Below are 287,530 nucleotides of genomic sequence, written 5' to 3'. Positions count from 1 at the left end.
TTGTTTGTTTGTTTAAGTTTTATTTATTTTAAGAAATCTCTACACCCAACATGGGGCTCGAACTCACCATCCCGAGATCAAGAGCTGCACACCCTTCCGACGGAGCCAGCCAGGTGCCCCAGAAATGTTCCTGTTTTTAAAAAGTCCAAATGCTGGGGTGCCTGGGTGGTTCAGTCGGTTAGGCATCTGACTTTGGATTTTGGCTCAGGCCATGATCTCATGGTTCTTGAGTTCAAGCCCTAGGAGGGCTCTGTGCGGACAGTACAGAGCCTGTTTGGGATTCTCTCTCCCTCTCTCTCTGGCCCTCCCCTGCTCGTGCTCTCTCTCTCTCTCTCTTTCAAAACAAACAAACATTAAAAAAAAAAAAAAAAACACCTCCAAATGCTGGCATTGTCTGGAAAATTTTAACAGGCTGATTTGTAATTGTTATAAAAGTTGAACTGCTGAAACACGTTCACTGAAGCATTTTGACTTGCATTAGGGCTTTAGGTCCCTGCATTTGTATTAAAAATTCACATGCACGGAACAAAACTTAAAATACACAAATAAATAAAGGGAAACATTCACACACAAATGAAAATGGAAACACTGCCGATACCTGATTTCCATCCCCTGTTTTTCCACTTGGCAATCATAAACGTAGGTCCCTTTAGACCCTGTTGGGGGTGGGGTGGGGGGGGTGATCTAAAGTACAGAACTACCAATAACAAAAAGAAGGGAATTTTTGAAGCGTGAAATGTTTCCCATCAGAGTGGATCCTTAGGCACGTTCTCCACGCATGCGGCGTGCTAGCTGGATGGCCTTTGGCACAATTGTTACACGTTAGGTGTGGACAGCACACAGGCTGGTGTCTTCGAAGAGGCCCCCCCAGGGGCCCCCCAGATAGTCCTCCCTTTCCTTCTGTGCAGCACCGATGGCAATGTTTCCCACCAAACGCTGGAAAGGAAGTTTGTGAACCAGAAGTTCAGTGCGTTTCCGATGATGGCGTCTAACCTCGAGGCGCGCACAGTGCCAGGCCTGTCACGGTGAGCTTTCTTTGCCCCTCCAGGAGAGGGCGCGCTCTTGCGAGCGGCTTTTGTAGCTGGTGGCTTGCCGGGGGTGGGGGGGGGTGGAATTTACCCCCGGTCGGTTTGCGGGCTGTCGGCTTAGTAGGAGCCGCAGTACAGACACCTCCTTACCCCCCTTCTCCTTCAGCTGGAGCTCGGCGAGGTAGAGGCAGTGTAGCAGTGCGTGCTCACACAGTTCGAGACTTTTAAACTTTTTTAAAAAATGTTTATTTTTGAGAGAGAGAGCGCAGCAGAGGAGGCACTGAGACACACACACACACACACACACACACACACACACACAGAATCCGAAGCAGGCTCCAGCAGGCTCCAGGCTCTGAGCCATCAGCACAGAGCCCGACGCAGGGCTCGAACCCACGAACCGTGAGATCGTGACCTGAGCCGAAGTCGGACGCTCAACCGACTGAGCCCCCGGGCGCCCCAAGACTTTTAAACTTTTCAAAGCAGTTTTAGGTGCATATGATAACAAAAGCGAGAGGAAGGCACAGAGATTTCCCATTTGCCCCCAACGCCCCCCCGCCCCAAGCACAGCCTCCCGTGGTGTCAACAGCTCCTCAGAGCGGCGCTTTTGCTGCTGCGTGAACATCGCTTAGCGTCGTGTTCCTCTGCGAGTAGTGGAAAACCAGACTTGAGCGGCTCGAGGCTGGAGGCACGAATTTTTCACATCACAGGAAGTGTGGAGACGGACAGCGGCGCGCTCCGATGAAAGGGCTCCACCCTGTCGCAGCGGGACCCACATGCCTCCAGCAGTCTGGGCCTCTCCCTCGTTTTCCAGGTTCCAAGCGTCACTTCTGTGTCCAAGGCGGAAGGCAAATGGGAAGAGAAGAGAGAAAGGCCACACCAGCCGGCCCCGTCTCCTTTGGTCATGGAATCAGAGGTTGTCCAGCGTTCGCCCCTGTCCCGAGAAGACTTCTGCTCAGGGCTCCCTGCCCGGAATCAGGTCACATGGCTCCCAGCTACAAGATGGCCCGTGGCACAGGGCTGGGCAATGTCAGTGCCGCAGACAAATTGCGATTGTGTTAGCACAGAAGAAGGGGGTGAACGGGTACTGGCGTGCAACTAACAGGATTCGTCATACACGCCGCAGTGACCAACAGCTGTGTGGCTTGCTGCAGGATTTGAGTTAGGGGAGACAAAGCACCCATTTCAGTGGGCGTCCAGTGTAGGGTAGATTTTTGTTTTCAAGGAGTTTTATGCATTTGTCTATTTGAGAGAGAGAGAGAGAATGCAAGTGGGGGAGAGGGGCAGAGGGAGAGAGGGGATCTTAAGCAGGCTCCAAATGCTGAGCGTGAAGCCCGACACGGGGCTCGATCCCACGACCCCGGGGTCGTGACCTGAGCCAAAACCAAGAGTCGGATGCTCGCTCAACCGACGGAGCCACCCGGGCCGCCCCGGGGTGGCTTTTAATAAGAGTGACAACTCCGTTCATTATCACAAACACTTCCTTGGAGTAGGCAGGTGAGGTGTCCCCAGCCCCGCCGTACAGACGAGAAAACGGAGACTCAGGCGGGCGCAGCTCCGGGAACACGGTCAACCCGGAATTCGCATCTGACCGTTGGCACCTCCCAGCCTGTGTCAAGAGCTGTGATTCTGTCCCTGTCCTGCTCAGTCAGCACTGCATGTTGAACCTCCGGCTAAGGTCAGAGGACTTAAAATAGTGAGAAACGAACAGGGTCGACCCGAGTTGGGGGCCAGTGGAGGATGGCGAGTCTGTCTGCGGTTTCCTCTGCCCCAGATGGCCTGTGGGCTTCTGGTTTTGTTCATTGCAACATTCGGAAGGACTTTCTGACTGCAAGTGAGGGCTGGCAAAGTGTAGACTGAGCAGCTGTGGCCGGCGGTGGGCAGTCACGCCCGCACCCCCCCTCCCCCCGCCCCCAACCTCAGATTACAGAAGGATATTGACAAACAGTTCACGGCCTCCGGTTCTTGGCAAAAGCTTGCTTTTCGAAAGACAAGTCCTTCAAGATCTCTTTTTTGAAATATCAGGGTTTTCCTTCGGTTGCCGAAGCTTCTCACGCCACAGAGAAGCTATGGGGGGGACTAGGAGGGAATTCCAGAGACCGAGACCCATAAAAGCCCCTCCTCTGAAATGCAGACAGGGTACCGTATGTGTGGCCCCTGGGAGGAAAAGTCCTCCAGCGCTTGGAAATAAGCAAAAGAATGACTGCGTGCCCTTTCAAGGTCACACCGAAGCACTGTGTACCAGGCCAAGGGACTTGAACTCTCTACAGAAATGCATCTTTGCTTGAGGTACCTTTTATCATTGGTTAGGACCGGGACCCTATGAAGTTAGATGTGAACCCACAGACTGATGACTTAGAAACGATTTTTTTGGTAAAAGGGATCATCTGTAAGGCTACAGTTTTATTGCCTCGTAGGACATTAAACAGTTTTGTATCGATCGTCACAATCATATCGTGACATTCCTTTTTCCGCTATTTACACAGCGGTGTCTCTTATATGCTGGTTTCCTCGTGAATGAATTCAATATGTCTTTGATACAGGCTCACCATATATTTGCATGAAGGTCACATCTCGAGCTCTTTGAAGTTTGCCTTGGCAATTCTGATAGGGAAGACAGAGTGTAGTTTAAGGCATTCGGCAACGTGAAGATTATGAAATGCAAAGAGGAAAGTCCCACTGGGAGTATATGTGCTATTTAACTTGATCCTTGCCTCTGGCTGTTCATAAACACCGTCTAGAAGCTATTCCTCACAGCGTGTTGGCGTCGGACTCCAGAACGGAAACAAAATAAAACAATGCAAAATGAGAAAGCCCTATGCAAACTAATGGATGAACATAGAAATTACAATTTTAGAAATGAAATGGAATCTGGTGGCGGTGGGCCACCCAGAGAGCATCCTTCTAGCTTCTAAATCCTGTCTCTCTACAGGTACTTACGTTCTTTCCAACCCAGAGTCTATTTTCAAGGCCACGAGCATTGGATAGAATTTCAAGTACAGAGGAAAACAAGCTGCATCAAGCAGATTTCACCCTAATCTCCCCAGCAATCCTTTCGTCCTCCAGGGAGGAGGACACACATTGTAAAGATGCAGAAACCAGTGCCTTCTCGAATGGATACCGGTCTCAAACGACTTTTGCTGAGTTCCAGCTTCTAGAAATAATCGTTTGGGCTCTAGTGATAAAGGTTACTATTGTACTTGTTTGTTTGTTTGTTTGATTGATTTAAACCTTCTTGGTGGTAGAGCCGACAGAGTCTGGGGAAAGAGAAGAGTATTTGAGAAACAAACAAATTATGTCCTGTATTTATCGTGTGTGTGTGTGTGTGTGTGTGTGTGTGTGTGTGTAAAAGGGCTCTTGTTTGAGGCTACCCTTCAGTTTTGGCACTTCTGAGACTTAAGCAGAGGTCACTGATGATCCCATGGGCTTTGTTGGTGAATTTGTTATAAATATACTAGACACCTAGCCAAGCCCACATCATCACATGAGTTCCTGCAGTCCCTGACCACACGTTTCCACCGCTAAGGCAGTTGCATGTGGGGAGGTTGGGAGTGTCAGAACAATTGGTTTAACTACATGGTGATACTCCTCCCAGAAAAAAAAAAAAAAAAACTAACCACCGGGATTTCCAGGATGATTTCCACCCAGTGGGTCACAGGAAAGAGCTCTGGGATAATCCATGTCAGAGTTCTGGTATGTATACCGTGTGCAACTGACAAATGCCCATAAATAGAAAGTCCCCGTGATGATATTGTCATCTACATCTGCAATCCATTTACTGTCTCTGTCACAGTCTAGATCCTCAAACACCTCGCCTCTCAAAGAAAAACAGGGTGAACTATATACAGAATCACAGGACATATTTTTTTTTGTTGTTGGTGTTGCTTAATATAAAATAATATTTTATGTATTGCTTAATATAAAATAATATTTTATGTATTACGTTATATTCCTAGATGCGAACTGGTAGGAAGCCACATGTGGGTCAAAGAATCTTTGAATTGTGTTGGTTGTGAGGCAATGGGCTTAGTTGTCCTTTCCCTAATGTTCTCATACCACAAACTATCCTCATTTCATAAAACAGTAATTTTATTTTAAAATGATTTGAGATTGATCAGGCACTACTCTTTCCAGAGAGCTGTCACTCAATGCTGGTGATGACTGGTTTTCTATTAGGAGCTCGGCAATCAAACCTTTGATAATTATGTTAGACTCCTATCCATTGGCCAATGGTATTCAGAATCTAAATTCTGATCTTTAGTCTTTTGGTGCTCATTCCATTCTCTGAGTCCTCAGTGGAGGGTTAGAGGACTCAGGTTAAGTCTTCTCAGCTCCTTAAGATTGTCTTATGCCAATAAGGAGACTCGAAAATATTTACAAACACTATTATTCATACGTTTCGGAAATATTTGAAAAAGCAAACCACTTTCAAATATGACAAATGATTCTTTCCCAAACTTAAATTCTCTCATCTGCCTTTTAAGGTAATATTCTCATATGCCTCTATTAAACCCGTCCTCCTCTTGTATGGCGACACGAGACTTTCCTTGTTTCTTAAGGTTTTCAACTGAAATAACCATGTTAATTCTTTTGTTTGCCTTCCTGAGCCAGAACGTAATCATTGTGCATCCAATTTCCTTTTCTTTCTTTCGCCAGTTTTTTTTTTTTTTGAACAATACTCTCATCAACAAGTAATGGGTGGGATAAGACAGTATTGTCACTTGTTACGAATCGCCCTAGGCTTAGTATACTGGAAAACAAAAATCTAGTTTTGAAAATGGCTTTTGACCATATTTTTTTAAATGGGAGAATCAATTATATAATTAGCTCTGGCACAACCTCAGACTCCTTTTGCAATATCACTCTTCATATGACTCTATCAAGAAAAATAATGGACTGTGTCTTTTTTCCACAGCCACCTCCCATGCAGAAGAAAATCACCAAGGGCTTTTGGACCAAAATGACCCAGCAACCAGCTTGTCTGGAGAACTCCCTACTGCCCCAAATCTCCTAGTGGCTTGTCTTTCCCTTTCCAGCACTGTGAGGTGAAAGGGTCAAAACAAAACCCTTCATGTTACTTTGTTTTTTTAACCTTTCTTTTTTTTAAAGTTTATTTGTTTATTTTGAGAGAGAGAGAAAGAGAGCTCAAGCTTGGGAGGGGCAGAGAGAGAGAGAGAGAGAGAGAGAGGGAGAGAGGAATCCCAAGCAGGCTCTGTGCCATCAGCGCGGAGCCCGACGCGGGGCTCGAACTCATGAACTGTGAGATTCTGACCTGAGCCAAGATCAAGAGTCAGACGCTTAACTGACTGAGCCAGCCCGGTGCCCCAAAACACTTCACGTTGTTATTGAAGGCTTCTATACTCTAATTGCATTTGTAATTCCATGAATTCTTCAAGTTTTCTTTGAATTTTCGAAAGGAGCCTTAGTTAGAACTTAACTCTTCTTTCAGAAATACGGAGCAAAAGTCTCTTGTAAGTTTTCTTCCATACAAAAGGCTTCCGTGTCTTCCCGTCCACTTGGTTTCCTAGACTCCGTGACTCTTGTGATACTCGCTTTTCCCTAGCGATGCTACGGATCTATAGAGGTCCATGGAAGGGTTCTTTCACTGTGCACCTTTCACACAGCACAGGTTTTGATTTTTCACTTTCTAAAATGATCAAAGACACTGGCTGCGTTCGGGATTGCGTGCCGACCCCTGTTCCCTTCTTGAGCTAGCCAGTCCTGCTATCGTAACCTTCGTGAAGGCAGGGGGATCTGGCTACTGCCATACCCCTAATACCTAGTGCAGGACCTAGTGTATCATTTCATTATCTCAACAAATGCATAGGGAGCCCTATTGTATACTAGGGCTATACTGCATAGGGCTCCCTATGCATTTGTTGAGATAATGAAATGAATCCCTTCCCCTAAAGATGATGTATAGAGTATGAGGCACTCACCTGTTTAACGGATCTCAAAATGCAGTTACACTTTGCTGGGCCAGGATCTAGAGACATGGTTCTGGAATTGTGTGTGTACCCTAAATCCTTCTGGATATGTGCTGAAGGCCGTGGACATTCTGCTCAGGGAGAGTTTGACAGCTCCAACGAAAAGGGTCGTTGGGCAACTTAGATGCCGACCGTTTCCCAAACTCCCATCTGTGGGCCTCTACCTAAGGGCGTCCTCTCTCAGCTGTCCGTGAATGTTCATTTGTGAAGAGACATGCCCGGGACTGAGGGTCCCAAAAGGGGGTGCTTCCTGAGTGGTGGGAATGTGGGGGCCTGAAACAGAGACGTGGAGGTCACTGATGGCCAACCAGGGCCACAAGTGGACCGTGAAGGGCTCGGGTCAGGGAGAAGAAAGATAAAGAAGCAGTGGTGAGGAAGAACAAGTGGAGAGATGAGGGTTACCTGGCACAGGGACATTCCTTCAGCCTTCCAGGGTACACTGGAAGATTCTTGGGGGTGCCCTCGGGTTGAGATCTGGGGGGGTGAGGAAAAGGAGGTGGAGGTCCGACACTGAGCCAGGACCGGAGGCCCAAAGCCAAAGTGTCCTTTTCTTCCCCTTGCCAAGAAGAGTGAGCCAACAGTCCCGGACTTTAAGCGCAGAGTGGAAGGGGCAGACGGTTAGCAGGAGAAAAGAAAATAGAATCTAACTTGTCACACGTTGATTGAGCACCTGCTTTGCTTTGACGGGCCCAGGAACTAGGCAGACAGCGGGCACCCTTTCGTCACGGAGCTTGAGCGACTGTCTGACCGGAAAATCTGGAAAAGGATGAACCCGGCCAAAAGGAATGATCTTAGCCCAGCCGTTGCGAATCTGCCCACAGCTCCCTCACGCAACAGCGGTGGTGCTCAACGGGGAGCGATTTTGCACCCCCACCCCCCACCCTGGCCCCAGGGGACATTGGGCAACATCTGAAGACAATCGAGGCTGTCGCATCTAAGGGGGAGGAGGTCCTGGCATCCAGCGGGCAGAGCCCGGGGGTTCCCGCTCATCCTCCGGGGCACAGGACAGCGCCTGTGAGCCTTGGCCTTGATCCAGCCAAGACAGCAGTAGTGCTGAGGGACGCGGCCGCACACGACCGGGTTCCGTGCCCTTTCATCAGCCGACCGGACCGGCCCACCGCTCCCTGTCTGGCTCGACACATTCTGGAAATGAGGGGCGCTAGCAGGAGAAAAGCGAGCAGGGAAAATGCGTGATGCCCTGGGCCTGGTCTCTAGACGCGAACCCCGTCCGGCTCCCCCGTGTCGTGGCTGCGCAAAGTTACCCGGGCTGCCGCGCGACGGCCCTGGGAGCGTGGCGTTTGGGGTAAGTTTCATCAGAAGGTGTGCTCAAGGGCATCCGGATGCGCTTGCCATTAGTCCAAGGCAGACACCCTCGGGAGGTCGCAAGGGCAAAGCCGGTGCAGCCGACGGCGCACGTGCAACTCAGCCTGACTTCACAGAAACGGGTGTCGCGTCGTGCTTGTCCCTGCCTCCCCCGCGGCCGGGCGGCCCAGGGGGAAATAATGGGGTTCCCCTCCGTGTTACGTCCAGTGGGGGCGGGAGCGTGAAGGGCAAGGCCGAAGCACCTCAGGTTGTGAAGGGCGGTGGCCCGGGAGCCAGGCTGGCTTGTCTGTTTTGAGCAGGACTCTGCTTCTCCTTCCGGCGGCTTCCTGCGAAGCCTTAAGTCACCGGAAACAAGTGCACGTGTGCCAGCGGCCTGCCTCCTTTCTGTTCCCTCCGATTTTACGAACTGGCAGTTAAGCACACGTGGAATAGCCAGGTCCTGATAACACTGCAGATTGGCTCACTTAGAGTTCTTCTTGTCCTTCTCCTTCTGTCCTCCCGGACACCGTGCTTTCCTCGCGAGGCCACCCAGGGATCCGCAGGGCGGGGAGTGCGTGGGAGCACTACCCCCCTAGCCGGGGACTAGACGATAGATACAGGGCAGGGCCTCGGAAGCGCAGATGGCCGAGATCCGTGGCCCCATGTCCCACCAGAGGCGCCACAGAAGGCCAGCAGATCACCCGTGGATGGAGCTAAACTGTGCCCCTTCCGGCCACCGGGCGTACTGGCGGGCCTGGCGGGCCTCGTCCAGGCCTGTGAGCGCTCTTGGTGGGCATTGGGCAGCCAGCGTCACTCCATTCCATCATCCCACATCTGAAGGAGCACAGAGCACTCACTGGGGGTGGTCCCGAGCCCATGCTAGTTTTACGGAGTACAAGGGCTATTCCAAAAGTGATGATGATTCAGATGTTCCCCACTGACCCGTTCCCCCGGCACTCCTTTAGTAGAAACATATTCATTGTACGGGTCACCAAGAGCTATTCTGGTTAATAAGCTTACTCCGTATGTACGATCGGTCCGCTGAACAAGCCGGTGATGGTTTATAGAAGCCATAAAAGAAGAACGCCGAACCAAAAGGCCCGTGTAGCTTGTTTTGAGGTAGCGCTACCAAGGGGAGGAACAACCGAATGGGGTGTTTGGAGAAAATTCATTTCCAGACTTCCAAGGAATTCCTGCGGCGGAGGCTGTTGAGATTAATGGCCACGCGTGTGGTGATGGCGCAAGGGCGTCTGAGAGGTGATGGGGCCTGATGCAAAATGAAATACGCAAAAGAAAAGTAGGTTTAGAATATCTAACAAAAGGGGGCGCCTGGGTGGCTCGGTGGGTTGAGCGTAGCCTTCGGCTCAGGTCACCATCTCACGGTTCGTGAATGCGAGCCCTGCGTCTGGCTCTGTGCCGACAGCTCGGAGCCTGGAGCCTGCTTTGGATTCTGTCTCTCTCTCTCTCTGCCCCTCCCCAGCTGTGCTCGGTATCTCTCTGTGTCTCCGTGTTAAAAAAAAAACAAAAAAAAAAAAACAAAAAAAACAAGTTTAAAGAATATCTAACAAAAAAAGTAGATTTTTGGGTATGTACGCAAAAAGCACTCTCCCACTGCTGAAGACGCGTATCACAGAGATCAACTTGACACTGAAACAGCTTCACAGAATTCCTCCATGAAAAAAATTCAGCCACATGGTTGTAGTTATAATATATGCAAGCCACAGGCCTAAAGAACCTGGCTACAAGCCTGTATCACTATCATTACTGCTTGAATAAAAGTACATAGTTTAGGAAGTTTCAGTAAAATGAATCGGTTAGAATATAGTCCTTTGCAGAAAATTACTACTTAACGTTTCCCAAGTCTTGCTAGGAGTATGGTCAGCCTGTGGAACTCAAATAAATAAATACAAGGTGAGGGTCCCCTAAAGGAATTTAAACAAATAGGAAAACTTAGCTACTTGAAGTTGACACAGGAAGTTGATGGTTTCACATTCGCAAACTAAACAGCCCTAGGAAATGAGAATGTATTAATTATATACCAAAAGCTAACATGAAAAAAACATTTGCAGAACACTTAGAACACTTCCCAGCACACAGCTTTGGTTTCCTTCAAAACTGCCATCAGAAACGCAGGAAGTCTTGAAGCATATTCCTCATCTAATTTTTAACATCACAATATACGAGAATGTTGCCTTTGGCTGCGTTCAAATGCCCAGCAAATTGCGATCCATGAGCCAAATCCTGCCTGCCGCCTGTTTTTGTACAGCCTGAGACCTGAGAATGGTTTTTACATTCTTAAATGGTAAAAAGAAACATCAAGAGGAAATTAATACTTCGTCGTACAGGAAAATTAATTGAAATTCTAGTTACGGTGTCCATGAACACAGTCCGATGGAACGCAGCCCCGCTCAATCGTTTACGTATCGTCTGTGGTTGCTTTTGAGCTATAGGGCAAAGGTGAGTCCTTTCAAAAGAGATCCGATGGCCTGTAAAGCCCAAAGTATTTACTATCTGGCCCTATATAGAAAAAGTCTGCCGATCTCCCCTCAAATATGCAAAGACCAGTGTAATCTGAGAGTAAAATTACACACACACACACACACACACACACACACAGAGAAATAACTTGATTTTCATAAGCTGCACTTGACCCTCTTCTGTGCCTCTGTACCCACTCTTTATGGCAGTCCGGCCATCTTAAAGAGGCCACCCTCCCTGCAAAACCTTGCCATTCTTTCAGCTGTGTGATCTGTGCAGAGCTCAGGTATGGTTTGAAACTGGATTCACGAGTTGGAATTAGTTCTTCTCTTAGCTGGTTTAGGCTACTTAGGTTAACAACAAAGCAAAAATAAGCTGAAATATGTATGTAAATGAAAAACATATGCATACGGAGAGGGAGCAATCAGTTTTCAGGAGAAAGAAATGGTTTTTTTTAATGTTTATTTATTTTGAGAGAGAGAGAGAGAGAGCGCGCGAGCGTGCACGCGCATAAGCATGAGTTGAGTTGGGGAGGGGTAAAGAGATTTGGAGAGAGAGAAATCCCAAGCAGGTTCCACACTGTCAGCGCAGAGCCTGATGTGGGGCTCGATCTTCTCAACCGTGAGATCACGACCTGAGCTGAAATCAAGAGTCAGATGCTAAATTGACTGAGCCACCCAGGCGCCCCAAGAGATGTTCTTTTCCCTGGAGCCCTTTGTGAGTACGCTCCCTGGCTCCAAGGGAAATGGCAGGAGAGGAGGGACTGTCGTGGGTCCCAGGAGGACTACCAATCAGCCAACAGCATAGAAACCTTGGTTGATTGTGGGCCGTGGCAGAATTCAGTTTGTACCGATGCTGTGAAGGTCAACGAGTATGTTGGTAATAAACTCCCACGTAACTTCACGGTGGCGAGAAAATGATCACTCGGGAGGTTATCCCATGATATGTTGTGTGAAACTTTTGCACACTTCTTTTTCCTTGACTTCTACTGAAAATACCCTCCAGACATCCGAAATGCCAGCGGTCGAAGCCATCAGTTATAGACCTTCCCTAGCCCAACTGCGGTCAGCAGGCCAGCAGCATCACGATCTTCCGGAAGTCTTCTGAAAGTGCAAATCACAGCCTTCCCACTGCCAGATCTGCTGAATCAGAATCTGCATTTTCATGGAATTTTCAGGTCATCTGAATGCACATTAGTTTTCGAGAGGCACTAATCAAAAAAAAAAAAAATGCACAAGAGTCAGGGTGTTGGAGATCCGGTTCCAGATCCAACTGGTACTAATTCACTGGCGACCTTGGGCAAATTCCTCACCGTGTTTTTGCCTCGGTCATCTTCTCTCCAAAGCGGGGCGAAGATCACCTTCCCCCACTTTTTGAGCAATGCTCTTACTGTCATGTGACCTCGTGAACGCGAACTTGAAAGAGGATCGACTCCTCGGTGGTTATGAAACATTAAGAACGCTAACGGCTCGCATCTACAGAACCTTATCCGTGCGTGCTGCTCTAGACTGACGTGTGAATGTGGAACTTTCATTTCAGTCTCCCCAAACCTGCCTGATGAGAGCAGTCATGTCGCCGTTACCTTATGCGGACAGAAACTGAGCCATAGAGAAATTATGTGCCTCACCCAAGGTCACCCACTTTTTTAGTCACAGAGGTGGAATTTGAGCCCCGAGGCTATGTTCTTACCCCTGAACTCTGCTGAGTCTGGAATACAATGTGGAATAGTGGAAACGGACGAAATTATTATCACGGTTGACTGTCTAAAAACCACATGTTTTTAACTTTTGGGGCTTAATTTTAGAAAAAAGGGAAGAAAATTTTAAAAGGACAAGTTCCCTGGAGATTAACGGCTCCGTGTCCCAGGGCACATGAAGCAACATGAATGTGTTAATCGAAAATGGTGGCCTACTGGTTTCCTCTATGATTGTGCTTCTAGCAGGTGTGAACCCAGTGACCACTACGCCTAAGACACAGTGAGACGTCCAGGTTCTTATCTATTAAGATTCACTGTGTCTCTTACTTTCCAAAAGAAGTACTTGGAATCACAGTGGAAGCAAGGTCAAGTCTTTTACTTTATACACATATATATGTGTGTATATATATATATATACTTTATATATATATAATTTTTTTAATGTTTATTTATTTTTGAGACAGAGACAGAGCACGAGTGGGGAGGGGCAGAGAGAGCAGGAGACACAGAATGTGAGGCAGGCTCCAGGCTCTGAGCTGTCAGCACAGATCCTGACGCGGGGCTCGAACCCACGAGCCGTGAGATCATGACCCGAACCCAAGTCGGACACTTAACCGACTGAGCCACCCAGGTGCCCCACAAGGTCAAAGTCTTAAGGGTAGAAACCTAGAGGGCCGACTCGGTGGCTCAGTTGGTTAAGCGTCTGACTTCAGCTCAGGCGGTGATCTCGCCGTTCACGAGCTCGAGCCCCGCGTGAAACTCTGAGCCTGGAGCCTGCTTCGGATTCTGTGTCTCCCTCTCTCTCCTCCTCTCCCCTGCTCATGCTCTGTCTCTCTCTCAAAAATAAATGAACATTAAAAAAAAAAAAATTAAAGGGTAGAAACTTAGAGAGCTGACCCTAATTTCGTAATTCAGTTCCAAAATTTTGGATGTATCAAGATGTTTGGTACATTTTGCATCATCTAGTCTGCCGATCCCTCAGGTAGCAGAAACTTCGTTCCAAAGAAAGGTGCTGTACTTTGGAGGCCTCTTGAAACTCCTGCTACATCTTGGCTTTGAGCTAATGTTTCTGTCTTGTTTACTTGGTGCAGGGTACTCCTCTAAGAGCTTTTCAAACCTTAAATATTAACCCTCTCCACACCCCTTTTTGGCAGGTGGTATGATTATTCTAGATTATGACTTAGATTGGTTGGATTATTATTCAGCTGAGGAAGCACAGTTAGGCTAAGGCACTCTCCTAAGATCACCCAGAGAGGTTCTGGTAGAACTGTATTTCAGAGTGAAGGGGTGGGTTCAACACTCTTCTCTTAACTGCTACTCTAGAAAGCCTGCAGCTAAACCTACCTCTCAGGAATTTTTTTTCTTTTTTTTTAGTTTATTTATTTATTTTGAGAGAGAGTGTGTGTATGCACAAGCGAGCATGAGCAGGGGAGGGGCGGAGAGGGAGGGAGGGAGAGAATCCCAAGCAGGCTCCATGCTGTCGGCACACGGAGCCTGACGTAAATCTCGATCTCTCGAACCACGGATCACGACCTGAGCCGAAATCAAGAGTCGGACGCTTAACCGACGAGCCACTCAGGTGCCCCCTGAGGGATCTTTTTTTCTAAATCGGGTTTTAATATGATTTGAAAATATGTTATTAAAATAGAATCTGAAGTCTGCATTGGTAAAATATTGATGCGTTCTTCTCGAAAAAGAGGGGGGAGTGCTGTTTTCACAGCTTTGGCGGGGGGGGGGTCTGATCACTGCACTGGTATCTGTAGTCTCATTCTCTAGCAGAAGGATGATTTTGCCCCACAGGGGATGCTTGGCAGACAAAATCTCTGGAGGCATTTTTTTAATGTTTATTTATTTTTGAGAGAAAGAGCACGAGCAGGGGAGGGGCAGAGAGAGAGGGGGACAGAGGGTCCAAAGCGGGCTCTGCTCTGACAGCACAGAGCCCGATACAGGGCTGGAACTCACGATCCGTGAGATCGTGACCTGGGCCAAAGTCGGACCCTCAAGCGACTGAGCCACCCAGGCATCCCTGGAGGCATTTTCGACCGCCACAACTTGGGGGGAGGTTGAGATTAGGGAGGTGCATCTGGTGGGCAGAGGCCAGGGCTGGATGGAGAGAAGGATCTGGCCCCAGATGTCAACAGGGCTGAAGTTGAGAAACCTCATCGTGCAGGAATTAAGAGTAGATAGCATTTATTGGGCACGAGTTAAGAATACACACTGGGTGTTCGATGTGACAGACAAGCGGACAAGTAGTTACAAAACCATGAGGACCATGCCTCACCCTTAAGGAGACCAATGGAAACTTCAGGAACAGCCAATGGCAAGCTGAAGCGGAATCATGACCTTGTCTGTGCAGAAAAGCCCAGTGGAGGGTGGAGAGACTCAACAGAATGCGATCAAAAGTAAACGCACTATTAGGGGCTCCTGAGGGGCTCAGTCAGTTAAGGGTCCAACTCTTGGTTTTGGCTCAGGCTATGATCTTGCGGTTTGTGAGTTTGAGCCCCGCGTCGGGCTCTGCACTGAGAACACAGAGCCCGCTTGGGATTCTCTCTCCTTCTCTCTCTTTCCCTCCCCCATTCATGCGGAACTCTCTGTCTCAAAAATAAATTTAAAACACTTAAAGTAAACGCGCTATTAGACATGATCAATCCTAGATTAGGGCACGGGGTGTTCTGATTGCAGAAAGCGATGGGTAATGTAAAAGCTCGGATTTATCCGGGACCTGTTTTGGTCATTGCTCTAAATACTGTGTCCCCTTCAGCAGAAATTTACATTTGGAGGTGGATTTTAGTCCTGGAACCCCAGGACGTTTTGTCTGAATCCTCACTTTTTGCAGGAGAGGGGAGGCAATTTGCCACGTGGGTCTTTCTCAAACCGGGGCGGTCTTTGGAAACTTTCTTCCCCAAGTTTATATTCAAAGCTAGGACAGTGAAGAGGTGTTGATCTGTGGGGAAAGTGGGAGTTTGTTCTGAGCAAAGTGAATTTGTCATTTTAGTGAAACCATGGCTTCCCTGGGGTTAGTGGCTCTTTTGAGGGTTGGGTGAGGAGGCTGGGAGAGACAAAGCATCAGCACCCATTCTCACACTGCCCCACAGCTGGGAGTTTTGGTCAATGTGGTTTGTTTTCAGTGTGCAAAGACCAAGTGGCTCATGCAAATACATGGCTGATGTATCAGCTCATGCTTAAGCAGCATTTCCGCGTGGAAAACAGCCACTCTGTGGGTAAGGAACGCGTCAGAACCGTGTGCTTGAAAACCTTCCTGCTTTTTCCTGGGATTCCTTCTGGATCTCTCAGAGAAATCTGGTGGGCCACTAGGACCCGTGGGGCCACTGCAAACAATGTGTCCTGTAAAAGGCTTCGTCAAACAACGGGGATTTGGTTCAGAACCTTACAGGGAGCCTCAGGTATATATCCTGTCTACTTTTAATTTGGGGAAAGCTTGTTTCCCAGTATGAGTGGAAGGCTTTTACATGAGATCTTTTCACTCTCAGAGATCTGTGAACGTTCCGGGGGTTTGCTGGAACTGAGGCAGGATGAAGACCAGCCAAATAAACACGTCCAGGATCCTACAAAGAGCTGTCAGCAAAGTGCTCTCGCAGGCTTGGAACGAAGGTCATGACTACAGAAGGGTCTGAAATCCGCGTGCACCCGAACCTTCAGGCCCAGGCCGTCCTTGAACATCTCAGTGAAACAGCCCAGGGCCCACTCACACGTCCTGTAGAAATCTTGCACCCACGCTAATGTTCCTGAACATTCCCAATGGTTGGCTCCTTCCTCCTGGCGGTTGCCTCCTCTTTTTCCTCTCAACTCCAGCCCTAGGGGCTTCCTCATCGTAGGTCACTTTGAGACTTCTTGCCTCCTTGGACGTGGCCTGCCGCCATTCCCTTCACACAAGAGACCTTCGTCCTAGCTTGTCTTCTCAGAGTCACAGAGTTCCTGAATTCTTGACTTTGAAAGTGTGCGGGAAAGGAGGGGGCGATTTAAAGTTGTTCCTGTGCAGGTGGCCCTCTGCCTCAGTTTCCTCCTTCCCATGTCCTGCCCTTCCCCAACTGGAGGCAGGGCCATTGGACCACACCTTCAGCCACACAAAGTTCTGGGCCCAAATTTTGAAATCACGTTCTTTAGGGGTTTTATTTGCGTCCTGATCCCGTCACATCCCTTTTTTTTTTTTTAAGGTTTATTTTTGAGAGAGACAGAGACAGAGACAGAATGTGAGTGGGTTAGGGGCAGAGAGAGAGGGAGGCACAGAATCTGAAGCAGGCTCCAGGCTCCCAGCTGTCAGCGCAGAGCCTGACGCGGGGCTCGAACCCACAAACTGTGAGATCATGACCTGAGCTGAAGTCCGACGCTCAACCGACTGAGCCGCCCAGGCGCCCCTATCCCATCACATCCTTAGAGAATGGAAAGGCTACACACACAAAAAATCCCCCCACCTTTCAGATGCACCCCCAGGGATCAGACACTTAAGGAAATTAAGAGTTTTTGCAGTAGGCGATCAAACCCAATAGAACGTAAATTTCCATAGGAGGGCGATTTCAGCCTGATCGGGTTAAATTGTGTCCCCAGCACGTCGAACGTGACTGGCATACAGTGATGCCCCCAAAATATGTTGAGTGACTGGCCGACTGAAGGAATAGATGGCCCATGAATAGATTTAAACATCGTTTGTCTGGTGACAATTAAGTGGCAGCAACTGAGATAGGCAATGAGGACTTTACCAGAATGAAATCAGCCCAACACTTGCCCCGGATGAGCTCTAGTTGAATAGGGAAGACAAGACACACACACACACACACACACACACACACACACACACACACAGACCTTGGAGGTTGCACAGTAGAAGACTAGCCGAGAAAAGAAAAGAAATTGTTCTGATTCACCAGGTGAGGCAATGAGGCAATAGACCCCAGTATTGAGTTACTGAGGTCGCACGAACCAGCAAAACACCGTAATTCCCAACAGGGCGGTGCGGCCCTGCTTCTACCAGACAGCGCGGGTCAGCGTAACCGTCTGTGGCCGGTGGGCCTCTGGGAATAACTAGTCAGACGGTGGGCTTGAGGTACATACAGCTTCCTTCATGCTGCGGATGTGGCCGAGCTGTAGTTGTGACCCAGTCTGTATCCCTTGAAGCAGCGGACAGGAGAGGCTGGCGACACATTCGCAGGAAACTCCCAGCGAGCCAAGGGGCAGAGCCTTTAAGGGTGGAATTTGCTGGAAGGATTTCCGGCAAGTCCTTGTTGGTCGGTTTAAAAGATATTTTTTTTTAATGTTTATTTTTTTTTAATTTTTAAACGTTATTTTTGAGACAGAGAGAGACAGAGCATGAACGGGGGAGGGGCAGAGAGAGAGAGAGGGAGACACAGAATCGGAAACAGGCTCCGGGTTCTGAGCTGTCAGCACAGAGCCCGACGCGGGGCTCGAACCCACGGACAGTGAGATCGTGACCTGAGCTGAAGTCGACGCTTGACCAACTGAGCCACCCAGGCGCCCCTTTAATGTTGATTTTTGAGAGAGAGAAACAGAGCATAAGCGGGGGAGGGCAGAGGGCGAGGGAGACGCAGAATCCAAAGCAGGTTCTAGGGTCTGAGCTGTCAGCACAGAGCCGATGTGGGGCTCAAACTCAAGAACCACAAGATCGTGACCTGAGCCAAAGTCAGATGCCCAACTGACTGAGCCACCCAGACCCCCATTCCAGCAAGTTCTTGTGAGCGGGCCTGGCCAAAAGGATGCCTGGCTGGTTTTCTCCCCATCAGATGTCTCCCCATACATGTGGCTGCAAACTGGGTCTCCCCACATCATATGGAGAATCTTCTAAATATAACTTAATCGCTTTTTATATGATTATAGCTGGATACGTTTTTATAGGCGCTTTAAGAAAAGACGGACACGAGTAAAGGAGAAAATAAAAATCAGCTACAAATTAAAACCTCCGCGTAACCTCTGCTGACTTGCAGTGTCTTTACCTCCGATCTTATTCCTGAGTGTCATTTTTTGTTTGTTTGTTTTTACACAATCGGGCCATTTTGTATGTACTGCCTCTTAGCCTTTTCTTTCCTCATTTAGTAATGCTATACCGCCGTTTGAAGCCTGTTCCAGGAATCCGAGGACTCTGAAGAAAGGGAGCAGGTGATGGCCCCGGGAGACAAGCTGGTGTGGGTGGATGGACTTCAGGGGTGACCAGCGCCTGGCATCTCGGAGCCCCTCAAGAGCACACGCATTCAGGGCACACAAACGAATGGGTTCGCATCCGAGAAGTTTTAGCTGCAAACACTCACCAGCCAGGCCTGAGACTCTCCTCCACAGGCCTCCTGATCCGGACTGCTTCTGTGGTAGAGGTCAACCCCCCGCCAGGTCCTTTCTCCCCTGAAGGTCAAGTATAATTCACAGTCAGACCTTCCCAGCAGCGTAAGAGGCGTGTGCAGAACACTCATCTTCTAGTTTAGAATCAATGGAGAATGTGGGGCATCACCCAAATCTAGTCAAATACCACCAGGCGTAAGCAAATCCTTTTTATGTTAAGTAACTGAAATCGACTCATCAGAATTTATTAAATGTTATAAACGCTGGGTCATGAAGAGCTTCAAGTGGCTCCAAAATTCCATCCCCCGCTGGGCTGGAAAAGATCTGGAAACGAGCCCTGCTTCATTCATCTAGCAAAAACTCAGGAAACATTTACCAACATTTACCCTTACTGTGTGCCAAGCTTGTCCCCGGACCCTGGGAAAACATTGGTCAATATACTGAGGTACCTGTTCTCAAGGAGTGCTTTCCAGTGGGGGAGACATTTAAGTCAAAAAAAGCAACTATAATCTCATTTTGCCTTCCAACAGAATCAAGGTGAAGCGATGCCAGACAGATCAGAATCGCTAGGAGTTTTAAAACTTGAGGAGTCGGGGCCCCTGTGTGGCTCAGTCGGTTGAGCGGCCGACTTCGGCTCAGGTCATGATCTCGCGGTCCGTGAGTTCGAGCCCCGCGTCGGGCTCTGTGCTGACGGCTCAGAGCCTGGAGCCTGTTTCAGATTCTGTGTCTCCCTCTCTCTGACCCTCCCCCATTCATGCTCTGTCTCTCTCTGTCTCAAAAATAAATAAATGAAAACGTTAAAAAAAAACAAAACAAAACTTGAGGAGTAAATTACACATGCAAAGGTATAGGTGTCCGGTCCTCCGCAGGGTGCACCTGACTACCAGCCCAGGACGAATTAATGTGCCCAGAAGGCGAGCAGGTCAGTGGTCTGGAGGCCTGTCCCGCTGCCGGAGGAAGCGTGTGAGAGCAGCCCAGGCTTTGCACATGGAGGGAAGACAGTCGAAGGCAAACGTACGACAGAATGTCTCTCCCACAAAACTCTACAAAATCAGGGTCCATGGGTGAGCCTGCCCATATTATCTCTACCTTAAGCCCTTTTGTTTGTTTTTAACTCAGACTGCGAACTGTTAAAGGGAATCAGGGTTGTGGACGGATGTTCTCAGAAACACATAAAAAATGGGGTGCTCGGGTGGCTCAGTCGGTTAAGTGGCCATCTTCGGCTTAGGTCACCATCTCGCGGTTCGTGAGTTCGAGCCCAGCATTGGGCCTAGAGCCTGCTTCGGATTCGGTGTTTCCCTCTCTCTCTGCCTCTCCCTTACTCCCGCCCTGTCCCTCTTTCTCTCAAAAATAAATAAACATGGAAAAAAATTAAAAAACAGAAACGTATTAAAAAAAACTCCTTATAAGAAGCCACAAATACGTCGTATTCCTCGCCGCTGCCAAACACCTCTCTCTCTTCTTTCCCTACAAAAGTGAGTCCTTCTGCTCTTGGCATCCAACGTGGCTCCTCCAGACAGAGGTTACACCCCAAATTACTGCCTGATGCCAGCTTGTCAATTGCCTTTTACGATGCCCCCTTGACATGCCGTATTAATTACGTGATCGCGTCATTGCTAACGTGCTTTACTGGAAGCCTCTGCACAGGACCGGTATACTGATCATTCTCCTGGAGGATCGGTCTCCGAGGATACTTCTCGTATTCACTTGTAATAAAGACCGAAGCGGCCCCCCCCCTCCCCCCATCAGTTTTTGGTAGACTGTTTTAACTCAAGAAAGTTTGGGGAGCAAGGGTGTGGTTGGCCAGATTTCTTTAACGTCATCACAACTGAGCAATTGCTAAAGTTTGCTGAGAGCCAGCAGATAGAGCAGGTGACAAGTCCCCGTCAGCTTTTTGGCCACTTGTGTTTCTACCCTGAACTGAAAACCTGTTTACTCTTATGTTAGGAAAAATCTGGGCCCTCCGCTCCTTGCTTCCACTGGAAAGGGCAGGGCAGGGTTTAGGCTTATCAGTAACACATTTATTTTTCCTCGAGTCCACGAACCTGGATTTCTCCTGCAACCGAAAGATGACAGAAACGCTTAGCAGCCTAAGCAAAAGTGTCCTGTTTTCTCTAACATTCATCTCTTGAAACTGCATTCTGCTTCGGATTGACTGAAACGTCTCCACTTTTCCTTGGAGGCCAGAAGGAATGTGTTTACTCTTTGTCCTTATTTGGGTTCAGTTTCCTCCGCTGGCTTTTTTGTGTTTGTTTCTCAGGCCAACCATAGTAGACACAGCACAACAGACCAAAGCCAGACAGTTTCCACAAATGAATTTGCTGTGTCTACTATGTGATGTCGTTAAAGAAATCTGGCCAACCACACCCTTGCTCCCCAAACTTTCTTGAGTTAAAACAGTAACCCACCTTGAGTGACAGACGTATCTTTTTTTATTTCCGTTTTAGAGTTTATTTTAAAATTTAGAATTTGTCGTTCAGGCTACCGGATGGGTATAAGAGAGAAACTCTCACTTCTTGGTAGGGCCGTCTACGAAATTTATGCAGCCCAGTGCAAGATGAACATGTGAGGCCATGTTCCAAATGATTAAGATTTTCAAGGCAGAGGCAGCAGAACATTAACTCAAGCATGGGGTCCTTCTAAGTGAGGGGCTCTGTGTGACCAAACAGGTCACACGCCCGTGAAGCCAGCCCCAATCCTGGATTATTTATAGGCAGCCTGAAGGTTATCGGGGCTCTGTGTTTTCTCTCATTCACTTTCCTGCTTGCTGCCTTGAGACAAATCTCTGGCCCTTCAGAAACTGCTATGTTAAGTTGTGGGCTGGAAAAATAAACAATATAAAATGAAATTTAGTGATTTGGCTAAAGGCAGTTGGTGGAGGGGAGGTAAAGATACTAACTAGTGAGTGGGGCGCCTGGGTGGCGCAGTCGGTTAAGCGGCCGACTTCAGCCAGGTCACGATCTCGCGGTCCGTGAGTTCGAGCCCCGCGTCGGGCTCTGGGCTGACGGCTCAGAGCCTGGAGCCTGTTTCCGATTCTGTGTCTCCCTCTCTCTCTGCCCCTCCCCCGTTCATGCTCTGTCTCTCTCTGTCCCAAAAATAAATAAACGTTGAAAAAAAAATTAAAAAAAAAAAAAAAGATACTAACTAGTGAGATATTTTCCCGTTGCCTGATTATTTCACTTGTCCTTATCGTGAAATAGTGTGATAGCATGGGAGAGTAGCAGAACACTCAAATGAAACTCAGACCTTCCAGAAGTTAAGCATAGAATCGCCAGACGACCCAGCAATTCCACACCTAGGTATCTATCCAGAAGAGTTGAAAACAGGGGCTCAAGCAGGAACTTGTCCAGCAATCTTCATAGCAGCATTGTTCACAATAGCCAAGAGGTCAAAACAACTCCAATATCCATCAGTGGTTGGAGAAATGGCGGTATATGCAGACAACGGAAGATTATTCAGCCATACCCAGGAAAGCAGCACTGATACGCGCTACAGCATGGATGGACCTCAAAACCATTACGCCAAGTGAAAGAAGGCAGTCATAAAAGGTCGCGTATTGCATGATTGATTTATATGAAATTTCTAGCATAGGCCAATCCATAGAGGCAGAAAGCAGACCGGTGGTTGCCAGGGGCTGGGTGAGGGGGAATGAGGAGTAACACCCGTGTGTTTCCCTTTGGGTCGGTGAAATGTTTTGGAACTAGCTAGAGGTGATGGTTGCACAACCTTGTGAATGTACTAAATGCTTCTTAATTGCTCACTTTTTAATTTTATGTTATGTGAATTTTACCCCCATTTCTCTAACACAGGAAGCCAAGAGAAGAATCCCCTTTCAGGGGAAAGGCCCAGAGCTTTAGAGCTATTGTCCCCAGCTACCCCATCGTGGTATCTGGAACCACGGCCATTAGAGTCACTCCAGACAGATCCTGCTTCACTGCAGATACGTTACCAGAGACGTGTGACGCAGATGTACTCGGATGCCAACCCAACAATTTATTGTTGATGACATTTGAGGCCATCTAGGCTTGAGAGAGCAAAGTTCAAGGGCTGAAAGCTGGGGACCTTGGCTTTTTGGTCTCTGCTTGGTTACCATGGGAGTGTCACCTCAATTCTCTAGGTCCCTGGGTGCTGGAGCAGATGTTCCCTAAGGTTAAGACTCCTGTGTTCGTCAGGTTGGTGTGCAGGGGGACTTCTGGAGGTCCAAGGGTGAGGAGAGGAATGAGGATGGGGATTGATCCCAAGAGTAAGACAAGAGTGGGAAGGCTTAGGAGGTTTACACCTCGGGCCCATAAGAAAAGAGGAGATGAGAAAAGACAAGAGAACCAGGGTCCTGAAGGCAAACTGAGCCCAGTGCATGATTTGGGCAATATAGGAGAGACTTCCCATCCAAGTTCTAGAAAACACAATCTACTTATAATAAGAGGTGTAAGTCATGAGGTAAGGAAATGGCTAATAAGATAGAATACATAGGGGCACCTAGGCAGCTCAGTTGGTTAAGCGTCTGACTTTGGCTCACGGTTCGTGAGTTCGAGCCCCGCATCGGGCTCTGTGCCGACAGCTCAGAGCCTGGAGCCTGCTTCAGATTCTGCGTCTCCCTCTCTCTGTCCCTCCCCCACTTGTGCGCGCTCTCTCTCTCTCTCTCTCTCTCAAAATAAACATTAAAAAATTAAAAAAAAGAATACATAAGCCACCTATCACAATTTGGGAATCTTTTTTATTGGTATTACAGAAATTCAAAGATGAAAAGGCAACCAGCTCGGTTGAAGAAACAGACATCGGTCGCCTAGACCCTTGCCCCTCCCAGTGTGGTCTGTGGACCAAGAGCAGCAGCACCACCTGGGAGCTTGTGAGAAATGCAGAATCCCAGACCCACCTCAGACCTGACGAATCAGATTCTGCATTTTCACAAGAGCCCCAGGTGAGAGAAAGGCACGTTAAAGTTTGAGAAGCACTGTCTGGACCGTATTTCCGGAGACATAACCTCCCTGCCCCCTTATTTACTCTCGCCTGCTTAGCCCACCGCACACCCTACTACAGAATTTTTAGCAGTTGGAAAGGACCTGATCCCCCAGTGGGCAGAGAGGAAGGAAAGGAAACACTCGCGTTGGAGGAGTCTATGAAGCGTGGAGCACCAGAGTGGATCATTGTAAATGGGGATCAGTTGCTCCAGTTTTGAGCAAATGGGACCTCCTGGGCCATGTTAGCTGCTCTCGGCAAGCCTTCAGAATCTGATGAATCTTCTGGAACATAAGTCAGCCGACTTTTTCTGTAAAGGTCCAACGAGTAAATATTTTTGGCTTTGTGGGCACAGAATTTCTGTCTTTGTCACGACTGTACAACTCTGCTAGCGTAGCTCGAAAGCAGCCATGGAGAATATGTAAATGATTGCGCCTGGCTGCGTTCCAATACAACTTTATTTGGGGACACCGAATTTTGAATTTCATAGAAGTTTCATGTCATGAAATGTTCATCTCCTCCTGATTTTTTTTTTTTTTTCCAGCCGTTTGCAAGTGTAAGCACCATTCTCAGCTCCCAGGCTATAAAAACACAGACAGTGGGCTGGATTTGGGCCACGGGCCGGAGTTTGCTGACCCTGTCCTACATAGAATGTAGTCAGCCTGGGGAGAAATTATAGGCTGAAGATGTATAGCATGTTTCCTACTCAAAATTTGGAGCAGAAGATCAGGGACGAGAAGCACAGACATGTAGTATTTAACTCCTCTTTTGGGCTTTAGATCATGACGGGGGGGGGGGAGGGGGCTTGCAAATTCCCCTCTTGCACGGGCTATGATTAGAGAGGCAGCAAAGGGAACTTATCACCCGACATCACCCGCCATGGAATGCTTTGGAAAGTCCACCCAGAGAATCTAAAGAGTTTATGTCAACAAGCAAGAAGATTATAGAAGTGAGCAACCACATAAATACCCTGAATTCTTTTTCCTTTGAAGATGCCACATAACTTGAACTAATCTAAAGGAGACTTTCTTCCTTTTCCACGATCTATTTAAATTATGTGCCTAAGGAGCTCAGCCACCAGTCACTCAATGATACTCTAGGGATCAAGCCACTTGCTGCAATGACTTCTAAGCCCTGCTGATGTGAAATTGAAGCCAGGACTGCTGTGATGTGATTTTTTCCCTCAATTAATTTCTTGGTTTGCATCTCATCACAAAACCTGGCGATAACATCACGAGCTTATACATGAGCTTCCATAAACTCTTTGTGTTTGCCGAAAAGATCTTTAGAACGCTCTTCTTTTTCCACTGCGATGAAAAAAAAGGGTAACGTAGCTTGTTATTAGGGCTATTGGTGGTATAAAAAACCCACAGAAATATGGCAGATATCATCTCTGAAATCCTTCATCAAGAAAAGGAGTCCAAACATTTGACGGAAGTGAAGTTAATTGGCTATAGAACTCCCTCCCTTAATTGTTTCAGAATGCAAATCAGAGGGGATGCTTTTATCCCAAGGTGATATCGACCTTCAGGCTAAGATTTGGGCACATTTCTTTTTTTAAAAAATTTTTTTTTTCTTCAATGTTTTTATTTATTTTTGGGACAGAGAGAGACAGAGCATGAACGGGGGAGGGGCAGAGAGAGAGGGAGACACAGAATCGGAAACAGGCTCCAGGCTCTGAGCCATCAGCCCAGAGCCTGATGCGGGGCTCGAACTCACGGACCGCGAGATCGTGACCTGGCTGAAGTCGGACGCTTAACCGACTGCGCCACCCAGGCGCCCCCACATTTCTTATATTAAGTAAGACTTTTTTTCTTCCCAATTATGTGAATGTTTGGAGTATAAATTGTCACAGAATGTACGGAAAATAATCTTACAATAGAGACCAGATTTTGCAACATTAAAATTCTTTGATAACATTATTCTATCCTTTGAATTTATTCTCTGGAGAGAATCTGAAATATAGGAAGAGAAAAATGTAAGCCCAAGGATGTGTGTATAACATTACCCCATATTAGCAAAACACTGGAGGCAATCGAAATTTATAAAAAAAGGAAATGATAAGAGTAAATTAGAATTTTATCATATGATGGATTATTATACAGTCATTGAAGAGTTTCGGATTTCAATTTGTGAGGTGACCCCTCTGTGTCCCCAGATATGAATATAAATCTTCTAAATTATCAGATGAAAAACTCACATGTTTATATATTTTAAAAATCAGGAAAGAAAAAATAAGATTACAGAATTAAACCCAAACATATGTGTAAATGTATAACAATAGAAGTGAATGAAATAAACGTAATTTTATTTTTAAAAAAAACTCTCAGATTGAATTAGAAAAAACCTTCCTGGAGTGCCTGGGTGGTTCAGTCAGTTAAACGTCCGACTTCAGCTCAGGTCATGATCTCATGGTTCATGGGTTCGAGCCCCCCCCTCCCCCCCATTGGGCTCTGTGCTGACAGCTCGGAGCTTGGAGCCTTCTTTGGATTCTGTGTCTCCCTCTCTCTCTGCCCCTTCCCTGCTCTCTCTTTCAAAAATAAATAAACGTTAAAAAAAAATCTTCCAACTCTCAGTGATACGTGGGAGAAGCGTTTAAACCACGGTGACTCAAAGCAGAAGACAAGCGAATAAATTGAACAAAGACAGAAAGAAGGAAAGAAAGTACAGACTCATGTTCACAATGTTCCACAACCATCACCACTATCCATTTCCAGAACTTTCTCGTCATCCCAAATAGAAACTCTGTCTGCATTGGATAATAATTTCCCATTCCTCTCTTTCCTTAGCCCCCGGTAATCACGATTCTACTTTTATCTCGACGAATTTGCCTATTCCAGGTACCTTGTATGAGTGGAATCAGAGAATATTTGTCTTTTGCGACTGGCTTATTTCACTTGGCATAGTGTCATCAAGGTTCATCCATGTCGTAGCATGTATTAGAATGCCATCCATTTTTACGGTGGAATACTATTCCATCGGATGGATAGACCACACTGTGTTCCTCTATTCATCTATCGATAGACCCTTGACTTGTCTCTAGTTTGGACGATGGTGACTAATACCACTGTGAACACTGCCATAGGAGTATCTGACTCCTCACTGTCTGTCCTCTGGGGTATATACCTAGGAGCGAAATTACTAGATCATACGATAATTCTATAAAGTGAATGTTTTTTTTAATCGTGGCGGCAAATAGCGCCTTCTAGGCAAGATGTCCAATTCAGAAGCCATAAAGGAGATTATTTATACCGTTTAACTACATAAAAAGTATAAACTTCTTTATTTCAGAAATTGTTATTGCTAAAGCGAAAGACTGAGAAAAATACTGCAGCGTGAATGAAAGTGAGCTCATACAGATCAGCAAGAACAAGATGGATAAACCGGTAGAAATCAGGCAAGCAGGAAGTTTCTGGAAGGGAGCGGGAGGGGGAACAAAATAAATAGCCGGTGGACTTTTGAAAAGATACTCTCACTTAGGGGCGCCTGGGTGGCTCAGGCGGTTAAGCGTCTGACTCTTGATTTCAGCTCAGGTCATGATCTCACAGTTCGTGTGGTCGGGCCCTGCGTCAGGCTCTGCGCTGACACCGCGGAGCCTGCTTGGGATTCGCTCTCTCTGCCCCTCCCCCACTTGCATGCATGCGCGCTCTCCCTCAAAATAAATCAACATTTAAAAGAAGATACCCCCACTTCTAATCGGAGAATCGCAAATCAAAACAACAGCGAGGTACTGTTTTTAGACTAGGAGTGGTCCCAAAAGTTAGAATCCGTCAACGCCCAGTAGGGGCAAGAATGTCGGTACACGTTCGCGTACGCGTTTCGGCGGACATGTACATTTTCTCCGCATTTTGGGGGAACAATTCGGTGACAGCTGTTGCAGTGTACGTGGCATGTAATTTTTGTCCCAGCAGAGATGCAGGAATGTAGACACAGAAAATTTGTTGCAGCACCGTTCGTAATGCTAAAAGGGTGAAACAACCCCCAAAGTTGACCACTACAAGACTAAATGAATAATGATACATCCACACAATGGAACGTACCCGGAGATAATGGTAATTAAGTTATGAAGAATCCATGCTTTCTGACCTTCTCTCTTCCCCCATGGATTCTCTTCACCAGGTTTCAACGTATTTGAAATTCCCTAGAATGGTGCTTGGGGTGTGTGTGCGCGCGCGCGTGTGTGTGTGTGTGTGTGTGTGTGTGTGTGTGTACCTGAACCTTCTATTACAAATTGTTTTCTAACTGTCTCTCCTCATTACTTTGTTTCTTGTCTTGCTAATGTCACTGCCAGGAGCTGTCAAAGGAAGCTTCATCCCAACCACGCTGCCATCTCCGGAAAAGAATCTGGCTCTTCCAGAAGATTTACGGGCCTTCCACTGTCGAGGAACTCAGAACAGGTGCACCCAAATCTGGGCTCCCCTGGCACCCCGGCAGGTGCCACACCGAAACTTGTCCTTTTGCCACCGCCTAGACCTGGGGTCCCAGGATGTGCACACATCCTTCGGCTGTCTCCCCACACAGCTGTGTTCTCCATTTGCCGGAGACGTTCTCTTGCCCACCCCGAGGCTGGGAAAGCCCGTCTCTCCTCATCTGGGAGTGTTAGTCTCAGAATCTCTGAACTGCGATTATTAGCCCCAATAACTCCTTCAGTTTCAACCAAGAGGCCAAAAGGATTCAGAGTAAACTGTACGATCTGCCGATGACCCCACGCTTGACGTGGGCTTTGGTCCACCCCATCGTCACCTTTGTTGAATATATTTCCACCCGCTCCTGAGATTACACTCAAGTCTGTGTGTGATACAAACATGCTATTGAACATTAAGAGTTTAAATTCTCCACTTGTGTCCTACAGTTGTTGATTCCTAGAAGCAAGAGCATATAATTGGCTAAAAAGCCAGAAGCTCACATTATTACCTCCGTGATGATGCGCTCCTTTTATTGGGGAGGTATTTTGAAGTCCTCATTTCCCTAGCATGCATAATAAATAAAAAAGAAATAACTGCGTGCTAATTTTCACTCCGAGTTTGTAAGTTCATGATTTCTCTCGGGCTTTATTAGCTCTGACAGCAACCTATTTCTGCCGGAACAATCCAAGAATTGGAATTGTATTTAAAATTCAAATTGAATTTAAAATTCAAAATTTAAAAAGAACTTGTATTTAAAAGACAAGCTGGGTTCTGTAACTGCTGAGTTTTGTAGCCACCGGGGATTTCCCATTGGCCTTTGAAAAGAATCCCAAAGCGCCTCTGATTACTGATTTTATCTGCTGGACCTCTCGCCTAAACTCTTGGAGATTCCCTCAGCCTCTGTAGCACGCTCAGTCACGTAGTCTTTTCTTTCTTGGGGCATCGGTGCCTTTCCATGCCTCAGGCTCTCATTCCTACTCTCTCAACTCTCTCCATCACTTTGTCTTCCCCCAGCTTTATGGAGCTATCGTTTACATATAACACTGTGTCCCTTTAAGGTATACGGCGGTCCCGGTATTTGAAAACGCGTGTATATTGCAAAAGGATTACAACACGGTGAGCTAACCCTTCCTTCGGCTCACGTAATTTTTTGCCTTGGTTCTTTTTGGTGATGAGAGCACGGCAGTCCTACTCTGTTAGCAACTTTGAAGTATATAATATAGTGTGATTAACTACAGCCACCATGCTGTATGTTGGCCACAGGACGTCATGTAACTGGAAGCTTGTACCCTCTGACCCACATCTCCCCGTTTCTCCCAGGCCCGGGCCCTGGCAACCAGAACTCTACTCTCTGCGTCCAGGAGTTCAGCTGTTTTGCATTTCACGTATAAGTGAGATCATACAGTATTTCTGTTTCTCTGTCCGGCTCATTTCACTTAGCATAATGCCCTCAGTGAAGATGTAGTTCACAAACCATACAATTCCTCTTTTTAAACTATACAATTCAGGGGGCCACCTGGGTCACTCGGTGGGTTAAGCGTCCGACTCTTGATTTCAGTTCAGGTCACGATCTCACGGTTCGTGGGATCCAGCCCCACCTGGGGCCTCTGTACCGACAGAGCGGAGCCCGCTTGGGATTCTGTCTCTCCCCGTCTCTGCCCCTCCCCCGCTTGCGCGCTCGCTCGCTCTCTCAAAAGACATAAACTTCGACAAAGTCATAAAGGGTGCAATTCAGCGGTTGTTGGATTCACAGAAACTCCGCGCCAACTAGTAGCCCATCCGCCTTCTTCCCAGCCCCCAGCCCCTGGCAACCACCCATCTCCTCTCTGTCTCTGTGGCTTTGCCTCTGCTGGCAAATTCACATCAACGGAATCAAACAACGCATGGCCTTTTGCGGCTGGCTTCTTCCTTTCCGCGCCATGGTTTCAAGGTTCCTCCGTGCATCGATTCCTCACGCCCCTTTGTGGCTGAATAGTCTTCCACTGTGTGGATGGGCTCCATTTTGCCTACCTACCTGTGGACGGACATCCGGGCTATTACCAAGACTGCCTGTATTGACGTGTGTTTCTGTTTTTGCGTACACATATATTTTCATTTCTCGTGGGCGTATACTAGAGGAGTTGTTGCTGGTCGTGTGTTGACTCTATGTTAACCCTTTGAGGAACGGTCAAGCCACCTTCCACCGTGGTGGCTTCCACCATTTTCCATTCCTGCCAGCAGTGCCCGAAGGGTCCGTTTCTCCAATTCCTCCCAACGTCTGTTACGGTCTTTTTGATCCCAGCCACCCTCCTGGGTATGAAGTGGTATCTTGGTGTGGTTTCCATTTGCATTTCCCTAATGCCTCATTAGGCTGGCCATCTTTTCAGATGGCTGTGAGCCATGGGGACAGCTTCCTTGAGGAAAGGTTTATCCAGATTCTCGTCACTCTTGATGATGCATTTACCTACCTGCCCACCTGTTGACTAGCAACCACCCACCCCCACCTTCACCCCGCACGTCAGTTGTGCAAGTCAGCAAGAAGGAAACCCTGTGTCTGGGCTGAGCCGGCAGAGCCTCCAGCCCCCGCAGAGAAGAGCTGCCTCGCTCTCAGGACTCTGGTCTCCTCCCTCCTCCCCGCCCCTCTCCGCTGTGAGTAATTCTCTGCTCAGTTTCCCACCACACCCGGCCCCAGATGAATACTCACTTCCTGGTCTTAAAGCTGACACTCCAATTGCTAAGGACTTCTCTTTCTCTTTGCAGTGGGCCAGAGTTCAGCCTGCAGCATATCCCTTCGGCCCTTCTCTACTGCGGACTCGCCCTTATTCTGCAGCCCGGACCCAGGGGATTGCTGGGGCCACCTCTCCTGCACCATGGCAAATCTGGCCTGGGCGCAGGCCCCCGAGCCACCCTCCACTGGGGAACTGCGCCGATTCGATGGACTTGTCTGGTTGTTACCGTGAGAGCGAACGTGGTCTAATCTGAGCTCCCCCCAAAGCATGCCCCCCTTGTACTGTCTTGTTTCTGCCACCACGTTTCACCTCTAGTCTTGTGAGGCAGCTTACCTCTAAATTGCACTGCTTAAAAGGATAAAATATAGGGGCCCCTGGGTGGCTCGGTCCATTGAGCATCCGACTCTTGATTTCGGCTCAGGTCATGATCTCACGGTCGTGGGATTGAGCCCCGCGTCGGGCTCTGTGCTGAGCGTGGAGCCTGCTTGGGATCCTCTCTCTCCCCCCTTCTCTCTCTGCCCCTCCCCAGCTCATGTGTGCGCACTCACTCTCTGTCTCAGAATAAATGAATAAACCGGGGCGCCGGGGTGGCTCAGCTGGTTAAACGTCCGACTTTGGCTCAGGTCACGATCTCACGGCTTGTGGGTTCGAGCCCCGCGTCACGCTCTGTGCTAACAGCTCAGAGCCTGGAGCCTGCTTCCAGTACTATGTCTCCCTCTCTCTCTCTCTCTCTCTCTCAAAAATAAAAACAAGTATTTAAAAAACCTTAAAAAATAAAAACAAATAAATAAGCGTTAGAAAAAAAGGGCAAGATATAAATAACTTACATAACCAAGGGGATGCAGTTAGAAGCGATATGGCCAGGTGTTAAGAACTTGGACCCTGGAACCAGAACATCTGTGTTGAATCTCAGGTAGCAAGTTAGTCAGTCTTTCCTTAACTCCGTTTCCCTACCCGTAAAACAGGAGTCGGCACGCTACCTACATCACAGCGATGGCATCAGAGGGCCTGGAACAGCACCAAGCACATAGGAGGCACTGTGTATGTTCATCGCGGGCATTTACGAGCCTACCGTGGCGTACAATAAGGCCGTTTAAATGGATGATAAAGGCGCATATTTGTCGGCACGGAAGGAGCTTCACAATATCGAAATACGTCACGGAAGCAGACGTCAGAATAGTAGCCATTTGACGTCTACGTATGGATCCACGGAAGCGTAAACGCTGATAGGCTGACAGCTGCAGAATTTTAATAGGTTTTCTCGATGGATTGGTCTTTTCCTTGTTTTCTAAGTTCTCGGTATTAATTATACATAACTCGAATCACGTTCGAGAATAAAGAAAATAATTCTCTGCTTCCCTCGCCGAACCCTGTGACTTCCTGGTTTTGGGGTCCCCTTTGTATGGGAGGTACGTGAACGCTCATATTGTTGGGATTGTTTTGTTTGCTTGCTTGCTTTGGGGGCACGGATTATATTTAGAGAGAGTGGTTAACCGCCTTGGTTTTAGTCTTCCTACAAATTTACGATTCCTTAAGTATCTACTCTCAGGAAAGCGTAAGGGGGCATAGTTTGGCTCAAGCAAGCAATGGAACCCATGTTCCTTGCCTCCTTTTCCAGGTTTTGTCCTACCGCACCCCCTTTGAGTGACAATCACCAGTCACTCATGTTGGTTAGAGGCTGAGGCGCCCTAGTTACCCTAGAAGATCTGTGAACTCGTTGTGACTTATATCTCTTTATTGTTTATTTACTTTGAGCGGGGGAGAGAGACAGAGAGTAGGGAAAGGGCAGACAGAGGGAGAGAGAGAAGCCCAAGCAGGCTCCACGCTGCCAGCGTGGAGCCCAACACGGGGCTCCATCCCACCAACCGTGAGATCATCACCTGAGCCAAAATCAAGAGTCGAACGCTTAACCGGCTGAGCCACCCAGGCGCCCGTAACTAAGCTGTAATTTAAAGAGACATTCCGGGGCGCCCGGGTGGCTCAGTCGGTTAAGCATCCAACTTCGGCTCAGGCCATGATCTCGCAGCTTGTGAGTTCATACGCCGCGTTGGGATCTGTGCTCACAGCTGGGAACCCGCAGCCTGCTTCGGATCCTGTGTCTCCCTCTCTCTGCCCCTTCTCCGCGTGCGCTCTGCCTCTGTCTCTCAAAAAGAAATACATAAACATTAAAAATTTTTTTTTAAAAAAAATAAAGAAACATTCCACCACAGGATTAGAACAACAGGCCTTTTCAATTGTTTTAACTGAGAGGTACCAACAAGTTTGAACAATAACATGTGATTAATTAACACAGAAAATCAGGTCGGTCCCAACTGGCTTCTGTCTGTAGAGAAAACTTAAATCATGCCGGTCATAATTATGCCACGTCAGAATAGTTTGTCCAATTCAGGACAAACCTCAGGCCTACCGATTGTTTGGTGTTCTACAGTCCAAACATCTGGATGCCTGGATTTTACGGAGTTGGGTGTTTTGTTGCTACTGTCCGTGTTTTCTTTTCTGTACAACATGGTAATGACTCAAACTCCAAACTCCTTCATGGATTTGTTTGGAGAGCTGCAGAATAAGTTGTCCCTTTGCCCCCAGATTTTTGTTGTAAGACAAAAGACGGGTGAGAAGTTCAGGATGACCTATTGTGGCACTGCACCCGGCAGTCTCGTACTTGACATCAGGAGAAAATGTTATTATTCACGATCAGGGGTAAGAATTTATTGACCTGTATCAACGTGCCACAATTTACTTATTAACCACCTTTCCCCTCCAGTACCTATCCAAATAAAGGATCACATGTGAAAGGCACTTTTAAAAGAGATGGGCCCAAGGGCACCTGGGTGGCTCAGTTGCTAAGCGTCCAGCTTCGGCTCAGGTCATGATGTTGCGATTCGTGAGTTCGAGCCCCACATCGGTCTGTTGGCGCGGAGCCTGCTTTGGATCCTCGGCCTTCCTCTCTCTCTGCCCCGCCCCCGCTCATGTATGCTTGTGTGCTCTCTGTCTCTCTCTCTCTCTCTCTCTCTCTCTCTCTCAAAAATAAACATTTTTAAAAAATTAAAAAAAATAAAAGGTATGTGCCCAGATTAAGACATGCCTATAATAGCAGAGACAGACAGAAGAAGGGATGAGCAAATGTTTGGTAAAAATGTGCTCAAGTTTCCGCAGCCTCGGCATGTCTTCTTTTCGGTGACCTCTCCCTCCTCTGACTTATGCCACACCATTTTGTCTAGGCCTGGACATAGACTTTGCATCCTGACTGTAGTGGACGTGACACATTGCCAGCGGCATTGGAGTTTCAGGGTTTCTCAAAGTATCATCCCCAAAACCACCTATGTCTAGATAATCTGGGCGATTGCTGAGTATCGCGACAACCTGTACCTCACCACAGACCTACGGAAGAAACATATCAAGGAGTGGAACTTGGAAATCTAGACGCTAATCAAACTTCCCAAATTATTCTATGCACACACTACAGCTAGAGAGTGAAGTATCCGTTGTTCAGGTTAACGTTCTTTTTTCAGGAGACTGACCTTAACCCACAGACAGAGTATTATGGATTGGGTCAAAGCCAACGGCACCTCGTAGCTCCTTACCCTGCTGTCCAAGATAGTGGAGGGGTCAGGAGTGGGGCTAGGGACAATCCCAACACCGTGATGATGAGAGTGTATGACAAGACACCGATAAGAAAACGAAAAGGCGAGATGAGACAAGGAGAAAATATTTACCAATCACATATCTGATTAAGGACTCGTATCCAGAAACATCTAAAGAACTCTCGCACTGCAATCAGAAAAACGAAACAAACAGCTCCATTGAAAAATGGCCTAAAGATTAGGTCAAACTCTTCGCTGAAGAGCCAGAGTACGAGCAGGGAAGGGGCAGAGAGGGAGAGGGAGACCCAGGATCCGAAGCAGGCTCCAGGCTCCAAGCCGGCGGCACAGAGCCTGACACGGGGCTGGAACTCACGGACCGCGCGATCGTGACCTGAGCCGAAGTCGGACGCTCGACCAACAGACTGAGCCCCCCCAGGAGCCCCAGCTTTTGGTTTTTTTAAACTGCTGCTGCTGCTCTCTCTCTCTCAAAATGAAAACTGAATAAGAGCTTTAAGAAAAACGTCAGGCGAGTTCCCACTGCATTGTTTACCAACCCCCCCTGAGAGAGCTGTGCTCTCTTCCGAAAACAGTTCCAGGACGAGGTCAATCAGCACTCTCTCTCAAAAATGGCAAAGAAGATCAAATAACAGGTGATTTGTTTTTTTGTCCAGAAAACAACTATCTACACAGCGGGAGAGCAGTGGAAAGATAAGCGTTTAATAACAATAACAACAAAGAAAAATAAGGACAAAAAAAAAAAAGATATTGAATCACGCCTTTGTTTTAATTCCCTGGTGCCAGATAGCCGAGCTGGGTGACCGACGTTTCTTATTTGCTGACTCAATCTGTTTTGATGCCGCTCAGACACGGCTATTTTTTTTTCCCATGGAGGGGAAGAAAGGGACAAAGAACAGTATGAGGATTTTAGGGAGACCGAGTTTTAAATAGCAAAAAGGGTGGGATGGGGGTGCCTGGGTGGCTCAGTCAGTCATGATCTCACGGTTCGTGAGTTCGGGCCCCGCATCCTTTGGGCTCTGTACTGACAGCGTGGAACTTGCTTGAGATTCTCTCTGTCCCTCTCTCTGCTCCTCCCCTGCTGGCCGGAGCTCTCTCTCTCGCTCGCTCTCTTTCTAAATAAATTAATAAACATTTTTAAAAAAGGGTGGGATGTTTGTTAATCTGAAAACAAGCAGACACCGTGCACCATTAGAAAAATGCTATGAAACACCCATTTCAGTGAAAGAAGTCTGCCTTGTAATGAGTAATGGCTGCTGGAAAACGCACCTTGTAGAAAGACAAGCTACAGTCTCATGGCAACACTACAGGGTCTGAAAACAGCTTCCCCTCCTCCAGTCCACCCAGTCACGTTTGCAAAGCCCTTCAGGATCTGTAGGATTCAGGGGCACTCAAGTGGGGAGCAGCTGGCACTCAGGAGTTCCCTTCTGAAGGGAGCTGGCAGCCGGAAGCAGGACAGGTGTCCGTGCCCAGGCCCCAGGAGAGCTGCGGGTTCGGCGGGGGAAGACTCAGACACTCAGAACGGACACCACAGAAGGATCCGATCGCCCTTGTCCTGCTCATTCCGCATTCTTCTCGCTGCCTGCAGTGGGCATTTCCATCAGGGCTTCACGACACAGCAAACCGTCCTTTTAAAATAGTTTCTTTCTTAGGGAACCTGTCTGCGCGGGCACCACGTTCAATGCCAACGCCAGGCAAGAGCAGCTTTGAAGATTCGGGCTGGTGCGAATAGAAAACGATAGGAGAATGTGTTTATGTGCGTGTGTTCGTTCAATTCTCCATGCTTCATGACCCACCAGCTCTCTCCACGGCTGATTCAATTAGGCATGCATACGGCACTCTGTTTCTTTAAGAAATTTACTTTAACGGACAGAATCGGGAAAATGAGCGCAGAAAGACTGTCGCTGCTTCATTTTTGTCCAAAAATCTGTTTCCTTGTATCCAAACCATGAATAGTGACAGTAGTTTTGATAAAGTTAAGCAGATACCTTCCCTACGGCCTGGCCATTTTATTCCTGGATATATAACCAAGGAAAATGAAAGCTCAGGGCCGTAAAATACAACAATGCTCATAGCAGCTTTATTCACGAGAGCTCCAGCCTGGAAATGATCCAAACTCTCATCAACGGAAGGATGGAGAAACACATTGTGGCATATCCTTACAATGGAATAACACGCAACGATTTTTCTAAAAGAAGAAAAAGCTACCGATATACACAACCACGTGGATAAATCTTAAAAACGTCACGTGGAGAGAAAGAAGCCAGATGATTCTCGTTACATGAAATTTGCAAACAGGCAAACCTAGTTTATGGGGCAGAAGACAGAACAGTGGTTCACCGAGGTGTGACGAGCAAGGGGGTTAGTTAACCGGGAAAGGGAACAGGGGAATGTTCTGGGGTAATTGGACAGATTCTGTACCTTGATCCGGGCAGTCGTTACAAGGAAGCACAGAGAGGTAAAAAGTCATCAAGCTGTACTGGTAAGATATGTGCTTTTTACCGCATGTAAATCGCATGCCAATTTAAAAACAAAGAATACTAACGATGTCTGTTGCTGCAGATCTGACCGAATGGGTGAGGATGCCGGTTTATGAGCATCTCACTTGTCTTTGAGCTTCTTGACTGCCAGGGAATGAAGAGAGCAAAGCAACCTCTCTCATCGTAAGGACACGGGAAGCACACATTAATCACGGATTGAGCACCTACTGTGTGCTTGCTGAGGCGCTGGGGCCCTTGGGAGACGTAACGATAGATCGAACAGGGTTCCTGCTTCCCAGGAGCTCACGATCTAGTATAGGACACGCCACGCGTATGCAGACAAGAAACTGAGGGAGAAAGTGAGAGGCAACCCCAGGCAGGTTGGAAACCGGCACCGGGATTGTCCGATCACTTGCCCGGCATTCACTGGAAACTGTTGGCTGAGAGAAGCAGAGGGATGGTAGGTGCCATATTTTCACAGGGGAGGGTGCTTCACAGGGAAGGTGCAACAGGTGAGCGTATAGAGGAAGGTGCAAAGGAAATTTCCATTTTCCCCTCAAACCCTGCCCCAGAAGGGCTTTGGCCTCGTCTGTACTGGAAGGACCTGCCCTTCAGCTTCAACTGATCGATTTGGGGGCTCAAGGAGTGTCGGGGGGGTTTTAGTTTTCTAGGGCTGCTGTGACAAACTGCCGCAAACTCAGTGACTTAAAACAGGGAAGGCTTATTCTCATGGTTCTGGAGGCCAGAAGTTTGAAACCAGTATCACCGGGCCAAAAGCAAGGTGTTGGTGGGGCCACGCTCCCTTCGGAAACTCTAGGGAAGCATCTGTGCCTTGCTTCACCCCGCTCCTGGTGACTGCCCACATTCCTTGGCTTCTGGTCCCGTTGCTCCCACTTCTGCCTCTCTTCTCACCTCGCCCACTCCACTGCGCATGGGTCACACCTCCCTCCGCCTCCTGCTCAGAGGGGTATTTGCCATTGCAATCAGGGCCCACCCAGAAAATGCAGGATAACCTCCCCATCTCACGAAGCTTAACTTAATCATGCCTGCAAAGACCATTCTCTTTTCCAGAGAAAGTAACATTCACCGGCTCTAGGGTTTAAGACTTGACATCTTTGGGGGCCGTCATTCCGCCTACTGCCCGGGGCCAGTCCCTACCTTGGCCCCGATGCCTGTAAACGGAGGCAGACACTGACCTCTCTCTGTCGGGAAGGAAGATGCAGTCAATTTGAACCTGTACACACGGTCCCGCCCTCTCTCTGCCCGCCCTCGGCCTAGTGGTGCAGGCTGCCGGCTTCCTGGTTGCAGAATGACTCCTTGAAGGAGCCCCAGACAGAGCTTCCTCTGAGCTGTGGGTAGAATGCACTGAACCACGACTCTCAGGCAGGGCTGCTCACCACAGCCCTAGTGGTATTTGGGGCCACGTGGTTCTTTGTTAAGGGGAGTGGGGGTGCGTCCTGTGCACCGGAGGATGTTTAACCACATCCCCGACCTCTACCCACTGGATGTCAGTAGCACCCTCTCCCCCCGGCTGTGGCAGCCCAAAATGACTCTAAACATTGCCAAATCGCCCCCGGCCCCGTGAGCACCACTGTTCTGCAGGGAGGAGGTGGGGCCTCTCTGTAGTCCCAGAGGGAGGCTGGGCCGCCTTGCCCCCTCCTTCCCCTTTCTCTAGGTCTCCCCAGTTTTGAGAACACAGAGGACCATGTTGCTGGCTCTCTGCTCCAGCCCATGTGTCTTCGGCCCCACGGAGGAGGGCTTTCTACAGCTGGGGCTCCTGAGACTAAGAATAACGAGGCCCCGAGTGAGGGGCTCAGCTGGTGGACCGTGGGCTCCTCTCTGACCAGACAGTCCCAGACGTGATCTCTAGGGGATCACTGGGAACTTTCCCAACCTCAGGCCTCACACAAGCTGAGAAACCTCTCAACTGTCTCTAGGATCCTGAGAGCTGGAGGAGGTTGAGGTCTTAGAGACTGGGGGGTCCCCAGGGCCATTCCGTATGACTCAAGGCCTCTGTTCTTTCCCATAAACCGTGGGGCCGTGGTGAGAACGAAATGGACGGTGCATAAAAGTGGTCACTAAATAGTCACTTAGAAAAGGTAGGGTGAGGTTTGTCGTATGTGTGTTGGATCTTTCCACAAGGCTTGCTCGTCCTTCACAAAGAAGCCTTAAGAAGGTACTTTGAAGGGTGCATTTATCTCCTGGAATCCCTGGGAAACGGGCCTCCTACACCTCAATAATGCACACAGCATTCCTTCTGCAATCTCCCATAATCTCATAAGCCACTTCTGGGTATTTGCGCACAAGACAGAACTAGTTTCTGTTTTCTAATGTATTTTCGTGTAAAGGTTATAAAGCCAGAGGCTGCACTTGAAGTTTCTGTGTTTGCCTTTTTTTTTTTTTTTTTGGTTTTCATAAGAGTAAAAAATATGTTTCCTCCACCAGCTCCTTTCTTTAGCCTTGAAGCTATACCTGGGAAGTCCACGGGCAGGCCCAAGTGTGGGGAGATAAGACTTGTTTTATAGCAGGGAGAGAGACACCCACTTCTCAAAGCCTTGCTTTTCAAGCGCGTGTATTATAAGTTTTAGGTGAATGAAGAAAGAGCACAGCCAAATATGGGCAGAACACTCAGAGAAGCCTCAGCTGTGATTGGCTCTGGCCTCTGCCCCTAAAAGAGAACATTGCGGTTTCAACGTCGTGCCCCGGAAGTGTCGAAATCAACTGAATGGCTCTTCAACCTCCTTCTTCATCATTTAAACCAGGGCCCGGGCCCAGGCAATTGGCTGCTGGAGGAGCCCTTGTTTGACAGAACGCAATTAGCTGAGGGGCCGCACCCCGGTGTCGTTGACATTTGAGTCTCAGGAGCTTTCAGGCCCGACGTTGGGTCGAATTTCAGTTGGGTCTCTGGCCACGCTGCCGATGTGTGCTGCTATCAACCCAGCAGCTTACGAACACTCTGAAAGGCAAGCCGAAGTTCAGCCGGTTGAAAAAGCCCCATTGAAAGTCCGGACACAGGTGGGGTGGCTTCAGCTGGTCCCTCTCCTTGATGGCCCGAGATGATAGACGTTTTAAAGCACGAGCGTCCGCGCCAGCCCAGGGTAATTCTTTGTTACCACCACACAGGCGTTCGTTTTGCTCTTGTGACCGGATCACGAGTCTCTTGCTCAATCACCCCAGAAACTGTGAGGATGGAGACTAGTGAGGCCAGCCTCGTTTTGGGAGCAACCCAAGGAGTCTCTGGAGAGCCATTCGGGAGCCCAGGCCAGGGCCGGCCTTCCCCGCCAATCTGCAAATGGCCGTCAGATCCTCTCCTCCAAAGCCTGATAACCAGCGAGTCAACCCCCCACACCCCTTGGGAAGCCCGTGGGGAGTATTATCCCCAGTAGAAAAACAATGACGCCGTCGGTTCTGGCCAGAAGCTGAAGCGGACGAGCCCTGGGTCACCTGGAGGTGCCCAGTGCACGGGGTGGGCGTGCACTGAATGACCTCAAAGGTCAGCTTATGCATTCACTTTCCTCTTCCTCAAGAGCTAATCACAGGCGCATTCACCCTCCCCTTGCTGAAGCCTCAAACCCTAGTTGGCCACCCTGTCACGAACCCTGACTTGAACAGAGAAGTGTGGGTGTGAGGGACATAAGGGACATTTTGGATGAAGTAGACGTCTTTCTCGCGTTCAGTTTTCTTCTTGGATCTTTAAATCCCAGATACGGGGCTGCGCTGGGCTTCTCGCTCTCCCTTAAGCCACTGCACGATCACTATCAGTCCTCAGCACCACGGATCCTTTGATAACAGAGCAAAGCTACTGTGACTGTAAACCAGTAGAGACATTTGGAGGACAGGCTGATAGCGTCTACCAACACCTTCTGATGACCGTTAATAACCACGTTGTAGGAAAATGGGGGTGATGTGGCTAAAATACCACAAAGATACAAATAAAGAAGAGAGGGAAGCAAACTGAAGACCCAGAATAACTGGGGTCTGTAAGAAAAGAGACGTGTTCAGGCAAGTATGTAGAGGTGGGGAAAAAATTGCCGGAAGGAAATACATCTAAATGTTAACAGCGACCTTGGCGCGTGGAGGGTGAAGTTCATAAGGGCTTCCCCGCCCCCCCTTCTTTGTGCTTTTCTGTATTGTTGACATTCTGTACGGTGATTAAGTATTGTTTCTTGTAATTAAAAACTCGTTTGGGAACTGAGTCAATTAACAACACGAAGTTGGGGGAAAGGCAACGTGCAAATAGTCCAGTCGACTCGACAGAGGTAGGATGTCGGCTACGAGGACATCCTGTGTTCTCTCTACTTGCTGCTTATAGAAGGGCCGTTGTGATAACGTATAACACGTGCCATGTCAACAGCCCCTGCGTTCATGCTCAGAAATGGTGACTAAAAGCTCGCCCAGTCGTGGGTGATGGTGCAGGGAACAGAAAGCCTTCGTCGACCATAGCCTTCAGAGCACAGTGAAGCAATCCCTGGGCAGAGTTTGAGGACAGGCCTGGAGGCCCGAGGAGCCCCTATTTGGGGACCTGTGGCCATGGTCACAGTGTTCTCTTATCTTCAGGAAACTGCCCACCTTGCAGTCAGAACTGACCAGATGCTTGTCCTTAACGGCACTGAATGACGTGTCCATGGTTGCTTATAAGGAGAGAGGACTCGGCCATTCCTTGGGGGAACATGTGGTATGAGCTCGGATGTGAACCTTACATGAGACCACACTCCCCTCCACCGTCTCTCATTGGTCTTCGCTGGGCACTGGACTCTGCGGGCGAGGCTGCAAGCCTTCTGGCCTCACACACCAACCTGCCCACGCCCATCCCATCTGTCGAACCTTCAAGAACCAGCTTACCATCTGTCAATCGTGTTTCCCTATCTCAGCCCGATGCTTGCTTGGAAGTCCCTCTGCCAACCTACCCTGCTTTTAGCTCTGGAGACGTCCCAACTCCTCCCCAAGGCTAAAGTGGCTCCTCTGTCTCCTCTCTATTGCCTCCTAGTATCTGTATACTAATGGAGAGATTTCTAGATGTAAAGTATTCAGGAATAGCTTAAAATACAAAGTATACATCCTTCTTTCTCCCATCTTGGAAATAGCACAAAGCTGATGAAACCCGTACTGCACTGTGCAATCTTTCTCACGAGCCACATGAAACATGAAGCTTCTGGGGGGGTGGCGGGGCGGGGGGGGGGGGTGGTTCATGCAAGCGTGTGTTAGATAGAAGCGGTTTCGGCACAACAGGTAGATTTTGCAGCTGGAAACATTCACACAAGACACCCTTTATGGCTTCTGGCCAAGTCAGGCGTTGGTTAGACGCGGTCCCGTTCACACTTGGCAAAAGCCATTTGATTTCTCGTGCTGTATTTATTTTTACTTATTGCAACATCTGAAGGCACGACGCACGGGACCACAGGCTGGATCCAGTTGAGGAGAGGCCTGGGTTCAGGGCCTTTGCCCACCTGCCCTTAGAGAATCCCTCAGATTGAGCCATTTTCCCTTGCGCAACAATCCCTCCACCTTCTAGAGAGACCACTCGCAGGAGGAAGAGCCCGCTCTACGAACGCAGCTGAGTGAGCCCTTTTGGGAAACGAGGCTAGAAGAGAACACTTGGAGCTGCCTTGTTAGGAATTTGGTCTCAGGGCCATTCGATGTCGTTTGTCACAAGCGAACAAGCATTCGTGGAGAGTCTGAGAGGGCCCTAAAACCACCTCTAAGATGCTCAGACGGTTAGGACCACCCTTTCCGATCCCAGTAGCACCGGGCCGGGCATTTCCCTTCCAAGGGAGAGGAAGAAAGTCCACAAATTAGGATGCACGCTCGCGAGCTCTACAAGCAGGTTATGCTTCATTACGAAGAAATAAAAAAAATAATAAAATAAACAAAAACACCTCTTGTACCGTTTATTACAAATGCAACCTGACTGCAAGACTGCAACATTAGATACGTCTTGCACAAGGGAGCTGCGCGTAGAAGGGAAGCCTTTGTAAACATTTAGATTTCCTCATGGAGGTTTTGTGTGTGTGTGTGTGTGTGTGTGTGTGTGTGTGTGTGTGTGTGTGTGTTTCTTTTTAACGTTACACGGCATTAGCAGAGGAACACAGCTGGTTCACAAGATCTCAAACGGAGGGTGGCTTCCCTAAAGAGTTTGCAAACCCGCATGGCTGTCACCTTCTTCCCTGCCCAGCTGTGCTGAGAGGGAGGTAAACAAACAAAAGAATGAGTAAATAAAACGGGTTTGGGATTCACTGCCCTTTGCTCTTCTGTCCCATCTCAATCCAAGCCCACGAAGGGAGGACGAGGGGGGACAAAAATCAGGATAAAGCAAAGACTGTAAAACCATTCCTGAAACCCTTGAAAGCGGCTGCAGACGGAAGGACCTAGTAGCTAAGCGAATGCTCTGGGTAGGAGGGTGTGGGCAAGGGAATAAAACTAGCTGAGAAGCGAGCAAAGCCTGCCTTCCCTAGGGTTTGCTCGGGCTCAGTGTGGGTCACCTCCTTGTCTGCAAGCTGCCTGTGTGCTCTGCCCCATGGCTTCCGGAGAGAGGCTTCCTGTAGAGGAAAAAACACTGATTCTGCTCTCCTGTTTTCAGCTTTCGAGAGCCTGTCTTGGAGAAGACAATAGACGCTGAAGCACCACGCTGCCCGGTCATCTATTGGGCATACAGATTTGCTCGGAAAATTCTAAATTAATTAGCATTAACATTCCGGCTAATGTGGAGATACAGGTACCGTTATGTGAAGGGGCTTGCGAGGCCAGATTGGACAGAGAAATAGCCTGCAATTATACAAATGCCCGACCCTGACCACTTCAGAATAACAAACAGATTTGAGTGCGGGAGAAGAATCAATTCTCCGTCAGAGATTTCCTGATTTCATTTCTCTGATGAAGGAAAGGGGGTCTTAATCACTTAAAATCCTTCTGTCGCAGATACTAAGTCTTTCCTCTACTGAATGAAGCAGCAAATCCACGGGCTTAGGAGCTATCGGTTACTTCTAAATTGGTAAAAAGGACCAGAGACATTTGGCGGGGTGGTGAAACTCTCCAGGTCGGCCTGTACTTAGCTATATTTGTGCAGTTGTTTTTTAGTTTAAAATGACCTTGCGGGTCCTAACTCAGAGCCTTTGTTTTACAGATGAGAAAACCGAAGACCAAGGTCATTCAGTTAAGTGGTGGGACCAAGGGTCTTAAAAGCTGAGATCCCCCAAGTTGACGCCCAGTTGGCACTCTTTGCACAAACCTCTCAAAGCCAAGGTCCGGACTTTCTGTGTTAGCATTTTCAACGTATCTTGGGCTTCATATCTCAATAATGATCATCAACGTTCCTAACTAGGAAGAACAACGGAAGATCGGGTTCCTCTTCTGTCCAATAGATGAGAACGACAGGCTGAGGCCAACCAAAACAGGCCTTGCTTTATTGGGCTTGAATTTTGATATATGTCAAAATATATGACATTAAAAAATTTTTTTAATGTTTATTTTTGAGAGAGAGAGAGAGAGAGAGAGAGAGAGAGACAGAGTGTGAGCAGGGGAGGGGCAGAGAGAGAGGGAGACACAGAATCTGAAACAGGCTCCGGGCTCTGAGCGGTCAGCACAGAGCCCGACGCGGGGCTCGAACTCACACACTGTGAGATCATGACCTGAGCCGAAGTCGGACGCTCAACCGACTGAGACACACAGGTGCCCAAACAAGCTTAGCCAAGACGATGCTAATGCAGTTATAAATTGTTATTACTATGTGGTTTCAATAATTTTATTGGGAACGTAAGAGTCTCCAGAGAACGGCAGATATTGTGGGGAAACGTTTCAGGAGACTGCTTACCGAGTCTTTTTTTTTTTTTTTTTTTAAGGTCATTCTTAACATTTATTTAATGTTTTTTTGTTTTGTTTTGTTTTGTTTTTTCTGTAGGAAAGAGGAAGGAGGAAATGTTGCTAAGTTGCTTGGTTTATGTTTTATCAGACTGTTGTTCTGGTGAATTCCACCAATCGGGGGATGTTTCTAGCGGGTTCACGCGTAGAACGTGTGTTAAGACGAGGGTTTCTCAGTCTCAGCCTCAGTGACATTTTGGAACCTTCTTTGTTGTGAGGGGCCGTCCTGTGCATGGTGGGATGTTTAGCAGTATCTCTGCCCTCTACCCACTCGATGACAGTAGCAATGCCTACCCCGCTGAATCATGACAATGAAATATATTTCCGGATGCTGCTACGTGCGCCCCTGCCAATTTGCCCCTGGTTGACATCCCCTGGGTTGGGCAGTCTCTGGAGTCTTCCAGACAGCTTTCATTGCACATCCAACGACATACGAAAAACCCTAAATGATGACTCCTGCCTCACACCAGGACCGATCCGTCATCCGACTTCCCCCGTGAAAAACACAAATGCCTGCTATCGTTTGAGGAGGCTTAGGTCAACCAAGGGAAGCATTCGTATCCGCTTGCCTTACAGCACGGGAAGAAAACTCCTTGTTCTTTGGCCATCAGGCAAAACTCTGCCCCGTCCTCTGCGGCCAGGAACGGAGCAGCTCAGCAGTGTGAGGGTCGCCAATGTCGGGTCATGTCACTGGCAGATTCCCTAAGATGACAGCATTCACACAAAAAAAATCCCACCTGCCCTCTGCTTCTTGGGCTTTTCTTTCCTCCAATGGAATCCATATGCCTGGTGTGTCCAAGTCAGTGCCTGGACAATGGAATGCCGATCCATGAAGCGCGTCTTTAAGCCAAGTGGGAGAATGGTAACTGATATAGAGAAACCCTTCCTGTCCAAGGCTGCAACTTGGCGCCCAAGAGCTCTCCTATTAGAATTCCGCGCTAAGGGGCGCCTGGGTGGCTCAGTCGGTTAAGCGTCCGACTTCCGCTCAGGTCACGATCTCGCGGTCCGCGAGTTCGAGCCCCGCGTCCGGCTCTGGGCTGATGGCTCGGAGCCTGGAGCCTGCTTCCGATTCTGTGTCTCCCTCTCTCTCTGCCCCTCCCCCTGCTCATGCTGTGTCTCTCTCTGTCTCAAAAATAAATAAACGTTAAAAACAAAATTTTTTTTAAAAAAAGAATTCCGCGCTAAATCTTAGATGCCTGGTAAATTCGGATGCCATGATACTCCGCTTCCTTACGCTTGAGATAGACAGACACACATAAGTTTCAGCTCGAAGGCCAACACTGAGGAAGGGACGTAGCATTTCTTGTTTGCTTTTGTATCAGATTAGCGGGATCTCCAGCCACAGTAAAGATCCGATTAATAGAGATGCCCCGTCTGCAAAATGTAAGAGCGTGAAGCACATGATATGAGTTTCTAATCATAGATTCCCTTTCGCAAGGTCTGTGTGCAAGAGTCTGCGGCCTGGCTTCCAGAGAGCAACTTCCTGCTCGTGTACGAAAATATTTCAGGCAGAGACCTATTTCTGAATCCTTGTCCCTTTTTTTTTTCTCTCTGTTCCTTTTTCTTTCCTTCTCAGACTTTCACCCCCCTTGTGGTAAATCCAGTTGTCTTACTTTGAATACTAATATAGATGTCCTTTGGACCTCCCACAATGACCATCGAGGCCCTGCACAAATTTAGTAAACAAATGCAACCTGCAGAAAGGGGCTTTTATATTCTGGCCTCCCTCCACCCCCGATCAAAGCTATCACAGCCCACATAGGCCTGGATGAAAGGAGATGGCGTTATTTGTTAAAAAAAAAATAATAATAAGTCATTGTCTCCCAATAGGAAATGTCTTCCAGCTCCACCAGCTTCTCTAATAACTTTCAACCCAAAGGAACTCTTTCGGGTTCAAAACTCAAATGACTTGTAAGCAAGTTTTAACGTCAGCCCAAATGCTATTTTGTTTTTTTGAGAGAGAGAAAGAGAGCACGTGCACACATGCGCATGGGGGAGAGGGTCAGAGGGAGAGAGAGAGAGAATCCCAAGCAGGCCCCACGCTCAGCGCGGAGCCTGACATGGGGCTCGATCCCACAACCCTGGGATTATGATCTGAGCCGAAATCAAGAGTTGGACGCTCAACCAACGGAGCCACCCAGTCGCCCCCAACCCACATGCTTATATACCTCCGTGAAGTATACAGACTGGCAGAGAATAAAAAGCCATAATAGCACTTTACTATTAGATTTGATACTTCGTTTTCTACGGATATTTCCTCCAGAACCCACTTAATTGAATCTGCTTGAATTTGTGATTCCTTGTTATTTGATTCTGTGGACATTTTAAAAAACTCGACCCAAACTGAGCTCAGAACGTGGAAACATGCTAAAATCCTTTTCTTAATGGAGCTACATTCTAAGGACAGAGGAGGAAAGGGGGGGGGGAGGAGAGAACAAGCAACAAACAGAATAAATCAGTAAAAGTACAATGTTTGCGTGGAGGTAATAAATAAAGTAGAGCGGAATAAAGGGAATGATGCTTGAGGCTGGTGTCATTGGAGATGGAGGGGGTGAGGACAGGCCTCCTTGAGAGGTGACATCACCGCAAAGACATAAAGGAGGTGAGGATTGCCAGAAGGGTAAGGGCAGGGGGAGGATCGGTCTTCCAGGCAGAGGGAACAGCCTGGGCAAAGGGGAGTGAAGGGCGGGAACACATCTGGTGCAGAGGAGAAGCCACACGGGTGGAGGCCGGTGTGCCCAGGAAGGGGGGGAGGGGGCTGGGAGGGACAGGAGGTAAGAGGGCCAGATCCCACAGGACTCGGCAAGCCACGGTAAGGATTCGGCTTCTACTCTCAAAGAAATGAGCCATTGCAGGTTTTAATTAAGTAATGAACATTTTTTTTTTTTACCGAGGTAAAATGCACATCATATAGAATTAACCATCTGAAAGTGACCAATTCATAATGCTGTGCAACCCCACCACTGTTGTGTTTTTTTTTAAGTTTATTTATTTATTTTGAGAGAGAGAAAGAGAGTGAGCCTGTGTGCGGGAAAGGGGCAGGAGAGAGAGAGAGAGAGAGAGAGAGAGAGAGAGAGAGATTCTCAAGCAGCCTCCGTGCTGACAGCACGTGGGGCTCGAACTCCTGAACCGTGAGATCATGACCTAAGCCGAAACCAGGAGTCAGCTACTTAACCGACTGAGCCCCCCAGGCCCCCCAATCCCACCTCTTTTTGGTTCCAAAACGTTTTCATCACCTCAAAGAGAAACCCCCAAACCCATAGAGCAGTCACCCCCATTCCACCCTCCCCTTCAGCCTCCGGCAAATTCCGGTCTGCATTATGTGTCTATGGATCTGCCCATTCTGGATGTTTCGCGTAAAAGGAAATCAGACAGTACGTGGCCTTCTGTGACTGGCTTCTTTGACTTGGCACAATGTTTTGGAGGTTTATCCGTATCGTAGTATATATCAGCAGTTCATTTCTTTTTACGGCTGAGTAATATTCCATCGCACGGAGAGACAATTGGTTTACACACTCATCAGTCCACAGACAGTCGGGCCATTTCCACATTTTAGCTACTGGGAATAGTGCTGCTAAACATTGCAGGTCTTTAAGTACCAAAGAGACATGATCTCCCTTCCACTGATACAATACCTACGACACCACTGTAGGAGTCATTTAGAGCCCAACTTAGTAAATCCATTTTGTTTTAAATGACGAAAGTTAAGAGGTGAGGGTTTCTCCCGCTGCATTCACTGGACCCCTCCTTCTGCCCCGTGTTACCACCTGCTTGGCTAATTAAAATAGCGACTTGCGCCAGAACGATTATTTAAACTGTTATAAATTTCCTCTACCATTGGCCATGAAAGGCCAATCAGCTACTGAATATAAGAATGTCCTCATTATCTAAAAAATAAATGTTTCCAAAATTGACATTGGGATTTTAAGAAAGATGGGCAATAATGATTAAGAATGAAAATTCTCCAGGTGCCTGGGTGGCTCAGGTGGTTAAGCATCCGACTTCGGTTCAGGTCACCATCTCGCGGTTCGTGAGTTTGAGCCCCGCTTTGGGTTCTGTGCTGACAGCTCAGAGCCTGGAGCCTGCTTTGGATGCTGTGTCTCCCTCTCTCTCTGCCCTTCCTCGGCTCGTGTTCTCTCTTTCTGTCTCTGTCTCTCAAAAATAAAAATAAACATCAAAAAATACAAAAATAAATGCGATTCTCCAGGGCACCTGGGTGGCTCAGTTGGTTAAGCGTCCGACTTTGGTTCAGGTGACGATCTCGTGGCTCGTGAGTTCGGGCCCCGCGTCGGGCTCTGTGCTGACGGCTCGGGGCCTGGAGCCTGTTTTGGACCCTGTGTCTCCCTCTCTCTCTCTCTGCCCCTCCCCTGCTCACGCTCTGTGTCTCTCTTAAAAATAAATACATATTAAAAAGAAATAAAACTTAAAAAGAAATTTAAGAAAGAAATGAAAATTCTCCGGCCGAAAGGGGAAATGATCTTGCTTGAGAAAACAGATGACTTCACGTAGCGTGCTGTCCGGGGCTGGATCCTGAAACAGGAAAAGGCCGGCATCTGTGTCCCTGCGCTGACACTGCCTGGCGCAGAGAAAGTTTTCAGCACTCGGGCTCGTTTTTCCCTCCTCCACCAAATAATTCAAGTGCCTGTGACCCGCCAGACCTTGCTGGGTGTAAGAGAACAAATAGCCCTGACACGTTTTCCCTGCGTCACAAAAGCAGCGATGAAAACCAAATGGGGCCGAGAGGCATGCCCTCGGGGCTCAGGGAAGCCAATTCCCCCCGCCCCCACGCACCAGAAATCGAACTTGGGTTTGAAGTTGCTTCTGGCTCCTTGGCTCTCCGTCCGCCAAACTGTCACAGGAGTCCTTCTGATAAGGGAAATGAGGAGTGTTCCCGGGACACCATCTCCCCCCAGCCCAGCCCATCCCCCCGCCCCAGGTTACCCACGGACTGGTCTGGCTGGAAAGGCTGCAAGACGGGAACCCTCCCCCACCCCCCATCTCCCAAGCAAAAGCTAAAACCGGAAGCACTTCCCTTTCCCAGCAGAGAGCCTCCCTCAGATTTCCTCCCCAGGGAGTGCGGTCGAGAGGCCGAGGCTGGAAGGCTAGTGAGGGGCAGAGAGGGCCCCTCTGACATCTTTACCAGGCAGAGCCAGGGTAAAGGGGCAAAATCAGCCAGGCTTGAAGACCAAAGTGCATCCCTAAACTCAGTTTCAGCCTCTGCGGCCTTCTTGGCAGGGTGGAGGAAGGAGGGGAGGAGGCGAGGGATGAGACCACAGGCTGATGTGGGATTTAGCGCACCCCCGGGCTTGCCATTCTGTCCATACAACCTCCGAAGAGACAGCGGTTCTCAGAGGAACCCGAAATAAGCCATCGCTCCCTCCAGGAGTCCCCTCCCTAATGTCCCCAATTTGGAGGGGGAAGGGCTGGCTGCTCAAGAAAGTATTCTTTCCAAAGGACGGATTGAAAGTTTGCAAACTACAGCTGTCCGCGCCAGGCCATAATCGTAGCCCCTCCCCTTCCTACCCCCCCAGGCCACTTGCTGGAATTGTGGTTCCGAAAAGTCCAAGTGCATTGACCCCGCTGGCGAAACCAGGTTTCGGCTTTCTCATGCCCCCAGCCTTGGCCCACTCGGCGTCCAGGCCTGGACCAGCTCCAGTCGGGCTTCAGGCAAGTCTCAACTTTTACATCAACTCCTCGGGGGAGTCACCCCTGCTTCATCCCCCGCCCACCCCCAAATCCCAGCCAGTTAGATTCGGCGCCATTCTTTATCACTCTGTATTCTGATGTTACACCTCCACCGGCAAGGAGTGGGCAGGTATTCAAGAAATGTTTTTGGAACGGATGGATGGATGGACGGACAGATGGATGGATGGATGGCTGAAGTTATAAACAACAAATAACTCAGTGTGCCCAGTACATACCTCCTTACAAAACATGTTGATAGATAGAGGATAGGTAGGTAGATAGATAGATAGATAATCTGGTTGGAATTCATGAATCCCCGAAGAACAAATATTTTTTATTTTCATTACATCAGAGTAAAGAGAGCCTCACACCTATAAATGACTTGACCAAGTCACGAGTGATGTAGTCAAGTTCTAGTTCATGGAGATACTATTGCCTATAGTATGATGTGTTTATTTATAATTTTGAGGTTCATTTTGCTTGAAAAAAAATATTATGGGAGCTCTTGGGTGGCTCAGTGGGTAGAGCACGTGGCTCTTAATCTCAGTGTTATAAGTTGAGCCCCTATTAGGTGGAGAGATTACTTAGAAAAAAAAAATCTTTAAAAAAAATATGGTGCAGGGCGCCTGGGTGGCTCAGTCAGTTGAGCACCTGACTTCGGCTCAGGTCATGATCTCGCGGTTCATGGGTTCGAGCCCCGCATCGGGCTCTGTGCTGACAGCTCAGAGCCTGGAGCCTGCTTCGGATTCTGTGTCTCCCTCTCTCTCTGCCCCTCCCCCGTCTCAAACCCAAACAAACATTTAAAAAAATATGGTGCTAGCCTTGGAATTAATGACATTGATTCTATGGAGAATATATATTGAATATAAAAATACAGGATATTAAAGTTCAAAGAAACTTGCAGCCTCATCTGGGCCAAGTCCGTTATTTCGCTGATGAAGAAACTGAAGCCCAAAGAGGTTAAGTGACTTGTCCAAGGTCACACAGCTGCTAGGTAAGAGTCAGGAGTGGAATCTAGATTTTGTTTCTCAGATACTAAATTCAGTACCTTTTGTACCATACAACAAAGATAATTGGCTTCTAAACAAACTCTTGGAACACAGCGTATTTATATCTTGGGCCTGCTTGTGTTTATAAACTACACATGCCCAGAGTTCCCAGGATGCTTCCCGTTGCAGACATCCTATGCCAGGTTCAGAACACAGGGTCCCATGGGGTGACAGAGTTCAGAGTTAGCTTTGATGTCAACTTACCTACGTTCAAATTCTAGCTGTGTGACCTTTGGTAAATCACTTAGCTTCTCTGTGCTTATTTACCGCCTGTAAAATGAGGACAAGAGTCCCTACCTCAGAGGGGTGCGCTGAAGATTAAATTATTTACTAAATGTAGTGACTCATACTAAGTGCTAGCAAATGTCAGCTTAACTGATCTTGGTTCAGAAAACAGCTCCTGACCTCCCATATGAGGGTCACTGGTAGTCTACCTGAGTTGAGGAGAGTAGTGACCAGAAAGGGTCATGAGGAGGCCTTCTGGGTGCTGAGAATGTTATCTTTCCTGCTCTGGTAACTGGCTTCGTGGTCATGTGCGGCTTACAAAATCTATCAAGTTGATCCATATAATTACCAAGAACTGTGAAGGGTCTCAGATTTGACCCTCCTTGCAAGCTGACCAGTTAGCCGGCCACAGTTCTGTGGATGCCACCAGAAGACATGCGACTCCTGGGTCAGAAACAAAGGATCTCATTGCTCATAGCACAGCACGCAGCATGAGTCTCTTGTTTGCATCAGTCACCCTGGGCCCCCTAGTCCCTGGGGACCCCTGGGCAACACGGAGGGGCCCATGGGATGCCGAGCACGAGGTGGGTTTGTGTCCTGATTGAAGAACCCAGACTTTAGGGAAACCCGAAGCTTCTAAAATAGTAAGTCTGCCTGACCTTTGCCCTGGAGAGAAACACTGTCTTTATTACATTGGACTGGCTTTATTATGCTGGACCTTTGCTCGGGAGGGAGACCCTAGCTTTGTCTTCCAAGGCTGTTTGCTCTATAAACATCCTGGAGAAGAGAATTCAGAAAGAGGGAAGTCAGTGCTGCCAGCTAGACTTGCAGAAAGGCGAGGGACCTATGAAGAATGGTCATCCGACAACATTACGTACACTATTCTGATGTATGTCCTCCTTCAACAAAAAGTTTCCAGAAAGTGCTACCTGAGGGGCGCCTGGGTAGCTCAGCCGGTTAAGCGTCCGACTCTTGATTGCGGCTCAGGTTGTGATCTCATGGTTCCTGGGATCGAGCCCTGCAATGAGCTCTGTGCTGTCCTGCTTGGGATTCTCTCTCTCCCACTCTCTCTCTGCACCGCCACCCGCACCCCCCGCCTGCCCTGTGCGTGTGCTCTCTCTAAAAAATAAGTAAATAAACATTTACCCCAAAAGGACTAGCAGCGCTATCAACAATAGCCAAATCGTGGAAAGAGCCCAAATGTCCATCAACTGACAAATGGAGGAAAAAGATGTGGTGTATGTATGTGTGTGTGTGTGTGTGTGTGTGTGTGTGTGTATATATAGGAATATTACTCAGCGACCAAAAAGAATAAAATCTTGCCACTTGCAAAAACGTGGATGGAACTAGAAAGCATTATGCCAAGTGAAATAAGTCAGTCAGGGAAAGGTAAATATCCTATGATTTCACTCATATGTGGAATTTAGGAAACGCAACAGATGAACATAGGGGAAGGCAAGGAAAAATAAGATAAAAACAGAGAGGGAGGCAAACCATCAGAGACTCTTAAATACAGAGAACCGACTGGGGGTTGCTGGAGGGGAGGGGGGGGAGGGGGAGGGGCTAACTGGGTGACGGGCATTAAGGAGGGAGCTTAGTGGGATGAGCGCTGGGTGTTGTATGTAAGTGATGAATCACCAAATTCTAGTCCTGAAGCCATTATTACACTCTATGTTAACTAACTTGGGTTTAAATTCGAATAAATAAAGTAAAATAAAAAATAAAAGGCCACCTAAAAATGATGTTGTTCTATGGTCAAATACATTTGGGAAAATCTGGAGTAGGTGTTTCTTTGTCAACAGTGGACTTAGCAGAATTCTTCCTGTGCTAATGTGTGTCGTTCATCTTCAAACAGGAGGCCCGAATTATACTTGTGTCTCAACGTTCGGTGCTTCTCAAACTCTTCCTACACGTTCATACAAAGCATTTGGGGATCCAGTTAAACGCGGACTTTGATTCTGCATTTAGATCTGGGGCTCCCAGGAGGTGTGGGTACTGCAGCTGGTGAACAGCACACTTTGAGTAGCAGGGGGCTGGGAACCTCTCCTTTCAAGGAACTTCTCACAAGACTGGATTCCGGCAAACGTGCTGGGAGAATACGGTCTCGGGTCTAGCCCCACCATTGCGTCCAATCTAATATGGGGGGCGGGGAACCAACACAAAATTCTCCAAAGCAAGACCTCAGTGATTTGTAATTTTGGTCACTCAAGGCTGGGTGGATGTAAAATGCAGAAATACTAAAATGCTGAGGAAAGTTCGAAGAGGACAGAAGGACAGTAAACCCTTGGGTTGCGAGGAACTTGTTCCGCGAGTGTTCCGCAGGACGAGCAAACATTTCCAATACATTTTAATTTGGTAAACGAGCGATGTCTTGCGATACGAGTGGTACGTGATGTCCTGAATGTCACATGATCACAGCTGAACCGATGGTTCTTGAGATTCGCTCTGATGTGCAAGTGCTTTAGACTACAAGCATGGTTCCGGAAGGAATTATGCTCGCAAACCATGAGGGCTGAATAGCAATGAAATTCTAATTTTGCCATAAATGACAACCTCAAACACTAAAATCAAATGAATGTACTTGTGCAAAAACACCTAAGCTGTTGAAGGCCTGGAGTGACAGGGGCTGGAGACGGTTAACGTTGTCGGCGCAAGTCCTCCAGTAACATGTGGCCCTTGAGCCACCGTAACCCTCCTCGGGTGTCCCCGTAGATGAGTGCTGGGGACGGAAGGCTGTTCCCGTGTCCCTTCCACACAGCCCTGGGCAACAGGGCATCAAGCCTGGAGCAGAATTGGCTCTGTTGCTCCTCGTCCCACGCTGATCTTCTTTATAAATCTGGTCCTCAACCCTGGCTGCACATTAGAGTCCTCAGAGAAGCTTTGGAAATCCTCCCGATTCCCTGGCTCTTCCAGACCGGTAAACTAAGAATCCCTTGGGACAGGGCCCACGCATCAGTAGTTGTAAAAATCCCCCCGGCCTTTCTGATGGGAACTGTTACCCTTAAGCCCCTGACAGACTTCAGTGAAGGAAGTGAAAGCCCGGTAAACTCCCTCTGTAGGACTTTGCAGGATATTTGACCGGGATGAAATTAACTATAGCTCTTATTTCTGATAACTGGAGTATCATACTCTCTCGCCTATTAGGAATGATAAAGCCGTTCTGCAGTATCATTCTGTGAAGGTTTCTGGGTTGGGGCAGAGCTTTCTACACTTCCTAGCCGCGTGACCCGGTTGGGCAAGTGACTTCACCCCACCCCACGCTTGTTCATGCGTAAAATGGGGGAATTTGTAAAGTTCACGGAGTCGTGAGAGGCATGGATAGAAGGTAATTCATGAAAAGGACTATACACACTGTCCAGGGCATAGGATGCCCTCCATAAGTACCAGCTGTTTTTATAAGTTGGGTTGGTTTCATTCAAATGCATGATTGCATAGACTGGTGCTGGCTATAGACTATTTATTGCCCCTCCTCAACGAGTATGTAAATTGAGAGTAAATGTTGGGAAACTTGTAGACTAATTTGACAGAGAAATTATCTTCATTGAATCTAATAATAAAACACTTAGGCTTGCATCTTGTATGCCTTTTTATGTAATTTTTCTAACTCATTTTGATTTCACTTTGTGAAGGTTTTTTTCCATAGATGGATTGGAGCTGAAAACACTGGGCTTTTTTTCACAGACGGGGTTTGAAAATAACCAGTTCGAAGATAAATTTGTGAATACCGGGTTGTAGATACTAGTGGAAAACCCACTGTATTTGTTTCCTACGCTGTATGACAAACCACTCCGAATTTAGCGGCTCAAAATAACACCCATTCGCTGGATCAGAAGGCCAGGCCCAGCATGACCGGCCCCTCCACTCAGGGTCTCGCTAGGGCCACAGTCAAGATGACGATGGGACTGCAGTCCCCTCTGGAGCTCAGGGACGTCTTCCAAGCTTCCATGGTTGTTGGCAGAGTTCAGGTCCTCAAAGCAATAGGACTGGGGTCCCTGTTTTCTTACTAGCTATCTGCCAGGGGCTGTCCTCAGCCTCCTAGAAGCCCCCCGAAGTTCCCTGCCGTGTGGCCTTCTCACAGACGTAACGTAATCAGGGGTGCGACATCCCATCACCTGTACCATATTCCGTTGGCTGGCACTCAAGGGGAAAAGGTTATATAAGAATGTGACTCCCTGGGGGTCACCTTACAATGTATTCACCACACCCATGTACAGATAATCTTGTTTTAATGGGCTGAGTCTTTGAATAGTAAGCCATCAGTCACCATATAAACCCAACTTGGCAGGAAGAAGCATGTGTACATTTAGGAGGAACAGATTAAAAGAATCATAGAGAATCTGGATAATTTGATGCTCATTTAACATCGGACGTGAATAAGCCAACCTATCAGTTAGTCCTGCAAAACTGCCAGGCCACAGTTTTCAAATAGTAGCACTTCGTTGCTACTTTTGATTTCCACCTGTTGTATCACTGGTGCTTCTGAAAAGCTGGGGTGTACGGCACATTTTTTCTGCAATTATTTTCCGATGAATATAGAGTCCAACATAATTGCCCTTGAAATGAGATATTTAATGATGTGAAAGCTAATGACCAGGTTCATGGTGATTCCCAATAAAGACCTACTTATCCCCATAAACTCCCTGAAACATAATGCTGTAGCTGGGGAAAGTGTTTAATAAACCTCTTTAAATCTTGGCTAATTTTTATAGACCATGGGTTAATTTAGGGGGGACTTTAAAAAAAAAAAAGCCCTGCTCTCAAAATAAAACAAAACAAAAAAAAAAACCCGACTACTTGAAAAATTCCCCAAAGGCCTGGCCTAATGTCACTTGCCACAGTATCGGTGTTCACGTGGAACTGTTTTCCTTCCGTAGAGGCCTCAGTTTGACAGAACAGCAATGGAAGAGTTTGTATGCCTAGGAAAGGTGTCTGTGTACTTCAAGAACTTTCGGAGTATGCATGGTACATAAATATCACGAGTCAATGAGAAAAACGTCACTCCGAAGAACAGAAAGCTATCGGTAACGGAGCACAGTTAAAAAACATCGGACAGACAGCTTTGCCACAGAAGTGATTTGGTCATTAATGGCACCTTTAGAATTTTAAAGACTTTTAATGGGGAAGTAGATACGGGAATGGGGCAGAGGGGCTTATACAGAAACATGTAGAGATTATCTAAAGGGAAATCAGTTTGAGACCACATAATATTGATTGTAATACCGATTGCAATAGACTGCATTTACGATGCTTGGTTTAAATACATTACCCCAAAATACAGCCTCCTGGATGTTGGAAATGCATCTTTTTACTGGGACACATGGCCAGAAGTTACTGGACTGAGAGCCTTGTGATCTCACTTCTAAGAGGGTAATAGAGAATCTGTCTTCTACATTCTTTGGGCAAAATTAAAAAAAAAAAAACAAACTATGCTTATTTTATTTTTGAGAGAGAGAGAGCATGAGGAGAGGAGGGGCAGAGAAAGACAGAGACCCAGAATCCGAAGCAGGCTCCAGGCTCTGAGCTGTGAGCACAGAGCCTAATGCGGGGCTTGAACTCATGAGCCGTGATCACGACCCGAGCCAAAGCTGGACACTCAACCGACTGAGTCACCCAGGTGCCCCTGAGGGAAAGGTGTTAAAGCCCACACGCCATGTACCAACTGTGGGGGATTTTCTAGGCTCAGGGGCTGTTAGCTTTTGGGAGATGAAACAGAAAAAGAATAATGAGCAACCACAAAGCTCAGGGAGACGTCTTGGGAAGGGCGTGCTGGGGAGGTTCTCTTGTTGCGAGTCGCGACAAGCAGTTGAGGAGGGTACAAAGAAGGGAGGCATCGAAGGCGAATGCACCCCCATTCTTCCATGCTTGTGCTGGTTCTTGTGGCCCCTGAGAAGAAATACGCTGGGGCTTTAAGGTTACCAGTCTTTATTGGGTGAACTCATAAAAGGATGAGTTGGACCCTATAGGCTAGTGCTCTCCATCGGAAATACAACGTGAGCCACAAAAATGAACCACATCCGTAACTGAAAGGTCTCCAGTCACATTTCAAAGAGTGTAAAGAAACAAGCGAAATCAATATAATACATTGTGTTTCACTCAATATATCGAAACGATTACCATTTCAGTATGTAACGGGCAGAGAAATTACTAGATATTGTGTATTTTCTATCCATACTGAGTCGTCGAAGTTCGGTGTGTACATTATCCTTCCAGGACTTCTGAGTTTGGATCTGACACATTTTGGTAGCCACATGTGTATACTGCACAGAAGAGGTTAGATACAGAGCATTCAAGACCACATGGTGGCAAGGACGCTGGACGTCTAAAACACTGGAGACTAAATCTGGAAAACTCCTCAGGATCTTTCAGGGATAAACACCATCATAAGTAATGGATTAAGGAAGAAAACTGCCTATGAAGAAGTCAAATATCATCCAAACATAAAAGGTGCATTTGTACATGCTTATATAAAAGAGTTTCTGGGCTCTTAGCCTAGAAATACCATATTAATTATGCATAAATATGTGCACACACACACAATATTCAGATGTCCTTAATTTCTCAAGCCATGATTGATTTGGTGAAACTGAGGTGATAATCTGTCATAGCCTCAGTGTGGTAAGGTGACGATTATTAATGTCCCCATTTTACAAGGGCAAAATTTGGCAGTCTTCTCAGGGACACATATGGGTTTTGGCCTCTGCTGTGGATTAAAGTGTATCCCTCCAAAATTCACATATGGAAGCTTTAAGCGTGCATGCGTGCTCTCTTTCTCTCCCTCTCTCTCTCTCTCTCTCTCTCTCTCTCTCTCTCTCACACACACACACACACACACACACACACACACACACACAGAGCAAGAAGGTGGCCTTCTGCAAGGCAGGAAGAGAGTTCTCACCAAGAACCTAACCTACTGGCACCTTGATCTTGGACTTCCCAGCCTTCGAAACTGTGAGAAATCCTTGTGTGTTAAGCCCCCCAGTCTGCGGGATGTGTTATGGCAGCCCGGGCAGACTAATACAGCCTCTCTTCCTTCCTGAATCAGAATTCAGCGTCCCAAGTGCATCTTACTGGCGGGCATCTATAGATACACTGTCCATCTATCACTGGAATGACTTGGCACGAGTCGCCTGTTAATTGCTCGCTTCCAACTTGTAGAGATGATGAATCACCCGGAAATTGAAGTCTGTAAACGTAACTTTATTCTTTAGAACAGAAAGTCTCTGTGCCTCTCCAAGTTGAGGTTCCTTCTTGCTCTTCTTCTGAAGCCATTCGCCTTATTCAAGAGTCATTCCGTTACGGAGAACCAAAGTCCATCAAAGTGGTTTAAGAGTAAACGAAGAATTACTGGAAACAGATACAGAAGGATTTCACGGAACACGGTGGGCTGTATACGAAGGCCAGAATGAGAATACCAGCATGTTCCAGGGAGACTGCCTATGGGCTGCCTCGTCTCCATTTCCTCTCGTCTCTTGGCGTCTGCTTCTTTCTTTTTTCTCTCTGTAACTGATTTTCTCTTTCCGTTTGCACAGTGTCCAAATGTGGCCATCCGACTTGTAAACATTGACCAGAATCACTTTGTCTCAATTTTATCTTCCTGGGAGCCGGTGGGGGGCGGGGGGGGGGGAACCTAATTGGCCTAGGTGAGGGGCACCTGGGTGGCTCAGTCAGTTAAGCGTCTGACTTCGGCTCAGGTCATGATCTCACAGTTCGTGGGTTCGAGCCCCACATTGGGCTCTGTGCCGACAGCTCAAAGCCTGGAGCCTGCTTGGGATTCTGTCTCCCCCCTCTCTTCCCCTCCCTTGCTCGCGCTCTGTCTCTCTCTTTCTCAAAAATAAACAAACATTAAAAAAAATTTTTTTTAATAATTGGCCCAGATGATAACACCTCCCTACAATTGAATAGTGTGTATTCATTAAACATAGTCCTTGCACTTCTGGTAACGTGAGAAAAGGCGTGTGCTACCATGTAAAACGAAAGCACTAAAAACCAACTGTTGTTATTATAGGAGTCTGACTCTGCTGAAAATGCTTTGAAAATAGATACTGAGAGAAGATTCTAAAACACCATGGGGTGTTTCTGTTACTGCTGGCTGCCCAACAACAAACCAAAACATTTAGCGTCATAAATCAATAATTGTTTCTGATTGGTCATGATTCGATGAGTAACTGTTCTTATCTGGGTGGCTTTCTGTTCCGTGTGATGTCAGCTGAGGTCACTCGTTGCACCGCACTGCCCTGGTGGCCAGGGTAGGCTGGAATGTCCTAGAAGGCTTTTCTCACGTGCCAGCTGTCTTGGTTCTTCCTCTACGTGGGCCTCTACTCACCATTAGCTTGGGGTTCCTCACAGCACGGAGGCTCTACGTAGTCAGACTTTTGACATGGTAGCTGGTGTCCCGAGGGAAAGTGAAAGCTGCCAGGCCTCTTAAAGTCCAGGCGTAGACCTGGCTCGGCATCACTTCTACAGACTTCTAATGGCCAAAGGAATTCGGGACACCAGCCCAGATTCAAGGGGAGGGACCCCGCCTCTTGATAGGTGGGAGAGCACGTGCGTGCAGGCGCAGAAGGAATTGACAACAGACTTCGTGGGGACCACCATGCGGGGACAAGAGTCTGGGTGTTTGGAATTATAAGAGAGGGGATATGTTGCCTGCTTCTTTCTTTGTCTCTGTGCCTTCAAACTCTCCCAACGAGCACCACCGTAATCCTAGTAATGATTTTGCAACGGTGCTAAGTTTGAATGAAAGAATTTATTCAGCGGCGTGAACTGGAATGCCTAGAATAAACAGATCAAGGAGAAGATGTTTCTAGGCTTTTTGAAACGTGATACCTGTTGGGAAAGAATGTCCGCAAGCCGTTCTCCCTCGGATTTGCCTCTCTGCAGAGCAACAAAAACCAGCCACGGGGCCAGCTGAGGCACAAGAAGGAAAAGAGATTTCTTGCCGTGGTCTAAACCTAAAGCCTTGCCCCCTTAAGCACTCCGCTCCTTAGTCGTGCAGCCTCTTGTATTTTTTTTTTTAATTTTTTTTTTAACTTTTTAATTCAGTTTTGAGAGACAGAGAGACAAAACACTAGTGGGGGAGGGGCAGAGAGCGGGGGAGACACAGAATTGGAAGCAGGCTCCAGGCTGAGCTGTCAGCACAGAGGCCGACGCGGGGCTCGAACCCACGAGCTGTGAGATCATGACCTGAGCCGAAGTCGGATGCTCAACTGGCTGAGCCCCCCAGGCGCCCCAACCTCGCTTGTATCTGTATCACGGCTATGGCCTGCGTCCTCGCCAACAGATTCACTGACCCTGCCGGTGGCCGTGAGCTTTCTTCTGCAGGAGACCTTGCTCCTCCGGGACCAGCCTCCTGGCTCCTGGGGGATCAGGAGGCTCCGGAACGTGACCTCTGTTGGCCGCTGCTCAAGAGAAGCATTTTGGTCTCGTCCGAAAGGCCTGAGTGACGCCAAGCCCGGAATCAGTGTTCCCAGTGGTTCCGCAACTCGCACCGGGTGAGACCCGATGGGCTCCCCCCATCCAAGCGCCTGCTGTGTGCAGCGGACATCGGGCCTCTCTAGTCTTCCCCACTCCCAGCAGCCTTCTGCCAACGACCCTCCCGCATCTGTGCCCTCTTCCTCCTTCCTCCAGGCCATGTCCCTGCCCGGGTTCCAACTGTTCTCCTCGGCCTTCAGATCAGGTCCAACCCCTCTCCTCCAGGGGGCCTCCCTGCATCCTCAGGCCCAGTTTTTCCTGCTCCGTGCCCCCCCCGGGGTCCCCGGAACGTTGCCACGGTTCTGCCCTCAACGCTGCAGGTGGGAAGGGGGCAACACTTCAAATGCCTGCCCCGGGCGAGGCCCACGGGGGTAGAGAGGAGCGAGGAGGGTGGCGAGGGCCGCAGCGGGGCCCTCCCGGGGGGACTCCGAGGGCCCGGACGAGGTGGCCGCGCCGTCCAGTCCGACCGGCCGGAAGTCTCCCGCAGGTGGACGACGGGCCAGGGAGCGGGCACAGCAGGAGCACAGGGGACAAAGGCAGGAAGGCACAGGGGGAGTGAAGGGGCTTTATGAGACCCCAGAACCTGGGGAGGCCACACCCCGGTGGAGTGGGCCGTGACAGTCACCTCTGCGCCATTCAGGTCTCCTGGAAGGCAGACCTTCATCTCTGTGACCCTCCCCCCCCAACCCATACTTGTTCTCGCTCATTCTCTTGTGGATGTGTTTAAGAAAGTATAGGGTTTTTTTTTTTTTAATAAAAAATATATCGTGTTTAACACATGATGGCTACACTTAGAGTCATGATTAAGTATTTTTAAGTTTCTCCGGTTGAATTGCTACAAGAGTAAACTTTGAGAGATTTGGCCCCCACAAAGGAAGGCTCTTTGAGGTCCTCGATAAATTAGGAGACGCAGGCGGGTCCTGAGACCGGAGCTTTGGAAATTGCTGGTATGGTCAGCCCTGGAGTCAGGTTCCCTGGGTTCCGATCTCGGCTTCTCTTAATTCCCATCATTACTACCTGTGTGACCTTGGTTGGATGAGGTTGCACATTTCTCTGTCCTGTTTCTGCATTGGTAAAACTGGAAACACAGTAAGAGTGCAACGTGCAGACTGAAGGAGGTCATCAGTCGTAGCCCTTTGGGAAGGTGCCTAGTGCATGGTTCGTGGTTGACATGTGTTAACGCTAACATACGCTCGCCCCAGCGCTAGTAGGCACCGGGCATCGTGCTGGCTTCCAGTGACACAGGCGCAGTCCTCAGGGGACCCACGGCTGGGGGAAGGAGCCCCAAGGAAACGGATCATGTGTGCACGGAGTTGGCCAAGGCATATGGGACGATGCAGCCAGGACCTTCAGTGAAGGAATTTAAACATCTCGCTCCAGGGAGATGCTGCTGGGACAAATCCCTCAGCGAGTCCAGAATGTTCTGAACTGACATATTCGTCAAGAACGTTTACTGAGCTGAGGCTTAATGAAAGGAGGGCTGGCTGGGAGTCCCATTACCGGGACACTCCTTTTCTGACTTGCTTTAGCAACTTATTTAACAAACAGCAAACATCTGCTGTGCTCCCGGCACTCTGCTAGGGTAGAGGGACATCAAGATGATTAAGATACACCTCCTGCCTCGAAGGAACTCCCAGAACCGAGAGGAACATGGCCCGACTGTCATTACGCACCAGAGACAATACACGACAAGAGGTGGGGAAGCCACCTAGCCGCTCTGACCCGTTTCTCTATCAAATGAGCACAGACAGCCCTGCCTAATCAACATTTCTTCCTGACCCAAGACCCCGGTCCTCCATTCGAATGTGATCGGTCCTTCCAGAAACCACGTTTGGAGTTTGAGGGTCATTTGTCAGTATCATGAACCTTGGCAGGGCGGGGGGGGGGGGGGGTGCTGTGCTGTGGTGAACAGTATAGTCACACTGTATCAATGGAGAGAGACTGGGACCCGGGGCAGCTTCGAATCTTGCCCATGGTGAGAGGACAAGATGCCTCAGGACACAGAGGAACCCAAAAGCAGAGACGTTTCCACGCCTCTTCGGAGTTCGGGGAAAAGATGTTTCTCAACACGAGATCAATTTTTCCAATTCCTATTTGAGATTTAAAATAGAAGCCCAGCTGGCTGGTGATGGCTAACAATCTCCCCGACCCTCATCACCACGCGTTCTTCTTTGCGTATCTCCCCCCTCGAGACGACAATCACATAGATGCCCTACACCATCTAACACAACGGCATCGCCTGAATTATTTAGCTGATTTCCGTGGCTAACTACAAACACTAAGTTTATTCTCTTAACATAGCCTCAAATACAAGGGTTACCCAAGTAGACATAAGAGTATTCCATTGTCGTTTAGAATTTGCACATTTACATCGTGGATCTTGTGACGGCATTGCTGGAATTGCCTGACATCAGCGAATACTTACAGAGCTATGCCAGAACTTGATTTATTTCTTCCCTGTATGCAGAGAAATTTCTGAGCTATCACTTATATTTGTGTAGGGAACATTGATTCTAATTACTTGAGTATTGCATTTCTAGCTTCAACGTCCATACGCTAGCGGGAAGCGTTTGGCTAATGTAATGCTCTGGTAATCAGCCAAAGCTAAAAGAAATGTAGGTCAATCAAATGGAAGAGAGAAGCTCAGTGTAGGGTTTTCGACTGTCCTTTTCCTTTTATAAAACACAATCTATGAATTCAAGGAGACCTGTTTAAGATCTAGTCCCAGACCCTGGATCGCTCCTTGACCTGTGTACGGCCTTTCTACCTTTCATTATCCCTACCCCTCCCCTAAGTAGTTAACATTATACTTCATCAGCAATGGCCTACTTTTTTTTTTTTTTTTTTAAGGATTAGGTTCTTACGGTAGTCTTTAAGTTGGGAGTACTCAACTTAAAAAAAATTTTTTTTAATGTTTATTTATTTTTGAGAGAGAGAGAGAGAGAGAGAGAGAGAGAGAGAGAGAGAGACAGAGTGCGGGCGAGGGAGGGGCAAGGAGAGAGGGAGACACAGAATCAGAATCAGGCGCCAGGCTCCCAGCTGTCAGCACAGAGCCCGACGTGGGGCTCGAACTCACGAACCACGAGATCATGACCTGAGCCGAAGTCAGACGCCTAACCACTGAGCGACCCAGACACCCCGGGGAATACTCCACTTTTAAAGATATCATTACATTCCCACCTAACCTGTATGTCATAATCATGGAACGATGAGTTCTATCTGGCCAAATTTTCCAGAATTCTAAGTTCTGTCCATTTTGGCGGCTGTCACGGAGCCCGTGTCCACACGTTCCCTTTCTTCCTGCAAATTGCTTCTAATCAGCTCCTTCCCATTTTCAGTGGAGTGAGCAATCCAATGACCAACCTTCTTGGAATCATGGATAAAGCAAGCACAATCAGATCTGAGTAAGGAATGCAGCCCAGTCACCCTGGAGGAGACACAAGCCATTCTGCTCTAATGGGCGGACTCTTGGAGTTAGACACTGTGCACAGAGAGATAATCCAAGTGGCCAGTCTCTCTGGGTCCATATCAGTAAATCAATGCTTTCGTGCTGCAACTATTTATTGAACCAAGAGCATGGTTTCACGTTGTCAGACTCAAGGTTGTCTCTAGCTGCTCAGGCTGGACCTTTTCATCTTTTCCTTGGCTGACTCATCCTGTCTGTTTTCTGTCTAAGGCTCAAGATACAACCTCTCAACTTCAGATAAAAACAGCTTTATCCTCCCCTCACCAGGAAGCTCACATCAAGAGTTTATCTTCCTTGGAAAACAACTTGCTGACACAATGCACGATGCATATCTGGGAAGGGAGCCTCCTGGGTAGCTAAGACAGAAAGTGAGGGTGCTGACAAACTCGCTCTGGGGGCGGCAGGCAGGCCCTGGGTTTAAGGTAGCAGGGCCACAGGTCCCCAACTTCAGGAGCATCAGAACCCCTTGGGATGCTTGGTAAGAATCCACTTTCCTGGGCCCCACTGTCAGAAATTCAGATTCAGAAGATCTGGGGTTCAGCCAGGAAACTGCAGTTTGGTTTTTTAAAAAATGTTTTTCACGTTTATTTTTGAGAGAGAGAGACAGACAGAGACAGAGAGACAGAGCACGAGTGGGGGAGGGGCAGAGAGGGCAACACAGAATCCGAAGCAGGCTCCGGGCTCCGAGCTGTCAGCACAGAGCCCGACGCGGGGCTCAAAGTCACGAACCGGGACATCATGACCTGAGCCGAAGTCGGATGCTTAACCAACTGAGCCACCCAGCGCCCAAGAAACTACAGTTTTAATTCGTACGGTCGGGGACTATGATCCGAGACATAATGCCATTTACAGAGGGCACAGCGCGGGCAAACCAAAGCATATGCTGGTTGGGCCACCCTTGGAAGAGAGTGAGAAGCCTTTGTCTGGATTGGGAGCAGTGTTTGTACAGAAGGCAGAATAATTTGGTTGCTGAAAAGCAAAACATCAAAGAATAAAGAACACAGAAATGTGACGTATTTGAGGGGCACCTGGGTAGCTTAGTCAGTTAAGCGACCATCTCTTGATTTCGGCTCAGATCATGATCTCACGTGGTTCGTGAGTTCAAGTCCCACATTGGGCTCTGTGCTGACAGCGTGGAGCCTGCATGGGATTCTCTCTCCTTCTCCCTCTGACCCTCCCCTGCTCTCTCTTTCTTTCAATAAATAAATAAACATAAAAAAAAAAAACATGGAGTATTTGAATTTCTTATAACATCATCTGACAAGAAAACCTGGCAGCAAAGATAGTTACCAGATTCACTTCCCGATTTGAAATGACACCAGAAAAGATCTGCGGGCCATCTGGGAGACGGGGTTAAAAACACAAATAACAAGTATCTCAAAAGGGACAGAGTTTTTGCTAGTCTTTCATACATTAATAGCACAAAAGATGAACCTGAAAGGATGATTCGATCCCTTTGATAGAGTACGGTCAATTGAACACCGTGCTTTAAGTCAGGAGGTTCTTAGCTCAGGAATAAACATCCTATGATGGACAGGATAGCATCCCCCACCCTAACAAAGAACGATCCCCAAATGTCAATAGGGTTGATGGGAGAAACCTGCTCTAAAAGATAAAGACTTTATAAAAACATAACCAACGACACTGTTATCACACCTGAAAATCCTAATTGCTTTTATATTTTAATAAGGCAGGAGCTCCCCAAAACAAGAATGGTGTGTTAAGGTCTTAAAGTAGCAGACAGTATTGAACTTAATGCGCATCAGTGAACTTATCTATCTTCAAGCTACTCCAAGATGCTCAATTAGGATTCTCACTTTTGGATAAAGCCAGTGATTGATATATATATATATATATATATATATATATATATATATATATATAATATATAAATATACTTATTTGTATATATAAATATATAAATATATAATATATATTTATAACATATATAATTATAGAAAATATATAATATACAGTATAATGTATATAAATATATAAATATATAAATATATAATATATTTTATAAAACATATAATTTATATAATTTATAAAATAATTTATATAAAAATTTATAAAATAATATATAATATATAAATATATAAATATATAATATATATTCATAATATATATAATTATATAAAATATATAAGTATATAAAATATATATTGTATAATATATATTGTATAATATATAATATATACAATATATAATATGATTATATAAAATATGTATTATAATATATTATATATAATATATGTTATAGTTAAATATATATATTTATATATTATATGTTATAATATAAATATGCATATATATAAATATATACATATTTATATATGTAAATAAAATGTTGCCTTAAGCCCCCTTCTCTGTCAGCCCCTACTTTCAGCCACGGAATAGACGATTACAGTTGAAGAAGAGATCAGAAATCGTCCAGCCCAACGTTTAGCATGTCAGACGAGGCCCAGAGAGCTCCTCTGTTTTTCCAATAAAACACACGGCTGAATTAGTGCAAGTTTTCATAGAATTCCCTGAAGTAGTTTTAATCCCACTTTGGCATTTGGTCACAAAGGAACAAATCCACAGAAGAGATGTGCAAAATAGCAAACACCAGAAAGTAATGTGCTATTTGCACATTTCTGGAATACTGAGTAATACAAATCATGCCAATATGGGCGGGGCGTGGCCGTCGCCGTCGCCGTCTCACTCAAAGCCTGGGACCTCGTTTCCACTGAGGGCAATGGGTAATGTATGCATAAACACTTGGGATTGAGCAGGGGGGGTTGCCGCCGGCTGGCTGGGTGATGTGTGGTGGCAAGCAGCAAAGGGACAGGCAGGGGACAAAAGCAAAGTCTTCAGTCCAGTGACTGATGCGGAGCTTTGAACGTTGCCGAGAAAGCAAGCAGGAACGGCGCGCTCGGTGTTTGGGTAGGGAGAAGGTTTGAAAAACAAGGTATGTCAAAAGAAGTAAACATGACGGGGCTGGGGGGTGGGGGGAGTTATCCCTACCACATGAAGGTAATTAATTAAATGCCATCCTACACGGAAAAGCATTCAGAAAACCACAAGCGCTAGGTTGACTGTGAAGGGTTATTATTGTTGTTACTGCTGAGAATCATTCAAAACCAATTACAACACATACCAAGGGATGGAGGTGAGATGAGGTGACGAGGGGCCGATAGAGAATCATGAACAAATTCTGTCATTCCTCGAGTCAAGACCTCACGGCGGCGATCAGTTCTCATTTCTCGGGCTATGGAGCATTGGGCTTCTTAGTTAGGACCAGTTGCCCAGTGTGTGGCTCTCGGTGGGAGATCTCCCAAGGGGAAAGCCTAAGACTGTCACACCGAGACCGGGACTTGAACGCATGACCTACACTCAGCCAATCAGAAAGCCCCAGTAATGACTGGGCATCATGACGGAGGCTGGCATGAGATTATTCTCGGTGGTGGAGTTGGGCCCTTAAAGGTTGGAGGGAGGGGGGGAGGCCAGGAGTAGCGGTGCTGGAGGTGAGGCCCTGACCAAAGCAGAGTGTGATTTTGGCCTTGTGCTTGGTTATGAGGCCCACTGTCAGTTCTTCCTTTTTCTCTGAGTCCGATCTCTCCTTTTTCTGGTGATTATGTGAAGCAGCCAGGTCCTCCTCAATTCCTTTTGGCTTGCGTTATGCAGAGCTGGATTCTATATTTTATTTTATTTTTATTTTATTTTTTTAAATGTTTCTTTCCAAAGGAGAGAGAGACGGAGCGTGAGTGGAGGAGGGGCAGAGAGAGAGAGAGAGAGAGAGAGAGACAGAATCCGAAGCAGGCTCCAGGCTCTGAGCTGTCAGCACAGAGCCCGACGCAGGGCTTGAACCCACGAACCGCGAGATCAGGACCTGAGCCAAAGTCGGACGCTCAACCGACTGAGCCACCTGGGCGCCCCTGGATTCTATATTTTATAAACAACAATCTTGACGGCCTGTGTCATTGTAGAGCGACCATCCGAGGGATACTTAGAATAGCCTGAGTTCTAAGGAATAATAAATAATTTAGGGCAAAGACTTGCATGAGTATTTGTAGTACTAGTAACAAGGCTTATGAGTCCCCAGGCAAATTCACAGTTTTCTAAATCGCAATCTTAAGCATTTATCTTGTCTTCTCCGCGTTCCATCCTCACCCTCGAAGTTCAGTGTGTATGTGAAGAGCCCCCCCCATGATCAAGGCTGGGCATAACACGCGGTGTAACCAGCATGCAGTTTGCACGGAGGGCTAGAAATACAAAATGTCTACTAGTCAGCTCACGGCCTGTCGCAGAGGGAGTGAGCGAAGGCTCTGTTCTAAACCATCCCCGTGATGCCTCTGCTAACACACGTGCCTTACCTTCCTAAACACCAGCACGGGCTTTTATGCCAGCGACGAAACGTGCAAACAGACCACAGGGTTTTAAGGTACACTCTAGTTGATCCAGGCGTTTATTGTTGGCTACGAATTTGCACAGCCGAACGATGACATAAAAATCCCACGTTTATACCAGCCAAGGAAAAAAAGCCAGAATCAACATAAACAGCCACCAGAAGGGAACTGGTTAAAGTAGGCTATCGCCATATGACGGGCTACCGCGCAACCATGGAATAAGGCAAATGTACACGTAATAATACACAAGGATGCCCGAGGTATCCGGGGTTGTCCGGGGCAGATGTGCAGCGCCAGCCTATTTTATCGGTGGGTATGTTTCCGCTCACAAGGTTGCTGAGGAGTTAATGGGCCTATTTATAAGTGGCGTAAAAACTCTTCTGGAAGCTCATATAAGGTAGCGTTATCCCTGCGAGGAATAGCGACTGAGAAAAGGTAAACTGTGGCTGGCTTACCCATCCCGAGTCCATGTTATTTTTAGAATTGTTTTTCAAAAGGTCAAAAATGCTCGGATTGTACTAGAAAGAAAACACCGATTTAAATCTGTGGACTATTCAGGAAACTCGTCCAAATTAGTGTTACTTGTAACTAGCGTGATGAACGGACTGCGCTGATTTAGAGCAACACTGATTTGAAGTGCTTCGTAATTCTGATGTTATGGGACTAAGCTATCACCTCTGGGTTTTTATGGTGTTTGAAGATCATCTCAGTAGTTGACATGGTGAACGCTAACGGCCAAAGATGACCTCTGTGTCTCTGTTCCTTCTGTGTTGATTGACTCGTCCGGGTTCGTGAATCCTGACCCACCTGAAATCTGAACAGAATAAACTGGTGATTCAGAGGCGGCTCGATACTAAACACTGATGATGTCTGAATGACTGGTCCTCAATCATTTTACGTCAAAAAGAAGACGGCAAAGCTCTCCAAACAAGGTACCTTTTGAAAAACCATCTTGGGGACGGCCATAGGTAAATGCAGAAAAGTCTTCTTAGCCAAAATGTCATCAGGGGCCCATATCTGATTATCCATATTCTGGCTGGTGGACATTTAGCAAGGTACGAGGGGCGTGGTCGCCAGAACTATGGCAGCCAGGCCATTTCGATTCAAGGACTTTCCGACATGTCACCAGGCTGCAGAGTAAGTTAGGCCCCAGCGTCTCATTCCTGAGGTGGACAGACCTTGATAGTCAGCTGAGACAGGGATGACCAGGCCCGAGAAAACGCTTCTCGCGTAGGAGACTCGACAGTGACAAATTACAGAAACGCCGCGTAGCCTAAAAAGCCAACTAGGCTCAGAGACAGTAGCACTTTACTCTACGGATGTTCGTCCGTGTCTATGGATACGTGTTCGTGCCTTTCAAATTTAAATTCAGACCCCATGGTTGTCATATCCAAAATGGCTCCTATGGGAAACTTTTAAGGCACTCCAGGCCTACAGTCCCCACATCCTGAGAAGACCCCAGAAACTCTTAATTTCTCCAGGAGTCTATTCTTGAACTGTGGTGGCCAGAGGTCAAACCATTCGAGTCTATGGTAGCCACGAGAATCTGGACCCGAAGCTCAGGACAGTCGGTCAATGTAGTAGCTGCTTTAGCAGTTTGAATTCACATCAAGGACAGGACTCTCTGGAGCCCTTGAGTCAGCAGATCTTCTGATTCTTCCATGGCTGCCCTGTGTATAATTCTATACTAGAAGATACGATCAAAGTCAACTTTCCTCGGCAGACTTTTCAGCCAGTCCAGAGCTGAAGCTGTATGACAACAACATGCTAGGTAGTCTGGGAGTGTAGCTTTCGCCTTGGAGCTGGATGACAGAGGCTATGCGGGCCCAGGGCCATAATTTAAAACTGGTGTGGGGGAGGGGCGCCTAGGTGGCTCAGTCGACTAAGCCTCCAACTCTTGATTTCGGTTCAGGTCATGATCTCACGGTTCGTGAGTTCCAGTCCCGCATCCGGCTCCACACTGACGGTGCAGAGCCTGCTTGGGATTCTCTCTCTCTCTCTCTCTCTCTCTCTCTCTCTCTCTCTTTCTCCCTCTCTCCCTCTACTTCTCCTCTTTCTCTCTCAAAAATGAATAAACAAACTTAAAAAGAAAATTGGTGTGGGGGACATGTGAGAATGAGCAGGGAGGAAGAGGGTGCAGGGAGCAGATTATCGTGCTGCTAAGAGGCACGTTTCCAGATTCAAATGGAGGGAATACGAGGAATTTTGATGCCAAGATATATAAAGATTAATGGCAAAAATCAGTACTCTTTTCATTTTCCAAACTATCGTTCCACCGTCTTTGTGGGCAACTGCAACCTCAAAACCTACCCTAGTGTTGCGCGTCATTTCGAATTTATCTGTCATGAGTTGCTCGGATCAACAAAGGGGGATCAGGGAAGTTTCATTTAAGTTTCGGCAAGAACCTTAATGGCATAACAAAAACCTCGCAGGGGTGGGAAGCAGAGAGACCACAATGGGGGCGGTGCTCTGACCCCAGAGCATAAACAGTAAGGCACACGAAGACACTTGGAGCTCGTCCGGCTCTGGCAAACAGCCCTTTTTGTCTTTGAAGCCCTCAGTGACATTGTTGAAATACATCTTCAAAAACAGGAAGCTGTGTGATTTTTGATTTTCTGGCGACCTCGCCCTTTCTTGTGAACTGCGAACCGGACCATGAGCTTTGATTCACAGTAGAGGCTGGAGGTAGAAACAAAAGTATTTCCTTTTCACCTAAATGTCCATGTTTTCAGAAGCAGCGATGAGGCTAAGCCGTAAGGTGCCCAACAGGCATTCCTGAAACGAGATGGAGGTGCGTCTAGCTTTAGTTTGGGTTTGTAGCTAGAACGGGGAGGAGAATCCGCCTTGATGAGAGGAGAAATTCGGTCCGTGAGCAGGGATGTACTAGATAATTAGCCATCCCAGGAGGCGATGACTGATTTGTCAGAACACGACAGCAAATGCTTATAGAAATATAACGGAGTATCTGTTTCTTCATCTTTACATCGAGGAAGTTGACCTAGAACAGGGGTCGAACAACTTTCTGTAAAGGGCCTGATAGTAAATAAAAGGGTCCTTTTTTTCTGGCCAGTCTCTGTCGCAACGACTCCAGTCTAGACGATACGAAAATGAACGGGCATAGCTGGGTGCCAATAAAACTTTATTTACAAACAGGTGGCAGCGGGCTGCATTTAGCCTGTGAGCCACAGTTTGGTGACCCCTGATCTAGATGATTATCCTTCATTCTCCCTGACCAGTGAGGCATCTTTCTGAGCGACACAAGAGCAGCGAAAATACCAGCATGCTGTGTTCCTCCCTTGCACTGACTTCTTCACGTCAACTCGCATTCTAAAACATGGCGGCCCTCAAGGGAGGAGCTCTCCGTTTCCCTCTCTGCCTCTCGATCTTTATCCACTGCATTCTGACTTCCCCAGACAGGGCTTCACAAACTACCAAGGTGCCCTTCACGTGGTCAAGGCTGGGCGTGGCCATCCAAGCCTCAACATTCTGGACTCCCATGAGGTCTTTGAATTTACTGACCTCTCCATAACTCTTAAAATCCTGGACCCAGTCCTCCAGCCTATCCTTTTGCCTCTGCCTGCCGCATCAAGGTCTGTACCACTGCCAAGGTCAGCCCGAGCCCCCGCCAGTGTCGTTCTCCACGAGACCTGTCAGGCGTCCCCTCTCTCCTGATTATTTCCCTGAGATAACTTGGATGACTGTACCTTCATCTGCCCCAATCCCAAAGCTGGCAATCTTGGAGTCATCTATGACCCCTCACCTTTGACCTGCAAGCCGGTCGCTTCACACAGGACCTGCCCCTTCCCCGGCTCCCTGAATCGGTCCCTTGTCATCCCCTGGATGTAAAAAGTGTCTTTCCGTTGAAGGACCCAGAAAGGCATTTAGATGACTGAATGAAGCTCTCTGAAAAATGGAAATCAGAAGCTAAGGAGAAAAACCACTTCTTTGAGAAGAGCCGAGTAGTGGCATGGAGACAGGTGACAGGACCACCAGACAGAAGTTTCATGGGCTGTAGGTGCTTCTCCCTTCAAAGAGCCCTTCCTCTACCAAAATATATATGTATATATTCAAAGTTAGGTTTTAGGACTATGTTGCTTTGATGGGGAGTACAGTCCGGGCTGGATCATATTAGTTTTCTCCCTTCCGATTTTTCGAAGAAATCGGAATCATTTCATGGGTCCTTAGTTCGGTACCTAATGGAGAAGTCACTGCTGGGCATATTTGTTATCAGATGTTACTAAAAGCACAAGAAGTTCTTTTAAAAAAAAACCTCATCGTGGAAAACATTTCCTGTCTTAAACTGTTTATCCCTCTTTTTAAAGAAAGACGTAACTAATGTCTGCCAACAAGAAATGCGGATGTATTGGAATTATGTTTATCCATAAAATATAATATTTGGTGGCGTTCCTAGATTCCGATATAAGGGTGAAAAACAACCTTGTAATATTTCAAGATGCGTGATTAATCTTAGGGGGAAATCAGCCTTCTGATTTCGCTGTTCTTTTTGTTTTTCTCGCTTTACAATTGACAAAAATTACATATGTTTAAGGTACGCCACATCTTGTTTTTGGGGTCTATTGACATTGGTAAATGATTGCTACGGTCAAGCTAATTAACACGTCCATCACCTCGCCTAATGACCATTGTTCTTGTTCTGTTTCCTACTGAGGACACTTAGGATCCACACGGCAAATTATAAGTATACAATACAGTATTTTTTTTTTATTTTTTTTTTATTTTTGTGACAGAGAGAGACAGAGCATGAACGGGGGAGGGGCAGAGAGAGAGGGAGACACAGAATCGGAAGCAGGCTCCAGGCTCTGAGCCATCAGCCCAGAGCCCGACGCGGGGCTCGAACTCACGGACCGCGAGATCGTGACCTGGCTGAAGTCGGACGCTTAACCGACTGCGCCACCCAGGCGCCCCACAATACAGTATTTTTGACTCCAGTCCCCATGCCATACGTTACATCCCCAGAACGTACTCATCCTACAGACCTGAAACCTTGTACGTGTTGCTCAACATCTCCCCATTTCCCCCCACAGCCCCAGGCAGCCACTCTGTTTTCTGCTTCAATGAGTGCCACTCCTGCAGATTCCGCACAGAAGTGATTTCATGTAGCATTTGTCTGTGTCTGGTTTATCTCATGTAGCATAATGTCTTCCAGGTTCATCCATGTTGTCCCAAATGGAGCAGGGTTTGCTCTTTTTTTTTTTTAAGACTGAATCATATTCCTGTGTGTGTGTGTGTGTGTGTGTTAGTGGTACAACGAATGTGGGGGTACACATAAGTCTTTGAGATCCTGATTTCATTTCCTTTGGACACAGATCCCCCCAAGTGGGATCACTGGATCATACGGTAGCTCTATTTTTTAATTTTTTGAGCAATCCCCATAGAGTCATCCATGATGGCTGTACCAATCTACATTCCCACCAATAGTGCACAAGGGTCCCTGAGAAAATAAACGGGGGGGGGGGGGGGAGGGCGCCTGGGTGGCTCAGTTAAACATCCGACTTTGGCTCAGGTCGTGATCTCAACGGTTCCTGAGTTGGAGCCCAGTATCCGGCTCTGTGCTGACAGCTCAGGGCCTGGAGCCTGCTTCGGATTCTGTGTCTCCCTCTCTCTCTGCCCCTCTCCTGCTCATGCTCTCGCACGCTCGCTCTCTCTCTCTCTCTCTCAAAAATAACTAAACACTAAAAAAAAAAAAAAAAAATTAAAAAGGAAAAGAAAAGAAATAGTGAAATGTCTATTTGTGCCCTGACAATGAAACGAAAGCCAGCTATCGCCTCTTTGGCTACTACTAGAGAAGGCATCGATCTCAAGCAAAATCTCTCTAGATTTTCCGTTCTGCAAATCAATTGAACGTGTTGCTTCGTATCCCGATTTATTTGGACGAGCCTTGTGGTTCGCCCAGCCGGCATGTGTGGGCATAAACCTTAGGCCAGGAACTGTGCTAGGTCTGGCTGTACCACGGTAAGTACGTAGCTTCTATTTTAATGGTGACATTCGACACTGTGGAAATTGACCTATCATAGATTATTCAGGAGCTGCTGTCCGCACAGTCACTGCAATTGTGCGGGACAACACGGTTAAACCGTGGCTCTGACAAGGCAAAAGTGATTGCTACTTTGCCTTACAAGGCATTTTACGCTTCCTGGTGGGGTGGAGGAGGGTGGGATTCCGAGGCAAGTTCATCCGTGTGCCTTGCTAAGTAATGATTACGTTTGGATGACACCTCAGCTTCTCTCAAGAGCGAGGAAGGTAACGCATGTTTTAGGCCCAAGTGTCTCCAAGGGGTTTTGCGAAACACGGGAGACTATTCAGTTTCTATAAAAACAACACGGGTCCATTCAGGATCTGAGGCAGCCTGCTGTCTTTAACATGAGACTAGGAGCTCGAGCCCTTTATTGGATGCATGACCTTCTGTGAGGAGCTTAGTTTCTGATTTAGAATCTCTCTCAGGATTGTCCCCGGAAGCAGACGGCCCGCGTGTCAACGGCCCCGGGCCAGAGGGGACACTCATCAGACGTCCGCCTCCTCACTCATTGCAGACAACCCCACCCGCATCATCAACAGTTGTCTCTGATGCACTTTGGAATCAACTGCCATGCAGGTGTCTGATTCACCGGGAGGGCGGGGGCACAGCCTGTGGTGGGGGCGGGGGGGGGGGAGGTGGCTACAAAGAAATTACTTTGACTAAGAAGCCCGAGCTAAGCTGACGGTTGCCACAGACGGTGGGGAGGGGGAGGGGGCCTCAGTCTCAGCCCTGTTGACATTTAGGGACAGATAATTCTGGGGGGGGGGGGCTGACCTGTGCACTGTGGCGTGTTTAGCGGTCTCCCTGACCGCTACCCACTGGAGGCCCCCACCCCCAAGTGTGACAACTGAAGCAGCCTCCAGACCCTGCCAGATGTCCCCTGGAGGCCGAGACGGGCCCCAGTCGAGAACCGGTGACTTAGATGATCGGCGTCTGCCCCCGAGACCTGCCAGATGGTCCTGAGAACCAAATGAGAGTACGGGAAAGTGAAACCACCCGGTAGAGCCTGCAGCCCCAGGGGCTCCGGGTGCCGCCTGCACGGGCCCATCCCTGGGGAGAGGCCCACATCCTGAGGCCCAGGCCGCCTCCCGCTGCAGCCCCCCCAGGAACCCGGCGGGTGAGGACGCAGGCAGCCGTGTGCTGTGGGGCTCCCCGAGGGGTTCTGGGCCACAGCAGCGTGGGGAACTCTGCTCTGAGCAGATGTGGCGTTGACTCACGTGCGGACAAAGGCAGCATTTGCACACGGCCACCGAGGGCCGGCTATGCTGGTCCGTGCTGGGGGGGGGGGGAAGGGAGACCCGCCAAGATCCTGTTCTTGCCCTCCAGGGACTTCCGATCTAGTTGGAAAGACTCCAGGACAGGCCACTGAGAAGAGCCCTCCTCGAGTTTGCACAGAGGAGAGGAAGGGGGGACACTTTCGAAGCAGATAAACGCTTTCGTGGAGCCTGATGATGCCAGAGCCCGAGTTCGGGCAAAAAAGGTGGCCAAGAGTCTAAACATTGGAGAAAAGGCTGACACGTAAGGCAACACAAAACAGTGAAACAGCTAGAGGATATTGGGTAGCGGAAACCCCCATCCCTGCACCACCAGCCCGGTCAGCTCAGTCGGCAACGTCCGCTGGGCCGGCAGAGCCGAAATGGCTCCTTCAGGCTACAGGGTGGGGATGCTCCCAAGTCTTTAGACCAAAAGCGACGTCTTAGACTTCTAGACGCTTTCACACTGAGTGCTAGGTTTGTTTTTCTGACATTTTATGAAAAATTGCAAATATAGGGGCAAATATAGGGGTGGCTCAGTCGGTTAAGCGTCCGACTTGGGCTCAGGTGGAGATCTCACGGTTGTGGGTTCGGGCCCTTCATCGGGCTCTGTGCTGACAGATTGGAGCCTGCTTCAGATTCTGTCTCCCCCTCTCTCTCTCTCTCTCTCTCTCTGCCCCTCCCCTGCTCGTGCTCTGTCTCTGTCTCTCAAAAAATAAAATAAAAGACGTTAAAAAAATAAATCAGTCCGACATCTGTTGACAAGCATTTTGGTTATTTGTTAGTCAGGTCACATAACTGAGTGGAGCGCGGGTTGGGGGTGGGAGGAGTCAGGCCTCCAGTTGTTAGAAACCGAGTCTCCAAATTACTATACTTATCCTAATAACTCTTGAGAAATAGCCTTTGAATTTGCTTAAACATTTCCTGTGGTCTTCGCAGATAACCTCTAGTGGGGGAAAAAAAAAAAATTGAAGTGTCCATATTGGCCCTCAACGCTTTGGTTAGTTAACAAAACCCATGTGAAAAATGTCTTGGGGCTTCCTCAGCCCAGAGGCGCCTCAAATAGACTTCCTCACTTCACCGAGGCCCAGAGATTTGCATACTGAGTTGTTTCTTTTTGAGAGACATCTCACAAACACCGCAGCTGGGAAAAGGGGCAAACCGCCCCGTCTGAGAGCGTACAAGAATTTCTTCAGGGTTTTGTGACTTGAACGCTCGGTGTTCTTAAAAGAACGCTTGGAGCCCGTGGAACACCGTAGAATCCTCTTTGGTTCATTTCCAGATGGTCGTGCCTGACAAGGAGCAGTTCTGGGACCCTCATTTGTGCACACCTGCCATCTCATCCTGCTTTGTGAGGGAGAACGTGTCCTTGGTTTGGCATTCTTTTAAAGAAAATCGAGATAGCATTGAATTCTTAGCCGAAGATCACTAGCTGGTGTGTGTGTGTGTGTGTGTGTGCGCGCGCGCGTGTCTGATTACGGGGTTTGCAAGTTGTATGGGTCCAGAGTTTGAAACAGAGGGAACCCTGAGGCAATTCTGGTTCAAAGTTACCCAAGATGTCTCATTGGCTAATTAGGGTGCCCAGTGGGCGGTGGGGAAATGAGGAGAGCTGGTGGTGTTTAGTGTCAGGACTCGGGGATTCCCCGCGGGCTACTGAGGCCTCTTGGGTAAGAAGGCGAGCTGACTTCAAGGGCAAAGATGGCTGCCAAGCCAGCCGTGCCCTGTGGGTGGAGCCGCCGCTGTGCCTAAGGCAGGAGCCCATGTTGGGGCGGAGAGAGTTGTCTGGGACGAGCCAGTAGGGCGGTCAGAGGGGTAGGGACCCGGAGGGGACGATGAGGAAGCAGGCCCAGGCGCACCACACAGAGGTGGAGAAAGAGCTAGAGACACCATCGTCCCTGCTCTCTGAGGCCGGGGACCCTCACATCTCCCAGCCCACCATTTTAGGCAGACACTGGGCCCAGTGGAGTAGGAAAGTCCCGGATAGAGTCAAATCCATCGTCAGCATTTCTAGTCTAAAGAGGGGAAAAGGCTTTGCAGGAATTTTCCAGCAGAGGAGACAGGCCTAAGTCTGTAGCTAAGGGGCCGCGTGTGGGTTGTTCCTTTCTGCCCGACTGAAGACACAGGGTACCACTGGCGGTCAGAGGCTCGTGGCCCTGGGGTCCATCTGGAAAGCAGGAGAGGAAAGGCATGGGCGACGGGTCAGCACCGGGGGGGGGCTCCTGCAGTGAAAGAGCGGGTGACGACCAGGTATGAAGGAGACCGGTAATAACAGAGTGCGCTCTGGATGGCCTTGATTGCGGCTGCCTGATTTTTGTTCCTTCCTGACGTCATGCAGGTCACACGAGGGTGAACTCAGTGTCAGGGGGAAGCAAGCCTGAGTCGCCGAACGACACAGAGCACGTCTCCCAGAACATTCGGCCCTGCTCCAGTCCCCTGCGAGCCATTTGCCGAGCAAGCCTTCAACTTGGTAGGTCCACTAGAGCATCGTGTAACGCTCTGTGGGAGTGAATGAAGCAGGACAGGACCCAATTAAATGCCCCGAGCCTGTGGCAGGCCCTCCTCCCTGGTCCTCAAGCCCCACGAAGGCTTGTGAACCATTTCTTTTTTTTTTTTTTTATGTTTATTTATTTTGAGAGAGAGAGTGCACACATGCCCCCACAAGTGGGGGAGGGGCAGAGAGAGAGGGCGAGAGAGGGAGAGAGAGGGAATCCCAAGCAGGAGCCACAGCACAGAGCCTGAGGCAGGGCTCGAACCCATGAACTGCGAGATCAGGCCCTGAGCCGAGATTATGACCTGAGCTGAAATCAAGGGCCAGATGCTTAACCACCTGAGCCATCCAGGTGAATCATTTCTAAAAGGAAAGAATTTCTAAAAGAGAAATTAAGATATCTTTAAAGACATCTGAAAGCAACCGGTCCCCAAACCGGGTGTTCTTTTCACTCAACCTATCGTCATGGTGAACCTTCTTTGCCTTCATAACACCTTGACCCCTATTTTAATGGACTTGAACATCCAGAAATTGTTGCCTAGGACATTCCTGGAACCCATCTTAATCCTGTGTAAAGAAAGCCATCTAGCGTGCCAAAGCACCCTACAGAGAAAACTGGAGGTGAGAAAGGGGGAAGAGGCAGAAATGGGAGGAATCTAATGAACAGCGCTCGGAAGGGACTGGATAGCTATTGAATGGCCATAATGAAACACTCGGGAAATTTCAAGAAGAGAAGATCGGAAGCTGCCGAAGTCATTCATTCAGCAATGTCAGGGCAGGCTGAGAGTGGAACACAGTTCAAAGCACTGGGGAGTAAAAAGATTCAGCCCGTGGAATGCCAAGACTGATATTTGATATAGACCAAACTGTAGAAAGGATCAAGCCTAATTGGTCCTGACCAGCAACCCGATGCTCTCCTAGGAGACGTCGGAAATCTTGAATTAATATCATTTTAACCACAGGAGCAAAATTCATCAAGCATAGTCCTAATGGGCAAAACAAAATATCATGTTGACCTTTTTCTTAAGGAATATTATCAGAGAACATTTTCAGTTGCCGTTCAGTGTTAAAAAGCTTTATCGTCTCTATCTGTTCTTGTCTTGTTTCCTAATTCCTCGCACACGCATGGTTTGTATGTCCTGTGTATGTGTTTGCTACGGACCTTAAGGAAGAGACCACGATTCCTTCTATTGGCCTCTTGTTTGCGAAATGGTTTGCAGTAACACGTCCTTCAGGTGAGAAAACCAGCTATGATTGGTTTCAGACCTCTTGGTCCCACCTGATTTCCGCCTGTGCCGGTTTTCCAAATTACTGGGGTTATCTATTGCCTTTATAAATTAAGATGCTTCCCCCGCCACCCCGCTGCAGGTTCAATTGATTGGGCCCGATTGGTCTTGCTCTGCATTTCACTGGAGGGCCCTGTCTTTTCTTTGGCTCACCTACGGCCGCCCTTCCTTCTCTGCAGATCACCGAGGGAGCCAAGTTTCCTTTGAATGTCATGAAGGCCTCGTAATTAGCCAGGAAGCCGAAGAGCATACCAACAGTCCCTTTCCCATCACCGCGCGGCCCTGTTTTGTTTTTCCGTCCCGAACCTCAAGCAGGAACTGGCGCAGTTCTAAAGGCCCCTCTACACCAAGAGTGATTAATTTCACCGGGAAGTGAAATTTGCACGGCCCTATTAGAAGCTCTGGACGGGTCGGCGCACCTTTTTTTTTTTTTTTTAAGTCGGCTTGTGAGATACAACTTAACGTCCCGCAAAACTCGCCAAGGCCTGGTATCTGGAATTGCGCTTTCCTACCATCCGTGGGGGAAACCGCACCCTGTTCGGGGTCAGGAGACGTGCGTGGATCCTGTTCGCATCCCCCCGGCGCCCCCAACCACCACTGTCACCCAGTGGCTCTGAACGCAAGGCTCGAACTAGGTTGGCGGTAAGGCCCGCGCTGAGCTTTGAGTCAGTAGTTTTGTTCTCAGTGGCTCTAAAGCAAAACAAAACCCGAAACTTCGTCTTCCCCAAAGCCTCTTAAGACCCTGACGAGTGAAGTTCGCCGCCGAAAGGACCAAGTTTCTGCAGCACAAAGTTTTATTTTTACAGTTGCCCCGGCGAGAATTGCCAAGCCATGTCAGAGCAGACAGGTCCCACCCCCCGCCCCTGCTTTTCATCTAACCCGCAGCCCACTCCCCTGCCTCGGTCACCCCAACCCTCCAGGCAGCACAGGCAGTGGGAACAGGAAATGAAGTTTCTCAGAAAGTTCAGGCTGCCTTGGCCGGGCGCCAGGTGTCACCGGTGTGAAAGCGCCGAAGTCAGGCCCAGAGGGTTCTCTTCCTCCGGCTACACAGAAACCCTCTCACGCTCCTCCCTCAAACCTACCTAAGCTTAAATGCAAAACCACTTGTGCGACTGGGGAAGCGTCCGACATTCTTCGGTTACGGACTTGGGGGCCCTGCTTCCTCAGCGTTTGAGCAAGACATCTCGGCTGGGCTCAACTGGCAGTCGGCTCTGCCTCGTTCCCTCCCCGCCCCACGCCAAACAGCTGAGGGCTTGGAATCGGCCACGCACACACGTTCCTGGGGCCAGGTTTCTCTCTGGACCCGAAAGGAGACACGGGCCACCATCACGGGACAAGCTTGGACTTTCTGGAGGATGTTCTCCCCCCCACCCCCTCCTCATTTCCCACTCCCCGGCTTTTCTCCTCCAGGGGGGTCCCAGAAGCCCCGCACGGGACGATCGCCTCGCTGACTCCTGCCATCATCGCGGCAGCCTGGCTTGCAGTCCCCCCCGGGGGCTGATTTCCGTGCAGTCTCGTGGCGCGGACACCGTGAAAAAGCACACCAGAGACCACGTCCGGTTGGATCCGTGGGAGGTGGTCCGAGTCGAGCCGCATCCTCAGCGTGGCATCCGATGGCCCTTTACCCTGCTCCCTTCTTTCTAAATGGCACGTCTTAGCTTCTAACGTACTACAAACTCTTTGCTCGCATCTCCTCTCCGCATCTCAACTCTTTGGCTATCTCCTCTCATTGGATTGTGAGGGATTCACGTCTGTCTTCTTTAGTACCGAATAAAGAGGTCGGCAGGCCCAGGAGGCTCTAATACTGTGGAGGCCTAGGTAAGCGAACCCAAATGCAAGCCTGCAAACGCCTCAAGGTTCGCGAGCTGAAACCCCAAAACAACCAGTCCCCGACAGCCAACTAGGCTTGAAGCGATAGCCAATCAATCATTTCCTTCCTTCGCTTCTGCCTTTTCTCTATATAATCTCTCCCTGAGCAGCACCCCCGTCCGCGACGCGCCCCGCACCACAGCCGGCCCGGCGCTGCCCCCCGCCACATCGATGTTTGCTCAAATCAACTTGCGTTTTTCATGTGCCTCAGTTTCTCTTTTAACACCAGCAAAGGCTCAATCTTGGCTGCATAGTTAAATAAGTGAATGAATAAGCTCGCACGGAATCCTCCCGAGACCTTTAAAAGCAAATCTTGAAGTAAATCGATGTGGGTATTTATGGTGAGTCAAGCAACAAAAACGTAGAATAAAGGCGGTAAGAATGTGTCAGCTGAATAATCTATCCAGGGAAGTAATCACTAAGCCTCGAAAGATAAACCATAGGGAATAGGGTCCTACCGGGGAATACAGAGAAAGGAAATATTGACAGGTGAAACACGATGGCTGTGGAGATACTTACGCTGAGTGAAAGAGGCCAGACTCAAAAGGGGATCTATTGTATGATTTCCTTTTTATAAAAGAAGTCTATAAAATACAATCAGTAGGACCAAAGCGGGTCAGTGGTTGCCTGGCAATGAGGGTAGAGGGTGAGGGATTACAGTCGGGCGCGAGGAGACTTTTAGGGATGATGGATACGTTCATTATCTTACCAGGTGTGCATGTAAGTCAACACTCACCATATCGCACATTTTTAATACATGCAGTTCACTCTATGTCAGTTACTCCTCAATAAAGCCGAAACACGCGAAAGGAGTACATTTTCACGCGCCAGTCAAGAGCTAGCCTCTGAGTGCCCAACAGGCAGGTGACCATCCTGATTCTCATTTTCCTGGTCTCCACCTCATCGGAATTTCAGCATTAACCAGATAGCCACTCGATGAGCTGGTGTTACCGAGGACATCTCTGCTTGTTATGATATAGTTTGGTTTCTGTTTCAGAAGCAAAGGAACCGTAACTATGATGCAGGGACCGTTTGCTTTATGACCTACTTCTCTACCTCCATTTTGCCAGAAGAACTGCCTCGCATTTTGGTTGCTCACTCAACAAGTATCTGTTGCATGCTTTTTTTGAATCCTTTTTTTTTTAAAGTTTATTTTTATTTATTTTGAGAGAGAGCGTGCGAGTGGAGGGGCAGAGAGAGAATCCCAAGCAGGCTCCGCGCTGCCAGGGCAGAACCTGATGTGAGGATCCCATGAACCACGAGATCGTGACCTGAGCCGAGATCAAGAGTCGGACACTTCACCCACTGAGCCACCCAAGTGCCCCGTCTATGAATCCTTTTTCAATTTCCTCTGATCTCTTTCCAACCCTGATCCTGTCTTCCAAGCTACTAGGCATCCACCTTCCAACTCCCGTTCTCCTCTCCATAAGCTTATCTTAAAATCTATGGAGTAGGGTTTTTCTCTTCCAACCTACAAATCGTTGCTAAAACAAAGGAATATGTCGTACGTAGGAATCACTACTTCAAGTGAGAAGGAACACAAGATATTGATCGCTGTGTGACATACCACTTTTCTGCTTGGCATCGTTTCTTGATAGGCTTCAACGTTTCTCCAGATGATGCCATCAATGGTGTCTGGGCCAGTCCCATGTGCATTTTAGTTGACCAGTTCACGTCTATGCCCTAGTCATTTCATGACCTGCTATGCCAATGAGCTGTCTTAGATACGCTTGGGTCACAGTTTCATCGCCCGCCCCCAACTCCACTTTTTAAAAACTATATGTGAGGGGCGCCTGGCGGGGCTCACTCGGTTAGGCGTCCCGACTTCGGCTCAGGTCATGATCTCACGGTTCGTGGGTTCGAGTCCCGCGTCGGGCTCTGTGCTGACAGCTCGGAGCCCCCTTCAGATTCTGTGTCTCCCTCTCTCTCTGCCCCTCCCCTGTTCACGTTCTCTGTCTCAAAAATAAATAAACATTAAAAAAAATTATAAAAATTCTATGTGAAATGATAATGTGAAATCTTTCCCCGGTGAGGCCCGTTAAGGTGTAACAGTTAAGGAGAGAACACAGAGTTTCAGGTCCTAGGTTTGGGTCCTGGCCTTACAATCTTCTCAACTTCAAGAGTGCCGTTGACTCTCAGAACCTCAGTTTCTTTATCTGTAAAATGAGGCCGATGATACTGACCTGCGTTTTATTAAAACACAAGGACTTTACTGCTACCCACCCATGTTTATTCAAACAGCAAGAATGAATCGTGCCCACGCAGAGTAAAGGCAGGTCGCCGACAGTCTCCCTGGTGGTGCGAATTCCCTGTTTGCCTTCGGGAAAAATCCTGGGCTCTTAATTGCATCAGTAGTTTGGTTTGTTTTTGTTTGTTTTCTGGGTTTTGATTTCCTCTTCTTTCCACTTGGATGTGTTACTAAGCCTAAGGGGTCTTGGCTGGAAAAAGATATAAATCTCAGAGGCTGATGACTTTTACTGGTACCGATCTAATTACACAAAGAACTGCGGGGCCTGTCAGGCATTTCGTTAAGTGTGTTAAACCTAAGACAGTTGGGAAGTTGGGTAGTTTCCTTGGAAATACCCGGCTTCAGAGATTTAGGTCATGGATTTTCTGCAGCTTTCTTCCAGAGGATCAAACATGCATCCAAGTGATTGAAGTTCTTGCGTTCGAGTCTGCTTGTGCCACTAACCACTTACTAGGGCCTGACTAGTCCTTGCTGGCTGCAGTCCAGATGGAATTGCTTTGTAGATAAAATGGTTTTCTGTATTTATTCTTAAAATAAATCGCTGTTTCTCTTTTATGAAACGGCCTACAGAACGTGGCAAGGGTGACTCCTGTGACCTGCTGTGCTATGTGATCTGCGCACTCTTTCGTTGTTAAAAAAGAACATTCTCGAAGAGGCCGAAGTGAGGGGTGAAGCTAACCATCTCTCCTGCCAACCCAGGCTTTTCTCAATGTGACACTTAAGGGACAGAAGAGATTACCCTTTTTCCTGGTGAGCAGACCCACTCCCAGCGTCCATGGCTTCATGTCAATAAAGTTCCCTTGGGACGCCCAGGGGGGCTCAGTCCGAGAAACGTCAGACTTCGGCTCAGGTCATGATCTCAACGGTCCGTGAGTTCCAGGCCCGCGTCGGGTTCTGTGCTGACAGCTCGGAGCCTGGAGCCTGCTTCGGATTCTTTGTGTCCCTCTCTCTGTCTCTGCCCCTTCCCTGCTCACACCCTGTCTCTATCTCTATCTCTCAAAAGTAAACATTTTTAAAAAATTAAAAATAAAATAAAGTTTTCTTTACATACACACACACACATCTCTAAATTATTTTTAACATTCAACCAAATCTTCATACAAGACCACCCATCTGCGACGGGTTCTGAAAGTCTCCTTTTGCAATGGAAGGAAGTGTACCCGACTGCTTTATATCTGCACAAGCCACCAGTGGCCGTGCCATCAGAGCTCGGAGAGGCCCAGAGGAATGGGAAAGTCATTAGCTGCCTATTGAATTCAAAGGAAAACAGGCATTTCCCCCAGATGTGCAGGCCCAGGCGACAAAACAGTCATGCCCATTGTGAGACCGGAAATAGTCACAGGGTATCCTCCTGTTCGCCCCTGGGCGGGGAGAGAATGATCAGGAAGGAACGGGGAAGGACCCTCCCGGGCGCACTGAGGGGACCCGGTGCACCCCTTGAAGGCCATGCCCCCCGTTGAGAAAGGCAAAGGCCAAACAGGGAAACAGCGGGCTGATCCCCACCCCCAGTTGGGCAGATTTGATATTTGCGTCCGTCCCGTCGCCCGCCACCGTTCGGGGAGCCCTAGGGACCCCCGGGGCCTTGCGCATCCCTCCCCGTCCTGGTGCCGTGTGCGCACCCTCTCTTCGCGCGGGGCCCACGGGCCCATTCTTTCCCGGGGGTGCGGGCGAGGAGCTTGTTTGACACGCGTACTCCGGACTCCCCTTTCCTCTGATTTTCCGCAACTCTGACCTGTCAGGTTGTGGCGCGTCGCCAGAGAAAACAGCGCGAACGAGCCCGGGCCCACGGAGGCCCGGGAAGGACGGGGCCGCGGAATGGTGTCCCCTGGACGGCTCGGGGCTCCCTGCACACAAGAAAACAACTGGCTAAAGAGGAAAGACGTGTTCCTCCGTTAAGAGCCTATTGCTGTGTTTACTTGACACAAAGTCTCTGCTGTCACTGGCTTCCCTTCCCAGTGACCGAATGGGTCCACCATGACTTCGTCGGAGAACCGGCTTCAGAGCAGGATTCGGGTCGGGGGTCTGGAGTCGGGGCGCCGAACGTGGTGCCCAAGCTCCGTGCGATCCGGGCCGAGAAGAGCGGACGCTGCCCGGCCTTACAGAAGGGCTAACGCAGAAGGGGATGGTAGGGGACAGAAGGGACACCGCGGGGGCCAGTGCCCACGAGAGCCTGGTGAATCCTGGTCTGACCCGGAGACTGACCTCGCAGGTGGCGGGCAAGCCCCATTCCAAGGAACTTCCCATTTCAAATAAACAAGCTGCTGGGGACTGGGAGGCTTCTTTTCAAGCCACTCATCTCTTATCTTGGCCAAAGGGCGGGCCGTGGTGGCCCCAGAGCAAAGCAAACACAGAGGGTGGACTCAGACTTTGCCCCCCCCCCCACAGCCCAGCCCCCCCCCCCCCCCGCACAGGCACACAGTACCCAGGGCTCCTCATTCCTCCCTTGCTACACGGTCCTCTCTGTCCAGTGGAGGCTCCCATCTGCCTCCAGCCCAAGACCTCTTTCCCAAACTCATTAGAAGGAGGACATCTCCAAAAGGATCACGCTAGACGTACTATTATATTTTCATTACGAATCCTCAGATCGCTTCACTTCCCTGCTTCGATCCTTCCATTGGCTGTCCACGCTGTGAAAGTCAGATGGCAACAGTATGAGGCCCGTGGGCTGCTTTCTCGCACCCTGTGACACCCCAGCAGACAGCATAGATCTCCTCTCTCCCCCTGCAACACAGAGGGCGGCCTCCCGCCCTCCTCCTGCCCCACCCCCTCTGCCCACCCAGGGCCTTTGCCCTTGCTGCCTCCCAGCCTAGGACGTCTTGTCTTTCTGATTCTCTCATGGCTGGCTCAACCCCAGCCCCCTCTATCTAGGAGTCCTGGATACACGCAGATACACGCTCAACACAGAATTGCAGGGTCTCTCCCAAATTCCTCGAGCATCCTTGAAGCGTCTTAATTCATACGTGAGTCCCTAACGGATGCTTGACCCACATGCTCAGTAAATACTTGTTGGAGGTCTATAAATCAACTAATGGATGCAAGGGGCTTATTAGCACAGCAGATGGCCTATTTTTATAGAGGGTTTTGCTAGGAGTCGGCGAACATTTTCTGTGAAGGACTAGACAGTGAATATTTAAAGGTTTGCGGGAGGTAAGGTCTCTGTTGCAACCACTCAACTCGGCTGCTGTCGCAGGAAAGCAGCCACAGGCAGTGTGTAAATGAACGAGCAGGCTGCGTGCCAAGAAAATTTCATCTACAAAAATAGGTGGTGGGTTGGATTGGGCACGTACCTAAGCTCTTTACATATATTGCTTTGTTTGACCCTAAAATGCCTTAAAGTAGATATAATCATTTCCTTCTTGCAGAGGAAAACATGGAGACTCAGAGGGGTTGAGTAACTTGCTTCAAGTGGTAAAGCTGACCATTCCGCGCTACAGCCTATATGAAAAGACCCAAGGAATCATCTAGAAGGAGGTGCTCGTCAACTGGAGAAAGTTGAGGCATCAGAGGTGATCAGCCAAGTGCTTTCTGAAGAACACTCAGGATCAGCAAGAAAGAAAGCTTAAAATGAAAGGTGAAGTGGTTTGTCTCTTTGTTCTTTGGAGATGTGGAACATTCGAGTGATATGAAAGAAAGAAAAAAAATATGTCCGCCAAGATGGAGATTTGGAGAAAATCCCTGGGCTCTTGCCTGGCACAAAATGCTAAAATGTCCTGAGCTGTCTCTGCCTGGAAGTCTGGAAGGGGGGCTGGGTGTTCGGGGAAAGGTGGTGGCCTTCGCATCTCCTCAGTGATGACCCTTCATTAACAAGAAAAGGGACCCGTTCAGGTCCCTGCTTGGGCCCCAAGAAAGTGACTTAATTTGACCTTGAAGAGATTTCCTGCCTCCCAACTCTTTTCTGCCTTTGTTTTAGTATCCTGTAAAAAGGATAAAACATAAAAATAAAAAACATTGGGGCGCCTGGGGGGCTCAGTGGGTTAAGTGTCTGACTTCGGCTCAGCTCATGATTTCGCGGTTCGTGAGTTCGAGCTCGCGTCTGGCTCTGTGCTGACAGCTTGGAGGCTTGAGCCTGCTTCAGATTCTCTGTCTCCCTCTCTCTCTCTCTCTCTCTCTCTCTCTCTCTCTCTCTGCCCCTCCCCCTCTCGCACTCTGTGTCTCTCTCTCTCTCTCAAAAATAAACATTTTAAAAAATTAAAGGATTAAAAAAATAAAAATAAACAAAAACCATAAAAAGGCTCTTAATCTTAAAGCATGAGGCATCAAGAAGCTAAGCCAAATTTAGATACGTATATTCAATCGGGTAGAACTTGAGACTTGTCTCCTCCGGAACACAGAAATAAACAAGCTACTTGACCTTTCTGTGCTTCAGTTTCCTCTCTGTGAAACGGACACGGTGCTATTTAAACCTCACAGGGCATTTACGAGGCCTAAACACAGTCTATAATACTAGATGTCATTCTTACGAGAGACAAAGTGCCACTCATTAGGATCAGCTGGAAAGAGGAACTGCAAACATGGTCAGAGCTTCAGTGGACCTTTGATCCCAACCCCTCACCTTAAAAATAAGGAAACTGGGGCCAGAACGTGTTGGTGACACACAGAGTTTAGATGCGAAACTGGACTGTCTTTACAGACCGAAGCTTTGGGGATGTTTATTTTTTTTTAATTTTTTTAATGTTTATTTGAGAGAGACACAGAGAGACAGAGAGTGAATGGGGGAGGGGCAGAGAGAGAGAGACACACACACAGAATCCGAAGCGGGCTCCAGGTTCTAAGCTGTCAGCACAGAGCCCAACGCAGGGCTCGAACTCACGAGCCGTGAGATCATGACCTCAGCCGAAGTCGGACACTTAACCAACTGAGCCACCCAGGCGCCCCTTGATTTAGTAACATAAAAGGTATGCTTTATATAGATACATAACTTTTTTTTTTTTAAGTCTACTTATTTGAGAGACAGAGAGAGAGAATTTGGAATATGAGCAGGGGAGAGGCAGAAAGAGAGAATCCCAAGAAGGCCCCACACCATCAGTACAAAGCCCTACATGAGGCTTGAACTCATAAACCATGAGACCATGACCTGAGCCGAAACCATGAGTCAGATGCCACCCAGGCGCCCCTATATAACTTTTTACGAACACTTTCTCTGCACATCTTTTCAGTAAAATGACACATACTTTTGCATGAAAAGGTGTTTGTGTTTCAGGGTTTGGGAGTTTCTAGCACAGCATTCCAGCATGTCCCTAGACCCAGATGGATGGATTAAAAATGGTCCCTTGGAAACCGATTATTGTCTTGTCCCATCCAACTGATGACCACTGTGTGATCAGAAGTGTGTACGGGTTTTTTTTCTGAAGATCCGCGCCCTCCCCCCCCGCCCCACCATATTAAATGAAGACCGATCAAACTTTGGAAATGAGCAATTCTACTCCTGGAAATGTGTCTTAAAGAATTTCTTGTGTAAGTGTGCGTGATCCCACACGAGGACGCTCACTGTCGCATTGGACACTTTCCATAATATTCGGATACTTTTAGACACCTCGTGTTAAACAGATGCTTAATATCCCAGTTTGTTCCACCACAATTCATCTGGCTAATGTCCTTTACTTGGGCTTTCAGGTTATTTCAAACTTTCTCCTACTACACTCAGAGACCGTACAAATGCTTGTGGGGAATCTTTGCGCAGAATCGCCTCTCTGAAGAGAGAAACGTGGGGAGGAGTTGTGTGTCTTATGCTAGAACACACACAACATCATGCAGAGAATTAAAGGGCCAGCACATTTAGGGAGTTAATTAAAACCCACTGCACACTGCATGGTGTCTTCTGATAAGAGGGAGGGGAGCCCCGGGGCATTGAAAGCCTCTGCTCAAGAAGAAAGGAATTATCCCAGGATTGGCTGGGAGTCATTCTAGCTACTGATCTGTCACGGGCTCATTCGGTGGTGATTTATGGAGAGAAAAATGCGCCCCAGCTCTGATTTTTAAAGTACCCGGGGATAAGCATATCTGGAGAGTTTACTGCACAGGAAAACCTTATCTCCTCTTACAGAGAAAGGAACCATCACGGGGGCGGGGGCGATCAGCTTGCCGAGTTCGTCACCCAGCCTCCCAGCTTAGAGGCTCTAATGAGACAAATGAAAGTGACGATGACACATAAAATCGAACCTTTCTTGGCCGCAGAGTTGTGAACGTGAATTACATCCGTACATAGACCTGGCTAATGGCGTGGCTGGGAAGTAAACCTCATAGAGCTAAATACGTGTACAATTCCTTTTAGAACAGAAGGTTCAGCTGTCATCAGTGATGTTCAAGCGCGAGTTACTTTTAGGGGAAAGCCAGAAACAGGTGGATTATTTTGGCCTACACCATATCAAGTGCTTCCTCGCTGAGCCACAGAGAGGTACGCCAGTCCAGACAGTCTGGGGGAGAGGGGGAGAGAGTGGAAATTGTCAAAATGATTCTTGGCCAGGTGGGCTAGGTGGATGGGTCAGATTTATCAAACCGATGCATCAATTCACTCATTGGGGAGCGATTTCTCCGCACCAGTTCAGAGGCAAAACAGAATAACAGAAAGGACTTGTAAGCTCAGTGTCTATTCCGTCAGCCGTAAAAATAACAAACATTTAAATAGAATCTATGTTGTACCACAGTTTTTAGCAGAAAGGAATTACAGCTGGCGGCTTTAAGATAGTGAGTTTCTCCTTCCTTTTCGCTTTTTGTTTGGTTGTCATGGGAGTGTGTGTTTGTGGGGAAATTCCAAGTGTACTCACTACAAGGAGCGGTCTCTGATTTCGTACACCAATTTTCTTCCAAGTAGCAGTAGCAGGACAGGGGGATGGGGGTGGGGGGGGGGCTACTGAAGGCGAGTTAAGCGAAAGTACATTTCTTAAAACCAGATTCAATCAGAAAGAACCTTGTTGGAGATGGGTTCAAGGCCCCGTGGAAGACATCAGGCGGAACATTTAATTTCGTTCAAACGAGCCTCATAATTTGAAAGTCCGCCTCAAGCCTATCATTCTGGAAAGCGTGCAGAGAATGACTTCCTGACACGCCCAGGGAGGCAGGAGAGAGATGAAAACATGTGTGAAAGCTGTCATCCAGTTGTCCAAGATGCCTCAGAGAGCAGTGAGTAATTCAGAAAACGAAGCGTGCTTCCCGGGCATGGGCCAGGGAGGCCCGCCCATACCGCTGGGGAGTCCGGGCAGCATGGTGGGGAAGCACATGGCCGTCGAGTCAGAGAGCCTGGCTCGATTCCGACAAGGTTACTCAATCTTTCTGGGTCCCCATTTCTTCATGAAAATGGACGCCACAGCTTCTGGCCTTGACAATGGCTGGGAGGATTGTGGGAAATGGCGGGCGTCAGTCAGCTGCTCAGCAAGAGGGACCTAGTTTGTTCTGCTCAACCTCTGTGTCCCTTCCAGGTCCGGTTCCCAGCAGCCCCTGAACGGCTTGGGTCCTGCGCGCGTAGAACCGAAAGCTCTCCCCAGTGTTGACAACGCAGAATTGGGGGCGGGGGGCAGGTTGCTGCTCAGAACGTGACCGTGAGCCATCCCCGTCCACCGTCCCCAGACCAGAGCACTGGTCGGCATGGTGGACGTTGTCATCGTGATTACGTGGCGTAGTAGACTGGTTGGTGAAATAAAAAATAATCAGTTCTCTCTGTTATATGTTTTATAATGCACTACCATACATATGGCTTCGTGTCAGGTTCTGTGGAATACAGAACAACGTGGAATACAGCGGAAGGTGGACCAAAGCCAAATTACACAATAAAAATGCGGATGACTTGGGCCCCGAAGCGGAACAGGAAGGACTAGCAGACTGATGGCAAGGAACGGCCCTTACTATCTGCTAGGGTTTTAACATGGCATTGTAAGGATTCACCTGACCGGTTCTGTTTATTTTCTATTATTATTTTTAAGTGTTCCTTTATTTATTTTGAGGGGGAGCGAGAGATGGCGTGAGGCGCGGGAGGCACAAAGAGAGGGAGCGAGAATCCCGGGCCGGCCCCGCGCTATAGGCACGGAGCCCCGCGAGGGGCTCGAGCTCAGGAACCAAACCGTGAGATCACGACCTGAGTCGGAATCAAGAGTCGGACGCTTAACTGACTGAGCCACCCGGGCACCCCCTTTTTATTTGTTAACCTCGCGAAAGATACTGTTATTACCACAGTCATAATGGCCAGAACAACACCTGAAGGCATTCGGTGCCCCCGTGTGCCAGGCACTGTACAGGGTACGTCTCACCCATGACCTCATTAACGCTCTCAACAACCCCTTGAGACTGGCCTTATCGTGTCCATTTTAGAGATGAGGAAACTGAGGCTTGGAGACGTGCACTCACTTAACTCCACACGGCCAGGAAGCAGGATCCCTGCTGTTGGAACTCAAATCTGACACCAAGTCGGACTCCCCCTCCCTCCCCCACCTACCACACGGCACCAAGAAAAAAGGAGCTGCTTAGGAGGTGGGAACTGATAGGTGTTTGCCATGTAATCCGACCTTCTCTAAGGTTACGGGAGGAAATATTTGTGCGCAGAGGTGGGAAGCGGGGCTTGACTTAGGCAGCGGGAGGGAGGCATCCCCAAGAGGCTTGACCATGGTTTTCCGCCTGGCAATGCTGAAAACCGTAGATCAGTATTTCCATAGTGCCTAGAATACGCGAATGACCCGGGCAAGAGTGATATTTCATTTTACCATAAGCTTGCGTCGAAAGACCCAAAAGTTTAAATCCGGGCTGTGAAAGGCCATGATACTATGCAATTAGCTGAAGCGCTAAGCTGAAACTGTCCCACATTCCTTTGCAAAAGGAATTCAGCAGCCACGTTCCCTGGAGAATACGGAAGAGGCAGTATGGTGTCATTTGTTGGCCTCCAAAGCCTGCCCCAAACTCTGCAACCCACCAAACCTGACATTAAAGGGAACAAAGCAGCCCTGTTTTGCCCTTGCCTTTTTTTTTTTTTTTTTTTTTTTTTTTTACTTCCTCATATACTGCGTCTCTGCATGAAAACTGAGCCTATGGTATCACTTCCAGTGTGGTCAGTGTGGGGAATGCTAAGGACAGGGCTTTGAGATGGAACCAGAGTCTTGGGGGGGGAAGTCCAGAATGTCATGTACTGCGATGAAAACAGCCAGAGTTCACAATGGGGGGGGGCACGCTTGAGATCTGTACCCCAACCCCAGACCCTGCAGTGGAGGGAAACAGCCCGCCTTTCACAGACGTTTGCGCTGGAAGGGGAAAAGCCACCTGATCGCTGAATCGATACGAATGTCAATACACATTTATGCCAGAGATTCTCGACAGCATCAGGGATCTGAGATTTGGACTGAGAGATCTCTTTGGGAATACAGAGCTTACCTCAGATCCCTGCCTTGGAGCCCGTAGAATCAAATGGAGGGATCAGAAACCAAACCCCAAAGGTTAAGCGACAACAGAGGAAAGAATACAGTCACACAAACTTTCATTTGCTAGAAGAGTGGTGTCCCCAGTATTTAGTAGGGCTCAGTGGTAAGTGAGTCGAAAACCTGGACTTCAGTCCATGTTTTCCAAGCGCAGAGTTGAATAAGATTGTCAAACCGTGCAACTTTTCTGGTCCAGATTTTTCAATTTGTAACATAGGCAAGGTATCTAAAGTCCCTTCAAATAATTAAAAAAAAAAAAAAAAACCCAAAACCCCAAAAAACAAAAAACCTGTGACTTTTAGTTGTGTGAGCTCACAGGAAGAAGGAAGGTTTCGCAGAGAAACAGAAGAACTCTCAGTAGAATGGATGGGCAGAAGGGCAGATATGAGCTGGGGAAATGTAGGAGTCCAGGGAAAGAGACGGGCAAGTTCTCGGGGCCAGTGGGGCCGATGCAGAAGCTTCCGGAAGGCTTGTCATGGGGAAGCAGGCTGGAAAAGCAGCTGGCCGGACGAGATGGAAAGCCCTGAATGCTGGGTACAAATGACACCACGTGTTGGTGGGGGCCGGTTCCCGGGCCTGTGGGCCTTCCTCCCCTGGAGTGACTCTCCCGGTTCTGCACCTCTGTTGCCAACAGATGTGAAAAATCTAGATTTTTGAGCATTCAGCCAAAAAGCTATGGGGGGGGGGGGGTGGTCTCTGCAGTGTCTCACTGTGTTTTCCCCGTGTGACAGCAGCCCGCTGGGGGTGGGGCACTCATACAGGACACATCCTATCACCCTTCAGATGTCGTTTCCCAATCCCTTGGCTGAAACCTGCTGCAAAAGCAGCCTTCGTGGCACGTATGGCAAAGTTGTAGAAGAGAGACGTGACCCTGATTCCTTCTTTCACAGGCCGTGCTGGCTTTTGGAGCTCCTGGCGGTGCAGCGACAGCTGATGCCTGCGTGCTGCGGGCCCCCTACCCCCACCCCCACCTTATCCCTCTCGGCTCTTTTCATCTCCAGGCGAGCAAAGAGCCGGCACAAGAAGAAAAGGATCCACTGGGCGTTCCGTAGGGTTGCATATGAGACGGTGCTTCTGCAACTGAAAAAAACCAGCTCTGTCGTGTCTGCGAAAGCAAGTGCAAGTGCAAGTGCTCCGTTCTTCCGCCTGCGTCCATTTCACCGCGCGGCCGAGGCCTCGCGCTTGTGTAACATGGAGGAACCAAGGCTGCCGCTTCCTCATTGTAGCACAGGGCCCCGCAGCCCCCCGGCCGTTATGAAACAGCGCTCGCTCGGCTGCACAACAGGAAGTACAATCCGCGGCTAGTACATAGAGCCCTTCCTTCCCTTTTAGAGGGGCCTCAGAACTTCCCTCTCCGTCCTTCCAGATCCTTTTACAGATGATCGCTTGGGAATGCGGGTTCGCCTCACCCCCTCTGCCCTCCTCCGGGGAGGGGGGGAGGGTCAGGCGGCGTGAACCGGCTATCGTCTACCCCTCCCGCGTTTTAGGTTCAGAGCCCAGCAAAGCATGCCCTCCCCGTCGTTCCCAGAGAAAACCTGACTTCACAGGGGAAAGGCGCCCCCCCCCCACCACTCCACGGCCCCGGGCTTGCTTCTGTAAATATTTTGTGTTGGACTTTATCAACATCACTTTGTCCCCGAGTCCGGAATTTCCCTTGTAATTGACCCTGGGCGCGCCCGGTCCAAAACCAAGCCGGGGAGCCTGAACCAGGCAAGAGTATTTTGTGTATAAATCTTTGCCAACGTAATAGAAAGTGTCAAAGGAGTTCTGCAAGTAGCTGTTCTGGCTGAGCAACCAGGGCTCATGCCAGGCAAGTGGGGAAAAATACCAATTCGTCTGTTACCCTGGCGTGCCTAATGACAGGTGTGTCAGTTTCCTATGTGCCACAAACGCCTTGGCTTAAAGCAATGTAAATCTGTTCTCTTACAGATCTGTGTGTCAGAAGTCTAACGTGGATCTCACCGGGCTAAGATCGCGGGATCAGCGAGCCGACATTGCTTTCTGGAGGGTGAGAGTCCGGGTTAGGGTTAGAGGGTTAGGGTTCTGTCTTCCACAGTCACTCCTTCGGCTTCCACGTTTAAAGCCCCCCCCCCCCCCCCGGGATGACATCGGGCGTGTCCCAATCCTCCGTGACAGTCGCTCTATTTCAAGTTCTTCCGATTAGCAGCCTTAATTCCATCGGCAACCTAAAGTCGCCTTAGGGGAGCCACGCTGGCCCAGCAGAGCGTGAGTTCGAGCCCCGCGTTGGGTGTGGAGATTACTTAAAAATAAAATCTTAAAAAAAAAGAAATAAATAAAGTCCCCTTTGTTCCGGGGCTTAGGACACGGGCATCTTTGCACAGCCCTTATCCTCTCTGCCACGAGAGGTGTGCTATTTATCTTTCTTTGTAGCGTAAGGGTCGCTCTCTTTTTACTGTAGTAAGACCCTCATGGTTGCTAGGAATTCAAAGGCAGGAAAGTGCTCGTTTAGGATACATGAAGTCATATGAAGGATGGCCACCCATTGTTGAGTGCTGTTATAGCAGGCGATGTACCCTACGTTCGTTTGTTTTCAGGATCTTACTAGAGCCCTGCAAGATAGACAACGCAGGTGGCACTGTTCTCGTTTACAGAGCCTGCCTTTTCAACCCCCCCGGGGGGTCTGGGGGCGGCCCTCCATGGACGGAGTCTGGCCCGCTTTTCTCGCCTTTAACTTAAGCTGGCCAGCAGGCCTCACGACAGCCCTCCGGGTCCCAGTTTGGGCTGCTCTGAGGCAGCAGCCCCGCCCCCACCCTGCATCCCCTCCCGGCCGGGCTGGCAGTGTTGGGGCAGACAGGCCGGAAGAGCACGGATGCTACGGTGTGGCCTTCTTTGCCTCAAGAGAGCAAATTCTCACGGGAGAACAGAAGTTAAGCTTTGATTACGGAAGGCGGAACTTGGGAACACTCTGACCTCTACCTGACATCCTACGGGCCGACATTGCAATTTCTCCTGACAGCGGTGGGTGCCCTGCTTTTGGAGAGCACAGCTCTCAACCCAGTGTTCGGTCCCTCCCCGGGACACCCCATGATCTCTGGGGACGGAGCGGAGGCTGTGTGGCGTCAGTCCGACAGCCCCATTTACCTGCCGCCATCTGGCTGGTGGGGGAAGTGGACTCTCGCTCCACTAGTCAAAGCTCTGCTGTGTGGACAGCGAGCACCAGGAGGGTGAGGAAAGAGCTGAGGCGATGGCCACCGACAAAGTGAACAACCGGCAAAATTTAGCGGGCGATTTTCTATCCCGGGGCTGGAATGGTACGGGACTGCTGGCGTTCTCGGGAGCTTTCGGCCTGGGGCACATAGGCACTTCTTCGGGTGCGGGTTCTTTGCTCGAGCAGCCACCACATTGCAAAAGAAAAGAGAGATCGGTGGGGTTTCTTCCTAACAAGCCCCGATTAAAAATCTCACCAGCACACACACAAACCCGGGCACACACGCGCACAAACACGACCGGGCCAGTGTCAGGGCGCCTCCTTTCATCGTTTTCGGAGACCAGGACATTTCTCAGTTCCAAGCACCTACCTCTTGAATGGCTAGCTTGGTGCCACCCGGTATTTTCCCTTTCCTACTGAAGTCAGATCGGGCAGGGGCCTGCTCAACCTTCCCAGGCTTCCTTCCCCGGCCGACTTGTCTACCTAGGAACGACTTCTGATTCTCCCAGGCGCATCGCACATGTGTCCCCAGTGAGGCCCAGGCCACAGCTACGCCCATGTTCCACAGTCCCGAGGGGCTGTTGGCAAAGCACCCTGTGCGCCCCCCGTGGTGGTGTCTACGTACCGCCTTTCCAAACAGGCAGCAAACTGCTGAGAACTTACTCATCCTGGTCTCCTAGGGCTGGCCCGGCCAAGGTCCTGCTCAGTTAAGGCAGGTGAGAAACTCTGCTGGGTTAGCTCAAGTAGAGTTTGCTAGAAAAGAGCATGCTACTACACGCGACATGGTACCCTCGATTGGCTCCTGGACTAGAAAAGGCACATCCATGGGGAAAAAACTGACCAAATCAAGTCCAAAGTTCGACTGACACGAGACGGCACTCAGGTCGGGTTCTTAGCTTTGACGAATGCGCGCTGGAACGGGAAGATGTTAACATTCGGGGAAGCTGGATGAGGAGTATAGGGGAGCCCTGTACTGTCTTTGCCACTTTTTTTAAGAATTTAAAACTATTCCAGGGGCGCCTGGGTGGCTCGGTCGGCTGAGCGTCCCACTTCGGCTCAGGTCACGATCTCACGGTTCAGGAGTTCGAGCCCCTCATCGGGCTCTCTGCTCTCAGTGTGGAGCCTGCTTCGGATCCTCTGTCCCCCTCTGTCTGCCCCTCCCCGACTCACACACATGTGCTCTCTCTCTCTCTCTCAAAAGTAAAAAAAAAAAAAAAAAAAAACCATTAAAAAAAACTATTCCAACGTAACAAGTTGAGTCAAGCAAAAACAAGCCTGTCATTTTGCCTTAAAGACATTGCAATGTTTTATTTGTTTTTGTATTTATTTGTTTTGACATTGCAATGTTTTAAAGTTAGTCACCTAATAAGGAAAAAAGGATCGAATCTCTCTCCATCCATCCCCCTCTGCCCGGGGCCTGGCTTACTCCACAGAGCTCTAGAAGGACCCTGTGGGTGGGTGTCCACTCACATCCACTGTGCCTGGAAGTGCGGGCACTTAAAAGTACAAATGATGTAGCCATTCAAAGTGAAAGTGAGGGGCGCCTGGGTGGCGCAGTCAGTTAAGCGTCCGACTTCGGCTCAGGTCACGATCTCGAGGTCCGTGAGTTCGAGCCCCGCGTCAGGCTCTGGGCTGATGGCTCAGAGCCTGGAGCCTGTTTCCGATTCTGTGTCTCCCTCTCTCTCTGCCCCTCCCCCATTCATGCTCTGTCTCTCTCTGTCCCAAAAATAAATAAACGTTGAAAAAAAAAATTTTTTTTTTTTTAAAATAAATAAAAAAAAAAAACAAAGTGAAAGTGAGAAGGACCACTTGAATTAAGAGGGGTGTTTTTTGGTTTTTTCCCCCCTTTGTTTTCCCAGAATCTCCTGCTGGAAGCATAGTGTTTGCCAGGCCGGGACCAGTCTCAGCAGAAACCTCAGGCCCGTGATAGGTGAACTGTTCCCAAGCCTCATCCCCGAGACGCTGGAAGGGACTAAAATTTGGTGAAGAAGAGGGTGTTTTGCCTTCACTGTTCCCTTCCCCCAGGGGTGGGGGCCTGTTAGGATGCGAGCTGATATGGGTCAAGGAAGCAGTCTTTGTTTTCCTTGAATGGCTGATCTGGGTCCTGAAAAGCGTTCTAGTAACTGATAAGAGAGATCAGCTGTATTTACCACCTCTCCGGGTTCAACTTTGAACAAGAGAGACCAACAAAATTCCCAGGGTGAAGTCCAACCTCTGGGCCATGATGGGTTGGTGGTCCAGAGTGTTCCATTTGTCCTGGGAGCATTAGAAAGATCCCAACAATTCCAAGGTAGATAACCATCCCCCGTGCCGGGGCGGGGGGGTAACAAGTCTGGACCCCGGGAGGAGTAGGGCAACCGAAAAGATTTTGGCACATGCCTTGAAATCCAAAATCAGATATCCACCACCCACTCACCAGCCCATCCTCACATAGCCCCGCTGGGCCTCACGGAATACAGACCAAATGTTCTAGAGTTTCGGATTGAAACAAAGCCCCAGGTAGCTGTCTCCATGTCTCTGTGAAAATGATGAGAATTGCTCAGCTTTTGCCCGCTTAGAGGTATCACTTTAATTGTTTCTTATTATCAGTGTTACCATTTTCCTCCTGCAGAAGCCTGAGCTGGCAAACAGACTTGGGGAGCCGGGTTCTCCCAGGCTCAGCCAAATCACAGTGGGGGGGGGGGGCTGCCTTTTCCCTCCTGAGCTGCCTTTTGAAGCCCCAGGATGTGACTTCACTTGGACGGGGTCAGTCAAGGCTGGTGGCGGCCAGACGCTTGCAGCAAGTGAGCAAAAGGGCTCAAACGTCAAGAGCGACGAAGGCAGGGTTTGCGTGCCGCCCGAGTCCCGCAGACTGGTTCTACAATCTGCCCCAAACGAGGTCCTCGCTCGCGCTCACTGCCGCCTTCGGGCTGGCTCTAGCAGAGGAAAAGCCCCACCATGGCACGCACTCTGCTATTTTTATTTCACAGCCAAGGACGAAATCTTTCATTTGCAGACACAGACTGAGTCACCCCTGCAGCCCGGATTAGCACGCAGGAGTCTAAGCTTGCAATCTGGAGGGGAAGGAGCTCTCAACACGATTTAGGCCACCACCACCCTTGGTTACTCCCAACTCCCCAGGTTTCAGGCGCACGTTGTCTTTCAGCGAGCTGGGCTATCAGTTAGAAATCACTCTTTCCCATGTCTAATATTCCATGAGAGAACTTTGGAGGGTTTGTTTCTAACCCGTTCCCCCAACTTTCTAAGCCCAGGAGAAAAATCAACGTTACTTTCCATTCTTGTTCATCTTCTGATTCTCTAGCTAGATCCCTTCATTCACCGCTGTATGTTATCACGTTATGTTTCTTTCTCCCAGGGTCTGACTTCCCTTGAACCCTTCCCCCCAAATCCGTACATCGTGTTTTCTTTAGGTACCTGTGTGCAACTGATGATGGTTTGGGTTTTTTTGTTTTGCTTTTTGAGAGAGAGAGAGAGAGAAAGAGAATGCAAGTGAGGGAAGTGCAAAGAGAGGGGGAAACAGAATCCCAGCAGAGGCTGACGCGGGGCTCGATCCCACGAACCGCGAGATCACGACCTGAGCCGAAATCAAGAGTCGACACTTAACTGACTGAGCTTCCCAGATGCCCCTGATGATGTTTTTTCAAAAATGTGTTGTATGCATCATATCCCCTATCCTTATTTATCATTCTCTGAGAAACAGATGTCCTCCAGGAGGTCCAGCATTTAAACAGGAAAACTAACTCCCCTCCCCCTTAAAAAAAAATTCCAAAGAAAGCTTGGAAAGACACAGGCAGATAAGTAACAAGTTCTTTCAAAACTCCAGTTACAAATACTCTAAGCCTACAAGATGTTGTCCTTGATAAACTCTCCCTTTTTATAAAATGTTAAAAAACATTAAAAGTCAGAAGAATAGCTTGAGTAGACTGGTGACAATGATGGAACTTCAGGAATGGCCAAAAAAGGAAAAATTCCAGTGTAATGGTGTCATATGTTTTTCCTCATTAGTCCTTTCCTATTTAAATGCGTAACATATTCTATCTTTTTTTTTCACACTCCCGAGCAACATTTCAGACCTCTCTCACTCCCTGATTCATTTTCATATTTTATCTAAGAGCTGGTTCCACAAAATCCTATGAGAAATCGTGTAGATAATCATTTGCCCGGAGCACGTTTGTCGGTCAGGCCCGCCGCGTGAGTTTAAAAGTTGCAAACATGTTATTTGCAGGCAGTGTGCTCAGAACCCTCAGTAACAGGGATCTCTGCTCGGTAGGAGGCTGTGGAAAGCCGTGGTGATGCCCCATTGTCCATTCTTGTCACACGGCCCAACTCGAGTGTTACCCCGCCCACGGAGGGAGCCGTTTGCGAGATGCTATTGTGTGTGGCCTTAAGTCCCAACAGTTGTCTGTCTTAGCACTGTTTTTGTTTTCCAAGCCTCGAGACCCAGAGCGAACTGCTCTGCCTTCAAAGGCTCCGTGAAAACGTCCGTCCCAGAAATCACCCCGATACACGCAGGTGCGGCAGCATTAGAAGTAGGTGGGTTGGCCAAGGGCCTCTGAGGCCATACGTGCCGCCATGTTCTATTTCTCTTTGCTCAACGGTGCCTCTCACATAGTGTGATGGGTTCTCTTTCTTCTGCTGCTTGTTCTTTTTTTTTCTTCTCCTTCTCCTTCTCCTTGTTTGGCTTTGAGTAGGGCTGCGTTTTTGTTCCAGAAGAGAATCACCAGTAGAAAGAGGTTGTGCGTTGCTCAGCCGATCTCAGGCCTCTCATTGTAGGATTCTTCTGCCCACGCACTGTTTCATACGCGAAAGCGTTGAAATTCAAAACTCCCTAAGTCAGAAGTGAAACCGGGTGGGTTTCAGGTCTCCTTTGCCACTTGCCTTTCTTTAAAAACCGGGGAGCCCCGTATGGAGATGTGCGTGCGTGCCAGGGACGGGGAGTGAGGACCCGTGATGACACAGCTCACCTATCCCTCGCGGACCTTTAGAGATGGAAAGGACCAGAAAGAGGCCTGGAAAGAACCGGATCTGTTTGGCCTGCTACTCCCCACCAACACCAGAGTGCCACTCGGGTTAAAAAACCAAAACCAAAACCAAAAACAACCTGGAGGTAATGGCAGGTCCCCGCACATTATTTAACGTGAAAAAGTATCTCCACTTGTGTCTTGGAGAAGGCCACATGCCAGGATCTAGGCCCACAAAGAATTCTTATTATGTGGAGAGACACATGTGATTCCCGGCCAATGCTAGACAACCACAGTTAAGGGGAGTTACATCCAACGTCCGTCCAGCAGCTCGGAGAGGTGAAGCAGCGGTGAGGTTTGGCAGGCGAGTTAGCTGGGAGACCCTTGCGGTAGGGGGTAAGGTTCCGGGGTCATTGCCGATTAGCTGAAGAAGCCCCTTACAACCGGCCCCTGAGGAAGGTGGCAGTGACTCTACCGGGTGGACGTTTGTTCGATGCCAAGATTTTCAAAACTAGTTAATACCAGCCACGTGTTAAGAGCAAAGCGATAATCAGAAAAGAATCCAAAGGGTGGCTTCTGAGGGCCGCCCGGGGGGGCGGAGTCGGTTAAGCGTCCGACTCTTGATTTGGGCTCGGGTCATGATCTCACGGTTCGTGGGTTCGAGCCCCGCGTCGGGCTCCGTGCTGACAGCGCAAAGCCTGCTTGGGATTTTCTCTCTCTCTCTGCCCCTCCCCCACTCGTTCGTGTTTTTTCCTCTCTCTCTCTCTCTCTCTCAAAATAATTAAAGAAACATTTAAAAAAAAACAAAAAGATCACTTCCGTGCTAAGAATTCATGGAGTCCTTTTGACCATTTTTAGAATAGCTTGTTGACAAGCTGATCGTCAGGGCTGATGAAAAGACAGCAGAAAACCAACAATCTGCAAGCAACATGAAAGTATGCGTAGAAAAGGTGGTTAACGGGGCCGCTTTTTCTTCACTCGACTATTGCAGCAGCCAGTGGGGCGGGCCCAGACCCTTGATCCCGTCCAGTCAAGCGGCCCTGATGTCCCTTTCTGGAGGGAATGGGTCTTCGGAAACTTTACGCTCATCAGGAAACGGAAAGACCCTGCAGTGGTGAGAAAAGAAAGCAAAATGGGCCTCAAAGGACCAAGCCTGCAAAGACGGGAAGCTGTGGCCTTACGCATACTTGGTCAGATCCTTTCCAGGTGGAGGTCAGAGGCCCTGCTTTTTATACTGAAACGCGAAACGAGGTGCGGAGCCCAAGATCTGTTGGAAAGGTCGGCGCAGTGTCTCTCCCTAAGGCAAAAGAGGCTCCGGAGAATGAACCGAGCAGCGTGCACACACCGAGTTTCTGAAGCCGCGCGAGGCGGCTGGCGCCGAGACAGAGAAGAAGGTGGCCTAGTCCCCATCCTCCAACACTGGACGCTGAGGAGTGGTTAGGAAACGAGGCAAAGGAGCAGGCGGATGGCTCTGCTGACTTGATGAACGGGGGTTAGTTAGCAGGACGTGGGAATAAAGCGAGGGTCGCAGGAAGAATCATCAGAACCTCTGAAAAGAGCGGTTTCCCATCCAAAAGAAAGAAAATCTGATTTTTTTTTTTTTTTTTTTTTACTGTACTAAATAATTTTTTCATATACTGCATACATACGCAGCGTTTCCCAGTTCTGGGATGAGCAAAACATCATCACATTCATCCCAGAGACCAGGGAGAAGTCCAGTTTGATTAAATGAACCCTCACATTTTAGGAGGTTCTTGGAAATGTGTAGCTATAACGGGCCCTAGAAATGCAAATAGCTGGCAGGAAGTAAGGGAGGACCCGGCTGCCAGGCCGCGAAGGTAGCCGAAGACAGATTTTCTCAATAAATCCCCCGACACAGGGGAAAACCCTGAAGACTTCAGAGATGTCCAACCGACACTTCTCCTGAATGTAATCCCAGACGTCAGGCAGCGCTACTGACCCAGTAAGTCTGACATGATCCTGCCCAGAAGAAGAAGAAGAAGAAGCCGGGAGGGTCAGATGGAGTAGAAGAACACAGAGAGGTGGGCCGAGGCTTCTGGTGGTCAACAAACCCTAACGCTAACCATTTCCGGTTGCCTGGGACACAGGGGTAAATAAAATGCAGCCTCCATCACCCTCAGCGCTCACATGTGGCTGAAATGTTTAAAATCTCTGAGGTCGTGTCATTAGGAAAAAAAAAAAAAAAAAAAAAAGGAAAACACAACATTCACAATCAGGGAAAGTTAATCCCCAAGCCCCCAGCTTGATGAAGATTTAAGCGCTAGGTATTTAAAAATCACTCCACTGTAGGGGGTCTTAAAAAAAAAAAATCGCACGACGGTACTAGTACAGAGAGAAGTTGAACATAAATTTGTGTATCTAACCTCCTAGTCTACGAAAGAGCTAGAACACATGGATGAAATCGCTGATCGCTGGAGGCTTGAAGTTCATGAGCAGTCTGTCTGGGAATGATTGGGTTACCCTCCGGGGTTCTTGATTTCTCTTTCTGTGGTGTTTCTGCCCGGCTCGCTGCTATAAAGGTCAGGAGGAGGAAACACTACCGCATGGCCCCAACCCTTTGTCGTTCTCGAGAAATGGCTGCGCCGGGCTCCTGGGCTGAGCTCATGCTTCTAGAATGTCGTGGGCTTGTCTCGCCAGTCGTGGCGGCAGCAACCGCGCTGCAGTTCAGAGGGCACGTTCAGTGTCATTTTTTGCGATGCGTTTTCATGTCGTAGCCAAAGGACCGGCCGCCAAACCCTGCTTGCCCTTTCTTAGCAAGTCCTTAGAAGAACGTACAGGCGCACGTTGCTGCTCTGCCTGGAAAAACAGCAGCCCAGAAGGGCACAACAGCTTTCACTTCCTGTTGACCTCTGTCGAGCAGAACAGAGCAATTGGAAAGTGCTGTCACTGCGGAGCAGAGGGTGACTTGCTGGCCGCCTTTGTCAAGAGAGACCCTACCGCGTGACACATCTTCAAACGGTAGAGAGGGCCACCGTTGACTACGCCGCTCGCGGGAACAAACACTTAAGTAACGGTGGGGCTCTGATGTTGCATCCTTTCCCGAAAACTCCAGGGACTATCATAGCCATAGAGAAGGCGCGGCGTTGGTTAAAACATACCCCTCTCTGGAAGGTATCCAAAGGTGCTCTAAGGAGTCCCCCCTACTCCACCCCCACCCCATAGACCAGCTGTTTAAGTGACTTCCAACAGCTCAGAAATAGAAGGCTAAAACTGTGCCAGCACCCACGTGGATTCTTCTCGGCAACAACGCTGTAGGTGGGGCAAATAATACATGTATTAGGTCGGTTGTTCCTTTAAGGAGAATGCCACGGATGTTTAGAAGGAAAAAGAGGCCCTCAGAAAATAGTAGTCTGTCCAGTTTTGCCACTGAGGACTACAAAGAAAACGAGAGGCGTTGAGCGGGGAGAAACGGAAGAGCGGGCACTGAGAGAGCACACGCAAGAATCGTGCAGGTGAAACCCAACACAGTTCAGACGCGAAAACAGCCTGTGACCGGTTGCCCACAATGATGCCTTCCTGAGAGCAGTTGGACTGCTTGTTTTTCCTCCAGTCGACGCGAACAGATCGATAGGTCACAGAGCTGCTTCGGATCCTCGGTCTGCCTCCCTCCCTGCCTCTCTCTCTCTCTCTCTCTCTCTCTCTCTCAAATAAATATTAAAAAAAAAAAAAAGATAATGAGCCCATGGAAAGCCCAGTTTGTGTCTATATATAATTCCGCAGTGTCAAACACCTGGAGGTTTGGAAACTTCCGGATGGTTGTCTCTATTATTCAATTTGCCTCCAGTTAGTTAAAGATAAAAATGGAAAGGTTATATACTGAGGTGCTGAAGTAAGGCCAAAAGTGATCTGCCGACCCTGTGGTTCCCTCGTTCCTACTGCCCTCTAACAAAATTCCTTTTTTGTGGGAAATTTAGCAAGATCTGGCTCGGCCGCTAAGCATGGTTTGCCAGGACTTGACAATGTCTTGACTCAGCATGTTGCTCCGTGTTGAGGTCATTCTGTCCCCCTCTCCCTCTCCTCTTCTTCCATAAAATTTGAGAATACTGAGCTGCCTGATTCACTCTGATAGGAACTCTGGGAGCCCAGGGCACTGGCCTTGTCAGGAATTCCGGGGGGACTGAGTTACTGGAGCTATGGCACAGCCCCTCTCCCTGGAACGTTCCTCTCCCAGGCTTCCCATCGCCACCCACGGCCAGGCCACAGCCATCCCGCTGAGGAGGGCTCCTCAGCCAGCAGGCCTCCCCGCGTCACCGGGCCAGAAGGCATTCTGGGGGAATAAGAGGATAATGGGGACAAGCCTGCCCTGTGCGCATTTCTGTGCGCCCATTGTTGTGAGACGCGCTGGGGAGCTTGGGGGTGCGCACTGCTTTCCCTGCATGTCAGGAAGTCTGTAATCACGGGAAACTGGGGGTTTTTGTTTCCAAGGACGTGAGCCATCGAGAGCGGTGTTTTGGGGAGGGTTTTCTTGGTTTTTGGTTTTGGTGTGTGTGTGTGTGTGTGTGTGTGTGTGTGTGTGTGTGTGTGTGTTTCTTCCCTACCCCGTTCACAGAGTAAGAGCAAAGTGCAGGCTTCTTAACTTGAAACCAGGAGGTAGCTGGGAACTGTTTTTCAGTACTGAAACTACAGGTCCTGAGTGTGAGATGTGTGTTTCTCCATTGGCCACGCACCATGCTTCATCAAGGTCTCTGGCGAACGTCCTTCCACGTGGACTCTATTGGTTTCATATTAACAGAGCTTACCTTAGGTCAGGAAAGAAGGGAGGAGCCATGTGACAAATTAAACGTTTGTCACGTTCCCGTAGCTCTGTGGGCAGCGGTAAAGGGAAAGAAGCCATTTGGTGAAGCAAAGGATTTGATTTTACAACCAAAATAATCACGTCAATTAATCCATGGACAACTCTTAAACATTTACTTCTGTCCAGGTTCAAATTCCATTACTGTTTGTTGGGAGCGAGTACTTTCACATACAGTACGTTACGGGGCATTACAGCACCGTTTTCTGAACTACTCTGTCCTTCATCATCCCCAGAGTAAGCCCTTTGTGCTCATAAAGCCAAGATTCACTGGGGTGCCTGGGTGGCTCAGTTGGTTGAGCGTCTGACTTCGGCTCAGGTCGTGATCTAACAGTTCGTGCGTTCGAGCCCCGCGTCGGGCTCTGTGCTGACAGCTCGCAGCCTGGAGCCTGTTTCAGATTCTGTGTCTCCCTCTCTCTCTGCCCCTCCCCCACTCACTCACACGCACTCTCTCTCTCTCCCTCCCTCAAAAATAAACAGGCATTAAAAAAATAATAATTTTGGCATCAGCCCAAAGTGGTAGGTGCTAGGATGCTAAAATGTTGCTAGAATGATCTGCAGTGTACTGGTAAAAGCACTGAGACACAGAGAGTCAAGTTACTTGTACAGCGAGTAAGCGAGAGCCAGGATTCCAAGATGGCCCCCTGTGGCTCCCGGAGCCATGCTTTTCCTGCCCACAGTGGGGCGGCCAAAGTCCCAAGATGGCACCTGTGATCTCAGCCCCGTGGTGTCGTACCATGATGAGGTCATGTTATGTGAAAGGGTGATGGAGGTCACTCTCTTGATGACGTTACGTCCTATGGCAAGGCGAAAGGGATTTTGCGTGTGTAATTCATGTCCCAAATCAGTTGGCTTTAAGTAATCAAAAGGGAAATTATCCTAGGGGGCGGCCTGACTTCATCAGGCATCCTTCAAAAGAGGTGCTAGGCCTTCTCTGAATCCTGGAGACTGGATCCTGATAACCTCGCAGAAGCAGGCGGCCACGGGTTCTCCAGCTTGCAGACAAAGAATTCTGTCAACAACTACTTGAGTTTGGAAGGGGTCCAAGCTTCCAGGTGAGGACACGGCCCCGGTCAACACCCTGATCGCAGCCTTGTGAGACCCTGACCCCGGGATCTGGCTAAGCCGTTCCCAGAGTCCTGAGGGAAGAAATCTGTGAGCTAAAAGACGTGCTGCTTTAAGTCACTAAATTTGTGGTGATTTGTTACGCGACAATAGAAAATTAGGCCGAGTGTACAAACGCCTCGATAACACAAAAAAGCCTCTCAATAAAACGTTCAAGCGCACAAATATATAAAAATAACACGTATTTATAAATGACATTTGAGAACTACTACGCCAAGAGATGACCCCCGAGTAAAACACTCTAGACACACATACACACCCCAGCTGGAAAAAATAATGGATAGCTATTGTTTTCTTTTGAGGTTTATTTATCTTGAGGGAGAGAAAGAGAGAAGACGAGCGGGAGAGGGGCAGAGAGAGAGAATCCCAAGCAGGCTCCGCACCGTCAGTGCAAAGCCCGACGTGGGGCTCGAACTCTTGAGCCGTGAGATCATGACCTGAGCTGAAATCAAGAGTCGGATGGCTGCTCCGCCCACTGAGCCCCCCCAGGCGCCCCAGGATAGCCACTGTTCTTAGTCATGCCCCTCCTCCACCACTGCTGTAGAGGTTCTAACAAGTATTGAAACTCTGAGCATAGCTATCCCCTTTCAAATGGACTAAAATATGTCCAAAATAAAAGGAATACACAAGCTTTTTAAGAACCTGACTGTAGCACTTCTAGGGGGGGCCATGTATGAAAGGACACATACTCAGCCTTTTCATGGGACCCCCCACCCCGCACCGCCCCCACCAAAGTAGGTCTGCTTTGAGACCCTAGACATCCGAAGGTCGCCCTCATCACTGCCTACTCCGACCAGACTCAAAACTGGGTGTTTCTCACCCAACAGCCAGTCAGCAAGGGTTAGAGATCGCCGAGGGCTGTATGGCTCGGCTTTTAGGAAGGGAAGCACGCGGTCCAGAATGGGCACACGTTGGCCATATTATTTTCTCAAATGCCTTCGATCTTTGGGCTTTGTTCTTCAAACTTGCCCATCACGCAAAGTTCCGGTCTTTAAGTTTTGTTTTTTAATCACCAGGTTTTTATCTTCCCGGCCTATACGAGATGCCTCATCAGAAATTAACTCACACGAGACATTTCACTTACACCCCGAGCCGGTTCGTTCATTGTGGCGAATTTTCTGTGCCTACACATTTTATGCTATGCCTCAGTTCTCCTTCTGAAGAGAGCCTTGCCTTTACCAGCGAGCAGCACACTTTTTCTGAAATGGGCCACCCAGTAAATATTTTTCTGTCTTGCGGCCAGATAGTCTCGGTCACAGCTACCCAGGCTGCCACTGAACATGGAAGCAGCCACGGACAAGCCACGGATGAATGAGTGTGGCCATGAAACCTTATTTACAGACACCGAAATTTGGGTTTTCTATAATTTGTGCATGCCGAGACATAGTATTTCTTCTTTTGACCTACTTTCCAGCCATTTACAAATGGAAATAGCATCCTAGCTCTCGGACTGTAGAAACACAGGCAGCTGGCCATACGTGGCCCTCGGGCCAGAGTTTGCGGGCTCCCCGTTTGTAGAGAGATATTATCAGGGTTAGTGTATTAATCATTATAAAGATTTTTTCTCTTTTTGGAATGAAAATATGGATGAAAAATAGCAATATATAAATAAATATATATATATATACACATGTATATATATACATGTATATGTGTATACACACACACACATATATATATATATATATATATATATATATATATATATAGACATATATTAAATTGGGACACATGTCCTTACAGGGGTCAGGTTCACAAATCATGCCAGATCGTCACAGAGGACACCGATTTTACTTCTGCTAACAGAACCGGTCCTGGGGGTGCCTGGGTGGCCTTAGTTGGTCGGGCATCTGACTCTCTGTTTCGGCTCAGGTCATGGTCTCGCGGTTCATAGGTTTGAGCCCTGCATCGGGCTCCGTGCTGACAGCGCAGGGCCTGCTTGGGATTCTCTCTCTCTGTCTCTCTGCCCCTCCCACGCTCTCTCTCAAAAATGAATAAACTTAAAAAAATTTTAAAACTTTTTAAAAAGATTTTAAAAAAAGAGAGGGGGGTGGGGGGAACTGGTCCTGTACATGCATTTCACTCTACACAATAAACTCACAAACCTGGGATGGACCGTGTGGTTCCTACGAATGAAGGCCCAAACACTAGGTTAATATTACCAGAGTCCTTTACACTATTTAACATACACATATCAGTATTATGAAAAAAACACCCTGTGATGGCAGAATCCTTAGATATGATTGGTGGCCGTCAGCCAAGATAATCAAACCAGAAGGGACTCAGCCATATCCAGGTTCTGGGGAATTAAGATAATCACGGGCAAACTCAAATGTCCATTTCGTCGTTCGTCACTCTGAACACAAAATACACAGTTTTAGTCTCAGACACATCATGCTGGGCATTATGTTATACAATAAACAAGTATAGGGGGTACCTGGGTGGCTCAGTCAGTTGAGCCACTGACTTTAGCTCAGGTCACGATCTCACAGTTGGTGGGTTCGAGTCCCATGTCAGGCTTTGCATTGACATTACAGAGCCCACTTCAGATTCTCCGTCTCCCTCTCTCTCTCTGCCCCTCCCCAGCTCATGTGCACACACTCACTCTCTCTCTCTCTAAAATAAACACTAAAAAAAATTTAAAAAGAAAAGTAAAAAAAAAAAAAATAACACCCAAGTATAACTATAAAATACAAAAGACTGGATTACAGTGTTTGCATATCCTTAGGAAAGGAATCTCATGAACTAAGCAGAAACACGGCAAATGGCAGTGCCTTACTCAGAGTCCCCATTCATAGGACCCCCGAATGACCATATCCATAATTTTGCCTTTTACAAGCCTCAAAAGGGGAAGGAAAGGAAGGCAGGAAGGAGGGAAGGAGGGAGGAAGAAAAAGTAGGAATTATTTTTCTAGAACCAGATAGAAAAATGGTTTTTCATGGTTTTGTGCTGTCCTGTCGGGCTATTCAGGGTTTTGCCTGACCGCACCATTTTTATGCGATTGTGTCCGCTAAAGCGAAATGTGTTGATGGATAATGAAAAATCAGGGGTATCCACTTGGGTGGTCTGGCGAGACTTCGGTTTGAAGTAAATTTAAACTCTCTGGAGATATCTACCATGAGGAATGTGCTTTTTAAAGCTCATTGTTTGTTTTAATCCCATGGAAAAAAAAAAAAGAGAGAGATAAAAAAGGAGGAGTAAGATCTATAAAGACAGAGTGCAAATATTAAGACTGGCAAATGGAAAAAAATAGTCAGGGAATGGCCTGAAGGCCAAGTTCAACTTTCAGACTGTCCTGGCAAAATTTTCACTGACGTGAAAGATTAAGGTCCACCTGAGCATAGCACCTTTGTTTAGCTCGGTAAGTCTTCATGAAAAATCTGTTAGTATTTGTCCTTGTTACGTTTTCAGCTATTTAATTTTCCATGATCTTAAAGTGATACATCGCTATACACACACATACACACATTTGGAAAATATCGACAAGTAGGCAGGAGAATATATACACCACGAATGACCAAACCTACCACTCAAAGATAACTCATACCTTCTCTTCTTAAGGAGAGGTTGCGGTAGGAGGTATTATTTTCATTATTACAATAAAAACCCCAACCTTTTTGAACCGAACCAGTCAAATAATGTTGATAACCCAACATCTAACTGTAGGGCGATGGAAACTCTCATCTAGAAAGGCCGTGACATGACAGAGACCACCCAGACTCTCACATATCCAATCAGGCTAAGAGATCAGACTAACTCGGTAGGCTGGCCCAGAAAGGGCAAAGTATTTCAGGCAATAACGCTTGGTAAGAACCAAAATCTGGCCTCAGCCCTGGAAGAGCTGTGATTTACAAAATACCAGCTTCCTTACAAAATGAGACCTTGATGCTGAAAAGAATTAGTGTTCCTTAAGTTTCGTAGCTCTCTAATTACAGAGAGGATTTTTAGACTCACCCCCCAGAGGTTTTAATATTGTTACCTTAATTTATAGCTGTTCTTTAATTTTAATAGTCAAATGAAAGTTTTAATTATAATCAAGCAGGTCTTCCTATGGAAAGACAGCACCGTTGGCTCGCCTTCTAGAGAACATGTGTGTTTCGTTATTTTCTGGGGCCCAGGGGAACCACAGCATTTACCCACCCTGATTGAGTGTACATTTGCACAAGACCTCGCTAGACAGAACTGGAAGAGGGATGATGGCTGTGGCATTAAACAGAATCAACGAGCCCACGGGAAACCTCACAGTCTTGATTTTAGCTGCTTTATTCACTAAACGGCCTGCCGTGAACTATTACAAATGGAAGGGAGGTCTTTACTATGTTAACGGTGGAGGGGCACGTGGCTGGCTTAGCCGGAAGGGCATGACTTGATCTCGGGGTGGTGGGTTCGAGCCCCTCATTGGGTGTAGAGATTACTTAAATAAATAAACTCAAAAAGAGAAGAGATACACCCTGGGCATCTCGGTATAGAAGGAAAAAAACAAACAAAAAAGCCCACTTGGTCTGTAAAAGAATAAGGTATGAGAAATATTGAATTATGAAAATAAATCTATGTTGAATACTCAGTACCCAACTAGAAGATGCTCTTTTGGGGTTTTGTCTCCTCTCTTTAAAGAGACGTTACGTTGGAATAATTTTCCATTTACGGAAAAGTTGCAAAAAAGAGGGCAAAGTTCCCGTTGATCCCGCACCCGACTTTTCCCATTGTTAACCTCTTACAACAGCACGGTACACTCATCACAACTGAGCAACCAACAACGGTACGTTGCTGTGAACTGAATGCAAGGCTTCATTCACACTTCACGTGTTTTTCTATTAAACCTCCTCTTTCGGTCCTAGGGGCGGTTGTCACCCAGGACACCACCCTGCATTTAATCGCCACGTCTCCTTAGTCTCCTCTGGGCTGTGATGGTTTCCGTACCTTTCCCTGTTTTGCATGACCTTGACCATTTTCAATAGTGCCGGTCCTGAATTTTGTACAGTGGCCCTCAACGTGGATTGGCCTGATGCTTTTCTCATCAGACTGGGGCCATGCGTTTTGGGGAAGACGCCAAGCTCCCCTCCTATGGGGACAACCTAAGGGAAGGTACCCGAAATCCACTGGACATCGCAGGTGGTGTTACCCTTCATCGCTTACTGAAGGTGCTGTCTGCCAAGTTTCTTCGCTACAGAGTCACCGATTCCCCCTTTCCTTGTTCATACACTGGTCTTTGCGAGTGAGTCACAAACTCTTACCCGGTGGGGCGGGGGGGGGAAATAGCCTCTTCCGGGAGGGTGGGAGGGGAGGATCTATACACGGAATTTGGAATTATTCTGTAAGGAAGAACCATATTTCTGCCTTTGCCCCCACGATGTGATCTTTTAATGCCCAAAGCATGATGACCAGGCAAATTTTCATTCAGAGAACGCTTCTCTTGAAGGTCAGTAGTTCATTAGAGAGCCATGCTCATGAAAGTCATTTCTTGCCAGATACTGAACTCTATGTTCTTTTAGGAAAATCTCGCCTAGCCACCTACGTGCAATCAGACACTTCACTGTCCAATCACCGGCGGACCTGAGGTAGGCTAAGCAATGAAAGAGTCTCTCACAAAGAAGTAAAGAGGCTGGAAAGGAGAAGAGAGGGGTGAGGCCAGATGAGGCGTCTACCTGGTGTTATAATCGGTAATTACCTGCCAAGAGACATTATGTGCACTCAACAGGAGAGGCGGCGCCCCCAGGGCAGAGGCTGTACAGGTCAACTCACCTAGAGGCAGGTTTTTCCCTGGTTGTTAGTCCGCTAATCAAGGGTCATTATGCTTTATGTGTTTGAGTTCTTAGTTTTGGACTTGTAACAAAAAGTTTTATTTGGGCAGCAATCTACCACGAGGGACAAACTTTTACCTGAAACGATCAGGTGGCTTAAATGGTAATGATTAAGTACATACATCCACAAATGCACAACTTCAGCTTCGTTCACTGGGCCCTTTCATTGACGGGGACAACATTTTCCCATCTAGGACATTTAGGTCAATGTCATCGTTCTGTTGTCTAGATCCTTCTCCCCCTCGTTGTGTTGTGGGGTGTGTGTGTGTGTGTGTGTGTGTGTGTGTGTGTGTGTTCTTTCTGGGGATTTTACAGATGCCTGGTCAGATTTTTCAGCAAGCCTTTGCTACCCTGAGGGTCTCTCTGCAAACACGGGTTCATTTTACCCCTTTTACCCTGTGGAAGACATAGGTCCTGTGTATGATTGTGTCTGTCGGACGGACTCCCTTTCCCTGCGGCTGTATTCACATCATACCTCGAACCCTCCCGCCCCTTGCCTTTGAACTTCCTGACTTTGGGGCACCGGGAGTAAGAGTCATCCCATGTGTGGGAAGTGGTTCTAGAGTTCTCTTTTAACCCAGTATGTGCCAGGGTTGGAGGAAACCCTGTCACCTGGTGAGGGAAAGTCTGGTGTCTTGGCCGAATCCTACCCAGAGAACCATCTGGCTAAAAACAAATCAGTCTCTGGCAGGATGCCTGGTTGTTTCCCTTTAAAGCATCCCTATGTGGCCCATGTTACGGGATCAAAGGAGTCACTACACTTAATGCGTATGGTCAGCAACGTGATGACTGTGCACAGTACGTTTTGGATCCAGTTGCCAAGAGGCAGGTAATACAGGCCACGTGTTGAGCCACACCGTTCAGTAAACATCAGCAAAATCCAGACTGTGGGAAAGTTTACAGGTCAAATACCCCAAGTACGTCAACAGAAAAACCTTAAGGAAGGGCGAGAGGGGCGAGCCGTAGATGAGAAGACAAAAGTTTCAAAGAATGAGTAAGACTCAACTTGTTTTTAGTAAGAATATAGCACCTAGGGATGCACACCTAGATGAGAAAACCATAAGGAAGCAAAAGGAAATTATCAGTATAAAAGTAGGGAAGTGATTAATGCGGGGGCGTCGAGACTAGAATGGGGCCCACGTGGGGCTCCTGGGGCAGGTGGCAAAGTTCTATTACTTGCCCTGGGTGATGGTTACGAGAATTGGATGCTTGCCTTACGATAACGCATTAAGCGACGCGTTATTTTTGGCAGTTTACTTTTTTGTTTTACAGTGAAAAGGTTACCATGTTTTTAATGAGTTAGCCAATAATTAAAACCTTTAAGACTGCATATTTAAATCTCTCTATTTCTGCCTCCTCTCAGGAAATCAGATTTGGCAACTCTGGGTCCATGTTTCCTTATGGTAAACGGCTGGAGGCAAGAAAGGGCTGCCTCCCCTCTTGAGAGAGCTTGGCCTCTCCGGTCGTTTACATGACCTGCCGGGCACCTGTAGACACATGAGCTTGTGACCCCAGAGGTGGAGAACACTTGCTCTCCCCTCCACCTTTCATTGGCGGTGTTCCTAGATGTAGTACGTAAACTCTACAGAAAACAACTCAACTTACGTTTCTCGAGCACATACTCCACAGAGCTCCATGCTAGGATCTGTTCTGTTCTTCCCAGTCCAGATAAGGGCCTCCAATCTGGTGAGGAAAACAGAGGTTTAGTTAATTCGGCACGGGCTCTAGGCCTTCACAGAAAGTACCAGCAGAATGTCGTAGTTGGGGGGGGTGGGCGCGGGGAAGGGGGCAGAATTCATCTGCACGAGGATCTAGGGAGGCCTCTCGGAGACTGTGAAATGACTTGGGCCTTGGAAGATGACTGGGATGAAGAGAGAGCTTGACAGAAAGAAGCAAAATCCTGAACCTAGGGACAGAGCCCGAGGTTCGTAGAGGAGGACATTCGGATTAGAACCCCTGCGCTGGTAAGCAATGGATGGGAGCTCGGAGGAACAAGGTGCGATTGACTTGTCCTGTGACTTGAACCACAATAATGCCGTTGACCAACTTAGGAGGACAAGTTTCACAGACAGGATGACTTTAAACAATGGTCATGTAGAGATGTCTAGCCAGATGGAGTCCAAGGGAGACACAGAGTCACTGGGTTAGAGAAAATAACTAGAGTCTTGGGGAAATTAACAGTATAAGTTTATTTATTTATTTATTTATTTATTTTGATGGGGGGGAAGAGAGAGAGAGAGAGAGAGAAAGAATCCGAAGCAGACTCTGTGCCATCAGCACAGAGCCGGGCACGGGGCTCGAACTCACAAAACCGTGAAATCATGACCTGAGCCAAAAATCAAGAGTCAGGCACTTAACTAAGTCACCCAGGTGTCCCAGAAACACTTTTAAAAGGTCAACAGCTACCTTCTTACTTCCCCCAAAACACAGAAGAAAATGTTTATTATTTCTGATTACATATTGGAGCCTCTGACTCTTTTGAGGATATGCCCCTACTGAAACCACAGACTTTTCCCTGGTTTTCATAACAAATACGTGGTCCGGGTGTCCTTAAAATGACTTCGGGGGTGAGTCACTGTTCAGGGACACAGCTGCTTCAGCACTGACCTCAAGACGCAAGATAGGAGAGGGCACAAGTCATAAGCAAACAGCAGCATTGGGGCGAAGACATTCTTTCCAGGTAGACAATGGAGGCAGGCCAGACATTCTTGAAGCTCTCCTGCCTTTTGTTCCTGCCCCCACCCCCACCGGTATTGGGAAGGTGTTTGACCAGTAGAACAGGTGATGTTTGTTTAAGGTTTGTTGAAACAGGGGCACCTGACCGAAGTCAAACGTGCAACTCTGAAGTTCTTCGAGAAAGAGCAGAAGCTCTCTTCCGTGGAGGCCCTACTCTTCCAGCTGTGTTTGCTGTTCCTCTATAACGCAAACATCCCTTGTCCGTCGGGAACCTGCAAAGGATCCGCCCCTACCGGCCCTCAAGCCTTTGCTGTCCGCGCAGAACTAATAACGAGCACCTTCTCTGCCAGATCGTGAATAATATGTTTAGTAGATCAAGTGAACATTAAAGATCTGATTGGAACGGAAGGTAAAGGACTTATCCATACGGGTCTGTACCCCTCTTTAAGATCACAGCCACACCAGGTGAGAAGGTTGGTGGCAGACAGGCCCTAAGCTGACTCTTAAAGACGAAATGACACCACAGGCCTGCCTGCATGAGCCATACCTTGAAAGGGCATGTGGACATACTCCTCAGAACACGGCACCTCTGTAATGTTGAGTCTAGTCGAGCAGAACAAGCCCGCAGGCCCACGTGTAGAAGCTGCTTTTATTTTCAACGTTGTTAGCATGGAAATTTTGAAACTGCCTTCATTGGTTTATTCTAGAAGGTGGAACCCAAACATGAGAAGTCACATTAGAAGGAAAGATAGAGTTGGGAATTCACCTCCTTTGCTGACATCAGAGAAATCATCGATACAGGCAAGAATCATCAATAAATGCCAAAGCTATTTGGTGACAGCTTGATGAGCAGAAGACTTGAGACTTTTTTTAAGGAATTTTTTTTTTACGTTTATTATTGAGAGACAAAGCGTGAGCAGGGGAGGGGCAGAGAGAGAGGGGAGACACAGAACCTGAGGCAGGTTCCAGGCTCTGAGCTGTCAGCACAGAGCTTGACGCGGAGCTCGAACTCACAAGCTGTGAGATCATGACCCGAGCCGAAGTCAGAGGCTTAACCGACTGAGCCACCCAGGCGCCCCTTGAGTCTTAAAGTGTGTCCCCGTAGGGGCACCCGGGTGACTCAATCCATTAAGCGTCCGACTTCTGCTTGGGTCACGATCTGTCGGTTCGTGAGTTCGAGCCCCACGTCAGACTCTGTGCTGACAGCTCAGAGCCTGGAGCCTGCTTCGGATCCTGTGTTTCCTCTCTCTCTCTCTCTCTCTCTCTGCCCCTCCCCTGCTCATGCTGTCTCTCTCTCTCTCAAAAACAAATAAATATTTTTTAAAAACCCAAAACAAACAGGGTCTCCCCACAGGTTATTGATTAGTAACAAAGGGAAAAGGAAAAAGGTCGGTTTTACAGACCAGAAACCTGGTGCCAGCCATGTCGACGAGCAATCACAGTTACTGTCATTAAGTGGGACAAGTTGACATCATGTGCCTCCTATGAGGGGCATCGAGAAGGACACGACATCCTTCGAAGACATTCCTACCCAAAAGTATCTGATTCTAACCATGAGAAGACTTCAGGCAAACCCTAAGTGAGAGAAATTCTACAAACCAGCTGGTCTGTATCCTTCGGAAATGTGAATGCCTCGAAAGACAAAGAACAGAAGGGTGGTTTCAGATTAAAGAGACAGGACAGCTAAACGCTGTGTGTGAGCCCGGACCGGATCCCCAGTGAGGAGGGAAAAAGCTGCCATTAAAGACATTCATGTTCTATTTCACTGATGTGAAATTTCCTGACTTTGATCACCGTCCTACGGTTATGTAAGAGAACGTCCTGATTAGAAAAGCGACCACCTACTGAGCACCTAGAATGTTCCAGGAGCACAGACTTCTCTCAACCCTCGCCGCGAGCCCGTGTGTGGGGACCATCCCCTCCCCTACTTTGCGGAGGAGAAAAGCACAGCTCAGAGAAGTAGTGAGGCGTCGGCAAGGTTGCACAGCTAACAGGGAGCCGGCCAGGGACAAGTGCCAAGTTCAGCGGCAACCGCATGGCATAGCGTGTCGTTGTGTTAGCCCGTGGGAGCCTGGATGGACGAATGGGAAACAGGCTCCCCGAGTGGATTCAGGATTCCCGACCGGGGTATGCAGCAAGGCACGGGGCGGAGAAGGTTTCGAACCAATGTGAAGGGACTGATTAGGAGGGGAAGCCGGCCTGAGAAAAGAAACCAAGCTGAGGGGAGGCGGGAGGTTGGGGAATGGGTGTCTTGATAAGCGTGACTCTGACTCACGCTCAAAAAGAAAACATTTGACATCACAGGCCGGTAAACACACACTGTCTCCGACACAAGGAACTGACACAGAAGTTTGATTAAACAACACCGACCCTTACCACGCAGGAGAGTCTGGTCGTTCCTGTTCTGTTTCTCGTTAGTCATTGGTGTTAGCTTGTTCGATGTTTTTGCATTTTTGTTTTGAATGCTGGCGAGCATCAGCTACGTTGACTTCCTGGGACCGCAAGGGGACGCGGCCTGTGGTTTGAAAGCCTCGCTCTGAGGTGTGGCCCAAGGGTGGCAGTGCCCGGCCGGGGGGCAGTCGGCTGTCCTGTGTGGCGCCACCCCCTCCAGCCTGCCTTGCTCAGCTCAGCCTCGGCCCCCTGCGCGGGGTTCGTTCACCTGGTCCCGAGACCTCACGCCCTCACTGCCCTCGAAGCTTAATGAGGCCCTGATTGGAAACCCCTGCGGCAGGGGGCTAAGTCACACCCGGTGTCGGTCAAGCCCAGGGTCTAAGAAATTCTGGATGTACGTAGCCGCAGCCGTCAGTATGCATAGGCGTCAGCTCGCAGGGCTGAGGGAGGAGGGAGAAAATAAAAACTACCTGTTTCAAAGGAATACGGCCAAGAGGGTGGCGTAGCCCAGAAGGCAGGTAGATGGGTCTTAATGTCTGAGTTAGAGTTGATTGGCCTCACCTCTTTTTAATCTGAAGAACGCATTCCTTGAAACTTGGGCTAAGGACCTAAATAAATTTGCTTCGGGGTACCCGTCTCTCCTGTTCGGAAACTTCATGACCTATTTCAGGAAAGCAGCCCTGATTGGACGAAGGTTCCCAGCATTTAGTTGCGAGTGTGTCTGTTCTCGGTGCGTGTGTGCAGTCGTGCCTCTCTGTTACAATACAGAGCTTTTAAAGCAAAAGTCAGTGGGATCTTGGAGGAATACCTTAGGCATCTATGAATGGCTTCGAGAATTTCTGTTTGCATTTATGAATTCACAGGGCTGTCATCATCTCAGCTCAACGTTGGCAACTGTCTTACTTATTTTTATTTTTTGTGTATTTGTGTTTTCAACGTTTATTTGTGTGAAAGGGAGAGCATGAGCAGGGGAGGGGCAGAGAGAGAGGGAGACGCAGGATCCGAAGCAGGCTCCAGGCTCCGAGCTGTCAGCACAGAGCCCCTTCCATGGCCCGAACTCACGAACTGCGAGATCATGACCTGAGCCGAAGATGGACGCTCGAATGACTGAGCCACCCAGGCGCCCCAATTATTTTTTTAAATGTTTATTTTATTTCCTTGGAGAGAACAAGAGGGGAAGGGGCAGAGGGAGAGAGAGAGAACCTCAAGCAGGTTCCATGTTCAGCGTGGAGCCCGACGAGGGGCTCGATACCCGAGGGGCTCGATCCCACGACCCTGGGACCATGACCTGAGCCACAGTCAAGAGTCAGACGCTCAACCAACTGAGCCAGCCGGGCGCCCCGATAATTGGTTCTGAAATGACAAGCTGAGGGTTATCCATTATAGTTCTTTCTTTAAATCATCCATTTTCTATTCTTTTAGCTTTATTATTTCCTTTTTAATTTTCAGGACTGGCCTCAGCCAACTGCTTATAATAGCATATATACTTATTTTCCCCAATGTTATTTTTCACTCACCTTGAGGACATTTCAAATTACCGTACCCACGCAATTGCTTTCTTCTGTGGCCACCCATGTTACTGATCTCTGTGATCACAGCAAGCGCATAAGCGATTCCAAACCTTTGATGTTCCTTCCGTTCTGTGCCCCTTTGTCTCCACTCACCCACAGCTCCGGTTTTCCATACTGATCCTTAGAACGTGGAGTAACTTTCTGATTAAAATGCGAAACCCGCGACTATCCTCTCTCCTTCCACAAACCCACTTGTTCCGCAAAAGGTCCCTGCCCACGGTGCTGCTCGCCAGCGTACCGCTCCAACCATCCCAGTGCAATGCCTCCACCAGAAGACCTACCGGTCACGATTCCTAGCGGGTCGAATGGCGGCCCCGCCAATGAGCTCGGCCCACGTCAAATCCCTGCAACCTGGGAATGTGAGCCTATTTGGAAAAGGAGTCTTCGCGGATGTAGTTAACCATCTTGAGATGAGAGCATCCTTGATTACTCAGGTGGGCCCTAAACCCAATGACAAGCATCCTTAGAAGAGATAGAGGACAAGACACCGAGACAGAGAGGGCCACGTGAAGACACAGGCCAACACCGGATTTACGCCACCACAAGCCAAGGACTATCCCGAGCCGCCAGAGGCTGGAAGGGGCAAGAAGTATTGTCCCCTAGAGCCTTGGGAGGGGACGTGGCCTGCCCGTACCTTGACGTTGGACTCCTGACCTACGGAACTGTGAGGGAATGAATTTGTATTGTTTTAAGCCCCTGGATTTATGGTACTTTGTTACAGCAGCCGTCAGGAAACCAATACATGACCGAAGGCCCGCTTTGAATGTGCGAACCCCAGGGGCGCCTGGGTGGCTCAGTCGGTTGAGCGTCTGACTTCGGCTCAGGTCACGATCTCGCGGTCCGTGAGTTCGAGCCCCACGTCGGGATCTGGGCTGATGGCTCAGAGCCTGGAGCCTGCTTCCGATTCTGTGTCTCCCTCTCTCTCTGCCCCTCCCCTGTTCATGCTCTGTCTCTCTCTGTCTCAAAAATAAATAAACATTAAAAAAAAAAAAATTTGCGCAAACCCCAGTACAAAGCGCTGCAAATCTCGGCGGTCCCACGCAAAAAATGTAATTTTAACCATTTCAAACATATTAATCTTCTGTCCGCACCAGTATAAAACTTGGTAGCAAATGAACAGGAAAAGTGTTTATCAGGTGGAGCCACTACAGCCTGTCTTATTGAGACGTAGACTAAGAAATACCAATAAAAGCATGATTTATTACCTTCCCCTACGAGGTTCACGTAACAGCGATAATCTGCTTTTGCCATAACAAGTACGAACAGCTTCTTCGCCCTACCCTCCAGATGGCTCTGTTTCTGTACAGGAAGAGTCTGCGCTCGGTCTCGTGGGTGACGTGATTTTACTTCTGATATCTCCTGACGGTCCGAGGGTGATTTTCAAGCCCCTCAGTCACACAGCCCTTTACCAGTTCCAGTGTATCTCCCAGCCCAGGGTGTCGCCGAGCAAAAATAGCTCAGTGAACAGATGCTGGGCAAAGGAGCAGACCCGTGGCTGTGTATACCCCTTCACTCTCTCGGGTCTGCCTCTCCCATCAGGCCCAGGTCTGATTCATCTCTCTATTCCCAGCAACCAGGAAAGGGCCGGGCACGCTGGAGGTACTCAACAGATGCTTGGTGTGTCAACGAAGAATGATTCTTTCCACCCTTCATGCGAGCCATTACGTTTATCATTATTATTATTATTATTTGCAAGCCATTGCTTTAGATTGAAATACCTAGATGACACTCGAGATGATATATAAATATGTTTTTTAATCTGGGGAACTATTTTGGTTTCTCGATCGGGAAAACACTATCGGGAAGTCTCTGTGTAGCCAAAGGGTATCTATCAGGCACTTACAGAGCTGTGTGTGGTCATGAGGAAAGGCCTAATTTCCGGTGGTTTGACAATAATGTCCCAGGAATATAGCTCCAGCTGCTTTGAAAAGATCATGAGCATAACTTGTCCCTCTCTGTCGAAAGCCGTGGAATCCTACTCAACAAATGTGACCCAGCTGCCAGTCAGAGAAGTGCTATACTTACAGATATCCTGATGCGGTCGGGATCTGGCTATCTTCTCGGTGGTGGGGGGGGAGGGGGTTCAAAATTCAAGGGACTGTTTCTGCCCCCAACAATGTTACTGTCAAATTAGAGAAAGGAGGCTAAAGAAGGGTAAGGCTTTAGCAAGAAGAAGTGTTGCTCTGGAAATTCAGCATCAAAATCCTAAAATCCTAGAAAAAGATTTTAAAATAATATCCATTCAGTCCATTCGAGAATCTTGGGCATTCTTCATAAAGGATTATCAAAAGATAACGGGCAAGGGGCAGCTGGCTGGCGCAGTCGGTAGAGCTTGTGACATTTGATCTCAGGGTCGTGAGTTCGAGCCCCACATTGGGTGTAGAGATTACATAGAATAGAATAGAATAGAATAAAACAAAACAAAACAAAACAAAACAAAACAAAACAAAATAAAATAAAGGGGTGCCTGCGTGCCTCTGTCGGTTAAGCCTCTGACTTCGGCTCAGGTCATGATCTCATAGTTTGTGAGTTCCAGCCCCGCATCGGGCTCTGTGCTGACAGCTTGGAGCCTGGAGCCCACTTCAGATTCTGTGTCTCTCTCTCTCTCTCTGCCCCTCCCCTGCTCGAACTCTATCTCTGTCTCTCTCAAAAATAATAAACATTTAAAAAATAATAAATAAAACAAATAAAAAGATAACAGGCAAGAATTATTATGCCCAATCTTTCTATGCTAATAAAATATTTGATTGTGGTGCAAAGAATCAGTTGGTTTCCATCAAATTTCACTCACCACAGATCTTTGGGAGGGGTTAGAATGGAATCATTATAGATACATTTGGGGAAAGCGTCCACAGTAAAGCAAAGAACACATGTTTAGATGTATTTAAAAACTCAAAGCCCTAGGGCACCTGGCTGGCAGAGCATGTGACTCTTGATCTCGGTTGACGTCATGAGTTCAAGCCCCCTGTTGTGTCCAGAGTTTACTTAGTAAAAAAAATATATATATGTATATATATATATATTTTTTTTATGAAAAATAATTAAAAACCTCAAGGCCCTTGGGTTCATCATTCACCCTAAAAATGAATAGGAATAATTTCTTAGCATTTTCTGCTCAGATTTAAATGAAAAGAACATCTTTAGCCAAGGGACCACACATGAGGTCAGGGATCTCGGTGGCAAATATAATAATAATAATCAACAAACGCCCGGCATGTACTATTCTGTTGACAAATATTGGTGGGGGGAACTAATGACCCAGCACTCTGGCTTAATAGATGTAGTTGGCTCTAAGTGTTGATTCAAAATCAGCACAACCAAGAACAGTGGCAAATTAGCCACTGCTCACAGCTCTTTAAATATTATTTGTAAAATAATGTTTAAGTTTCACGAGGTGGAGAGTCCACATAATGTGTGATTTTCCTTTCATTACATTTAGGTGGTTATTACAAATAAATATTGAGGATGACATCCCTGTATAATATTGATTAAAAAATATATTTTATTTATTTGTTTAATCTGTTTACTTATTTTTGAGAGAGAGACAGAACACGAGCGGGGGAGGGGCAGAGAGAGGGGGAGACACAGAATCCGAAGCAGGCTCCCGGCCCTGAGTTGTCAGCACAGAGCCCGACACGGGGCTCGAACTCACAGACCGTGAGATGGTGACCTGAGCCGAAGTCGGACGCTTAACCGACTGAGCCACCCAGGCGCCCCAAAAAATATATTTTAAAAATATATATGTGAGGCCAAGGAGAAGTGTAGTGAGGCTTAATATGTGGAATCAATGCCAATGTCCTTGGCTGGCCATTCTAGTCTGAGACCGTCACAGAAAAAGGAAAAACAGTCCATGGTGTTTAGTAAGACTGCTTCTAAGTTATGGCTGTATTTGGCCATTGGCTACTGGCAACCATTTATTTGTTTATCAGTAACCAAAAATATATACACATCTGAAATCGTGCTATTTCCTATGACATTCCCACATTCAAAGGTACCCCGAAACCATCACGTTACATGAAGTCTGCATCAATTAAGAGAAGAAAAGTGGATATTGCAGCCCTAAGATGTGCCCCTTACCAGGCGAGGCCCCATTGGACACAGAAGGAAAACCACAGGAGTATGAACTTAGGGCACACACGTACCCTGCCCGCAAGTCTCAGAAGCCAACGGTATCACAAGAGAGGTCAGAGGCTATAGTACAATTATCCAGGGAACACATAAGCCAGGCAAATTTAAGCCATAGAAACATATTTTCTTCTTAGCTTGCTGCATTGCACATCTGTGTCTTCGATTTGTCATCTAGCCTCTTACAACATTCAAATAAAATATAGTCGAACTTCAAATCCGTGTGTTTAATTCTCTTAGATTGCACTGTAAGACGCTCTTAAAAGTGAGAAATGTGCGGGGGTGGGGGGAGCTGGGCAGGGTGTTTTTCTTATTCTCTTGCCAGCTCAGTGAACCCTACGAGGGGAAATCAAGTGCTAAGTGCTTGCAATTTTATGAAATAATGTTTCGATTTATAATCTGGAACTCAGAAAGGCTCCAGCTTGGGGTGTTTTTGTTTGAGAGTCTCTGGGTGAGTCTCTTTTTACTTCCTCTGTTTTTGCTTGATTCGTCCGGATCAATTGAAAATTTGCAGAAGTCCCGGACAGGACTGTGTGACCCTAGGCTCTTACATAAGCAACCTTGGCCTCTTTCCTCCTGGGGGAGGAGAGAGGGTCAAAGATGCGGTGGCTATGGCCTCCTTCAATTCGAGCAGTCCCTCATTCTAACGGGGACCTCACTCTCCGTGTCTGTGAAAAAGACCGTCTACTCCAAGTTCCTAATAACAGTATACATTCCCATATGGATTCACAAATATCCCAGGCCCTTCTGGGAAGATCCTCTCTTGGGAAGAAAACAGAATGTACTCATCAGATTTTTTTACAAAAGTAGCCTCTCCTACCCCCCATCCCCACGTGCAGTAGTTAAGTGCACAGTGTGATATGTACAGAAGCTTCTGAATTTCCCCATCCCACACACCACCCCGCCAAAACTCAATCATTACCAGATTTTTCATTTTTACTTTTTTTTTTCCTTTCCCCTTAACGCTCATTTCATCTCCGCATGGTTTGAAAAACGGACACAGCAAAAACCCACGTGGGCTTGGCCTCTCTTTGTGCCTTGGGCATTTTCATTTTGCCCACACCCTTCCTTGCAGGAGGGAAAAGAAAATGCGGGGCTGGAGGGCCGGCTGAGCAGACTGTGGCATTCAGGTTTTGCAGCCAACCGGCACACATCCCTTCCCTGGCGCTGCAGATACGCTTGTAAAGCTGATGGTCTGGTTGTCTAAACCACAGGTAAATGGTTTCCTGTGCATTTCTCAAAATAAGTGTTGAGCAAAGGAAATGAAATCAACCGGTTTAATACTGATCAACAATCTGCCCTCCACCCCCTCCTTCAGGAGGGGCATTTTCTTCAGTCTTGGGGGCAGGGATTGGGGGGGGGCAGTTGAACTTCCTGGACATCTGCATGCCAAGGCTTAGCTTTGCTGAGATACTTACTGGGTGAACTGGCATCCTTAAAGGCTGCTGCCACTTGAGAACGTTGGCAGGATTTTTGAAAAAAATATTTGCACCCGTCCTTACAAAGCAGAGGAATCCGTTAAGGACATTTGAGAATATCCTTTGTATTTAAAAAAAAAAAAAAAAAATCCTGAGACTTCGATTCCCTTTTTCTGTACCTAAACGGCCCCAAACAAGGGCTTGGCTTTTCCCCACCAGTTAAAACAGGTACTTCAAAGAAGTTATCAGCCTCAGGAAAGGCAAACCCTCGAGATGAACCAATTAAATCCCATGGACTTTAAATTTAACATAGATTCCATGCTTGTCCTGATGTCGTTTAAATCCAAAGAGGTACTCTTCATTTAAAAATGATATTCATTAATCATAAATGCACCCATCATTTCATAAAAACAATTCTGAATATTGAAACCGGCCATTAGACAAGGAAGCACATTTTGAATTCTTTTATAAAGGAGCTGTTAAAAATGTAGTTTTTCCTCATGACCAAACTGCTTAAATCCTATTTGTGTCAATGCTGGTAACTGGCTAAGTAAGCAAGTTCACCTTGACTCCTGAATCAAAGATTGTGCTGTGAATTACCACCACCTCCATTAATGCAATAAATTCGGCGTTGTCTTATGGAACCCTATGAAAGGCAAGAACTGCAAATGTATTTTTGTTTTCGTACAACTCATACTAGGAATTCAAGCAGCCTAAAGAAATAATCTTCCCATCACCTAGGACACGAGGTGTTTCACATTCCTGGATGAAATTCATTTCTACGCCGTCTCTGATTTTACCCCCAATTACCCGATGTTTGTCACTTATCATCGTTCCCCAGCGAGACCGCTCTCGGCCCTTTGGCAAAGGGTTCGTGTATGACTAAGCCGCTCCTTCCAGACACCACAGTCACACCAGCCAGGTTTTAAAACTTTTTATTTGCATATTAAAAAAATTGTGCATTCCAATAATTAAAATCATTTGAACAAAAAAATGGCACTCTGATTAAACTGCATTTTACAGCCTGCAGGACACCTTGGACCAGCTTGGTTTTTACTCTAGATTTCACTGTCGTCCCACCCAGCTTCTTCCTTCACCAACATGCAAGTTCTTTTCCTTCGCTGCCAGCCAGACAGGCAGATGGGAGAGGCAGGCGCCTTCGTTTGTCAGTAGTTCTCGATTCTTTGATGTGAAAAGGGGGCAGCACAGTCATTTAAACTCGATCCAACCTCTTTGCATCTTACAAAGTTAAACAGCTAAAAGAAGTAAAATAAGAAGGCAATGCTTGTGGAATGTACAGTGCATATTGGCGGCGCACGCCTCATTACGATTCGCCTGCTTGCTTCTCCTGCTCAATCGCTGTGACAGGAAAGAAAAAAGAAAGAGAAGAGCTCATTAGGGGGACTCAGTGTAGCCTAGTGTCAGATGATTGCACTTTCTTTTACCGATCGCTTCCCATATCCCAAGTATCAAGCCGTTCCACCACGAAAACATGTACATTAAAAAGACCATTTGAACAGATAAAATGGAATACATACTGCATCGTAATATATTGTAAACATCCCATTATTAAATTATTAAAGCCTTATTGGTTGGCTGCAAAACAATTTTTAATTAGCCTTTGCAGGCCACATTCATCATTAAGAGCTGTCAGCTCCTCCCCCGCACTCCCCCGCCCCCCCTCCCAGCCCCTCCCCATCCTCCCGCCCAGCCTTTTCTCAAGGTGGTGGTGGGGGGGGCGGTAGGGGGGAGACTTACTTTCTTTTGAAGGCAGCGGATTTTTCTCTTGCGTTTCTGTCTTCTTCAATTTCGACTTATCGAATTTCTCAATCTCAGCCATATCGGGTTTGTCAGACATGGTTGCAGAGGAAGCTGCATATACAAAGCCAAGAGGGAGGGTGAGACCGCGCGAGGAGCGACCCACCCTTGTCTCTCCCGGCTCAGAAATGCGCTTTTGCCCTCGCATCCCCTGCCTGAAACCCCCACCTCTGTCTCCTTCCGCTTTCATTCAAGGCTAAAGCTTCCTCTTTCTATACAAAAAAGAACCCCCCCCCTTCATTATTTCCAAATGCCGGGGCCCAAATCGGCAAGATCGCTCCCTCATTAGGGGGGGCGAATCTTTCGGAATAATGAAATTGACCACGGCGGGTTGTGAATTGCAACGTGTAACCATTCAAGGCTGGTTAAAAGGGGAACACGGTGAAGCCATTTCAAGGGGGGATGGGATCGAGTAAAAATTCTTAAAATGAATCCCGGGCTGCACAGCGCTGCCATTTTCCATGCGCGCTCTGTCCGCCAAAGATGCGCGCCCGTGCTTTCTTCTCTGCTCACAAAGGCGGCAGCTGCGGCCGGCGCTCCGACCACCGCCCTACCGCTTCCTCGCTGGCGCTCAACAATGCCGCCGGCTGCACACAAAGCTGCCCCACACCCCATCGACCGGTGGTGATCGGCACGCAGGGGCCATTCGGCAGCCCCCGCAAGAAGGGCTGACCCCCCCCCTTTTTTTTTTTCCATCTCACAGTGGAGCCCAGCCGGCTGAATCTGGACAGATAGGAGCCCAAGAAGCCCTCGGAGGCTACAAGAAAAAATGTAATTGTTGAAGCTCCGGGTTCGGGTGGGTGTGAGTTGGAACAAAGGATCTTTCTGTTCCTGACTAATCACCGCCTAAGAGACAATGTAGAATGCCTCGGGCGGGGGAGAAAAAAATGTTCCCTCGAAGCTGCACGGCCAAAGGTCCGGTTTGGGGGGGGGGGGTCGTTTTTTTAAAATCACCGAGTTCCCGACCCCGTCCCCCCAGCATCTGGCAGGGTCTGGCACCCCCAGGCCCCCAAGGCAGGCCTCCCCGGGAGGACCGTTTGGGCTCGGGCTGCAGGGACGCCTCGGGAGGAAGGCGGCCGCCGAGGGGCAAGCGCGGGGAGGGGAAGGGACGGGAGGGCAGGAGGCAGGGGCCCTGGGGCTCACCGGAGCGAGGTGCACGAACGAGCGAAGTCCGATCTGCGCAGTGGCCGCCGCCGAATGCCGGGCGGGACGCGCCGCGCGCCGCTATATGCGCGCTCCTATGTAAATGAGGTGATGTCACCCGCCGGCCCACTTAACCCCTTCGCGCCCCGGCTCCTCACCCTGCCTGGCGTTTGGGGGACCCCCGCCCCGTGTGCACCAGTGCACCCTGACCGCAACGACGGCGGAAAATTAAAACGGGCCCAAGCCCCCCCACCCTCCAGCACTTCCTGCATAATGCATTTTCCCTCTTCGTGTCTATTTTAGCATCGTGGATCTTTGCAACAGCCGCGGAAGCCTGCTCTTGGGGACCGGGGCATGATAACTAAGGGTCTAGGGTGGTACCTACGGGGGGGTGGGGGGGGGGGGACAGGCATTCCTTTACTGCGAAGCTGGCTTTGTCTGGGGCGGACATCCCGAAGCCAGGGTGCGGTGGCCGCGCGGGAGGGCCTCGCCCACTGCAGGGGTGCGATTCCTGTGACTCAGCTTTCGGACCAGCCGAGGGCCCGCGCCCCACCCCGGCCCTCTTTGTCTCCTCGCCCGGCTTCTCCTTGAATTGGGTGGGAGGTAATACACCCTGAAGGGATTTTGTTTTCAAGGTTCCTTACTGTAACATGCCTATTTTCTTCATCGCTATAATTTTTGCGAGCAGTCGAATCAAAAAACCGGAATATTGGCCGCTTGGAGGTTAATTTATCCGTATTTTATAGGGTACAACGCCCCCCCCCCCCGCCTTAGAAAAATAAGTCAAGTTCAAGCTCTGCTATTGACTTGCTGCCTGACAATAAGGAAGTTCTTTTACTGTCCTGTTTCTTATTTTCCTAAATATAAAAGTGATTGCTAAGGAGGCCCAATGCCAAAGACTGCAGTCCCATCATTTCTAAAATCGAAAGATTAAATTTAAAAATCTCATTCCGTTTCGAAGACAGCCTTTCCAGCCCAAGACATTATTGAAGGGCCCTTCTACGTTACATCCGGAAATGGGAGATTTCGGTGGAGACGAGCAGTTTTCAAAATGGCACCTTGCCTGCTAGTACCGTGACCCCCTTGCCGCCGAAATTAGTTACAGACCCCGTGCCCTGTGCCTGCGAGTGGCAGGTGAAAGGAAAAAGACCGGCGGGTTGGAAAAGAACTACCTGAGATTATTTTGAGCTGCGAAACAGTATGCATGATACTTTTTATCCCTTTCTGCATCCTGAGGAAATATTTCCAGAAACCCCTTACTAATCATGTGTAGGGCAGTGGCTTTTGTCTCCTGGGGATTAAAGTCAAGTGTTATATAGGCCCTTAAAAGCCATTGCAGGAGCACCTCCGACTTCCCCATTTCTTTATCCACTTGACTTCCTTCTTCCCGGGGTGGGCGGTGGGGGGGAAAGCAGGAGGGGGTGGGGAAGGGCAGGTGACTGTCTGGCTCCCCAGTTCATGCTCTGCTGGGTGGCTGCCATCCTGTTCTCTAAACAGGATGTCACCTCTCTGATTACACCTCCCCCTGGCCCTACCCTAGTTGAGTCCCCTTGGTCGTGGAAGCTCAGAAAAGATCATGCAGGGTGAATTTCTGGCCCGTTTCAGATACTGACACCATTTCTGTAGGTTCCGGGATTCCATTTTGCCTCACCCAGCTGCTGTCAAAAGTCACTGCTTCCCGCCGCCCCTTCCACCCCCCTCCCCTGCAGTGTCTCCCGGTACAAAGGGCCACAAGGCCCAGTCCTTCTTCTCCCCAAGGCCTTTTGCTTAGAAAGGGTTAGGCCTGCCAGAGCAATGTCTCCAGAAGAGACAGAGGAGTGGAAATTTGGAAATGCCCGGAGAATCTTTCTAGTTTCCAGTTTCGAGCAAGCAGCCTTCCGTGGTGTTTAGATATGGACAGACAGAGAGGAAGGGGACACACTAAAAGGAAGGGTGTCTACTGTGCCCGGCCTGTCCTGACACCTTGTCTGGGACCCAGAGAGAATGGAAAGACAGGGGGAGGCAGATGAAGGGAAACGCGAACTGGAGGAATATTCTTCAGAGTTAGGTGCCCCTGGCCACGTGAATTCATGTTTCCGTGCCCGAGCTTTCTCGTCTGTAAAATGGGGTCATTGCAGTTGTACGGACCTCACGGGGTGGCTGGGAGGCCTAAAGCCTTAGGAAGTGCTTTGTACTGTTATTCTCATTTAGGATGGCAAGTGGAGGGAAAAAATAAATGAATGTTCGGTGTTTGGAATTGCAAATTTTCGATGTTTTCATAAAGTACCGGGATAAATGAAATCTCGTGTTAGTTTTACAGCAAATAAAAAATCGCATCTCCCCTTGGTGGATGCCTTGTAAGCGTCAGGCATTGTCAGACGTGCTTTAGACTTGCTTCTGCCTGTCCTGCCCGCTGCCCGTCCGGGAGGAGAGGTTCACAGATGGGGAAACTGAGGCTAGAGATCCATTGTTGCGGTAACTCAGGCGGGAGTTATTTGTGTTATTTGTGCTGAGGGGTTCATAAAAGTCTTCACCCCCATCCCCCAAGTCTGTGCCGGAGAATCCTCAGGAAGCGTGTGAGGAGGGGGCAGGCCGCTCTGTTTCCCAGAATGCCTGGCAGAGCTGACTTACTTCAGTGAGGAAGGTCCTTGAACCCGGCTGGGCCCAACTTTGAACCTGTGGCGCTAACCATCTTGCCTTCCTCCCCCAGATGATTCAAACCCCTCAGCGTCCATGTTTCAGATGTCCCGGATAATTCCCACCTCACCGAAGCTACCATTTTAAGTGTGCCGGGCACAGCCACCGTGGAGGTGGGGGTTTTCCGTCCCACTTGAAAAGATGGCGGCTTAGAGTGACTACAGAACTTCAGGGTGCACCCACCCCGCTCAGGGCTCTCCGGTGGAAGACTCTGGTAAGGCACCCACCTGGTGCCGGCCAGGCCTTCCTCAGCTCGTGGGCCACAGCACCCTGTGAAAAATGCGCCGAGAGAGCCCGCACTGGGCGGCGGCCCACCTCCAAAGCCCATGCCCCGTGGAACCAGGAAGGGGTGTCGGACCACACTGTGTTTCATTTTCCTTTCCAGGGATGGCCCGGGACGGGCTTGTAGCTATTTTCAAAGCTGGACAAACAGTCAGGGAAGTCTGGGTTCGTGCAAACCAGTCCTCGTCTTTTTAACCTATTAAGTTCTGGGCAGAGCACTGGCCAGAACAAGAAGAGAAGGAACAGAAGTGACAGCAGCAAGGTTCCCCACCCTTGGCCTCCTCAAGCCCGGCGTCCCTGTGTCCCGGTTCCAGGGCCGCCCACCAGCTGCCCTACCTGCCTGCAACCCACTTTCCCCGGTGGCCCCACGCCATCTGTTCATCTAAATCCCCCACAGACAAGGCCCGAGTCCCCACCCCCTAATGACAGGGAAGGGGTATTGAGTGGCCTATCCATATACAGTATCTAGTTCAACTCTCACCGGCTGCAAGGGGCACTAACCAAAAAAGAAAAACAAAAAAACGAGCAGAGGGGGCCAAGCAGAGCAGAGTCGAAGATCACTCTGGGGAATGGCAAACGGGCCGCTCACCTTCCCGTTCGCTTTGTTGATCTGATGGGATCTTAGCGCCAAAGGGAACTTTAAAGGGGATTTCATTCAACCCAGTTCCCTTCTGTGGCTTGAATTCGCCTCTACAACATCCCCTCCAAGTGGTTACTCAGTCTCTGCACAGCAAGGGCACCAAAAAGAAGGCAGAGAACCTTCAAGTATGTGCAGGGGGCGGTGCGTCGCTTAGTTTGGCCGGGGCTTGCGCAGAACGAGAGAAAGTAACAGGAAATAAGGTTGAGAAGCAGGCAACGGCCAGAGTCAACCATCGCCATCATCACCGTCGTCGTCGATAAGAACAGCAGTAGAAGCAGCAGTCGTGACCGTAATGATAACGTTTTTTGCGTGCTCGCCGTATACAGGGGAGCTCTCCATGCGTAATCTCCCCAAATCCTTACCCAACCTATGACAGAGGCACCTCTGCAGTTGAGGGAGCCCTGGGGAGATTAAAGGATTTACCCAAAACCACCCGATGGAAACCAGAGGCAGGGTTGGTTCAGAAGCTGCTTCATTTAAACACTATGCTTTTCTAGAATCCAAAGGCCCTTAGGCTTTGTTCCATAGGCCCGATAAGGGTGAAGTTTTATCCCATCGCAATACATTTTTCCGGCACGAAAACTTTGAAACACGGATATCGCAGTCACATAGCATAGCAATTAAATTTGAAAATTAAAACGATTATGTTATCTTCAGTGTTGGCACTTTCGCACAGCTTTGCACGACTTCAGTATTTTCCCCAGAGGTCATTCCCATTACAGTGGTGACAAAAAATTAGCAGGTCAAATAATAATATATTGAAAGGGGAGGCTCCGCCTACTCCCGCTGGACTTATGTGTAAAAAAGAAATGATCAACTTTTTACTCCGCTGCGAAGCGGAAGTTATCATCCGCAAGTAACAAGTGTTCCCCGTATTTTAATGTGCGGCTTCGGCGGACGTCAAAGCTTTTTAAATAGAATGTGGCTCCCACACCATCAGCAGAAGGTGGCTAACGGCTTTATGGTAAGGAAAATCAAGGTGGGCACTAGATTTGAGAGGCTACCTCACGTAGGCCAAGTTGGACCTCCTTGGATGACCCGGACCATTCCCCCTCTGCAGGGCTGGCTCCAAGGGCATGGGACCTGTGCAGAGGTACAAGGCCCCGCGCTCACAAAGACCCTTGGCGTGGCTTTGTGCTCCCCGGCCGCCATCTTGAAATCGTTAATTTTCAACGAAGGGCCCCGCGCTTTCATTTTGTACCGTGTCCCCGGGTTATGAAGCTAGTCCTGCCCCTTTCGTTCTCATTCCCTGTGCACCCCCAGTGCCCTGGCTTTTCCTAGGACCCAGGAAGGGGCCCATCTACTCCTGGGCCCCTTCCTGGGCCTACAATGCCCTCCCTCTCTGATCCTTCCCACCTATGTTGCCCGAGCGTGAAAAGGTCTGAGCAGGGACACAGGACGGTTCGGCCTCTGCACCCTCTGCTAGGCCTCAACCTGAGCCTAGTTGCCCTGGGAGCTGGCGGCCACCACCCTTTTCTAGGGCCTGCGCCAAGTGTCAACCCCAGTTCTCTTCCGTTCCTTGCTGCCTGGCTCTTTTTCTCTGCCCGCGGGATGCCTGCAGCTCTTAGCTTACTTGTACGTGAGAACCGCCTGGCAGGTTCCAGGGCCGATGAGGGAGCAAGCCTGTGCCAGCAGCACTGCCCACTGCTCCAATTCTCTCTGCCGCCTTCTCTCACAGGAGGCTTCCCTGGGAAAGAATTCCCCAGATAGAATTTGCAACAAAGCAAGAAGAGGAGGATGTCATTTTCTCACACAAAGGCCACACACAAGGCCGATGGAAACACCAGAAAAGGATGCTTCAGTTCAAGGTGTTTTTTTTTAAGTTTATTTATTCTGAGAGAGAGAGAATGCATGTGAGTGGGGGAGGGACAGCGAGAGAGAGGGACAGAGAGAATCGCAAGCAGGCTAGATGTACTGTCAGTGAGATCATGACCTGAGCCGAGATCAAGATCAAGAATCAGGTGCTTAGTCGACCAAGCCACCCAGGCACCCCGAGGTCCAGGTTTTTACCGCGCAATTTAGAGCCAGGACTCCACTGCCTGAGGGGGTCAAGACGATACGGACACTTGAGATTCATAGACAATACGGTTACCAAAACTCACTTTAGCGAATCGGTTCCATCAAGGCCACGCATCCGAACAAATACTCGTCTTCTTGTTCACAGCAACACCATTTGGCCGACGGCCAAAAGGTAGAGCCAGCCACATGCCCGTCGGCGGACGACCGCGTGAAGGAAATGTGGTGTAGCCACACGAGGGGACAGTGTCCAGCCATAAAAAGGAACAGAGCCCTGGTGGGCGCTACGACATGGGAGCACCTTGACGTGTCGTCTGATCCCATTTACGGGAAACATCCAGAGTAGAGACAAATCCATAGAGAGAGAGAAAGAGATTAGAGGTTGCCAAGGGCTGAGGGGAGGGAGCCCAGGGGAATGACCACTGAATAGGTCCAAGGTTTCATTTTAGCGTGATGGAAACGTTTGGGAACGAGACAGCAGGTCGGTTGCACAACACCCTGGACGTCTGAAATGCCGCTGAATTGTTCGCTTTAAAACTGTTCATTTTATGTTACGTGAATTTTTACCTCGATTAAGAAAGCGGGGGGGGGGGGGGCGGCGCGGGCTGGTGGAGAGAGAGAAAAAAAAGAAAAAGTAAATCATAGGCCCATTTCCTCACACCCCAGTGTCTGGTTGGGGGTGGAGTGAAAGTCTGGTTCTTAACTCTTTCCGTGCTGCACCAATTTGATGAAGCCCCCAGACCTTTTCTCAGAATCATGAAAATGCAGAAAAGAAAAGAAAAGAAAAGAAAAGAAAAGAAAAGCAAAGCCTAGGGGCGCCTGGGGGGGTTCAGCCGGTTAAGATCCTCTGTCCCCCTTTCTCTCTGCCCCTCCTCCGCTGCTTCCCTCTCTCTCTCTCTCTCTCTAAGCAAATAAATACACTTAAAGAAAAACCTGAGATCAAGAGCGAAAACAAGTGTATTTCCATGCAGTTACCAAGAGAAGTGTAAACACTGTGCGGGAGTAATAGACATGCTGCTTTAGGCATTAAATAACACAATCCAGTAGTCGGTCGGTCCCCTGGCCGGCATAAATTCAAAGTCGTGAGGAGCGTGTAGATATCTGCAGAAGGTGAACAGATATAAAAATATCTGCGGTGTCTTGGTGACCCAGTCACGGGAACCGCCAAGGCTACAGACCTTCCTTGCCGAGAAGGACGGCAGCTTGTCCGTGAGCCAGACGAGAAACAGGTTCTCCCCAGGAACTAAATGTGCCTGCGCCCTGATCTTCGACTTCCCAGCCTCCGGGGCGGTGAGAAATAACGTGTGTGTCGTTTAAGCCGCTAGGTCTGTGCTATTTTGTGACAGCGGCCGGTGCTCAGAGCCTTGCCCGCCCGTAGATCTGCTGGAAGGAAATGCTAACGCTCAGTTCGAGGTTAATGAAAGGATGTAAGTTTTTTTTCCTTTCTAAGTTCAGGGACTCCCTGGGGTCCCTCCAAGGCCCTCTCGGATGGCCGTGGACCCGAGCCTATCTAAGGGAGAGGGTCTCTGGACCCAGAAAAAGTCACCAACAGAATTTCTGAGACAGAACGGAAGGGATCATGGTGTGGCTATCAATGAAGCAGACAAACCAACGAATATCTGCTTTGGGAAGGTAACCTACCACTGCTTCCTGCGTGTTCTCGGCCTGGCCTAGATTCTAGGCCGTACTAGCAACTTACAAGGGCTTAGGCGCGAGCTCAGAGCGACCAGTAAACTGGACAACAGTTGGAAGAAAGGCCAGCTTATAAGTGTCACCTTACGTTTGGGGCTCCGGTAATTCCTTAGGTAACGCGAGTCACATTTGTCTGGTGTTTGTGAACTTTGTCGATGCGGTTTCTTCATCTTGTGTGTCATTTTCTCCTGAAGGCGGCCTTGGGCGGATAAAGGGACTAGGTATTGGCATCAGGATTTTGCAGTGGATGAAAGCCAGCACAGAGAGGGGAAGCGACTTGCCCAGCGGCATTCAGCTGCTCAGCAGAGCCAAGGGCAGAAAGCAAAGTGCCTTACTTTCTGCGGTGGGCCCCTAGCCCTGGAGGCGTGATTTTAGGCGCGGGAGCTCAAACACCTCAGGAAGCAGATTATATAGGATGAAACGGAGCCAGATGCCGTGGTTTATGAACGTCGGTCGTGTGAGAGTAGTGTTGCTAACTCCAGGATGATTTATTGGTACTGGAAGTGTGCCCGACACTAAGTAAACAGCACCCGATTCTGTTGTGGCCGTGGCCGTTGGCGGTGGCGGTGACGGCCGTGCGTTTGGTTAGTTTTATCCTCCATGAATCCATTTCTCAGATTTGAACCTGCGTGCCTGGCTTCCAAAGACCCACAGTGACTCCTTCACGAAAATGGCGTCCCCGACATAAGCCGCACCCCCCCCAACCCTGCGCGCGCGCACACACACACACATACACACACACACACACACACACACACTCTATCTTAACTACCAGTCGTCCTTGGCAGGAAGAGAAAGCACATGTTTGGACTTAACTCTTTCTATTTTTCTATTTATAGACTGGGACACAATTTTAGTTTGGGCCAGGAGGAGGTATTTTAATGTTTGAATAGTATATTTTGTACTCTCAGGCTCTATTTGCATAAATGCCTTACTTTTCTAGCTAGAATACTGGATCCGGTTTGCATAATAATGTGGCTGGCCTTGGTCCCTGGTTCCTGGTTCCTGCGAGGTAGCCTCTAAACCCTTGGTGTTTCCCAAGTGGTTGCACGGTCTTTGTTATTCCTGGTGCGCCCCTTGGACAATGTCTGATTGTTTATGATAACGAGGTGGCTTACAGAAAAGTTGCAAAAACACAGTGAAGAATTCCTGTGTACCCTGCACCCAGATTCATCAACTGTTAATACTTTGCTACATTTGCTTTATCATTCTCTCTATGTGTATCTTCTAAACCCCCAAGAGCAAGTCGCGAATATAACGCCTTTTTGCTCCCGGATACTCGGTGTGCATTTACTAAAAACAAGGACGTTCCCCAGCACAGTCACTGTACAATTACCAGTACTAGGAAGGTTCCCGTTGCTACAAAACTGCTATCTAATCTACAAATCTCATTCGAATGTTGCCTATCGGCCTGATAATGTCCTTCTAACAAATTTTCCTTCCGGTCCAGGTTGCGATCCAGGAGCACGCGTCCCATGTAGACGTTATGTCCCTTCAGTGTCTTTGAGTTTAGAACTTCCTCAGCCTCTCTCGGTCTTCCAGGACACTAATATTTTTGAAGGCGACGGGCCAGTTGTTCTGTGGAATTTCCCTTGAGTTAGGTCTGTCTGGTGTTTCCTCGTGATTGGATTTGGGCTTTGCCTTTTTGGCAGGAATGCTGCATGAGGGATGCTGTGACCTTCTCGGTGTCTCGAATCAGGAGGCTCATGACGTTGGCTTGTACCATGATTGGGGGTGTTAACTTTGATCGCTGGACGAAGGTGCCGTCTGCCGGGTTTCTCCACGGCGAAGCTGTTCGTTTTTGCGACATACTCTTTACTTTATCTCTGTTCCTAAGATGGCGGGGCCATGTCAGCTGTCTGCACAAACAGCTCCTAGGTGAGGGTCTTGGTTCCTTCAGGCTGCTACAAGGAAATCCCACCGACTGGGGGGCTTACAAACGATAGGCGTTTATTCTCACACTTCTGGAGGCTGGATGTGTGACAGCAGGGGGCCAGCACGGTCCCATGAGGGCCCTCTTCCCAGTCCCAGTGGAAGGGTGAGGGAGCTCTACAGGGCCTCTCATAAAAGAGGGCACTGATCCCATTCAGGAAGGCTCTCCCCTCATGACCTAGTAGGCACCTCCCGAAGGCCCACCTCCTGATACCATCATCATGGGGGTTACGATTTCAACACCTGAAGTTTGGGGAGATACAAACTCCTCCCCCCCCACCCCGCCCCCACCCCGCACAAGCGAGAGTCTGCGGCACGGACGTCACCGGACAAACCATGTCAGTGACGTCTCCACTTACGTGTCACTTAGATTCAGAGTGCACCCAGCTTCCAAAGGAGACCAAAAAAAAAAAAAAAAAAGGAAGAAAGAAAGAAACATGGGAGATATAGTTTCACAAAGCAGGCCCATGAAGGTTTTATTAAACTCTAGAAAATGGGGTAATGGGCACCGTTCGCTCGCACCCAGCTTGCTGAGCATCGCAGGATATATAATTCCATCTCAAAGGGCGGGCCAGAAAGTTGGGGGCTGCCCTTCCACCACCCCAGCCTACAGAGAAGAAACTGGGGCTCCAACATGTAACATGCGCCGGCTCACTCACTAGGCAGACGGACCATTTGACGTGATCGCTTAAGTTTTCTCCTGCAGCGTTTTATTTGCATTTTCCTCCCTCAAGCAGGGGCGGCGCGTAAGAAGGTGAGCTCTCAGATACCGCAGAAAACTGTCCCTGGGCCTCAGACTGGGCCAGTCGAAATTGGCTTTTCGCGGTTTTGTTTTGCTTCGATGGGAAGCCCATTCACATTTGTCGTGCTGGCCACTTGTCGGAGGCTTTCCATAACCCCATGGTCTTGGGCTTAGGATGCTTATTTTACAGATGGACAAACTGAGGCTCCAGACATCACGTCGGCAGGTGCCGGCACTGGGATCGAATCCAGCGGGCGCGGGCTCTCTCTCTCTCTCTCTCTCTCTCTCTCTCTCCTTCCAAGTCTGGCCTCTAAGCCCCTCCCCTCTGAGCCAGGATTCGAGCAGGAAGATGCCCCTGGCTGGTAGGCTTTCAAATGCAAATCAAACAAGCAGAAACAAGCAGGCCCTCTCAGCCCCTTGCCCACTGACAAAAATGTAAAGGTTAAGTGATGTCTGAGGTTGGTCCGAAGGCAGGGAAGGAAGGCTGAGAGCAGCTCTCACATGCCCTTGTTGGAAGCGTGAGCTGGTGTAGACTTTCTCAGGGCTACCAGGGGCCCTCGCAAATAAACCAGCATTTCCCATTTGATCCAGTGGTTCCCCTGCTAGAAATGTTCTCTAGGGCCGTGTTTGGGCAGATATGCCAAGATATACACGTACATACACACATGCACGTATATCTGTCCCCATAGCACTGTACGTAAGACGAAGAGCTAGGATTAACCCAAGTGTATATTAATTAGGGAGTTAGTTAAATATGTGACAGATATGCAAACGATGGAAAATTACACAGCCATTAGGAAAAGACTAAGGCAGGGGTGCCTGGGCGGCATCTGGCTCTTGGTTTTGGCTCAAATCATGATCCTTGGGTTCGCAGGTTCAGGCCCCGAGGCTACTTGGGATTTTTCTCTCCCTCTCTCCTTCTGCTCCTCCCCAGCTCGAGCTCCCTCTTTAAATAAATAAAAAGAAAGGAAAGAAAGAAAGAAAGAAAGAAAGAAAGAAAGAAAGAAAGAAAGAAAAAAGAAAAAAAGAAAAGAAAGAAAAGAGAAGAAACCCAATGTGGGACTTGAACCTACAACCCGGACATCAAGAGTCACATGCTCCACCAACCGGGGCAGCCAGGCTCCCCCAAAGTATAACCCTAAATGGAAAAAAGAGAACCTTCTAAATGTCGAATCTTCTATCTCTGTGCGATAAATAAAGTGAGGTTACGGAGACAATTTCCAGAAGGGAATTTTAAGAACTATGAACAGAAGTTACCTCTGGGGAATCCTCAACCATTTACATTTTACCAGAAGCATGTATTACTTTCATATTTTAAAATATTAAAAATATCATATTATGTTTTACTTTCACCTTTTATATATTCAACAAACATTATTTGTGTCGGGGCGCCTGGGTGGCTCAGTTGCTTAAGCGTCTGACTCTTGATCTCGGCTCAGGTCACGATCTCAGGGTTTGTGAGTTCGAGCCCCGCATCGGGCTCCCTGCTTGGCCCCCCCCACCCCCACTTCTCTTTCCCTCTATTTCTCTGCCTCTCTCTGTCCCAGAACAAATAAATAAAACTTTGAAAGAATATATTATTTGTGTCGGCAATGGGGGAGGCTCTGCGTGTGTGTGTGTGTGGGCAGAGGCTATATGGGAAATCTCTGTACCTTCCACTCAGTTTTGCTGTGGATGTAAAACTTCTCTAAAAAATAAAGGCTATTTAAAACTAAAAAGTAAAAAAATATATTTGCATATTTTCCTGCCCAAGAAATTTCATAAAACCCAACACAAAGGCAGTTAAGGCTGCCTTTGAAAGAAAGAGATGAGACCTTGGACTTGGGGTTTCTTTAGTATGAAAACACTTCTGGAAGGAAGTGAAACTCCCAGCCAAGATAGAGCAGGGACACTTCCTGCTTTTCTGTACCGAGGGAACTTCTGTTCTTAAAGGGGCAGGAGGACAGTTACTAAGACTATGACGCTCATAATCCTAAAGCAAATGGACTGTAGACAGGTCAACCACAGGCCTCCTTTCTAGAATGCAACCCAAGCACATCGAGTGCAGGCAGCCAGCCTACCACACGCCCAATGAAGAGCCATCCCAGCTACAGAAGCTGGGCCTTAGATGTTTTCCCGTAAAATGCGAGCACAACGCTACCTTTCGGTGAATCGATTCATATTTTCAGAGGAGCTGCTGTTTGAATCTCCCGGCGATGTGTGTAGGTGCCTGAATATTCACGTATTGCATTTCTCAAAGCAGAAGCACCTGTAGCCAGGTTGAACCACCATAAAAAGGTACATTTGTACAGAGGCTTCATTTTTAATTGTTTTAAAGTTTATTTATTTTTTATTGTTTGAAAACATTTTTTTAATGTGTATTTATTTTTTTTTTTTTGAGAGAGAGAGACAGAATGTGAGTGGGTTAGGGGCAGAGAGAGAGGGGGAGACACAGAATCCGAAGCAGGCTCCAGGCTCTGAGCTGTCGGCACAGAGCCCCACGCGGGGCTTGAACTCACGAGCCGTGAGATCATGACCTGAGCTGAAGTCAGACGCTCAAACTGACTGAGCCACCCAGGCGCCCCACTTTATTTATTTATTTTGAGAGACAGAGACAGAGACACAGAGAGAAAGCAAGTGGGGGAGGGGCAGGGAGCGAGGAAAGAACCCTAAGCAGGCTCCACGCTGTCGGCGCAGAGCCTGATGCGGGGCTCGAGTGCACGAACCCTGAGATGGTGACCTGAGCGAGATCAAGAGTCGGACGCTTACCCGACTGAGCCCCCTGGGCACCCCCAGGTGTTTCATTTTTAAATGTTGCCATCACTTTGCACCTGCCAGCTCACTCCTGCCTCCTGGCAGCACTGGAAAAGGGTGCGGGAGGGCAGCTGGCACCCCGGCTACAGATGAAGAGACAGGGCACACGGTAAGGGACTGGCCCAAGGTCTCTGGGCAGGTAGTGAGGCCCGAAGCGGGTCCCAAGCCTGGCAGGCTGGCTTTTGCCTGGGGCCCCGGCTGGGAGGAGCCGTGGTTTCCTGGGGTTTCATCATCCGTCCACCCGTTTATATGCAAGTAACTCTCCGCTGACTCCTCCCATGCCTGCCTAGACAGTTCGGTGCCCGTGGAGCCATGGGGTGAAGGTCCCAAAGGGGGAGGGTGCCACGTGGGTCTCGCGAGGATGGGGAGGCCCGGGAAAGCGGGTGAGGAGGCCGGACAGAAGTCTGGCCGCCCTGTCAGCCTCTCGGTGCCCCACCTGGCTACCTCAGCTGGCCTCACGGGGAGGGAGAAGGAGCCCCACAGTGGGGGAGGGGACGAAGCACCTTCACAGCCCATCCCCTTCTTTCCCAATTATCAGGCTCATCGGATAATGGCTTTGGTGGAAAGCAGCCTCACACCTCACACACCCTGTCACCGTGGTCCCTGCCATTCCGATGCCCTGGGGGAAGCACCGAGAAGGCTTGGCCGCCCTTGCCCCCCCAGAGGGCTGTGTGCTCTCCTCGCCCTCTCCCACTGCTGCCCCCACGCCGAGCACGGCTGCTAGATGTAGCCAAAATCCCGCTCCGCTGGGATTTCAGACGAATGACAAACACTTTCGAGTGCGTCACCCCATGCAATATTTGAGACGTAGTTAAAAAATTATGATTTACCTGAAATTCCACTTTAACTAGGACTCCTGTGTTTTGTCTGGTAGCCCTACCTTGAGGGGGGAAACTGAGACCCGTTCCCAAAATCGATCGTCACTTCAGCTCTCTGTCCATCCAGATCTACCCAAACACAGACACACATGGGCCTTGGTAAGTCTCAGGCCTCAAGGCTCTGGCCTGGGGTCTCTTGGCAGCCCAGCCCCAGCTGGGTCCTCGGCCTGGGGGAGGGAGGGGGTAGAGGGGAGGGGGATCAGGGAGGGGCAAGGAGAGAGGGTGGGGGGTTCAGAAGAGAACAGCATTGGAGGAGGCGGCTGAGAACTCAGCCCGGAAGAGACTAGTCAACAAACTCTAAGGGCACATGGGAGCCACGAACATGATAAATGTGCCTTCAGAGCCTGGAACTGGTCGGCCAGTAGGGCCCTGCATTCAGACCAGAAGAGCCCCCTGCCAAGAGGAGGAAGCAGAAAGACTTCCCTGAACTCCCCAGGGCCTGGCAAGGTCAATGCATTTAGCTGAGGCTCCTCCCCTGCAGAGGCTGGCCTCAGCCCTCAGCTCCTGGTGGCCGCACAAAGGCAGGATTCAGAACCGGGAGCAACACGGAGCCGGCTCCTGGGGACACGCTCGGCCCTTCAGGGTCTCATTCAGCAGAGAATCCACCGAGTGCCAGGCAGCGTGCTGACGTGACAACATGGCGCCCGGGCCTGCAGACTGTTTACAATCAACCTGATTGACGTTTCATTCACATGAAACAGAGTGCATTCATTTTACGTGTGCTTTCCACGGGGGCTGACGGCCGTGTATGGCGGTGTAACCACCCTCCCAGATGAGATACAGAATGTTTCCATCAGCCCCGGAAGTTCCCTGTCTGGCAGCCATTTTAGAGACTTGTGCTTAAATGTGACCTGAGGTGGGAAGCTGTCTCCACTCCCTGAGGCAGAATGCTATCCTCACACCCCCAGGCCTCTGGAGGAAAGCCTTCTGTTGCAACATTTGTCCCTGTTGCCATTTGTTTGTTCCCTGCCACTCTCCCAGTCGGGCTGGCTCTCCTCAGTGGTAGGCCTGGGCTGGTTTCCCTCTGCATCTCCAATGCATAACAGCAAGGGGCCTGAAAGAACGCTTGTTGAATGCTTACCCAAGAACTATACTGGGGCAGAATTCCAGCCCTGAATCACGAAAAGTAGGGAGATTGTTATTATTATTATTTTTGAAGGTTTATTTATTTTTGAGAGAGACAGAGAGTGAGCAGGGGAGGGGCAAAGGGGGGAGACACAGAATCCGAAGCAGGCTCCAGGTTCTGAGCTGTCAGCACAGAGCCCGACACGGGGCTCAAACTCACCACCCGTGAGATCATGACCTGAGCCGAAGTTGGACGCTTAACTGAGCTACCCAGGCGCCCCGGGAGATTCTTATTAATCCAGAGAGCTCCTCTTTCAAAATAGGTACAGATATGGGGCAGCTTCCCCTCTCTTCCGTGGCCTTGCTTGCCTCAGGTTGCTGAATCTGTCAAAAACTCTATTGTGAGCCCTTGTGGGAAGAAGCACCCACGAGCCCTTCTTGCTAGACCTCCGGGGTGGTCAGAAGGCTCAACCCAACCTCACCACCGCAGTGTCAGTGGATGATGGTACCTTGATGAGGGACTAGTCAAGGTATTTCTCATTCAATCTTCAGAACAAGGTAACATAGGAGGATTGAGGTGAGAACTAGTATGCCTACCCCCACTTTATAGAAGGGACCCAGGTTACCTAACTTGTCCAAAGTCCCATTTTTAGTGGGTAGGAGCTGGGATTTGAACCCAGGCAGTCTCAGGCTTGAGGTGCCTCCCTTCTCGGGCCCCTACAAAATTTGAGAGAGGAATCTGGGAGAGACTTGGAAGATTTTTTTTTTTTTTCTTTTTCTGGTTTTGTTTTGTTTTAATTGCCTGGCTTGTTTCCTCTGAAATGTACAATTATTATATGACATAATTACATGCAAACACGATAGATATGACATATGATCATAGAGTAATCAGAGAACTGATCATGCCTCTGAAAATTGGAAGGGAATGTTCGGGGGGAAAAAGCCCAAACTGAGAAATGACACTAACAGCTGTTCTTTTTAGGAAATTAAATTGATTTGTTTTCTTCTCAAAGAGTTTCCACTTCCTGAAAAAATGTATCCTGTTTGCTGTGTGCCCAAAGGCAAAGTTTGTGCATGTGATGACACCCCCAGATAGGCCCGATGTCCTCAAAACAAAAGGCTAGGCCGTCAGGCGTCAGCAGGTTTTTTCTACCCACTGCACTCCTCCCCCCACCGCCACTTTGCCGTCCAGGATATCCAGATTTGTAACCCAAACTTGACATTTCCACTCACCCCTAAGTCATCCACCCTTCCCCGGTTCCCCCCACCAACATACCTTTCACCTCTTCTCCAGGAGCCCCTCCCCACTGTGCCCCTGGAGTGTTGTTGCAACAGCTTCCTCTAGGGGGTGCTCTCGCCCTGCTCTGGAGTCACACGGCCCAGGGTCGGCTTCATGGGTGTGCAACCTGTGTGGTCACACAGGGACCTGCGCTCAGGAGGGCCCCAGGCTTGGTTTAATGTCCTGCTGCTGCCATGGGGAAATGTAACCAGTTCTGAAGGAGGGCTCACAAACTATGTAGCCGGTCCCAATTCTGACACTGAGAAACTATAGGACTGTAAGATATGGGTCATGGCCAAGGGCTTGGAACGGGTGGGATGCGTGGAAGTAATCAATAAATGGAACCTATCAGGCTCCCCAGGTCATGTGTGAGGAAACAGGGGCCCAGTGACTTGATCAGCAGCACACAGCCGTCACATGACAGAAAGTGAGGCAACTCACTTTCACTTCCCGTGAGAATGTGAACTTTCCTACGTAGCCCCGGCTCTCAGCACGTGGTCACATCTGCTCCTAGCGTATTAACCCTGTGACAGTCAGTACTCAAGGCTCGCCCATACCTCTCTCCATTCCTTTTTCACAAGCCTCGAAAAGTGAGCAGAGCACCGAGCTGGGACTTTTCACATTGGATCAATGAGGACAGAGTAAGCCAGTGCCTAGCCCGAAGGCCCAAATCCAACACAAGCGTTGCTGAGACAAAGACGGCGACATCAGAGACGGGCGCGCCATGAGCCCGTTCGTCACGCCTGTTTCTCTCCGGTCTTGAGCCACAACCCTCCTTCCTCTGCAAAAGAGGCTGACCCACGCCAGCTGGAGGAAAGACTGCTTCTGTGGGGCCATGGGGAGAGGGGCGTTCTTGACCTTTCCTGTGGCTCCCGGATTGCACTACAGGGAGCGGGGGAGGTAGGTCCCGACGCTACCAAGAGCAGCTTTTCATGGTCCCGCAGCAGTGAGAGTTCAGCGCCCCGATTTCTGGTGGCGGCAACGGGGCAGCGCTACTGCTGAGGTCAGAGTGGAGCACTCAGTCCCTTAAGCACACACTCACGCGTGTTGCACCGGCGCTGATGCCCTGCTCTTGGGGAAGAAGCTGGTGGAGGGCAAGCAGGAGGGGGAGAGAATGGTATCTTGCCCTTGGGGATTAGGCTGACTGATACGGAGCATTACCGCCGCAGGAAGTGCTAAAAGCCACGGATCATGACAACTCGGGGGAGAAAGAAAGCCCGGGCCTAGAAAGATCGAGGGAAAAAGAGGCCTCCCGCGCCCCCTCTCACCCCCCACCGGAGCTGGAATGTGCCCTGAGACTTGAAGGAGGAGGAGGCCTAATTGCCTGCTCAGCTCCTCGGCCACCGTCACAGTTGCCATACGTTTCTCAACTTAAGCAACACAAGTGTATTCTCTTACGGTTCCGGAGGTCACAAGTCCCACGCGGGTCTCACCGGGCCAAAGTCAAGGCACTGGAAGGCTGTGTCCCTCTCTGGAGGCTCCAGGGGGCATCTCCTTTCTTGCCTTTAGGCTTACAGAGCCTTCCTTTGTCCTCAAAGCCGGCAATGTTGCCTCTCTCCTGCCCTGTTACGTTTCCCTCCCGTCCTCCTGTTCTGCCTCCCTCTCGCCCGGCTCAGGACCCTTGTGAGAACACTGGCCCCACCTGGGTAACTGGGGCCGCTCCCTACTTCCAGGCCCGCTGACTAGCAGCCTTCGTTCCAGCTGCAACCTGAATTTCCGGTTGCCTGGTCGCCCAGACATTCACGCGTTCCGGGGACTGGGATGCGGACTTCTCTGGGGGGGGGGGAACCGTTATTCTGCCCACTGTACCCATTTTATAGATTACTTACCCTGTGGCCTTCAGCAATTTGTTCCCGTCCCTCTGAGCCTGCGCCTTCTCGTCTGTACAACCGGTAAGGGCCACCCTGCCATTTCACAATGTTGCCCCGAGAATTTAATGAGAGGACCCGTAAAAATGTTGGACAAATGGTAAAACCCTATGTCAGCACAGGGGCCCCTGTTGGGTGAAGACAGCGGGGATGTGATGGGTTGCGAGTGCCTGGTGCACCCTGGAAGGCTCCCTAAGATGGCCCGTCTCCGGTGGTGCACGTCTGTCCCGAGGCCGTATTCGCTGGTGTCATGCTGGTAGCCTGAAATCAGCCATTGTGGGGTGATTTACACCGCAGACACCTGCAAACCCCACACATCGCCCCTCCCCAAGAACCAGTCACCAGCGCGTCTGGGTCTATCCCTTTTAAGAAAAACGACCCGGGGCGGTGCCGGCCCCTGGGTGGTTCAGTCGCTTAAATGTCCTCGACTTCTGATTTCGGCTCAGGTCGTGATTTCAAGGGTGTGAGATTGAGCCCGAAGTCGGGCTCCACACTGTCAGTGCAGAGCCTGCTTGGGATTCCCTCCCTCACCCTCTCCCTCTGCCACTCCCCTGCTCACGCCCTCGTTCTCTCTCTCAAGACAAATAAGTAAACTTTAAAAGAAAAACTACCTGACATGGTTATTATTCCCTTAGAGTAGAGACGAGCAAAGTGAAGTTTGGGGACAGCGAAAAACCTGCCTGGTGTCACGCTGTCGGCGAGAGAGTGGCGAAGCCAGCTTGCCACATACTCCAGGCTTTAGTTCCTCCCGCCACACCCACCCCGCCACGCTACCCCTCCGACCCTGCCTGCCCTGGAGAGCACCGTTAGTCTGACTTCCCGAAGGGAATTATGGGACTTAACAGCATGTTCAAAAACGTAACTGGCACCCCATCCCCCCGAGATGACAGATGGCCATTTTGTGGATGGAGCTCACCCACTCACAGTCGTGGCCTCCGTGTAGTAACCTTTAAATGGACTTGACCTAAATTGTGTTTGGAGCCTCGTACTCCAGAGAATACAACAGCCTACAACGGTAATTCTCAGTTGGGGGGGTTTAAAGGGATTTGATACAAACTGCCAGGTAACTCAAAAGTCAAAGTGCCACAGGGCTTCCTTTTAGACAACCCGGAAGTGTTTGAAGGTCAGCTAATACAAACGCTTCATTCAAAAATGAATAAAGTAAATAGCAGGCCGGTATTCTTTGGGAGCAGTTAATGGTGGCAATTTGGGAAAGAGAGAGACAGAGAACCTGACTCTGTTTTATGCTCAATTTTAATCAGGTTCCTATTCCTCTATCCTGTGTTTTTTCTTTTTCTTTTTCAAAAAAATTTCTTTTAATGTTTCTGTTTGAGAGAGAGAGAGAGACAAAGCGAGAGCCGGGGAGGGGCAGAGAGAGAGGGAGACAGAATCCCAAGCAGGCTCCAAGCTCCGAGCTGCCAGCGCAGATCCCGACGCGGAGCTTGAACCCACAAACCGTGAGTTCATGACCTGAACCGAAGTCCTTCACTCAACCGAGTAAGCCACCCAGGCGCCCCGAGTGCTGACTTTTTCTTACCAAGTTTTGGGTGTTATTTTAAATGTGCTCGAGGCATAAGGAACCTAATCTAGTTAGTGGGTGTGAGGATCCCATTAACACGGGAGCAAACGTTGCACATCGAACAATGGCTCTCGGGCCTGGCTGTTCACTGGGAGCACCCGGGGATCTTTCCAAACTCCAGCCGCCCATGTGGTATCCAGACCAGTTGATCAGAACCTGGGGCGGGGCCCTGGCAACGGCACGAGCCCATTAAACTCCCAAGTGGCTTCCAGGCAGCAAAGCTAAGAGCCTCCTCCCCAGAGTTTACTTTCCTCACTCTCGCTTCGCATTGCCGCATTGCCGTTTCTTGGCTTTTCTGTTGTTTATTAGGAGCACTTGGGAAAAGCTTAGTATCTACTTACCACCAGAGGCCCTGGCTCCGAAGGAGGTGAAAGGCCTTAGGGCTTTTTTTTTTTTTTTCTAGATGGTTCAGGGATTAAGTTAAAGCCCCACACCTAGAAAACCTGTTCTCCCAGCCTCGTGTGACATCACCAGGAGCCAATAAAGAACTTCCACTTGAGTTGACCAGTCAATGTCTAAATGGATGAGACTTAGACACAGCTGGACAAACCTTGCAGGATTAGGACCCCCCCCCCCAAAACTTGTGTGTTTTTTAATGAGACAGAGTCCACTGTCCGCTTTGCACTAGATGCAGCCTTTCATGAGCTTGGTTCCAACACGTTGGCCCCGAGGCTGTCGTCGTCGTGCCACTTGGAGGAAAATTGGAGTCCACAGGCAGGTGAGAAGCCCGGTTTCAGAGCAAACAATGAGCGCTCCACACCCTGAGCTCTCTGTGAAGGGAAACCCAAAGCTTTAGGCAGAGTGTTGCTGTCCCCTACCGGCCGTGAGTGGTGTTGACTCGCCAGAAAGAGTCGCATGCCCCCTGGTGGCGGTAAACCCCCCCAGCTGGACCATCTCCTGCACTAGCCTGGCCTTAGCAGAAGGGGCTTTGCCCTCAAATGTATCAGATGGGGTAATGAGACCAGGGAGATGCGCTCCCCTGGTAGTTTATGGGATCTCTGGACCGTGTTCGTGTGAATCCTAAATGAGCCTTCCTTTAAAAAAAAAATGTTTATTTATTTTTGAGAGAAAGAGAGAGGAAGAGAGAGCCCATGTGCACAGGCCGGGGAGGGGCAGAGAGGGAGGCAGACCCAGAATCCGGAGCACGCTCCAGGCTCCGAGTTCTCAGCACAGAGCCCGACGCGGGGCTCGACCCCATGAACCCCGAGACCATGACCTGAGCCGAAGCCGGACGCTTCATCGACTGAGCAGCCCAGGCACCCCGCGAGCCTTCCCTTTGTACCGTTTTCCCTTCAACTTTGCTCGGAGGGACATCGTTAGAAACGCGCTCATTCGGTTTCAAGATGCTGCCCTCAGTTATCTCTGAAATCGCTGAAAAGGTTAATGTGCGCATCATTTATACAATAACGGTGTTATTGGGGATAATTCGTCATAGCGATGTTTACCAGATCACCTTCCAGAATTTTAGCCCCCATTTTTTTTTTTTTTTTTAAACAACTGCGAGCTAAGATTTACCCTGTGCGACACTCTGGGTGACACTGTGGGTATGAATAAACTGTGGTCCGGGCCCTCAAGGGATTCACAGTCTTGTCGGGGAGGGAGGCGGAACGACCGTGACCCGGACAGAACGAGCAAGTGCCGCCATGCAAAGTGCTGTCAAACGTGGACATGGAGATCCTTGACTGTGGCTGTGGGACTTGGGCGATGTTTAGACCAGCGGTTCTCAGCGCCGGTCCCCGGCGGGCAGCCGCAACACCACCTGGGCACTAGTTAGAAATGCGGATTCTCGGGCTCGCCCCGGACGGTTTTAATCAGCCCTCCGGGCGGCGCCCAGGCCCAAGTTGAAGATTCAGTGCCTCAAAGAGAAGATGCTACGAGAGAGAAAGAGGGCCCCCAAACACGTAGTACTTTGATAATTAAGGGATGGCGGGAGGGCATTTATACTACTGATCCCTTACATTTGCGTTGTGATTTACCCCCTAGTATCTCATTTGGCCTTAACACCAATGGGACACGAGACAGAGAAGGGAGTGCAAGAAGGTTAGGTTTGGGGGCAAGAAGTGTTGGGTACGAATCCTCACTATTGGGGGGTTTAGACAGGAGACATCTAATTTGGTGGGTTGTTCCTCACCAAATGGCTATTATTTCTATATGTTATTTCTATGATCCCCTGTTGCCCATGAGAAAACCCACGCTTGACTGTGGATGGGAGGTTGCCGCTTGGGTTTCAGGAGACTCTCAGTCCTGGGCTGGTGTCCTCACCCCACATTTTTTTTTTTAAGTTTTTAAATTTGTCTTTGAGAGAGACAGAGAGAGAGCACAAGCAGGGGAGGGGCAGAGAGATAGGGACAGAGGATCGAAAGCGGGCTCCGTGCTGTCAGCATAGAGCCGGATGTGGGGCTCCAACTCACAAACCATGAGGTCATGACTTGAGCCGAAGTTGGACGCTTAACTGACTGAGCCACAGTCACTTAAGGCGCCCCTTCACCCTACAGTTTCCACAACAGATGCCTTTTCGCTGTTTATAGATTGGTTAGCATTTCTGGGTTTTACCATATGTGGGACTGTGGGGGCCTCCATTGGTTTGGTATGAAAATGGCAGCCACTGAGGCAGAGCCGGAACAGATGGAATTGAAAATCAAGAAATATCAAGGGGCGCCTGGGTGGCTCAGTCGGTTGAGCATTCGACTCTTGAATCGGCTCAAGTCATGATCCCAGGGTCGTGGGATGGAGCCCCTCATTGGGTTTCATGCTGAGCGTGGAGCCTGCTTAAGATTCTTTCTCTCCCTCTGCCCCTCTCCCCTGCTGGTGCTCTCTCTCTCTTGAATTAAAAAAAAAAAATAAAAAATAAAATAGGTTCTCTCTACCCCTTCCCCCACTCGCATGTTCTCTGTCTCCCTACAGCTAAATAAATAAATAAATAAATAAACAAATAAAAGAGTTATTGAGAAAGCTAAGTCGCACATAAACACTGGTGAACATCTTACTTTCTCCTCCAAACAAGTCACTTTTGGGGAAGAGATGTACATAAACCCTCCCCTCTTTTTCCCAAGTTTAAGGACAAAAATGGGCAACTTTTGATAACCTATGGCTATTGGATAGAGACTTGGACTCTTTTAAGAATTTACTAGGGGCACCTGGGTGGCTCAGTTGGTTGAGTGTCTGACTTTGGCTCAGGTCATGATCTCACGGTTCAGGGGTTTGAGCCCCACGTCAGGCTCTGTGCTGACAGCTTGAAGCCCGGAGCCTGCTTCTGATTCTATGTCTCTTTCCTCCTCTCTCTCTCCCCCTCCCTCGCTCATGCTCTCTCTCAAAAATAAATAAGTGTTAAAAACAATTACAAAGCAAAAAAACAATTTGGTATATTTTTTTCCTTATACGTGTAGCAAAAAAACTGGGAAAGGGGTCCCGGCATGGGGTGGGCAGACACCAGGGACCTGCTAAACCTCCTACAGTGGACAGGACACCCTCCCCCCCCCCAAAGAATTACCTAGCCCAAAATCCCTGGAGGGGCAAGGTTGGGAAACCCCACCCTACGGTATCTCACTGTCACCCCAAAGTCAACGTGTTGGAACACAAGACTGCTTCTCCCCAAGCTTGCCTGTTTCTACAATTGATTCCTCCCTGTCACCCCAACTTTGTCAGGCCAAAGGCTTTAGTGTTGCCTCGAAGCCTGCCTGTTGCTCCATAAATCCATTCAGTCTGCACAGTGTGCAGATTGTTGCCTTACAACGTGCGTCTGATTCACGCCTTCCCGTCCTCACCAGCCCTAGCCAGGCATCACTCCCCATTGCGATTTGTCCAGGGTCATCTCTGCTGGGTCTGTGTTTCCGGAATTCAGGAAGCCTCATGTCCAGATGGTGCCCCATGGGTGGAATACTACGGAGAAAGAACTCTGGCTCAACACAAACACAAATTTCTAATTATTAAATGAAAACATATACATAAAATTTAAATGCATTGTTGGGGGCGCCTGAGTGGCTCGGTTGGTTAAGCATCAGGTTCTTGACTTTGGCTCAGGTCATGATCTCACAGTTCATGGGTTCAAACCCCACATCCGGCTCTGTACTGACAGGGCGGAGCCTGCTTTGGATTCTCTCTCTCCCACTCTCTCTGCCCTTCCCCCACTCACGCACATGCGGGCATGCACACAGACACATACACACACACACACACATTCTATCTCTTTCTCAAAATAAACCTAAAAATGTACTTTTGAACATGTATGTTACTATGGCAAATTTTATCTGAATTAAACATGCTTCATGAAGGAAGGATCAATATACTGACATAAATTTTAAACTTTCTTTGGAAGTTCCACTCAAACATCTTTGTTATGTACTTCTTACCCCTTAATTCGTTCATATATCTGTCAAACAGTAAGTCCTATAAAGATCACAGGTGGTTTGTGGGTTATCACAGCCTGTGAGGTGGAGCTATTTTCTGCTCCTTCCCTCCACTGGTTTTTCCCTCTCACCCCAGCCTTGCTTCTTCTCTGACCTGCACACTCACCCCGTCCTCCCAGTTCTTTCTTCTCTTGTTCACCAGCTAACACAGCAGATACCTGTTCACCTTTAGCCACTTTTTAGTGTATGCGCTGAACCAGAAAAAGAAATACCTCTGAGGGCATCTTCAGGATTTTGTCTTTCTTTTTTGTTTTGTTTTCATTTATTTATTTTATTTATTTATTTTTTGTGTGAGAGAGAGCGCACATGCACGCTCACAGGGTGGAGAGGGGTAGAGGGAGAGAATCCCAAGAAGGCTCCCTGCTCAGTGCAGAGCCCGACTCGGGGCTCTGTCCCAGGAACTGTGAGATCACGACCTGAGCTGAAACCAAGAGTCAGACGCTTAAATGACTGAACCGCCCAGGTGCTCCTGGGATTTTTGTCTTTTTTGTGTTTTCTTTTTGATGAGATGATGCTTTTCAGTGACTCTGCTGTTATAAAATGGAGGGTAGAAAAAACATTTAAAGGGAAATAGAGAAATTGCTGTGGCATGCCATTTCCTCAGAATTTCTTTATTTAAAATAAGTAAATGATTGTAAATAAACAAATTCTTCATTAAATAAAAATGAGATGTTGTGGCATCTCGTGTTCCTAATTTCTTTATTTTAAATTTCATTCAATTAGTATGTTCTTTTTAAGTTTATTTATTTTGTGTATGTGACAGAGAGAGAGAGCTCAAGCACAAGCAGGGGAGGGGCAGAGAGAGAATCCCAAGCAGGCTCCTCACTGTCAGCAACGGGCCTGACTTAGGGCTTGAACTCACAAACCATGAGCTGAGATCAAGAGTTGGATGCTTAACAATATTAATTCTTCCAATCCATGGGCACGGAATGTTTTTCCATGTCCTTGTATCTTCTTCAATGTCCTTCATAAGCTTTCTATAGTTTTCAGCATACAGATCTTTTACATCTTTGGTTAGATTTATTCCTAGGTATTTTATGCTTCTTGGTGCAGTTGTGAATGGGATCAGTTTCTTTATTTGTCTTTCTGTTGCTTCATTGTTAGTGTATAAGAATGCAACTGATTTCTGCACATTGATTTTGTATCCTGAGACTTTGCTGAATTCATGTATCAGTTCTAGCAGACTTTTGGTGGAGTCTATTGGGTTTTCCATGTATATTATCATGTCATCTGCAAAAAGTGAAAGCTTGACTTCTTCTTTGCCAATTTTGATGCCTTTGATTTCCTTTTGTTGTCTGATTGCTGGTGCTAGGACTTCCAATACTATGTTAAACAACAGCGGTGAGAGTGAACATCCCTGCCGTGTTCCTGATCTCAGGAGGAAAGCTCTCAGTTTTTCCCCATTGAGGATGATATTAGCTGTGGGCTTTTCATAAATGGCTTTTATGATGTTTAAGTATGTTCCTTCTATCCCAACTTTCAACAAAACTAAAAGGCAACTGATGGAATGGGAAAAGATATTTGCAGATGACATATCGAACAAAGGGTTATATCCAAAATCTATAAAGAACTCACCAGGGGCACCTGGGTGGCTCAGTCGGTTAAGCGTCTGACTTTGGCTCAGGTCATGATCTCACAGTTCGTGGGTTCGAGCCCCGTGTCGGGCTCTGTGCTGACAGCTCGGAGCCTGGAGGCTGCTTTGGATTCTGTGTCTCCCTCTCTCTCTCTGCCCCTCCCCTGCTCACACTGTCTCTCTCTCTCAAAAATAAATAAATGTAAAAAAAAATAACTAAAAAAAAAAACCTCACCAAACTCCACACGAAAAGGCAAATAATCCAGTGAAGAAATGGGCAGAAGACATGAATAGACACTTCTCTAAAGAAGACATCCAGATGGCCAACAGGCACATGAAAAAATGCTCAACGTCACTCCTCATCAGGGAAATAAAAATCAAAACCACACTGAGATATCACCTCATGCCGGTCAGAGTGGCTAAAATGAACAAATCAGGAGACTATAGATGTTGGCGAGGATGTGGAGAAACGGGAACCCTCTTGCACTGTCGGTGGGAATACAAACTGGTGCACTGGTGCAGCCGCTCTGGAAAACAGTGTGGAGGTTCCTCAAAAAAAATTAAAAATAGACCTACCCTATGACCCAGCAATAGCACTGCTAGGAATTTACCCAAGGGATACAGGAGTGCTGATGCATAGGGGCACTTGTACCCCAATGCTTATAGCAGCACTTTCAACAATAGCCAAATTATGGAAAGAGCCTAAATGTCCATCAACTGATGAATGGATAAAGAAGTTGTGGTTTATATATACAATAGAATACTACTTGGCATTGAGAAAGAATGAAATATGGCCCTTTGTAGTAACATGGATGGGACTGGAGAGTGTGATGCTAAGTGAAATAAGCCATGCAGAGAAAGACAGATACCATATGTTTTCATTCTTATGTGGATCCTGAGAAACTTAACAGAAGACCATGGGGGAGGGGAAGGGGAAAAAAAAAGTTACAGAGAGGGAAGGAGGCTCTTAAAAACTGAGAATAAACTGAGGGTTGATAGGGGGTGGGGGAGAGGGGAAAGTGGGTGATGGGCATTGAGGAGGGCACCTGTTGGGATGAGCACTGGGTGTTATATGGAAACCAATTTGACAATAAATTTCATATTAAAAAAAAAGAGTTGGATGTTTAACTGACTGAGCCACCCAGATGCCCCCTTAGTATCGTAATATCTACTGACCAGTCATTAATGACCATCTTTATCTATAGATACTTCTCCGCGTGTATCTGTATGTATATATTTTACATACATGTACGCATATCATAGTGTTTCCAATGCAAGCAGTATCCCTAGAGTATCCAGTCTTGGTTGGATCTGGTTTGCTGATTTAATGGTGGAAATTCTTTCAAGATTAGAGACTAACCGCTTTAGTCATTCCCACTGGATTTAACATCTTCAAAACTACAATATTCCTTAAGTCACTAGAGAGCACGTTCAGCCACAGCAAAGATTAGTATCATGTCTCTTTTCAGTTCGAGTACTAAAATTATCCTTTATATGGCTAATAATGTTTTAGAAATGAATATTAACCACTTCATCCTATACTAGAGAATTTGGTGTGTTCTCATTTTTACAGTTTCATTATTTACTGCTTCTGAATTATAATCTGCTTTATTGTCACTTCTCTCTTTAGAAGCAATAATGTTCCTTCTGGAGACCTAGTGCGCCCAGTTCAAGGAGCTAATCAGGGGGCAATAAAGGCCTCAAGGCATGTGGCCTAAATTATTTTTTTTTCTGCTTTTAAAACACAAAAATCCAGGACACCCGAGTGGCTCAGTCTGTTAAGCATCCGACTTGATCTTGGCTCAGATCACGATCTCACAGTTGTGAGTTTGAGCCCTGAGTCAGGCTCCTCCCTGATAGCGTGGGGCCTGCTTGGGATTCTGTCTCTCCCTCTCTCTGCCCCTCCCCTGCTCTCTCTAAATAATAAATAAATAAACTTAAAAAACACACACACAATTCATATCAGAATAGTAACTGTCAACATATATCTGGAAACACTTCCATGGGCTCACTAGCGTGGCTGACTCTCTATCAGGCCTTCACATCAGCAGTTCCAAAGAGGAAGAGAGAACAGTAAATTCAACAGTTGCCTTGCAAAAAAAAAAAAAAAAAGGAATCCATGGTCTAATAAGTTGGGACACAGTGTAATATCGCTCCCTCTTGGAGATCACAATGCCTATTAGAAATACTATAATGGGGTCCCTGGGTGGCTCAGTTGGTTGAGCGTCCAGCTCTTGATTTTGGCTCAGGTCAAGATCCCAGGGTAGTATGATAAAACCCTGTGTCAGGCTCCACACTGAGGGTGGAACTTGCTTAAGATTCTCTCTCTCTCTCTCTCTCTCTCTCTCTCTCTCTCCTCTCTCTCTCTCACTCTGTCACAGTCCCTTCTCTTTCTCTCTACAACAAAACCAACCAACCAACAAAGAAATAATATAATGACCAAGCAGCTCCCAAACTTATTTGACCTCAGGAACATTTTTGGTGGAGTACTTACTAACGTGGGATGGGGCTAACTTGGGGAGATTTTGCTCAGAATGCTGCCACAGCACCTGCAAACCTGCTGATACAGTCAGGAACCACCTTCTGGGGGCCTGATTTCAGACTTGCTGTATTTGTTTATGGACTATCACATGGTCTCTATATACAGTTTGTAGTCAACTTACTTCTGTTTCATGATATCTTCCCTTGGTTCCTTCTTTGTCTATGCTTTACCTGCTTTGAACCACAGCCCAACATTCAGATAAGAATGCAAATAATTCTTGCCCAGGCTCAGAGCCTCATGGAGTCAGCATCATGGTCTCCGAGATTGTTGGCGCTGTATGGTACCCAAGACACAACTGGCATGCTTGCTCCTGGGAGTGGGAAGGTGGGAAATGGAGAGGGAAGAAGTCCTTCCCCCCTCCATAGATGCTGCAGTGTGACATTTGACAGTGTGACCTCCTACTCACACCACATCTGTCCTGGCGTGCAGCTCGACAAGTCTCTCTAAATATTCATTCATTCATTCAATCACTTGAAAACTATTTCTTGAGAATGCTTATTGTGTATCAGGCATAGTAATGAATATTAAGGACAGAGTCATGGGCAAAAGGCACCTTCCCTCATCTCTGAAGCCTACAGTCCAAAGGAACACCCATGTGTTAATACCACTCCATCCATTTCACTATTATCTACCCAACAAAACTTGTGATAAATGCTAAGATGATATATAAGGGGGCAGCTAAGTGAAATTTGGAAATTAGGGGAAAGCCTCTCTAAGAGACATTTAACCACTTCCTGTAGGAGGAGCAGGAATTAGCTAAGTGAAGTCTGGAGGAAGTGGTGACTCAGGGCACTAGTGTGTGTATAATTGCTGAGGCAAGAGAATTTGGTGTGTTCTCAGTATGAACCAAAGGCTAGTGATGAGGGTACTTCGAGCAGAGGCTGGAGGGGCAGGCAAACGGGAGGTCACAGAGGCTCTTCTGCATCTTGTTCAGGAGTTAAGATTTCAAACTTAATTCAGAAGTCACACCTTTTACAAGAATCACTCTGGCGGTTGGAACTGAATTGGAGGGACCAGAACGGAGATCCAGAAGCCAATGGGAAATGCTGACTGGGACAAGGGGTGCCGATGACGGAAATGGAAGATGGATGGGAGAGAAATTTAGGAGGTCACATCAAGAGTACTTGATAAATGGTTACATGTGACGGGTGCCAGGGTGGTCCAGTCGGTTCAGCATCCAGCTCTTGATTTCGGCTCAGGTTATGATCTCACGGTTTGTTGAGTTGGAGCCCTGCATCAGGCTCTGTGCTGACAGCGCAGAGCCTGCTTAGGATTCTCTCTCTCCCTGCCTCTCCCCTGCTCACACACACACTCTCTCACTCAAAATAAATAAGTAAAACTAAACATACAAATGGTTGCCGGTGGGAGGGACATGGTAGAGTCAACGAGCCTCAGATTTTTGGCTTTTGGCAACTGCATTTGGGGCTTTTCCTGCAAAAGCCCAGACATTGCTCTTGATCGTCCGTGATCCTCTGGTGTTATCGTAACTGGGGACTTATCCCCAGAACAGTACAGGTGTAATGTCAGAGGAGAAGAACACTGGGACAACATGACAGAGGGGTCTTTTCTCTCGACCCCTGGAAATGTATTTCCCACAGGAAAGAAGCAAAAAAACCTCCAACAGTTTCCCGATGACGATATTCTGCTATCATAATTGGCGTTTTGGTTTTTGTTTTTCTGTTAGTATCTTACGTATTTGAAATCTAGTCTCTTCTCTTTGTGCACTGGAGGGACATTTATTTTCTATAATTATTTTTTTAAGTTTATTTATTTATTTTGAGAGAGAGTGTGTGAGTGGGGGAGTGGCAGAGGTGGGGGGAAAGAGAATCCCAAGCAGGTTCTGAGCTGCCAGCTCAGAGCCCCACACAGGGCTCAAAACCACAAAACTGTGAGATCATGACCTGAGTCATAACCAAGAATCAGACGCTTAACCGACCAAGCCACTCAGGCACCCCTGGGGGGACATTTATGAAGACCATTTTCCATTCGGGGTCATTGGCACAGGAAGCCCTGAGATGTCCACTTCAGGTTCAAAACAGTTATCTGTTGCCCTGTATCCTCTAAGACTACGTGATTGTTGAGTAAGACACGGGGCTTCATCAAGTCCCCCATTCCCTAAAAGCACTCAAGGGCAGAGAGGAAGAGAACACAATTGTGTGACCTTCTTTTGTACTCATTGGAAATAATGGATACTATTATGGCTTTAAGTTCAAGGATAATGACAGTGGAAACCTGGCCATATCACCATAATAGCTTTATTAACAGCTGGGAGGGAAATTGCCTATTCTTTCAACCATCATAAAAGACTTTCCCATTCACAAGGACTTTTTCAATTTTTATGGAATTCGAAGTCATTGCTAAAGAAGAAAAGCCATGGCTGTTATGGGTTGAGTTGTGTCCCCTGACCTGCCACAAATTTTATGTCTAAGCCCTAACCCTCAGTACCTCTGAATGTGATCTCTTTTGAAAATAGGGCTATTGTGGATGTTATTAGTTAGGATGAAGCCACATTGGAGTAGGGTGGAACCCTTAATCCAATATGACTGATGTCCATATAAGAAGAGGAGAGAGGAGCGCCTGGGTGGCTCAGTTGGTTGAGCATCCGACTTTGGCTCAGGTCATGATCTCACAGCTTGTGGGTTCGAGCCCCGCACCTGGCTCTGTGCTGACAGCTCAGAGCCTGGAGCCTGCTTCGGATTCTGTGTCTCCCTCTCTCTCTGCCCCTGCCCTGCTCACACTGTCTCTCTCTCAATAAACATTATACGTAAACATTAAAAATAAAAATATAAACATTAAAAAATTTTTTTAAAAAGAAGAGGAGGTGACATGGAAGGAAGAGAGCCATGTGACACTGGAGGCCGAGACTGGAGTGACGCATCTACAAACTAAACCACACCAAGGATTGCCAGCAAACACCAGAAGCTAGGAGAGGCAGGGTGGGACCCTCCCATAGAGGTTTCAGAGGAAGCTGAATTTCCGACTTCTAGCCTCTAGAGCTATGAGACAGTATACTTTTAATGTTTTAAGCCACCTAGTCTGTGGTACTCTGTTATGGTGGCCCTAGGAAACTAATACAGTAGTAATATTTGAAAATACCTTGGGGATCATTTAGGCCACTCTACAAATGAAGAATCATGCTCAGAAAGGTGGAGTGATTTTCCCCAGAGTCACCCAGTTCCTTCACTATGACCAGAACTGGGCATTCCAGTCTCTGTGGTTCAGGGTACTTTACAGAGGCCAATAATCAGAGATCAGTGCCAAACAGGGATTTGGCAAATCTTTGCCAGCTCCGAGAAAAAAGCAGAGAACCAAAGAGAGCCGATAGGACTTCAAGAGTATAGGGTAGAATTGCTAGCAGCTTCTGACATGGTGGGGCCATGCTAGTACTGCCACCCAAAATAAAAGAAGAGAAATAAGGCTGTCAGTAGAGTCAAGGTTGTGCGACCATCACTACACTCAGAACATGTGCATCATTCCAACAACAAATCCTGTGCCCATTAACCCTTTCTATCTTCTCTTAACCCCCAGGCCCAGGCAACCACTTTCCACCTCTATGGATTTGCCGCTTTTGGACATTTTTGTATAGATGGACTCATAAAACTTGTGGTGTCTTGTGCCTGGCTTCTTTCCGCTGTGTGGAGAGATCACATTTCATTCATCCATTGACCAGTTGGTGGATTTGGGCCATGTTTGAACCCACCTTAGGATTCAGTGCATATTAGTTGTTCAAAAGGCATTTGTTTATTAAGTATACATTTTAAATTGAAGAGGAAGATAAGTGCGATGTTATATGACATATTCCAGGCCTGATGATTTTATATTCTTACCAAAGCTGGTCATAGGGGAGGATGAGGCCTTTAAAAAGATAAAAGAAGTTTGGAATGTATGAGACCTATTGTTTCTTAATAGAAGGAGACAGAGGATCTAATTACAGCTGAAGTGTTAATGATTTACCTCTTGTTGTCTTTGTTTTTTAAATGTTTTTATTTTTGAGAGAGGGAGAGACAGAGAGAGGCAGAGTGTGAGCGGGGGAGGGGCAGAGAGAGAGGGAGACACAGAATCTGAAGCAGGTTCCAGACTCCGAGCTGTCAGCACAGAGCCCGATGCAGGGCTTGAACCCATGAACTGTGAGATCAGGACCTGAGCCAAAGTCGGATGCTTAACCAACTGAGCCACCCAGGTGCCCCTAGGTCTTGTTTTCTTTAGCACATAGCGATGAGCAACGTGTGGATGGTTTTAAGTATTATGGCAGGACCAAATGGAGCATGGAGGCCTGGTAGACCTTCCAGAAAGTCCTTCACACACATAGATGTTGACTGCTACAACATGGCTCCCCCTTCCCACAGTAGTTTTCCCTTCTTTTTCACCCCAAGGATACATGTTCACCTGAGGCCTGGTCTTGTAGAGAAGAGGGAAGACTGGTCACCATTGGTTCCATGACTCTCTGCAAGTGCACTTGGACGCAGTGACAACTGGTGTACATTGTAGATGCTCACTCAATTTTAGTTGCACGAACATCGTAAGAATGAGCTATATCAAAAGAGTGGATAGGGGCACCTGGGTGGCTCAGTGGGTTAAGCATCCGACTCTTAATTTTGCCCCAGGTCATAATCTCATGGTTCGTGGGCTTGAGCCCTGTGTGGGACAGTGTGGAGCCTACTTGGAATTCTCTCTCTCTCTCTCTCTCTCTCTCTCTCTCAAAATAAATAAATAAACATCTAAGAACCAACAACAAAACGGTAGAGAATTCCTCTGACAGAGTCTCCACTTGGTAGGAAAAGTTTCTGGAAGTGGGAAGGAGGATCTACCTGGGTCTGACTCCCCAGGTTGCTGGCAAAATGCCATCCTGACAGATTTCTCTCCCAGGAAAAGACTCTACCTTTCTTCTCACTCGTGTGTCCTATGCTGAGGACAGTGGGAAGCACTTGGTTCGACTGGTAGTTCTAATATCTGGGTCGATTTCAAAGCAAACAAGCCCCAGCATTTCCCTGAGAAGATGTTAGATTTCTAACAGCATCAGGGAAGCCTATTTCTGGAGCTTTATGGAACCAGGTTCTACATCTATTCTTATTCCGAGCCAGAGATCATAAAAGGAAAAGCGAATGCATAAAGAAGCAACAAACTGAGTACCTGTCCTGGGCCACATGTCAGATCTTTGTTGCCTCAGGCTCCTCCTCCACTGTCATCATGTAACACTCCCTGTGTCCTTACTCAGTTGATTAGTCACATTAAACTGAGTAACCTTATCTCTGGGATCCTCAACCAATGTCTCCCCTCAGAGTTCCTCACTCCTCATTCCATGGATCACCATCAGTCAGTAATATGGTATGAAATTTTGCATGGTGTAGTTTCTATTATAAAGGCAAAGCACATGCTAAATAGGCTTTCCTAATACCCTCTCCTCCTTCCCAATGGATTCCACACCTGCCAGGAAGGCTGTAGACTTTTATATCACACCTATGGTTACAGCGTGTTTTAATTAAATCCATTTAAACCCATGCCAGATTTATCACTTCTAATTCCTCAGGAAGGAACCTTAAATTGGAAAAAGACAATCATCAACTTTTATTTGACCCTAATTCTATAACTCTTTCCATCAAAACTCTTGGTGGGGAGCTTGGCGAAGATGCCTACAAGCACCGTGACGGCCACCACCCCACAGATGATGTAAACGATCAGATGAAATCCCAGAGTCTAGGATGACTAATTTAAGAACCTCAAACAGTATGGAAGTTTTTTCGCATCTCACATCCATGAAATATAGCCAGACCAACACTAAACCATCCTGCACACGTAGAAAACTGATTTGAGGATTAACACAACAATGTGCACAACCTGAACCACAGAACTCAGCAGGTACACAGTGCAGAGAGGTGAATTAGGGGAGAGAGAGAAGCCACATAGGGCATGGAGCTATTTTTGCTTGTGGAGAGAGGACAGAGACAGGGGGAGAATATGGGAAAAGAACCCCCCCCACAAAAGGGGCTGGAGAGAAGGTGGAAAAGTGGAAACAGCCACAGGGACTGAACTAAAAAGGGAGAAAGGAGAAAGGAAAGGGTTTAAATTCCATTAAGACTCTATAAACAGGGGGAGCACAGAGTCTGAAACTCTGCAGCTTGATATCTGGTGGTGCTCTGGTGGGAAGGGTGAATCCTCAGGAGCAGAGTGAAGTCCAGGGGTCTTGGAGCCACACGGGGAGAGACAGTTCCCCTGCTGGAAGGACATCTGGTAGAGGCTGTGTGGCCCCCCAAGAGGCAAAGGCCCCAGTGGACCTGGGTGAACAACCACATTCACTGGAACAGGTCATTAAGGGTAAAGCCTGGTGCCAGATGTGTGTTGTGATTTTCCATAATCCCTGAAATGCTGCTGCTACATGATCGCATGAACTTTTTCTGAGGCGGGCTGGCACCCCGCCACAGTCTCTGGGCATTGGAAGCAGCACGGTCCCATGAACGTTCCTGGGTGCAGCTGGCACTCGGCCATTGCTTGGTGAGACCCTCCTGCAGAGGGGCAGAACGGGTCAAAGCCGCAGTCCCTCAGAAGTGAGGGGTCAGGAAAAACAGCTGCATCTGAGATAAAACTCAGGAGGGAGGTGCTGCTTGGGGCTTGGTCACGGACAGTGTAAAAGCAGGGAGTGGATGGAAGACGAAGACAAAGGACGGGTGTGTGATTGCTGATCCAGGAGAACAGAGTTCCCATCCTAGAGACCAGTTAGCTGGGTGATGCCATTTTCACTGCTCCCGCGCATGCGCATACACACCTACAAGCGCCACAACAATCCACCCCAGTAAGCTAAGCAGCGCCATCTAGTGGAGAATGGAGCTGTTACACTAAGCCCCGCCCAAGTGGGCCAACCTTGCTCTTCAGGAACAACACAAGTCTCTCTGCCTGCTTAGTTTGTGGACTATAAAGTGCTTCAGTTTGACTTCTAGGGGAAAACAAAGTAATTTCAGTCATATTTCAGTCCGTTCGCTGGTCCATCTATTCGATTTTCTTTTTTTTCTCTTTTTAATTTTTCTTTTTTTTGAATAAAGAGAAAATTTATTTTTATTTTCAACTTTTATTAAAGATATTTTTCTTTAATTTTTCTTCTACTATATTTTTTACTTTTGTGTAAATTTTTTCAAATTCTATTTTACTTCCATCATTTCATTTTATTCTATTTCAGTGTATTCATTTTTTCAAATTTTCAAACGATTTCCTTTTTTTCTTTCCCCTTTTTTTCTCTAATCTATCAAGCCACTTTCAATACCCAGACCAAAACACACCTAGGATATAGCATCATTTATTTGATTTGTGTGTGTGTTGTTTTTAATTTTAACTTTTTTTACTTCATTCATTCCTTTTCTCCCTTCAAAATGATGAAACGAAGGAATTCACCCCAAAAGAAAGAGCAGGAAGAAACAACAGCCAGGGACTTAACCAACACAGATACAAGCAAAATTTCTGAACCAGAATTTAGAATCATGATAATAAGAATACTAGCCGGAGTCAAAAATAGATTAGAATCCCTTTCTGTGGAGATAAAAGACATAAAAGCTAGTCAGGATGAAATAAAAAATGCTATAACTGAGCTGCAATCTTGAATGGATGCCACAGCGGCAAGGATGGATGAGGCAGAACAGAGAACCAGCGATATAGAGGACAAACTTATAGAGAATAATGAAGCAGAAAAAAAGAGGGAGACTAAGGCAAAAGAGCACGATTTAAGAATTAGAGAAATCAGTGACTCATTAAAAAGGAACATCAGAATCATAGGGGTCCCAGAAGATGAAGAGAGAGAAAAAGGGGTAGAAAGGTTATGTGAGCAAATCATAGCAGAAAACTTTCCTAACCTGGGGAAAGACACAGACATCAAAATCCAGGAAGCACAGAGGACTCCCATAAGATTCAACAAAAACCAACCGTCAACAAGGCATATCACAGTCAAATTCACAAAATACTCAGGCAAGGAAAGAATCATGAAAACAACAAGGGAAAAAAGTTCTTAACCTACAAGGGAAGATGGATCAGATTTGCAGCAGACCTATCCACAGAAACTTGGCAGCCCAGAAAGGAGTGGCAGGATATATTCAATGTCCTGAATCATAAAAATATGCAGCCAAGAATTCTTTATCCAGCAAGGCTGTCATTCAAAACAGAAAGAGAGATTAAAAGTTTCCCAGACAGGGGCGCCTGGGTGGCTCAGTTGGTTGAGCGTCCGACTTCGGTTCAGGTCATGATCTCGCAGTTTATGAGTTCGAGCCCTGCGTCGGGTTCTGTGCTGACAGCTCAGAGTCTGAAGCCTGCTTCAGATTCTGTGTCCCCCTCTGTCTCCGCCCCACCCCTGCTTGTGCTCTGTCTCTCTCTGTCTTTCAAAAATGAATAAACATAAAAAAAGTTTCCCAGGCAAATAAAAATTAAAGGAGTTCATGACCACTAAACCAGCCCTGCAAAACATTTTAAGGGGGACTCTCTGAGGGGAGAAAAGACGAAAATAACTAACTAAATAAATAAATAAATACCAAAAGCAACAAAGACCAGAAAGGACCAGAGAACACCACCAGAAACTCCAGCTCTACAAGCAACATAATGGCAATAAATTCATATCTTTCAGTACTCACTCTAAATGTCAATGGACTAAATGCTCCAATCAAAAGACATAGGGTAACAGAATGGATAAGAAAACAAGATCCATCAATATGCTGTTTACAAGAGACCAACTTTAGACCTAAAGACACTTTCAGATTGAAAGTAAGGGGATGGAGAACCATCTATCATGCTAATTGTTGACAAAAGAAAGCCAGAGTAGCTATACTTATATCAGACAATCTAGACTTTAAAATAAGGAATGTAACAAGAGATGAAGAAGGGCATTATATCATAATTAAGGGGTCTATCCACCAAGAAGACCTAACAATTGTAAACATTTATGTGCCAAATGTGGAAACACCCAAATATATAAATCAATTAATCACAAACATAAAGAAACTCATTGATAATAATACCATAATAGTAGGGGACTTCAACACCCTACTTACAGTAATGGACAGATTATCTAATCAGAAAATCAGCAAGGAAACAATGGCTTTGAATGACACACTGGACCAGATAGACTTAACAGATATATTCAGAACATTTCATCCTAAAGCAGCAGAATATACATTCTTCTCCAGTACACATGGAACATTCTCCAGAATAGACCACATACTGGGACACAAATCAGCCCTCAACAAATACAAAAAGATTGAGATCACACCGTGTATATTTTTAGACCACAATGCTATGAAACTTGAAATCAACCACAAGAAAAAATTTGGAAAGGTAACAAATACTTGGAGACTAAAGAACATCCTACTAAAGAATGAATGGGCTAACCAAGAAGTTAAAGAGGAAATTAAAAAGTGTATGGAAGCCAATGAAAATGATAACAACCACAGCCCAAAACCTCTGGGACACAGCAAAGGCAGTCATAAGAGGGAAGTATATAGCAATCCAGGCCTTCCTAAAGAAGGAAGAAAGATCTCAGATACACAACCTAACCTTACACCTTAAGAAGCTGGGAAAAGAACAGCAATAAAACCCCAAACCAGTAGAAGACAGGAAATAATAAAAATTAGAGCAGAAATTAATGCTATCGAAACAACAACAACAACAAAAAACCCCAGAAAAGATCAATGAAACCAGAAGCTTGTTGTTTGTTTGAAAGAATTAACAAAATTGATAAACCACTAGCCAGTTTGATAAAAAAGAAAAAGCAAAGGACCCAAATAAATAAAATCAAGAATGAAAGAGGAGAGATCACAACCAACACAGCAGAAATAAAAACAATAATAAGAGAATATTATGAGCAATTATACACCAATAAAATGGGCAATCTGGAAGAAATGGAAAAATTCCTAGAACATATAAACTACCAAAACCGAAACGGGAATAAATAGAAAATTTGAACAGACCCATAACCAGTAAAGAAATATAATTAGTAATCAAAAATCTCCCAAAAAACGAGTCCAGGGCCAGATGGCTTTCCAGGGGAATTCTACCAAACATTTAAGGAAGAGTTAACACCTATTCTCTTGAAGCTGTTCCCAAAAAATAGAAATAGAAGGGGAACTTCTAAACTCTTTATATGAAGCCAGTATTACCTTGATTCCAAAACCAAAGACCCCACTAAAAAGGAGAACTATAGACCAATTTCCCTGATGAACATGGATGCAAAATCCTCAACAAGATACTAGCCAATGGTATCCAACAATACATGAAAAGAATTATTCTCCACGACCAAGTGGGATTTACACCTGGGATGCAGGGCTGGTTCAATGTCCGCAAAGCAATCAATGTGATACATCACATTGATAAAAGAAAGGACAAGAGCCACATGATCCTTTCAATAGATGCAGAGAAAGCATTTGGCAAAACACAGCATCCTTTCTTGATAAAAAAAAAAAACCCTCAAGAAAGTAGCAATAGAAGGATCATACCTCAAGATCATAAAAGCCATTATGAAAGACCCACTGCTAATATCATCCTCAATGGGGAAAAAACGAGAGCTTTCCCCCTAAGGTCAGGAACATGACAGGGATGTCCACTCTCGCCACTGTTATTCAACATAGTATTGGAAGTCTTAGCCTCAGCAATCAGACAACACAAAGGAATAAAAGGCATCCAAATCGACCAGGAGGAGGTCAAACTTTCATTGTTTGCAGATGACATGATACTCTATATGGAAAACCCAAAAGATTCCACCAACAAACTACTAGAACTGATCCATGAATTCAGCAAAGTCGCAGGATATAAAATCAATGCACAGAAATTGGTTGCATTCCTATACACCAACAATGAAGCAACAGAAAGAGAAATTAAGGAATCGATCCCATTTACAATTGCACCAAAACCCATAAAATACCTAGGAATAAATCTAACCAGAGAGGTAAAAAAATCTATACACTGAAAACTATAGAAAGCTTATGAAAGAAATTGAAGAAGACACACACACACACAAAAGGGAAAATATTCCATGCTCCTGGATAGGAAGAACAAATATTGTTAAAATGTCAATACTACCCAAAACAATCTACATATTCAATGCAATCCCTACCAAAATAACACCAGCATTCTTCACAGATCTAGAACAATCCTAAAATTTGTTTGGAACCAGAAAAGACCCTCAATAGCCAAAACAATCTTGAAAAAGAAAACCAAAGCAGGAGGCATCACAATCCCAGACTTCAAGCTGTATTCCAAAGCTGTAATCATCAAGACAGTATGGTACTGGCACAAAAATAGACACTCAGATCAATGAATATAGAATATAGAACCCAGAAACGGACCCACAAATATATGTCCAACTAATCTTTGACGAAGCAAGAAAGAATATCCAATGAAATAAAGACAGTTCTCTTCAGCAAGTGGTGCTGGGAAAACTGGACAGCAACATGCAGAAAAATGAACCTGGACCACTTTCTTACCCCATACACAAAAATAAACTCAAAATGGATGAAAGACCTAAATGTAAAACAGGAAGCCATCAAAATCCTTGAGGAGAAAGCAGGCAAAAACCTCTTTGACCTTGGCCACAGCAACTTCTTACTCAACACGTCTCCAGAGGCAAGGGAAACAAAAGCAAAAATGAACTATTGGGACCTCATCAAAATAAAAAGCTTCCGCACAGTGAAGGAAACAATCAGAAAAACTAAAAGGCAGCCAACAGAATGGGAGAAGATATTTGCAAACAACATATCAGATAAAGGGGTAGTATCCAAAATCTATAAAGAATTTATCAAACTCAGCACCCCCCAAAAAAATAATCCAGTGAAGAAATGGGAAGAAGACAGAACAGACACTTCTCCAAAGAAGACATCCAGATGGCCAACTGACACATGAAAAAATGCTCAACATCACTCATCATCCAGGAAATAAAAATCAAAACCACAATGAGATACCACCTCACACCTGTCAGAATGGGTAACAACAACTTAGGCAACAACAGATGTTGATAGGATGTGGAGAAAGAGGATCTCTTTTGAACTGCTGGTGGGAATGCAAACTGGTGCAGCCACTCTGGAAAACAGGAGGTTCCTCAAAAAATTAAAAATAGAACGACCCTACGACCCAGCAATTGCACTAAGTATTTATCCAAGGGATACAGGTGTGCTGTTTCGAAGGGACACATGCACCCCAATGTTTATAGCAGTGCTATCAACAATAGCCAAAGTATGAAAAGACCCCAAATGTCCATCGATGGACAAACAGATAAAGAAGTTGTGGTATATATATACAAAGGAGTATTACTCGGCAATCAAAAAGAATGAAATCTTGCCACTTGCAACTACGTGGATGGAACCAGGGGTATTATGCTAAGCGAAATTAGTCAGAGAAAGACAAATATGACTCATATGAGGACTTTAAGACACAGAACAGATGAACATAAGGGAAGGGAAGCAAAAATAATATAAAAACAGGAGGGGGACAAAACATAAGAGACAAATACGGAGAACAAACTGAGGGTTACTGGAGGGGTTATGGGAGGGGGAATGGGCTAAATGGGTAAGGGGCATTAAGGAATCTACTCCTGAAATCATTGTTGCACTAGGTGCTAACTACCTTGGATGTAAATTTAAAAAATAAAAGAAGTTGGGGCACCCGGGTGGCTCAGTCGGTTAAGCGTCTGACTTCAGCTCAGGTCATGATCTCACGGCTCATGAGTTCGAGCCCCGTCAGGCTCTGTACTGATAGCTCGGAGCCTGGAGCCTGCTTCAGATTCTGTCTCTGTCTCTCTCTCCCCCTCCCCTGCTTGCACTCTGTCTCTCTCTCTCTCTCTCTCAAAAATATAAATAAACAGTAAACAAATTTAAAAAAAAAATAAAAGAAGAAAAAAAACCCAACTCTTGGTGGGGATTCCACCTGAACAACCACTTTGCAGAACTGGGCTGTATCTATAAGCAAACATTAAAATGCATAAGCCCTTGGACTCAGTAATTCCACTTCTAGACTAGTAGTCTCCCAACCATCTGTGAGAGAAGACCATGTTTTTAAAATGCCCAAATGTATCGATCTCTAAACATGTATCTCTTATATTAAACTGATAAAACTCTCAATTTCTCTATCTCATCAAAACCAAGCAACATCTAGATCAGAGATCAGTACCAGTCTGCAGACTACTGTTTTAGTGCCACTGTTCTAAAAGAACTTATTTCATAAATACACCTCCATGTAAGCATATTGACACAAGGGTTATAGACTCATTTATAATATCCAATGATTGGAAACAACCTACATGTTCAGCAGTAAAGTACTGGGAAAATACCTAACGGTATATTCACACACGGCAGTACTATTCAGCCATCAGAAAGAAAGATGGGACTCTGAGAAATATTAAGTGAAAAGGGTGAAACATAGAGCGGCATTGTACAACCTGCCCCTTCGTCGTAAAAGAGCAATTACGGGCTTAGATGTGCAAACTGAAAATTAGAAGTCGTGGCCAAGAGTGCTTGCTAGCTGTCTACCAAATTCCTTCTCCCTTTCTCCCACAGTTGTAGATTTTCTGCCAGGCATATTGCCCAGCATACCGTGCCGTTATGAGGGGCCGGATAGGTCCTCCCTCTTAGAAGGCGAGGAGAAGGTGGGTGCCACTGTTGAGTCTCCGCCTTAAGATGCTGGTCTGCGTATTCTTCCTTCTTATTCCCCCCCTTGCCTCAGTTGGAACCCAACCGCAATGGCGCCCCAGCCTGGACCATGCTGCTGATGCCAATTCCCTACAGGACAGCCTAGCAACATGAGAAAAGGAAGACGCGATCTTGGATGGCCATGTTGAGAGAGCTGCCTCGCCAAACTAAACTATTATCATTGAAAGGGCCACGTTTATAACAGCATCAGTCCACTCTTGTGGCCTAGTCACCTCCTGAAGGCCCCACCAGCTGACACCATCATCACCTTGGGGGTTAGATTTCAACATATGGATTTTGGGAGGACACAAACATTCAGGCCATAGCATATGGGATAGAGAAGTAAACTTCCATATTGTTGGGTCTTTTGGTTGAGCTTTTACACTGACAATACAAAAGAATACACAAGAGGGACGCCTGGGTGGCTCAGTCGGTTGGGCAGCCGACTTCGGCTCAGGTCACGATCTCGCGGTCCGTGAGTTCGAGCCCCGCATCGGGCTCTGTGCTGACAGCTCGGAGCCTGGAGCCTGTTTCAGATTCTGTGTCTCCCTTTCTCTCTGACCCTCCCCCGCTCATGCTCTGTCTCTCTCTGTCTCAAAAATAAACGTTAAAAAAATTTAAAAAAAAAAAGAATACACAAGAATCTTTACGAGTGATGGTCTCTAGGAGGTAAAGTTGTATTGAGAGAGAGATTTAGGGGCATCTGGCTGATTCAATTGGTGGAGCATGCGACTCTTACTCTCGGGGTTGTGAGTTCGAGCCCACATTGGGTGTAGAGTTTACTTAAAAATTTTTAAGAAGAACTAAAAATTGAAAAAGAGAGGGATAAATTTCATTGTACATCCTTTTGTAAAATTTGAATTTTAAAAAACCTATATGTAGGTATTTGCATATATTCATTGTAAAATAATAACAGAACAATGTTTACCTTCTCTTTAAGAAATTATAGCTCCAGAGGTGCCTGGGTGACTCAGTCGGTTGAGCATCTGACTTCAGCTCAGGTCATGATCTCGTGGTTCATGAGTGCAAGCCCCACATCGGGCTCTGTGCTGACAGCTCAGAGCCTGGAGCCTTCTTGGGATTCTGTGTCTCCCTCTCTCTCAGCCCCTCCCGAGCTCGTGCTCTGTCTCTCTCTCTCTCTCAAAAATAAATAAAAACATTTTAAAAAGAAAAGAAATTACAGCTCCAATTTTCCCATACCAGTAGCTTAAATGAGAAAAGGTGAGTTTCAGAAACACGTTTTTATTAAGCACTAATTACACTATCATTTCTTTATGAAGATATTTGCTAAGAGGGGAAAACTGTGGCCTTCATAAGCTTTTGATTCTCAACAGAACACTACCAAAGTGTGTGAGCCTAACATAGATCTGTAATTGCTACTAAAAAAAACCCTACATTTTTATTTTACCAAAACAATCAGACAACAAACAAACGTGGCATTAACAGGAATGAGCTGTAACTGCCCCATACCTTCTTTTTAGAGTATACCTTCCTACAATTATCCTGCTTGTAGATACTTGTCCCCATGCCTCAACAAGCTCAAGCAAAAACATCTTCCTATAAACATCAAGGTCACAGAACAGGGTCCGAAGTGACAAAGATGAAGTTGTCCTTGGCCACCTTGTGCTGATTTCTACTTTGTCCTTATTAAACAACACTGTAACATACCATTTTGTTCAGTTCCTTAGAAACTCATAATTAAAGATAAATCATCCTGCAAGATTAACTAAGAGACTACTTAAGAAAGGATGGATGGTGCATTGGGGATTTTTCTTCTTTTCCTTAAAAAAAATTTTTTTTAATGTTTATTTATTCTTGAGAGTAAGAGAGAAACAGTGTGAGCAGAGGAGGGGCAGAGAGAGAGGGAGACACAGAATCTGATGTAGGTTCCAGGCGCTGAGCTGTCAGCACAGAGCCCGATGCGGGGCTCAAACTCATGAACCGTGAGATCATGACCTGAGCCAAAGTTGGACACTTAACTGACTAAGTCACCCAGGTGCCCCTTTCTTCTTTTCCTTCTGAAGGGGCTTTATTTATTTTTTTATGCTTGGAAAATTTCTAAAAATTTTTTTAACGTTTATTTTATTTTTGAGACAGACACAGAGTGCGAGAGGGGGAGGACAGAGACAGAGGGAGACACAGAATCCCAAGTAGGCTCTCGGCTCCAAGCTGTCAGCACAGAGCCCAACGCAGGGCCCGAACTCATGAACCGTGAGATCATGACCTGAGCTGAAGTCGGCCGCTCAACTGACTGAGCCACCCAGGTGCCCCTATGTTTGGATAATTTCTAATTATTGTCAGGTAAATTTCATAAGGTACTTCTTCAAGATTCATACCTGTAGTGGAAGGAGGATGCTATGGACTGAAGCAGAGGAAGCACAGGGCTAGTAGGAGGGGTAGAGTGTCAACATTGTTTCATTTGGGAGAATTGAATAAAGGGCATGAATAGGTAGGCATTTCCGACTTTGTCCTCTGAGTAGGAAGTAAAGGTAGAATTAAGTTTTCTATTAGTAATTACTTTAATGCATAAACTTCATCAAAACCATTTCCCCTTTGATTTTTTAAGATGTTTATTTATTTACTTTGAGAGACAGAGAGAGAGAGAGAGAGAGAGAGAGAATGAGCACGAGTGGGGGGAAGGGCAGAGAGAGAATTCCAAGCAGGCTCTGCACTATGAGTGTAGAGGCCAACACTGGCCTCAGTCTCACCAACCTTGAGATCATGGCCTGAGCAGAAACTAAGAGTCGGACGCTTAAACCAGCAACCCCCGCCCCCGTCATTTTTACCAAAGATTTTTTTCAAAGTATTCTCAAAAACCTAGTGTAGATGGCAATTTCTTTTACATTACAGGTCCATTCCCCTACCGTATATTTATCATATGTGCATCATGTGAAATGAAGCATTTTTAATCATTTGTTTCCAGATTTGTAGCAATGGCAATTGACAGATATTCCAAATGTTTCTAATTGGGCTGCAGAATTTTTGAAAAAATGGTGAAGAAATAAAAAACACTTAAAAATATCCATCTTAGCCTTTAAATGCCATCTAAACTTTAGAGGTCAAGTATCATAGCCAACATTTATATAAGTAATTGTAAAAGAGACTAATGCAGCCACAGCACAATATAACCATGTAGCCATGGATATAGGGTAAATCTAAATAGCAACCTAACATCAGAACCGTGAGTTATAGTTACAAAAGTTCTTAGATATTTGAAAAGAAGGTATAGCAGTCAACTGTTAAGATGGCCCACGATAATTTCTGCCTCCTGGTATTCACAATCTATGACCAAGATGGCAGACCAACCAAGGCCATGACAACAGTCCATTTTGGACACAGACTAGTTTCTCTGAACTGAGGTGATCACTCGCATGGAGCAGGCAGGACCTGTGACTTACTTCTAACTAATAGAATTATGGCCCAAATGATGGGCTGTCACTTCTGTGATTGGAGTACTAAACATGGCGACTTCCATCTTGTGAGCAACCTCTGTCTTTTGCCGGCTTTGATGAAGCTGCCGTGTGGGAGAGGTCCACGTGGCCAGAGACGGAGCACAGCCTTTGACTGACAGCACAGGAGGAACTGAATCCTGAAAACAACCACGTAAGCTTGAGCTTGAAGTGGATCCTAACCCCGGGAGAGGCCTGCTCCCTCACTGACACCTTGCTGACAGCCTTTGAGAGATGCTGAGCAGGGGACCCAGCCAAGCCTCGCCTGGACTCCTGACCAAAGAGACGGTAAGATCACAAATCGTGTTATTTCAAGCCACTGGGTTTTGGGATAATTAATTTGTTACACAGCAATGAATACCTAAGACAGAGGGTAATTGCTTTCCATTTTTATTACGTTGGTGAACCATGACTTAACATCAGTTAGTATTGTTTGATGGAATCAACATACAGATTGTTATACCGTGAATCGTTTTCAGTTAAGACCACGTTCTTCAGACTTTGCCAAAACAAGCCTTCCGCCTTGGGGTTGTCAGGCCATTGAAGGATGGAGCTCTTGCAGATCCTTTGGCGCAGCCTCAGATACTGAGAATTCTGTAGCACTGGCTCCAGCAGAATAAATATAATCACATCCATATTCTCATCCATTAGCCTCTGCAAGGCCAAGTAGAATGCCGTTTTAAAGTTCCAGTTTTTGGCATATTTTTTGGTTAAGACAAATATTGTTTTCTTGCTTTGGTTTATGCTCTGGATGAGGTTATCGATGATGGCTAAGCCCGGGTCCCAGTCCCTCTCCTCTAAACAGAGGAGCACATTTTTTTCTTCGCTCTCTTCTAGGTGGAAGCGTAGCTCGTTTATCACCCAGTCGGTAACAGAGGCGTCTTTGGTGTCATAAGAAACGTAGGCATCATAGAAAGTTTGGGATGTGGAAAGAGACCTGTAGCCTTTTACCTTAGCTAAACACACATGATAGATAAACCAAACATCCCAGTAAAACCAATGGTGACCCAGGGCAGCCAACATAACCGTGATGGTGATAAAGAACGTGAAGAAACACAATATCGCCGCAATGGTGTCTGAAACACAAGTTGTTAGCTCTAGACTCACGATGCTCTTCCCTCTCTGATCCCCCGGGCTAGAGCAAATGACGTCTGCCAATCTAGGAATGGTGACGTCCAGATTTTCATCCATCCATCTTCGAAAATCTCCAATGTCACAGGTACAGTCAAAAGGGTTCCTACCTAGTTCCAAAATGGTTAGGTTGGTGGCGGTCTTAGTTTGAAGTGTGGATTTGTTGATCATCTTCAGCAGGTTGGAACTTAAATCGAGGTGTATCAGACTGCTGGCTTCAGAAAGAAAGTTGGAGGGCAGGTGGGAAATCCTGTTTCGACGCAGTAGCAGCGTGCGAAGAGAAGGCGTGAATTTAGAGAGGCTGTTGGTCAAAGAGGACAGCCTGTTTCCACTTAAGTCGAGCAACTGGAGATGAGGAAACAGCTGGAGCAGTGTCCAGTTAAAGGAATTTAATACATTATCTCTTATGTATAGTTTGGTGAGGCTCTGGGGCAAGTTAAGGAAAGCTTCATTCGGGATGTGCCTAAGGTTATTTGAGGACAAATCAAGCCATGTCAGATTCCCGAGATTTGTAAAAATTTTCCAGTACTTGTCACCTTCGGCGTTCCACAAAATGTCAAGGCGGTTTCCACTGAAAACTAACTCTTTCAGGGACATGCTTCTCAGGTCTTGCTCCGTTAAAGTATAAATGCTGTTGTGGCTCAAGTTTAAAACTTTGAGTTGTGTTAAATTTTGAATAAATCCTAAGCGGTGCGTTACCCCTGCTATTCGGAAATAGTGTGCGTTGTAGCTGAGATCTAGAACTTCTAACTCCGGCAGGTCACTGAGAGCATTATCATCATCAAAGTCCAGTCTATTGTTTGTCAAATCCAAATATTTGATGTGAGGTACAGCTGAAAATTCAGTCCCGTGTAACACTTGGCCATTGCCATTAGAAGACAGATTTAAGCAGGCAATGTCATGAAAAGCTTTGAATTGCTCTCGTCCAATAAAGAAAATACTGTTCAGGCTTAAATCTAAGGCTTTGCCATAAACTGTACACTGTGGCTTTATTAAAGGGTTGGTGTTATGATAAAAATTTGAATGTGGGTCAAACTCAGTATCTGCTGAGCGTAGCCTACGGATATGACTTTGAAAAGAGGAACCACTCATATCGTTTTGCTTGATATCATTTACCAAGGGTGATATTCTGTTTTCTGACAAGTAAATGATGCTCAGGTTGGAGAAATTTTGGAAAAGGGTAAAATTAATTTGCTTAATAAAGTTAATGCCCAAGTTGATAGTCTTTAAGTTTGAGAGATTCATGAGGGGCTGGAAATCTTCTGCTCTAAGTTCCTGGAACACATAACCTCTCAAGTGCAATGTCTGGAGCAACTTCAGATGAGAGAAGTTTTGAGAAATGTTAATATATCTTGGATATTTCGCCTTTACATAGTTGTAAGATAGGTCAAGAATTTCTAAGGAGGGCAGTTTCGTTAAAAATTCCCCAGAGGCTATTTCGTCAACTAAATAGTTGAATTCCAGATGTAGCACCTTCAGATTATGCATACTTTGAAACCACATTGCAGGAATCTTCTGGAGGGAAGTGCTAGAGAGGTTTAGGTAGCGAAGTTCCGTCAGGGTTTGGAAAGCAAGAGGATGGATCTGAATTGAAGAGCCTCCTTCACAAGGTGTACAGGGAAATGGCGCGTTGAAACACCTTGGACAGTTCCCGCTTAAGTCTAGCACTGTTAAGTTTGTCAATCCCTTGAAGTCTTCCTGACTGATGACTTTAATCTTGGCATTGCTAAGGTAAAGTTCTGTTAGGGAATTCGGCAGTTTAGGTGGCACATGGACAAGTTTATTAAAAGACAGTGACAGCACCTTCAAATTTGTAAGACTTTCAAACGTCCCATCTTCTATGTCGAAAGTTTTGTTATTACAATTATTGCCAAAATAGCAGTTCCAGCTCAAATAGAGTCTTTCCAGATTCGTAAGTCCAGAAGTATTCTTTTTAGCTACCCAAATTATGTTGTTTTGAATTAGACTAAGTTCCCTCAAAGACCCCGGCAAACCAGCAGGTATTTGGTCTAACTGGTTGTCTTCAAGCAGTAGCTGGTTTAGATTTTGTAGGTTGAGGAATGCCCCATCTGTAATATTCATGCCACTTCTGTTTATATCAGGGTTTTCATTCAGGTGCTGTTGATTGGCATTGTGGTTTAGATTTATGCTAGTAAGATTTTGCAGCCCTTGAAATGATTCGTTTGTTATGTGTGTGATGAAATTATAAGACAGGTCTAGTGCTGTCACATATTTGCTCACTGTTTGGGGAACTTCTCGCAGTCGACGGTCATTGCACTGTGCAATAATAGAGCCATTTTGTCTTTTCTCGTCGCAAGGATAGCTTCTAGAATAATTTGCTTCAGTGAAGAACTCATGGGAATCAGAGATCAGCAGGAAAAGGCAGGTCAGAAGCCAAGACTGAAGGGTCATGTTTTCCTAGGGAAAATCAAAAGTGGAGGCACAATGTTAGAGAAGCAGTAGTTACCAGGCATTTTATGATGAAATTAACAGTGTTTCATCACACTGTGCATGTGTTTTCAAGTGTGAGTTTCCTTAACAACTAAGCAAATTGCATGAAGTCAGGTTCAGAATATTTTTTTTTTAATTGTTTCTTCTTTTGATGTTTATTCACTTTTTGAGAGAGAGAGAGAGAGACAGAGCATGAGCAGGGGAGGGATGGAGAGAAGAAGGAGACACAGAATCCAAAACAGGCTCCAGGCTCGGAGCTGACACAGAGCCTGACGTGGGGCTCGAACCCACGAACCATGAGATCATGACCTAACCTAAGGTCAGTCACTTAACCAACTCAGCCACCCAGGAGCCCCCAAGTTCAGAACAATTTGAATGGCTCACTGCATTCAGCTTCATGGTGCTAAAAGAAGTTGGAGAAGAAGCTATCTGAGATGATGATGATGAGAAAGCCTGGGAACCTTTTGCGGAGGCATTCATCAAGATGCCCCATCAGCGTAAGACGTCTGATGCTGGCCCATAGCTATGGTTCATGCTAGAGCTGTAGCACAGCAAGTTATATATTCATAGCTTCAGCCTATTAGCATAACTCTTGAGGAAAGTTGGCCCATCCCAAGGAGATTTCAGATCCAGGTTTCATTATGGTATCACCTAAGATCTCCAAGCCAGAGTCACCTCTACCTTATCTCCACAGCCATCTCTCTACACAACCATATCTCTTACTGGCATTTCCTGCAATTTTTCCATACCTCTCTGGTGGCACGTATCAAGATCTCTTATGTTCCCGCATGACAAGAAAGTGGACACCTTCTGTTGATAAGCAGAACAAAGTGTCAGGTATTGTGCTAACCATAAACATTTTCTTATCCACATTAATGCTCGTCCCAACACAATGAGATAGGTCCTATATTATCCACGTTTTGTGGATGAAGAAACGAACTCAGAGACTTCAGTGGCTTTCAGAAGGACGACATGTCATAGAGCTGGATTCCAGTCATTCTGATTCCAACATCATGTTTTAACCAGTAGCCATCATGCTACGCAATCTCATTCTGAAGTCTTCGTGCCAGAACAGTACCTCACATGCAGACAGCACTCAAAAAACAAAATGTTGTGGACTGGCTACTAGAACTCATATGCTCCTTATCATATGAACATTGGCATTAATGGCTATTCGTGGGCTAACGTAAACTTTGGTAGGGAAGACATCCTCTGGAACACTTAGTAGACTGCCTCACTTTCTGCAACTCTCTCTTACTAGAGGGCTGGGTATCTTGCTTTTGGTAATTATACAATGCAATAAACAGATTCATGTGATTGGTCTGATGAGGGCTGTGATCAAAAGAACCCTCAAAATCTTATTTCACGGAGTATGGAGACCAACCTTCGCAAAATTACATTTTTCGTTAACGCCCAACTCATGCCCTTATTGTGAGTTAAGCCAGGTAAGAGCTCCCTTTTTGAATTCTTCTAAAATTTAGGGTTAATGAATAGTCACTGCCACACCCTTATTCTGCCATGAAAGATTTTTATGTGGATGGTTTTATTCAGAGGATCAATCATGGTTGCCAGTTTATAGCAGTCGGGGAAGAGCCAGCTCCTTATGAGATGAACAGTAGAGTGAAACAGGACTCCCAGGGCATTTGCAGTTACTTTTGGCTATTTTCCAAACACAGCACTATCTAGATGCTGCTGGCTAATGTTCTACTTTTACCAGAAGAAATCCCTGCTTTATCTGGTTTCGTCAGCAGGATTTCAAGATGGCCCCTCTCACCTTTGCCCCCTCGTATTACTGCTGTAATTATGCTATGTCATGTGGCAAAAGGGAGATCATCTAGATGGGCCTAATTTAATTGCATGTGCCTTTAAAAAAATTCTTTTTTAATGTTTTTATTTATTTTTGAGACAGAGAGAGACAGAGCATGATCAGGGGAGGGGCAGAGAGAGAGGGAGACACAGAATCCGAAGCAGACTCCAGGCTCTGAGCTGTTAGCACAGAGTCCCACATGGGGCTCAAACCCACAGACTGTGAGATCATGACCTGAGCTGAAGTCGGACACTCAACCAACTGAGCCACCCAGGCACCCCTCGCACGTGCCTTTTAAAAGCGTAGTTTTCTCTGGCTAGCAGCAGAAAGGAGAATCAGAGAGAGTAGAAGCTGGAGAATATTTGACGCACTATTGCTGACTTAAAAGCAGAGGGGGCCACCGACGAGGAATGCAGGCAGGCTTTAGAAGATGAGAGTGGTTCTCTGCTGACAGTTGGCAAGGAAAGGCCCTCTCCCCCATCCTACAGCCACAGAGAACTAAAACAGACTGACAACCAGAATGAACTTAGAAATGGATCCTTATTTAGAGCCTGGAGATCAGAATCCAGCCACATCTTAACCTACAGAAATTTGAGCTAATAAATGGGTATTGTTGGAAGCCTCTAATAATATTAATTTGACATGTTAAATTTGAGTTTGCGATCTCCCAGTGACGTCCAGGAGGCAGTTACATATATGCCCCTTTGGCTCAGAGGAGAGTTCTCATCGAAGGATGAACTTGGGAGTTGTGGCAAGTATAGCCACGTATGAACTTGTACAAGTACGCATGTATGAATCAGATCATCCAGGGAAGTGAACGCCATAAAGGATATTCTACACTTCAGGTTCTATCAACAATTTTTTCATCCTTTCTTTTAGTAGTTTTATGATTTCATTTTCTCACATGGAGATATCTTATCCTACTGGGATTGTTTTACCATAAAACGTGAGGGGCAGACCCACATTATTTTTTTTTTCTACACGGAGATCTGGTTGCCCCAACATCATTTTTGTATTTACTTATTTATTTACTTTCATTGAATATAGTTGACACACAATGTCACATTAGTTTCAGGCATACAGCATAGTGATTCCACAATTCTATACGGTATGTGCTCGCCACAAGGTAGCCACCATCTGTCACCATGCAGCGCTATGACGCTACCAGTGACTATTCCCCACGTTGTACCTTTCCTTCTCATCAGTTATTAACTGGAAGCCTGTAGCTCCCACTTCCTTTTGCTCCTTTTGTTCATGCCCCAACCTCCACCCTCTCCTCTGGCAACTACTACTTTGTTCTCTGTATTTATGGGTCTGTTTCTTTTATTTGTTGGTTTGTTTTGTTTCTTAGATTCCACATATACGTGAAATTTGTCTTTGACTTATTTCATTTAGCATAATACCCGCTAGGTCCATCCATGTTGTCGCAAATGGCAAGAGGTTATTCTTTTTTTTTTTTTTTTTTTTGCTGTGGGTGTACACAACATCATCTTCTTTATTCACTCATCTATCAATGGACACTTGGGTTGCTTCCACATCTCTGCTATTATAAATAATGCTGTAATGCACATAGAGGTGTATTTTTTTTTTTAATTAGTGTTTTCATTTTCTTTGGGTTGAGACCCAGTAGTGAAATTCCTGGATCATATAGCATTTCTATTTTTCATTTTCCAAGAAACCTCATTACTATTTTTCACATCGGTTGCACCAATTTACATCCCCACCAACAGTGCATGAGGGTTCCCTGTTTTCCGCATCCCCATCAACGTGTTTTTGTGTGTGTGTGTGTGTGTGTGTGTGTTTTATTTTAGCCACTTTGACAGATGTGAGGTGATATCTCATGGCGGCTTTGATTTGCATCGCCCTGATGAGTGATGTCGGCCATCCAGATGTCTTCTTTGGGAAAATGTCTATTCAGGTCCTCTGCCCATTTTTAATCAAATTATTTATTTATTTTTTTTGGTGTTGAGTTGTGTAAGTCCTTTATATATTTTGGATATCATCCCTTTATTGAACATACCCTTTTGCAAATACCTTCTCCCGTTCAGTTGGTTGCTTTTTTGTTTCATTGAGGTGCAACATCGTGTGTTGAATACTGCTGTGTTCACCAACTTGATATGTTCCTTTTATCATATATTAACTTTCCTGCGTATTTGGATCTATTTCTAGACTCTCTGCTTCATCCATCTGGTCATCACTGATGTGCTAGAACCACATGTTTTTAAGAATGACAGTTTGAGGGGATGTTAGTAGCCGATAGGGCAAGTCCTACTCACTATTCTCCTTTTGTGAGTGGATCACTTCGTTTTACCTTTGAATAGGTCCTTGCTGGTATCCATTAGCACTACTGATTTCTATAACTTAATTTTATGCCAGATCACTATACTGAGTTCTCTGATTATTTCGAATAGTTGTTTCCCCATGTGACTTTCTTGGGTAAGCAATTAACCTATCTGCAAATAATGATTATATTCCTAACACCCTTTATGCAGTCGAATGTATTTTCATTGTTTAATTGCGCTATCTACTCCAGAACAACAAAAAAGAGAACAGAGGCCAAAAAAGGAAAAAAAAAAACTGACCGATCCAACCACAAGCAAATTAAGAGTTTCGCCTCACAGAAAACCTGGTAAACAATGCCAAAAGCGAAACAGTAAATTGGGAGGAAATATTTGCAGTTTATATCACAGATAAGGAAGTAAGATATTTGATACGTAGACATTTCATGCATAAGTGAGAAGACAAATAACCCAAGAGAAAAATGGACGAAGATATATTCAAAGACAGCTCACAGAAAAAAGAAACACAAACAGCTCATAAGGATAGGAAGAGATATTCGACTTCACTCAAAAACGTACCCTGACATACCATTTTTTACCAATTCTACTGTGTAGATGAGGATGTGGAGAAACAGGTGCTCTCATATTTTGCTGGTAGGAATCTAAATTAGTGCCACCTCTAAGACAGAAAGAAATTTGTGATAGTTATCAAAAGCGTCAATCAATGTAAACTCAGCAATTCCTAGAAGCAGGTCCTAACGATAGACCCTCACGGCGGTAACTAAGAGTGCGATAGATGGTGGGAGTTACTATGGAGGCCAATAAAAACAAGCAACGGGACGGTTACGCAGACTGTCCCTCCATTGGAATTTGTTGTTTCTCTCCTGATGCAACTGGGGCGATGGGTCTTGGGGACGAAGACCACACAAACCACGTGCCACTCTGGTCCCATCACACCAAAGGCACATACGAGCAGCACCTGGCTGAGGCAGTGCCTGTCAGGTTTCTGCTGTCATTTTTCATGATAAATTCACAACAATTTCAAAATTAATGTTTACATGCGGCCCACGAGGAACAGAGGGTAGACTCTTCCCTTAGCACGATGGGAGGAGAGGCATTTTTCGGTGGTTACTTGGGCAGGCCCGGCGGCCAGGGCTGACCCGTGCGGCCTCAAGTTAAGGCCTCCGCGTCTAATTCCAGGTGCTAGGCTCTCCCTCATACAAGGAACAAGTGAGCTGAAAAGCCTCTAGGAGGCACTGAAGATGAGGAGGTGAGCTTTTTGAAATGCATCATTCTTTTCGGGGTGAAAAAGGCCTCCCAGAAAGCTGGGCCATAGAAGGGATCAGAATACTCGGGGGATTTGTGAGCGAGGAGCTTGAGGTTCCCAACCCCACCCTTCCAAGGGTCCTGAGGGAAGAACAGGGAGTTGATAGGTTCCACATAACCTCAATCGGAAGAGACGCACTTGGGGCGGGAGAGCAGGAAGTGGTGAGCAGCCAGGCAGCCCAGGAGCTGAGGACAAATCCCCAACCGGCCAAGCCTCCCCATCCACGGGAGGGGCGAACGGACGGTGAAGGCCCATCATCTCCCCGGGGTGCTGGGCTGAGGCCCGTGGGCAGGCCACTGGGCAAGGGCGGACGGAGTGAACCTGAGCTCACTCGTCCAGCTGGAGCTGAGGAGACCCTCGAGACCCGCCCCCCCTCCTCTTGGCCACACCCCTGTCTTGGGGTACCCAGAGTCGTGCTTCCGGAAGAACTTCAGAGGGCACCGGATCCCAGATGGAGTGAGAAGGGCGCCAGGGAGAATTCGCCTCATTAAGGTGTTGCCAACGAGCAAAACACCATCCCGCCAACGAGCAACAAACCATCCCGCCCAGCAGAAGAGAAATGGCAACTCTGCAGATACGATTGAGGGGAAAGGGGGTAATCGCGCAAGTAAGATAGAAAGTGCAACTATGCAAATAAAAGCGAACCTGAGGCAGAGAGAAGAAAGGACACTTACTTCTGCTGTCCACCCCACCCCCCTCCGGCCCGGTCCTCCCTCCCTGACACTGACTCAAAAGGTTGAATCCGGAGCCCCGGGTTCAAGACTCTGGGCACAAGTGAAGGCAGGGGCGAACCGCCAAGGAGAAAGGACAGCCCGCATCTAGAGCAGGGAGCCCCATCCCCTGCTTCCCCGGCCCTGCGGACTCGGACAGCACCCCGACAGGAGACGGGGGCGTCCCCCTGGGAAAATGGACAAGCACTGCAGCTGGGCTGTGGGTGCGAAATTAAAGGGGGCACCCCAAAACTTAGTCATCAAGACGAACGGGGGTTTCACAGCTTAAAATCCCGGGTGGGCTAAATAGTCAACACTTGACATAAGGGCAGAACGCAAGCCTGCATTCGCAAGGCGCCCTGTGCTCGCCTCACCCTGATCCCAGCCCTGGTGCCGATAAAACTTTATTCATAAAACAGGCAACTGGTCTGCAGGCTGGAGTCGGCCAGTTTGACTTTTTAAATAGAACCTTAAAATATTACGTGTCTTCATTACTGAGCTTTTCGATCTCCTCTCCTCCTTAAATTTTGCACCCAAACGTGTGTCTCACTCTACTCACCCTGGTCTCAGCCCTGCACCACAGAAAACATCTATGATCACATTGGCACGCTCTGACCAAAAGCGACTCGCAGGCGTTCATCTTGGGCTGAGACGCATCTGTTGGGAAGCCCCGTCCTTGAGCCTGGAGCTGCCAGTCAGCTATGTGGTGCCCCAGCCGTGAGTATGAAATAATAGCCGGTACCAATCACCTAAGGGAATCACCTACCATGAGAGCTATCGACACAAGGACAAAGGAAAAAAAAAATCAGACACAGGGATTGATAGAATCGTCCCTTCTGGCACCCAAGTCAGTGGTTTATGGTTTCTTTCCTTTCCTTTTTTTTTTTTTTTAAGTTTATTTACTTTTGAAGGAGAGAGACACAGAGCACGAGCAGGGGAGGGGCAGAGAGAGAGAGGGAGACGCAGGACCCCAAGCAGGCTCCAGGCTCCGAGCTGTCAGCACAGAGCCCGATGGGGGCTCGAACCCACGAGCTTTGAGATCATGATCTGAGCCAAAATCAGACGCTCAACTGACGGAACCACCCAGGCGCCCCTGGTTTATTTTCTCAGTGCAGGTCCTCCCTTGCCCAGATCCTCAGTACCCCCCCCCCCCCCGCCGCGAGTCTGAAATCCTAAAAAAAATCTGAGCATCAGAAGACTTCGTTTGTTTTTTTGTAACTTATTTGGTAGCAAAACCTGATCGGAACTGACCTAAGGCTCCTGTAATCTCTATCTATCTACTTAGCGGGACCATTCTTGTTTCAGGGCAGAAATAGCCATGCACGTGACCTGGGCCCATCAGAAGGGTTTTGTAAGGTATCATCTATGCACCGTCTTGCTAAAATACACATTCTGAACTCTGACACCATGCTGGCCCACAGGTTTCAGATCAGGGATTGTGGATCAATACTTAAATCTCCTTCACTGGGGACACACTGGCAATTCCTGAAGTTTCCTTGGCATATCTGGTAAGTCGGAAAGCAGAGTGTGCTTGTCAACGGGGCCAAGTGACGATTTTCATGGGCCCAAAGCACTTTGGCCCTTGGGGGCCCCTTCCTCCAGCCAAAAAAAACATCATTAAAAAATGGTATTTTATGACCGCGTTGGTATAAAGACAAACATAAGCTAGGCTGGATTCTGTTATTTTCCCGATTTTAAAGAAAACAAAACCTTTCTTTAAAGTTTCACTGGGCCGAGGCCCCGTGCGTTCTGAAAAGACAAGACAAGGTCTCTAAAAAGAAGTCAGCCCTGGTTGTCTATGATGTTGTCCTGGGGCTCGGACCCAGGGCTGGGGGAGCTGGGGACACACCTGCCTGGGACTTCTCCCTCTGAGCCCCCCAGGAAGGAACCAATCGTGCCGGTAACACCTTGATTTTGGACTTCTGGCCTCCAGAACTGAGAGACGCCCTGCTGAAGGTGACTGGGTCTGCGCGGTCTGGATTGCTAACTGGGTGCTGCCTTGGAACACTTAGAACAAGCCAGGACCTGTTACAGAAAGCACGTGAATTACACACACACACACACACACACACACACACACACGCCTGCTTCACTTCCCCTTCCCTGACAAATACAGCTACCGAGGAAGCCACTATTTCACAACCGCTTTCCTCTTTGCCGTGCATAATCAGTTCTTTGGTTGGGTCCACGGGCACACCACAGGCCAGTTCTCTCCTTCGCGCTCTGAAGGAACCGAATCCCACAACGAAAACAAACCCATCTCAGTCCCCCCTCAAACCTTCCTTCTCCGCTTGGACCCCAACGGACACCAAAAGCGCAGTTTTAGAAGACCAGTGCGGTGTGCGGGACGGCTCAGAAAAGTCTGCCTTGGCTGAGGAGAGGCAGGCAGAGGTGAGGGGCCACCCCCAGGGACCCAGCCCCCTGGGGTGAGGGCTGTAGGCAGGACAGCAAGAGAACGTGCTGGATGCAAAGGGAGTGTCCCCGCCGGGTGATGCTAAAATCAATCCCGCAGGCTATCCCACACAATTTCACAACCTAGGGCGAAAATAGTGTGCGAGGGTTGGGGAGGGGCGCTAAAGCTGCCGTCCTGGAATCAACAGCCTTTTATTTTTCCACAGCCCCTTCCTAGGCTGCAAAGGGCCATTTTGCAATGATGCCTCCCCACCCCCCCCCCCGTCTCCCTCTTCAGAGGCTTCCTTTGCCTCAGACCATCTCCTGAGCTGTGCCCCTTTCTCAGGATGGGACCTGCTGATATCCCCTAGTGGTCAAGTGTCCAGAGAACCTATTGATTATAAAACATGATCAATCCCCCCCGTTGAATCGCTTAGCTGTGTAGGTACGATGTGGGATTCAACCAGAACTGAATTTGTGCCAAACGGGACAGATTTCTAATTTTTCGTGGGTTCTGATTCATCTGCAGGGGACTCTGTTGCCCACGGAGACATTATGCAAGTAAGTGAATAAAGAAATGGTTGGCAGATAGGGCTTGTCACTTTCGATGAAATTGACAAGCAATCAAAAGATGTTTTGTTTGATCCATCCCTGATCTGATGGGTTCACCAACAGCGTTGGAAGCCAAAAGAAGTCACAGCCACATGAGATGCACATATCAGTGAAGAGACGGGTCCTGATTTCCTGTGCATACAAATATGAAAAATCATACGCTATGTGAATCCCTGGAAATACAGTCGGGAGCGCCTGTGAAGTGCTTTGTCACGAAGCAACCACCGGGACCCGTGTGAGTCACACATTTTTGTATTTCGTCCTCATAAAACTCGGAGCGGCGGGTGCTGTCTGAAGCCTCCATTTTACAGATGGGGAGCCCGAGGCCCAGAGAGGCTAATTTACCCAAGATCACGCCAACGGTAGGTGGCAGAGCTGAAATTGAGCCTAGAGATCCCCGAGTAGTTAGCAAATCGGTAGGGCTGGCAGCAAGCAGCTGGTCGGCAAGGATCTGGTTTCAATTATCACCAGAGACCTCGGAGCCATACCTGGAACCTTCCGGATCCAAACGCCTGGGGCGGATCATCCGCCTTGCCTTTCTGCAAAGTGGCAGTGCCCCCGGGCTCTTTCAGCGTCTCTGTATCCAGAGAACAACTGGAACCCAGTGACGGTAGACGCGTGCACCCACCAGGAGCTACGCGTAACCGTCCGAGAAGTCAACACAGCCTGTACTTGCTAAGGTCGATCCACAACCAACAGGCTGTACGTTCCGATTTACTTTGCGTTTATTGCCCCGAATAGGCATAAACTAGAGATCAGAGTTTAAAACGTAACAAATTCCTCAGCTCCGCTGAGTAACTCAGCTGAACTCCAGACATTCCGTGGGAATGAAGGCCCCCTCAACGGACTCTGGAGGTGACCCTAAGACACTCACAAGTAATAGCCAACTGAGTTTCAAAGACCACCCGTGAGTAGCAACATCCTCCCCCTCGACACTCGCCTCGATCCCCCCTGAGCCTGGGTTTGCCACCTGCCTGCCTCCCCCTCACACACGCCGTGCAGATTTTAGGATTCGTACATGACAGGATGAGAGGGGGCCACCAGGGGAGAACGAGAGGCCTCCCCTGCCCTCCCCCTGAGCCACAGCCTCGGCTTTTCAGGTCAGGCGTACTTGGAGCTTTGTTTTTGCTTTCTGAAATCAAACCTAGGCACTGATGGATAACCTTCAGGTCTTCCTGGGGCCTCCTCGCCCTCTGAAAAAGGACTGTGCTCTTGAAGGAAAGGACCAAAGAGCCACCCAGTGCTGCCGCAAGGCCGTGGCTCTCCTCTTGGGCACCTGCTGAGATACCCTTCACCCATGGGAGGGAGGCAGGGCATTTGAACAAGCTTAGTCTGATTTTATTACTACTCTATTTTCACTCTCTTTGTTGTTGTTGTTGTTAATTTTTTGTATGTTTTTATTTATTTTTGAGAGAGAAAGCACGAGCTGGGGAGGGGCAGAGAGAGAGGGAGACAGGAACCGAAGCAGGCTCCGCGCTGACTGCAGAGAGCCCGACACGGGGCTCCAGCCCACGAGCAGCGAGATCGTGACCTGAGCTGAAGTCAGACGCCTAACCGACTGGGCCACCCAGGCGCCCCTATTTTCACTTTCTTATAATACAATTATATCGGTGGCGGCTCCCACGGCGGCTTACAAGTATCAGGTAGCGGTTGGATAACTTCGTTTGCATTTCCATATCGATCACTGGCTGTGTCGGCCACTGTAGTCATCTTATAAAGCACCATAAAATTTCGGTACAGACTTAATTTACTTTCAAGATCTAAAAGGGGCATTAAATGCGGGGCACCTGGGTGGCTCAGTCAATTGCGCGTCCGACTCTTGATTTCGGATCAGGGCATGATCTCATGGTTCGTGAGTTCGAGCCCCCCGTCAGGCTCCGTGCTGACAGTACAGTCTGCTTGGGATTCTCTCTCTCTCCCTCTCTCCCTCTCTCCCTTTCTCTCTCTCTCTCTCTCTCTCTCTCTCTCTCTCTCTCCTCCCCTGCTCATGCTCGTGCTCTCTCTCTCAAAATAAATAAATAAATAAGCTTAAAATGGGCATTACATGGATTGAAAAATTAACTTCACACGGCCATAAAAAAGAATGAAAGCCTGCCGTTTGTAATGGCACGCATGGATCGAGAGGGCATGATGCTAAGTGAAATAAGTCAGAGAGAAACAAATATATGATTTCACGCGTATGAAGTTTAAGAGACCAAACATATGAGCAAAGGCGGGGTGGGGGGGAGAGAAACAGAGAGATAAGCCAAGAAACGGGGCGCCTGGGTGGCTCAGTGGGCTAAGCATCGGGCTTCGGCTCAGGTCATGATCTCGCCGTTCGTGGGTTCGAGCCCCGCGTAGGGCTCTGCCGTGACAGCTCAGAGCCCGGAGCCTGCTTCGGATTCTGTGTCTCCCTCTCTCTCTCTCTGCCCCTGCCCAGCTTGTTCTCTCTCTCTCTCAAAAATAAATAAATAAACTTTAAAAAAGAAGAAAACACATCACTTCTTCAAACTGTAAAGTCTGATTTTCAATCTGACAGTTCTCAACAATAACAAAAACTGAGCACCTGCTAGATCTAAACGCTGTAGAATACAGTAGAACACAATCGTAGAAGTGGTAACGTGTTTGTTTCAACATACTGAACAAGCAAAGTAGCAAGCGATTTTGAACACTAAGCTTCTAGGAGTATATTAATTCCAGGCTTTGCCTAGGCCCTACGAAGTGACTCATGCATGTGAGATCACACAGCTTGCCCTTCTCTGCGGAGGTAGCAAAGGAAAAACACTTCTCCACCCACTTGACTTCCAACCCTTCAGTTCTAGAAGAGGACATCGTTTCTGGCAGGACCAGAGAGTGATCGTCAACTCCGAACTTGGAACATGCTTGTTGTCCTGTGCAAATTAATAAGACCCCTGCATTTGATTTTCGAAACTGACTGCCTATCAGGCCACATTGCCTACCTTTAGAATTGTTTCGATTCTTCACCTTTTTTATACCTCTCGGCCCCATTCATCACTTTTCTCGGTTCACACCATTCGCCACCGAACCACATTCCGGAGTCAGAAACCATGTATTCTGTTGGAAACACTTGCCAAGAGTGGAAGTGGCTTACCGCTGTTCTGTCGTCGTCTTAATTTCTCATTCCGTCACCTGCAGCACGGCGGACGGTACCCTGTGTGCAGTCGGCACACTCTGGGGAAAGAAACTGACCAACTTCCTGAACTTGGCTGCTTTACCATCAGCGGAACCTCTCACGTGGTTTGCAGAAGTTGATGTGGGAAGAAGGGAACTTGCGATTTCTTAACTGTTGCCAAATCATTTATTGACTGTGCTTTAAAATTTCAAAACTGAAATTCAGGGTGGAAAAGTCATTTGTAAAATGATTTACATAACTGGTACAAAGTTTTTAATTGTTAAAATTCCAAATATAATAATTGGGGGCACTTCTTTGTCCTGTAGGTCTAATAATGACAAGAATGGTATTCTTTCAGGGGATGAGAACATTCCGTCTAACTGGAGCGTAAAGTTAGTGGTCTTTATCAGATTGATAAGAGAATTGGATTTGGGGCTCTCAGAAGGCCTCAGAAGGTTTAAGCGCAGGGGTCAGCAACTATAGCATGTGGGCCAAAGCCAGCCTGGGATGTGGGGTGGGGGTAAAGAATAGCTTTTACAAATCAACATTTGCAATCAATCTGATAAAGGCCACTAGCTTTACGCTCCGGTTAGACAGAATGTTCTCATCTCGTGAGAATTGCGAGCTCACGACCTGAGCTGAAGTCGGACGCTCAACCGACTGAGCCACCCACGCGCCCCTTCAACGTGCCTCTTGACCCGCAAAGCCTGAAATCTTTACCTCACAGAAAACATTTGCTGACTCCTTGGCCAAAAGAACCATTTGGAATGGGGTAGGGTGTTTTATCGTGGCCTATACTCCTTGAATTGGAAGAAACCACACTGGGAGCAGGGTGGGGAGGGGGTGACATTTACACACACACACACACTATTATTCTGTCCCCTCTTTGCTGTCCCTTCCTTGTCTAACCTCTCCATCTGGCGGTTCAAGGCCTTCCCAGAAGCCTTCATCATAGTGAGCCCAGAGATCAGGAACCATTTGCTCAGAAATCAAGTTTTAAAAAGTAAGGGCACGTGACTACTCGTAGTGGGCTGAACTTCAGGCTGAAGAGCGGGTCCGCCTTTCTAGAAAAGCCAGACACACACGTGCCCTGGCTTCCGGGCCACGAAATGTCAGTGAATGACAGACCAGCTGGGATCTCGGAAAGCGGGGCGCCTGGTTGGGTCTAGTCCTTACAGGTTTATCCGCACAACCAGTAACCATGAAAGATGAAAACGAAATCGACACCAGGGCAGGACGGTCACCGCGAACCAGAAGTTTAGTCCCACGTGGAAAGTTGCTCTCCCTGCCCTGCCCCGTGAGGGTACAAAGTCTTGGCCACCACCTTCTTGTTCCTCCCCTTGCCACACATGCTGACACAGGTCTTTATTTCAAAATGGAGACGATCTGCCATTAAGCACTCCAGTGAGGCAACGTACACACCCCAGATGAGCGTCTCTGAGCCTCGGTTTTCCCATCTCTCAAACGGGGATAAAAATAACGGCAACTTCCTCATACGGTGGCTTTGAAGATTAAGTGACGCGTGTGGAGCCCTGAGAACAGTAGCCGGCCCAGAGTAAACACTCACCGAGTAGGGATAGTATGATCAGGACTCTCTCGTCGTGGACTTCGCTCACCTCTGGGCCGTGACCTTCTCCTCTGTTGTCAGCGAGCACCAGAGCGTTCGCAGGGCAGCGGATGGCTCTGCCATGTCAAGGCCACAGCAAAGTGCCACATACAGAAACACCGTGGAACCCTACAGAAGGCTCAAGACCTAGGACAGCACCGGGTACCTGGCATCTGTTGTTTGTCAAAAACCAACCAACCAACCAAAGAAAATCAACATGAGCTCTAGAAAAGCCTACCGTGGAAGGAGTCACGTAAAAGGAACATGTCTTCAGGAAGGGATTCGGATGAAGAAATGCACAAGAGGATTCCTCTACACAAAGGCCGGATCTGATGTGAGCCCATCCTGGTTGGGCATCGAGGCGCGGAGACCCTGAGCGCGTGGGTGCCGTGGCCGCGACTGGGAGTCCCGGTGAAGCTTCCCGTGGTGGCCCCAAGCAGGCGGCCCTTCCCGGTCGGCGCAGACACAGGCAGGAAGGGCCACAGGACTCCGTCGCAGGTAGCAGCCACTGCCCATCTCATGGTCCTCCCACACCTGTTCCCAACAGTTCCGTAGCTTTTTCCTGACTCCTCCTTCCTCCCTGAAGCCCGACTCCTTTGGCCCACCCTTCCAGAGCACGCGGTATTCGCACTCGTAATTACACCTGCCCAGTCATGCTCATTCCCAACCACCGTTCTCCATTTGTACTATTATTTCTCATTTCAAACAAAAGCTTAAGGTGTAGTCTATACAATATCTCGAGGCGCCTGGGTGGCTCAGTCGGTTAAGTGTCTGACTCTTGATTTTGGCTCAGGTCATGATCTCACAGTTCATGGGTTTGGGCCCAAGCACAGAGCCTGCTTGAGATTCTCTCTCTCTCTCTCTCTCTCTCTCTCTCTTCCCCTCCCCTGCTCACTCTGTCTCTCCAAGAAATAAATGAGCTTAAAAAAAAAAAAAGAAAATGACAGCCCTCTGGATGAAAAATTTAGCTAAAGGCACTCTCCCTGTGGCTTATCAGAGCCCCAGATCAGGGCACAGAGCTAGGTAAGAAGAGGGAGGGCTGGATTACCGCCTCGTCTGCCCATATGGCCAACCAGTCTTGAGCAGTGAACAACCTGTGCAACTGTACATGGTGGCTCGGCTAAACCAAATGGAAGCTGGTTTCAGCCTGATGAATAGGACTATCCCCTTTCAACAGAATGTCTGACTGCACAAGCAGGGGCAGGGCAAGGTCTCAGCAGTCCCCTGCAAACTCCCTTCTTGAAACAGTCCCAGGTTATAAACCAATGATCTGAAAACCTGTCTTTCCATCAGCGGGAACCCATTCCTGTGTTTCCTGAAGTCAGTGTCTCAAGTAACGGGCCAACACAGCACAAGAAGCCATAGCACTTTAGAGCTGCGAGGTCACCTCCTTGCAGGGACGTGGGAACTGAAGGCAAAGGTCAAAGAGCAGTGACAGTAGAGAGGAACATCAGAACTCAGCACTAGGCTTCTGCTCTGCACGCTTTTGACTCGTCCCTTCACGAAGGCCCACAGCGAAAAGCCCAACGGGATCAAGCCTCCCATCACCGTCTTGAAAAGAGCAGGAGGGGGAGTTTTCTGGCTCCCACCAACTCCGCGTCCCTCCTCCACACCCCTTCTGTTCACATGTCCTCATCATCCGGTTTCTCTCTTCGGCGACCGGGCGTCACTCACCCAGCCTGAAGAGGACGGGATGGTCAGGGAACAGCATGACAGAGAGGGAGGCCAGTTGGGTCTCAGACAAGGCTTGGCCTGTGGTAAGTTCAGGAGAGGCTCCGAAGCCACAGGTAAGATTTCGGAATCGGGAGTAGGGGCAGCCTCCTCCTCACAGCCCATCTGGAGTCGTAGGAAGAGGCTGTGTCTGGAATTTTCCTCACCACGCTGTAGCCGAGAGCGGTGCGGAGTTCTGGGGCAAAGAAGGCCTGACGCAGCTGCCCGGGTTTGCCCCAAACCCCACAGTGGCGCGGAGGGAACTGCTTCCGGGAAGAGAGTGAGGCTGGCGGACACACCGATGGGGGGCGGGGATCAAGGTCGGATTGTGGGGCCAGGGCACTGGGGGGCAGTGTGCACCGATGGCCGCATAGCTGAGTGAGTTGGTTGATGAAACAAGACCATCCTGTGCGACTGTCCCGTTGGGCCTGCAGTGGGACGGAGAGGATATTCTAGCTCGTAAAGCCTTAAGCGTTAGCCATTGGGCAGGGGCGAGTCTTTATAAAGTTCAACTAGAGGGGACCACGCGCCACTGGGTTGGTTGGAGATCTCAGTGTGAACCCGTATGTAGCTTAACACGTACTTGTATTTAATAAATTAAATAAATAACTGTAAAAAAAAAAAAAAAAGGGAAAGACAAACCCACGTTGAGGGGTAATCTACGAAATACCGGACCGGTAATCCTCAAACCTGGCAAGGTGATCAAAAAGTAGGAAAATCTGAGCGGCTGTCGCAGCTGTCGCAGCTCGTAGGAGCCCAAGGAGACGCCACGACTAAATGTCATGTGGTGTTCCGGACGTCAGGGGAAAACTAGTGAGACCCGACTGCAGTACGGGCTTTAACTGATAATAACGTATCGATATTGGTTCATTGATGGTGACAAACGTACCCAGTAACGGAAGATGCTAACGGCAGCGCAAACGGGGTGTGGGCTGCATAGCAACTGCCTGTACGATCTTGGCGACTCTTTCCTAAATCTAAAGCCAGCCTGCAATAAAAGGTTTGCTTAAATAGTAAAAAGAAACCAAATGACTATCCGAGCTAGGTTAAGATTCTCTGTAGATGCATATGTATGTAAATATATATAAAATAAGGGCGCCTGGCTGGCTCAGTTGGTTAGGCGGCCGACTTCGGCTCAGGTTATGATCTCTCGGTCCGTGAGTTCGAGCCCCGCGTCGGGCTCTGTGCTGACGGCTCGGAGCCTGGAGCCTGTTTTGTATTCTGTGTCTCCCTCTCTCTCTGCCCTTCCTCTGCTCACACTCGGTCTCTCTCTCAAAAATACATAAACATTAAAAAAATTTTTAAATATATATAAAATAAAAGGTGAATGTTCCTGCTTAACATGATAGAAGGAGAGAGACAAAACAAACCTTTTTCCAAAGAGAAGCACAAGGCAGAAGGTGTGGACATTCATGAGGTGTTGTTTCCCCTCCAAAGGTGTTTGTTGTGACACTACTTGTAATTTAGGTTAAAAATTAGGACAAAGCCAAATGTCAATCAATAGGAGATTTGTTAAGTCAAATGTTACATCCATACAACGTGTACAGCAGAGCCAGGTGGAGGAGGAGGGGGAGGATGAGGGGGAGGAGGGAGGATGATGAAGAAGGAAGGAGGGGAGGCAGGGTGGAAGGGGAAGATAAGAAACAGGGGAGGAGGCAAAGGAGGGAGGAGGAAGGGGGAATGGGGTAGGAGGAGGAAGAGGAGGAGGAGGGCAAGGGGGTAAGGGGAGGAGGAGGGGAGGGGGTAAGGGGAGGGGGAGGAGGGGGAGGAGGGGGAGGAGGGGGAGGAGGGGAGGGGGGAGGGGGGAGAAGGAAGAGGGGTGGGGAGAAGGGGGAGGAGGAGGAGCAAGGGGGAGGAGGAGGGGTAGGACGGAGAGGAGGAGGAGGGGGAGGAGGAACAGGGGGGAGAAGGAGGAGGGGGAGGGGGAGGGGGAGGGGGAGGGGGAGGGGGAGGGGGAGGAGGGGAGAAGGCACAGGGGGAGGGGGAGAAGGAGGAGGGGGAGGAGGAGGAGGAAGGGAAAGGGGGAAGGGAGGAGGGGAAGAGGAGGAGGGCCACGGAAGAAGAGGGGGAAGGAGGAGAAGGGCAGGTCTACAGATCCAAAACAGAGGACTGTTGCCACCAGCTCTGTCCCTTCCAGCTCCCCAAGGGCAAGGCCCCTGCCTCTGACCCACTCTTCCACCTCCCCTCCCCAGTCCCACTCTGCCCCCACGTCACTCCTCCGTCCAAAGCTGGCTCCCTTCTGAGACTCCTCCGGGACTCCGCTTGGACTTCACCGGTGGGCCGGCCTGGTCTAGACCGCCTCCCACACAGCCGGCGGCCCGTGCTCCACACTCCGGAAGGGCCGAGCCACCTCTGCTCTCCTTTCATCAAACTCTTAGCATTTGGGCATTGATTCGTGTGTGCCCGCTCGGGACTGGGAGCCCCCGAGGGCAGGGACTTTATCACTGCGTCCCCATGCACCCGACCCAGTGGCTGTGGGATAGTGCCAGTTCCGTAGATGTTTCTGGAATAAAGGGAGGAGGGGATGGAGAGAGAAGCGAGGAGAGTCGGAGAAGAAAGGAAGGGTTCGGGAGCCGTGGCTGAGCCTGGGGGAGAGCTGCCCTCTGTCCTTTCCCGACTCACCTCTGCCAGGAACCCCCTGAGGTGGAGGGGACTGGCTGCTGTCACGTCATAGATGTGGAACTAAAGCCCACAGAGGTTAAAAAAGTCAGGTGACTCTGGCTGCAGCATCGTGCTTTTGACCGCCCTCAGATATCCCAGCCGCAGAAAAGATCGCGGGGTCTAGAAAAAGTCGCCTCATTTGGCAAACGGAGGATTACCGGTGACGTTCGACCAAGTCGTTTTGAGTGGAAGAATCAAAAGCCAGGTTATGAGGGATTTCACGCTACGGGGGAGGGGATGGCGCGGGTCACCGGTCCCGCTCAGCGGCTAGCCGGGCCGCACACCGCGGAACCTTCCAGAATGAGTCAACTCGGCCCCAGCCACCGTAGGAAGCCTGGGCCCGGCAGCCGGTAGACCCTCTCCTTTGCGATCCAGATCCTGCCTCTTCCCTACTTCCCCTCTCGGCACTCCTGGACCTCGCTCCCACTCCCCAGAGGGAGGCCCCAAGTTAGTCCCGACCCTGAGGCCTTCTCCGCCTGCCCGCCCTTCACCCCACTTTTGAAAGTCACGGGAGCGCACCGGTGATCTGCCGGGGCCACCGGCCCCCTGCTCGCGCGGGCCTCGACCCCGCGTCCTCAGTCCCCAGGCCCCCCCTCTCCTGGCATCCCGGTGGCGATCACAGTACCCATTCTTAGAGGACGAAGCAGGCTCGCAAAAGTTCTGCCACCTTGCCCACCTAAACCGACAGCGTCCCCTTTGAGTCCGAGGGCCGTTTTATTCATCCAGCTCAGCCCTGGGCACGTATCAGTTGATAAATGTGGGTAAAAATGGAAGGGAGACCCAGAGGATTATAGCGGTAAAATTAAGGGAAGTTTTCTTGTATCTAAATCTCTCCCGATTAGAGGATTCCTACGTAGTTCTAAACATTCAAATTCGGGAATGTAGAACACAGAAGATGAAAGCCCTCCAAATCGCACTCCTTAAAGAAAATCATTATTAACACTGTGGTTCATGACCCTCGAGGTCTTTCCTCGGTAGATACGGACGTAGAATTACGGACAATTCTTTGGCAAAAACGGGATATGAGGAGCACTGCTCTGTACCAATTTTTCCAGCTATAGCCCCGTTTTGAATTTTTTTCTAAATGTTTCTTTTTGAGAGGGAGACAGAGAGAATCCCAAGCAGGTTCCACGTTGTCATCGCAGAACCTGCCTCAGGGCTCGAACTCGCGAACCCGTGAGATCACCGCCTGAGGCGAAATCAAGGGTCGGACGCTTAACCGCCTGAGCCCCCCCAGGTCCCCCTTATTATTATTATTTTTAGTGGCTAATCTGTACACGTTGTGCGGATGTAACATTTTACTTAATGAACCCCCTATTGACTGACATTTGGGTTTGTCCTTATTATTATTATTTTTTTAATCACAAACAATGCCACAACGAACAACCCTGGAAGAAACGACTTTGAAAGACCCCCCCGTCAGGTGAGGAGAAGCGCCCGCAGGATGGCAAAGCGCGGTTCCACAAGATGGAGTATACCTGATCGGGCACGTGTTCCAAGCCGGCCTAAGGAAGGGAGCCAGGAGCAGGCTGGGTGGGGTTTTCACTTCCCAAGGGGAAGGGACCCCAAAGGGAGGGCCCCCTCTCCTTGAGGAATAGGATAGGCATCTCGGTGGACAGGCTCTTTGGGGGAAGAATCTGGTTATTCTGAGATGGTGAAGACGGTGTTTCTCTGTGATGTAGGAGGTGAGGTGCCGAGGGGAAGGGGTCGATATACCACAGCCTGAAAACGTGCAGGCAGGTTTGGGGAACAGGCATTTAATTCAAATACGAGGGCACTCTGAAAGCAGGAGAAGGGTCTGTGTAGGGTGGAGGCCCAGGGCTCCAGTGGAGAGGAAGACTCCAGAAAGTCTTGATTTGATTCCTCACAATGCCAACTACCTCTTCCCTTTCCCTTCTCCCTCCCCTAATAGGTTTTCTTGTCCCTTGTCTTCTAATTTGCTTTTTCTGATCGCCATCCCTCTCGCGGTGGTGTTTCTAGAGTTGGAGAAAACCATCCTTTCTGCATCTACACCTGCAGAAACACCTTCAAGGGGGCAGAAATTACCTCTGGAAGATCCAGCCCAGGGCAAAGGAGTTCAGAACCATCCTGCCACCAGGTGGCGCTCCAAGCCCAATATTTTGGCCTTCCTGACCCTGCAGCGGGGGGGGGGGGGGGGGGGGGGGGGGGGGGGGGTCATTTTGGTAGGATAACGTACAAAGGAGTATGAAATGTTAACTATCTGTAAAAGTTAATAAAAATCGGGGGGACATGTGGGAGATTCAGTCGGTTAAACGTCCGGCTCTTGGTTTTGGCTCAGGTCATGATCTCAAGGTCGTGAGATCTAGCCCCGCGTTGGGCTCTGCACTGGAAAAGTGGAGCCTACTGGGGATTCTCTCTCTCTCTCTCTCTCTCTGCCTCTCCCCTGTTCGTGCTTACTCTCTCTCTCTCGCTCTCTCAAAATAAATAAATAAACTTAAAAATGAAGTCAGTAAAAATCTGCACACGTATAAAAAAAAGCTTTATTCCTAGTTCCGGGGGCAGTTTCAGGGACAGCAACGCAAATTTCTAAGTAAAAAGAATTTTTATTCGTCATGTGGCCTATGGGTCTCAAAACGGTTTGTGAGTGAAGAACAAACACCCTGAAACAAGCTTTTGCTTCCCCGTTTGGGAAGAGGTGGAGAATGTCGACTAAGCAATGACCTAGAGAAGGCTATGAAATCCATAAATCCCAAATGATCGGCGACAAAGCTAACACGTCCCAGTATTCATTCTAAATCCACTTACTAAGTGAGATTTTGAGAAAACGAAACCAGGTTATGTAGGAAATGTAGCCAGCTGGCAAATGTTCAAGCAGTTGAACGGATGGCTCATGTGTCTGGAGGGAATCTCCGCCTCCCCACTGCAGTGTGCAGAAAGAGAACTTGATTTTCTAGGACTCTTTTTCTTTGTACGTTTATTTATTTATTTTGAGAGAGAGCATGAGCAGGGGAGGGGCAGAGAGAGAAAGAGAGAGAGAGAGAGAGAGAGAGAGAGAGAATCCCAAGCAGGTTCCGTGCTGTCAGCACAGAGCCCGACGTGGGGCTAGAACTCACAAACTCTGAGATCATGACCCGAGCCGAAATCAAGGGTCAGACGCCCAACGAGCTAAGCCATCCGGGCGCCCCTCTAGCGCTGTTTTCTTTTCGTCTCTGAGCTTTCGTCCCACTGACTCTCCCAAAACTTAACTCACACTTTCAGAATCCATGGGCCTCCCCGGCCCTCCTACCCCCTTCCCTCCCTTCCCTCTTCAAACCAGGTGAGAAGCAGCCTTCTCCCCTCGCCCTTCCGGGAGACCCAGATGTCCTTCTGTAGCTTTACCTCCACAAACGCCCCTAAGACATTGGGCCTTTAGAAGACAAAATCCAAATAACTTACCCCACACGTGTCCGCAGGGCAACGAGCACAGAGCTGAAGGTCGGCTTGGATGGGAGCAAAGGAAAAGTTGTAATAAACTGTGTCCAGCGCGTGGTTTTGCACAGATTTGCCTTTAGATCACTTGTTTGGGGACCACCTGGCTCCTATTTAACATGCAGCTGTCGGGACTCAAATATACTGACCCAGGGGCTCCAGGGCAGGGCCACCGAAGCCAATGACGTTTGGGAATCACTTAGCAGAGCCCGCGTGCTCAAAGCGCGGTTCCCGGCCCAGCAGCAACAGCATCCGTGGGCCCAGCTTGTTCGAGATGCAAATTCCTGGGCTCTAGGTCCAGACCTACTGAATCAGAAACTGGTGCGGGACTGAGCAATCTGAGGTCTCGGCAGTCCCCCGGGTGACTCTGAGGCATGCTGGAGTCTAAGAACCAATTGCAATTGAGCAGTTACTCGAAAGTGGTGGTTCTCGACTTGGCCCGAGCAGTGGAATCACCTGTGTGCTTTCAAACTCCAAAGCCCTGGCTGGACCCCAGACCCATTGAGTCACAGTCTGCATAAGTGAGGCCCAGGCACGGGGATTTTTAAGGTTCCCTAGTTAATTTCAAGGTGCAACCAAGATGAAGAACCTACTACGGCGGGTGGGGGTGGGGAGGCCTAAATCTCTGGGACCATCTCACAATAAACATGTCCTCCCTGCGGAGATATCCTGGTGTCGGCAGCCTGAGAATCTCGGGCCCTTGCAACCGTTGTTATTCATGGGCCAGAGTCATCTCCCACCTGTGGGCCTGCATGGATTAAAGACTTAAATGGAGGAACCGAGACCCTAAAACTCCTTAAAGAAAACATAGGGGGAAAGCTCCTTGACATTGGTCTTGGCAATGATATTTTTTTTTTTTTTTTTAGCGATGATACCAGAATTACAGGCAACAAAGTCAAATGTGAACCAGCAGGGGTCCATCAAACTAAAAAGCTGCTGCGCAGCGAAGGGAGCAACGAAGCGAAAAGGCAGTCCCTACAGAATGGGAGAAAACATTTGCAAGCTGTATATCTGATCAGGGGTTAATATTTAAAACACACCAGAACTCCTATAGCTCAACAGCAAAACAACAACAAAACCCAACGCAACAAAACAAGCAAACCAAAAAAACAATTTAAAAATGGGCACGGGTACTGAACTGGTATTTTTTCCGCAGAAGCTATAGAAACAGCCAACATATATATGGAAAGGTGTTCGACAGCACTAATCATCAGGGAAGTGCAAATCAAAATCACAGTGAAGGGTGGGAACTCGTCCTGCTTGTCCTTGACCCCTCCCTCTGCTTGTCACGGCAGACAGAGCGATTTGTCAGGTTGGCCACAGTGGGGGAATGGTCACAGCTCGTGTTTGCTCCAGTCTCCCAGCTCTTGGTCTCGTGGGACGCTGCTGAGACCCTGTCTTTGCTTCTGCTGCCCTCCGGTGAGCTCTGGGTGGCAGGGAGCCCTCACTCTGGACCAAAGGCTCGCACTTCTGTTTTTCCACCTGCGCCTGCGCGGGCCAACTCACCTGAGTCGGGGAATTGGAGCGTCGCAATACAAGTCCAAGCGATGGACTTGACAAATTTGACAAGTTTGACAAATGCTGGATCTTAACCCCACCTGGCACCAGGGCGTGTTGCTCAGCTGCAGAGAGATGCGAGTGGCCTGGTCCCCCAGGCCCCAGCAATTCTGTAACCTGCGGACTTCCTGAGGGGAATTCTACACCTCCAAGGGGAGCTTCACCAAGGTTGCGTGTCGTTCAACTTGGGCGACCAGCGCCTCTTCGGGAGAGATTAAACCCTGCACGTCACATTCTCGGAAGAAAGCACTTTATTTAGACTTTCGGATTTAAGCCTGGATGTGGTCTCTCTCAAGAAGGCTTTGTGAATGAAGTTTCACGAAAACAGATTCTATCAGGAAAAATGTCGAGTCCCGCACGACAATGGAGAAGACCAGTTACACCCAGAGTCTGGGCAAATATCAGAACTCGATTCTGATTCTTAACAGTGAAGAACCATCACAGGGCTTCATGCAAACCAACATGTGGCACCACCCCATACTTTTGGGTTTTCTTTTTTTTCTTCTTGCAGGATCATGGGAAAAAGCAGAACTGGGGAAATATCGGAACTTGGGTCAACAGAAAGGGACTTTCCTCAAATAAATTTCAAGCAGGAAGTGGTCAGCATTCTCGTGGTTAGAAAGAATATTATGGAAAATGAGAAATTACATGTTTTAAAAAGCCTACAGAAATGAGCTCTGGGTGTCTGAGGCATTTCTGGAAAGTTTGATGGATTCATAGCCAAGGAAAACAAGAGTAGACCAAACAGTGATTGAGAATAGGTAATGAATGGAAGAGCTAACAAACTGAATGTTGTTCCTTACGTGAAAAAAAATTTTTTTTTTTAAAATTTTTTTTAACGTTTATTTATTTTTGGGACAGAGAGAGACAGAGCATGAACGGGGGAGGGGCAGAGAGAGAGGGAAACACAGAATCGGAAACAGGCTCCAGGCTCTGAGCCATCAGCCCAGAGCCTGACGCGGGGCTCGAACTCACGGACCGCGAGATCGTGACCTGGCTGAAGTCGGACGCTTAACCGACTGCGCCACCCAGGCGCCCCTGAAAAAAATTTTTAAATGCTGTATGAATACAGTACATGAAATGTTGAGCATAAACCTTATTGTACAGCAGAAATGGTTAGTACAAGAAAATTCTCAGATACTGTGTGTGCAAAGGATTAAAAATATTCACCATATGAGGAACATAGAGTTAGTCTTTCAAGCATATAAAATTGATCATATATCTAACATAATAAAATTAAAAAAAATAATATAAGCTAATATTTATGGAGCACTTGGTAGATATCAGACCCCATGCTGAGTACTTTTCATGGATTATATCACTTCGTTTTACAACTAACCTATGTACAAGTTAGACTTAGCAATTCTAAAACACACACGTACATACACATAAACACAAATATACACACCCATGCATATATATGCATATACACATAAAGGCACACATTATATATGAATGGATATATATATGTGTGTGTATATATATACATACATATGTGTGTATATATATATATGTATAAGCCATATATATGTAAGCAAATGAGCATTCCATCATCTTTGACTTTGACACCCCAGTGTCATGCCCACCCAGTGACAGTTTTCATGAACTCACAGTTCAGTAGGATGAAAAAGACAACAAACCCTCAAACTATGAAATCTCAGCAGGCTTCAAAGACGCCATTTATGGGCTGGTGGGGTAGGAGCAGTGGCAGAAGAGAACAGTTAGTGGTTAGATGATTCAGAAATATGAGTGGGGGCACTCAGCGAGAGAGGTTGAGAGTGAGAGAGCGGGAGACATACTAAGAGGGATTCCATCTTTGCTTAAACCACAGCGTAACATTGGGGGCAATGGAAATAAATGGTCAAAACCAAGATTCGATCATCTACGGTCTTCAACATTTTTTATACTGTCTTCTCATCGATGGACAACAGTGAACACACACCCCTACATATTTCTGTATTAATACAATGGGTATATGATAAAATAGCCCCAAACACACTTTGGAAAAGATGATTGTATCTATTTTTATATTTTCTTCCTACACCTCGCTTTGAAGACCCAGCCAAGGGTCTCAGGAAATGAACATCAACAGCCATGAGTTTCTGCTAGGTGGCACTCTTCGCCATATGCATAGAACCACTAATTCAGTCAGATGCTAGGAAAATTGGACTAAAGACACCTTTAAATTGCGACTGTAAGCAGCACCTCTATTTGTCAGGACTTCAGGGACTGCGAATCAGTTGGCCACTTACTTGTCTCTGCCTAAATCTGTCCAGTGTACTTGTCCAAATTGTCTTCGCATTTTAGCCTTGAACAGAACTTCCAATCCAATGTAAATTATACCCCTCCAAAACAGGTGCCTGGGGGGAACAATTTAAGTGCAGCTCCGCTCCCTAGCAGTGGGTTAAGAGCACCGAGGGTTCTGTAGAGAAGGAGACACTGAGCATACCTGGGGCAACTCAGGCTTTCCTTGCTGAAGTGAGCCCTCTATTAACAGTCTGTGGTACTTCCTAAACTGGGCTCTGTGGACCAGCTGCGTCAGAAGCACGCGGGCTAGTTGTAGAAGTGTAGATTCCTGGGTCCCAGAGATCAGGCTCTCTGGTGTGGTTTCCAAGCTCTGGAGACTGATTCTGGTCCCGGGTAAAACTGGAGAACCAATTGAACTGCTTGGACAGAGCTGGGTCAGTTTTGGGGGGAACCACTTACCTCCTCTGTGACCCTGGGTAGTTGACCTAACCCCTCTGATCTCACCTATATCTCTGAGTTACCCCATCATCTTCAAGATCGAGCTCCTAATACCAGCCTCGTAGAGGCGATGTGAAGATTTAATGGAATGAATGAAGCATTAGTTTGCATTTGCTGCTTAAGAAATGTGACTTCCTTCCCTCCTCCCCCTCTTCCTCCTCCACACTCCATTCCATAACACTGTCTGGGTCTCAGTAACTTCATCTTACACTGTTCTTCTTAAGATCCTCCTCACTCTCTCCTTGCCCTATCATCCCCTTTGGGGACCTGCCCTCACGAATAGGAGCCAAACTTGTGATTATTTCAGATTCGTGTGCTCTCCGTTCAGAACACATTTCCTGTGTTCTGTTTACTTAGGTGGCCTGCTCTGGAGAGTTGATTATCTCGCAAATGAATCCATCATGATGTGTTAATGGAGAAGAGTAATGTGTTAACATAATCCCTGGTAACAGAGTCCTGCTTGGTGGGCTTCCATTTGGACCTGGCCCTGGGGTGTTCCCCACGGTCCCAGGGGTGACTACAGGACAGCAGACTGGTTCTAATTTCCAAAACAGCCCAAGTACTGTTCTTAGCAGTGTGGACCCCTAGACAATGAGCCTCGTTTGTGGGGTGCATGCAGGTATTACTACACTTTTGCTCAAGATGTCAACTCATGCAATTCGCCGTTGTAAAAACCCCTGGAATCTACGACCCACCGCATCGCCTTGGCCAGTGAGACGTGAAGCAGTCATGTGTATCATACAAGACAAATGTGGCATCCTACTTGGCTGTGCCTGTCTGGCCTTGGCCCTCGGGCCTTGCCACACGAAGAACCGTTTGCCGTGTGTGGAAGCAGCTGCCGACCTCAGCCTGCCCACTGGTGGGCTCTAGGGATGTCAGAAAACTGCCACGGGGCCACCAGGACTTCCTCTTTCCTTCTAGATCCTACCAGACTGCTGTTTCTAGACGAAGCTCCTTGTAAGACACTAGAACTCCAACCTCCTCAGTCAGTTTAAGTGTGGGCTCCCCCAAAACATTTAATTAATATAAATCTCCAAGAGGGACAAGGGAGATATATACCTATCTCCCTTCTCCCCCCCCCATAGATATCTATCTATCTAGAGAGAGAGAGAGAGAGAAAGAGGGAGAAATAAAACCATTGAACTGTATAACAAACATGTTAGAAATTGACTACAACCTGGGGCACCTGGGTGGCCCAGTCAGTTAAGCATCCCACTTCGGCTCAGGTCATGATCTCATGGTTCAATCTCATGGGCCCAAGTTCAAGCCCCATGTCGGGCTCTCTGCTGTCATTGCGAAGCCTGCTTCTGATCCTCTGTCCCCTCTCTCTCTGCCCTACACACACACACACACACACACACTCTCTCTCTCTCTCTCTCTCTCTCAAAAATAAATAAATATTAAAAAAAAAAAAAGAAATTGGTTACGACCCAAGATGAAGGTAATCTGAAAGGCAGAGTACCGGATCTTATCCCATTTCTTAACTCATGTGGCTAAAATGTGACAGAAGTAGAAAGAATATGAATTTGAAGGTGGCAAAGAGCAGAGTCCGGCCAGTGTGACCCAGGGAAGGTCTTGCCGAGCTGATCGTGGAAGGCCGTGCTCACTGAGACAGATGGGGATTGACTCCGGGTGTGTGGGGGAAAGAGATCGGTTTTAAGCCAGTAGCACACACAAAACCACTGCTTCCAAACCGAAGATCCCCACCCGCAACCACTGCTCTTTCTCTTTGTTCTTGTGCACTCCACGAGGCTTGCCGTGGGCGTCTAAAGCCAAAAAGGAAACTGAGAGGGAGGGGGGGGGGAAGCAAAAGCAGAAAGATGAGAGAGACGTAAAACCTAAAACAGCGTGAGCCTGCCCTGTGGTCATCACGCTGTCGCCAGCACGGTGCACGCGTGACCCCCGTGTCAGCCGGCCACCGCGTACCGTCACGTCATGACTTTTTCTTTTCCACTTTCCCCTTCACTTGGTTGGTTGGTTGGTCAGCCCCCTGTTCTCCCTCATCACATGAACTCAGTCAGATGGGTTAATTTTCGGGCCTGGTGTTCTCCAAAGTGGTTCCCAGTGTTCTTTAGGGTCAAGAGCTCCATCTTCTAGCGGATGCGACTGGTGGTGTGTCCCATGTACCAACTGCTCTTGAGTACTGACGCCCAAAGCTCCAAGGAGGGACGCACCCCAAAGCCTGTCTGGTAAATATGCCTTTACCACGTGCAGAAGAGACAGAGGACAAATCGAACCTTATCCCCACCCCTGTGTTAAAATTGAGCCATAGGGGTGCCTGGGCGGCTCGGTGGGTTAGGTTTCTGACTCCTGATTTCAGCTCAGGTCATGATCTCGCGGTTCGTGAGATCGACTGCCGAGCTGGGCTCTGCGCTGACAGCGTAGAGCCTGCTTGGGATTGTCTCTCTCTCCCTCTCTCTCTGCCCCCATCCCTGCTTGTGCTCTCTCTCAAAATAAATAAATTAATAAGCATTACTACACGTATTAACATTATTAAGAAATAAAAAATAAAATACCTCGCAGGATGTGCAACCTGTTTCTTGCTAGGCCCATTAGTTTCCTGTGAGCCTGGGGAGCAACACGCCCAGGTTCTCAAGTTACCATCCTCCTCATGTACCCTATGTTTTCTGACTACGTTTTAAAATTTTTTTTTTCAACGTTTATTTATTTTTGGGACAGAGAGAGACAGAGCATGAACGGGGGAGGGGCAGAGAGAGGGAGACACAGAATCGGAAACAGGCTCCAGGCTCCGAGCCATCAGCCCAGAGCCCGACGCGGGGCTCGAACTCACAGACCGCGAGATCGTGACCTGGCTGAAGTCGGACGCTTAACCGACTGCGCCACCCAGGCGCCCCTCTGACTACGTTTAAGAGACCATCTACGCAGGCCTAAGAGTGTCCAGATAGAGCTGGAAATAGACGTGAGGATGGGGCCAGGAGACCTGACGCAGACACAGAGCTATGGTCACACTGATCCTCTCTCTCCTCTAGAGACCACAGACACTTGCTTTGCCTTCTGTCAGCCATAATATTTGCCCTGCCAAATGCTCCCCCTTGGCTTGGATCCCGCCAATGCCCAAGTCTTGCTGAGGCACGGGATGTGTCTGAGGAGGAAGGACACAACCTCGCAAGTCCAGAGGTGAAAGGAACTGGGGGCCAAGCCTTGACAGTGGTGTGGGATCTATGGAGAGTCCAGAGTCCCTTCCAGAATGGAGCCAACCAGACGGGTGTCAGCCGAGAAGCAGGACATTCAGAGCTTTGGAGGGCACCTGGCAGTACACAACTCCACACAGAGCTCTCAGAAGGTTAAGAGTGATTAACCAAGATTACAAAGAATGTAATTGATGTCCTTTCAGTTGTTTTCTACAATAAACCCTGTACATAGCTTCATGTCAAAATATGCTGTGGTTTCCGAGATGCATGATTTTCAGTTTCCCTTCCTCTTAATCCATTTCAGAAGATGTTTAAGTTGTCTCCAAGTGCTTTATGGTTTATAAATCACCAAAATAACCTCAACATTATGTGTAGATGTGTTGTGATAGAAGAAACTTTATGATGGCCAAGAGCCGATTGTTATGATATTACCTTTGTTTTCACTGAAGAAGAAAGGCATCTGTTAAGTACAATAAAGCTTAAAGACATTGACAAATAGTTGGTTCTTGCAGCTTATGTCTTTATTCATCTCATCCAGAGATTAATTTGGGAATTTGTGACCCTTATTGATTACAAGTCCTTTGGAAATAATTCATATACTGTGTATTTACAGCTATACTTACAACCCTTGGCATTTTGATACATGAGGAAAATACAATATCTCCCAACTAATGCTCTGAGATTTGAACCCATGCACACTATTTTCCAAAGGGCACAGACACCTCGGTAGGTCACTGTTTTCCTGAAATAAAGCAAAGTGATCAGGTTTCAAACTTTGAGCTCATGTGGCTTTATACCCAGTTGAAAGTATGTGTGTCTTCAGAATGTCTTGGTCCTTTCTATTGCTGCCATTGAGGGCGAAAGCTGGGGTTCAAGACTGAAGCTTTCTGAGTGCTGAGGTCTGTAAACCTTGGCTTCTCCTCCCCCATGCAATTTAAAGGAATCCAAAGAATTGTCATCCCTGCCTGATAACTATAAATAAATAAATGTTCTTGGGGGTCCTCCTTCAGAGTTTACCATCAAAACCATCCAATGTTAAAAATAACAATAATAATAAAAACCACCTAATGTTGATGGCTCAAGTTGGCAGATAATTACAGATATACGATATTAGTTAGCAAAGCAGTTTCAAAGACCATTGGATGAGGCAATTTTACTTTGGCTATAGTCCTTTTGCAATGCAGATAAAAATCTTTGTTTGAGTCCGCTCAGGATGCTGTATAACAAAATATCATCAACTGGATGACTTAACACTTTTTTCTCACAGTTCCAAAGGACAGACATCCAGGGTCAGAGTGCCTGTGCCGCCTGGTTCTGGAGAGGGCAACAGTCGATCTGTGCAGAAGGGGGCGCTAGGTGATGCAGAAGCAATCAGTTGCGTTCCCTGTGTTTTCATTTCACTAACTCTAGTACATTGTGATGTCATACACGTCGGCCCTGAGCATCTTTTACCCAATTTCCATACATAGCGGCACTTCTTAGGAGTAGAAGCACGATTCCTCTGAATTTCGTGATTGCGTGTGTATTTAATAATCACAAGAGAATTACAGGAGAATCAGAGCCTTATGTCCTCTCCTTGCCGCCCTTCTCCCAGTCGTGTCTTATACAGAAACAGAAAGGGGAGACTCAAGTGCCAATGGGGTCACAGAGAGATCGGAAAGATGATGTGATGCATTATAGAAATTCCATTTTTCCAATTCCTTTGTCATATACTGTGACTCTCCTCTCTGATGTGGACAATCCCAGGTCTTGGAGACTTTAACAACACCCTTTTAGTGAGGCATTCATGGGACAATCTAGACAGCCAAGCTTTTCCTTGGTAGGTCAGGCAGTCACGCTTGGCCAACAAGGGCTAGACCGTCTCTTTGAACACCTGACTATAGGTCACGTGATTGTCTGTGGCCAGGGCATTTTTCAGACACTGCCAGAAGTACGGGTGGGCCTGTGGGTTTGTCGGCCACTCAAGGACGGAACTCTTACACAGCCTCTTCCGGAGCTGGAGGAACTTGGATTTCTGAAGGGGCTTCTCAAGGAATATCAAGATAATTACGTCTACTTTTTCATCCATGAGCCTCTGATGGGATAAGTAAAATGCGATCTTAAAGTTCTCAGTCTTTGCATACTTGTTTGTCATCACAAACACCGTCTTTTTGCTAAGCTGGATGCTCTGGGAAAGGTTTTCCAGAACTGGCTGCCCTGGTAGCCAATCCCTCTCCTCAAGACACAGATTAAAATGTTTCTCTCTTGGGTCTTCCAACTTGGCCACCAGCTCATCCAAAACCCACTCTGTCACTGCTGGGTCTTTAGTGTCATACACAACAAAGGCATCGTAGCAAGAATCCAGTGATGTCAGACGCTGATACCCCTTTATTTTGGCCTTACAGAAATGGTAACTATACCACACATCCCAGAAATAGAGGTGGTTTGCTGTTGTAATCACCATCAGAGAAAGAGCCACCGATATGGAAAGTGAAAACAAGATCAGGTTAGTCAGGTCTACCTCACAGGTATACAGATCCAGAGAGACCACACTCTGGCCCCTGTGTGCTCCTGGCCCCACACAAGTCACATCTGTGGCCAAGTAAGGAATAGTCACCTCTGTATGGTTAACCCACCAGACAAACCACACAGCATCACAGGTGCACAGAAACCGATTATGATGCAAAAGTAACATCTCCAGATTGTTGAGGACATTTTCTGGAAAGCTAGTCTTCTGGATAATCTGGATTTTATTTGAGCTGAGGTCCAGGTATCGCAACTGGAAAGCATCTTGTAGAAAATGCTTTGTCAGATGCCTGATTTGATTGTACTTGAGAATCAGTTTCTTGAGACTTCTGGAACAGTTGTATAATCTCTCAGGGACACTCTTCAGCTCATTGTAGCTGAGGTCCAAAGTTTCTAGATTCTTCAGATACTGGAGTCTTCCCCAGTTGAAGGACTTGAGCCCATTTTTGACCAAGGAGAGAGTCTTTAGTTTTGGAGGCATGCCATCAAAAACGCCAGAAGGCAAGAAACTTAGGGAATTTTCAGAGATGTCTAACTCCTCTAAGTTCAGCAGATTCTTGAAGAATTTTAAGTACCTGTTATCACCATCTCTCCATAAAACATCCAAATGATTTCCTCTGAATTCCAGAATTCTAAGAGACTCACTCTCCATGGTCCTGCTGGTGGACATAGAGATGTCATTGTTGTTCATCATGAGTTTCTTCAGAACTTTTAGGTTCTTGGTGAAGTTTAGCATGTGAGTAATGCCTTCTGATTGAAAGTAATGGCTATTACTACTTATATCTAGAATTTCCAGGTTGCGTAGCTCCTCAAACGCTGTTGAGTAGAGTAAATCAAGCCGGTTGTTAGAGAAGTCCAAATACTTCAACTCCACTAAAGGCTGAAATTCACTGCCATTGAGAGTTTGGCCAATGGTATTTCCTGACAAGTTTAGGCATTTGAGGAAAGACAGATGCTGAAAATCGGAGGACTTGACAAAAAATATATTATTTCTACTTAGGTCCAAGGCCTGCCCATACACATAACAATCTTTATTAAAAGGCAAGAAAGAGGGAGTCTCTTTGTTTTTGAACCTGCAACTCCTTGCATACTCATCATATCTGAAATAATGTAATGTTTCAAGGACCTGAGGTGCATTACCATCTACAGAAGTTCTGGTGTTAGGGCAGAAGCCAACTTCACTTGAATCTCCTGAAGGTGATATTTTATTCATTGAAAGATCTATGACTTTCAATGTTTTAAATTGTTCGAATATGCTGAGGTCAGCGATTTTTATGAAGTTAGTGCCAAGATCAAGAACTTCAAGATTGGAGAGACTACGTAACGGGGAGAGGTTATGGCTGCTCAGCTCCTTAAAGACGTATCCTTTGATCCGTAAAACTTTCAGGTTTTTCAGTGAAGAAAATGCATCCGATAGATTCAGAGTTGCACGATAGACCTGAAGTTCATAATTGAAAGATAGATCCAATTGGACAAGGTTTTGAAGAAGAAGCAAAAATTTGGCATCCCCAATTTCTTTGGCCAAGAAGTTTTGCGAAAGATCTAGCTCCTTAAGTTTTTTAATGTTTTTAAACCATCTTTGGGGCACATGCTGAAGAGAGTTACTGTATAGACGTAAAACTTGTAATTCTGTCAATGCGTCAAAAGCCTTCATGTGGATCTGTAGGGGAGAATTATTCTCACAGGGTGTACAAGGAAATGGGACATTGTAACAACGAGGGCAGTTTCCACCTAGGTCAAGAATTTGCAGTTGATTGAGGTTATGAAAATCATCTTCTTGGATTTTTGCAATGGCGTTGTTATAAAGATGGAGTTCTGTTAAAGTGGATGGCAATGTAGTGGGGACATATGTGATATTGTTATCTTTTAGGGAGAGCAATTTTAGATTTTTCAGACTCAGGAAAGCATCTTTTTCTATGAAAAATGAAACGTTGCAAGGATTGCGAAAATAACAGTTTTGGCCCAAGTAGAGTTTTTCTATGTTGGTCAGTTCTGTTAGGTTATTTTTCATGATACAAAAGATACTGTTGGCCTCAAGGCTCAGCAGCTGCAAGTTGGGGGGAAGACCCTCAGGTATTTCTAGAAGCTGGTTTCCATCCAGATAAAGGGATTTTAAGTAAGTGAGTCTACTAAAGCTTCTGGGTTTAATCTGCAGCCTCCTGGGACACATATTGTCTTTTGGCCCAAGTCGAATAGGTATACAGTTGCATCTGAAATCGATCTCTACCAGGTAGTCCAGCCGGTGGAAGGAAGCTGGAGAGATACCAGGTATGTGGTTGATGGTGAGGGTGAGGTTGGTGGCATTGGTAGGAATACCTTCAGGAATTTCTGTCAAATGCTTGTCTGTGCAGTCCACAATCACATGGGCCTTTGGGGCATCCAGAGTGACATCACAGGGCAGAGTTTTGGGAAACCATCTAGCTCCAAGGAGTTTGGAAATTAGGATTATGTTAAAAAGGATAAGGGACTGTCTCTTCAATGTCCACACTGGAAACACCTGAAAGTATAAGAAAGAACAAATCACCATCATTCTAAATCGTTCTAAAATATACCAAGAATCAGATTTGAAAATTCCTATTTGCTGCCTCTCTTTTGCTACAGTTTAAAATAAACACATCAAGTCTTATTCTCCATTGCCTGGACGACATCTCCCACTCCGTGACTGTGTTTGTCTGCTACTAAGGTTCATAATAATTTAGTTACATTTTTAGCTTTTAGCATCTTAGCCTTTCAGTTACATAGCTTTCAAAGTGATAGACGCACACTTTCCTATTCACTATTATTTAAAAATAGTGCAATGGAAGAGCTATCAACTAGCTGCCAAAGTCTGAAATTTGGGGACGAAAGAATATTAAAATGAAAATACATTGGGACAAATAACACATTAAGACTTTAGTGCACTTACTGTTTGCGTGCTAAGCCTGCTCTGGTACACATTGCACATTACACCTCACAATATTCAAGGCTCTCAATATCCTAAGTAGCACTGCCATTCTATGAGCTGGCTTTCCTCTTGGATTGTTTTTGGAAATCCAAGATGATTTGGGCATGGACAGAGCACAAGTGAGGAAGGGGCAGAGAGAGGGAGATACACAGAATCCCATACACATTGGGTTTACATTACAGAAATGTGGAAAGGAGAGAGCAGAGCAGACAGTCAGGGAACCGTCTGGGTGACTCCTGATTGATCAAAGAGGATACTTATGGGGACGCCTGGGTGGCTCAGTCAGTTAAGCTTCTGACTTCAGCTCAGGTCACGATCTCATGGTTCATGAGTTGGAGCTCTGCATCGGGCTCTGTCCTGACAGCTCAGGGCCTGGAGCTTGCTTCGGACTCTGTGTATCTCCCTTTCTCTGCCCCTTCCTCACTTGCGCTCTGCCTCTCTCTCCGTTTCAAAAATAAATAAAACATTTTTAAAAATTTTAAAAAAGAGGATACTTATGAGAGTGAAAGGAAGGCAGACCTATTAAGAATTATGCTAAGACTAGGGGTACCTGGGTGGCTTAGTTAGTTAAGCATCCCAGTCTTGATTGTGGCTCAGGTCATGATCTCACTGTCCATGAAATTGAGCCCTGCGTTGGGCTCCGTGGTGACAATGCAGAGCCTGCTTGGGATTCTCTCTCTCTCCCTCTCTCTCTGCCCTTCTCCCACTCATGTGCTTGCTCTCTCTCCCTCTCTCTCTCTCTAAAAATAAATAAATTTTAAGAAAAAAAATATATAATTACGCTAAGACTATTGACAGAAAACCAAGACTCTCTTAGGCAAACTGGGACATATGGCAAACTGCCCATAATGCTGATTCTTGGGCATCCAGATTTATCAGGGGAGAAACTGGGACCCAGGGGAGAAAGACCTTAAAAGGTAGTATGGGAAGTACTAAAGAGCTTTGCTAATCACCATATTAACTTGAACTTGCCCTGCCTTAGAGGGTGGTTTAACCAGGGACTTGCCCTCAAGTTTCAGGATCTCTATCACTATTTTACTCCAGAACACTGGTTTTAGTTTAACAGGTGCTTATCTATGGAATGATGTAGCCTGTGTCTCTACAACAAGCTTCTAGATCAATTAATGCTTTTGTCTTCCCCATTGACTGAATCAACCAAATATGGTGATATCTAATAAACCAAATGCCTACTTCCCTTAATTCCTCTAATACAAGGTAAATAAGCAAATTTCCCCCCAGCTTTCTTTTTTCTCTAATGAAAGATGGTTCAGAAGGATCTCAAAGAGCTTCTTCATGCATCTTGAGATGCCTAGAGTTGAAGTTAGAGGTACAACATTGTCTCTCTTTTTCTCTTTCACCACCCTGTCTCCTCCTCTTCCTCATTAAAACCATTCACTGAGTCCAGTTGACGTTCTTCATTGACCTCCTTGACATCCTCCTTGCTTTGCCATTTTAGCTAAAACTTCATCCTTGATCTCAGGCTCTTGCTCTTCCAATCCACCCAAACTATTAAGCTTCCCTAAGATTAATCAGATTACATTACTCTAAAGTCTTTCAAATTATTTTCTTTTTTCCCCCTTTTTTACAGAATGAGCCCTAACTTTGTGTCATGGCATCCAAAGTCTTCCAGTAATTGGCTTTATTTATACCTACTTGTCCAGGCTCACCTGATACAACGCCCCTCTCAGCTTCTCTAGTCGCTAACCCCCAAGCCCAATGTGTAGCTCCCTGACTTGCAAGTCTTTTCACCTGGACTAGTCTGTTCTACCATTTCCACCCATCAAAATTCTAGTTATCCTTTCAGGCTATACTCCCCAACGTGGAGCACTCAGATCCCTGGGGAGATATGGCAATAGGCCAGGGGTTATAGGAAGCTCATAGATAAACGTGGTATATCTCCCTTGAGCATCGATCTTACTCAAAGATTTAGGAGAAATGTTCATCACTCAGGGAGGAGGGGTTGAGTCAAGATGGGAAAAGGAGAGATGCAGAGGGAGCTATTTTTATAGTCCCTGATTATGGGATCCCAGACCCTGGACCCCATCTCCAGCCACGCTTCTGCCAGAAGACATGATGAGTTCGTGAACCCCACTATCGGAAGGTAATAAGTAACGCTGCGAAGGGTGTTACTGTTGACCTGGGAGGTGAGTTGTATTCTAAATGGGGCCAAATGAATAAAGGACAAATTGTGAACCAGGTACCCTCTTATGAGCCCACTCCCACGAACCTAGATGAGATCCTGGGAAGAACTGGGGGGATCCCTAAATTAGCGAGTTAAAAACATGAAGTGATAGCCATCAACTGAGTTCTCCGGAATATGCCTAGTTTAAGTATTTCTATGATGGGGGGGAAACGAATGCTCTAAGATGAAGGCAGTTGAGTTATAGGCATAATAAGAGTGGTTTAACAACCGCTGTCCTTCCCCCGCCCACATCTCTGATTTGTTAAGTCCTGATCTGCGGCATTTGCAAATTCCCATAGTGTAAAGACTCCCACCATGGCCAATTTGCAACTGCCAGTGTGATGCCGTTCAGTGCAGACTTGGGGAGGGATGTGCAGAATTGCTCTGGCAAGCCTGTATGAGCTGGGTCCAGCAAACCCTGACCTTAACATACCTGAGACAACGACCGTGAAATGACTCTACATATGGACATAGTATAAACTAGAATGGAAAATTAATCAGAAAGTCTCTTATCCTTCCATATTTCTAAACTTTTTCTTGCACTCGTCCACTTTTCTCCATGTCTACTGCCACCTCCTTACCCCCATTAGCCATTAGGTCTTACCCAGACTACCACAAGAGGCTCCAAAATGGTCCCCCAATTCTCTGTCTCCTCTACAAGCCATTCATCAAACAGCATGAAAGCATTCATTATAAATATGAGTCACATCAACTACAGTGACTTCCTATTACACTTTGAATCCTTATTATTGCTTATATCATGCATGTTCTGACTCCCACCCTACTTCCATGACCTTGAACCATCCTTCCCCTGTTTTGACCACACACCAGACATCTGGCCTATTTTCTGTTCCGCATTCGAACCAGTCTTGGCACCTGCTGTTCCCTCTTCCTGAAATTATCGTTCCCTTCCTCTTCCCACAGCCAGGTCATTCTCATCCCTCAGGTGTCTACATAAATAACACACACTCAGTCAGGCTTTCTCTAGTAAGCAGCACTTGCTATATTCTGAGCATCATTTTCAATGTTTCGATATATTAACTCATAAGAACCACATGTGAGTGGTACTACAGACCCTCAATCCTTACCCAAAACCTCTGGGGCTAGATGTGTTTTGGAACTAAGAATTTTTCAGATCTTAGAAGGTAATAGGATATATGGATCCACATGTTATGTAATGTTCCTACTGGGGCCTGGGGCAGTATCCCATCACCAAACACTTAAAATTTTGTGCAGTGAAACAAAGAATTATCCACACTAAGTGGGAAAGGAAGGCAGGGAGGGAGGGAGGAAGAAAAATCAAGGGAAGGAAGGAAGGAAGGAAGGAAGGAAGGAAGGAAGGAAGGAAACTAACTTACTCAAGTTCAGATCAAGATTCACATCCAAATGAATTCAAGTCGTATGTTTGCCGTTGACTGAGTGAGGACAAAGCTTTCAGTTTGGAGATTTTGGAATTACAGACCTCTATTATTATTTCCATTTTTCAGATGAGTCCATTGAGGCACAGAGAGGTATATATACTCTGTACTAGACTACTCTGCTTTATTTCCTTCATGGCCCTTAACACAATCAGCAATTATCTTGCTGATAATTTATGCGCTTATCTGTTTAATGTCTATCTTGCATGAGAATATAAGCACCAAGAGAGCAGGGCTTTGTGTGCCCTTGTGTAAAACAATGCCTGGCACTTAATTTGTGTTGCAGTATGTTTGATAAGCACATGAATAAAAGAGTGAATGCATGCATGAATGAAATAAAGCAAAATATTTCAAAGAAATTTCCCTTTGGAGTCAACTGCTTTAGGCCACAGCCCCAGACTCCCCAGGGGATAACATTCTATCTCTTCTATTTGCCCGGGGATTCCTTGGGGAGAAAGGTTTAAGAAGCTCCAACCCACGTTCTTGAGGACACTCTCTGGGATCAACCCAGACAGAAGTACCAACTCTGGCCAGATCAACCCAGCTCTGGATCGACGGTTGGAAGAATGGTGTGATCTACCTTGTCACTTCACCACCCTTGGCACGTTGTCTGCCTTTGCATCATTCAAGATAGGTGGCTACAACATCCATGTTACAAGAAGCCAGATGGAAGCAGATAGGAAGAAGGGGAACAGCCCCACCATTTAAGGATACACCCCCCAAATTGCCTATTTCACTTCCTCTCACATCACATTAGCTTTAACTTAGTCACACGCCATGTTTAGCTGCAAAGGAGGCTGGGAAATACAATCTTTTTTTCTGAGTGGTATATGCCCAATTATAAATGGCGATTCTATCAGTATGAGATGAAAGAAAGGGAAGGGGTCCCCAGGGTTGTTAGTCTGCTAAGATTCCGACTCCCGATTTCAGCCCAGGTCATGATTTCACGGTTGAGCCTCACATTGGGTTCTGCACTGGGCATGGAGCCTGCTTAAGAGTCTCTCTCTCTCTCTCTCTCTCTCTCTCTCTCTCTCTCTTTTCCTCCCTCCAACCCTCTGCCCCTCCCCAGCTCATGCTCTCTCTCCATCAAAACAAAAAAGAAGAAAAATATATTGGGAGATATAGAACAATCTCTGGACTTGATGAGAATGATAAAAATAATTAATTGCAAGTATCAAAAAATAGCCCATGGAATGAGAACATACAATTAAACTACACATATAGAAGTGTCAGCATCTTGTCTGGAAAGAACTAATGGTATTTCCAAATTGTATTGTATTGTATTGTATTGTATTTATTTTTAAAGATTTTTAAATTTTTTAAAATGTTTATTCATTTTTCAGAGATGGAAAGAGACAGAGCATGAGCAGGGGAGGGGCAGAGAGAGAGAGGAAGACACAGAATCCGAAGCAGGCTCCAGGCTCTGAGCTGTTCAGCATAGAGCCTGATGTGGGGCTCGAACCCACAGACCGTGAGATCATGACCTGAGCTGAAGTCAGAATGGTTAACCAACTGAGCCACCCAGGCGCCCCAGCTTTTATTATTTTTTTTAAACTTCTGTTTTTAATGTTTATTTTTGAGAGCGAGGAAGCAAGCGAGCAGGGGAAGGGCAGAGAGAGAGAGAGATGGAGGATTCAGAGAGGGCTCCGCACTGACAACAGAGAGCTCAATGCGGGGCTCGAACTCGTGAACCAAGAGGTCATGACCTGAGCTGAAGTCGATGCCTAACTGACTGAGCCACCCGGTCACCCCTGATTTTATTTTATTTTTTGAGTAATCTCCATGGACAACGTGACGGGGGTGGTGAAGCAACAGGGTAGGTGATCTCGAGTCGCCAGATCCTTGCATGACCTCCCAGAGCATAGTACAAATCAGGACGCTGAGCTGCTAACCTCTAGGAGCTTCTGAGAAATCACAAAATTGTTATACTAAGCCCGTGTTCATTGGCTTTTCTACTCTACCAATGTAAACCCACTGTTAGCCACTGTGGAATTCAGAACTTGGCAGTAAATTGCTGCTCGTGGGAGAACCTAAAATATGGGATGTTGGTATCGGGCTATGAGCAAGATATATGTGTATATTGTAAAATGATCACAACAAGTCTAGTGAACATCCATCACCTCATATCGTGACAGCTGTTTTTCTTGTGATGGCAACGTTTAAGACCTATTCCCTTAGCAACTTTCCAAAATACAATTCAGTATTGTGAACTACAGTCACCATGAACGCCAACTGTTGACTTGTGGCTTTACTCTTAGGGGAAACGGTTTGGCAATATTCATGATGCGTGTTGATGGCTTCTTACTGTTTTTAGCAGTCTTAGGAGAGGCATGAGCTATGGCTGAAGTTAGCATCTGCGAGCAGTGATGGAAGGAAGTGAGGTTTTCTCTGCCGGCAGACTGAACTCTAAAGTTGATTAAGCCTTCCTTAATTTGGGGCCGGGCAGGGTTGAAAAAGCCCACTGCTTTACCGCAAATGAAGGCAGATGAATGGACAGAATCAAGAGCAGCCCTAAGAGAGCGCGAGTGCTCACATGCATTTTTCCAGCACTTTCCATTAAGTATTTTCTAGCAGACAATGAAAGTCAGTCCAGGGCAAGAATCTGACTAGCAGTGCTGCCTTGCCCTTGACTCCTACAGCCTCTGGGGAGTTGATGAAATTGAGAATGAGGAACATTGACAGAATACAGAATCTTTTCACTTAAAATGGTCTAGGGGAGCTGGGTGGCTCAGTCGGTTAAGCGTCCAACTCTTGGTTTCAGCTCGGGTCATGATCTCACGGTTCGTGAGTGGTTTGTGAGTTCGAGCCCCACATCCGGCTCTGCGCTGACAGCATAGAGCCTGCCTGGGTTTCTCTCTCTCCCTCTCATCTGTTCTCTCTGTCTCTCAAAATAAATAAACTTAAAAGAAATTAAAAAAACTAATAAATAAAATGGTCTAGAGCTGCTCGGTCTGATATGATAGCCACCAGTCATGTGTGGCCATTTGAATTTAAATTAATTAAAATTAAATGCAATTTTAAAATTCAGTGTCTCAGCTACACTAACTGTATTTCAGGTGCTCAAAAGGCACAGTAGGCTCGAGGTTACAGTATTCGAGTGTGCAGGCATACTGTAGAAAATTCTATTAGAGAGCACTGGTCTAGACCACGGGATGGCAAGCTTTTTCCAGAAGGGGCTAGAGAGTATATATTTTAGGCAAAATTGAGGCGATCATGTGGGTACTTCAATTACCATTAAGAATGTGACTCATTAAAGTTATAAAAACCCTCCTTAGCTCACGAACAATACAAAACAGGTGGTCAGAGTTGGCCCAAAGGCCGTAGTTTGCAAACCCCTGGCCTGGACAAAATCTTAGGCTGTACGAAACTCACGCATAGAATTAACTCTAAGCAAATTTAACCCAAGCCTGCCAAATATTAAAAGAAATTATACTGCTTTGAAAGCCTGTTAAGCGCCTTCACACACCGCTAATTTCCACCAGTGGCATTTAGCGAATGATTTCCTCGTCATTCCAATGCTAAGAACTAGGTTTGTTTACGAAGAGAGTGTAAAGCAGAGGGCACGACTCAGAGCTTGTGCTCTTGGCTGCTTTGTTATACTACTTTTCCAGAAGGCTCCATGTCAAGGCACGCAATCCTCCCTCTGGGTGGTGAACACTCTTATGTCCGGAACTTTGCTTGTCTTTACATGTACTCTATCGTTACGATGGCCTGCCACATGGTGAGCATGACATAAGTATTTGCTGAATAAATCAAGGCTTTGAACTTTCTTAAAATCCCATGGAAGACACACATTGAATGATCATAAATGGTAAAGTATTCCAAAGGTCAGACTGTTGACAAGGAAGCGAGGAGACACCAGGAGGGCTTGGCACCTCTAAAAAGAAGGGGTGAAGTGGGAAAGTACCCCAGAAGGAAAGGGGACAGTGTCAGAGGAAGGCATGGGAAGTGAAACTGCAGAAGGCCCTTTCCTTGGTCCTTTCTCAGTTCTGTCGCCTTGAACCTGAAACCCCAGTAAGAATGGCGAGCTCATTTGTCTCTCCTGGGAACAGGCATATCCGGAACGGGACTGTCCCTGTCCTATGCTCAGTAGTTGAGCCTCAGCCCAGCTGGCCCTTGGAATGTTCTATGGCAGACGGGCCGTCTCCTGGCTCTCTGTGCCGGCTGTACCAGGAGCTTGGAACTCAGAGATAGCAGATAGACAGTGACAGGCTGGGTTCTGAAGAAGCAAAGGAGGGGGAAAAATTGACTCAAGGAAGAAAACCTTCCCAAATGTGTTAAAGAGAAATAAGGAGCACCTGGGTGGCTCCGTCGGTTAAGCGTCCGACCTCGGCTGAGGTCATGATCTCACAGTTTCTGAGTTTGAGCCCCGCATCGGACTCTCCACTGTCAGCGCAGAGCCTGCCTCAGATCCTCTGTTTCCCTCTTTCTCTGCTCCTACCCTGCTCATGCTCTCTCTCTCTCAAAAATAAAATAAGTATTTTTTAAAACGATTAAGAGAAATAATACCTTTTGAGGCTTCCAAATTTAAAAAATATTCTTGAGAAGATGATTGAAAGATGTGAAGTTTTCCTTTATTCCTTAAGTGGAAATGTCCCCTTTCAAACCACTGGGAACTACCTGCTTAACAGTAAAGTGGGGACCTCAGCTTCAACAAAATTCAATATAAGAGTTTGCTCAGTGCCAAAGGGGCTCCTGGGTGGCTCAGCCCGTAGAGCATCCAACTCTTGATCTCAGGGTCATTGAGTTCAAGCCCTACATTGGGTGTAGAGATTACTTAAAATAAATAAGTAAGTAAGTAAAAGTCTTCAAACAGAGCTCACTCAGTGTTGAGCCGGCCCTATATTTTCATCTGCTACAAATAATTCACGTTATTTTGTTTTGTTTTGGTTTTTTGGGCCACGATTGCCTAAAGACATGTGCCTTTCAGTAACGTGATTTGTAAACTAACGTAATACACCATGACATACACCAGGCTCAGCTTCGGCTGCAAATCCCAGCTAACTACACATGCAAATCCACTGGGTAAATCCGGATGCTCAATTAGCGAGCTAACTGGTCAAGAAGGGAATGTTTGATTTTGTATGTACAGGTGTTCTATTCTCTCAGTAAATCGCCTCTTCTTGTGAAAATGGAAAATGTCGAATTCACACTGAACGGTCACCAGACGGCCATTTGCTTTTTTTTTTTTTTTTAACAATGGCGTGGCTTTTCTCGTGTGCTTATTACGTGCCAGATGCTGAAGGAGACACAGTGTTGCTAGGACATCACTAAGCCCTGACAATAAAGTTGAAAGGACATATAAATATTCCCATCTCACTGATGGAGAGGCAGAGATCAGAGAAGCAACTTCGAACCAAGCGTCCAAGTGCATATGCTGAGCAATCATCTTCAAGGTGCTTCACACAGTTACAGCAAACGCACTTGGCCTGTGTCTGTATCGCAGTGTATTTCTCTTTCGGTTCAAGGATTCTTAGCACTGTGATGTGTCCATATTGTGCTACTTAGAGTTTTCATAAGGAAATCTGCCAAATACCAAAAGGAGGGATTTACAATTTGAGTGGGACCAACTTGAGGGAAAAAGAGAGACTTTTCGGATGATACACTTCTGATGGATTCCATCTGCTGTCCAGCAATGCTAGGTCAGGGTAGTTCATGAATCTGTAAACTTACAGGCATGCTCAGGTTTACATTCACAAAAGAATTATATGCTCACACAGCTATCCAACACACATATTGAGTATGTAACCTACACAAAAGACTGTGCTAGGCCAAGGAGGGGAATACTGGGGAGTCAGACACCATTCCTGCCCAGCTAGGAACCAAATCCCTCTACTACTGCCGCTCAGAGGCCACGTGTGTCTCCTGAGCTGGGAGATCTCTGCTGTTGGGGCAATCCAGGTGGGGCAAACAATGTTGCAGACAAAGGCTAGTCAGGCCGAAAGGTAATGCTGCCTGCCTCCCCTTCAAACAGAAGCTTCAAGAAACCCTTCAAAGTGCCAAAACACATCCTTGTGGCTGCATCCGTTTCCTGGCAGGACTTGAACTTGCATTCAGAACCGAGTTCTCCTGATCCGAGACCCACATTTGCTTCCCACCCGCAGGTCTAAGGCTGGAGGCTATAGGATGGCGAATAGGGAAACATGCTGTCCAGGAAGCTGGGAACGGAGTCAGCCTCTCAATCTGCTGCAGGACTACTGACTAAACGCTCGTAAACCTTGACTTTCTCAGCCACAAACTATGTGGGTTGAGCCAACGGACCTCCACGCTCCTTTTCTATTGTGCTTACTCGATGCTTCTGAGCCTTGGCCTGGAGCCCCCTGAAACTTATCTGCCTGCGTCTGACCTCAGCTGTGAGTCTTCCTAGATCCCCAGAAGCTCAGGCTGCTGCCGTTTCAAAATGATCTAAGCAAGGCTTCCAACCACCATGAGCCTCCTAAGGATTCCACAGAGATGAGAAAACAACAACTAGCACATCTTTTTATAATAAGCCTTATATGTCTTCAGGTGACACTGTTTTGTGAGTTTTATTCAGCTTTCTGAAACAGTAAGGCTGGGAAGAACTGGATGAGGATCTATCAACTGGAGGAAATGGTTAAAACTGAGAAACCACCCATAGCGGAACACCAAACATCTCTTTAAAAAGAATGTGGGGGCGCCTGGGGGGCTCAGTCACTTAAGAATCCAGCTCTTGATTTTGGCTCAGGTCCTGATCTCAGAGTCCCTGAGTTCGAGCCCCGGGTCAGGCTCTGTGCTGACAGTGGGGAGCCTCTTGGGATTCTCTCTCTCTCCCTCTCTCTCAGCGCCTCCCGTGCTCTCTCTCTCTCTAAATAAAATAAACTTTAAAAACTAAAAATAAAAAGAATGTGGTAGACCTATAGGTATTGACATGAAAAGCTGCACAAGATATGTTATTCAGTTATAAACAAAATGAATTTTTAAGGCAGCATGAAAATAACATAGCATATGAACCCTTTATGATGAATAAAGATACAAATATTTGATTTGTACTTGCAGCGAAAAATACAGAAGGACACATTAGAAACTCAACAGTGATTTTTTCTGGGAAGGGGTAAGAAAGGGAGCCTCTGCGGGGTAGGAAAGAACATGCTATATCCTCTGTTCTTTGAGTTTTTAAATAAAGAACAGGTATTCCTTTTATTTTTAAAAACATCTTAGGGGCGCCTGGGTGGCGCAGTCGGTTAAGCGTCCGACTTCAGCCAGGTCACGATCTCGTGGTCCGTGAGTTCGAGCCCTGCGTCAGGCTCTGGGCTGATGGCTCGGAGTCTGGAGCCTGTTTCGGATTCTGTGTCTCCCTCTCTCTCTGTCCCTCCCCCGTTCATGCTCTGTCTCTCTCTGTCCCAAAATAAATAAAAAACGTTGAAAAAAAAATAAAAAAATAAAAACACCTTAAAATTTGCATAGCAGGGGCGCCTGTATGGCTCAGTTGGTTAAGCGTCTGACTTCGACTCAGGTCATGATCTCACAGTTCGTGAATTTGGGCCCCGCATTGGGCTCTGTGCTGACAGCATGGAGCCTGCTTCAGATTCTGTGTCTCCCTCTCTCTGCCCCTCCTATGCTCACACTCTGTCTCTCTCTCTCTCTCAAAAATAAATACACATTTAAAAAAATTAAAGATTGCACAGCATGTAATAAAACCTTATTATAATAATGTGAAAGTAAATTGTGAAAAATGAAAATTTCAACAAGTATCTATTGATACCTGCTATGTGCCAGGTACCCACTTCTAAGCGTTGGGTCACATCAGTCGACCAAATAGAAAAGATTCCTGCTCTTCTGAAGCTTACATTCTCCAAATAATAAACAAAAAATATAGAACTATAATCATCATATCAATGTTAGGTGACAAGGTTATAGAAAAAGGAAGAGCAGGGTGGGCTTGTGGCCATAAACACAGTGGTTTGGGGGGACATCATTGAGAAGTTGACATTTGAGCCTAGATCTCAAGGAAAGGAGGAAGTTGACCATGCAGTTCTATTAAGGGGGTTAGGGGTGGAGGGGGGGAAGCATTCCAGGCAGAGGGACAAGCCTAATGCAAAGGCCCCCAAGGTGGAAACATGCTGGAATATTCAAAAGATGATGGCAAGACTGGTGTGCCCTGAGCAAGGGGAGTTGAAGAATGATAGGAGATGAGGTCAAAGAGGGAGGGCCCCCAGCCTCTCGCCAAGCACGCAGGGCCTTGCCAACCATTCCAAGGATGATGGTTTTCCTCTGAGTGGAATGCGGTTCCGTGTCAAGCTTACGAGCTGAAGAGTGATGTGGCCTGACTTACATTTTAGAAGATCCGTGCTGTTGTGCTGTGTTGAGAAGAGACCGTGAGGAGGTGAAGGTGGAAGGACTGAGACCAGTCAAGATGCTATGACAGCAATTGAAGCAAAAGGCCCAGTTGGCAAGGGTGGAGGTGGTAAGAACGTGCCAGATACTGGATTATATTTTGAAGGTGAAGCCAAAGAAAATACGACTTCAAAGTTCTTAGAAGGATGACGGATTGGAAACAGCAAACATTTCTGGGAAATTTCCTGCAAAGGGGAACAAAAACACTGGCAGGTGTTCCCAGGGCCAGGAGGGTCAAGAGGATTTATTTTAGGACAAGAGAAATAATAGCACGTTGTGATGCTGGTGAGAATGAAAAAACAAAACAAAAAAAAACACCAAAAAGCATTGATGATGATGATGATGAGTACTCAAACATTGATCCTGAGCAGGAGAGCAGGGAGGACACCTAGCACACCAGCATGGAGACTGGTCTTAGCTAGGAACAGAAAAAATTCTCATCCTCAGTAGAAGAGTCCACACATTTGTTGACAAATCTCCTATCCTCCTTTGAGGTTTTTGTGAGAATTTGCACAGAGAGCAGCAGAAGTGATGCCACAGGACTTCCAAGGCTAGGACAGAAAAAAGGTGATAGGGTTTCCCCCTCACCTAGTGCTCATTCTCTCTTGATCTCTCTGTCTCTCTCCCCACTTTCTTTAAAGCCCTGAGCCACCAGCCTTGTAAGAAACCTGGCTACACTGCAGCCGCCATATTGGTGAGACTACCTGGAGACAGAGACCCCCCTGAACAGCCCCAGCTGGCAGCCGTTGAGTCTCCCTGCCTGGGCACAGACCTGTGAGGGAGCGAGTTTTCAGGTGAGTCCAGCCCTGGGCACTGACTGTAACGGTGTGAAAGACCCAGCATCAGAGCCACCTAACTGAGCTCAGTTGGCCCTTGAGCCCACCACACATAAGAGTATATGATTGTGGGATGCCTGGGTGGCTCAGTTGGTTAAGCATCCAATTCTTGATTTTGGCTCAGGTCATGATCTCATGGTTCATAGGATCGAGCCCCAAATCAGGCTCTTTGCTGACATCGCAGAGCCTGCTTGGGATTCTCTCTCACCCTCTCTCTCTCTGCTCCTCCCCTGCTCATTCACTCTCTAAATAAATAAGTAAATAAACTTAAAAAAAAAGTATATGATTGTGGTTGTTTTACACCAATGCATTTTGGGGTGATGTGTTAGGCAGCGACGGGGAACTGGATAGGTGGTCTGGCAGGACATCCAGGTACAGAAGCTCTAGGTAGGCGCACAAGGAGGAGGGAACATGTGGATATCCTCTTCCAATGGCTGCAGTGTTCTCGGTGAAGTGGGAAGCAAGCTTAGCAGCTATGAGTGAGAAGACAGCAGATATGGAAGACAGAGGAGAAGGAGGACAGGACCCTCCTGGAGGCCCAGGCAGACACTGCACGAGGAAATCAGTGTGACTACCTGCTGGCAACAAGGAACCACCCCCAACCCCCTCATCTTTTTGCAGGTAATTTGCCTTCCCCTTGGGGTCTTTCTCACACACTCTGCATGGCTACACTCTGCTTAGATTTAATTCCTCTCAGCAAAATTCCTCTCAGAAGGAAATCCACCTTGAGATGGGAATATTGGAAGCCTGGGAACAGTTACTGTTCTGCTCACCGCCACGCCTTTACCAGCCAACCCATCTGAAGGCCAACATACTGAGTGCCCCTGGGGGCTACTAGGTGCCAGGCTTCGGGGGCAACAGCTCCATGGGTTCACCTGCTCCTCCAGTCTATCTGCAAGATCACACGGGCAGGAAAAGAGCCAAGTGGCCCAAGTTGGAAAGGAATTATTGGAATATGCATTTCTGGTGGTGGGGGTGCTGAAGGCAAGCTGGGGAAGCGAAGGATTTCATATTACAGCGGGAATCCTGCGAGTGGCCAGGCTGGGTTGAACCAGAGCTGATGGCCAGCTGGAAAATAATGGGAAAGGGACACAGGAGAGGCAAGGAATGAGTAGAAGAGCAGTCGTTGGACACCCATGAATTTGAAGTCACTAACCTGTTGCCCTGTCAATATTGAAACCGCGCCGTGGGATTGGAAGTACCAGAAAGTCTAAAGCTTGTTTTCAGACAATTGTTTTTTCCTCAAGGTCAACTGATGTGGTTCTAGCCGGTGAACCAGCAAGGCCCTGTATTCCTTGCTGGAGATCAGGAGCCCAAGACCCTGCTCAGTTTACACCCGCAACTTCTACAGCCCTTTCCCCGTGTCCGACAGTTACCCCTGCTTCCTTAAAGTGTTAAAGTCTCCGTCCCAGGAGGAGCACACGCTTAACATAAAATGCTCCTGTATGTCTGTTTTCTAAGTACACCTGTTTTGCAACCTTGTGCCCACCTTGACCTGTGATGACAAAGCTCCCCTTTCTGAATATTCATCCTAACCCTAAGTAAAAGGAACCCACTCACATCTGCTTAGGGGCTTTGAAAGTCATTCTCCGTGGTCTCCTTATTTGCTGCAAATAAAGTTTTCTTAGTGTGACCACACCACCTGGTGTAGTCTATCTGTAACTCACCAAGGAGGGAACGCCCATTAACTGGGTAGGGCACTGAATTGTTTGATAACTGGAGAGTGATATGGACATCACCCTGGGTGCTAACCAAACACCATGAGCAAGGAAGTTACTTCACTTTGGTGAATCATTTTACTTCAGGAGCCTCTGATTTCCTTGTTTTTCTATTTGTTTGGTAGACTGAGCCTCCACTTGGAATTTCCCTAATAAATTTATGACAAAATAGCTCCCCCTCCTTTTTTTTTTTTTTTTGCAAATTTCAAAAACATTTCTCATTGTAGGCTAATCTCTGGAAAGTGTAATTATCTTAAATACCAAAGTCACATTATGTAACCAAAAACAAAACAAAACAAAAGTAAGTGTAAGGATATAACCCACGTACTTTAAAAATAGACTTTTAATCATTTACTTCCTATCATTTTTAGCCCAACAGACTTAGTTTTCAAAATAAAAGAATAAAATGCTATATAGTAGTCTTACATAAATTAGGTACTCAACAGCTATTACACGTTACAACAGGCACTAAAGACCAGGAGATATTAAGTCTTATTTGATCATATACTCTATCCGCTTGTTTTCCAGAATCCACCACAGTACGCTTTTCCTGTATGGGGCCAGTTAGCAAGTATTTTCTGTTTTGCAGGCTGTATGGTCTCTGTCACAACCACTCAACCAACGAGTAGGTTGCCATTGTAGCGTGAAAGCCGTTATAGACAATATCTGAACAAACAAGAAAACTATTTGTGGGCACCGAAGTTTGAATTTAATGTACTTAGGATGGGTCATAAAATACTATTCTTCCTTTGACTTTTTCAATCACTTAAAAACATCAAAATTTTCAGGGCGCCTGGGTGGCTCAGTCGGTTGAGCGTCCGTGGTCACCATCTCACGGTTCGTGGGTTCGAATCCCGAGTCGGGCTCTGTGCTGACAGCTCAGAGCCTGGAACCTGCTTCAGATCCCCTGTCTCTGTCTCCCTCTCTCTCTGCCCCTCCCCTGCTCACGCTCTCGTTCTCGTTCTCTGTCTCAAAAGTAAAAATAAACATTAAAAAAACAACAACATAAAAGCTTTCTTAGCTTGTAGGCTGTACAGACATAGGCGGCAAGCTGGGGACCGGCCATGGCGCACCGCCCAGCCCTAAGATTTGGCAAGCTTCTGAGACAGAAGCGAGCTGTTCTTGGGGTGTGAAGACACTGGTTGGTTAATCTGTAATGATTGCTTTTAATTTTAGCACAATCTTTCAAATTTCTAAATGATGAGATTTCTTTAATTTAGTAAATAAATTTCTGGTTACCTCTTTGCTTGGGCACAAAGAAATTTGCTACAGTGAAGAGTGGAATAATGTTTTTACTTGTAAAACTGCCAGACTACGGTTACATATCAGCACATGTCTTTCTAATACTGCTCTCCATGTCCTGTGTCTATTACACAGAGTGAGGAGCATTCCAGCCTTAGCTAGAGCTTTTTTGGTGGAAAGAGTGCATTGAAAATTTTTAAATATTTTATTATTTACTTTTGAGAGAGAGAGAGAGAGAGAGAGAGAGGGCATGAGCAGGGGAGGGGCAGAGAGAGAGAGGGAGACACAGAATCCGAAGCAGGCTCCAGGCTCTGAGCTGTCAGCACGGAGCCCGACACAGGGCTCGAACTCACAAACCAGGAGATCATGACCTGAGCTGAAGTCAGATGCTTAACTGACTGAGCGCCCCATGAGCTCCTGAAAGGTTGGATTTTAAATTCTTATTCAGCCACATGACAGCCCTCTCACTTTGGTGGATCGGTTTACCTCAAGAGCCTCTTGATTTCTCAACTGTAAAATGGTTAGAATGCTCTTTTGTGAAACTATTAAGACAAATAGGTAACACATGTGTTCATGTAAACCATCTTCACAGATTAACCAACAGTGAGGAAGCATCTAGTGTGCACAGATTAAAAACATCAGGAAGGGGTGCCTGGGGGTGCTCAATTGGTTAAGCGTCCAACTCTTGGTTTTGGCTCAGGTCATGATCCTGGGGTTGTGGGATCAAGCCCTGCATTGGGCTCCGAGCTGAGTACTGAGCATGGAACCTACTTGAGATTCTCTCTCTCTCTCTCTCTCTCTCTCTCTGCCCTCTGCCCCTACCCTGCTCTCTCTCTCTAAAATTGAAAAAATCACATGAGAAATATATGCTACTTATCAATTTCTAGTTTGCTGTTTTCATTTGCCACTATATTATAAGTACTTTCTTAGGTCTTTCAGTGTTCTTTTAAAAAACATGATTTGGTGGTTACACAACATTCCATTTAATGGGTGACCACGATTAAGTAACCCCTCCTCAACATCCGGCATGACATATTCTCTTTGCCATGCTGCATAGACTATCTTCATAAATTATTTGCCACCTCCTTGATCATGTCTTTAAGAAGGGTTTCTAGAAGTGGAGTTTCCAGATCAAAGGATAGGACATATAACTATTAATAAGGTTGAATAAATTTCCCCGGGGCTTTCTGGCCTTTTGTAGGTCTTCTTTTGCAAATTGTTTCCACTTCTTTTCTTACAAAAGATATACCAGTTTCTCTCTTTCTCTTCAGTGGTAAGGTATCATAATGGAAGTTCACATTTATGGGGCTACAGCGTGGCTCCCGGAATCAGGCCATCCAGCCAAGACCACTCAAGCTCTCGAACCTCCCGAAGCCCCAGTTCCCTCATCTGTGCCTCACAAGGCTGCTCTGAAGCTGAAACAGATCCACAGACATCAAACCCTTAGCATGACGCTGGATGTCTAGTAAGTGGTCAGTAAATGCGAACGGTCTTTATTATCACCAGTCCCCTTATTCCATCCCTCAAGGGGCAAAGGCAGATGTGGGCAGGGGTTTGCATAAAAACAGACCTCTGAGTTTCTAGGAAATGAAACTATAAGCAGCGGTTTCCTTTGTAACATAGTTCCCCTCCCCTCGCACCGTGGTTAACTCTTCATTAGACCGTAGACACAAAATGAGCCTTGACGCCAACATGGAGATCTAGAAACCAGAGTGGGCTCCCACTGAATGCACGCCATCATATCTACTTTGGGTGACAAAATCATTTCGGCAAAAGGCCACTGATGTCCTTTTCTGATTAATTTTTGGCATCCCTAATAGCTCACACTGCCCACGAAGAACTCAAACACGTAGCCTGTTACTTGAGCCTCACAACAGCCCTGGAAGGCACCTCTCAGTCACTAGGCCTTGACTTTTGTGTTTCTGTGTCCATCTGCCCAGTTTTAGCATGAATCCTCTCAGGTCCATTTAACGAGAATCCCTCACCATTGATCTCTGATCATCCCGGGTATCTGACACAGTCCCTCATCCCCTAACATCCTCCAGGTGACAGCCAATCTCCCTGGCCTGCCTTCCGCAAGAATCCTGGTAAGCCCACTTATCCAGAAGCCACCCCCACCCCTGATGTTTTGTCTTAGTCATTTTCTACCCACAGACCGCCACTCTGCTCCTTGGCTATAAATCCCCACATGGCCGTGCTATGCTGGCAACGGAGTCCAGTTCTGTACCGAGGCCTCTTTTCCCCCAATTCCATTTGTTCCTGAACAAAACCCGTGGTTGCAAGCCGTAACGGCTGTCCAGTAACTTCAGTGATTTGTACGGTTTCAAAGCCAACGACGTAGGATGCACAAATTAGACCCACAGAAGTGATTTCCCCAATTCAAACATCTGTTCGTCCTCACTACAGCCCGCCTGAATGCTTACAGGAAGTTGGACAGACCTAGCCTTGATTAATCTGCAATTATGAAATGCTCCCATGGTTAATCCTGATTATGAAACACCACGAAGAAGTTTCCTCCGCCAATAACCAAAATACAAATTCTTAAACATCTCTCTTGCCAGCTGGTTTCAGTACTTCCCCCAAGGATTACAGATAACACTTCTTTAGGGAATCTCTTGGCTGTTCTTACCATGTTCAGTCTTCCTCCACGATGAAATCTACAAGTCCGGCTGGAGAGAGCAGAGCATGAAAGGTGTCACGATCGGCCTGAGATGGACCCAAGAGCATCAACTAAGATAAAGAGAAAATACCAAATTGTGCATTTCAAAGATGGTAACATACTGTAGCTCCAAAATATGCTGGGGACATCACTCTAAAACGTGCTGTCGCAAACAGCCATCAATGGTGTTTCCTTCCTCCGAGTTATGTAAACTAGAGATACGCTCCAGAAAACCATTTCTATTATTATTGAACATCTGGCTTTATCTTCAAGGAACTGACATTTTAGACTACCAAAATTTTTCTTTAGATTTACAGAGGATTTTTTTTTTTTTTTGGCATATGATTTGGGTTCCCTCCCCTCCCTTCCCCACTGAGAATGGCTCATACACCTAATTAGTTACATTATCCAAATTTGTCCCTATGCTCAAAATACCTTTTTTTGGTTGCATGGAGTGATCTATGTCTGGAGGCTTCTGAGATGAAGAGATGGTCTTCAGGAAGCATGGAGTCCCAGAGGCTCCAGGCTGCCAGCCCTAGAGTTTCCAAGTGCAAAGACAAAGTTGGGGGTGTTAGGGGAGGAGCATAACTATTTAAACCACCCGAGACATGAAGTTTGCAGAAGCACCAGGTTCCTCTTACTTCTCCCACCATACCCAGGGCAATGCCTTGTCTAAATCCAAACAACCCGGTTGACCAACCTTCCTTCCTTTTTTGTAGGTGACTTTCTCAGCCTCACCACTGTCGACCTTTTCGGTGAGAGAATTCTTTGTTGCGTTGGAAGATGTTGACCAGCATCCCTGACCTATACTCACCAGATGCCAGTGGCGCTGCCCTTCCAGTTGTGACAACCACAGATGTCTCCAGACGTTGCGAAATATCCCCTGGGGATCTAAGGCACCCGGGTTGAGAACCACTGTTCTGTAGATAGATATCTGAGAGACAGGTCTAAATTTACCTTGCTCTGTCTTAGGCCCCCCTGAGAGACAGATCTGCCGGCTGGTTGACTCACTTCAAGAGAAAAGGTCAGCTGCATTTGGAGTCTAGTGTCATATAAAGCCCTGTTTCTGGAACTGGGGTCCTCGCGAGAACGGTTCCTTTCTTAACGGATTATTGGGTCCTTTTGTGGGGACAGTCAAAACATCCGGGGGCGCCTGGGTGGCGCAGTCGGTTAAGCATCCGACTTCAGCCAGGTCACGATCTCGCGGTCCGTGAGTTCTAGCCCCGCGTCGGGCTCTGGGCTGGTGGCTCAGAGCCTGGAGCCTGTTTCTGATTCTGTGTCTCCCTCGCTCTCTGCCCCTCCCCCATTCATGCTCTGTCTCTCTCTGTCCCAAAAATAAATAAACGTTGAAAAAACATCCGTAGTTATGTTTAAAGTTCTTCGGTCCACCTCATCGACCCGGAGAGAATTGGAAAACTGCAGGTTGGTGTGGGGGAAATCAGCTGAGAGTGATCAGGGTTAATATACTGTAAAGTCCCTGGTACCCCGGATCAGCTGATAAACCTATTAGAGAGAATAAAAACGGAGATCTTTCCGAGGGGGTTGTTAGGAGCCAAACACTGTTTTTACTGCTTTGTATGTGTTATCTCATTAAGTACCAAAAAAAACCAAAAAAGAAAAAAAAAAACAAGGAAAACGGTATTATTTCTTTACAAGTAATGGAATTAACGCACATACCACGTAAGTGATAGCTACACAGGCAGTAAACGTCAAATACTTTCTTATCCAGCCAATTTGCTATGCAATCGGTATGGATCAATAGCTTTCTCACGTATAGACGACAACTGACACAGTGGTGATAGGAAGGGGGATCCTATAGAAAACAGCAACACAAATAGGAACTACCTGGGAAGGAAACCGGCGGAGAACGCTTAGGAACGAAGGAGATAGTAGAAAGGCAGGAGACTCTAACGCTCTACCCTGCCCGCTGCTGTGGGCTTTCCACTTGACCCCAGGTCCGCCCTGCAAGCTTTTGCATTCCACTCCGTGTCCCAGGAGGCGGAGCTGTATGAACTTGACCAACTGGTTGGTGCCAAAGGCTGCCGGTTGGGTTTGGCCCATGTGGAGAGGGGTCAGGGTATTTACGCCCCTGGCTCCCGCCCCTTGCAAGGCTGTGGGTTGGCTGCAAGCCTCTGATGAGGCCCTTGTTAGGTGCCACTCTCCTCAGGAACACTCTTGCTGAATTTCACTGACTGCCCCTTCCCCTTGCCGTCGTAGGCCTGGGGTTGCGAAGATGCATGAGAAGAAGTAAATAAATGAAGAGAAAAACATCGTTGCCTGGGCTAGAGTCCACAACATTGTAAAAGATGGAAACTGTGCTTAAGTTGATTTGTAAGTGCCGTGCAATCCCAACCACATACCGACAGGATTTCAAGGGGCGCTTGCCAGATCGACTCTAAACCGGGAGGCAATCTGGAAATCAGTCGGGCATTTTTGTTCATCTCAAAGATTAGGGTTAGCTCCTAAAATAAGGATGATGCCTAGGAGGATGAACAGTAATCCCTGTTGATTTTGTATTCAAATTTCCCCAATTTGTCCCCAATGTCATCTCCTTTCATTTAGTAAACATTTGTTCCGGAAATGAGGCATTGGAGCTGACCGGGGTGAGACCACATATGGGAATAGCCAGGTAATTTCTAAATGGAAAAGTAACACAGGGGGGATTTCGCTTCCCGATGTGTCAATGCAGTAAAACGCCCATCACCTGTGACATGGTACCAGCACGTCAACGAAAGAGAGGGGACATCAGAATTGAGTAAAGGCACATATGGGACATTAGTTTAACGTTTTATTTATTTTTGAGACAGGGAGAGACAGAGCATGAACAGGGGAGGGTCAGAGAGAGGGAGACACAGAATCCGAAACAGGCTCCAGGCTCTGAGCTGTCAGCACAGAGCCGACGCGGGGCTCGAACTCACGGACCGAGAGATCATAACCTGAGCTGAAGTCGGCCGCTTAACCGACTGAGCCACCCAGGCGCCCCAGGGACATTAGTTTAAAGTCACATCAATAGCAGGGCGCCTGGGTGGCTCAGTCAATTAAGTGTCTGACTCTTGGTTTCAGCTCAGGTCATGATCCCATGGCTCGTGAGTTTGAGCTGACAGCACAGAGCCTGCCTGTGATTCTCTCTCTCTCCCTCTCCCTCTGCCTCTCCCCTGTTGGTGCTTACTGTCTCTGTCTCTCTCTCAAAATAAATAAACTTAAAAAATTAAAAGTATGTTTAAAAATAAATAAAATCATATCAGTGGCAAATGAAATTATTAAAATAATGTTGGGCAGCTGGCTTAAAGTTCAGAAAAAATTAAGCTATTCTACCTCATTTCTTATAGCTGTCCTACCTTGCTTCTTACATCAAAATTAATTTCAGATGGTCCAAATATTTAATTTTTTTTCAATGTTTATTTTTGAGAGAGACAGAAAGAGACAGAGAATGAGTGGGGGGGGGCTGGGGAGGGGGTAGAGAGAGAGGGAGACCCAGAATCCGAAGCAGGCTCCAGGCTCTGAGCTGTCAGCATAGAGCCCAACACAGGGCTCAAACCCACGAACTGTGAGATCATGATCTGAGCCAACGTCGGACACTTAACCTACAGAGCCACCCAGGTGCCCCCAGATGGTTCAAAAATTTAAGTATAAGACACTGAACATTGAAAGTATTAGAAGAAACCATAGAGAAATCTATAATCTTAAAATGAGAAACTTGTTCTACATATGATGATGGCAACGAGAAAATACCCCACAGCAACAACCCCAGTGTCTTAAAGGAAACATTAAAAACTCTACATAAAATTCAATCTACTCTCTCATCTGTAACGGAGGGGTGAGGCTTTGTGATCAGTGAACACTGACCAGGCTTCATACGGTGAGATCCTGAGAAATGATACTCTGTATTGAGCATATTGATTACGCTTTCTTATATTGACCTTTGATTTGTATCTTGTAGCTCCCCAATGATACTACAGACCCCACAGTTAGGAATGTGTTGTCCCCAGCGTCCTGTCCATAGCAGGGGCTGAAGAATTCACCTTAGGTTAATTTTGAGAGGAAGGTGGTTAAACAGATTAATCAATTGAAGTGACCAGTCATCTGATTCGTTTCACTAGCTGTTTAACCAGTTCAAATGCCACTTGTCCAGTAGTCAAGTGTAAAGAGAGTCCATGGTTTTTTGGGTTTTTTTTACTCAAAAAGATACCAAGTCCTCCCTTAATCAATGTGGTGAATTCAGTAGCAGAGTGGTTATTGATTTTCTAATAATGGATATGATACCATTCTACTTTAACTTCAATTATATCAACAGCCTGTTTGTTTAAATAAAATCTTTCTTTTTTCTGCCCAACTTTATCTTGAAAACCTTCAGCTCTACAGAAGAGTGGGAAGAATTGTCCCATGCAGCCTGTATGTCTGCTGCCTGAGTGAGAGAGAGCCCCATCGGTTTTCGGTCTTCGTATGTGGATATTTACGTACACATTTGTTTTCATAATCACTTGTAAGTTGCAAACAACATGACATTTTAGCTCCAAGCACATAAGCCTGTATCTTCTAAAATAAGGATGACCCCTAAAAGAATTTACAATAATCCCGTAACACCATCTCATGTTGATTCTACATTTAAATTTCCCCAATTTGTCCCCAGGCCATCCTTTATAGATGTTTTTGTTTTTTCTGATTCAGGAGTCACTCAGTGTTCACACAGTGAGTTTGCTTATATCTCTGTAATCTTTTTACACCCTTTCTTTGTATAAAAGCTTTTTTTCTTTTTAATGTGTGGTACCACCCCCAAAGGTGACTTTAAGCTCTGTGACAAAAATGTACTCCTGAATGACAGAGCCCTATTTCCAGCTATGGGCTGGACTGTTTTATATATATAAAGATGGACAAATGTTTCCAGAACAACGCCCTAAGATTTTGAAACATGAATGTGTAAAAGCTGAAAAAGCTTTTTTATGAAACAAAAAATAACTAACACTGCCCCATTTAAAAACTACAAGAATTTTCTGTCCCCTTAGAGATCGAGGCAGCAAAATTTGTTGTATTCTTTTCTTTTGGGTTTCTTCTCTCTTCCCCACCCTGCCCCCCGCCACGTTCCCCTCTCTGAAAATATTTTGGCTGGGGCTTTTAGTTGGGTAAATATAAGGCAAGGCAATAGACTTTAACCTTTTCTTTAATTTTAATGGAAAATACATACTCATGAGGCAAGATCTAATGCATAGAAAACAGAAGAAGAAAGAAAAAAAGAAAGGAAGGAAGGGAGATAGATTGAATGGGGCTTTTAGGCAAATATAAAGGACTTTCATTTTTTAAAAATTTTCCTAGGTAATATTTGTATGTGGTTTGGAACTTTTGTAGATAGAGAGAGGGACAGAAATTGGGTTGGGGTCTCCAAGGCCACCCCCAGGTGCAATGATTCGTAAGGAGGAGTCACAGCTATGATTCCATTTTTTTTTCTCTTTTAAAGTTTATTTATTTATTTATTTAGAGAAAGAGAGAGAAAGAGAGAGGAGGGACAGAGAGAGAGAGAGAGAGAGAGAGAGAATTCCAAGCAGGGTCTACACTATTAACACAGAGCCCCATATGGGGCTCGACCTCACAAACTGTGAGATCATGGCCTGAGCCAAAACCAAGAGTCGGACACTTAACCGACTAAGCCACCCAGGCACCCCCCCCCCAGCTATGATTCTTCGTAGTGAAAGGACACAAACCAAAATCAGTATAGAGAAAAGGCCCATGGGGTAATGACTGGCACAAGCCAGGCACAAGCTTCCTACAGGAAGCACTTAATTCCCCCCACAACCAGTCGACAAGGCACATGTAAAATATTGTCTACCAGGGGAACTCATTAGAGACGCAGCAACGAGGGTTTTTACTGGGGACTGGTCACGGAGGCACCCTCTGCCTAGCACGGGCCAAAATTCCAGACTCCCAGACCGATAGCAGGTGTTGGACGTAAATCGTATCGTTTACAAAAACAGTTCAGTTGCAGTGAGCCACCCTTATCCGTTCTGGGAATGGTGAGAACCCACTAGAAATCCAAGTTGCCAGAATACAGGCCTTTCTGATGCCAGCAGTCTCCAGCCTGCTGTGTTAACTCTTCCGCAGAGATAACCTACACACATCCATTCGCACATAAGATACAAGAAGCCATTATTTGTGGTTTACCCTTATGGGTCCTGCCAAAGTTTCTTTACATTCTAATCCCCCTCCTTTAAAAAAAATTTTTTTTTACGCTGTAGTTTTTTTTTTTGAGAGAGAGAGAGAGCGCACAAGTGGGGGGGAGGGGCAGAGAGAGAGAGAGAGCACAAATGGGGGAGGGAGAGAGAGAGAGACAGAGAGAGAGAGAGAGAGACAGAATCTGAAGCAGGCTCCAGGCTCTGAGCTGTCAGCACAGAGCCCGATGCGGGGCTCGAACTCACAAACCGTGAGATCATGACCTGAGCCAAAGTCGGACGCTTAACCGACTGAGCCACCCAGGTGCCCCTGCCCCCTCCTTTTTTACCCACAGGTATTGTAACCACACTCCGAGCAGTCTTAAGGGTTAACTTGCTTTAAGGTAACACACACCTTATTTGCTGACCTCAGGCCCTTGATCTGTAACACAACTAATTTAATTTCTTGGAGACTTACAGACCACTGGTCTTGGGGAGTGAAGGACCAGAACGTTCCCGGGCCACAGAAGCCAGCAAGTCTGTCGGAGGCGGCCTCGGCTTTCTGATTAGCCTCGCTACTTTTTTAGCACAATGTTTTTTCCTTGTTTTCGGTCACACAGATGATTTTACCAACCTCCCTTTGTGTATCTGTAGACCTTGCCCCCCTTTGCAGAAAGAACATCACGAAACAGGAACAGGACATCCCTCGCTCACCCCCGAGCTCTGAGATAAGGTTTGTAGTTGGCACCATTGAGTCCGCACGAAATCAAGGAATGTTGCAGGCCAGTGCACTCCCTCTGCTGATTAACTGCCCTAAACCCCTTTCAAAACCTCTGAGCTGGGCAGAAACCTCAGAGTTGGCCTTCGGACAAGAGTCCGCCTTCTCCCCAAGGTACCAGCCTCCTGAATAAAGCTCCTATTCCTTTCCAGGCAAAACTTGTCTCTTGAGTGATGGCCTTTTGGGCAACGGCCAGCCGAACTTGGGTTCGGCTACGGGATGCTTTGTTAACAGTTACTTTCCACCCCTTCCGCAGCGGCTAACCTTGAACTATGAATGATGCTCTGTGCAAGAGTTCGCTTCTAGCTGGCCCGTGAGATCAGGCCTCTCACTGGCTGGATTCCTCGCACTTGGGTTTCTCAGTCTAACTGCATTTCTTTTGCTCCTTTTTGGTGGAAATAAAGAGGATCGGGAATGGCCCTCGGTGGCTCGTTAGGGTTTAGGAAGCTGGGACGGGCATGTGCTAAACATGTGCTTCTGGAAAAATTCTTTCTGAAGAAAACAATTTATCTGAAATTCAAATTTAATCGGGTATCCTGTATTTTATCTGGCAGCCCCAGTTTAGGGTCATATTTTAATCTAGCGATTTAAACATTGCAGAACTCCCGGGATCGAGCCTCTGAAGTTCAAAGGAAGTGCAGACGTAAGCCGGCGTCCAGGGTGGCGCCTGCCCAGGCAGACAGCCGGGGACAGAAGCCCTGGGTTTGGGTCCTAGTGCCACCATTTGACTCTGACACGGACATCAAAGTAATTCTGCAGAAACTTAGCATCATACACACCCTCCTAAGGCTTATGGGAACCTAAATAAGCCCGTTAAACTGCTCCTGTCTGCCCAATGCTGTGTTCCCAGCGCAGGGAAGTCAAATGTCTTGTTTCTGTAGGCGAGTTGCTTGATTTGGGTGAGCATGTGAGCGAGAGGAAGGTATTCACCCCACTGCTTCCCCAATTTTTGCCGTCTCCCCTCTCAGATGCTGAAAGTCAGGGTCTGCTTGATAGAACGAACAGCAGGCTTTCGTGGCAAGCATCATGGTATTTTTGCAACAAGTCTGAAGTTCTAACCCCTCCAGTCAGATACAACCATGACCGTTTCGAAATAATATTCTCTGTTAGAAAGTTGTGGACACCGTGAGCCTGCTCTACGTAAGTGAGAAGTGGAAACAGAACACAGCCTACATCATTCCTTTGTCTACCGTGTATTTTTAGCATCGTAAAGCCCCAGTATCATAATGAACCTTGTTTTTTTGTTTCTCACTGCCGCCCCCCCCCAAAAAAACACTAAAATATGTAGTGCCTCTCTGCTTAGTCCTGTAAGTTTCATTTCACCTGGAAATGAAAGTGTTCTGAAGACGTCCTTGACAGGATATGCAAATTCATATAACAAAACCCTTCTTTCGTTTTTGAACTCTAATCCCCATGTATGTATTAGAGTTCGCCAGACGAGTCCAAAGGGGCGGGTGCTTTGAAAAAAGGCCCCGGATGCAAATAATGGAGGAGATGATGTGGTTAAAAAGAGAAAAGGCTATTTATGGAAGTTCTGTCCGCTGCCTTGGAAAATCAGCCCTAGTGGATTCGTTAGTAGCGAGGGACAGCAGAAAGACACTTGCTTGGGATTGGAGGGACAGCGCTAGCTCATACAAATGCCAAGTCCCATCTGTATGTTCCTTCATCCTACTGATGATTCTGTTGGGTTAGAAGCACCGTCATTCACAACGCTTGAGAATAAAACCCCTGCGAGGTATGATTTGCCCACAAGGAAACTGATACCCAGGGGACGCGTACGTCTAGTAAGATGCGAAACTGGGTTACAATTCACATTTTGTGACTCTGCTGCCCATGTTCTGTCATCTCATCAGCCAGCATCTCGTCAATTTAACCCAGATAAGAACAAAACGTCCTTTTGGAGTCTGTGATTCTAAAGATTTGTTTTGCGTATCGATGATGATATTCATATCGATATTCATAGGAGATGCTGTCCCGTTTCGATTCTCTATTCCTGATAACAAACCGCTCCATAACGTGTTGGCTTACAAGAGCAACCGTTTCATTTGTTTACAGGTCTGTGCATTGGATGGGGCTTTGCTGGGCTATTCTGTCGGTCTCTATTGGGTCTCCCATGAGGTTGCAGTCAGATGGCTTTGTTCACATGTCTGGTGTCCCAGTGGGGAAGGTCGGGAGGCTGTGACCTTTGTGTGTGTGTCTCTCTCTCTCTCTCTCTCTTTTTTTCCACGTAGCTAGCTAGCATGGGCTTCTATTCATAGGGTTAGATCCTAAGAGTAGCATTTCAATAGAGCCAAGCTCTATTTTGGGGACGCCTGGGTGGCTCAGTCGGTTAAGTGTCCAACTCTTGAGTTGGGCTCAGATCATGATCTCACAATTTTGTGGGTTTGAGCCCCACATCGGGGTCTGTGCTGACAGTGCGGAGCCTGCTTGGGATTCCCTCTCTCTCCGCCCCTCCCTGGTCTCTCTCCCTCTCTCTCTGCCCTTTCCCCACTTGCACCATCTCTGGCTGTCTCAAAAATAAATAAATCGACTTTAAAACAAAAACAAAAAAACACACCCCATGCCCCATTCTAAGGCTGGAACTGTAAGAGGAAACTGACAAAGCCAATAACTAAGCGACTTACCCAAATCTCACCCAGCTCATGGCAGATGTAGGGGATCAGTGTTAATTTCATGTCCTACCAAAACACTGCTGCTCAATTTTGGTGATTGCCATTGCCTTGTTCCCCTTGTTCCAGAACGCTTTTCTACTTGAAATTGGTCCAGAAGTCAGGAAAGAGGGTGAAGGAAGAAGGTCCTGGTTAGAATCAATCAGCGGTTCTCAACCAGGGATGACTTTCCCCCCAGGGACTATGTGGCAATGTTTGGAGACCCTTTTTTGATCGTTACAACACGTGCACAACACAGCCCCCACCACAAAGAATGATCTAGCCCAAAATATCAATAGTGCTGAGGTCGAGAAACCCTGACATCGGTTCTCCTGGGGGAGCAAAAGAAAATGGCCAGAGGGACAAAAAGGAGGGAGCAGAGGGGCTGTGTCCCTGAGGCGAGGTGTGCGAGCCCAGGGACAGGCTGGTCCTCGATAGCTCAGAGAGCTTCCCTCCCCTTCCCTCGGCAACCCCCACCCTCTCCCTGCTTTCCTTCCTCACCTGTGGCCTTCCGTGCCCCATTCCAAAATGCCTCCATCAGGGACCTTGAGACACTTCTTGGGGATAAAACTGGCTCTGAGGAAAATATGTGATAAACAGAAGAAGCTAGTCATTGTAGGGAAAAAAGATTGCTTAACAGCAGAAGCACACCAGAAATGGCTACTAAAACAATCAAGTACATATTTTTAAGTTTATTTATTTATTTTGAGAGAGAGTGAGCAGGGGAGGGGCAGAGAGAGGAAGACAGAATCCCAAGCAGGGTCCACACTGCCAGTGCAGAGCCCTACACCAGGCTCAAACCCACGAACCATGAGATCATGACCTAAGCTGAAATCAAGAGTCAGACAACCGACTGAGCCACTCGAATGTCCCTAAAACCATAAAGTATCCTGACACCTTCAGAGACTGCTCAGCAGCCCTGGTCCTAAACAGAGGCTATTCTGAGGCTTAAAGAAACTTAGGGTTTGTTCCTTGGTCACTCAGATGAGTGAGTACCTATTGGTGGTACTTCCTGAGTTCATTCTATAGCAAATATACATCAAAATCTGCCCCCGACATCAGGGTAAGAGCATTTGACTGCAAAATGTGCCCCCAACGAATCACCCTGATGATTTTAAAGAGGAACACAAATTCAGTTTCAGTCCTTAATTTTTTTTTTCTGTGATTCATAGTCTTGGTGTCAGTACAAGAAGATACTGAATCTAGGGGCGCCTGGGTGGCTCAGACGGTTAGGCGTCCAACTTCAGCTCAGGTCGTGATCTCATGGTTCATGAGTTCGAGCCCCATGTTGGGCTCTGTGCTGACAGCTCGGAGCCTGGAGCCTGCTTTGGAATCTTGTGACTCCCCCTCTCTCTGTCCCCTCTCCAGCTCATGCTCTGTCTGTTTCTCAAAAAATAAATAAATGTTAAAAAAAAAAAAAAGATACTGAATCTATCGCTCCCTTGTCTAGGGACAATCAGAGAAGACTATCTTCAGACACGGCCAAGCGCTTACAGATCTCTGACCACCTCCTCAATGCTCAGAAGGGCAATGTCCATCAACGAATGCTCAGGACACTCTGTCTTCTGCTTGGACTGTGCCCTGGGGTCTCTAAAGACCACTTAAAACAGCATTGAGGGCAGCTGTGCTAAAGGACTGGCCGTCAAGCCAGGTCTCGAATGCTTTTTCTCAAAATGTCTCCCTATTTCCTCCTACAAGCCTTCAGCTTCTACAGTTCAGTGACAGCGTATTTAATAAGAACCATGATGCCACAGGTCACTCACTGGCACGTTGTTGGGCTTGTCACATAGCCTGCTTTCTGTTGCAGCACGAAATCAGAGCCATGCCCATGGGATACCTTAGCTAAGGCAGTGCTGGGGATCCAGAACCATCTACCTTAGAAGATACAACGAGGGTGACCCAGCATCCTGGTCTGCTCAGGACTTGAGGGGCTTTCTGGAATGTAGGGCTTTCAGTGCTAAAATGGAGAAACTTCCCGGGAAGCCAAAACAAGTGGTTCACGTGATGGGGCTGTAAACATCTTTGCCTCTTTGGAAGCACAACCTTCGGTTACTAGATATTCCAACTAGATCTAGAAGGGATAGCATAGCCTATTAAAACTTCTGGGGACTTCAGCAATCAGCTACCCTCTCATTTTTGCAGAGATACTCAGACCCAGAGTGGTGTTGACATTTTCCCAAGGTCACACAGCTTGCTAGTGGCATGTCAGGAACCAGACTCTAGGTTGCCACACTCCCGATTTAGGATTCTGTCCACTGCATGCCATCGTTTGCTTTCCCAGTCTCTTTTTATCGCCCCTTTAAAGTGCAAAATGGCGTGAATCAGTCTCAGCAGCAGGAGCATTGGGCTTCACGTACCCACACTCCAGGTTTCGCAACCGACATCTCTTCAAGGACGAGGTGGTGCTGGACGTGGGCTCGGGCACAGGGACAAGTGGCTGGCATCTGACGGTCTCATCTTCCCGCACCGAGCCACACTGTACGTGACGACCACCGAAGATCGACAGTACAAAGACTACAAGACCCACCGGTGGAAGAACGTATACGGCTTTCACATGCTCGCATCAAAGACACGGCCATCAAGGAGCCCCTGGTGGAGGTGGTCATCCACACCGTCAAAGTGGCAGACTTGACCTTCACCCCTCCCTTCTGCCTGCAAGTGAAGCGGAATGACCACGTGCACACCCTGGTGGCCTACTTCCATAGTGGCTCCCTCTCTGGCACAAGAGGACGGGCTTCTCCACCAGCCCCGAGTCCCAGTACCTGCTGAAGGGGCACCTGCCTCCTCCCACCTGGGCCAAACCGGCCCTGCACGGACCCAGGGGCTGCGGTGTCCTTGGGCACTGTTGGGGCTCTCCCTTCTCCTCCTTCCCCCACTCAGAAGGGGGTCTTAGGGGCTGGGTTGGGGATGGCATTTACACCAATAAATCCTTAGCTGGGGGGAAAAAGTGTAGACGGCCCTTACGGTTTTGTTGTCGTTGTGTCGTTGTTGTTGTTTTTGCTGGGGAGGGGAGGGGAGAATCTTAAGCAGGCCCCACGCTCAGCACAGAGCCAGACCCAGGGCTCAGTCTTGCGACTCTGGGATCATGACCTGAGCTGAAATCAAGAGTCAGACCCTCAACCGACTGAGCCACCCAGGAGCCCCGTGCCCTTACAGCTCGTATCGGGCACCACTTTTGGTTGTCGTTGTGCTGAGGAGGTGAATCGAATCGGGTTGTTGTGAATGGCCTCGGCTGATCCCTGTCTCCGTTATTGTATGGCATTCTTCCCCATCACCTCTACAGCCATTGGAAGTACTTTCAACATGCAACCATTTGTTACCACCAAATGCTACCATTGACAGAGACAGACACATGCCAGGACACTGTGCCTTGGGTGAGGGGATCATGCTTATGACCAGATCACAGGCACGTGGCTTTACAGCTAGAAAATGCGTGACAATCTTGCTTCTTCCCATCTACTTATATTCTTTCAAAGGGAACATGCAAGATGCCTGCTCTAAAAGTTGAAATTAATGTACAATCACTTCTTTTTAATTTTTTTTTAGTGTTTGTTTATTTTTGAGAGAGAGACAGAGCATGAGTGGGGGAGGAGCAGAGAGAGGGAGACACAGAATCCGAAGCAAGCTCCAGGCTCCGAGCTGTCAGCACAGAGCCCGACGTGGGGCTCGAACTCATGAACCATGAGATCATGACCTGAGCCGAAGTCAGACACTTAAGTGACTGAGCCACCCAGGTGCCCCGAAAACAATCAGTTCTAAGCATGTCAGAGGCCTCATTTAATCCTCATCCCATACCTACGAGAGGCACTATTGTCCCATTTCGTGTCTGTGGAAACTGAGGCACAAGGGAGGTGAAGCAACCCTCCCAAAGAGCTTTTGTTGTTTTAACTCTACTAAGTGGTGAAGTCTGTTTCTGAGCATCACACGCTTTCAGGGGAGAAAATACAGATCAGAGACTGTGGTACAGCCAACCAATTTACAATGCATCTCTGGGAAGCAAGGGCAAGGAGAAGGTGGAGGGATGTGTTCCCAAGATACAGGGAAATAAATCATAAGGTGAAGATCTGTAGTGGAAAGGAGGGTTCTGTTGACTTCTCTGTGCAATATACGTGACGGATATGGGGATACGTTTCAGCCCTCAGCTTCCCATCTTCGTTGGCCATCTTCACTCCAACATATGGTGTACCAAATGCCCGATGCTGTCCTGCTTCAGCCCCTGCTGAAATACAGCCATCTGGTTCTGGAAAATTCCGCCATGAATTATCATCTATCATGGCAGTCCGTTCACAAAGCCCTTTCCGGCCTCCCTAGCCTGATTCGATCTTCCAACCCCCTTAAGTATTTCCTCTTTCCCTTTGACACTTAGCCTCTCCTCCCTGTAGCCCAGCTGGTGGATTTTGAAGGTCTGCCACACGAACTGAAGAGGTGTGGCAGCATTATTAGGTGTAATTGTAAAGTTGAAGAGTTTTTGGAGTGTCCACCTCTCCTTCGTGTTCTTCCTCCTTTCCAGTATATTCCACCGTGTTGTGCCTTAAACTATGATCTTCTCCCGCGGACTTGGTTTTAGCGCTTCATATTTTATCGAGACTTTGAAGACAAAATGTCACCACTCTCGGCATTATCCACACTTCGAGGCTCAGCTTTAGCCAGAGAACATAATTATACATTTGCTTTGCCCCATGCAAGTAACTTAAAGCATCACTGAGTAGGTAGTTGCTTTATGGGAGCAGGAAACTCTTTTTGGTGCTACTCAAACCACAGCCCATGAAAAACCTCTGTGGGGCCTACATGTAAGATTGGTCTGCTCCAATCTATGGACACTGAACATGACTACTTTAACATGTAAGCACACTGTGCAATCTCCAATTTTACAGGCAACATCTAGAATTATCAACTTGGATGCCTTACGTGGCACAGCTGTTAAACTTTGGGACAAGGAGACTGCTGGCCAGCCCTGAAAGAAATACCTTCAACAGGGAGACAAGCTGAACTCCACCCAACTTCTGGCTTTACTGTAATTTTAGACGCCAGGCTATCATCGTGAAGTAGCAAACACGTTGAGGTACCCCCATCAAAACACATCCCTCCTTCGAAACACAGCACTCCGCAGTGACAATACAAACTACAGCAGAAAGTAGTAGCATGATTTTATTGATGTGGTTTAGTACAGTGTTGGGACAATCTTAAAACCCTATATTCTAAAAAAATACAAGAACTGCAAATTATATTTTCTTGAATCTAGTTGACATCTAACAGAGGCAAGTTCTAATACGAGCATCCGTAAGCTGGTTAATATAATTTAAGTTGGAAGATGAGCAGCTTTGGTATTTCTGTATTTCTCTGACTCCCCTTTTGGCTGGATACATGGGAGTCCAGCCCCGTTCAGCAGAGTTGGACAGAACCAATCTACTGGGCTCATTCATTCACCACTTCAATTCATCCATCACTTCAATTCATCATCACTTCAATTCATCATCACTTCGATGTTTCCAGGCAAGCAGCAGGGGATACCCAAGTTCTGGGATCGGGCCACTCCTGAGGTCACCTTCGTCATCCTTCTTGAAGTGAAACCATCAAACAGTTAAGGACTACATTGCCACTGTGTGTGGCCAAGTCTAGCCTAATCAGTTAATGTACCAGAAGTACTTGAAAACAAAAAGTGAGGCTAAATGAGAGAAACAATCAGTTCATGATAATGACCATGCAGATTTTTTTTATGTGAAGATTTTAAAACTAGCTCTAGATCTTAGAGTCCATCTTAAGATGAAATGATTACCTTTAAATCAACTTTCTGCAGTCACGTCAACACGTGTACACTAGTATCCCAAGGCCGTCTACCCACGTGCACTCGTGGCTACATTTTCAGTTGCCTGTGCGTAGAAATTCCCAGAAAGAGATAGCACTCATTTATTGAAACTAAAAATCACATACATCGAAATAGGCTCTTTCCAGATCTCCAGTCAACTCTTCCTAGATAGAGCCAGTCCATATCGTAGGGCTGATGCTAACAGGCTGTAATACCACTGTTTTCTCAGAAGCCATTTTAAGGTACAGCACAATGCAATGACCGAAATGATCCTTTTAAATCTCGACCTCTGCTGCAGTGAAGTCTGAAAGCTTAAAGACTGTGGTTCAAGTCTCTTAATGACTTAAAGATTGGATTTTCTCACCTGCAGAATTTAGAGCAGAGGGTCTCCTCTCTTTGAGTTTTGAGATTGAGCAGAGGGAGAGACTGTTACTATAACCAGGGCTTTGTCTCTGAGGCAGATTCTCCTCTTTCGGGGCTGAAAAATTCAGGTGGTTGTGCACCAAGGTGCATCTAACAAAAGTCACAACATACTCTGCGAGGCATTTGCCAACGTGTTGACATGACCTTAATAGAGCAATTAATGCTTACTTATTTGTGCTTTTTGTCGTCAGCCTTACCCACATTTTTCATTTAACAGTTTTAGTTAAAATAATCAGTTGACTAGGAGACTTGCTACTTTTGAGGCAAAGGCATATGAAATTCAAATGAAGGATGGAATGTTCAACTACTCATTTGGTGGCTGCCACAAAAATTCACCTTTTTATTATGTTAAAAACAAAATAACAATCAGATTAGTGCGTTTGAGGGGGCTTAGGGGAGGCTGTGCTTTGGGAACCCCACAACACGAAATTCTCGCAAAAAAGGCAACATGAAAGCTAGAGCTGAAAACAGGCCGTAAAATAAGACGGCGGGACAGGAGCCGCTCAAAGAGCTGTCCCCCTGGGATGGCCAGAGCACAGCGTGAGGGCCACCAGTCAGCCGACAGGGTCTATCTCGACACTTTCTCAATCAGATCTGTTGCCAAACACAAATTTTGCAATTTCAGAATGTGACGCTGCAGGTAAGTGATAATTACACCATGTTTTTCAGAAGTGGCAATAACAAAAAAGACACCAAACTACATTGCCTCTGATACGGCTAACGTTATCAGAAGGTAAACGTGTCCGTGGCCATCTTAAGCCACATAAAATTTGGTCAAATTAAGCACAATAACCACAATGGTTCATTTGACATCTGGTTACTTAAAGAAAAAAAAAATCAAAATTCAGGGTATTATAAATTTTCTAAGATTCACTCCGAAGTAAAAGGCTAATTCTGTATACAGGGTTTTACCCAAATGTCCATAGGCATTATCATTATTTACACAGAAGGCTTTAATCTGAAGTCACCTTTGGCAACCTCAAAATATATAAACTATGAACTTACACAGTGGAATTATATATATTTTGAGTTGTGGCCTCAAAATACTGAAGAAAAAAAAAAAAAAACCAAAAACAAAGAAAAAGGTCACCTACTAGAACAAGTCGGGATGACAAAACGTAGCTCATTAATGACAGTTCACTTAACAAGATGAAATAACCACCACCCTCACCCCAAACTGGAAATAAATGGTCTTGAGCTTGAGGAGGAGAAAACCCATGGCTCCTGCGGTTTACAAAGATCGAATGCTTTTTGCATTACCCTCTAATTGCTGAGTCCTAAAACTAAGAAGAGACAAATGCACACAAGCCAGCAGCCAGAACAGGTCTGCTCCGTACCCCGCGTCCGGGATCTATAGCGGGACGTGGCTGAACAGGTAGGACACAGATTCACCGTTGTGTGTTCTTCGGATCGCCTCTGCCAAGATCATCGAGATATCAATAACCTAAACGCCAACAGAAAAGGGGAGAGGACAGTGGGACATGTCAGTCATATTTAATTAAAAACTTAAAAGCCAGAGAGCTGAGAAACGACTTCTCCAGGCCACCAAGATGTGCTACCGTCAGTCTTCCACACCCATTTCTTCTGAGAGACAGTTTGGGTCTATCTTCAACTTACAGACACATATGGGATCCCGGAAGTGAGATTTTCAGTACAGATACTCAGAGGCTTTTCAGAGTCGCTGTAAATCAGAGACATCCTTTTCTTGGGGTGTTGGTTGTTTTTAGATTCATTTTACTCAATCGTTACATGGATGGTTCTTTTGTCTCTTGGTTTCCAAAAACACAGTGACTGTGTCCCTTAACAGCACGGCTGGGATCACCTAACTCAGGGCTCAGCGATCGGTAAAGGGCCCAGTAGTAAGTATTTTCAGCTTTGCGGGCCACACTGAATTCAGTCACTGTAGCGTGACGACAGCCACAGACCATCCACAGATGGATAAGTGTGAGTGTGTCCCAAAACGGGGACCCAAATCCTTTCAACTTCGCTCAGGGCAGTTGGCAGAACATGATTATCACCAATTCTCTAATGGCCTCCCAAGTCAGGAAGGACAGGAAGGAGGAAAGCTCTAAAGATCCTTAGCGCTGTGTGTTTTTTCCCTCCATTTTTAAAAACTGTGGGTGGGGGCGCCTGGGTGGCTCAGTCGGTTAAGTGCCCGACTTCAGCTCGGGTCATGATCTCACGGTTCGTGGGTTCGAGCCCCGCCTCGGGCTCTGTGCTGACAGCTCGGAGCCTGGAGCCGGCTTCGGATTCTGTGTCTCCCTCTCTCTCTCTGCCCCTCCCCTGCTCGCACTCTGTCTTTCTCTCTCTCAATAATAAATACACATTAAAAAAAGTTGTGGTAAAATATATATAACCTAGAAATTGCCATTTTAACCACAGTGGCTTTAAGTGCATTCTCAATGTTGTGTAGCCATGGCTATTACCCATTTCCAAGCTGTTTTCATCATCCCCAACACAAACCGTCCCCAGTCCCACCCCCCAGTCCTTGGCACCCACCACCCTAGTTTCTGCCTCCACACTGGACTGCTCTAGGTCCCTCAGAGAGGCGGGATCACACGACGTGTGTCCTGGTGAGTCTGCTCGCTTTCACTTAGCATAACGTTTTCCAAGTTCATCCACGTTGTCCCAACATGTCAGAACGTCCCTCCTTTTTAAGGGAGAATACTATTCCACTGGACGGATGGACCACGCCTCGGTTGTCCATTCACCCGCGGATGGACATTTATTTGGCTGCTTCCAGCTTTTGGCTACTGCAAATAGTGTGGTTTATGAACGTGTGTGCACGTGTTTCTGGATGCACGTCCATTTTCAAGTTTGGGGCTCCGGAGCCAGAGGCAGACTTACTGGGTCAGATGGTCATTCTGCTTAGCTTTGGCACGGCCCGTTTTTTACTGCCTTTCCAGCGTGGTCTGGCCGTCTGCCTACTTCTGACTTTGACCCCCGCCGACCCCAGCCTTTCCCAGACCTCGCGTGAATCGCGCCCTGTGTTACAGGCAGCCGTGACCTCTGCCGGCTCTCCCTGCGCGCGCCGTCAGACGCAGAAGGACTCAAAGCTATCTTGGGGGATCGGATGCAGGTTCCTTGCGGCTTCGTTCTGCCTACACTGTAGAAGTACCTGAATCTTGGGACAGTGTCTCATCTTGTCCTCTTGCGGAATGGTGTTTGTGACCACAACAGCTTCAAAGGCGGCATTATTTATTCTGGAAATAGCTGGCCCAGAGAAGATCCCGTGCGTCAGGATAGCATAAACTTTGGTGGCTCCAGCTGAGAGTAGCCTGTAGAACAGGAAACAGAAAAATTAAGGGTGCACACATATTCTTGAAACATCCTCCCCTTAGGGGGAGTTAAGAAGCAAGAAGTGTGGGGCGCCTGGGTGGCTCAGTCAGTTAAGCGTCTGACTTTGGCTCAGGTCATGATCTCACGGTTCCTGAGTTCGAGCCCCCCCATCAGGCTCTCTGGTGTCAGCACGGAGCCTGCTTCGGATCCTCTGGCCCCCGTCTCTCTCTGCCCCTTCCCTGCTTGCGCTCTCTCGCTCTCAAAAATAAACAAACATTAAACAAACAAACAAACAAAAAGCAAAAAGCATGGGGGTACCTGTGTAGCTCAGTCGGTTACATATCCGACTCTTGATTTCGGCTCAGGTCATGATCTCACGGTGGTGGGATCGAGCTGCATCGGGTTCCATGCTGGGTGCGGACCTGCTTGAGATTCTCTCTCTCTCTCTCTCTCTCTCTCTCTCTCCCTGCCCCTCCCCTGCTTACTCAAGCTCACTCACTCTCTCTCTCTCTCTCTCAAAAAAAAAAAAAAAGCAAAAAGTGCGTTCCACAAAAACCAAAAATGAATTTCACTCACGTGTATTAGCCTAAAAAAGAATCTTTTAAGCTGTGTACTGGCAAGACACTTTGTATTCCATTAAATGAGGGATTATCAACCTTGGCCTTGGGCCCACACAATTCTTCACTGAGCAGCATCCCCGGCCTCACCCCACTAGCCACGCCCTCCCCTCAGTTGTGACAACCAAAAAAGTCTGCCGACACCGTCGAATGTCCCCCAGAGAGCACAGATGCTCTTGGTTGAGAACCACAGGTTTAACCTAATCAAGCCAGAATACCATCATTTTGACACACGTCACTATAAAATGATCACTGCGACAGTCTGCATTCTTTGTTTCGTGCTGTCTTTGAAACCTGGTGTGCACGCTGGCCGCACCCCAAGTGTTCCAGGGCCACACGTGGCTGGGGGGTGGGGTGGCCCCCACTCCCCACAGCGCCGCTCTCAATCCTTCCGGAGCCAGCAGCTGAGGCAGCTGGAACGAAGGCGGAACAGAAGGGGCCAAGGCCCAGAGACGCCCGCAACACGGTCTCTTTTCTTCTGTGCTCGGTTTCAGGGGCAGCGCCCTCTCTGACCCTTTTTCAAATACACTGAAAGCGCATCATTAAAAGTGAAAACCGGGCCATAAAGGCCTGTACTTTTTTTTTTTTCCACCAAGAAACAAAATAATAAATGGGCCTAGAACATCCTTTGGTCTGAAAGACCACGCCCAAGCCACCGCAGCAAGAATTAGTAGAAACAGGCCCCCTTTTATTTTTTTTAAAGCTGCCACTTGGGGCGCCTGGGTGGCTCAGTCGGTTAAGCGTCCGACTTCGGATCAGGTCACGATCTCGCGGTATGTGAGTTCGAGCCCCGCGTCGGGCTCTGGGCTGATGGCTCAGAGCCTGGAGCCTGCTTCCGATTCTGTGTCTCCCTCTCTCTCTGCCCCTCCCCCGTTCATGTTCTGTCTCTCTCTGTCTCAAAAATAAATAAACGTTAAAAAAAAAAAATTAATTAAAAAAAAAAATAAAGCTGCCACTTTTCCTTTCTTAATGACACATTCTCCCGTTTGCCCAAACCGTCCACGTACTTGTCCGCGGCGTGGCAGATGGTGCCACACGTGTCCGCCATGTCGTCCACGAGGATGGCCACGCGGTCCTTCACGTCGCCCACCAGAACCATCCGGTCCACTTCGTTTGCTTTCTTCCTCTCTTTGTGAATCAGGGCAAATTCCACATTCAGCCTGTCCGCAATCGAGGTGACCCTGCTCCGAGACACCGAGACGCCAACAGAGGACAGACGAGTTAAACACTGTCAGTGTTAACAAAAGCTCTTAAGGTTTCAAGCTGTAGTTTAGGAACACGGTAACCAACCACACCCAAGATCCGGAGATAATCAGCTCTCACTAGAAAAGCCAGGCCAGGCCTGGGATGCACAGTAGGCAAACCACAGGGACAAGTGGGCCCTGTGTTTGTGGCATCTGGGGATGAATGCCACATGCCTGGACCACTGGATAAAAGTACCAGATGAGAAAGCGGTGTGCCATTTGTTAGCGTTTGTGCGTACTTTTTAAAAATCACGCACACAAGACTCTTCCGCCTTTTTTTTCTTTTAAAAAAAATTTTTTTTAACATTTATTTATTTTTGAGACAGAGAGAGAGACAGCATGAACAGGGGAGGGTCAGAGAGAGAGGGAGACACAGAATCCAAAGCAGGCTCCAGGCTCCAAGCTGTCAGCACAGAGCCTGACGCGGGGCTTGAACCCACGGACCGTGAGATCATGACCTGAGCCGAAGTCGGACGCTTAACCGACTGAGCCACCCGGGTGCCCCTCTTCCGCCTTTTAAAAATCAGCATCCGACTCTTAATCGCGGTCCAGGTCAGGATCTCCTGGGTCCGGAGTTCGAGCCCCACATCAAGCTCTGTGCTGACGGTGTGGAGCCTGCTTGGGGTTCTGCCTCTCCTTCTGACCCTCCCCCACTTGTGCTCTCTCTCTCGCTCTCTCTCAAAATAAGTCAATAAACTTTAAAAAAGAAAAAAGAGATCACGGGCATGTGTTGAATTACAAGGCTGTACACCTGAAACTAACATGACACTGTATGTTAACTAACTGGAATTCAAATAACAACTTCAAAAAAAAAAAAGGCCTAAGACAACAGCCGTGTGTTTACCAGCATGAAAACACAGTGTATGTGAAAACAAAAAATTACGGGCACAACGAAAATGCAGTTATTCAGAAACTGCCGTTTGCTCAGTCTGGGGTGCAGCCAGGGGGCTCACAAATCCATGTTAACACGTCAGCTTATGCAAATGGCTTTCACTACACTTGGGGCCTTGAGATTTGTAAACCAGGAGTTTCTCTGCTCATCTATGGCAAATGCTCCAAAGTCATCCCCTCAGAAAGGGCAGAGCGGGCAAGAGAACGGCAAGGTGGCAGGCCAGGCTTATCAGTGAGGCACTTGGTATACAACTCTTCTTTTCCTTGTATACGAGAGTTAAGACTTACTCCTAACAAATGATGTGGAGACAATGTATCACGCAGAAATCTTAGGCAGAAAAAGCTAGAACAAAAATAACATACATATTTTCATTTCCACTTCTTCTAAACCCGTCTTTCCATTCTTTCCCCCCAAATCTCAATTATTTCATTTCACCAACGTCCCACAGCAGTGTCAGGTGAACGCAGACTATCTCAGCGGTGGTGTCACCTTCTAAGGTTTCTTTTTCCTTAGCTATCCGCCCAATCGAGCTTCAAAGACAATCCAAGAGTGACCTCTTGTGGCAATATTAAGTTTTACCTGCAACAAGTCAGGCTTTAAAGCTTTTACTAAGGCATTAAGTTCTAATTGATCAGATAATCAATTAGATTATTTTCTTTCATGAAATGGCTTTTTTGCATCACGCAAAGATGGCGCCAATAATGTCAAGTGCATGTACCCTGCGTTACCTGTGTGGTTGTCCTGCCAGGTGGGGAACAGCTTAGTCCAGAATAGGAAGAAGAAAAGGAGAGGAGGTGGCAAAAAAAATCTACAATGTGTGCCCCCAAAAAGCTGGACTTTTCCTGGCAGAGGTAATAGGGGTGGTTTAAAGGGGATCTGAAAAAAACAGCCGGCCATGAACTCTGGTTAGTTGATTCTGCATTTTGAAAAGCAAGGGTTGGAAAGTGGATGGGGGGATTTGGTATATAAGATGGTGTCTCAAATCAACAGGGATTCTTCTTCACTCTTAGTTCCAAAACAAATACCAGATGGAAGAAAAACTGGAACGTTAAAAAGGAAAAGGGCAATTTACTTTCAAATATATGAATTCGTGGGAGAAGAAAGATCGACAGAAGGGTGAATTCTTCCTAAACCCAGAAGCCATAACGTGAAAAGGAGATAAATGAGTACAGAAGAATGTTCTAAAAGTGCTGCGGGGAATAAAAATGCACCAAGGCAAGAGATCCTGCCTCCACAAAACTCCTCATGAGTCAAAGGAAAAGGCCTCCAGCCAATAAGACAACACAGGAAGGTACGAATAGGCCAAATAGGCCATCTTGGAAAATAAACATGCGAGAAAGGGTGCGTGACCTTATCCACAGCAACCAGAATTAACAGGAAAAGAGACCATATTATCACTATCTGGTTAATAAAGTCACCGGCATTCATACTTGGGACTGTCGACCGGTCTATCTTTTGTGAAAGACTTGGCAACTGCCCTCGGAACGTATCCTGCTTGCAAATGCGTACCCAAGGTAGGAAGTTCGTGCGGTAGGAGCGCGCGTCAGAGTACAAAACACAGTCCCTACGAGTGCGGGGGGGGGGGGGGGTGTGATGTGAAAGGAATTAGGACACATGCACACAAAGGACGTACCCCTCAGCTATAAAGAACGATGAAGCATTTGGGGCGCCTGGGTGGCTCATCGGTTAAGTATCTGACTTTGGCTCAGGTCATGGTCTCATGTTCGCAAGTTCGAACCCCGCGTCAGGCTCTGTGCTGGCAGCTCGGAGCCTGGAACCTGCTTCCGATTCTGTGTCTCCCTCTCTCTCTGCCCCTCCCCCCTTTGTGCTCTGTCTCTCTCTCTCAAAAATAAACAAACACTAAAAAAAAAAAAAAAAAAAAAAAAAAAGAAAAAAAAAAAAAAGAACGATGAAACACTGCTCAGACCGAACAAGGAAGTGGAGTGGAGACTGGAGACTGAAGAACTGTGCACAGCACATCACCCTTTGTGTCAAATAAAAAGGGAGACGTGTGCAAACAACAGAATTCTGAAACTGGGAAGAACTGAGGTCTCTAAAGAAGGAAATGGGGGACGTTACCCAATTTGAAGTTTTGCTAACAGCACGTGTATTTTTAGACTCTATAAAAAACAGCATTGGGATAGGAAAGGCCACACAAATGTATGGAATCTATTCTTTTGGTTGATCAGCTGCCAAAGTCTTTTTTTTTCTGCTTAAGGAAAAGGAATACGCCAGACACAAAGACCACGTATTACACGATCCGTCCATACGAAATGTCCAGACAGGCAACACAGGAAGGCAAGACAGAAAGTAGATTAGGGGTGGCTGGGGGGAGCGGGAACACGGAGTCACTGGCTGTGGGTACAGGTTTCTTTTTGGGGTGGTGAAAATGTTCTGGAATGTGACAGTAGTGAGGGATACACTGAATACGATGAAAACCACTGAGCTGTGCACTTTAAATAGGTGGATTCTGGGGCACCTGGGGGGCTCAGTCGGTGAAGCGTCTGACTTCGGTTCAGGTCATGATCTCGCGGTCCGTGAGTTCGAGCCCCACGTCGGGCTCTGTGCTGACAGCTCAGCGCCTGGAGCCTGCTTCGGATTCTGTGTCTCCCTCTGTCTCTGCCCTCCCCTGCTCATGCTGTCTCTCTATCTCTCAAAAACAAATAAACATAAAAAAAAATTTTAAAAAGCGGCCACTTGTTCAGCTCTGTAACCCTGTATCAGGCTGGAGGAGTCCCTGTATATGAATGCAGATTCCACGGCGGCACTTAATGGAAGTTTCCAAGTAAACCACAAGCGTTTCCAGCACGAGGAACTGCACAATGTCACTCCCGTTCCCCGGTGTTCTTAAGCAGACAACACACGCTGTGCTTTGACCCGGAGGTCCCGGCTGAGGGCCCTGCTGCTGCCCGGCTGGGGTCTTTGCAAGATAACTTTCTGTTTCTGGCTTTTATGTATTTGTATCTCCTTCCTGTCAACGGCCACTTCCTGCTGCTGTCGGAGGCCCAGCCCCACCTGGTCGTCCCCTTCTCCAGAGCGGGGAACCGAACTGTCAAGACAGCAGCTCGGCGCTCATCGAGGCTCTTCTGAGAATTAGGACCTTCGCTTCCCTGCGTGGCCTTTAGGACAGCTTCCTGGGCTCCTCATAAGCTTTTAAGTTTCATTCTAGGCCCCTCACTGGGCTGCAGATGGACGAGGGAGCCAAATGAGGCATCTGCATTTTAAAGACGTCCTGAAGGTCAACCGTCACAGGTCACTCTCCCGGCACATGTAGCAGCTGGTTGGCTTTTGCACTGGACTGATGGACAGAGCTCTTCTGCTCCTCTCCCTTCCTGATGGAGACCCCTACCTGGGCACTCAACCCCATGCCACCCTGTCTTCCTCTCCCAGTTGGCCGCCGCACACTTCTACAAGGTCAGCAAGCCTCAGGCCGCAGTAAAGCACCCCGTACCGAATCAACGTTCTATCATCGTCACCCTTCATCGTGAACTCGGTACCGACTGCTCCTTAACTCCCGGAGTCTGCAAAGCCCGCGAGATTTGCAGCTCCGTACCATGCTTTTAGCACCAAGTCAATTTCTGTCCAACTCAGTAATTTTACAATCCAGTAATCGTTCCGTCACCCCACGGTGCTGGCGGCCCGCAACCGTGTTATCTGCACACGCTGGCTCTGGGTGGGCTGCACCCTCCCAGTTTTTGAACTTGGATCGTCAGGCATGAGGTTGTCTTCAGTGCGGAGTGCTTACTGAGCAGCTGGGCTGGTGGGATTCTCCCACTGCAGGAGCTCTGTAGCCTGGGATCAATTTTTGTGTAAATTTTCTCAGCGTAGGGACTCTCCTGCCCCACATTGTGCGGGGGTGGGGCGGGCACAGGGGCAGGATGCAGAGTTTGACGTGTATCTGCACACGGCACAGGCTCTCAGTTTGATTTCTCATGGGTGGCTAATTTGTCCCCCCCCACCCCCAAAGGCCTGAATGAAGACTGTCTCCCTCCCTTCTCTCTGGAGACCTCTATGGGGACAGCTAACACTTAAATTACCAGCCTCTTCCTGGATCTGATACCCAAACCCCCAGGCCACTCGAGCATGGTTTTCAGCCCTTCTTCACTTCCTGGTCCCGGATACTTCCTTTGTCCTCGGTGCTCGATAGACACAGTTTTCTTTCTCAATCAGAAAAACGTAACTCAGGGCGCCTGGGGGGCTCAGTCGGTTAAGCCTCCGACCTCAGCTCAGGTCATGATCTCACGGTCCCGGAGTTCGAGGCCCGCATGGGGCTCTGTGCTGCCGGCTCGGAGCCTGGAGCCCGCCTGGGATTCTGTGTCTCCCTCTCTCTGCCCTTCCCCCGCTCATGCTCTGCCTCTCTCCGTCTCTCTCAACAATAAACCTTAAAAAGAAATTTGTTTAGGAAAACATAACTGAAAAAATACCTCAAGTAAAACATGTTCTTTGCTGGAAACAAATGTGTGTGCGTGCTTCTCTCATGAAGGAGGAAATGTTAAAGTTGACGGCACCCTCCTCTGCAAGACTGTAGACCCCTTACTCATTCATTTACGAAAATAGAGCGTTAAGTAATTTAAAACACGTGCTTCCTTACCTAACACGTTAAAAAAAAAAAAAAAGGAAAAGAAAAACGACGCGCACTTGGCTACCTTTTGGCTCCCCCGGCGTCAGGTGAAACTATGATACAGTTCTTCCACTCGGCGATGTTCTCCCGGATCCACTGCAGGACCGCGGGCTCCGCGTACAAATTATCCACGGGGATGTCAAAGAATCCCTACGGAGAGCAGTAAAACTTGAATTTTGCATTCAAAAGAAGCCTTTTCAGCAGACTCCCTTCTCTGAATTTTAACAGAATTAAATCAAAAGACAGATATGTTCCAGGAGCCTACTTCAGTCCCATCCATTATGTTTGGAGACACATTCTATTATATTATGACTGCCTGTATTCTTTTTTTTTTTTAACGTTTATTTATTTTTGAGACAGAGAGAGACAGAGCATGAACGGGGGAGGGGCAGAGAGAGAGGGAGACACAGAATCGGAAGCAGGCTCCAGGCTCTGAGCTGTTAGCACAGAGCCCCACGCGGGGCTCGAACTCACAAGCCGTGAGATCATGACCTGAGCCGAAGTCGGACGCTTAACCGACTGAGCCACCCAGGCGCCCCCTGCCTGTATTCTAAGCAATAGGAGAATGGCTTTGCAAGGAAGTGAAGAGATTTGTTGTGTCTCAAGCACCTTATTATAACCTAATGTTTCACGTTCGCTGTATTACAGAGTAGGTACAGTACAATTTGGCCTGTTTCATAGATAAAGGAACTCAGTTATGAAGAGGTTCAAAAACATACATTACAACTCTGCCATTCTCATGACTGTCGAGAAGCTGAGATGGAATTATACAGTTTACTACCAAGAAGCCATTCCCACTGCCCCAAAACTGTTTGGACAGAGGTTGGTGGCAGAGTCAGGTGATAACTACATTGAACTATAGTCCCAAGTTCAGTAAAGACGAAAATCCCAGAGAGCCACCGTATACAAACTCGACCACGAGTAACGTTACCTCCCTCGAAAACAGTTGAACAGAATCGGGATTTAACCACTTGCACTAAGCCCCGATCACAACCGAGGGCAAGAAAGAAAAGGCGGGAACCTGGATCTGAGAGGCGTGCAGGTCCATGGTGATGATGTGATCTGCCCCAGCCACTGACAGCATATTGGCCACAAGTTTCGCAGAAATCGGAGCACGGCTCTAAAAAATAAAGGCATAGGTTTTATAACAGCAGAAGAGAAGGGAAGAGATATGTGAACAAAATCAGCATTAACCACTTAAAGTCATTTAAGACTTTAATCATTTACATTAATTAATTCTTAATAACAAGGAAGAAATTTACATCATAACAACAAAAGTTCTTCATTCCATTTATTTCACCCAATGTTACCAGCTTGACACTGTGCAGCGAGAACAAATATCAAAGAAGCAAACAATGAAACAGTCGGTTAAGCATCCAACCTTGATTTCACCTCAGGTCATGATCTCATGAACCGTGGGATCGAGCCCCATGTCAGGCTCTGCACTGACCACGTGGAGCCTGCTTGGGATTTTTGCTGTACTTCTGTCTCTGCCTCTCTTCTCGCTTCCCTCTCTCTTCTCTTTGTGCTCTCTTTCTCTCTCTCAAAATAAATAAACATTCAAAAAAAGGAGAGAGAGAGACTGGTTATCATCAGAGGCCCCTTGGAGGAAACTGCTTTTAAGGTGTGGCCAGCAGAAGGGAGAAACCAGTGTTCCAGAAAGAGCAGCACGTGTGACGGCACCGAGGCCAGGAGGTCACATCTGGGGACTAAAAGCTGGGTGGCCACAGGCACTGGTCCAAGAGGGAGTGTAAGGGAATGCTGGCAAGGGAGGCAGGGGCCAGCTGAAAGCCAAGGTCAGGTCTTCAAGAAGACTTGATATACTGCAGCTGGAAGCCGAATGCTGTCACGAATTATTACACGAAAACCAGACTGAAGAAAGAACAACTACAGGTGATTAAAACTTTGGTTTTTCAAGAAGGAATGCAAGGTGATTTATTGACACTGTATCCTCTTTAAAGTTACCTAACTTCTCCAGAGCTGTAGTTCCGCCATCATAAATCCTGGCCAATAACTGTCTACATCAAAAATTATATAAAAGACTACACAGAGACTGAAGCTAGGAAAAGAGGTCAGCATTTTACTGTAAACAGGAATATGCTCATATACCAACCCCCCAATATATATATACATATATATATATATATATATATATATATATATATATATAGGCTTAAAAGATTTCATTCAGACTCACCCAGTGTTATGTCAATTACACCTCAAACTGGCAGCAACAAAACATTTCAATCACAATAGTAACAAATGAACCATCCCTACAAAATACACAGAGTATAGAGTAGATTCATGTAAAAGCATACACGGGAAGGAATTACATCATAATGTCAACAGATCATGTGTACTTTCTCTGACACACCATACTCTTTTAAAAAGCAAACAAACATTACTTTATAATAACATACTGTGGACATTCGTAACGGGAATCCCCACAAAAATGGAGTCGGGAGATTTGGGAGGGGGAGCTTTCCCACCCTCCCACTCCTAGTCAATTGCAGACACAACCAAAGGGGCGGATGTGACCTTGCACAGACTTGACCTTGCACATGGATACTGCTCTGCTACTCCAGAAGGAAGAGGTGCTTTTCCCGTGCCCAGGAAACAGTTCAGAAAATGAGAAGCCACCACTCTTTGAACCCCCAGTTTCCTCCAATGGACTTTTAGTTCCTAAGAGCCCCCCAACTCCCCCCTTGTCTCCTTCAAAAGCCTACCTTTCCTTTATGTCCCGGACTTGCCTACAATCTTGTCACAGCTTTTTTGTTCGCAATTCTCTTTTATTCCTGAATAAACACATCTGTTGCTGGTAAAATAACTAGCAGTGTCTATTTTTTTTATATTTATTTACTTTTGAGAGAGCACAAGTGGGGGAGGAGAAGCCAGAGAGAGACACAGAATCTGAAGGAGGCTCCAAGCTCTGAGCTGTCAGCACAGGGCCCGACATGGGACTCGAACCCATGAGCCGTGAGATCATGACCTGAGCCGAAGTCGGATGCTCAACCGACTGAGCCACCCAGGAGTCCCTGGCAGTGTCTATTTTTAAGGTTAAATGTTACTTGGTGATCAGAGGGGAGATCCAGAGAGGACCCCCGACAGCTGCGGGGCGGGTGAGCAAACAGGTGCACTACCCACGGAGCAGGTTCGGCCACTGGCCACTGACAAAATCCAAAGGCAGAGGGACGAGCGGTAGTGAAACAAGAAAGGGATTTAGTTGAGCGAAGTCACCACCGGGAAGACAGCGGACCAGCATCTCGGAGACTGTCTGCAAAGTGCCAGGAACACTTCTAGGTTTAAGTAAGGAAAATGCGGGGCAAAGGTGGGGGGTACGTGCAGGTGGGTAGTGAAGGTCAGGGCAACCAATCATTTGTCTTGGGGTCCATCACGGGGGTCTTGCTGGCACAGGGAGGTCCTTACTGCTTGAGCGGTAAGTTTGGGTTCCCATCAGGGGATGCTGTGCCCTCAGGGTGTTCTGCCCGAGTTAAGAGAGAAGCTGGAGGGGCGCCTGGGTGGATCAGTTGGTTGAGCGTCAGACTTGGGCTCAGGTCACGATCTCCCGGTTTGTGAGTTCGAGCCCCGCGTCCGGCTTGCTGCTGCCAGCGCAGAGCCCGCTTTGGATCCTCTGTCTCCCCCCTTCTCGCTGCCCCTCCCCCACTGATGCCCTCTCAAAACTAAATAAAACATTAAAAAAATAATAAAACAAAAGAGATAAGCTGGAGAGGAGAACTTAATTAGAAAGTAGACTGAGGACAGAATGCAGACGGTTGAAGTCCTCTTTCAGAACCAGGCTGGCCCTCGGTCTGATTTCATTTTCAAAATCAGACTTTCCACTGGAACTGCGCCTCCCAGAGCTGTGCGGGACTTTCATCCGATTCCTTCTGGAACCAGGCTGGCTCCCGAAAACCCTCTAAGAAATGGGATCCCAGTCACCGAAATGTTTTGAGCGCTTTGAGGACACCCACCGCCCCGCCACCCACTGGGACTCTGGCCGGTTTTATGTTTAAGCACTATGGGCCCTCCACACGCACATTTATAAATAAATGGACTGACTTAACCAGAAGTAATTTAGAACTTCAATGGCCACTATGGGGAACTTTCAATCTCCCCAAACTTAATTTTCTCAAAGCTGAATTGGACAACAACCATGGTTCGAAAATGACAAAACTGAATGGGATTTCTATTTTAATTGGTATTTTGAAGCTTCCAAACACTCTCGGGAATCTAAAATTGCCTCTCTCCAAGATACAATTTATAAACTGAAGGAGGCAAACAATTAAAAAGAAAAAAAGGCTTCTGAGGCCTCTTCTCCACCCCGCACCCTCCCACCACCAAATATTCAAACTTAGTTTCGTTGGGCGAAACTAGCCCAGTGGGAAGATCCTGAGCGGGATTTAGAGAAACAGACCCCTACCCTTTGGCAAGATGCTAGAAAACTTGCTGGAAATCGCCAGTAAGCAATTATAATGGCTTTTCCTAAGCCTGTTGACTGGAACAAAATTCAGGCTTATACACAGAAGCTTGATGAATCCATTCACGATTATTATAATCGACCCCAAACTATCTTTAAAGAAAATTCTGGTCTTCCTTTAGGTGCTGAATCCATCGGGGTAACATTTAAGTCCATGTTTATGAATCACTGCTCCAGGCTCTTTCCCCTTTCGTTAAGATGACCAGGATGGAATGGGCAACTGACCACTTCAGATTCGACTAACCTGGCAAACTAGCTTGCCTAGGTGAGTCACCTAGAAGAAAGAGGGCTAAAATTTTCAGTGTTCAGCTCCAACAAATGAAGGCTCCTAAACAAAACCAGAGGCGTAGTTTCTGCTACCGTTTCCTTTCCAATGTCCTAATTCCCCATGATGGGTGTAGACAGCAAGATGGAGTCACTCATGTCAAGCAGGAGCCTGTATCCAGCAATGATGCCAACAGTTAAGGGCACTGCAGCTATAAGATTATCACCGAGACCAGCACCAGCTGACACCCCAAAGCCCCTAACCTGCAGAAGCAGAGTCTGGTTTGATAATCACCCCCCTAGGGGTCCATCATGGTCTCCTGGGTCCTCAAGATGGGGGTCCCGGGGTCCCAAGGGTGTTTCGTCCTTGAAACTTAAACTATTCATGGCTTTGTCCTTCCTTATTAGTCTATTAGCTAGCTCTTCACCCCTTTGCTGTTCCTAGTCTAACTGTGGGATGGTTCTCATCAGTAAGGTAGATACCCGTGCAATGAGTGCCCGGGACACGAAGGGCTTTGCCCTTTTCACCATCCTTTTTAGGTATTTACCGAGTGCCCGGATCTTTCTTTCTTTCTTTTTTGCAACCTACTGGCTGCTATTCACAACTTCTGAACCGTGTGCGGCTCTATTTCCCACTTATACCTCACATGTGTATACAGGTTTTTCCACATTTTCTGTTCGCGTCTTTCTGCCAAGTTCTAGACTAACTTGGCCAGTAGTGGCATTTATCTTTGCAACATCCCCAAACGGTTTAATCCTTCTTAACCCTCCAAGTGCCATTCTGAGGCAATCTCCCCTGGTCTCGGCTGTGACTCAGTTCCCTGCCGACCACGCCAACTGTCGCGAGCACGCCGTGAAGGCACAGACACGAGTTGGGTCTTTATGCAGCGCCAGCTGTGCTCGGTCCTAAAGCAAGGTGAACGTAATGAGAAAGCGGGTTCGGGATTCCAGACCCAGTGACATTGGAGCCCGTGATTAACTTGGCCTCTTCCCCACACACAGCGCAGGACCTAGGACCCTCGTACGCGACGATCGAGATAACACAGGCGGTAGGAAGTGAACGAGGCCGCCGCCAAGTCCGTGTGCGGGCGCGCAGCTGAGAGGAGGCCCCGGGCCGGGTCCGCGCTCGGCCCTCCCGCTCCTTCTGTTCAAGCGGTGGAGGCTCTCCGTTCTCTTCGGCCGGAGCCTTCGGCGGCAGCTGCCTTTTCAGGCGCTCAGACGCAGAGGGTCACGTCTGCGGGGCCCGACCGCTGCAAAAGCCCTCCCCCTTTTAAAGGGATTTGGTCAGTCCTGGGCACCTGCACCCCTCCCCTGCTTCTGCTGCTCATCGGTTCTGGGGCGTCGTCAGCCGGTGCCAGTCTCGGGGAGAGCCCATCGTTGTTAGTACCCTCAGCCGCTCGTATCATTGCTCGACGCAGGCCCCTGCCGGACAGGAGTGACCCCATCTTGCTGTCTACAGTGGGGCTGCCAGGAGCTCCAGGCGTTCTTCCCAATCATCCCTCTTGATCAGCTCGCAGCAACGACTATCCAGATTGGGAAGAAGTCTGTCTCTGTCGTTCCTGACACCGCCGTAAAGCGGCCCCTGCCCCGGAGCGCCAAAACACTTCCAACAGTGGGGGTCTCTGGTCAACCTCAACAGGCTCCCATCTCCGAACCGGCTCCCTTTTGTCGAGGCCCTTTTAGAGATATACACCCTTTCTTCCCTGGTTCCTCTACCCTCCCTACTCATTCACTGGGCCCAGATTTCTTAGAAAAATAGGCCGGAATTTCTCTCTCCCAAAAGAGGAAAATAATTCTAGAATTTGAGAGTAGTAACCAAAACAGCCAACAGGGGGAAATCGATGACCCGTTGGCATCTTTTCCTATGCTCTGTCTCTGATGGCACTGTGGCAGAGGCTGGGGGTACTGATCGCTGATCATTTATTCCTACTGGCTCAGCTACCGTCCTCTTTATGGGCAAAGTCTTCAACGGACACCAGCAGAATCCACAAGGTACCTCCCATCAAGATTCAAACTGATCCCTAGAATTAATAGCCTACACACAAAGAAGCCTTTCAAGGCATCATGCCCACCGCAGAGGATTACAAGGCTCAGGGCCTCATTATCCCCTGCACTGGTCCCTGTAACACCCCAATTCTACCGGTGAGAAAACCCAATGGCCAAGGACAGAACTCTATCCAGGACCTCCGAGCACTGAACAGCACCGGGGTCCCGTGGCACCCCACTGTTCCCAACCCTCACGGGCTACTGACATCCATTCCCACGGATCTGTTCCCATACGCCAGTTGATAAGGATAGCGAGTATCTTTTTACCTTCATTTGGGAAGGATGGAAAGACACCCGGAAAGTAATGCCCCAGGGTTACACAGAGTCCTTAACCCTTCACAAACCGTAAAAAATGATTTGGATGACACAAAGTTTTCTGCCGGCTCTATCTTGTCACAATACACAGGCCCTTTGCTTCTGTCCCCGTTCTCAAACCTCTACATGGGAAGACAACATCCACCTGTTAAAACCTTTGGCCTTAAAGGGACATGAAAGTCTCCGCAGACAAAACTGACAGTTTGTTCAAACTCAGGTTTGATATTTAGGGGACATGATCTCAGAACACAGACCAGATTTGGGTCCAGGTAGACTCTAAGGCACCCTCAATTTCTCCAAACCTAAAACTAAGTGCCAATCACAAGGCTTTCTTGCACTGGCTGGCTATTGTCGAAACTGGATTCCGAACGTCCCTCGCACGGCTCAGCCTCTGTGCGCTTTACTAAAAAATAACAAACCTAACCCTACTATTTGCAAAGAGGGGGATGACACAGCCCCTTGAGACTTGAAAGCGAAGTCTACCAAAAGCCCCTGCCCTCAGACATCCTAATTAGCAACCTGCCTTTTTGTGAGCAAGCCGTGAGGGGATGCCCTTGAGTCCTCCCCCTACATCATCCCAAAGGGTATTACAGCCAACCAGCCCCTCTGGCTGGGGGACAGTCCCCTTGCCCCAGGGTCATTCCCGCCACTGTCCTCTTAGTCCAGGCCACTGATGAAATAGAAAGAGCAAACCTAATAGACACCCCTGCTAACTACTCCTCATCCAAGTAACTCTCACTGCGAGAGCCTTACCTGGGCCACCTTCTCCCCCCCTCCCCTGATGAAGCCCCTCCCAAGTGCCTAAGGCTGACAGATCACCTTTGGACTCCCGTGACAACTTATAGGAAACACCTCTCACGATACACACTTTTCCCGGCTTACTAAGGGTTCTTAAAGAATAAAAATGGGAGGGGCACCTGGGTGGCTCAGCCAGTTAAGTGTCTGACTCTTGGTTTCGGCTCAGGTAGTGATCTCACAAGCCGTGGGTTCAAGCCCTGCATCGGGCTCTTTGCTCTCAGCACACAGCCTGCTTGGGATTCTCTGCCTCCCTCTCTCTCTTTCTCTGCCCCTTCCCTGCTCATGCTCTGTCTCAAAAATAAACAAACATTAAAAAAAAAAAAGAGTAAAAATGGTAAATACCATGCTGGACATGCTACTACAACTCCCTTTGAAGTCCCTGAGGCCTATCACCTTTATCTTCAGCTACTTCGGCCATCAAGGCTCACTTATATGCTCTTACTCAAGCCTGTATTTTAGCCGAGGGCAAAACCACAAACATTTATACTGATAGTCAGTATGCCTTTGGGGTAGCTCATTATTCTGGAATGTGACGGCGGCAACAAGGTTTCCTTACCCCCAGCGGGGATGACATTAAAAATGGCCCCTACATCCAACATCTAATGGGTACCATACTTTTGCTGGCCGCTCTGGCTACGAAGGTTCCCAGGGGTTCCAGACGCGACCCCCTGGGGGCCAAGGGATACCACCTTGCTGGTATTTCCACGTGCTGCTCTCAAGGAGACTGACACTCAGACCTCTGGCATGTTCCAAAGGGACGTTCTTCCAAATGACAAATGAGAAAAGTTGACCGGAGATGCCCAACAATTAGCCCCAGAGGAGGAGAGTCAATATCTGGAAATCTAACAACTATCGGTTGAATAAAGAAAGCAAGCTCGGGTTTGGACCAAATCACGATCTGGTCCTCCCGGAAATTCTAAAGCTCCCTCTATGTCCCACCACGCACACATTCAACCATCGGCGTACTGACAGAATGATAGCATTCATGAACCCATATCGATGGGAACATATGAGGAAGGCCGCAAAAAGGGTCTAGTTTACTTGGCTTGTCTCAGTGGACCAACTGAGGTTTGGCAAATGGATTTCATGCAGCTCCCCCCATCTCATGGATAGAAGTATGTTTCAGTCATGGTTTGTATGTTTCCTCACTGGACCGAAGCCAGTGCCTCTTCTGCGGCTAAAGTTTGGTGAGAAAAAAATGACTGTGTCTCAGATCCTCCCCCTTGTGGAACTCATACATTGTCACCCTTGGAGATAGAGGAAGGACCGTGCATTCTGGCCCCTCCCTCTTTGACCCACAGTTGATAAAAGGAGACATCTTCAGCACTGTAAAGGTCTGGCTGCTTCTATTAAACATACCCATGCTCTGCTAGAGCAATCTTTTCCTGGCGCACAGGAGACAACGATCTTAACTGCTCACACTTTGCCACCTGGAGGATCTGTCTGTTGGGAAAGACACCACCTCCATGAAGAGTCTTCAAACTCGTTGGAAAGGCCCTTATCAGGATCTGTTCACCAACCCCTGTGCCGACGCTTAGATCCACGTGACACATCTAAAGAAAGCCCCAAACCCTGACGGGACCTGCACACCATCTGGTGACATGATTTCCTGGAATCGAAGCCGACAACATTTGGGGAGACTGCTTTCCCAAGCCGTCCGGCCCAGGCCTGCGTACTTTTTTCTCACTGTCGCTTCTTTTGAAGAAAGAAAATGCCCTTTATCAGCATTTCCCAATCTCTTACAAAGGGGGAAACCTCTTTTGATGATGACCTTTCCAGCAACCGCCTCATTACGGTCTTGTGAGCGTTTCCGAAGGGTTAGGAAGCTCAGAACCCACAAAAGCCTTTCTTTTGTCTAAACTAGGAACGGACTCTGGATTCTTATCCAGATTCACGGTTTCTGAATCCACAACTTTATGGGCTGTTACTGACAACACACATGGCTCGAAACAGCTCTTCTGAGAGAACAATAGGGTTTTAAAATGTCCTTAAAGTGTTGCTATTCTCGCAAAAGGGCTCATTAACTACTGCTTCAGGGTTACACGTGGGCCCTAGGTTCCCAAATGCACTCGGTTCCGCGTGCTCTTACAGTAGTTCACGATTTTGGTGCATAGCCACCTCAGGAGATGACTTTCGGGAGGCAACATGACCCCGGGATGGCCTTCACAGCGAGAAACCTTTCTTCCCTAAGTCCAAACAGGGCCTGTAAATATCTTCAGACCCAGGGTTCTGGTTTAGAACCAACATACACTTTGGAACGGTCACGTTGCTTCTGACCGTGCACTTGCTGTCTATCAATCCCCCGCAGAAAGGATGTGCCCCCTAAGCTGATGCTGGCTCAGTGCTCACCGTCTTGAGAAGATACAGACTTCAGATGGGAAAACGCCTGAGGGCTGTCCCTCCTAACCCTCCCTGTTGCTCAATGTGGCTTAAGTGGTTTCTAACTGCTGTGTACTCGCCCTCCGAGGTGAGAACGTGACCACCAGAGAAGGTCCTTCCTGGCACCGAGAGATAAAACCACTAAATGCAGAGAACCTGACTGCTGATCTGCGATGCTTCCAAGGAAAGATCCTGATCAAAAGGGGGGAATGTGAACAGCAGTAATGGGAACCCTCACGAAAATGGACTCGGGAGGTTTCGGGAGGGGGAGCTCTCACGCCTTTCCATATGCCTTGTCCATTGCAGACTCAACGGGAAGAGGCAGACTCGACCTTGCACATGGACACTGACTATTCCACTACTCCAGCAGGAGGGAGAAATGTTTTCCTCATCCCTGACAACAGCTCCGCCGATGAAGAGCCACCATACTTCAAACCCCCAGTTTTCTCCAACTGACTTGAAGTTGTTAACTCATCACAACCCAACTACCCCCCTTTGCTCCTTCAAAAGCGTACCTTTCCTGTGTCCTCCAGAATTGCCTACTTTTGTTTGTTTAGTTGTTTAACGTTTATTTATTTTCGAGAGACAGAGAGAGACAGCGCATGAGCAGGGGAGGGGCAGAGAGAGAGGAAGACACAGAATCTGAAGCAGGCTCCGGGCTCCGAGCTGTCCGGAGTCCGACGCGGGGCTAGAACTCACAAACCATGAGATCGTGACCTGGGCTGAAGTCAGACGCTTAACCGACTGAGCCACCCAGGCGCCCTGCCTACGTTTTTTTTTGTTTGTTTGTTTTTTAATTCTTGAATAAACCCACCTTTTGCAGTAAAATAACTGGCAGTTTTACTTTTAAGGTCAGCAATACATATATAACATGCACATACATTCTTTCCAGCCTCAAAATGTGAACAGTGGAGGTTTCCAGAAAGTGAAAACATCTAATAACACAAACTCTACCACGTCGAGTTTTCAAGGCTTAGTTATCTGCCTCAATGACTGTGAGAATGATTTAGCTTAACACAATTTCAGGATAATTAGAAGAACAAATTGATCACCGGGACTTCTCTGTAATACAATCTGATTCTCGACGCTAATCAAAGTGGGGCTCTTCCTACAATTCTATAATGGGCAAAAACATGCCTCCGTGGTATCTCGCATTTGCTCCTTCTGAGATCCAAACCACAGGTCATTTCTAAACTCATACTTTCTGATTTCCTTCTCCAGACCTTGTTTACAAATTTGGGTTTTGTCCTCTGAGTTTGGCTCAAGAGCCGACTAAACCTTGCAGGAAAGATTTGCGAGTTAACCGACTTTACAGCCACTATGAGAACAATCAGCATGGCATTTCAACATAGGTAGCGTTAAGGAACAGCAACCAAAAGTAAAACGTTCAACTCCCCTGATGAAAAATGCTCCAGATCTTAATCAACGTATCAGACGCTGCCCTGCTAAAAGCATACATTTGACAAGCGGTAGAAATTTACAAGATTACAGAAACTAACATCAGGATAACTGTGCTCACTTGTTCCAGGTAAAAAATCGAAACAATTTGATAATTGAAAAGAGAACATAACCTTGAAAATGATTTTGAAAAAAGCCTCAAGTCCTCTATCCTCTCAGATACTACACTTGATCTTAGCCAAAAGGCCAAGAAGCAATCTTCTGCCCTCTCAGATGTAATGATTTCCAGCTTTGCCCACGTCATACTGTTTTTACCAGGGAAGGAAACTAGCAATTATTGAGTGTCCACCACAGCAGGCGTCGGCCAAGTGCAGCCCAGGAGACAAACCCAGGCTGTGGTCTGTTTCTGCACAACCTATGAGCTGAGAATGGGTTTTACGTTCTTAACAGGTTGAAAAACAATCCAACGAAGAACACTTTGTGATGTCTGAAAGACACATGAAACTCATAGAGCAATGTCCAGCAATAAAATCTTATTGGAACACGGACACATAGCCCTTCATCTACATATCATATACGGCTGCTTTCATGCCAAAATGGTGGAGCTGACCAAGAGATCTGGTGGTCCACAGAGTATAAAAATTTGACACCCGGCTCTTTTTGGAAAAAGTCTGTCTACCCACATGTTTATTATATGCTAAGTACTTCAGAAAAAGTAGCCAGTACTATCCTTAATATACAGGTGAGCTAAAAACTGAGAGTTTAAGCTACTGTTACAAAGGACGAAAGGAGTCAATGGTGGTACTGAAATTCAAACCTGAGTCCACTTGATTCCAAGGTTGTGATCCCAGAGCTCAGACTACAATACACCAGGCATTTTCCAATTACTACATCAGCTTCCTTTCTCCGTGTTAGCAGCTCATTGGGCTGATGTGTAATGGCTTACGAAACCATAAGTTTTCCTTCACTGTCCGAGCTAGTCCCTGGCTTTTTGCACATACAGATGAAACCAAAAATAAAATTTTACAGGTGTGTGGGCCTTGCTTCAAAAGAAGCAGGAAGATTAAACATCATGAAGCAGGTTTTGAATTAGGGTGAAAGGCTGGGGCGGGGCGCCTGGGTGGCTCAGTCGGTTAAGCGTCCGACTTTGGCTCAGGTCATGATCTCACGGTTCGCGAGTTCGAGCCCCATGTCGGGCTCTGTGCTGACAGCTCAGAGCCTGGAGCCTACTTCGAATTTTGTGTCTCTTTCTCTCTCTGCCCCTGCCCTGCTTGCTCTCTGTCTCTGTTTCTCAAAAAGTGAATAAACGTTTAAAATATATATATATATGTATATATGTGTGTGTGTGTGTGTGTATATACACACACATATATATATATATAAAGCTACAGCCTATATATATATATATATATATATATACACACACACACACATATATGGGCTTCTTTGCACATAACTCTGAATAGGTCAATTACACAGAATTTCATCGTGTCTCAGACATCATGGGTAGCACAGTCCTATGGGAAGGAAAAGGACGAGAGAAACCCAGTGGGCTGGATGCAGCCCAGGGATCCCCCCGTGGCTGAGGAGAATTTTCTTTCTGAGCCCAGAGAGCAAGGGTGGCCCATGACTTCCCGTCACATTCAAACACTGTAGGGCCTCTAGCCGATCTAAGCAAAGTGAAAAGTGGGGAGAAGGGTTTTCCCACATTCGGGGTGTCATCGCTCAGCCCAGTTCCTGGTAAATGAAGTTTGCTCACGGGCTCAGGCCACTTCTCTCAGGCACTTCTGAATCCCTTGGTACGCTCCTTCCAAGGAGGTTTCATGGAGATCAGAGAAGCCAAGAGAAGACAGAGCAGAGGTTGGAGGGATGTGGCCTTGAGCCAAGGAGCGAGGCCACCCCCAGAAGCTGGAAGAGGCAGGCAGGATCCTTCCCTGGAGCCTGCAGCCGGCACAGCTCTGTCACACCTCGGTTCTCGACCTCCGGCCTCCAGGACGGCAGGAGAGAACATTTGGGTTGTTTTAAGCCCCCCAGTTTATAGTAATTTATTACAGCAGTGAAAGAAACCGGACGCCAACAACCGTCCGCGGGTCCTTCTTTTCTAGTAAGTTATCTCTAACAATAAGCCACACAATTTCTGAACTCAGGCCTCCCTCCGCTGCTCTCCCTGTGCAGTCTCTCAATGGCTATCCACATCGGTGCCTGTGCGTTGTTGACAATGAACGTCTTATCTCTTCCATCAGCAGTTAAGCTTAGCCAAGGGTGGAACTGTCCGATGGGGTTAAAAACTAAACACAGCTTTTATAAAAACCTAAAAAAAAAAAGGGCGCCTGGCTGGTTCAGTCAGAAGAGCACGCGACTCTAGACCTCAGGGTCGTGAGTTCGAGTCCCACATGGGGTGCAAGATTACTTTAAAAATAAATTAAAAAAACACAAGGAAACACTAAAAATAGGTACCACGTTGTTTCAAGACACACACTTACAACCATGTGATGCAGACGGCATGAAAGGAAACAGGTGTGCAAAATGGCCCCAAACGGAACACGCACCCAAGTGTCCGACACCAGGAGAGAGGGTAAAGAGTGAGGCAGGTGCCACAGAAGAGGTAAACCCGCTAGTGTCTGAGCAACTCTGTAGGGCTCTCCTCGTCAGCACGGTGGGGGGATGGGGGGCACCACTGGCAGAGGCCGGAGGCCAGGAGTGTGGTCATACCCCCCGGAAAGCAGGAGACGGGCGCACACAAAGGATCAGGGCCAAGCAGTGCCACTTTGTCTACACGACAAAGAGTTCATTATGAATGAACGTGAGCAACACAGTCTGAAAAACACAACCTTGGAAACAGAAGTAACGGCAAACTGGATGCTCGCAGGCAAAACATGCAGCAGTCTCGACTGGTATCAGTGAAGGAAAAGTTAGGGCTATGTGCATGCGGGACAGGGGCCGTGTAACAATGAAAGGAATCATTTGCCCAAGAAGATACAATGCACTGCTTATCTTAGCACTGAATGCCAAAGCAAAAGGCGACTGCAAATCACAGAATACCGAATTTACTAAACTTCTTGCTACACAGACGAGAAACAGCAGAATATCATTGGCTCCTTTGTGATACGGACAAAAGTGAAGATGCTAACAGTCCCATGGAAACGCACAAATGGGAGGAATACCTAAGACAAGAGATCATACTTAGGGGATAAAAATGAATGGAAGTTTAGTAGCTAAAGATGCAGAGAAAACTTCACAGCAGCACATGCGACTTAAGGTTCTCGTTGCCCTCAGCTAAAGCTACATCACAAAGTGATACAGACACATGGTCACGACGTCACACACACCCACTCTCATGACCAGCCACTTGTTTTTGTGCTGCTTGTGAGGTAGTAATGGTTTTTACAGGACTAAATAGCTGGATGAAAAGAAAAAAAAAAAACAAAACATAAGAAGAACGTTTTATGGCAAGTGACAATTACATGAAATTCACATTTCAGTCTCCATAAATAAAGGTTGCACTGGAATCCAGCCACACCCGCCATTTACAACCCAAGTTCAGCTGCTGCCACAGAGACCAGACACCCCTTTACAGAAAAACAATGCTGACCCCTTCTAATCGATACAGGGTAAATCATATCTCAACTGCAGAATCGAGTTCTGGAGATCAAATTTCTAGTGAGAAATTAACAGAGAGCTGTATTCGGCATGGGGCCTGGGAACCACATCTGAAGAGGCATTATAATTTAGGGGGACCTCAGTATGGGAATTCAAATTTATAAAGGAATTTTGGGGGCACCTGGATGGCTCAGCCAGGTAAGCCTCAGACTCTCGATTTCAGCTCAGGTCACGATCTCATGGTTCGTGGGATCAAGTCCCATGTCGCGTTCCACGCTGACAGTGCTGAGCCTGCTTGGGATTCATTCATTCATTCATTCTCTCCCTCTCTCTCTCTCTCGCAAAATAAATACATAAACATGAAAAAAAAAAAACTTTATAAAGGGATTTTTTTCATATATGAGGGAATCTTGTATGCTGTTTGGAAATGTGTGTTGTTTCAGAAAATAAATTAGGGTGATAAATGGAGGTGTATCGGAGGGAACCCTTCTCGTGATTAGTCACCATATCACAGAACAGCCGTGTGTCTTGCAAAATGGAAGGATTCACACGGAACCCGACTGAACAGCTACCTATTTGTAAGATATAAAGCAGATAAAAGCTTAGGGGTTGATCCCTATCGTGGTTTGAGTGATATCCCCCTAAAACTCGTCCACCCAGAGCCTCAGAATGTGACCTCATTTAAAAATAGGGTGTTTGCAGGGGTGCCTGGCTGGCTCAGTCAGAAGAGATTGAGACTCTTGAGCTCGGGGTCGTGAGTTCGAGCCCCACCTTGGGTGTAGAGGTGACTTAAAGAGAATTTAAAAATAACAATAAAAAAAATAAAAATAAAAACAGGGTGTTTGCAGATAGAAGTAAGGCAAAGATCAAAATGAGATCACTCTGGATCAGGACGGGTTCTAACCCAACGACTGTCCTTTTATAAAAGAAAAGTACACACGGACACAGGGAAGAAGGCCATGTGAAGAAAGAGGCAGAGGTGAGAGTGACGCTTCCAGAAGCCGAGGAATGCCAAGAGCCACCGGAAACCGGAAGAGGCAAAGAAGGCTTCCCGCACAGAGTATCCAGAAGGAGCGTGGCCCTGCCGACACCTTGTTCTCTGACGCTTGGCCTCCAGAATGGTGACAGAACATGTTTCTGTTGTTTTAGGCCACCCAGCGTGTGGTGATGTGTTACAGCAGCCGTGGGAAACTAATACAATCCCTTCTAAAGCTCCCCAGAAATTCCAACTTCTCTCATTGTCCTCAAAGGCAAGGTCTAGATCTTTAATTTCTTCTAGAAACCCACACAGCCTCCTCTAGTGCTACTGTTGCTAAAAGAAACATTCAACGATGTCAACCTTCGTTCTTCTTGAACGGTTACAAAGAGGTAACGGTGTATCTTTTTCAATTACATGTTTTATCTTGAGAGAGCTGTAGACTCACCTCAATTCAAAGGTCCCGTTGTGCCCTTTACCCAGTTTGGGCTCATGGGAACATCTTGCAAAACTATAGTATAGAATCACAACCGAGACACTGGCGTTGATATGCTCCAGCGATGTGATTCCCGTTCCCCAGTTTTCTGTACTCAGCGGGTGGCATTATTTAGTTCTACCCACCACCATCGAGATAGACAACAATTTTGTCACCAGGGCTATATAGTATTGTAATACATGCAAAAATATGCCTTATCTGTATGTAGATCTGTAAATATTAACATAATGGCTGGTTCAAAGACAAACCTTTGAAAAGCCACGATGAGATACCGTATTTACACAGTCCTTAAAATAGAAAGCAAATGTTTCCCAGATACTCTGAGTTACTACGGGAGGGGAGGAAAAAAGGCTGATGTTCACCCAGAGCGGGTTCCTCCAACAGGACCCAAATCTCCTACCTTGTCCTTTTTGTCTTGTCGAGCATACGGAAAACACGGGATCACGGCAGTCACCCTGGAAGATGACGCGATCTTACAGGCGTTGATCATGATGAGAAGCTCCATGAGGTTGTCGTTGATTTCTCCACAGCCACTCTGGATGATGTAGACATCTTCGCCCCTCACGCTCTCACCGATCTCGACGCTGGGAAAAAAAAAATGCCATCTGTTAATAGTCAAGTATATTTGCTGTCTTCGAGGTCCCCTGGAGCACCGTTAGGTATGATAAGTGGCCAGGATTCACCATACGCATCGGTGTCCAGGGTACGATCGGGGGGCTGGTCACATGGGCTCCATCTGCCCGGCACGTACCCAAATTCCGGACCCCCAGGTGTTCCGCACCAACCACACTGTTCACACAGGTTAGTAGGGTGAGCTGTTCGTATCTGGGAATGGGGGGAGCCGTTTCCAAAACGAAGTTCCCAAAGGCTAGCTGAGGACCACCTTGTGAGCAGAACTTTTCATGTAGGAGAGGGTCCACTATGCTCGTTAGAAATAGGACTCAGTCCTGTTACATTGACTTCTTTCTGCTAAATAGTATATTGAGTTTTTACTTTTATTAAAGTTACATATACACACTGCTTAAAAAATTCAAGTCATTCTGGGGGTGCCTGGGGGGCTCAGTCAGTTAAGCGTCTGACTCTTGATTTCAGCTCAGGTCATGATCTCAGGGTTCATGACGTTGAGCCCCACATCGGGCTCCACGCTGACAGTGCGGAGACTGCTTGGGATTCTCTCTCTGTCTCTCTCTCTCAAAATAAATTAAAACAACAACAACAACAACAACAACAAAACAAAGCGAAGTCATTCTGTAAGCCTTGTAACAAACATTCCAGAGGCAACCAATTGGGACTCTTGGTATGGTTTTTAGGCATTTCCCTTCAAGCCTCCGACTAGGAAGTTTGTATAGCTTCATCTTGATGTTTCATTTTAGGCATCACGTGTGGTCATCGTGCTATGAAGACGAGGACATAAGTCTATCCCCCCCCCAACCCCCCACCCCCCATTGCCTGTATCACCTGCAGCCTTCTGGTCCCACCATCCCAACGGAGATCAATACTCCAACCAAATACGACAGCTACCGTTAACTGTGTAAATGCTACTCGGAGCCGAGCCACAAAGTAAACTTCAATCCAAGTTTATATTTCCCTTTTACACACAACTTTCGGTGCTTTGTTCTCCCTGGAGTGTACTGTCCTACCTTTTCACCTGCTAAGTTTTCTGAGTAGTGATTCCAAATTCTGGCCTAAACGCTTGGCTGACAGTCTACATTCCCACCGTGTCAGAGGCCCCAAGGGTGACATCCATGTCACTGGCCCACCCGTGTTTGTCCCGTCGCCGGCTGAGCCAGGTTCTCTCTGCCCGTGCACAGATGCCATCCCCCCCGGGGGGGGGGGAATCCCACCACCCCTCTCCCACACATCATTGCCCACTTTCTGTATCCTCTTTCTTGCTGCACTTCTTTGTTTTGCTGGTTGGCATCCTCCAGTAGCTTCTGGAGAAAGAGTGAAGAGGGGTTTCAAAAGTCTTTGAAAGTTGCATTTGGACAATTTCTGTTTTGTGGGCGGAGAATCCTGAGCGCTCAACACGCCCGCAGGCCAGCCCGTCCCTGGCACGTGCCGGGGCACGTCCTTCACAGCACTGCCAGGCGCCCGGGAGACCTTCAGCTCTGCTACGATGCTGGGTTTGAAAAGCCTAATCTTCTTCCAAGTGATACCTCAGGAACAATGCGAGCCGAACGAGAAGGCCGCGTTGGCTTACCCACCGTCTTTCATCCCGAGATAAGACTGCAGCAAACTGGACGGCGCCCAGCTGGATGGAGAAGCCGCTCAGAAATCCTCCCCTGATCCCGCTGCCGCCCCCCCCTCCCCGGGACAACGGCCACACCCGCCCGCATCTGGTATCACCACTCGACATACCACTTCAGACTCCCTCCATCGCCTCACGAGAACCCCAAAGCTACAGCCCCCCCCCCCCCGGACTCATTTCCCCAAGGAAAGGGCCATACTTACGACAGCGCTTACGCGTTCTAAGCCTGTAACGTGTATAAAGTGCTTTACCATTTCTATGACATTCACGTCTTTTTAAAACGTTGCTGAAGTTTTGATCACTGCACCCCCAACCAACCCCATTTCCCCCATAAGCCCCGTGGTCTTTATTGTAGGACTCTGCACAGCACGATGATTTTTAGGAAAGCATTCCAGTAAGACCAGCTGCAAAGGGGCTCCCTCTAAAAAGAAATATGGTGAATCTTATTTTAAATGACAACCAGACCCAATCATATTGTTTTCTCTAAAGAGCCGATTCTTTCTTAAAAATAAAAAAAAAAAAATTTAAAGGTGTCTGTATTTGGAATCCATGCAGCAGTCTATTGAGTCAACAGAAGCTTCTACCCAACCTCAACTAGAATAATCGGAACACAGGGGCACCTGGGTGGCTCAGTCGTTTGAGCGTCCGACTTCGGCTCAGGCCATGATCTCACGGTCCGTGAGTTCGAGTCCCGCGTCAGGCTCTCGAAACACAAAAATGAAGGCTTTCAAGTTGAGCCGATCTGAAAATGACTTTTGGTAACAGTGGAAAATGGTGACCCACTTCAAGTTGAACCAGTCTGACACCACCCCCAGGGTGAGAGAGACACAATTCTATGTGCTCCCTCCTATTTCGAGTTCTAAGGGGCTAAATGTAATTCCTTTGTGAGCATCCTCTCAACTGTGGAATCAAGTCAATTTGGAAATCAGCGTGGTAGGCAGAATGGCCCTACAAAGAGGTCTATGTCCTAAGCCCCAGAACCCCTGAAAATGTTAGTTCCATGGCAAAGGGGAAACAAGTCGGCAGATGGAATTATGGTTACTCATCAGCGGACCTGAAAATAGGGGGATTTTCCTGGAGTATTCCAGTTGGCCCAATGCAATCACAAGGGTCCTTGAAGATGGGAGAGGGAGACATACGAGGACTGAAGCAGCGTCAGAGAGATGCTACGTTGCTGGCTTTGGAAGATGGAAGAAGGAATCAAGGGCCACAGGCAGCCTCTAGAAGCTGAGAAAGGCAAGGGAACGGCTTCTCCCCTCGAGCCTCCAGAAAGGACTGCAGTGACCCGTGACAGACCTCTACCCCACACAACCGGAAGACGTGGCAGTGACCCAGAGGGCACGGGCCTGCAAAGCCTAAACCACTTACCGTCTGGCCTGTTACAGAAAAAACTTGCTACCCTCGTTATGCTGCTTTATCCCAAAAGAACTGCTTCTTTGGCCTATTTTTCTTGGGGAACCTCAGGGCCCGCATGACCAGCAGTCCGGCAGAGGCTGAAAAAAATCCTATCACCATGGCAACTTTTCTTCCTGCTTCTACTCCTAAAGATGATCACGACCAATCTTTAGGGGAGGGGCTTAATTTCAAACACTTGTGGCCAGAAGGCAGCATCCATTTGCCATTCAGATGGAGAATCTTCACCGATCCGCCAATAAGAAGGCAGATGAGTTTATCTGACTCAACAATGAGTGAGTGTGCTCATTGATGAAAAGGGGGCTGCAGAGATGCTTTGAAACTCTTCCCATCAAGAAGGGGATTGGCGCCTGGGTGGCTCAGTCGGTTAGGCAGCCGACTTCAGCTCAGGTCAGGATCTCACGGTCTGTGGGTTCGAGCCCCGCATCAGGCTTCGTGCCGACAGCTCAGAGCCTGGGGCCTGCTTCTGATTCTGTGTCTCCCTCTTTCTCTGCCCCTCCCCCCCCCACTTGCTCTCTGTCTTTTTCTCAAATAATAAACATTAAAAAAAATTCTAAAAAAAAAAAGGGGGGGACTGGATTTGGGAGGACTCTGCCCGACAACCGATTGTGACAGAGGCGACAATGCACTGACTTCAGGGTCCAGACCTTAAGAGACTGGCTGCGGCCACTTCCTGCCTCCCGTGCTATGGGAAAGCTCAAGCAGCCGCGTGGAGAGGGACTGAGCTTTCGGCCCAAGCTCCCAGGCAAAAGCTAGCACCAAATCACCAGCCGTGTGAGCGAGCCGTCTTCAAAGTGGACCCGCCACCCCCAGTTAACTGCCCCAGATGCCAGCACACGGGGCGCTGCCCGGGGTGTGGGAGTGAAATAAACAATTGCTGTCTTAAGCTGTTGAATTCTGGGTGACTTGTGACACAGCAATAGATAACCAGAATGTCGGGTGTCTCGGTATCAGCCAACGACCCCGTGGGCAGGTTAAGTGACCGGGGCTAAAATGTTAGAACAGACCCGAAGACACCTTCACGGTGGGACTTCAGTGGTCTATAGCGAAGCTGGGGCGGGCATCTCTCTGCTGTACCTCAAATGATTCAGAGATGAGAAGGGAAAATCAGGAGGCCCTGTGTGTCCGATGAGGTGGGGGATGGGGGTGGGCATGCCCGGCTGGCTCGGTTGGTGGAGTGGGCAACTCCTGATCTCAGGGTTGTGAGTTCGAGCCCCATGTAGAGACTCCTTACAAAAAAAAAAAAAAAGTGGGGAACGGAAGGAGTGATAAGCAGGACATCAAAGCAGATTTCTGGTCCCAGCTGAGGGGAGACGTTCAGGAAGGGGCATCTTAGGTGAGCTGAATCATTTTTCTCTTCCTTTTACCCTGTGTCTCATCCCTGGGACCACACAGTAAAAACCAGATCACTAGTGCAACACCTAGTATAGACAGGACTGTTTGTACAAATCAACCCCTGGGCCTAGACAGTTTATGGGAAGGAGAAAAGTCAGGAAGCTAACGTTTTATATTCTAAGTACTAAAAACATATAATGTTGGGGCACCTGGGTGGCTCAGTCGGTAGAACGGGAGACTCCTGATCTCCGGGTCATGGGTCTGAGCCCCACCTTGGACGTAGAGATTACTTAAAAAACAAAACAAAACAAAAAACATATAATCTGACTGTAGAAGCAATTCCCAGAGTTCCTGTTTCGTGGTTTTCCAGACCTCACGATTTCTACTTATCAGGTGGTGGGGATAAAATACTGGAAAGCAAATAAAACTGAGTTAAAACAAACAAACAATCATACTTCAATGCCTGAATGAGTTGCACCCAACAGTACATCCAGTATTTGGAACAGAAATCCAACAATGACTTCACAACAGACTTCCGAGCTAGATTTGCTGCTCTTCGGCAGCACAGGATCGCGTTGCCCGGAGATAACACAGGAGGGCAACAAATTTGCTTTCAAAATCTACTTCGCCCAGACATTTCTCCCCTACTTACACGACGCCACCTCTTGAACAGAAACTATCACCCCATTCTTCTTAGAGCTCCTGAGACCTAAATAGGACTGGCCAGACATCACAACATTCAAACCTAGCTACGCTCTCCTTTTCCAGAGCCCTCCAGGGCTTCTGTATGAAACTCCACAAAGCGGAAATCTTTGGCTGAAGGACTCCTGGCATTTAGGCCACCTGTTACCCATTCCCAAACGTTTCTTCACTTACAGAATCAACAGGACTATGTGTTGCGATTTCCCACCCGGAAGAAGGGGCTTCATATAGCCTAAAAAGTTGACTCGACAGACACCATTTTCCCCGTATGTATTAACAGAACTCCCCAGGAGCTCAGAAATTTTGGACTAAGCCAAAGGCCATCAAGGTTTTCTCCCATGCTTTCTTCTAGAAATGCTTAGTTCCAGGTTTTACATTTTAAGTCTGCAATCCCTCTCAGGGTCATTTTTGACATGGTGGGAAGTATAGATGGAGGACTGTTGTTGGGTTTTTTTTGCTTTTGTTTTTTGTTTGTTTGTTTGTTTTTGGCAGCCTGCATCAATTGTTCCAGAATCGCTTGCTGAAAGTGTTGGTTGAACTGGATCTTTGCCAAAGATACACACATGATTAGTGTGTACAGGGCTAAGCTTTTAAGGGGGAGAAGAAAAACAGGAGAGCAATTTGAAATTGTTCAAAGAGCTGGGTGGACTCAGGCAGGTGGAAAACGGGGCCCGTGTCGCGCTTCCGAGGGTGGCCACCAGCCTGACGTCACTGAACAGAGGTGACCGCATCTCCTGGACCTGAGACACAGGTGGCAGTTACGCCCGAACCATGCGTGGCCTTGCTGCTGGAGACAGCAGAGTCCCAGGCCTATGAAGAGGATGAAAGTGTGTGTCGTGTTTGGGGCAGAAAACTGAAGAGGACGCTCAGGGGCACCAGCACGTGCCCTCTGGAGCTCTCGCGCTCTTCAAGCCCTCCGCACAGACACCCCCTCTGGCTAACCCAGACTTCTGCACCCCGGCTGCTCCGGAGGGTCACCCGGGAGCTTTTAAAACACCCACGCCCCCCCCCGGCCCCGCCCGCCGCGGGGATCAGAGCTCCCGGGCAGGGAGGGGACGCGGCTTTCGGACGGGCCCCAGGTGAATGCAGGGCACAGGCGGGCAGAGGGCGTGGGCGGAGCCGGGTAGAGGACCCGCCAGGCGCGGATCCGGGAGCACCGGGCGAGCACACCCAGAGGCGTCCGTCGCCGCGTGCCCTGCACCCAGGCGGTTCCCGCCGGCTGCGCCCACCTCTCCTCGACGCTGGTGACCGCCCCGAGGTCGCCCTTCCGGGCCCCGGGCCGCCCTCCTCCGCGTCTCCTGGGCGCCGCAGCGGTGGCGCGGAGGCCGCGTCGTGGCCGTCCCGCCCCGGAAGGGGGAGCGGGCGGCCGCGGAGTGGTCCGGGGTGGGGAGCGGGGGGTGGGGGGGGCGGCGACCGGCCCGGCCCGGCCCCGCAGCCGCGCGCCCGGCGCCCTCCCCGGCCCGGCCCGGCCCGGCCCGGCCCGGCCCGGCCCGGCCGCCGGCGCGGCCCCCACCTGGTCTCCTGGTTGCTGAACTTCTTAGTGACCACCTTGCCCAGCTCCAGGCCCAGGCGGTCGGCCACGCGCTGGGACAGGTCCTGGTGCGAGCTGCCGCTGAAGAGCACGATGTTGGGCATGGCGGAGGCGGCGGTGGCACCGGAGGCTGCGACGCGAGCGGGAAAGCGCGGCTGTCGACCAAGGGAGGAGCGGAGTGGAAAGTAGCTGGAGGGGGCGGAGCTGCAGGGGCGGAGTCGGAGCCGGGCTCGAGGGGGCGGGGCTTGGTGGACCCGGAGCGGGGCGGCGGAGCCGGAACGCGCCGCGGCGGGACCCGGGGGGAGGGGGAGGAGCTGGGGGAGCTGGAGGGAGCGGAGCTGGGGAGGAGGGGCTGTAGAGGGCGAGCTCTCGGCCCCGTTCTAGACCTTCCCGTCCAGCCTCGAGAGGGAGGGCCAATGGGCCCGATTAACTGGGCACCGCGGGAGGGTGCGGGAAGAGGCTGTGGACGTACCTAGCAACCGGGAGCGAGCCCCCCAACACGGAATACCCCCAAACCCATTGCAGACGACTGGTGTTCAGCTCCAGGGATCTGTAAAACTCTGACCCGCGGGGCCGGAACCGCAGCGCTGCCTATTTCTACCGGAGCGCTAAACACGAGCATTTGCAATCTGTGTGATCGTACCTGTCCTGCCATCGCACCCCAGTTAAGAAAAATAGTATCCCCTTAATAAATAAATAAATAAATAAATAAATCCTTTCCTCTCTTTAGTAGGTGCGTACTGCAAAAAGCTGTACTAAGTTATTTTTATTTTTTGTATTTTGTCCATAAAACCACTGTGAAAATTTGTTGTCTCTCTTGTTATGGGAGTACCTACGTAATAACCTCTCCCATTTTGCCTCGTGGCCCGCAAAGCCTAAATTATGTACTATCTAGTCCTTAGTCAAAATTCGCTGGTGCCTCAACTGCTACAAAATTGCCCGCTGCCCTTGAAAAAAGCCGCCAATGCCAGTGGCCATCTGAGTCCTGACCACACATGGAGGGGCACGGTTACTCTCCATGCTGATGGTGAATGGGAGCAAACCGAGGCCCCTCTAGATTCCTCGTCTTTAGGTAGTCCTCAGGCCAGTTTTGCAACGTCCAGCCAGTCGGTTCTCCTGGCCTGACCCCAGGAACCTCACCCTGCCCCCTGCCCACTCCCGCCAGGTGGTCCCCAGCCACCGCTCTCCATAGCCCCTGAGCCTGCCCCTTCCCCTCTCCCCCTGCAGAAGGGAGCCAGAAAGGTTTTCCCAAGCAAATGCCAACCTCTGTGCACAAATCAAATGTAGAGGAAAGGAATGTATTACATGAGAATGTGGGCCCCACGTGCTAGTCCTGCTGGCCAATTTAATGCTTCTCAATGACAACAGATTAAACAGGTCGGATAAATGGCTGGGTTTTCCGCTGCCAACAATTGGCCCTCCGTCCACACAGAAGGCAGCTTGTAGCCCGCTGTAAACTGACCTCATATTATTGGGATTTGGGGGATTCTTGGGATTATTCATGTAATTGGGATGTTTCATCTGGGTCCATGTACTTTTCTTTAAACTCCTGAATCCGCCTGTTTACCCAAAAGTTGTCCAAAGCACCCATTCTGGCAGCATTTTCCATTCTTCCTGGGGACGTGTATGTGCTCTATTATTAAAAAAGAAAAGAACAACCCAGCCCTCCTTGCAGTGAGTTGTTATCTCTGCGTTTTACAGTTAATTACCATGGCAATGAGATTTATGCTCATACTCAACCATATGTCTAAAATTTTTACTGAATGAGTCTGCTAATGTAATTATTTTGAAACTCTCCTAATAACATTTTCTACTAACAATATTGCTGTAATTTTTAGGTCCTTAAACTTTTTTTCTCAGAGACAAGCTATATACATGTTCTTTTCAGCGGGAAAGTGGCCTCTTGTCAGCAGGGCAGGGCCATGGTTCTTTGGTAACAAAACTGATGCACTCTCGAACGCAGCAGAAGTGAGTGAAAGCCCCTGGTCTCTGAGTATGTTAGTGGTCAGGGGTTTGGAAGCTAGGGTGGAATCCTCACAAACTATGACTTCAGTGCTGCCAGGGAGAAACAATATGTAGGCTGGGGCAACCACCAAAATCGTGGTTGGCTCAGCCCTTTGATGAGTTACTAGGCTTAGATGCTGAGGGGAAACAAGGAGAAATGTAACATGGGGACCATGGAAAATCATTCTGAGTCGCAGACTGCCCGGAAAGCTGTCACTGGTAAATGTACGGGCTTCAAAGATCAGCTATAGACGATTTTATTGAAGTGTGAACACTTTCTCTCCCAAGCCCCTTTGTCCTTGACCCAAAGGACCCAGGGTGTTGTGAGGAAACCTTGGTGTTTTGCAGGTTTCTCAACCTTGGCGCTCCTGCCACGCGGGCTGGGTAAGCCTTTGTGACGGTGCTGTCCTGTTCACCGTAGGATGTTTAGCAACATCCCAGGCCTCTACCCACTAGATGCCAATAGCACCTATTCGCCAGTCGTGACAACCAAGTGTCTCCAGTCATTGCCAAGTGTCCCCTAAGGCGTAAAATCACACCAGACTGAGAATGGCTTGTCTGAACAAACCCCCGTTCCTTTCCTCTATGTGGGCCTCTCCTCAGGGCTTTTCCGGCTTCCTCACAGAATGGCTGTACAGTTCCAAGAAGGAGTGTTCCAAGAAGATAAGCCTCAATGAGCAAGACCTTCACAAGCCTCTGGTATTATCTTATCTGCTAATGTCCCATTGGCCAAAGCAAGTCACGTGGCCAAACTAGCATCAGTAGGGTATGGGACAACATACAGGCATCAATACTAGGTCCAATGGTCCACCAGTTCTCAACCACAGTGCACTGCTTGGACAGAATGTGAAGTTGAGAGAGCCTTCAGGAAAATGGGACACATATACAAAGACTCAAGACTCAGGATGAAGAGAACATATGCCATGTGTATATGTGGTCTCAGACTTGGCGCAGTTGGACGATATTCATTATTCTAACATAAAATATTAGCGGAGAATATAAGAATGATAAGGGATTTCCATTGTTGGCTTCTACCTTCACTGACTCATCAGTAGGGCTGATGCGAGCAAACACCGATTTGACTTTGCGCACCATTTTCACATCCTGTATTCCACACATCATTTTGCCGAGATCTCTGAATACAGAAAGAGCTCTAAATATTTGCAGACATGAACAGACACTTCTCCAAGGAAGACATCCCGATGGCCAACCGACACATGAAAAAATGCTCCACATCACCCATCATCAGGAAAATACAAATCAAAACCACAATGAGACACCACCTTACACCTGTCAGAATGGCTAACATTCACAACTCAGGCAACAACAGATGTTGGCGAGGATGCGGAGAAAGAGGATCTCTTTTGCATTGTTGGTGGCAATGCAAGCTGGTGCAGCCACTCTGGAAAACAGCATGGAGGTTCCTCAAAAAGCTAAAAATAGAACGACCCTACAACCCAGCAATGGCACTACTAGGCATTTATCCACGGGATACAGGTGTGCTGTTTCGAAAGGACACAGGCACCCCCATGTTTATAGCAGTGGTATCGACAATAGCCAAAGTATGGAAAGAGCCCAAATGTCCATCGATGGATGAATGGATAAAGAAGATGTGGTATATATATACAATGGAGTATTACTCAGCAATCAAAAAGAATGAAATCTTGCCATTTGCAACTACGTGGATGGAACTGGAGGGTATTATGTTAAGTGAAATTAGAGAAAGACAAAAATCATATGACTTCAGTCATATGAGGACTTTAAGAAACAAAACAGATGAACATAAGGGAAGGGAAACAATATAAAAACAGGGAGGGGGACAAAACAGAAGAGACTCATAAATATGGAGAACAAACTGAGGGTTGCTGAAAGGGGGAGGGGGGATGGGCTTAATGGGTCAGGGGCATTAAGGATAGCTACTCCTGAAATCATTGTTTCACTATGTGCTAAATAATTTGGATGTAAATTTTAAAAAATAAAAAATAAAGTTAAAAAAAAGAAAAAATATATACATATATGTTTTTTCCATCTATTACCTATTTATGACCTTTGATTTTTTTCTATTAAATTATTGCATTTTAAATATATAAGCCTTCTTTGTATGTAAGGGCCAATTATCTCTTACCCATCATATAAGCTATGAATACATAATCTTAGTCTGTCATTTAAAAAATTAGTTATGAAAAGAAAAGATAAGACAAATGTTGATGAAGATGTAGAGAAACTAGAACCTTCACACAATGCTGGCGGGAATTTAAAATGGCGCCTCTGCTTTGGAAAACCATCTGGCAGTTCCTCAAACAGTTAATCATAGAATTACCGTGTGACCCAGCAACTTGACTCCTAGGGGCAGAGCCCAGAATCGAAAACAGGTACTCAAGTAAATAGTCTGCATGAACGTTCATAGAGTACAATTCACAATAGTCAAAAGAAACAAACAACACCGATGTCCAAGAACCGATGAGTGGCCAAACAAAATGTGACCTGCCCACACAATAGAATATCACTCAGCCATGAGGTTCTACTACAATGCTATGACATGGGTGAACCTTAAAAACAGTACGCTGAGTGAAAGAGGCCGGTTACCACGAAGGACCACATGTTGCGTGATTCCGTTTTCAGAACAGGCAATACACTAAAAGCCATTGAGTTTTACACTTTAAATGGGTGAACTGAACAGTATATAAGTGATATCGCAGTAAGAGCTGCTACATAAAAAAGATAAGGACATTTTTCTTCATGATTCCAACACTGTGATCATATCTACCATATTAACATGTCAGACATTGTCTAACAAATTAATATGTCTAAGACATATTGAGATCGATCACTGCTTTAAGGTGGTGACAGCCTGATTTCTCCATAATAAGGCTTTCCACTCTGCAAAATGCCAGTTTTCTAGTTCTATCATCCCTTACTGTCTACAAACATTAGCTGGAGCTCCTCAGCAAAGAAAAGCTAAAAAAACGAAAAATAAATAAATAATTAAAAAACAAAAAAGAGCTTTCTTTCACCCTCTGGGGCTGCTTTGTTATCCCCAAATACAGTTTGTACTGGAGAAGCAAGATAAAAGTTTCATTTTCTTCCCTTTATCAATTTGCAACCATTCGTGGAATGATAATTGCCTAAAATGTACCAAATACATAAAAATCAGTGAGTCTATGATGGTAGTCAATTAAATGAAAACCAGAACAAAACAAACAAAAGTAAATTGCCCTTGAATCCAGTGGTCATTAAGGAGTAAGCTTTCTGTTTTTTATTCTTATTTTTATTTTTGAGAGGGTGGAGAGAGGGGCAGAAAGAGAGAGAGAGAGAGAGAGAGAGAAAGAGAGAATCTTAAGCAGGCCCTACCCTCAGCGCGGAGCTAGACGCGGGGCTCGATCTCACGATTGACAGAGGTGAAATCAAGAGTTGGATGCTTACCTGACTGAGCCACCCAGGCGGCCCAAGAGTAAGTTTTCTTTAGAGGCAAGGTGAAGGTGGAATTAGCTGATTTCTTGAGTAATTGCATGGCATTTGATGCCTTCCAGAGGAATGCCCTTTCCATGTAGGTCGGATCCGTCACTTCTGGAAATTCGATCAAAGATAAAGACTCTGGTGCCCTCAGTGAGCTTAAGAGAGCTAGATCCAGCATACATTGTTCAAGCAGCCAGGGTGGAGCTGGGAGTGGGAGGGAGTTTTACAACAGTGGAGCTAGAAGTTTCTTAAATGGGACACGGCATTTGCAATGTTGTGAGAAGGTGGGCTAATGTTCTGATGATAGGAGTAACATAAAGGAAGTTAAGTTAAACTGAGCTTCGTATCAGCATGAGCCAAAGTGACAGAGAAGTGGGGGGTCTAAATTAAGTAGGGCCCAGTAAAAGCACGTTGTTGCAAATCCTTTCTAGAATCAGGGAGCCACTGAGAGAAGGACTAATGATATTGTACCTGTCTGTAACACCACATGGCAGGCCTTCAAACTAAGGAACAGAGAGGTTAGGGAACTTGCCCAAGGCCACACAGCTACACAGTAGAGCCGGGCAGCTTTTCCTATTTATTGCCTCTTAAGTCACTCCATTGTGTCAGTGGGAGCAGCTGAAGAAGGCTTCCCATTTTAGATCACTCGGTGCACAAAAAGAGTACTTCTTCTCCATGACCATGTTTTCCGCTCCTAAGCAATCTCAGTAACACCATTTTGATAAGGATTGTGCCACCCACCCAACATTTTTTGGAATGTTGTCGGAATGCCTTCCAAGCACGATCCTGGGCTTTCTTGTCCTCTTTGTCCTTTTTATAAGCTCTCCTTACGGTCATCTAGGTCCATGACCGAATCCTGATGATGACTTAACGTGTTTATATCCCCAGCTCCGACCCCTCTCTCCAGGGCTAGACTTGAACATCCAACTCCACGGCACGGGTTGGCAAACTAATCCTGTTCATGGCCTGTTTTGTAAATAACGTTTTGCACATTCACCCACTTACCCGTTGTCTACGGCTGCTCTGTGCCCCCAGGACAGAGTTGAGGAGTTGGCCAGAAATCACGTGGCTCTAAAGGGTAAATATTTACTACTTGGTTCTTTACAGAAGAAGCTGGGCCTCTCCAATGAGAAGCATTTTTTTCCTCCAGTGCCACTGAGATATAATTGACCTAGAACTTCTGTATGTTTAAGGCGCACAAAGTGTCAATTTGATACACTTACGTATTGCAAAATGATTACTGCCGTAGCAGTAGCTAACGCCTCTATCACGTCACGTAATTACCATTCTGTTTTGTGGTAACAACAATTAAGATCCACTCTCTTAGCCACTTTCAAGTATATAAGACAGTGTTATTAACTAGAATCACCATGCTGTACATT

General features: G+C 47.5%; 4 protein-coding genes, 3 long non-coding RNA genes and 1 pseudogene across 13 annotated transcripts; 2 read left to right on the top strand and 6 right to left on the bottom strand.

Annotated features, from left to right (window-relative positions):
• Window positions 1–90,447: 90,447 nt before the first annotated feature.
• On the top strand, window positions 90,448–92,504 carry LOC124509353 (uncharacterized). Its single transcript, XR_006961428.1, has 3 exons — window positions 90,448–90,656; window positions 91,153–91,381; window positions 91,678–92,504. It is a non-coding gene; the product is annotated as an uncharacterized LOC124509353 (long non-coding RNA).
• A 34,122-nt stretch (window positions 92,505–126,626) lies between these two features.
• Window positions 126,627–128,763, bottom strand: TMSB4X (thymosin beta 4 X-linked). The gene is made up of 3 exons (XM_047075896.1): window positions 128,669–128,763; window positions 127,466–127,579; window positions 126,627–127,066 (listed from the first exon to the last, which is right to left on the bottom strand). Exons 2-3 carry the CDS (start codon window positions 127,563–127,565, stop codon window positions 127,032–127,034), a joined length of 135 nt encoding a protein of 44 aa, XP_046931852.1. The 5' UTR covers window positions 127,566–127,579; window positions 128,669–128,763; the 3' UTR covers window positions 126,627–127,031.
• A 17,937-nt stretch (window positions 128,764–146,700) lies between these two features.
• Window positions 146,701–152,103, bottom strand: LOC124509351 (uncharacterized). Its single transcript, XR_006961424.1, has 3 exons — window positions 151,875–152,103; window positions 148,452–148,880; window positions 146,701–146,792 (listed from the first exon to the last, which is right to left on the bottom strand). It is a non-coding gene; the product is annotated as an uncharacterized LOC124509351 (long non-coding RNA).
• Window positions 152,104–174,097: 21,994 nt separating this feature from the next.
• TLR8 (toll like receptor 8) lies at window positions 174,098–189,622 on the bottom strand. Of its 3 annotated transcripts, none has more exons than XM_047075893.1 (2): window positions 189,523–189,622; window positions 174,098–177,272 (listed from the first exon to the last, which is right to left on the bottom strand). In XM_047075893.1, exon 2 carries the CDS (start codon window positions 177,264–177,266, stop codon window positions 174,147–174,149), a length of 3,120 nt encoding a protein of 1,039 aa, XP_046931849.1. In that variant the 5' UTR covers window positions 177,267–177,272; window positions 189,523–189,622; the 3' UTR covers window positions 174,098–174,146. The 3 variants fall into 3 exon arrangements, with proteins under 3 accessions (XP_046931849.1, XP_046931850.1, XP_046931851.1); XM_047075894.1 differs by having other exon boundaries at window positions 189,371–189,580; XM_047075895.1 differs by lacking the exon at window positions 189,523–189,622 and adding an exon at window positions 178,055–178,077.
• LOC124509352 (uncharacterized) lies at window positions 185,595–201,308 on the top strand. 3 transcript variants are annotated; one of them, XR_006961427.1, is made up of 4 exons: window positions 185,595–185,819; window positions 186,349–186,793; window positions 192,443–192,936; window positions 199,816–201,308. It is a non-coding gene; the product is annotated as an uncharacterized LOC124509352 (long non-coding RNA). The 3 variants fall into 3 exon arrangements; XR_006961426.1 differs by lacking the exon at window positions 199,816–201,308 and having other exon boundaries at window positions 192,443–193,217; XR_006961425.1 differs by lacking the exons at window positions 192,443–192,936; window positions 199,816–201,308 and having other exon boundaries at window positions 186,349–187,778.
• Window positions 201,309–206,902: 5,594 nt separating this feature from the next.
• Window positions 206,903–231,145, bottom strand: TLR7 (toll like receptor 7). 2 transcript variants are annotated; one of them, XM_047075891.1, is made up of 4 exons: window positions 230,963–231,145; window positions 230,698–230,797; window positions 230,233–230,333; window positions 206,903–211,405 (listed from the first exon to the last, which is right to left on the bottom strand). In XM_047075891.1, the coding sequence occupies exons 3-4, from the start codon at window positions 230,233–230,235 to the stop codon at window positions 208,256–208,258; spliced, it is 3,153 nt and encodes a 1,050-aa protein (XP_046931847.1). In that variant the 5' UTR covers window positions 230,236–230,333; window positions 230,698–230,797; window positions 230,963–231,145; the 3' UTR covers window positions 206,903–208,255. The 2 variants fall into 2 exon arrangements, with proteins under 2 accessions (XP_046931847.1, XP_046931848.1); XM_047075892.1 differs by lacking the exon at window positions 230,963–231,145 and having other exon boundaries at window positions 230,233–230,309; window positions 230,698–230,828.
• A 13,813-nt stretch (window positions 231,146–244,958) lies between these two features.
• PRPS2 (phosphoribosyl pyrophosphate synthetase 2) lies at window positions 244,959–280,847 on the bottom strand. Of its 2 annotated transcripts, XM_047075890.1 has the most exons (8): window positions 280,671–280,847; window positions 273,860–274,043; window positions 257,732–257,830; window positions 256,736–256,860; window positions 250,961–251,134; window positions 249,176–249,335; window positions 247,395–247,501; window positions 244,959–245,386 (listed from the first exon to the last, which is right to left on the bottom strand). In XM_047075890.1, the coding sequence occupies exons 1-7, from the start codon at window positions 280,790–280,792 to the stop codon at window positions 247,409–247,411; spliced, it is 957 nt and encodes a 318-aa protein (XP_046931846.1). In that variant the 5' UTR covers window positions 280,793–280,847; the 3' UTR covers window positions 244,959–245,386; window positions 247,395–247,408. The 2 variants fall into 2 exon arrangements, with proteins under 2 accessions (XP_046931846.1, XP_046931845.1); XM_047075889.1 differs by having other exon boundaries at window positions 244,959–247,501.
• On the bottom strand, window positions 268,489–268,645 carry LOC124509735 (uncharacterized; annotated as a pseudogene).
• Window positions 280,848–287,530: the final 6,683 nt, after the last annotated feature.

This window comes from Lynx rufus, unplaced genomic scaffold (genome assembly GCF_022079265.1).
Source record: "Lynx rufus isolate CCGP_SWC_20201006 ecotype Redwood Valley unplaced genomic scaffold, mLynRuf1.p SCAF_14, whole genome shotgun sequence".
In the NCBI taxonomy this organism is placed as follows: domain Eukaryota; kingdom Metazoa; phylum Chordata; class Mammalia; order Carnivora; family Felidae; genus Lynx; species Lynx rufus.
This window is presented reverse-complemented; position numbering and strand designations above follow the sequence as displayed.

Excerpts from the sequence above, each read along its gene's own strand:
- TLR8 (XM_047075893.1), bottom strand. The coding sequence starts at position 177,266 with ATGACCCTTCAGTCTTGGCTTCTGACCTGCCTTTTCCTGCTGATCTCT.
- PRPS2 (XM_047075889.1), bottom strand. The coding sequence starts at position 280,792 with ATGCCCAACATCGTGCTCTTCAGCGGCAGCTCGCACCAGGACCTGTCC. Across the intron at positions 251,135-256,735 it reads GACGCCGGGGGAGCCAAAAG|GGTCACCTCGATTGCGGACA; the intron begins GTAGCCAAGTGC and ends GTCTCGGAGCAG. Across the intron at positions 247,502-249,175 it reads GACACTGTCCCAAGATTCAG|GTTATTGATATCTCGATGAT; the intron begins GTACTTCTACAG and ends GTTGGCGTTTAG.
- TMSB4X (XM_047075896.1), bottom strand. The coding sequence starts at position 127,565 with ATGTCTGACAAACCCGATATGGCTGAGATTGAGAAATTCGATAAGTCG. Across the intron at positions 127,067-127,465 it reads TCCGCTGCCTTCAAAAGAAA|CGATTGAGCAGGAGAAGCAA; the intron begins GTAAGTCTCCCC and ends TTCCTGTCACAG.